Source organism: Leucopleurus acutus, assembly GCF_964270905.1.
Source record: "Leucopleurus acutus genome assembly, chromosome: 3".
In the NCBI taxonomy this organism is placed as follows: domain Eukaryota; kingdom Metazoa; phylum Chordata; class Mammalia; order Artiodactyla; family Delphinidae; genus Leucopleurus; species Leucopleurus acutus.
This window is the reverse complement of record NC_139145.1, coordinates 135924701-136213058: the sequence shown is the minus strand read 5'-3', so window position 1 is coordinate 136213058 and position 288358 is coordinate 135924701. Positions and strand designations below refer to the sequence as shown.

Sequence of the window (288358 nt, the reverse complement as noted above, 5' to 3'; positions counted from 1 at the left end):
TGTCCTTCCTTTTTATTCCCCCAAGCACACTACTGAAATAAAAATAGAATTAAACTTATCTTCCATGATCCAGTTTAAGTTTAACATATAGTTGGATATATCCAGGGATGAACTAGGGAGAGTATTTAAGGCTAGAGATAGAGTCAGCGATCTCTTAAGAGTTTAGTGAAATTCCATCTCTTATCAGTTGTGGTTTAGCCAAGCAGTTTTGCTTGAAGATCTCCAGTCCGTTTGATAAGGTGAGTCACTTGGTTTATCACAGGCCTTTTTACTTGTTTTTTGTTTTTTTTTTTGCGGTACGTGGGCCTCTCACTGTTGTGGCCTCTCCCGTTACGGAGCACAGGCTCCGGACGCGCAGGCTCAGTGGCCATGGCCCACGGGCCCAGCCACTCCGCGGCATGTGGGATCTTCCCGGACTGGGACACGAACCCATGTCCCCTGCATCGGCAGGCGGACTCTCAACCAATGCGCCACCAGGGAAGCCCACACAGGCCTTTTTAAATGGAACATGTTTCCTGGTTCGTCAATACTCTGGTTCTATCACAAGATAGCTCACCATGTTCCTTCACCTTCTGAAATCTTTGTGGGTTTTGATACATATATATATGTGTGTGTGTATATGTATATATATATATATATATATATATATATATGTACACATATATATATAGATTTTGGGGGGGGCTGCTCTGCACCACTTACGGGATCTTAATTCCCCAACCAGGGATTGAACCTGGGCCCCCTGCAGGGGAAACGCTGAGTTTTAACCACTGGATTACCAGGGAATTCCCTTTGCTATTTATTTTTAACCTTGAGATTTCTTTACCTGAAAACAATGACTTTTTTGAAAGAATTGGAGTCCATTTAGATGCATCATGGCAAAAAATAAGAAGATACCAATGAAGCAGCCTACAGATATGAGCCAACAGAAACTGTAAACTCAGCAGCTCCTAGTAAACCACAAATACTTTTCACTCAGGAAAATAAACTTCACTAAAGCTGGGAAAAATTTCATTGCCTGTAACTCCAGTGCCTACAGGGTGCCTGATTCATAATAGGTGTTTGATAAAGATTTATTGACTGGCAAAGTGAAGGAATGAATGAGTGAGAAATAACTTAAGAATTATAAATGGATTTAGTTGAAGGATCCTAATGGATATAACATTTAATTTGCTGTACTCAAAAGCAGGGAGGCTATGCAGGTGCTGATGGTTATTTGTGGTTTCGCCCAAGATTACTTAGTAGAAGATATAAAGTGAAACTCAAAACAGTCAATGATGTTTCTACTTAATGTCTTTTTTAAAAAAAACTTTTCATTTTAAAATAATTGTAGACTCACATGCAGTTGTGAGAAAAAATACAGAGAGATTCTGTGGACCTTTACCCAGTATCCTCCAATGGTAACATCTTGTATAATTGTAGCACAATAACACAACCAGGAAAGTTACAATGATACAGTCCATCAACCTTATAAATATATGCACTTATATAATATGCACTTATAAAATACTGACTGATTTGCACATATGTATGTATTTAGTTCTATGCAATTTGATCACATATGTAATTCATGTGACCCACTTGGATGTCTCATTGTTTTTTTTTAAATTTATTGGAGTATAATTGCTTTACAACGTTGTGTTAGTTTCTGCCTCACAGCAAAGTGAATCAGCCATGTGCATACACATATCCCCCCCTCCCTCTTGGACCTCTGTTTCCTGCCCCCCCATCCCACCCAACTAGGCCATCACAGAGCACCAAGCTGAGCTCCTTTACAGCAGGTTCCCACTAGCTATCTATTTTACACATGGTAGTGTATTTATGTCAAACCTAATCTCCCAATTCATCCCACCCTCCCCTTCCTTGCCCCATGTCCATATCCATTCTCTACATCTGCCTTTCTGTTCCTGCCCTGCAAATAGGTTCATCTGTACCATTTTTCTAGATTCTACATATATGCACTAATATATGATATTTGGGGTTTTTTTTCTGACTTCACTCTATATGATAGACTCAAGGTCCATCCACATCTCTACAAATGACCCAATTTTTTATGGCTGAGTAATATTCCATTGTATATATGTACCACATCTTCTTTATCCATTCATCTGTCAATGGAAATTTAGGTTGCTTCCATGTAATGGCTATTGTAAATGGTGCTGCAATGAACAATAGGGTACATGTGTCTTTTTGAATTATTGTTTTCTTTCTTTTTTTTATTTTCAACATCTTTATTGAAGAATAATTGCTTTCCATTGTTGTGTTAGTTGCTAATGTATAACAAAGTGAATCAGCTATACATATACATATATCCCCATATCCCCTCCCTCTTGTGTCTCCCTCCCACCCTCCCTCTCCCACCCCTCTAGGTGGTCACAAAGCACCAAGCTGATCTGCCTGTGCTATGCGGCTGCTTCCCACTAGCTAGCTATTTTACATTTGGTAGTATATATATGTCAATGCCACTCTCTCACTTCATCTCAGCTTACCCTTCCCCCCACCCTGTGTCCTCAAGTCCATTCTCTATGTCTGCATCTTTATTCCTGTCCTGCCCCTAGGTTCTTCAGAACCATTTTTTTTTTTAGATTCCATATATATGTGTTAGCATACGGTATTTGTTTTTCTCTTTCTGACTTACTGCACTCTGTATGACAGACTCCAGGTCCATCCACCTCACTACAAATAACTCAATTTCGTTTCTTTCTATGGCTGAGTAATATTCCATTGTATATATGTGCCACATCTTCTTTATCTATTCATCTGTCGATGGACACTTAGGTTGCTTCCATTTCCTGGCTATTGTAAATAGAGCTGCAGTGAAAATTGTGGTACATGACTCTTTTTGAATTATGGTTTTCTCAGGGTATATGCCCAGTAGTGGGACTGCTGGGTCGTATGGTAGTTCTATTTTTAGTTTTTTAACGAACCTCCATACTGTTCTCCATAGTGGCTGTATCAATTTACATTCCTACCAACAGTGCAAGAGGGTTCCCTTTTCTCCACACCCTCTCCAGCATTTATTGTTTGTAGATTTTTTGATGATGGCCATTCTGACTGGTGTGAGGTGATACCTCATTGTAGTTTTGATTTGCATTTCTCTAATAATTAGTGATGTTGAGCATCCTTTCATGTGTTTGTTGGCAATCTGTATATCTTTTTTTGGAGAAATGTCTATTTAGGTCTTCTGCCCATTTTTGGACTGGGTTGTTTGTTTTTTTGCTATTGAACTACATGAGCTGCTTGTATATTTTGGAGATTAATCCTTTATCAGTTGCTTCATTTGTAAATATTTTCTCCCATTCTGAGGGTAGTCTTTTCATCTTGTTTATGGTTTCCTTTGCTGTGCAAAAAAGCTTTTAAGTTTCATTAAGTCCCATTTGTTTATTTTTGTTTTTATTTCCATTTCTCTAGGAGGTGGGTCAAAAAGGATCTTGCTGTGATTTATGTCATAGAGTGTTCTGCCTACGTTTTCTTCTAAGAGTTTTATAGTGTCTGGCCTTAACGAATTATGGTTTTCTAATTCAATTTTATTTCAAGGAATTTCTGCCAGAGAGTAGATGAAGTGGGCTTAAGAAGAAGGGAAATGACTGAAATCAGAGAGGCTACTACAGAATCTGGGTATGTGAGTAAACATAAAAGACAAAGTGTAAATTGAGAAAGATACAAACAAGAAGAAGATGAGATCTTCCTGGAGTTACCTACTAAATTAGTAAGGGACACTTGAAGGAATCAGGTAAATGTCAGAATACGAGAGGGTAAGCACTGGAAATCTGCTTACATGAAAAAGGTAGGACAGATAGGAACAAATCCCAGATGTTGGTCAACATGGGAAAATATCCAGTGAAAGAAGGCTATGCATTTTTTTTCTGTAATATGCATGTGTACATTTTTATTTCTGTTTTTCAAGGTTATCATCTTCCTTGTCTCTAATAGTCCTTACTAATTTCATACCACATTCACTACCTGGTTAGGAAAACCACTGGGCATATTAAAATGTTAAGAATAGCATTTTATAAACTATGCGAGATATGAGCTATGGTTTTTTTTTTAAGTTTTCTTTCACATACACACATCTACAAACTTGGAATGACATCTACTCTTTCAGGTAGAAAATAAACACGTCAGGTCAATGTCCTAAAGTTGACAAGTCTTATTAACAACTCTTTCCTTTGTTTTCACATGCTTGAGAGGTAATAAGACAACTGCTATCACCCATAAAAAGGCTATAAGAACTGGAAGAGTGGTGTGTTTATAGAAAAACACTCTAAGACATACCTGTTCCCGATACTAAATTTGAAACTAAATAGTAGTGATGCCTCTTGAAATCTAAGCAAAATAAACATTTATCCTTTTGAGCTACATTTTTCTTTTTCATGAAATTACAGATTTATCTCTAAAGATTTGCCTATCTTGTTAATCACTTCAATTAAAGCTCTGAAACCATGCCATTCCTTAGAGTTTTTGCAGTGTTCAGACATGACTTCCTTTTTAATCGTGCTCACTTGCTGTGTAAGAACTTCTGATATCCTTTCCCAGGAAATCTACTGGATTTCTGCCGACCCACCATCCTCCATGGTAACTGGTAATTTATTAACATTTCATCAATTTCTTCATTCCTTTCTTTAATATTCTTTCCCTTTTTAAACAGCTCTATCACATACATACTTCTGATCTCCAACCATATTTATAATTAACTGTTCACATTCTTGAGGGATTAGGCATACAGATTCTTTGGAAGCTAGCAAACAGTGCTCTCTTTCTATTTCTGAGCTATGAATAAAGAATTCTTACGAAAATAAGATTTGGGACTGGATTCAGAAGAAACTAAGAGAGACAAAATGACATTCCAGGAGTGGTCCCAGCCAAAAATAGTATATGTGTGTCCTCTTGATAACTTTGGCTCTCCTGACTCTATACACCAACAGATTGCACCTATGTATGCATAACAATACACACACACACATATATATATAAAACCTATGTATGTATAACAGCTTTCAACACAAAAGAAAAAGGGAGGAAAGTTGGCACTAAAACAAGATGCCGTTCAATTAATATAGGAAAATTCGAAATGAATCATAAACATTCATTTCAAAAAATATATCAGACAAGTAAACGTTCTTATGATTCAAGACAGCTGAACATAGGATAAAGTGGCTTACAGCAGAGTTATTTCAGTACATTAAACACTAAAACAGTATGATTAAACATAGAAGGAAGTGACAAAATTGTATACACCCTTTCCCAACTTTCATTAAACCCATGAAACAAAGATTAGTTAAAACTTTAAATGTTATACACTAGCCTGGAAAAGCAGTGAGAATGCCTGCTGAAACCCAGAGCAGTAAAGAGGGGAAAAGATTTTAACAAAAAGATATCAGAACCCCAGTCTTATTCTCTATGTGAGTTTAAAATCTAATTTACACCAAGCAGAAAATTTATTATAAAAACCGGCCCACAATCAGAGAAACTCATGGGGATCTAGTGTAGATAAGTTTAAATCTACCCCTTAGAAATATTTCTACAGACCTGGGTACCAGTAACCATGGAATCAACTGGAGCTGAAGACGTAGCTAACTGCTAAATGCCTGCATTCTAGGCAAACATGGGGGAGCATCAGTGGGCTTAACAAGAAGGAAATTTTTTTTTAAGGATTTATTGATTTTTTTTAACATCTTTATTGGAGTATAATTGTTTCACAATGGTGTATTAGTTTCTGCTGTATAACAAAGTGAATCAGCTATACATATACATATATCCCCATATCTCCTCCCTCTTGCGTCTCCCTCCCACCCACCCTCCCTATCCCACCCCTCTAGGTGGTCACAAAGCACCTGAACAAGAGGGAAATTTTGCACCCAAAAGACAAAAAGTACTTTTAAAAATCAGAAAAAAGCTTCAAATAAGTAAGTTTAAAATATTCCGGAAAATAAAGGAATAAAAACAGTAAGGTTCCTCCATACTAATAGAAGAATGTGAAAAAAGAGACTATTTGAAAATTACTAAAATGGAATATTTGGAAAGAGAAATACAGTTGACTCTTGAAGAAGATGGATTTGAACTGTGCAATCTGCTTAGATGAGGATTTTTTTCAATGGTATCTGCAGTTGTGCGAGTGCACCACATATACAGAACCCTGGATACAGAGGAACTAGGGATAGAGAGGGTTGATTATAAGTTATATGTGGATTTTCAACTGCTCAGAGGGTCAGCCCCCCCAGTCCCATGTTGTTCAAGTGTCAGCTGTATATTTTGTGTGTCAGGACTCCCCAAGACCACTCTCAGGCTCCATGTTTCACTTGGAGGATTCACAGGACTCAGAAAGCTTTTATATTCATAGTTACAGTTTGTTACAGTAAAAGGATACAAATTAAAGGAAAAGGCACTGGGGGTGAAGTCCAGGAGAAACTAGACTCAAGCCTCCATGTGTCCTCTCCCAGCAGAGTCACACAGATGTACTTAATTATACTAACAATGATGTGTGATAACACACAGTGAACTGTTCTCACCCAGGGAAGCTCACCTGAACCTTGTGTTCAGGGTTTTTATTGGCAGTCAATCACGTAGGCATGCAGCACTACAGTAAGCATGCTATAGGACTTAGCTTCTCAGACTCCAGCCCCACAGAGCAAAAACAGAGGTTTACCATAAATTACATTCATTAGCATAAACTATCTGATTAAATTGGTACTGTGTTGGCCTCAGGCACACAAGAATGCTCTTATCAGAAAGAATATTCTGGCCTTTCTCACCTTCTGAGGCGGTCCACTCTGTCTGTGGATTGTGTGCCTCTCTAAATAAATCCACTTCTTACCTAAAAAAAAAAAAAAAAATTCCAAGGACTCAAAGAGCTCAACTTCCAGGAGCTGTCCAAGAGCTAGTTCTGAAAACAGGCCTTTCTTGGGAATGTGGAAGGTTTGAGCAACTCACACCTGAAGGGTTAACCCTTGCCTGTACATATTTATAAAATTAAAAGGAAAACAATCAGTGAGTGAGTAGTACACAATAACAGACACATGGAAAACATAAATGAATATAAGTTGAAAGACTGATCCAAGGACATCTCTTAGAATTCAATACAAATTGACAAAGATAAATATAGAGACATGAAGGATGGAATGGGAAGGTCCAGTGGCCCAGTAGGAGGAGTTACTGAAGGAGAAAATAGAATTAGAGAAGGGCTCTCATTGTTCACAGACATGTAGAAGAATATGATCTCAACTTAAAGGAGCCCACCAAGTTAGCAGCAGGATAAGAAAAACAAATACAGACCCATCAAAATGTATCTGCAGGGCTTCCCTGGTGGTGTAGTGGTTGAGAGTCCGCCTGCCGATGCAGGGGACACGGGTTCGTGCCCCGGTCTGGGAAGACCCCACATGCCGCGGAGCGGCTGGGCCCATGAGCCATGGCCACTGAGCCTGCGCGTCCGGAGCCTGTGCTCCGCAACGGGAGAGGCCGCAACGGTGAGAGGCCCGCGTACCGCAAAAAAAAAAAAAAAAAAAAATGTATCTGCAGAATATCAAATAAAAATCTTTAAACTTACCAAAAAGAGATTTATTATAAAAGAAAATTAGATGATTAGACAATATATTTTGTGTCACTGGATGTCAGCTAAGGATAGAATTTTAGAGAAGCAGTTATTTTCCCCTCAATGTATATTTTTCCATTACCTCTGGCATTCACTGTTGGTAGCTCTTAAGAATTTTCCAGTCTGAGAAACGTATTTATCCAATCAGTGACTCAGTTCATTTATGAAATGAAGATTAAAATTTTAGTGTTTACTTTAGAAAATAAAGTCCAGACATTTTCAAATATACATAGATAAGGAGTTTATGATTTGGTGATCCTTTGTTAAAAGATATACTAAAAGAGGTGATTCAACAAGAAAGAAATTGAAACCACAAAAAAAGAACACAGGAAATAAAGACATTCTTAAGCTTGTTGGTAAGTATAAAAATAAGTATTGGCTATAAAATATGTTAATGATAAAATTGAGGGGCAATGTTAAAATAAGTTGGAATTAAAATACCAGACAACAGTAACATGGGGTAAATCAGAGTTAATTTTTCTAAGATCCTTGCATTATATAGGTATTCTGTAGGAAGGGGGCATAAAGATGCCGAACAACACTAAACATCTCTCTGTTAATATACAAGTTAAAATTTAAGATAAATCATTATTTTAAAAGTCAGGTGAAATGTATACCCTCTGAACCAGAAAACAAGAGAAAAGAGAGAAATTCTGTCAAAATAAAAAAGCAAGTAAAGGAGTAAAATCAGAAAAAAAAAAAAGGAAGCAAGGTAGAATAATTATACAGTTAAATAAATTATATTGAAAATAAAATTAAGTTGTAAAAACTATCCAAATATGGCAGTAATTACAAAGAATGTGAATGAATTAAATCTATCCTCAAAGATAGAATATCAGATTTGACTATAAATAAAATCCAGTTATATTCTGTTTATATGTAAGTTCACATGTCCCAGTTTGCTCAGGACCATGCTGGATTCACCTATTGTCCTAGCTTAATTATTAATAGCATCCCTTTTACTCTCAAAAGTTCTGGCTTGGATAATAAATGACACATTAAAAACAATAATATACAAGTAAATTGAAGACAAATGGGTTAAAGTACAGACTGAACAAATATTTACCAAAAGAATGTTGGTATAGAAATATCAATAGCAAATAAAAAGGAATTTAAGATAAAAGTCATTAATAATGACAGAGGGGCATCTCATAAAACTAAAAGGAACAATCCACCAAGGAGATTAAACAATCATTAACTTGTAAGCCTTCTACATCATCCTAAAATATGGAAAGCAAAAAATGACATAAGTACAAGCAAGATGGAGAGCCTCATAATAATGGTGGGATCTTTCAATACAGTTCTCTGAGAAACTAATTGCTAAATTAGAAAAAATAGTAAATATAAAAAGAATTTGTACAACAAACTTAATCTTGGTTTCTACAGAAAATACATGTTGTTATCAAGTAACTATGAAACAGTTATAGAAATTACCCAGGTACTAGACCGTAAAGTCTGTGCTCCTCGATTCTGGGGCTACCTTGAGACTACTTTTGGCTGCACTAACTAGCTCTGTTCATTCCAAGTCCCACCTGTCTGTGCCAAGAGCTGAAGAAATCAACTCATTGACATACCTATAATCTATTCGTGGTTGACGCTCTATTCAACAAGTCCTGAAGAATCAGTGTTATATTAATATTCTCTGACCAGTATGCAATCCATACTCCTAAAAAATGGATTGGAGAAAACCACAATAAAAATTATGAAATATTTAAACTGAATGACAATAGAAATAACATTTTGAAACTTGTGTGACGGAACTAATGTAGTAACTAGAATGTTATTTCCTTGAATGCCTTTTTGAAAAAGTAAAACTTTAAATAAATAAAAAGGGCAGAAAAAGAAAATAGAATAAATAAAATGGGGAGAAAGATAATAATAAAGAGTAAAAATTAATAAAAAAGCAGCCAAACAAAAAGAAAAATAATGATTATGAAACAATCGCTGGTTTTTGAAAAGACTAATAAAGTACAAAAACATGTAAAAGACTACTCCAGAAATGGAACACACAGACACACCCACATATATACACACAAATGCATCTTTTACATATTTACTAAGGGGTGTGTGTGTGTGTGTGTGTGTGTGTGTCTGTGTTTGTGTCTGTGTGTATGTGTATTAAGGATATTTATCCTTTAAAAGGTGAAGATTTGAAAAACTGTGGTAGATTGGTAGAATGAAATAATGCACAGATGTTTGAATAAATGGAGCAAATCTGTAAATATCATGAGTGAATCTTCATAACATAATAGAATGGAAAAAGCAAATTGCAGAATGTTATCTAGAGCATGGTATTATTTAAGTAAATGTGAAAATCACATGAAACTATTGTTTATGAATGCATATATATATATATATATAAAATAAAAGTATAACCACTTGGGTTGACACCTAATTTATGATACACACCTAATTTATATACACACCTAATTTATATACACACCTAATTTATACACATCTAATTTATGATAATACTTTTCTCTGGAGAAAGAAAGCAAGAAAGAGGAAAAGAGGATTTCAGAGAAAAAAAAGAGAGCTTCCACTAATTTGTAGGTTCTGTTTCTTTTGTTTTAAAAATCGGAAGAAATATGACAATCCTTTTTTTTTCCTTTTAAGTATGGGTGGTGGCTCAGTTTGTAAGGTATTAATGTCCTTTTCTAGATTCAAATGCTTCTCTATCAGCTCTTCTGGTACAAGGGATATCATCAGAAATCTGGGATCCAGATATATTCTGAGGTCAATTTGGTGATCTAGGGTATCTCCAATATTCCCTACACTATCTTTATGGGTTGTCATGAATCTCCTACAACAGCAATTCTCAATCCCACTATATGTAATACTCTACCATCTTCTAAACAAATAATTGTATAATATGCTATCCTAAAATAAAATCATTAAATAACATAGCACGACTTCATGCAGTTTTTAAAAATCAATGCAGGGCTTCCCTGGTGGCGCAGTGGTTAAGAACCCGTCTGCCAATGCAGGGGACATGGGTTCAAGTCCTGGTCTGGGAAGATCCCACACACCACGGAGCAACTAAGCCCATACGCCACAACTACTGAAGCCTGCGCAGCTACAGCCCGTGCTCCGCAATAAGAGAAGCCACCGCAGTGAGAAGCTCGCGCACCGCAACGAAGAGTAGCCCCTGCTCGCCACAACTAGAGAAAGCCCACTTGCAGCAACTAAGACCCAATGCACCCAAAAATAAATAAAATAAATATATTTATAAGAGAAAAAATCAATGTATACCTAACTATAAACTGAAGAAGAAATAAAAGTAATTTAAAATAAAACAATATATATTTAAATATGTAAATGTTCAGGCACTATTATATTTGAAATTATAATAAAATATTCAGTTACTTAAGCCTATCAAGCTATCAAATATGTGGATACAAAAGGAGACCAATATATGTGTGTTACATAATACAGCCTAACACCATAAACAATGTGATTTTCTAAAATGATTAACACCTCTTGATAAAGACCTCAGCAAGGTATTGGACAATCTTCCCTCAACTTATACAGCATTGGCATCCTCAGAAAATTAGGTGTATACTATAAACTTTCAGCTCTAAGCCGAGATCAGTGGTTCTCAGCATTAATGTGCAACAGAAGGCTCAATAAATCATGGATTTCTTGGTCTCACCCATGAGTTTTTGATTCAGTACATCTGGAGAGGAGCCCCCAAATCTGCATTTAAAACAATTTCTCAGATGATGATGGTGCTGCTGGTCTGGAGGCCGAACTTTAAGAACCACAACTTAAAAAATTTTAAATGTTCTTTTTACATATATGAATGCCTTATAGAACAGTTGAAAGACATGTGTAACCATTTTTAGTTAGGCGTGACTGCCCCATTGTTGCAGGAGGTATAGCATCCCTGGTACCCACGCACTAAATGCCAAGGTAGTTCACCTTCTTGCATGGTAGTTCAGAGTTCCAAGCACAAGCATTCTAAGAGTAGGAATACTGAAGCTATCAATCTTTTACATCCTGAGCCAGAAACTGGCACTTCCATTGTATTCTATTATTCATGGAGTCAAAGACATTGCTCAAGGCCTAAGATCTTGTCACCTCCACCGGTTCCAGGTGCAGAAAAGGTTCCTCAGATACCTATTCCAGGTACAGCTCCTCAAGTGTCATTCTTCTCTATCTGCCCCTCACACATCCACCATACAATGTTGGGACAGAGATAAGATAACTTCAGCAGATATTACCATCCAGATAGAAGAGAATGGGAGGCACACAGCAGATTTTGGTCCACAGAAATTCTGAAATCAATTGGTCATATGCTGCCAGTTTACCAAAGATTGAATTGTGTCCCCCGCCCCCAAATTCATATGTTGAAGCCCTAACCGCCAAAGCAATGAAATTTGGAGATGGGGCCCTTGGGAGATATGTAGGCCATGAGGTAGGAGCCCTCATCATGGGATTAGATATGGTAGAATTTTCACTCTCTCTCTCTGTGTCATGTGAAGTTACAGCAAGAAGACAGCCATCTGCCAGCCAGGAAGAGGCCTCTCACCAGAAACTCAATCTGCCTGTACCTTAATCTTCGACTTGCCACGCTCTAGAACTGTGAGAAATCTTTGTTGTTTAAGCCACCCAGTTTATGATATTCTGTTACGGTAGCCCAAGGAAAGTAAGACACTGTTCCATGATTAGTGCCCAGCCCTGCCTGCAGGTAAAGACTGTCTGCAGCTCTTGCTCTACTTTTCGAGTTCTTTATTTCAGTCATCCTTCCTTTTCCATAAAAAAATTAACTTATGTTTGCAGCCAGGTAACCCATGTCTCCAGCTAGGTTTGAGGTCTAAAGAGCTCTTTCTATTTTGCATTGTTCTGTTCCTTCAGTCCAAGCTGATGCTACTTCTTTTAAAACATTGTGGGTTTTTTATATATCAGTTTATAATCAACTCCATTCAACAAAAGTCACGCCCACATTTCTTTCCAAGACAAGTCTTTTTATACCTATTTCTAAGAAATCACTGTGGGATAATGCACTTAATATTCTTAAACATACTATCGTATAGTTGAGAAGGTCTAAAAAGTATGCCTTTAAAATAAGTAGAAGGTGTATGAGGTCCTGCCTTAAATCTTTCTGAGGCCTTAACGAATGGTCTTATAGCCACTTACATCTTAATTTGATCCTTGTCTTAAAGGAATTTCTTTGATTTTGCTTAGAGAAACTTGGATTAAAAACATCCCATTAAAACATGCTTGCTGGGCTTCCCTGGTGGCGCAGTGGTTGAGAGTCCGCCTGCCGATGCAGGGGACACGGGTTCGTGCCCCGGTCCGGGAAGATCCCACATGCCGCAGAGCGGCTGGGCCCATGAGCCATGGCCGCTGAGCCTGCGCGTCCGGAGCCTGTGCTCTGCAACGGGAGAGGCCACAACAGTGAGAGGCCCGCGTACCGCAAAAAAAAAAAAAAAAATTCTTGTTTTAACTCAGCAAATCCTAATTCTTTATATTTTCTCTAAATTTTGCTCAAAATGTGACCAGTTCTGTTTAGCTTAGCTTAGCTTTCTCTTTTTCCTATTTTATCATATGCAGCTAAAATACACAAGTTGATGTTTTTGAGATTCCACTTAAAAACTTTATCTGATACACCAGTTCATTTGATACGTTTTCTATTTTCCACATGAATGCAAGCAACGGCTTCACTAAACTCCTGCCACTACATAACAACAGACTATTTCTCTAGCCTCTGGTAACATTTTTTTCATTTCCTTTAAGCCTCATCAACAGTCTCCTAAAGGCCCTTCCAACTTTAACTAATAGCCTCCTTGAGGCCCTTACAGCTTCTACTCACTGCCTCACCCTAGAGGCATGTGACTGAGACAGTCACTACCCCCAAATCTTGCATATAGCCTTAGCCAGGATAGCTAGAATGCTGAGCTCATGTGGGCACCTCTTCTCCATACATTCTGAGTCTTCTCACCTGGTCTCTCATGAGGTTTAGGCAGACTTCTTGTATGCTGGAGGAGGGCTCCACAAGTAAATACTCTGAGAGAGAAAAAGGGAAAGCCACTAGTCTCCTAAGTCCAGGCCCCAGAGACAGGCACACCTGCTCTTCTGGCAAACACTTACAAAGTCCACCCAGGGACGTCCCTGGTGGTCCAGTGGTTAAGACTCCGGCTTCCAATGCGGGGGTGTGAGTTCGATCCCTGGCTGGAGAATTAAGATCCCACATACTGTGGACTGCAGCCAAAAATTTTTTTAAAACAACAAGAAAAAACAAAGCCCACCCGGATTCCAGGGGGAGGAAACAGATCTCACCTTTCAATGGACAGAGTAGCAAAGAATCTGTGTCTGTCTTTAATGTACCACACCTCCTATCACTATAGCAACCAAAAATGTCCTTTCCTTTTTCAAAAATTCTTCCCAGGGAAGAGGAGCACACTCTGTGAAATTTTTATTGAGAAGACTTGAATTTTTCAACTTGACTTTAGGAGAACTGCTATTCCCAAGAACCTGAGTTGTAATGTTCAGTTTCAGTGAAGAAGGTGATTTCTCTGGGGAACTGACCACATCCACAGAGTTTCTTGATCATACTAGGGACACCTATGTGGGCTAGAAAGGGCATTACAAGACTAGCAAGTGCTCTTTTCCTTGGGATTAATTTTGACTGTTTTCAAGGTGTTTCAAGGCAATCACCAAGTGCCTCTATTTTGGCCAACAAATGCAACCCTGGTTTGTCTCCAGGGAATTCCCAAAGTGAGTTTCCAATTTATAAGTAGAGAGTCTAGACTTAGAAATCTTTTTAGATTTCTTCTGGAAGAGGTAGGAACGAGATTCTCTGGGCTCTTACTGGCCTGGTCTGCTACTACAAACTTCCTTACACAGACTATGTTTAAGTCCTTATCACTCTGCTCAGCTGGAGCTGCCTGCAGTGTTAGGACAGAAGAAAATAATTAAAAGGCTCAGGATTCAGACAAAAAGGTGCTGAGGGCCTAAAGTTCTGTGGAGCCAGAGCTAATGCCATGGCCCAGGACTGAAGAGGCCATCTATAACCTATGGGTGCAAAAAATCTTCAGAGGAAGGACTTTGTGGTATTCTTCTGTGCAGTCTTTCAAAACTTCTGCTAAAACACAGGGCTTCCCTGGTGGCGCAGTGGTTGAGAATCTGCCTGCTAATGCAGGGGACACGGGTTCGAGCCCTGGTCTGGGAAGATCCCACGTGCCGCGGAGCAACTAGGCCCGTGAGCCATAACTACTGAGCCTGCGCGTCTGGAGCCTGTGCTCTGCAACAAGAGAGGCCGCGACAGTGAGAGGCCCGCGCACCGCGATGAGGAGTGGCCCCCGCTCACCGCAACTAGAGAAAGCCGTCGCACAGAAACGAAGACCGAACACAGCCCAAAATAAATAAATAATAAATAAATTAAAAAAAAAAAAAAAAAAAAAAAAACAAAAAAAACTTCTGCTAAAACACAGACTTTCTAAACTACAAAGTGTGATGACAGACATTTGTGTAAAGCCAGAATCTTCAGAACTGAGGGCTTTCCCCAATGCAATCGCCTTTATAAACCACCTGTGACTAAACGCTTCCTTCCCTAGCAATGAGCTGGAAGGATTTTCGAAGCCTCTTGCCTTTGTGTAAGTGAATAATTTCTTTCAACTTGGGGTTTGCACCTCTCCTACTGCTTAGAATTTCTTTACTCTGCTATTTTCAGTGAGCCATGAATAAATACCGAGGTCATCTACGGGGTCTCGGGTCATGAAGTTAAATGCTGTCGACCTTGCAATTTCCACTCCAGTTACATATAGATGATGCTTGCGAATAGTAAGCACTAAATAAATTTTCTAAGTTGCTTGTCAGTCTAGGATTCTATGCTATTTTGTACATCTATTTCTCCTTTTTTGAAACTTACTAATTTCACATTAGTGCCCTGGTCAATATATTTCAAACCATCTCAAACCTATGTAGCCCCTCTGTATTCCTGATTTAGGAAATTGAGACACATAGAAACAACCCAAAGTATTAACATGTTGTCCGTTTTTGTCAGAGCTTTTTTTACATCCAGAAGAATTCAGCTGAATCACACATGTGGTCTACAAAAACAAACATAGGAAAACTATTGCTGATTTTAAATTAGTTAGAAGTGGAGAGAAGTTTCTTTTTTCCTTTTATCAAAGAAAACCCTTTGGTTTCCTTTCATAAATGCTTAATCATGTTCTAAGCAATTCCAAGCATGAGTTTATCACTGATGAATACAAACTACAATGGCTAATTTTCTTAGATTTGTTTGGGTTTTATAAACTAATTGATAGATTAACTGCATGAAAAGTGGAATGTTAAGTTATTTCTACTTTTTTTGGTAAAAGATCAGATTAATTTTTTAAGCCAAACCCCAATGAGGAATTTTCCAGAAAGTCACAGACTATAATTGTAATTTTGTAATGCATGGGAATTTTATCTGTGCCAATTGGAACTTGGAAGGAAATAGTATACAGTTACTTGTCTCTTTCTGCAGATCATGTTACAATGCTTCTCAAAGACTAAGCCAATATGCAGTGTGTGTTGTACAGTAACATCTACAGTGAGAGAAGGGGGGGAAGAAAAGCTGAGCTGGTCAAAAGCAATGTCCTCTTTCATGAGGTCAGCCAATAGGAATTGTAACAGCTAATATCCTAGACAGTGGGAATGCAGTAAAGGATTTTTTCCCTTCTTTCCCAAGAGAAAAAATAAATATCAAGGCAGTCATTTTGAAATCCAGAAAAATCACAGCTGGAAACCCGAAATAAACCATCTTCAACTCTAAGATTCTGACATTTGATCTGTTACTTCTTTGGGAGTCCAGCTAAAGTAGGGATATTAACTTTACAAGGAGTTTCATCCTGATTTCCATTAGGGGATCCCAATTAGAGGTAACTTGCTACTTGGATTAAGGTTTATGTACACCTTTAAAGTTTAATACCACTTACAACTATTTAATATAAATAATTCCTATCCTTTTACACTCTCTTTCAGCAACCTGACTTTTATCTTCTTCACCAAGTCAGATAAGCCTTTATGAAGTCGAACCTGGATGCTTTCCTGAATCACAGATCTCACTCCCTTACACGTCTTTACATACATGTCAGTCCCCATCCTTCCTACTTTGAAAGGTTCCATCCCAACTCTCATCCTCTTGCCTGATGAAGTGGGGATGGGATGTAGGATTCTTCAAAATCATTGCACAATCAACCAACTTCTCGCCACGAGCTGCATCTACTGCCCTAGCTACTTTATTTCTATTTGGAAGCAAAAGGACAGCAAAACAAAACAAAACAAAACTGAGGGACCAAAGGATGGATATGTCTAGCCTTTTGTATTACTACTGGCTTCAGAGTAATTGATTGTGCATTTTATCCACATGGATCTTGGCCGTATACTGTGCCCAGTGAGGTTGGCCTCAGTGTAAAATAGATAAGGTAAAGACCAAACGGTAAAGCCAAACCATGTCCATTGCCCATCTCACACCTTTTCTCAGCAACACCTGAAAATCCTCTTTAGCATATTCCTTAAATTCTGTTAGATTAACATTTGTTAAAACTCTTCCTCTTCTAAACTATTGATGAAAGCTTATAGACAACATTATAAACTCATTTTAATAAAATATTCTCTCCATAAAAATAGTACACAATTATACGGCACTTTCCATGTAACATGGCACTGTTCTAATATCTCACGTACACAGACTCATCTAAGCCTCACCAGATCCCTGTGTGGTAGGTATGATTACATCCTCATATTACGGTATAGATGGGGAAACTGAGAGACACACAGGCTAAGTAACTTTCCTGAGGTTTCAGAGGCAGTAAACAGCAAGCAGGCCATGGGTTTGAACTCAGGAAGTCTTGATTCCATGCCCTTAACTACGATGGTATGCTGCCTCTCTGGCCGCCAGAGGTCAGCTTCCCTGAAGGAATCAAGATTGACTGAGGTGCGATGCTTTTGCCAAGAGAAGCATAGAAGAGTCTGGGGATTCCCATCGTGTTTATAGCATGGGGCTTCTACACAAAAGAACGCTGGCAACAGATGAGAGATAACAAATATGCCTTGACTCAGAAATCTCCTGATGCAGTTCTTCTGAGGCTTGTTTGAAAGAAACATAAAACACTTCTGGGAAAAATGTACATTTAGAGGCATTACAGGGTACCCAGAGTATAGAGGACCAGAGATGTACATATATCATTTTTCTGCTGCTCGTCAAGTTAATTCTCCGAACATTTATAAGCATCTATTATTCATAAGACCGTAGACTAACAGGGCAATGCAAAGATGAGTTCTGTTTGTTTGGAGTCTGGAATGAATGATCCTTGTTATTAAACTCAACTTGTAGAGCAAATGTTCTTGAACTTTGCTACATACTAAAACCACCTGGGGAGTTCCAATTAAAAATCCCATGAGAAAAATTCCAAAGACCCCAGACCAATAAATTCAGAATCTCTAGGGTGGGACAAAGACATGGAGATCTTTTTAAAGCTCCTCAGTTATTCCATTATGAAGCCGAGGTTGACAATATTGAGAATCACCGCTTTAGGGTATCCTTTGTGTCAGAGCCTACTTGTCCTTAGTAACCACTATGGAAAACAGTATGGAGGTTCTTTACAAAACTAAAAATAGAAAAAGCATCTCTCTTGTCCTTGCATTTTCTTTTTTTTTTTTTTTTTCTTCCTGAACAGATAGGTAATAGGCTGTAGTTTCCTTATTGCATTTTATTTAACCTATTTAGAGTGCCTTTATCTGGAGCATTCCATTTGCTTCTAATTCAACAGTGGCATCAGGAGGTGTGGTGTAGGGTAGGGGTGGCCACTGCTATTTGCTTTCCATTTTGGACTATGGAAGATTGTATGGGCAGTTAGATGGGAAGCAATATAATGTTGTGAAAAGGTCTGAGCTCTAAAGATCTTGGCTCACATCTCAGTTTTTCTATTCCATGTTATGACCTTGGGTGAGTTGCTTAACTCTTAAGTCTTGGTTTCCCTTTTTGTAAAATAGTGATAATAATGTCTGTTTGTGAGAACTAAACCAAATAACTAATATAAAGTGACCGGTACAGAGTATGTGCTCAATGAACAGCATCTTCTCTGCTATAATTATCTTTCTAATTAAAATGAACTCTGTCCCTTTTAGATGGCTTCTCTGCTAGTTTCTTTTATAACTTCCATGCTGTGTGATGGAGTCAAGGGGCTACTCTCCCCCATTCAGACAAATGTCTTTGAAACTGTCCATTTCCTTTAGCAGCAATTTCCCACGCTGGACTGCTAAAGTCACAACTTGGCTTCGCCTTAACAGTTTTTGATTCTTCGGATTCTTTTGTCTCTTTCATTTTTTTCCCATATCCTCAGACTTCCGCTTTAAAAGTGGTCTTTGCTCTCAAGATCTTTCTGTATAGTTCCTTCCTGTTAGCTTTCTCCTCCCTGTGATGAATCCCATTTTATCCCCTCCCCATGATTTTAGATATATAAAATAGACACTAAAACTCTTTTTATTCCAGCGTTTTACTTCAGCTTTTACTTTTAAGATTAAGGTTATAAACCCAATGAATATTTCATGTGGAACAATTCTCAGCCTTCATTTGCTGAGGTAGATGTAATAACCAGCAAAAAAACTGTAATAAAATAAACTCAATAAAGATCACCAGACAGTACATATTAAGAGACCCAAATTTATGACTGTTTGATGAGTTGAATGTTCTAAAAGAAAATTTCCAAGTTCCCTTTTTTTTTTTTTTTTTTTTTTTTGCGGTACGCGGGCCTCTCACTGTTGTGGCCTCTCCCGTTGCGGAGCACAGGCTCCGGACACGCAGGCTCAGCGGCCATGGCTCACGGGCCCAGCCACTCCGCAGCATGTGGGATCTTCCCGGACCGGGGCACGAACCTGCGTCCCCTGCATCGGCAGGCGGACTCTCAACCACTGCGCCACCAGGGAAGCCCCCAAGTTCCCTTTTTATCTCACCTTCTTTAATCGCTTTTCTCAGTTTTCTCTGTTTAGCATCATCCTTTGCAATTAACCCCTACCAGCTTCCTTTTTAAATCCGTGAGCAATTTTTATTCCCTATTCTAAGTACTTTGCTTTCACTTTTACCAATTGTGAAACAGACTGAAAGCAATGATCCACTATGTCCCTCTTAGACATCCCTGAATATCACAACACTGGTCCCATTTTATGCTCCAGGTCAGCTTTCTTCTCATTTCTCATCTTTTCCACAAGTCTAGCCTAATGATAGATGGCTCTGTTCTATGCCTCCTTTCAGTACATAGAGCAGAGTCTTCTGTGGAAGACTGACTTAATCCTGGTGCCTTCCTCTTTCCACCAACCCACCCATTGACTAAAGATGACAAACACGGATTTGTGCGGTGCCATGAGTGACAGGCAGCAATGAGCTCATATTCACTATTTTAAAGAAAGATACATCATCAGCCTGCCTAATGCTAGTTGTTTTATCAATCTTCTCATTTCTAATTTAACAATTTTTTGCTACCTTCTGAACCTTTTTTTTTTTTTTTTTTTTTTTTTTTTTTGCGGTACGCGGGCCTCTCACTGTTGTGGCCTCTCCCGTTGCGGAGCACAGGCTCCGGACGCACAGGCTCAGCAGCCATGGCTCACGGGCCCAGCTGCTCTGCGGCATGTGGGATCTTCCCAGATCGGGGCACGAACCCATGTCCCCTGCATCGGCAGGCAGACTCTCAACCACTGCGCCACCAGGGAAGCCCTGAACCTTTAAATGTAGTTTGTCACCTTCCTCTGACCACTTATATCTGTGCCTTTTATCCACTGTTGTTTTGCTAAATTAGCTTTTCATCAAGGCTGTGAGGTAACATCTTCAATTCTATTTGTCATAAATAAATATTAGAAGGGTTTTATTTTGTAGATGATTATTTTTAAAGAATCTTTCTGTCTTATCCGTACTATCACTTAATAATTCAACATCTTCTGAATTTTGCTGTATGATTTTTGGCCTTTTTCTCTTTTCTTGGAGGACTATAAATATGACTTAAAAACAGACTTTCTTCAAGGTAATGCCTATTGCTCATTGATAACTGTGAGTCTTTCAAATAGGTACCAGTCTGTCAATGTTCTTTAAGTTTTTAAAGACTGTGAATCTTCCTAGTACAAAATTTGAATTATTTTTGAAACAGCTGCAATAATATTGACAAAATACAATCTCTAAACTCCAGAGATTAATTTACCCAAGGTTACTTGTTCTCTCAAAAAATTTTATAAATTGCACTGCTCCTTATACACCTAAGACTAAATATATTCTCTATATCTATGTGACACCAAAATTATGTGCTATACAGAGGAACAATAAAAGGTCTCTGAACAAGAAATCCCAATGTATTCAAGGAAAAAAATTCCAGTTGGGAAAGCATTGCATCAAATAGTTGAATGTAGAAAAAAAAAATGCCACCTTCTTAATTTATCCTAAATATTATGTTATCAAGCACAGAGCTAGATACACAATAGAATCTGCAAAAGTATGTAGTAACTTGTCAAATTTAGACAATAATATTTTAGCCTAAATGAATATTTACATCTAATCAGTTAAGTTGTGATATTAATATAAATATAGAATCAGGATTACTTATAAATAATACTTTTTTAAAAAATAACATTTGGGGCTTCCTCGGTGGCGCAGTGGTTGAGAGTCCGCCTGCCAATGCAGGGGACGCAGGTTCGTGCTCCGGTCCGGGAAGATCCCACATGCTGCGGAGCGGCTGGGCCCGTGAGCCATGGCCACTGGGCCTGTGCGTCCAGAGCCTGTGCTCCGCAACGGGAGAGGCCATAATAGTGAGGCCCGCGTAACGCAAAAAAAAAAAATAAAATAAAATGACATTTGAAGTCATCAAGCTCAGTCATTGAAAAACTTAAGTAAACAAAACAAGAGAGCCCTTTCTCCTAAAAAAGTCTTAGGAGATAAAAACAGTTTCTGGCTTGGAAAATGGGTGGAGTCCCACTGTCTAGGCTCATCTCATCCTCCTCATCCCATAAAGACTTGTATGAAGATATCTGATCTAGTTTAATATGTTTATCTATAAGTGGGGACACTAAGGCCTAGACAGGCTAAATATCTTATCCAAGATCATAGACCTCATTAGCAATACAGCATAAACAAGAACTGAACTCTCCCAATTTCTGGTCTAGAGGGCTCTGTGGTATGTCATGATGTCTCCTCCTCAAAGAAGTCCATTTTGAAAATCATACTGTGACCAAAAAAGTTGTAATGGTGGAACATCTTGAGATTCTGCTCAAAATTGTGAAGTGCACATTTGAAGAAAACAAGCACACAGGCCCACCACTGTGTCTACATATGTCCTGTGCTTTCTGTACTCTTGCATTTATGTTTTTGAACTTATCATTAACAAATGGGTTGTACAGCAGCTTATAACTGAGAATTCTGAGGTTTCACATAGTATATGGGAACCTGTGACTACAGCTATGACAACGAAGATAGAATTATATAAATATTTGTTATGGTACCATTCAGCTGTGTTTAAATTTAGGCAAGTTTTAATGAGTTTGAGTAAGAAATATTTTCAGATATCTTCTATACTGATCACTGCCCTATAGTTATGACTCAGCCAGTGACATAAATCAGCCAATGAACAAACAAATTTCTACAAACTGGATTTGTCTTGAGAGTGAGATGTCATCACAAAGCCTCAGGGAAACATTAATGGGACAAATCATGTTTATAAAAGACTATGAAAACTTCTGTATATTCTTTATTCATAATGAATAAAAATAATCTAATTAATGAGGCCCACTGAATTCAGAACCTATGATATTTATAATCAGTATGCATTTTCTCAGTCAACTTGAGCCGTAATAAAATACCATAGACTGGTTGGTTTAAACAACAGAAATGTGTTTTCTCACAGTTCTGGAGGCTGGAAATCCAACATCAGTATGCCAGCATGGTTGGGTTCAGGTGAAAGGTTTCTTCCTGACTCTGTAGACACTGCCTTTTCACAGTGTCCTTATGTGGCAGAGAAAGTGAGAGAGAGAGAGAGAGAGAGAGAGGGAGAAAACCACTCTCTGGTGTTTCTTCTTAAAAGGATGCTAATCCTATCAGATAAGGGCCCCACCCTTATGACCTCATTTAACCTTAATTCCTTCCATAAAGGTCCTATCTCCAAATACAGTCACATTGTTATGGCCTCAACATATAAATTTGGGGGAGACAAAATTCAGCTTATAGTATGCATAATTCTCATTTAATATAAAACTTGGAATACATACCATAACATGGGCCTTTGATATTTACAGCATATATTATAAAATATTTTCTGTATTACATAATTATATTGAAATCCATATTGTATCTATTACTGTAGAGGGAAAACCATTTTTCAAACATCATGTGGGAATAAAATATTTAGTACATATAAATATTTAGTACATATGAATTTTCCAGATAAGTAAAAATTCCCATTACACCACCTTTAGCAAAATCATTAAGTACCATTGTCAAGAGAAAAAAAAAAAAAGTAAAAATTACCATTATAAGTAATGACTCCTTAATATTATAACAATTTCATGGAATCATCTGCAGTATGTTCACAAGTCTCCCTCTTATAGACAGCATATTTTAAAGACAATTCAAAAATATTTTCTTGACAATGCAAGGTCATCATTTAGAAGATCAAGCTTTATACTCTAACAGTGAACAATACAAGATGTGCAAAAATGTTTCCTTCTACTATAAGATACCCCAGATTTAACATCTCCATACTCAAAAAAAAAACAAAGCCAGAAAAATCACAATCCCAAATATCTCAGGTAAAAACCTTCTATTAGGCTGTTCTACACTGCTATTTATTGGGTAAACTGGTATATTAAATTGCAAATCTTCCTTTTACATTTAATTCTGAATTAATAGGAGGTAGCCTAAGGGCCTGAAATTTCATCCCTAGGAAAAGAATATGAACTCTGTAACTTTTACGTTTGTTGCTACATGTTCCTTATTTATTTGTGTGTGTGTGTGTGTTTTAGTTTATCTTAAGAATCAAAGTTATTAAAAATCCAGTGATATGTAAAGACTCATTATTTGAAAGAAATCAAGTTGCATTTAATTTAAATATCCTATAATTCAGGCTTTTCACTAAATGTATTATAAGTATAAATTTGGATTAATTTAGCATTAAAGAAATGAATGGGAAATATTATACTGGCATGATGACTGCTACTGAAATATAATCATGTAAATACTTTTCAGCTCCATTGGGAGTAGCCTAAGTACTATTTTTAATGTATACACTTCCTTTTCTCATAGACTCTCCATATTTAAATAATTTAAACTAAATAAAAACAAATGTTTTTGTATAGTCACAAGAATTTAACTCAGCTTTCTCATTACAATAATACCATTTTATACACTTTCAATCTTGATTTCAATTCTACTGAGCTGAATCATAATTTTGTTAACAATGATTCTAGTTATTTTGATAGATTTTTATTACTATTAGTGAAACTAAGCCCTAAATTTTATTTTGTATATACAATTTCATTTCTTTAAGTAACATTCAAGTATATATTAAACATATAGCATGTCCCTGCACATTTTGGTGTTTTAGAACATATTTGTTCTCTTTCAAAATTCAATATGTACAGTTCCAGGGAGAATTAAAGCTATTGGTTATTAATGTTAATGAAGAGATCAATTCTAGATAAGAATCTGTTTTTTTTTAAAGAGAGGTTTTGCAAATATTCTATGTAGAGATTTGACTAAAACTTCTGATTTCTTTTTTTTGTAAGATTACACTAGTGCTTCATTAAATGTTACTCTTGTTGAATAGAATTTGGCCTTGGTTTTTTCACTGCCAACCTAAGCATTCCAAGAAAATCACAAAGTAAGCTGTTACATAAACTTCATGGACAGTGATTTAAATAATAAAGTAGATCTTTTAAAAGTCCTTCATTGTCACAATCACTGGCAAAAACAATGTGGTACAGTAGAAAATTTAAACTTAGATGTTTTGTTGCAAAGGAATTTGGGAATATGTATCAAGAAACTAAAGTATTCATATACTTTGACTTAGTATTTTTCTTTTGGGGACCTATCATTTATTTATTTATTTTTAAACATCTTTATTGGAGCATAATTGCTTTACAATGGTGTGTTAGTTTCTGCTTTAAAACAAAGTGAATCAGTTATACCTATACATATATCCCCATATCTCCTCCCTTCTGCATCTCCCTCCCACCCCTCTAGGTGGTCACAAAGCACCAAGCTGATCTCCCTGTGCTATGCAGCTGCTTCCCACTATCTATTTTACATTTGGTAGTGTATATATTCCATGCCACTCTCTCACTTCGTCCCAGCTTACCCTTCCCCCTCCCCATGTCCTCAAGTCCATTCTCTACATCTGAGACTTTATTTCTGTCTTGCTCCTAGGTTCTTCAGAACCCTTTCTTTTTTTTTTTTAGATTCTACATGTATGTGTTAGCATACGGTATTTGTTTTTCTCTTTCTGACTTACTTCACTCTGTATGACTGACTCTAGGTCCATCCAGTTCACTACAAATAATTCAATTTCATTTCTTTTTATGGCTGAGTAATATTCCATTTTATATATGTGTCACTTCTTTTTTATCCATTCATCTGTTGATGGACACTTAGGTTGCTTCCATGTCCTGGCTATTGTAAACGGAGCTGCAGTGAACATTGTGGTATGTGACTCTTTTTGAATTATGGTTTTCTCAGGGTATATGCCCAGTAGTGGGATTGCTGGGTCGTATGGTAGTTCTATTTTTAGTTTTTTAAGGAACCTCCATACTATTCTCCATAGTGGCTGTATCAATTTACATTCCCACCAGCAGTGCAAGAGGGTTCCCTTTCTCCACACCCTCTCCAGCATTTATTGTTTGTAGATTGTTTGATGATGGCCATTCTGACTGGTGTGAGGTGATACCTCATTGTAGTTTTGATTTGCATTTCTCTAATGATTAGTGATGTTGAGCATCCTTTCATGTGTTTGTTGGCAATCTGTATATCTTCTTTGGAGAAATGTCTATTTAGGTCTTTTGCCCATTTTTGGATTGGGTTGTTTGTTTTTTTGATATTGAGCTGCATGAGCTGCTTGTAAATTTTGGAGATTAATCCTTTGTCAATTGCTTTGTTTGCAAATATTTTCTCCCAGTCTGAGGGTTGTCTTTTCATCTTGTTTATGCTTTCCTTTGCTGTGCAAAAGCTTTTAAGTTTCATTAGGTCCCATTTGTTTATTTTTGTTTTTATTTCCATTTCTCTTGGAGTTGGGTCAGAAAGGATCTTGCTGTGATTCATGTCATACAGTGTTCTGCCTATGTTTTCCTCTAAGAGTTTGATAGTGTCTGGCCTTACATTTAGGTCTTTAATCCATTTTGAGTTTATTTTTGTGTATGGTGTTAGGGAGTGTTCTAATTTCATTCTTTTACATGTAGCTGTCCAGTTTTCCCAGCACCACTTATTGAAGAAGCTGTTTTGTCTCCATTGTATATTCTTGCCTCGAAAGGACTACTTTTAATGAGCTCTGGCCCAGCATTGCTATATCATTTGTCACAACTACAAAACTCAGAAAATTGTGACTTCAGCCTCTACTCGCCACTCTTTGTTTCTGTTCTATTTCTCATCCACATAGATATCTATCTTATATCTGGGTCCAGTTGTGGTGTTTGTGTGCTTGTGTCTGTGTGTTTAAAACTTTACCCATCATTGCTATGTGTTGGAAAGATTTTTGAAGCATAAATTCTCAGCATCATGTTAGCCTGAAAGTCTCCTTCTTTTTTCAAGCTTCTTGAAAAAGCAGTCTATTTTCAGCATCTCTATTCCTTCCTCACCAATTAAGTCCTTCACTTGTAATCAGGTATCTGCTCGCACAACATCAATGAAATTGCTCTTGCCAAAGTCACAGAGGACACCCAGTATCTCTCCATATTATCTGTTTGATTGTTGTCAGGAATTTCCCTTGTTTCCTGCTAGAGTTAACTAACTACACAGAGACAATTTCCTGTCTTCTAGCCCTGAAAGCTCTGCAAAAATCCCCATAGTTAGCTGACCAGCATTTCACTCCTTTCCCCATTCCTCAGTGCTATGCACTGGATGTCCAGGGCCCCCAGACTGCTCTGAGACAAACCACAAAGAACCTCACCCTATGATGTGGTTTTGCCCTTCTCCCTCCTTCTTCCCATCTTTTGTCAAAATAGACTGAATTGTTTTCAAGATTCTCTAGTTTCTCCTTTCTGCTTTTCATGATAATAATCAACTAAACCATCTCCATAATGGGTTAAAAATCTGTCAATGGCTTGTCTATCCTGGGTAAGATGTGTGTATTTTAACAATGGCTTCTTATAGCCTTAACCTAAAGAAGTAACTCAAATGGAAGTCATTTACTTTAATCTAAAATTATCATTCTATTATGTCCCTGATTACATGACAGACAGGGATTTATGGTGCCAAAGCTGATCAATGGGTCAAACAATTAAAGGTAGGAGGAACCTCCTATATGGCCTCTGCCCAACTATTACAAAGTCCCTCAAGGAGAAAGTGAGGATGGATGTGTGAAGAAAGGGTGTGTCCAGGATTAGGTCCACAACCTGCCTGAGACACTGTGAAGTAAGGGTTTAAAGTGGCCAAACTTCTAAAATTATTACTTAGTTTCCATTTTCCAGGTAAGTTCAGGCAAACACACTGGGGAAGGGAGTTTTTTTAAAAAAAAAAAAAAAAGCTCTCTGTGAATTTAGTCACATACAAAAATATACCCTTAGAAATGAATGTAATTTATATTCTCATTTTCTTTTTCTTTTTTTTTTTTTTTTGCAGTACACGGGTCCCTCACTGTCGTGGCCTCTCCCGTTGCGGAGCACAGGCTCTGGACGTGCAGGCTCAGCAGCCATGGTGCACGGGCCCAGCCGGCTCTGCGGCACGTGGGATCTTCCCGGACCGGGGCACGAACCCGTGTCCCCTGCATCAGCAGGCGGACCCTCAACCACTGTGCCACCAGGGAAGCCCTCATTTTCATTTTTACTTGTTAGTTCTTCATCTGGATGGATGTCAGGGAAGCTGCAATCGCTTCAGAACTTGAGCATACACTGTGATTACATACTCCAGGGTTGATAGCCGAAACACTGAATGGCCCTTTCTAACTGTATCAGCAGCACTGTTTCTCCCTTTGCGCCTGGAATCCAGGTGCTTGTGTTCTCCCGTACTTATTACTTGACATTTGGAATGGGCCGGGGGGTGAGCTATTTTTTTTAAACTACTGATCATCAAAAGATTGCATCCGAACATCTTAGGAGGCCTGTTCCCATCTAAACTATTTGATCTTATGTAATTATAGGTTAATGCTCTATTTCAAAAGGCCTCGACAACTACCATTCGAGGCATTCACAGATGTACATGATTCATCATGCAGCACAGACAGTGTAGTCCTAGAAAAGCAGGGCTAATGAAGATAGATGGTGGACCGGAATATGGTTTGAGGGATAATAAGGTGCTGAGTGAAACTAAATGAGCTGAGGAAAAAACAAATAAACAAAAAACTTCCAGGACCTATTCTGCAGTAAGCTATCATTAAATTAATCATTTCCTTCACTTGAAAATAAATACATTTAAAATAAATAAATTATTTAAAATATTTATTTAAAATAATTTATATTATATATATTATATATAATAAATTATATTATATTAAATATTTTAAATAATTTATTTAAAAATAAATTTTATTTATTTAAAATAAATAAAATATTTAAAATAAATAAATTATTTAAAATATTTAAAATAAATTTTAAAAAATGAAAAGGCATATCAGAACTGAGGGAAATACATGCCATCAGATATGACTTCTTTCTGATTGTCTCTCCTGAATGGGTGTTTGATTTCATCCAGAGACTGTAAATTAGTTCCTGTCTGTCTTTATAGCTGTGGATTAGGGATAACGAGTCTCTCTTCCCCACATACACATCACCAATTATAACTTACATAGGCAAAGAGTCCAGCTATTTTTAAGAATATTTTGGATGATTTTCTTTTGTAAAATATTAAGGAATGTATCTTAAAATCCACAGAAGAATTCTGGCAGGCATGCAAATATTTAACTCTGACTTAAAAAGAGTTCTCAGGGATAGGGCCCAACTCGAGATGTCCTGCATAATCTGATTAACAGGCGACAAGGCAGTCCTCTGAACTCTTCATTGTTTGGTTCAAAACAGCAAGCTCACCACTTAGCTTTGCAGGAAAAGGCTTTAGAGTCAAGTGTCCCTAATATTAGTGATATAAAGCTTTATCTGCAGATGCTTTGGGAAGAATTATAATATGTACCCTTGAGTAGGACTTTCAACTTACAATAGAAGTTCAGGAGGAAGGAAAGAGTCCCTTGAAAGGAAAAGGATTGGGGGCCTAGGGGTGAAAGAGATTTACTGTATCATTTACTTTGCAAAAGTATCAATATCTTTTGTATAAGTTCAGAAATAAAACTACACACACACACACACACACACACACACACACACACACATACACAAATATTTTTGACATTAATTCAACAGATAGTTCCTCATCACTAAGACCATTCACTTCAACATCTAATTATAGACGCTCATTAGAATTCAGCTCTAGGCACAATATTATCAATATTAAGGCACAAAGAACTATTCATCTTTTCCAGTCTCAGGAACTGGGACTAATGTTAAAATTTTATCACAGACAAAAATCAGTCAACTTTCAACTCATGCATTAAACCAACCAACCAATACATTTGAACAATTCTTTCCTTGTAATTTTCTTAGACCTGCCACAGCAATGAGATTTGGTTTTGCTTCCTTAGGTATGTGTAGGTGCAGCTAGCTAAATATTTCTTGAGGAAACTACCAATAGCATCCTTTTGCCATAACACGACTTGTTCAATATTCTTATAAAAATCATCAGTACTGCCATATATCTTGAGATAGACAAGCCCTAGAGAAACTTTAAGTCTCTGTGTACATGAATTTACTAGTTTCCAATAAATTAACACTAAAGTCTAGAGGAGAAGCTCTCAGTGGATCTACATGAAAATTTTAGTATTAATGGCAAAGCCCAAAGTTTACACAAATCTCAAATCATACCTTCATTTAATGCTCATTACGGAAATCCTACATTTTTCTCACACCTCTGTACTTCTATTTGTCTTTAAGACTGAACATGGAAGCGTTCAAATACCAAAGGCATTACTCTTTTATGTTATTTATGGCCTGACCAGGGCAGGAAGTATCACAAACCTCATGAGGATTCCCTCCCTTGCGTTATTTTCAGCAAAACATGTTTCATGTTTTTAAAGGTCTGCATAGTTCAGAGGGCCTTCTCAAAAGCAAATGAACCTGAAACTTTCTCCAAAGCAAATCCAAAACGTCCTCACAGTTGTATTCTAAAATTTTTGTAAGAGCTAGCAGAAATGTTTCCCAGACAGCTATTTCCTGACCTGTAAACTAGATTCCATAAAAAAGCAAGAGGTTCATATATATATATCCCATATCTACGAATAAGCCTACGGACCCAGTTGAATACAGAGCATACAATATACTTATCCCTACTGCTATTTGACTAATAGCAAGTTTCTTTGATTCCATTAAAAACACCAAGTCATAAAGTTTCCACTGAAAGGAGCCTATGGAAGAGTGGAACCAGGTTTCACCACCAGAAATCATAAAGGCACAACAACAACTCAGCAAATGGATAATAAGGTGCAGTAATTCTAACCAAGACCACTGCTAGCGTCTATCTCCCCCTCTGGAGAGATGTAATTGAAAAGGCACCTCCACCAGAAAAGACACATTGGAAAGAGGATGCCTTTCCTACCGGAAAAGGCATTTGCATCCCAGGGTACATGACGTGGGGGGGTGGAACACAGGCTGAAGAATTGCCCCCACCTCCCCCTCTGATACAGCCTTTGTACCCAAATGCACAACCATAAAGCATGCTCTGCTTTGAATACACAGCCCTGACTACTGTCATAGTTCACAAGGCGCAAAGCCTAGAACCATCAGCAGGTGCTGGATTTAAATATTGCTCTCATTTAAGTCTTCCATCTTATGTTCATTGGGAGATCAGGAACTCTAAAGGTATTTCCTACTGGTAGGATCTGTATTCTCATTCTTCTGAGGTAGGAAGCATTAGAAAGAAGAGAGTAAAGGAACAGAATAGCACTTGTTTGTACAGGATTAGTTGAGACTGCGTGAATTTTGTGGAGCAAATACCACTTTTTCAGGCATGTTGAATTTCATAAACGATTTACAAGGCTGACAAACGTTCAACACAAAAATCTCTCTTGACAAAAAGGCCTTTGTCAAAAAAATGGAGACAGAAATATTTTTGTCACATACATTATCGAGGACAGAATCACACTGAATTATGTAAGAATTTCACATCATTGTAGCCCCGCCAGAGTTATCATGTTTGTTCTGTTCTCTGTTCTAATTCAGGTGGTTGATGGGTAGATAGTTTGACAACTACTGAATGTTGAAAGACAAGTAAACAATCATGTCAAACCTCTCCAAATCAGGTTGACAGATGACATGGTGCACTACGTTGGAGAATACAGTATTTTGTGACCAGAATGCAAATTTAAAAGATTTAAGGCAACTCCTCTCATATGATATTCTTAGGTTGCCCATGGGGTGGACCATCGCCATTCATGTTCAGAGGGGAAGCACTGCCTAACACATTCAGGCTACAAGGCTCACTCGGTTTCAAGAGCACCTAATTTATAAACTCAGTGAACAGAGTTATGTTTACACTTCTAGTTCCATTCTTTACTCAATGTGTCTTTGTTTTGGCCTTACCATATCCTAGGTACTAGAGTAAATGCTGCTAGGTAAAATGTAGAAGAAGATTAATTCTCTGTAGAGTTTATTAGTAACTTTGATAGGATGTGATATGTGTTACAGCATGCTTCAGTGGCACAAGAAATGAATCCCAGTCTTGCGGAGTTGGGGGAGGCTGCCCAGAGGGTGTGACATCTAAGGAAGATCTGAAGAAGGCATGCACATTGGCCAGACAAGAAGAGGGGAGAATGAGGCATGGTGGGAGGGTTTCAGGAAATTGTAAGCATTTCAATGTGGTTGAAGTGTAAAGAGATGAAGCTGACAGATAAGCACAGCCAGATCATAATGAGGTTGGTATCACATATTTGATGTTTGGACATTATCCTAAGGACAATTGGAACAACTGACAGGTATTAAAGAGAGAGACATGATCTGGTGTGCACTTTGGCAAGATTATTCTTTGAAAGATAGGAAAAAAAATTAACATGGACACTGGCAGATGAAGAGAAACTTTGTATACCCAAATAGGAGGCAGTTGCAAGAAAGCTACTGAACAAAGAGTGTGACTTAGAGTTAGGTGGTGAAAGAGGGGGATGGAGATAAATAGGAGATTTGGGAGATACTTTGGAGGTAAAACGGACGTGAATTGATCATTGACTTTGATATAGTGAGTGGGGCCAGTATTCAAGGATGATGTCATTTTCCGGCTTAGGCACGTGAGTAGAAGGAGGCACAGATAATGAGTATAATTTTGGACACATTTTGAAGTCACCGTGAGACAGTCTCCTTTGATAGGAGGTTAAATATGGGCTTCCCCCTGCTCCTCTCTGCCCTCAGCCTAAGTCCAGACTGATCCTTCTCCATTAGCATTTGACTTTAACTATTTGGAATAAATAAGAAGTGGAAGAAGAGAATGAGCTAACATACAGAACTACAGTGCATCATGTTCAGTTTTTCTCTCACCATCTTTTATGCCTCATCCAGGAGGAGGGTCTAGCTACACAGAACCAGGAGAAGAGGGAGTTATGCACTGGCTAAGAAAAGCATCTGCTCTAACAGGAGCCCTTTTGTTAAGAAGGGAGAAAATTTATGCGAAGAAATGTTTTTATTATTTATATGTGAACGTGATATTTAATTGTAGGCAGCATATTACACAGCATTCCAGTGGCTGGTTATGGAGTGCCATTTCAGCCCATATAATTTTAGAAGGTTCTGAGAATTATGTTTCTGGACATTTCCCCCAAGAAAAAGTTAAATTCTGAGACTTGTGGCTCATTACTAGAGAACTTCCTCTGGACGGGTTGACATTAACCCACAAATGACTTTTTTATAAGGGGGGTGTTTAACCAGTTATGAATTCCCTAACAATAATACCAAGCGGTTCACACTTGTGCACAAGGATATCATGATGTATTTTTAAAATCCTTCCTCCAAATCAAGAGATACAGTGGCAATGCCTTCCTCATCTTTGCCTGTCCTAGTGCCCTATCAAATAAAGGAAGTGACATTTATTTAGCATGACTTGGTTGTTTCTGAAACTATGGGGCTTATGATAATTAATATTTTGTTTTTAGAGTGTGTGCAGACCATTGGTTTATTTGTCCTGTCTAGAATTTTGTCTTGAACTATCTAGTTATTCCCTAACTTCCAGCAACGTCTGTTTTTCCCACTGGCAGATTATCTGCTAGTAACTCAGCATCATTTTCTCCCCCGGGTGCCCTCAACTGAATCAGAAGGCTGGAAAACCTGGGAACTATTTCCCAGAATCCCTGCCAGCAGTTTCCACTCTAGACATGAGTCACTCAGGTGAAAATTAGAAGGGAAAAAAAAAAGGCAAAAGCCTTATTTTTGGTCCTCTGAAGGCTAAGGTAGAAGACTCCCAGACTTCAGTAGACATGAAGTTATAGCAGCCTCTGCATATTTCCCTGAAAAGCACCTTTCTTCGTGCTGGAAGCAGCTGTGATCATTTGTCAGCCACTCAATTTACTGACTTCCCCAGAGCAGCAAACCTGAGATCTAGTGGTAAGCTTTCCTCCTGCCTTTCCAAAAGTCTTATAAGCACCTGTCTTCTGTCTCAGGTTCTTTAATGTCTGAAAAACATAGAGTGGCTTCTGTTTTCCTGACTGATAAATTTCCCATGGAAAACAATGGAAGAGGCAGTACTGAATGGTAACTAGCAGTGTGGGCTTCTTTCTTTTAGCTTTTTCCATCAGAAACTTATTTTGCAGTGAATCAAGTAAAGTTATCTTTAGCTACTATGTTCGTATGTTAGGCCTAAAGCTGGAAATATATCAGACATGGAAAAGGCACTCAGGACTGGTCAAGAGTGGATGAGAATAGCTATTTATATAAGAAAGGGGGGAAATGTCATGAAATAATTTTATTAGCAGTAATGGTGAAGATATTTAGTCTTTCAAAGGCAAAAAGAAACATGACATTTAAGAAAAGTCACTTTTTCTCAAAACATGGACATTTTTGACACAGACATAGATGAACTACTGCCAGTCTCTTCTTAAAATGCCAAATTCGCCCAGAGAATTGTTAGCTGAACATTTCCGCGTCACTCTAATGAAAGTAACATTCTTCTCTGGAGTGTCAGACTTACGTCTTCATTCAGTGCATGGAAAAACAAAAATGGGAAGTTTCAGAGGAAACAGGGCAGACAAAATGACGATTCTCTGCTCTTTAATTTTACTTTCCATTCTCATATTCCCATTTTAAAAAGCAAATCCTAAGGGAGACTTTTTCTTCCCAACATTTATCTGCTTTTTCACATTAAGAAAAACTGCAAAATATGAAGGCAAATGGCTTACTAAGATAGCTGAGCAAGGTCACGTATTAAAAAAGCCCATAGTATGTGCTGTGGTTTTGGTTAACTCTGTTAATTTCCTCCCTAACCATCATTTTCTACTACTCTTCTTGCATATTCTGTAAAGAAAATTTTTGTTCAGAAGAGAAAGCGAATACTAAGAATCAAAGACACCAAGAAGTGAACTTTAATTCTTGCTATTTGGTTATTTTTATTCTACTCTCGAATTAAATGAAAGATAATCTAGCATTTAGATTTGCTTGCTTATTTTAAAATAAAAGTTGAAGTTGTTGAACTTTATGTTTGTTTGGGCTAAGAGGCTTGGTATCTTTGTATGTCCATTATTCCTAAAATAGCCATGTGGAAGAATCACATGTATTCAACTTGTAACAGATATTTATTGCCCACCTACAAGATTCAAGTCATGGTTATGGGGATAGCTTCTGGGTTGGATAAAAATATGAATAAGCCATAATTTTTGCCCTCACATTGCTCAGAGTTCATCAATCTAGGCAATAGATCTTACTGTCCCATGGTTCCTGCCTTTTCTTCAGCAGCAAGGAGGGAAAGTAAAGCTAAGGGTGGGAAATTTTCTGGCCTAAAGTCACATATATGTAAAGAAAGGGAAGAAAAAAAGCACTGGACTCTTCAAAGCTTTAGAGTTTTGTGGGGGAAACCTCTCAGCAGAAAATAACTGATGGAGGTAGTTAGCAAAACACCAGATATCCTGTCAGATCTTCCTTGCTGGCAAGGTGCCTACACACCTCACAAGAATGCATACGCTATTTGTTGGAGAGATGCCTGGCATTTCCTCAGGAGCCACTGACTGGCCTGAAATGTCCACTTCCTCCGGCCACACTGGCCAGAAGCAGGTGGCCTATTCTTCCCACACTTAGTCCAGCTGGAAGCAAGCAGCAACCAAGGTCTTTGGCCTTTAGGACGGATGAACAATTCCAGGACTGCACGCTGCACTTATTTTTATTTTCACATTCTGCTTAACCCATTACTTCCATGCCCATTTAAGCTATGGGGGCTATGGGGTTAAAGTAGCAACTTGTACTGCTCTTTGGTGTTTCTCCAAGATTCCCAGGAATCTCCATGCGGAGCTGATGGAAAATTCAACTTCACCTGGATCAAAGGAGGAACCCCCCCACCACCACCTCTCAAATATTGCCTTTCAATGGGACTTCTCCTACCTCCCAATTTCAAGCTGCTTCCCCAGCATTTCCTACCCCCTTTCCTACTACGTTTATAGTATTGACTGCTTTCTAACTGACTATAAAATGTCCTTCTTGTATATTAACTGTTTCTCTCCACTGGCATGTAAGTGGCACTTCTGTGTCTATTTTGCTCATTGCTATATCCCCAACCCTAGACTAATGCCTGGCCTGTTAAGAGTGCTCTATCAGTATTGCTCAATGACTTATAAATAACCTTTACTGAACATCATTGTGGACATATAACATATGGCCCATGAACCTGGAAAAGACTAAATAACACTGTGGACCTCTTTCAAGAACAAATGTGTTGGAGGTAGTGGCCTAGTGTAATTAACTGCATGGCCTATAGACTCAGACTATTGAGTTCAAGTTCCAGCTCTACTACTACTTGCCATATTACCTTATCCATACCTGTATTTTCCTTCTGTGAAATGAGGATGATGATGTCATCAGTGCCTCCGCTGTAGGGCTGTAGTGAAGATTAAATGAAATATGCATTGTGTGTATAATATTGCTACTTATTTCTGCTTATTTCCACTTAATGCAGTCTCAGTGTCTGGCCAGGCTATATTTACGATAGCTCCTTTCATTCTGTAGGGCAAACATTTTACTAGGGAATCTGTCAGTTTTCACAGTGAGTGACAACTGCCAGACTGACACTTACATTCTGGGATTAGTGACCAAGCAGGAGGCCTCTTTCATGTTGTCTATACTCTCTTTCTAGTAACCACTTCTCCTAAGCCACTTCTCCCACACCAAAAATCTAGAGTTATAGAGTCTCAGGGACAAAAGAAACTTCCTTTAGATTTCATCAAGTCCTCTCTCTCACCAACCACTGTTCTCACTCCCACCCCCAAACTGGATCCCTTCCAAAATCTCCCTGGCAAGGTGGTCATGCAGCCTCTTCTTCATCTCTTGCCTTCTACTGCTTTACAAAAAAGTGCATCTCATATTTGCACACTGTTGTTAGAAAGCCCTTCCTCATGCTGAATTAAATCTAGTCGCTGGCTTAGTTCCAACCTCTAGAGTTACCCAGAGTAAGATGGCTCTACTTTCCATGTCCAGAAACCTTGATTTCTCTTCCCTGATGACACAGTGATGAAATACTCCTCGTCTTCGTGACCATTCCTCATATGGCAAAGTTTCCAGATCCTTCTTCATCCTGCCCCCCTCCTTTAAATTTTTTTTCACTCCAACAATGACCCATTGAATTATGATCCCCATGATATGCCTCTAAATTGTAAATATATCATGTCCTGGGCCCTGGAATTTGACCGTCCAGGATTTGAAAATTCAAGTTCTTTAAAGGCTACAGGGGCTGGTACAGACAATTTTGGAAACTATGTCACACTGTTGGCTCAAAGTGAGGTTGTGGTCAAGTAAAATCCCCAAGTCTGTTCTGTGTGAGCTGCTATCAGGTCAGATTTTCTGGCTTCTTTGTAAACATGGATCAGTGCTCTGTTTTCTCCAGATGCTCCAGAGACGTGTGGACTCACACACACGTGATTTTCTCTTAGCAGGCTGTGCGCTAGGCTCCAGCTGCAACATCCTTCTTAAGAAGCCCAAGCCACAGGTTTGCTGTCAGGAACAGACAAAGAACTCATTAATATGTTCTAATTATTAATAAGTACTCATGATCAAAAGGTGATTTGAGGAATCCTATCATACAGAAATATAAAGTTCAAAACTTGTTCTGTCTAGCTATTCTTATCCTTAAATCCATGTATGTACTTCAGGAAGTCAATGACCTTCCTCAAAGGCGTACAAAATTTAGTGCCAATATGCATTCATGAATTTTTCTAGGGAGAGTATCTATAGATTTTATCAGTCTTATATAGGAGCTCATAACCAAAAGAAAGATTAAGAACCTCTGTCAACCCCCTTATTTTAGAAAGGGTGCATTTGAGCCCTGGAGGTGTTAAGAAAATTACCCAAGATCACATAGCTAATAGGTAATACAGTCTGAACTATAACCAAGATCCTTCAAATCCCAGCCCAAGCTCCCTCCATTGCCACATGTAATTGCGAGAAAGTGTTACTAAATAAAGGAAAAAAATGTGTATGTATATTCATATATATGTAAATGAATATGTATATTCAACACATACTTGTCTTACATCTGAAAACATATATTGCTCTATTTTATATTAGTATATTCACATCTCTTATTGAGAAGGCTCTCAGGCATTGCTAAATTGACCGCAGATAAAGCTAAAAACGTGGCAAGTGATACAGTTAGGAAATAACGTCTTCTCATGGATGCTACGGCAATAGCTTTCTCTGTGCTTTGTAACTCATGCTTTGAACGCTGTCAACTTCAAAGTAAAATCTGTACTTCAAAAAATCAAAGGAATTCACACCAAAAGAGTATTTAAAAATAATCAGCTTTGTTTCACTGTGTACATGGTACACAGTGCTGAAAACTATGAGAATAGATGTCACATTGTTTTAAGTCAAGGGTGGGTGCCTTTCCTACTAGGGAGGAGTGCATCACAATCGAGTAGTATTTGCAATTTATTACTTTAACAACCGTTGCTCTACGAGAGGGTAAATTTTGTGTGTCTTGATCTTATTCTCATGCTGGGTTGAATTTTTAAGTAACATATTAAGTTCCTTTGAAAACCTCATGTTTCTAGCCCCCACTACTGATTCTGACTCCACTCCCCACTACACTTCTGTTCAGAGGAAACCGCCTTTCAACAGTCATCCTGGTTAGCATAAGTAAAGTACTAAATGCAGTTTTTCTGATACCCAGGCAAGTCAATACAAAGCCCTTTTCGTTTTATGATTTCTCTAAATTGAATCTGAAATCTGGAATTTTGTGACCATGCATACAACAGGAGGCTCCTCATGGTACAACTTTATCAGTGGTCAGACAGATGTATGTTCAACATACTGCTGATCGCCCCTAGTTGAGAAAAAGTGCAGTGGAAGAGCCTATGTATCGGTGATGAGGTGTTATCAGGAGAGAAGCAGCAAGCAGATGAGGACATCTGCATGGAGCAAATAACCCTAAATCATCCCCTTTTAAATGATGGAAATTTGACTGAAATTGACAAAGTTAAAGGATCTACTCACAAATAAGTCGATCTAAAAATCTTCAGGTAAAGTGCTTAATTTCCTAATGAATATGTTTCTTCTGACGTTCAATTAAAATACACACACACCAAAATGTCTTGAGCATACATTGGTAGTATTACTTTCACTTATTCTGGACAAAAATGTGTCTTAATCTAACACAGGAATCAAAGTATCTGAGATGTTAGAGATTCATCTTTTTAAAGCATTTCCTCTGATAAAAGTCCTATGGCTAATATGTGGAAGCATGTAACATTTGATGCTTAGTTCAACAGGGCTCTTTTGATAATAACATGGTGACTACTTCCAGTAAATTGTTGACCTGTTTTATTTCTCTTCATGAGATATAAGAACAAAGTGAGATGTTTTTTCATAAAGAATAGTAACCTTAACCCTTCTGCATACTCAACGGCAACTCTCCACTCCTCCAACTAACATTTTTTGCTCTCAATGACAAGGCCCTGGACCCACTGGACAATTAATTAGTATTTGAGAACATATTTAGAAATGATCAATGTTTCTTCTTTTCCAACATCTTCTCTTGCAAACAGGTCCATTAAGTTTTGGGAGATGAACTGGTTGAAATCCAGAGATAAATGTAAAGAACATTAAATTATTAATTAAACTATTACTCCTTTTTCACTTAAGATAGAAAAGTAAAACACAGAATTGAAATATTTTCTCTTTCATTCATGGAATGAGTCAGGATTCTGAGGGTCCCAGACACAACAGCACACTGATGGAGACAAGATGTAGCTGACTGAAAACGCCAAGCATTTCAATCCTATTCAATATCAGTCCTTACAGACGCATGTTTCTTCTGTGTGGGGAATTCTCTTGTCCCTAAGTAAAATCACTGTCCGTCGAAACATTAAACTAGGAGTAAAGGGGCTGGTAATATAATATGTAGGCATGAGAAGAAAAGGAATAGAATAAAGGTGGAGTCTGTGTAACAATATAAATATACAGCCTGGAACACTTTTAAACTTTAATGTAAGTCAGTGGAGCTTATCATCAGCCTGCATAATATGAGTACTCAAATACTGCAAAAGGATAAGTAGAAAGTTTTAAAGTTAGTGTTTACTCAGGGTAGAAGTGTAAGCAAAGTGTCTGACTTATGTACACATATGTTTGGGGCAGAGGGGTAGCTTATCAGAAGGAAATGGAATGCAAAGGCTAAAGAAAAAAGTACAAGCATAGGCAACAGCCATTTAAAGAACTGGCCGAGTGTGACGGTTAATTTTATTTGTCCACCTGTCCACATTGTGCCCAAATATTTGGTTAAACATTATTCTAGGTGAAGGTGTTTCTGGATGAATTAGCAACTGAACTGGTAGACTGAGTAAAAGAGGTTGTCCTCCCCGAGGTGGGTGGGCCCCATCTTATCCTTTTTGGACCTAAATACAACAAAAAAGGAGTAAGGAAGAATTCACTCTCTCTCTACCTCACTGTCTTTCAGCTGAGACATCAGTCTTCTCCTGCCCTTGGACTCAGACTTGGACTGGAAATTACACCATCAGCTCTTCTGCCTCTCAGGCCTGGGACTGGAACAATACCATTGGCTCTCCTGGGTCACACCTCCCTAATTGTGTGAACCACCAATTCCTTACAACAAATCTGTACATCTGCATCTGTATCCATATATACAAATAAAACTGCTTGTATAAATATATATATATACATGCATATTGTAGTTGTATATGTATATGTAAATTATATATATATGTATATACATATATATATATATATATATATATATATACACACAATGTGTGTATATATGTCTCCTATTGGTTCTGTTTTTCTGGAGAATCCTGACATACATGAGGGGACAAGAAGGAGAGATAAACAGGTGATCTGGGATAGAGGGTCTGAAATACAAGAGATAGGGAACCTGTTAGAATAAAAGCTAGTACCCAAGAATCACATCACAGGCTCCTCAGCAAACTGTTGAGCTGGTGCACCTAAGCTCACAGGAGTATAACCCTATTCAAACCAAAATCCATGTGGTCCAGGCCAAGAGAGTTGTTTTCTTTAAAATGCATGAGGAAAATGGGAATTCCAATCCTTATTTTTAGCTCTCAAAAACATTTAAAGAGATGCTAGTGCACTGTACATTCACAGCAGTTTCTGTTAAATGTCTGGTCCTCACCTTTCTTTAGTCCCCAGAGACTCTCAGCTGCTTCACATCCTTCCCAGACAAAGTCAATGTATCTTACAGTCATCTCTGAACAGCATCTTCACCCATAAAATATTCACCCAACTTATTCAACATGAAGGGTTATTTTTCTTAAGAGAATCTACTGAGTTTTATTTGTCCTTTCTCTCCTCAAGGCCAGTTGTGTATGGGGGAGGGAGGGTGTTACGAATCTCCTAATCCCTATTAATGTCTGCTCCTTACTAGTTTTGACCAAGGTTGTAGCGGGGACTTTTTTTTTTTTTTCTTTTTGGTACGCGGGCCTCTCACTGCTGCGGCCCCTCCTGCCCGCGCAGCACAGGCTCCGGACACGCAGGCCCAGCGGCCACGGATCCTCCCGGACCGGGGCACGAACCCGCGTCCCCTGCATCGGCAGGTGGACTCCCAACCACTGCGCCACCAGAGAAGCCCCAGTGGTTTGCTTTTGACATATACTCATCTTATTTTTAACATGGACCCCAACACACTGCAGTGGGGGCAAGGTCAGTGCTTGGCCTCATGATATTTATAAACCATTCGCTGCTTGCTGTGTAACCCCCCAACCATCAACTTCTTCCAGCAAAATTTCCTGTTGATTCATTTGTCACATGCAGCTTGATAAGAGCAAGGTGGGAAGTCAGGGTGGGCCTTGTTCTGCTTCTCATCTCTGCTAGATAAGGATCTGTCTTCATACAGCAAACAGCATTATGTAAAACAAACCACAATCAAACTATCAAGAAGCTGCTGCAATCTTTCAACCTTCTGTATGTTGCAAAGTTCTCTCACCATATTTTCGAGTCAAGGCAATTAATATTTCCTTCCTTCTTCCTTTACTCCTCTTTTCCAAGTAGACTATGGATTCCTGAACCTTCAAGATGACATGGATCTGCAAGAGGTGGGACACCTGGGTTCTTGATCAGATTCAGCAACATCAGTAAGTACAGAAACGGAACATTCAATACAAGAAAGGGCATAAACAATGGGATCCTGGAAGGCAGCCAGTCCCTCAGCCTTGAATCAGTACTTATCACAGCATAACTCTCATAGCAGGACACAGGTGGAGGACAAAAGGCCCAAGCTGCCCAGCAGGGTCCCCAGGCAGCTGTTATCGTATCAGTTCAAGTAGGGCAATGTGTTCAGACTTTCTGGAAAGTTCCATTTCTGTACGGGACAAAAAACATATCAGTCTTTTCAAAAAGTAGAATAGACTACAGCTTAACAAATGAGTCCCAGCTGTTTAAAATTAGACTGCTAAGGGGAACTCCATATAAAAATATTCCCTAGGACTGTAGTATTTTCACTAAATTAGGACTTGAATGATTCATTCACTGAAGATACTGGCCTCTCCATATTGAAGCCTGACATACTTAAAAAAGCGTTCCTAAGCATGCTGGTTGTGACCATGCTATCTCCATCACCTAAAGCGCTTACATTACTTACTTTTAAAGTTGTATATTTTTTAAAAACAAACTGCTTGAATCACCACCCAGAAGACACCGACCACACTGTTTGACTCATGGGAAAGCAAAAGAGTGTAAGCTGAAAGAATTCTGCCCTAGCCACAGGAAACCCGGGTGATGATCTCTGTTTTACCACTGTGAACCACATGAACTTGGGCAACTGTCTTCACCTCAGTTGTCCAGCTGTAATATGGAGATGATGTGAATGTTGATGGAACATCATGGTTGCTTGAAGTCCATTCTAGCTCTCTAATGGATAATTCCATGACTTTCCTGGTATGGATTGTATTTTTAATATACGTCTTTAAGTCAAACATGGGCACATAAAACTTGGCCCCTTAAATTGGTGTGGGTTTTCTCCAGGATGTGCCTTCTACATCTTTCCAGGCCTTCTTCCTGCCTCCTTAGGATAAAGATCCTAATGTGACGAGATGCTTTCTGGTTTCTCTTTCCCTGGTCTTCGAGTCTGCTCTTACGGCAATACTGGTCCCTTCAAATGACAAAACCTACCACTCTTCTTTCATTCTTTGACATAGCAGTTCAGCTTATGATAATTCAGATTAACTCAGAGGATAATTCAAGCATGTTTAGTATTTTTGTAAGTTCTAATTATTTGTCAGATATTGTACAACATTATGCAAATATTATTTCTTAAATACTTGTACTTAGATATTCAGTACATAAAATCTCCATAAAATATGTATAATGCACATGGCTTCTCCTGAACAGAGTGACTAAAACATACTTCTTCTTCAAAAGATTTCCATGTCAAATGACTTGGGCCTGCCTACAAACCTAGACACCCGGGGTGAATCTAGAAACCACAAATAATTTCTTGTTATTCTTTTGCCTCTGTTTATCCTTTAAAAAAAAAAAAAAAAAGCTGTCCCTCATCTAAGGCCATGTTTCTTCAACAGAAATAAACAGAAGTGCATATAGGTACTACACATTGACAAAGGTGGTTCAAGCCAAACAGTAAGTCTGATACATCGCCTAGAACATCTCTTTTAAGATTTTTTTTAAGCTTATATGATTTTAAAAAATAAAACAGGAGACACAAAATAATTTTAAAATTTCCTATACACTGCTTGAGAATATGCTCCCAAACCCAACTTCTCTACAGATTGAAGATATCCATCTTACTCCTCTGCCATTTAGGGATACTTCAATGGACACTTCAGGTGAATAGTCCTAAGAAGATATGAAAGTGTCTCTTCTTTGAAATACAAAAAGACCTGTGTAATAGAAGATATACATATCCATTTTCTTCAGCTATATAGATAAGTTACATTCAAGTTTATGTTTGAGGGTATATTTTGCAGTCCTTGGAGATTTCTTTGCCATCAACCTTTTTGCTGCCTACTCGCTTGTGCTGTTTCTCACCCTTTGATACCTTCCCCAATGCACCACCTCAGAGTCTTACAGGGCACCCTGATTCTGGAAAGAGGCTAAATGTTTCTCATCCGATATTTTCCATCTTTGCCAAATCCATCATCCTTATTTTATGGAAAATGCTACCCAAGTTTTGCTTGGCATTATCAGCAACATCAATTAACACTATTTATAAAATGTATGTTTTACTTCAGGTTTAATTTTGTGAAAATGAAATAGGCAAAAATTTCAAACCTTTCTCTAGTTGTAACAATAAAAAAGAAAATGATATATCTCTTGCTCACACAAACACACACACACATTTCCGCACACAAAATAATTCTTAGAACAAACAAAAATGATCCTGAGGTAGAGATAGTTTCTGAACGGACGGGAGTAAGAAGACAGACATCACACTAGGAATTTAGTCCCTCCCTCACTGTCTACGTTTCATCATAAAAGAACTAGCTTCCTCTAAAATATGTTTTGTTCACAGAATGCTGGAAGAGGTCTGGTTTCCTTTTCACTCATCTGTCTTCCATATCAATAAAGCTTGGGTCACAGACTTTACATGGCCTGTTCTTTGTTTGGAAAACAACTCTAGGACACGAGGTATGGAGAGGAAAGAGGAGACCAGAAAACAGAGCCAGCTTCACTCTGAGTCAGAGACTGAGGAAAGGACTGTGGGAAAAACAGCTGGCCCCCAGGGCCTTCCAATCCAACCACTCTTCCAAGCCTCTCCTTTATCCCCACAGGAAGGAGGGGGCAGAGCCCTGTTGCCACCAGAGAAGATCAATCAGGATCCCTTTGGACAGAGACAGCCACATCCCCTGGCCTACTAAAGAGAAAGGATAGATTTCAAAGGGATAGATATGGCAAGTCATCAACCAATCAAACCACATGTTGCTTTTTTACAGGGAAAATAGCTTAATTTTTTACTAAAAAAATACCACATTTATCATATAAAACTCAGACAACACATAAAAGCACAAGGAAGAAAGAATGAGAAAACTCATCTGAAACAGGCATAAAATTTCTTGAGAATCTACTATGTGCCCAGCATTGTGTACAGTACTGCTAGGAGTAATGAAGACACATAAAATGCTCTTGAGCAGTTTATAATCTGGTGGAACCCTGGTATTTGAAGCAGTCTCAAACAGGATGACAAAAGAGACCACTAGATTTCCATATTTAAGCCCTCAGGGCGTTTGTCCTGTCACAGAGGGTTGGCCAAACGCCAATAAAGAGAGGGCACTCTGGGCAGCTCCGGAGGACAAAGACTTGTAAACACCGTGTTGCGGAGAGAGGGCACACCAGGCCCTCCCCCATCTACCTATTTTATTTTAATGACTTTGAGAAACACTGAAGTACTGACTCTGAGTTCAGATAATGACTCTGCCACATACAGCAGTGTGACTTTAGACAAATCTGTTAAAGTGTCTGATTATTTAAAACAAGCCTAATAATGTCCACCTCACAGGACTGCTGTAACATGTATTAGCTCATTTAATCCTCATAACAACTCTGTGAGGTAGCTAGTTTATCATCACCATTCTATGTATGAGGAAACCAAGGCCCAGAAAAACCTGTGTAACTGGCCCAAGGCTACATACATAGTAAGTGGTGGAGCCAGGATTTGAACTCAGGCAGCCAAGCCCCAGAGTACATACTTTGTAGTCGGTAGCAGTAGTTGGTCACTACTGCCTCTGCATTTTACTAAATTTAGTAAAAGTCCAATCATGCCATTCGAATCAGAGTCTGGTGAAGACAGGAGGAGTGAATTTTTAGAGCCTGGGGACATGGGACCAAAGAACAGGCTTAATAAAATTTTAAACAGAGTAATAATAACAATAACTGATGTGCTTATCAGGTGAAAGGCATTATACCAAGTAATGTGGGGGGCACACCTGTGTGTGTGTGTGTGTGTGTGTGTGTGTGTGTAAATGATCTCATTTAATCCTCACAATAATTTGTCAGTTATGACTTATATCACTCTACAAATGTGGCTACTGGGGCCATGAGGGTTTCTGCAATTTCCTGAAGTCACAAAGCTAAAACATTACAAGGCTCACGTCAGGGTTGAGGTCTCTGTGACCAGATTCTCAACTCTTGGCATGAATTTGTTGAGTCAAAATGGTATGCAGGTCCCGTGAAAATGAAAGTAAATACAGAAAAGGGATGAAAAATCATAGATCACCTCCCCTACAGTGTGCAATAGTGACGGATAGTGAAACAGGACACCTGGGTGCTGATTCTAAGTCAGCCATTAATGAACCACATGGCAATGAGCAAATCACTCCGCGCCTTGCTCTGGGTTTTCCATCTATCAAATGAGGAGGGTGAAATAGGTTTCTGATTCTCAATCCCTTGGTGATCATAAACCACTCTCATGAATTCAATGAACTCTCCCTCCAGAAAACTGCATACATGAACATAGGACATACAAGTCTGCATTCAATTCAGTAGTGACATCATGTATTATGTATTAGTTGCTAGGCTTTCCCACTGAAATGTAATATCCACGAGGGCAAGGGGCTTAGTCTTCCTCACATGCATATCCCCAGTTACCATCATAGTACTTGGCACATCATAAGCTTCCCCACGCTATCAGTTGAATTAATAAATGGATTAGGGCTACTGGTCTCCTTGAGGTCAGTCCATATTAACCCCAGGTTAAGAAAACTTGGATTAAAGTATATCCAAGGTCCTTTTTCGTTCTGAAAGATCTAAGGTTGATCACATGAAACAGCCAATACTCCACTGCTTCTGACCCCAAAATGGCAATTTCATGTGCCTCAAGCTAATACATTAATTTACAATTTCCCTGACTCACCTGGTAGTGACTCTGTGCATGTGCCCTTTGATACCTGGTGCTAATCTTTTAGTACTAATCGTGTTTATCTGTGACAGCTGTTACTCACCTTGCATTTATCACATGATGAAAGCCAGGCAAGCAGGTAACTGTGTAGTATTTCCTGCTTCTTGTAAATTGCCCATGAATGCAAGAAGAGCCCATTTCTGTTTAAAGTACAATTCAGTGGTAGTTTCTCCTTAAATTACATAATTTGAAATTGATCAGCACTTACATAATTCCAAATGCTTCCTTAATAAGGTAGCTACTAAATAGGTTAAGACTGGATTTAATATAAATAGGGCAGACTTCTGGAATAATTGTTCAAACAAGAAAACTGTTCAACCAGAAACTAAGCTTTTTAAAATGCGTGCCAAGTATAAACTTCAGGTTGGTTAAAATGTAGTATAGCTATTCCATTCTGTGACTTCTGTATTTGATCATAAAACATTGTGTTTAGCATTTATTCAGCATTCCAGGTAACCTATAACATACAGTATCCACTATTCAAGCATTGTGCACTGTGAATTTTTAAGTCTGTGGATACTTACTTGTAGAAGGCTTTTGACATGAAACATTTTAAAAAGATTGCTGAAACAAATATTATAGAATACACTTTTATGAGTTAACTTGATGCAGTTTAACTATTGTGACAATGTTTCTGAAATACTCTACGGAATATGTTGCCTAGTTTAGTCTTGCCAACTCTCTACTAATGGCAATGGCCATTTATTTGGATTTGTGAGAAAAATGACAATATATGGTAGTTCTGTGTGTACTAAGACCACTCCGGCCTCTTCTTAACCATAAAGATTTAACAAGCGGTGTTTCAATGAAACCTCAACCAGCCTCTAGCTAAGCTGCCTTTTTTCTTCTCTAAAGAATGTTTCCATTAAGATGGGTTGAGGTCCAGTCAGGTAGAATTAAGATTAAAAGAATAAACCAGGGGCTTCCCTGGTGGTGCAGTGGTTTAGAATCCTCCTGCCAATGCAAGGGACACAGGTTCGATCCCTGGCCCGGGAAGATCCCACATGCCATAGAGCAACTAAGCCCGTGCGCCACAACTACTGAGCTTGCACTCTAGAGCCCGGGTGCCACAACTACTGAGCCTGCGCTCTAGAGCCCGTGCTCCGCAACAAGAGAAGCCACGACAATGAGAAGCCCGCGCACCACAACAAAGAGTAGCCCCTGCTTGCCGCAACTAGAGAAAGCCCGCGCGCAGCAACGAAGACCCAACACAGCCAAAAATAAAACACACAAACAAATAAATAAATTTATATATTTTTAAAAAAGAATAAACCAAAGAAATTTCCTGCCAAAAAGGCAAAAGCTAAGAGGAGTCGAGGGCATGGTAATGCCTGCCAAATACCAAGGAAACAGAAATAATATGATAGGGATATTATAACGTTTAGCATGTATTCCCCTAAAGCATTCCTACTGTCTGTTATATTCATTAGGAAATCCAAAGTCGGGAAAAAACAAGTAAAAGGTTTCTTTGTCTTACTTTAATGGCTGCATTTTTTAAATATTTGACTTGCCCATTGCTAGTTGGAGGTGTCCAAAAAAATTATAGAATTGGATGAAAGAAATGAATATCTGAACCTTAATGTAATCCAAATTCCAGAATGGGGTGTGTGTGTGTGTGTGTGTGTGTGTGTGTGTGTGTACCGGAGGGGGTACTAAACTAAAAGCAACATTGTAGGCAAAAAATTTAAAAATTAAATATATTGATTCTTGGGCTTCCCCGGTGGCGCAGTGGTTGAGAGTCCGCCTGCCGATGCAGGGGACACGGCTTTGTGCCCCGGTCTGGGAAGATCCCACATGCCGCGGAGCGGCTAGGCCCGTGAGTCATGGCCGCTGAGCCTGCGCGTCCGGAGCCTGTGCTCCGCAACGGGAGAGGTCACAACAGTGAGAAGCCCGCGTACCGAAAAAAAAAAATAATAATAATAATATTGATTCTTCAATCGAACTAGTAAGTAGCAAATTTATCACTATTATGAAAAGGTACTAAATAAAAAGGAAACAAAAACAACGAGATTGGATCACCTAACCCAGAATTACCAAAAATTGTATCCTCCCTTATCACTCAGTCATAGGGAAGCAAACCTGAATCTATTTTCTAGAAAATGGATCTTATTGGCACACCACATAACTCTTCATGGTTATCTCTTTCTAAAAACAATATTGTCACCCTATAGACTTAAGCACTCATGATCCGGAACTTTTAGAGGGAATTAAATTATAGAGGGGGAAAAAAGATGTAAATCAGATCTACTCATAAACTGTACTTGTAAAAAAAAAAAAAAAAAGTAGAGAGAAACTTGAAAATATTGGATACAATGAAGTTTGAGAATTCTTTGTTAATTTTAATTTATTAAATCTATATTTACCCCCTTTTATCCCTGATAAGGTAGCTGTCAAACCCAATAAGGGTAAATGTAAGCATTATGTTCAGAGTGTAAAACTAAGGAAATGCCTTTCATAGTAGTGAGTAGAGTTGAGATTGTAAAATTATTAACTACTTTTATGGGTATGTGTTACCAAGTGTTTTGAAAACCAGTGGCCCAGAATTCCTTTCTAACCTCTATTCCTACTTTTCTCTGAACTCCTTAAGTCATCAAAAATTCTGGAAAAATACAATAAAATTTACTTTTTTCTTTTTGAGCATATCAACATTAAAGTAAGCTTAAAAAGAAGAAGAAGTAAGAGGAGAAAGAGAAAACTAGGAGACAAAAGATATTTTTTTCCTTCCTGGAAAGGGCCACAAGGACCACGGAAGTTCTGCTTTTGTGAGGTCTTGTGTGAGAAAAGAAAGGGTGAGAAAATCCAGCATTTGCAAAATCAGGAGCCAGAGCCAGAGCCCATCTGGGACAGTGATGTCCCTCCTCATTATCTTATCTTTCAGTCTGAAAGGAAGCAGAAACCAGGCCAGGGTCCCTCCCTAACCAGTACCCAGAAAACCAGATGTAAAGGAGAAGACACAATTACCCTGAAGGAAGATTTTTTAAAAGATATTGCCCTGAGAGAAAGGTTACTTAACATTAAAAAAAAAAAAAAGTCTCAAAAGTATCAAAGAAAACAAGGGAGAGAAAAGAGGGTACTAAAACATAGAAAGCAATTATCATAAGCAAAAAAGTAAAAATTAAGTATGCTTATTTCTCAGTTGAACAAATGTATAGTGAAATTACAAAGAGGTCCTGAATAAAAGGGGAAAGAAAACACAGAAATAAAAAAAATTAAAACAAAAAGCACATTAAGTCTTTTCCTCACAGTTGGATGGGAAAAGCTATAAAGTGGAAAACTGTAAAGTCTTAAAACAGCAAAAAATCTTCCACTTGAAATTGCAAAACTCCATGAGAGAGAGCATCTCAGGTTACACTAGAAGGAGGCCTTCGCTGGTTGCCTGCAATTGTTCCAAGCTCAGATTGCCAGAAGGATTCGCAGGAAAAGGTTGTTCCTTGCCCCGAGATCCTGATAATCAAGGTAAGCAATAAAACACCTTTGTATTTGTCCAAAGAATGAGCAAAAGAGCCATTAACAGGAGCTCTCTGATTTACAGTGCATTAGAATCACTTAGGGAGCTGGTTAGGAATTCTGATTCCCATAATTTCTCACCAGGGATCCACACTTTTAATTAGCACCTACGGTGATTCCAAAACACATGGCCCTTGAACCTCACCTTGAGAAGCACTGCATTAGACATTGCTATAGGAATCCCTCTGCCCATATGCTGTCTATGTAGGTTGTGTTGGTGAAACGTAAGACATCTTGTTGGCTCCCTCATAAAAAGGGACTAGCACAAGTCTAGTTGCTCTCATATTTGGGTATGAAATGAAATTCAAGATATTTTCCAGCAACCTGTACAATTACGAGCAGGCCTTCTATTAAACCCAAAAATTTTGCTAAATTTATCAGACTACTGTCTTCATAGATACAAGGCAGGCTGTGTTTGTAAGCCATTTTCAGAATATTAAGATTCCATAAAAACAACCTAAGTATATATTAAAGTACATTTTAGAGGAGAAATATATGCTACTTCTCCAGGTCACTAGATGGGGTTTTAAGTACAATTACCGACTTAATTTGAATGGAAAATTTTACACATAGGATTTTAGAAGTTATCTCCAAATAATTAAGATCACAAAGAAAAAAAAATGGACAGTCCTGTATTTCATTTCTTATAATGCTCACTTTTCTAAAGTTTCTTACTGCTCAATGACCCCAGACTTGGCTAGTAAAACACCCTTGCATCACAGTGGGTTGCCTACAAGTATTTATATTTGAGAGACTCTCAGTACATTATTGACTGCAAATCAAACCCCCCAGAAAGTCTTCTTGCTTCACTGTCTTCAAAGGAGCTTCGAATAGAATGTTCCTTTTCAAAAGGGGCCTCAGGAGTTACTTTGCTCCTCCAGCAGAGTTAGGTTGTTTTATTTTGCCTGATACTAATCTACCTTTTTAAGGCTCAAAAATGACTTTATTATCACTCTTCTATGTTTTTTCAATTGTGGAATCTTACAGGGTTTTTTGTTGAAGTATAGTTGATGAACAATATTATGTTAGTTGCAGGTGTACAACATAGTGATTCAACATTGAAATACATTAGGAAATGATCACCCCAGTAATCCTAATAACTATCTGTCTTCATACAAATTTATTGATATTACAGTATTATTGACCATATTCCTTATGCTGTATTTTATCAATATATCATTTTTCAGTACTCTATGATCCTTTGAGAACTCAATGATAGATATTTTCTATAAAATAAAATATAAACATTAGCAGATTAAAGTCTTTGTTTTTTATGACCACAGTGGCCTATCCAAGCATTTCAGTTTTAGTCTAATAGAAGATGTGTTACTTTTTTTTTATGTGGTCGTTGGAGCCATGAATCACATTAGTCCCTTTTGTGGGGGACTGAGGCTTCTATTTGTAAGTTAATTCTTAATGCTATACAAAATCACTCTTCTTGTCTTTTTTTCCACTCCAGAGTAACCGCAGCAACTGTTTGGTCTAGATATTCTGAGACAGCCCTAATATTAAATACTTTTCTCCTATTGTCAGACTCTATATCATAATATCAAGCCACCCATGACAAATTTTTCTTTGGAAAATATAATTACAAAGTCAACACATGCCTTTAAAATGACTGACTTAATTTGAGCATCTCAGAAGGACCCTCTGCACCACTTACCCCCTCTTCTACTCTTGATATCTGTTAGGATGGTGACTTGTTGAGGATGGCATTGATCTTAACCCTCAAGGCCTCTGGATGCTTTTGGTCCTGCTTCAGCAGGAAATAGACTTGTGGGGTTGACTGAATTTAGTTTTAAAGCTCTCTTATTTCTTGGACCTGTGTCTGCCGCTGCTCTCCTGGTAATTTTTCTAACTGCGACCTCATCTTGACCTCTAGTTTTCACTTATTTGCTTATCCTTCTTACTCAGTGACAATCTCCTGTTTTTGATCATCGGTTTCATCTATCCCCAGTACTCTGGCTCTTCTGGTCCAGGCTTTTAGTCTTAAATACCAACTATAGCATCCTTATCTGTGACTCAGCCTAACTCTACCATCTGCTTTCAAATTTTTCCCCCAGGCCTTCTCATGCCCTCTCTTTCCAGCTCAACAATATCTATTCCCTTCCTCGTAGCTCCTGTTCTAAACTTTAGTCTCCTCTTCCCTGCCACTTTCCCAGTATTGCCCTGGTAAATTTCTGACCATTGAAGCTACTAGTAACAGAAGCAGAGGTCCAGTAAGGAAAAAGGGTCCCAGGAGGAATACATGTAAACCTGGGAGGAATATTGACATTGAACTTTGAGAGAAGTTAGAGTTCAACTTCCAAAAAAATGAAGGCTATACACATAGAGTTTTTTCATACACAAACCAGTTTATTATTTTGATTTATTCTTTAGTAAAAAGAAATATCAAGTTAGTAAAAAAAAAACCAGTAAAATTAATTATTCACTGACTTGAGGGGTTTTTAAACCAATGTTTTACAGGCAATTCGATCAGAACAGGCAAACTTGTTTGTACATATAGCCCAGTCTCAAAAATACATAGATAGAATAACCAAGAGTCTAATATAAGGGCGTTTTGGGTTTTTATAAATAATTGTTTCTCTATTTTTTTTATATATACCTTTATTTATTTATTTTTGGCTGCATTGGGTCTTCCGTGTGGCATGCGGGCTTTCTCTAGCTGCGACGAGCGGGGGCTACTCTTCGTTGTGGTGCGTGGGCTTCTAATTGCAGTGGCTTCTCTTGTTTCGGAGCACGGGCTCTAGGCTTGAGGGCTCCAGTTGTTGTGGCTCGTGGGCTCTAGAGCGCAGGCTCAGTAGTTGTGGCACACGGCCTTAGTTGCTCTGCAGCATGTGGGATCTTCCCAGACCAGGGCTCGAACCCGTGTCCCGTGCATTGGCAGGCGGATTCTTAACCACTGTGCCACCAGGGAAGTCCAAGGGTGTTTTTTGTTGTTGTTGTTTTGTTTTTTGTTTGTTTGTTTTCGGTAGGCGGGCCTCTCACTGTTGTGGCCTCTCCCGTTGCGGAGCACAGGCTCCGGACGCGCAGGCTCAGCGGCCATGGCTCACGGGCCTAGCCGCTCCGCGGCATGTGGGATCTTCCCGGACCGGGGTACGAACCCGTGTCCCCTGCATCAGCAGGCAGACTCTCAACCACTGCGCCACCAGGGAAGCCCCCCCAAGGGTGTTTTTTAAACTATCAAATGTTAGGCAAAATTACCAGCCAGCAGTAATAATACAGGTACTTTCCAACTTTTCTAATTATAAATGCATTCCTATGTGCATATCCTGCTTATTTTACTAGTTTCATTCCCTAACAATGTCTAGCCTGACCTGCAATTCATGCTAAAAATACTAATGCCAACCCCCATTACTTCACATACCACCATAGTTTTCTACAAGCCGTCTGTCAAAACAAAAAGTGACTGTTGAAGTAAGACGCATTACCAATGAGATAAACCACTCATAACAATAAGGAAGCAAATTGCACTCAGAACAAATGAAAAGGAATCAATCACCTTGCCTTATTAGCAGTGTGCTGAATACACTGGTTTCATCTGAAATACATGTTTTTGGACTCGAGCTTTCTCTGAAGAGCTAGAACTACTTGGGAGGGGGCGGAGTTACAATATTAAGGTGGTAGTTGAAGTCATGGGGTTTGATAATATTTAAAGAGACACACAATATGGGACATTAAAAGAAGAATCCATGTTGGATTAGTAGGACATACATTTGGAACAGGCAGGGCCTTTAATATTCTTCATAAAATCTGGGCCAACCTTTGAAGTCAAAGGGTCTGTCTCTAGTGCACACACACACACCAATTACACCAACCACTTGAATTACTTATTCACATAGAAAAGTGTGGCAGGTTTCCTCAAGACTGCGAGACTGTTGAGGAAAGAGGCAAAGTCAAGCCATCATCAATATGGGTGGAGTTAGGAGTAAGCTCTTCTCAAAATCCCCGTGATCATGACTAAAATTTTTGAACAACATAAAAACCAAAAATAAATATTCTCGAATATGGATCTTTTTATGTACTCTGTTGGTACCACATATACACACACAAGACTATACAACTGTGTTCTTAGCCGTACACAGATTTTTTTTTAACATCTTTATTGGAGTATAATTGCTTTACATTGTTGTGTTAGTTGCTGCTGTATAACAAAGTGAATCAGCTATACGTATCCATATATCCCCATACTCCCTCCCTCTGCGTCTCCCTCCTACCCTCCCTATCCCACCCGCTAGGCCTTAGCCCTTAGTAAAACTGTAATGTGGTTAAAACACATCCCTGGTACTTTAGAAACATGGAACTAAAACTATATGGAAGTCACTTAATCTAAAATATTAATTTTACAGATGAGGAAACTAAGAATCAATAAGAGGAAAAAATATCACATCAACTATACCTCAATTAAAGAAAAACACACATGGGCTTCCCTGGTGGCACAGTGGTTGAGAGTCCGCCTGCCGATGCAGGGGACACGGGTTCGTGCCCCGGTCCAGGAAGATCCCACATGCCACGGAGCGGCTGGGCCTGTGAGCCATGGCCGCTGAGCCTGCGCGTCTGGAGCCTGTGATCCGCAACGGGAGAGGCCACAACAGTGAGAGGCCCACGTACCGCAAAAAAAAAAGGAAAAAGGAAAAACACACAATATCTCAAATCTCTCACACAGACAATTGCTTCCTCAATCTCTGTGACATTTTCTTCTTGATGACAGGAAGTAGCTGTCTTTTGGGATTTTCCCCAGAGTGAAGGCCACATCTGCATGTGATTTGCATACGCTCCTCTAGCCTGGAATGCTGGCAAATTTTAACATTCAGACTTGGTTTTCTAATGATAAGATGCCAGAGGTTAACATTTTTCTCACGAATGTAGCAGCATCTGCCATTTATTGAGCATTAAATGTGCCGCGCGTTGTGCTAGGCACTTCATTCATATCCCCTCATTTCATCCTTTCAACAGTCTTGTATATTGGATAGTGTTACCCTGTCTTACAAGTGAGGACAATGAAGCTGAGAAAATAAATATTATGCCCTAGATATTTTACTGAGTAGATAATAAAATCAAGATTGCAACCCGGGTCCATCTGATTACCAAGCATTTTCTGTGCTTCTTCCATCACTGGAACTCTATTACCAGGGCCCAGGGGGAAATAGAGGGGAGACAGAGAGCCAAAGAAAGTCAGAGTAGTCACAAGCACTGCTCTAGGAGGAAACACTGGAGGAGCCAGTCTGGCACTGATGCACAGATGGTTTTCACTGTCAGGAGAGCAACAGGCAATGCTGTTCCAGCACTAATAAACATGCGCTTGATGGGAAAGAGTGGGGAGACACTGCAACGAAGACTCTCATGATAACCACCTGGCTCAGTTTTACCCGAGTAGACTTCAGTGGCCTCCTCCAACAACCTGATGGGTGGAACAAAATAGCCTGCCACAAAGTTCTGGTGATCTTGGAAAAGAATAAATATCAACTTGGGATATTGCCTTAGTGAAATGATATATCCTGATTTGAGTATTAAATCTAGTCCAGCTTGCGTTTCTGTAACAAATTCTCAAACCCCACAAGATTAGGAAATGTTATCTGCAAGGAGTTAGGGACAACTGGAGAGAAATGTCTGGGGCTTGAGCAAGTTCTTTGATATGGCCTGACTTCCAGGAGCCTTGAGAAGTAGATTCCACCTTAATAAATACCAGGTGTCAATTTTACACGGACTCTGGAAAGTAATTAAGACTAGGCAGGATCAGATCCAAGGAGTTATTTTACTTTCAGTAGGAGTTATGAATTTTAGTTTGCCAATATTCAAAAATAGACCCTGGAATATGGCCAAGGAAAGAGATGATGTTTGCCCTTCAGCCTTTCCACGGAAGTTCAAGAATCCAAGTCCCTGTGAAAACAGCCTGCCAGCTTTCATGGAAGGTTCTGTCACTCCCTGGCTTAAAACCCTTCAAGAGTTACCCATGGCATTTAGAATAAAACCCAAACTCTTAAATGCAGATTTTATGACTCTCCCTTATTGCCTCCTCTTTATTTTTAGACATCCACTCATTCGATTGTTCAGTTACAGTCAATTTCTTTCTAAATTCTGTCCCTTCTCCAAGCCTTGGCTCGTGCTACTCCCTCTTGCTGGAACATTCCCTGCTGCAATGGTCCCCTCCTCCCACAGTCTCTCTATTACCCGCCCAGCCACTGCTGGTTGGCTGAGTCCCACTCATTCTTCACTCCAACATCACTTTCTCCGGGAGCTCTTCACTGACTCCCCACTTTCTTCTGTACTTATCATAGTTCATTATAATTTCTTATTACATGGTTTCTTTGCCAGCTGGACTGTAAATTCTATGATGGAAAAGACATGTTGCCAGCTAGCAAATATTTGTTGAGTGTCCACTCTCTGCTAGACATTGGAGATAATGTGGTCCACTAGATGTATAAGGTCCTATGTCTGCCTCACCCAGTGTTACAACCTAACATGAAGCAGATCCTTTTCCTCTCAGGTAAGATGTATTTATGATATAGGTTGCCTGCAGGAATATCAAGGATCTTTTTATTCCCTGCATATATATGAGGCAGGACAACTTCCTGATGATGGAATCTTGCTCTCCTAGAAAATGGAATCAGAGTGATCCAGAGGGTAGCCATTAGAGACTGCCTCCTGCCTGGGCTAAATCAGGAAGTGCCAATGGTGGAATACTTTGGAGGATCTTTGGAACACTATGTGGCAAGCCCTATTCTAGAAACAAGAAAGATGCTGCCTTTGTCCTCTTAAAGCCAACATGTCTCAAAATAGTCTGAGCAAGAATCCTGGTCATCTTGATTAATAATGAAATTATTAGCTAGCACTAACCCATCACAGAGTTACTTTGCTGCATGAGAGCTAATTTATTTACAGAACTCCTGGAATGTGACATGCCAAGCAATCAATAAATTACAAATAAAGCAGTCTGAGAATATCAACTATAGAAGGCTGCCACTTCCACCCAGAAAGTTTAAATTTTGCTGAAGATTCCCAGTTTAGACTCCATCTCTCTGGTCTTTTAGCACCCAGACTAAAGTAGGCATCTCATTTAATTACACAAATATATTGATCTGTAAATTCAGGCCATCAGTGAGAATGAATTCAGATAATAAATTAATCCCTCAGCATTCTGGACTTTGAAAGCCCTTTCTCTCCCTAGTATAATTTGTGCTGCTTTATCAATTCAGAAACTATTTCATTTGTCATAGATGTACTGAGGTGAGGGAAGTTATTAGAATTTAGATTATTGACTTTAATTTTCTATTACAGTAAGTGCAATTCATATATGTAAGAATCTTCACCCACTGAGAAGATTATACCATTTGACATTTTTCCTTCAATCTAAGAACCACTTGTAAAATGGTAAAGGTTGGAAGACAGGGAGAGATAGAAGCTGAAGAAAGAAAATTGTAAATTATTATATCACATGCTTGAGATGAGAATGAATGAGCCTACACTGGGGACGGCTTGGACAGAGATGCCTCTTGGTCTTGAGTCCACTAGAGAGAAATGAATGATTTATTAAGAGAGGAATTTTGGACTTCTGAATATGCATATTAAATTTCTTTTCTTTCCCAAATCTTTTTAAAATTCCAATGTAAGAAAAAAGTATTGATGCTATTAAGTAGATATAAGTCTGGTTACTGACTGAGTAAAGCAGAGGAAGTGACAACTTAAGTATCTGCATGGGAGGAGCCCCCCCCCCCCCCCCCGCCAAGTGAATCATTTCACTCAGCAGAAACCTTGAGGGGCTCTGAGGTAGGGTCACCAAGCATCAGGGCAGGCAAGGCTTTGGGGGAGACACCAGGTTGAAAACAGGGGGATTATTCAAAGTCTACACACTAAACAGAGGTATCTTTCAAACAGGCAATTATTAATCATAGAAGAGGCCAAAAGTTGTCTGAGAAAGAAACTTAGAATAGCAATGGTTATTATTTACATAACCATAACAGTGTTGACATGCCTGTTTAACCAAAATGTGCTGTAGAACTCTAAGGGCAGGCTGATGAGAAGGGATGTTGGAATGTGGTGATGACAAGGGGGTGCTGGGAAGGATGAAATTTTTATCTATGACAATAGGAACTCAATAAATTATATCTAAAATGGATATATCAAGAAATATCAGGAATATTATTTATAAATATGGAAGAAGCAGCAGGGGGGAAAAGTTCTAAGAGTTGAAAGTTGTTGCCTCTGGAGCATGGGCTAGAGTAGGGTAGGAGAAGGGACAGTTTTTCAGCAAGAAAACTTAGTTTTCTATGATTTCTTATATTCTCTGCATGTATTACTTGGATAAAATTTTTTTTTTAATAAGAGAAGGTCCTTTGGGTTGCCAGGATATTATGATTATTAGCCTGGAAGAAACCTTGATTCCCTAATTTTACATACCCAGGATGTTGTGATCTCCTTGGTATGTATATAGGAGATACATAATCATGTCTGAATTGGTGCCTCATTAAAGCCACTATAATTACTTACACTAAAAAGAAGATAGCACAAAAATTTAGGCCACAAAATGTTATACTGTGATTCTTTTGTAAACCTCAACACAGTGCCCAAGGGTTCTTTCCAAAGGACTATTTTGTGTCTTGTGAACTGCTATATTCCCAGTGCCTAGCACAGTGCCTGCTTAACATGGATCCCTTAGAAGTAGTTGTTGAAAAAAATGTACAGAGATTGCAGCAATGGTAGTTAATAAACCACTGTTGAATTAACTAGAGTGGGTGGGAGGGAAGAGAGGAAGGAAGTCCTAAGGAAGACAAATTGCAAAAGGCCAAATATAATTGGGAGCCACGCCAAATTTTCTCCCCTTTTTAAGGAATCAAAACCAGGGTGAAGTCAAGGTCAAACCACTAATAAAGGGAGATGAGTAAAATAAGTTCAAGGTGGTATATTTGTGAATTTCATTTGCTTGGTAAGCACTTTGTGTATGAACGGGGTGGAGCTTATGAACTGAGAGGGCAATTCCATATCCTATATATGCCATTCAGGTTGATATTTTAAAATATGGAAAAATAGTATTTATCATTCAACTTGGATGGCTAAGAAAATGTGTAAAAGTTTATGTCATACACGACACAACCAATCAAGTTCAAAACACAATTTTGAAAAAGAAGAGAGGTCGTCTAAGTAGAAAAACAAATTTTATGTTTAAGATCATGTATTAGTTTGCTAGAGTTGCCATAACAAACTGTCACAAACTGGTGGCTTAAACAACAGAAATTTATGGTCCCAGTTGTGGAGGCTTGAAGTCTGAGATCAAGGTCTTGGCAGGGCTGGTTCTTCCTGAGGACAGTGAGAAAGACTCTTCCAGGCCTCTCCCCTGGCTTCTGGTGGTTCCTTGGTTTGTAGATGCACCACCCTAATCTCTGCCTTCATATTCACATGGCATTCTTTCTATACTCACTATGTGAGTGTCTGTGTCCAAATTTACCCTTTTTATAAGGATACCAGTCATATTAAATTAGGTGCCCACTATACTCCAGTATGACCTGATATTAATTATACCTGCAACAGCCCTATTTCCAAATAAGGTCACATTCTGAGGTACTGGGGTTAGGACTCCAACATATGAATTTGGGGGGACACAATTCAATCTATAGCTTTTTCCAGTCTAGGTTTTCTAGAATAATAATTTTTTTTTCTCCCTACTACCTTGATTCTAAGTATAGCCTTTGTACATTTCATTATACCTCCCCAAATCTACCTTGCAAAGAGGCAGACTGCACAGAAGGGTGGATGGCTGGATAAACAGACGTATCTGATTGTGACTGTTAGGCCGGAGCCAGCCTGGAAGATAGTATGCATACTTGAGAACCAAAACTAATAGACCAAATGTCTCTTCTTGATGAAAGCTCCCCTAAGATGAAAGAGCAAAAAAGCCTACCTACTCCCTGGGAATTGGGGAGGAAAAAATATCCCTAGAATTAAGCACAAGTTAATATCTCAATAGATTATCACTATAATTTTCAACTTCCATTAAGAAAGTAACATTACTATATTATAATTACATTCACTTCTTTTAATAAAGTAGTAATGATCTTCAGAAAATACCACCACCATGAGAGCATTCCTTGAATGCAATTCTGAAACAAGAGGTTCAATAAATTATCTGAGCAATAGCAGTATTATCATTGAATTTAATTCTCAAGAGTGATTTTGTTCAAGAAAAAGTTAATTTCAAGTAGTTGATGTTGTCATGAATTATTTATTCATTAACTACTTCAGTCATTTCAATCATAAGTAGAATTCCTTTTCCTATCTCTTGGTTTTTATCTGAAATTTCCTTTTCCTTTCACCATTTCTCTGCTCAGCCCCTCAACGCCTGCACTTCTTCCAGCACTACTTCTAGACCCGAAGACTGATTACTCCAATGAATGAATAATTATTACATTCCCCAAACAAGTAGCAGCAGGTTCCAAAGTTGGCCATATGGACAAAGGTAAAGAGCAATTATAGAAATAGAAACTATAATACATTGTTGAAAGTAATGGAAGAAGATCTAAAAACTGGAAAGACAGCCAGTGTTGAAGACTTTATATTCCTAAGATGGCAGTACTTCCCAAATTGATCTATAAATTCAATAAATCTATATCAAAATTCCAACTGCTTTTCTTGCAGAAACAAGCAAGCTGATCCTAAAATTAATGTGGAAAGGCAAGGTCCAATATGTGACCTTGGATTAGCAGTTTCTTAGACATGACACCAAAAACCCAACGACCAAATGAAAATAGATAAATCAGTCTTCATCAAAATTATAAATTTTTGTGCTTCAAAAGACACTATCAAGAAAGTGAAAAGACAACTCACAGAATGGGAGAAAATAATTGAAAATAATGTATATGATAAGGGTCTAATATCCAGAATATATAAAGAATTCTCACAACTCAACAGTAAAATGACAAATAATCCAATATTAAAATGGGCAAAAGATTTAAATAGACATTTCTCCAAAGAAGATATACAAGTGACCAATAAGCACAATATGTTCACCATCATTAGTCATTAGGAGCTTGCTAATCAAAACTGCAATGAGATACTACTTTACACCCACTAGGATGGCTATAACCAAAAGAGAAAATAACAATAATTAACCTCTTTGGGAGTTTATCAAGATCTTAAGATGTCCAGGTAAAAACAAAGTCAGAGAATAATAAAGCGTCAGAGAAAACTCTTGGGACATCTTGAGGCCAGATATACCCAGACATGTAAATGTAGACCATGCAAACTGTTAACCTGTGTGTGGTTGCCACAGGCCCCAGCACTGGATTTTACAGCCAGTGAAGCAGCTGCCTGAAGAAGCATTCAATAGAAGATCACTAGAAAGGGAGCATGAGTCAAAACTCAGAGTTGGGCTTCCCTGCTGGCGCAGTGGTTGAGAGTCCGCCTGCCGATGCAGGGGACACGGGTTCGTGTCTCAGTCCGGGAAGATCCCACATGCCGCGGAGCGGCTGGGCCCGTGAGCCATGGCTGCTGAGCCTGCGCGTCCGGAGCCTGTGCTCCGCAGCGGGAGAGGCCACAGCAGCGAGAGGCCCGCGTACCGCAAAATAAAAAAACCCTCAGAGTACAACTTCTATCTTTAACCTAGTTTTCTAAAAGTGTTGGTGGGGGAGTTAGACTGTATGGAAACAGTCTTGTCTCTGTATGGACTGTACTCAGTGTACTTAATTTCAGTGTGAAGAAGTGAATTAATATCAATGTAGAATCCATTCTCTGATCAGTTTTATGTGTTAATATCTTAAAATATACAGGATCAGAAAACCATAGAAGACTTATTTAACATTTCCTTATCATTCTTGTTTGTTCCAGAAATGTTTGATATAGTTGTTCGGCTATTTTTGCTCTCCTCATTACAATATTTATTTCTTCAAATAGATGTTCATTCCTTTCCATTCTCTGAAAGGCACTAGTGTAGTTTGTGCTCTTATGTTCTGACCTTTGAAATAATTCATAATTAGACTAGTGAATGCTTTTCCCTCATTTTCCAACCTCAAAGCTAGCAAGTAACTGCTAGAATAGTCTGTGACTTATAAGAAAGAATGCTAAAAAGCTTATAATTATTAGAGAATGGTACTGTTTTCTGCAAAGCAACTAAACACTGAATGTCTTGTTCCTGAGAAAGTAAATAATAGGAATAAAAAATGATTTCTCTATAAATTTCCCTATAATCCATGACTAAAGTTACACTTTAACTCAATCAGAAAATAGTTCCTCATTTTTCATATTTAATATATTCCTACTATCTGCCACATAATCTGATTAAGACAGAGATACAGAAATGAGTAAGCACCTCACAGTTTAGGGGTGAAGACAGACATATAAACAAATAAAGTTAAAATCATTTTGATAATTTTAACAACAGAATCATGAACACAATATCAGAGAAAGGAGAGTTTAGTTCTGTAGAAATTTCAAGGAAATCTCCTCCTCAATGTCAAATTTCCTAATTACAGGCTCAGATAGTACCACAACTTTATCTTTGATAGAAGTTCTATCACGAATGCAATTTTCCATTTATCCAGTAAGCATCTGATTAATCCCTCTCTCCTCCATTAGTATGTTAAGTTTTAAATATTTGAGCATGGAGTATGTCTGTTCCTGCCCACTTTAAATTCTCAACACATAGATAATGTGTTGATACTATAAATTAGTAACTCTTAAATATTGTTGAATATACATAGGGAAAGTATTCATAAAGGAATACATTAGGATTCTTTACCTGGCTGTTGGAATTAGATTAGGAGTTTGCCAGGAGAACAGGCAAAAAGAGAAGGACATTGCAGGCAAGGGGTATAGCACTGTGTGCAAAGAGATGAAGGCACGTGTGCTTGATGCTGGGGTATAAAATCTGAGATGGGGTTTAGAGGAACATGTGATAGAGGACAAAAGAAGAAGGAGTGTGCAGAACATGAGACATGTCAGGCTGAGCAATTTTAGCTTTTATCTCAGAGGTATGAGACAGGGGTCACTAAAGCATTTTAGGCAAGTGAGAAACATGACTGGACTTTCTTTTAAATCTTAGGAAGACCAATTTTTACAGTTCTATGTTCATTAGGATTTTTAGGTGGCAAAGAACAGAAGTTCCCTTGGGTTCGATAGGAGAGTTTATTATAAGAATAAGCAGGGGGCTTCCCTGGTGGCGCAGTGGTTGAGAGTCCACCTGCCGATGCAGGGGACACGGGTTTGTGCCCCGGTCCGGGAAGATCCCACATGCCGTGGAGCGGCTGGGCCCGTGAGCCATGGCCACTGAGCCTGCATGTCCAGAGCCTGTGCTCCGCAACAGGAGAGGCCACAACAGTGAGAGGCCTGCGTACCGCAAAAAAAAAAAAAAAAGAATAAGCAGGAAAGCAAAGGAAATTTCTGACAACAATCAAACAGATAATATGGAGAAATACTGGGTGTCCTCTGTGACTCTGGCAAGAGCAATTTCATTGATGTTGTGCGAGCAGGTACCTGATTACAAGTGAAGGACTTAATTGCTGAGGAAGAAATAGAGATGGTGAAAATGGACTGCTTTTTCAAGAAGCTTGAAAAAAGAAGGAGGCTTTCAGGCTAACATGATGCTGAGAATTTATGCTTCAAAAATCTTTCCAACACATAGAAATGATGGATAAAATGTTAAACACACACACACACACACACACACACACACACACACACACACACCGCAACTGGACTCAGATATAAGATAGATATCTATGTGGATGAGAAATAGAACAGAAACAAAGAGTGGCGAGTAGAGGCTGAAGTCACAATTTTCTGAGTTTTGTAGTTGTGACAAATGATATAGCAACGCTGGGCCAGAGCTCATTAAAAGTAGTCCTTTCGAGGCACGAATATACAATGGAAGAAAAGACAGCTTCTTCAATAAGTGGTGCTGGGAAAACTGGACAGCTACATGTAAAAGAATGAAATTAGAACACTCCCTAACACCATACACAAAAATAAACTCAAAATGGATTAAAGACCTAAATGTAAGGCCAAATACTATCAAACTCTTAGAGGAAAACATAGGCAGAACACTCTTTGACATAAATCACAGCAAGATCCTTTTCGACCCACCTCCCAGAGAAATGGAAATAAAAACAACAATAAACAAATGGGACCTAATGAAACTTAAAAGCTTTTGCACAAAAAAGGAAAGCATAAACAAGATGAAAAGACAACCCTCAGAATGGGAGAAAATATTTGCAAATGAAGCAATTGACAAAGGATTAATCTCCAAAATTTACAAGCAGCTCATGCAGCTCAATATCAAAAAAACAAACAACCCAATCCAAAAATGGGCAGAAAACCTAAATAGACATTTCTCCAAAGAAGATATACAGATTGCCAACAAACACATGAAAGGATGCTCAACATCACTAATCATTAGAGAAATGCAAATCAAAACTACAATGAGGTATCACCTCACACCAGTCAGAATGGCCATCATCAAAAAATCTACAAACAATAAATGCTGGAGAGGGTGTGGAGAAAGGGAACCCTCTTGCACTGCTGGTGGGAATGTAAATTGATACAGCCACTATGGAGAACAGTATGGATGATCCTTAGAAAACTAAAAATAGAACTACCATACAACCGAGCAATCCCACTACTGGGCGTATACCCTGAGAAAACCATAATTCAAAAAGAGTCGTGTACCACAATGTTCACTGCAGCTCCGTTTACAATAGCCAGGACATGGAAGCAACCTAAGTGTCCATCAACAGATGAATGGATAAAGAAGATGTGGCACATATATACAATGGAATATTACTCAGCCATAAAAAGAAATGAAATTGAGTTATTTGTAGTGAGGTGGATGGACCTAGAGTCTGTCATACAGAGTGAAGTAAGTCAGAAATAGAAAAACAAATACCGTATGCTAACACATACATATGGAATCTTAAAAAAAAAAAATACCTCTGAAGAACCTAGGGGCAGGACAGGAATAAAGATGCAGATATAGAGAATGGACTTGAGGACACAGGGAGGGGGAAGGGTAAGCTGGGACGAAGTGAGAAAGTGGCACTGACATATATACACTACCAAATGTAAAACAGATAGCTAGTGGGAAGCAGCCGCATAGCACAGGGAGATCAGCTCGGTGCTTTGTGACCACTTACAGGGGTGGGATAGGGAGGGTGGGAGGGAGACGCAAGAGGGAGGAGATATGGGGATATATGTATATGTGTAGCTGCTTCACTTTGTTATAAAGCAGAAACTAACATACCATTGTAAAGCAATTATACTCCAATAAAGATGTTAAAAAAAAAACAAAGAAAAATACAACAACAAAAAAATGTAGTCCTTTCATCATGGGGGAGGACTTGAGTTTCACTTTCTGCTTAGAATCATGGATTTGGTGAAACTCCCCCACTTGCAAAAAGAAGTAGGGGAACTCTAAGATCTATCAGTTTGCTGATTAGAGCTAAGAACATATAGAAATTGTGGGTTCAAGAAGGCATTGGGGGAAAAAAACATTTTCATTCTCTAAAACTGAGTCAAGCTGCCTTCAAGCTTCAACCTAGATTTGTCATATTTCCAACCAGTCCACAGAGGCAGTAACTTCAAACTGTGATTATAAAATCTAGCCCTACATTGGAGATTCAAAAGGTACAGAGGCAACTACAAAACCTAGACCAAGAGGGATGAGCAGTGTGTGTGTATACAGGGGCAGGGGGAAGGAGTGCATGTATGTGTATAAGAGGTGTGTGTGTGTGTGTGTGTGTGTGTGTGTGTGTGTGTGTGTGTGTGTGTGTGTGTGTGTGACAAAGACAGAGAGAGAATCAGAGAGACTGCAAGACAGAGAAATAGAGAGAGACAGAGACAGAGAGAGAAATAAAGTAGCATCAAAAATTCCAAAAAAAAAATTCCAAAACATATGAAGAAAATCTAATACTAAAAAACATGATCAATAATAAAAACATTATCCAATACTAAAAAATAAGATCAGTAATCGGTTAGTGGAGCTTTTCCATATGATATTTATTTTATAAAACAGTCTGATAAAGACTTTCTTAAAACATCAAGGATGTGAAAGATATAACTGAAGACAATTTTCATTTAAATAGAATAGAAAAACTGTTGAGCAAAAACAAACACTAACACATGTGGACCAGAGACAGATAGATAGATAGATATGCCAATTATAAATCTTGGAAATGTAAAATACAGTAATGAATTTGAAAATGCAATAGATGGGATAATCTCTAGACAAACCAACCCAAGAATGAATTAATGAGCTAACACATAAAACTGACGAATTCCAGCATGAAGAAACAAAGATAAATAGAAAAACATAGTTAAGAATCTAGACTGAAAGGCTCCAACATTTACAAAATAGGAGTTCTTAAGAAGAAAAGTAACTAGTGGAGATGCAGTACTTAAAGAAATAATTAATGAGAAGTTTCCAGACATACAGAAGGACTAGGTTCTCAGGTTTAAGGGATTCCAAGAATCAAGAGGATTAAATAAAAATTAATCTACACTTGAAAACATTATAATAATTGACAGAGAGAGAGAGATGATCTTAAAAGCCAGCAGAGAGGGCTTCCCTGGTGGCGCAGTGGTTGAGAGTCCATCTGCCGATGCAGGGGACACGGGTTTGTGTCCTGGTCCGGGAAGATCCCACATGCCGCAGAGCGGCTGGGCCCTTGAGCCATGGTCGCTGAGCCTGCGTGTCCAGAGCCTGTGTTCCACAACGGGAGAGGCCACAACAGTGAGAGGCCCGCGTACCGTAAAAAAAAAAAAAAATCCAGCAGAGAAAAAGAGTGATTACTTACAGGTAATGACAGTAAATCTAAGAGTAGATTATTTATCAGCATTATAGAGGCCAGAGGAAACGAGGTAAAACCTTTAAGTAGGCAAGGGAAAATAAGTGCCAACCCATAATTTTTTGCCCAGCCTAAAAGTCATGCAAGACTAAGAGCAAAATAAAGATAATTTCACATAGTCTACCCACACACCCACACATGCACACGCTTACACGCACAAACCCCACTCACACAGCCATGCTTATATACACTCACTCCCATTCACAAACACACTTGTACTAACACTTACACGTACTACCCACAGTTCTTATTCATGACGTGTTTTAGCTGGCAGACAAATGAATCTGGAGGAAGGGCAAAAAAATGTGAAAAACTGATAAAAATATGTTAATCAAATTAATTGACTATGAAAAACATTTTAAATGTTTTTTAAAAAGCATAAAATTCAAAACAAATATAATGACGTGACAGGGGTGGAGGGCTATTTAATGAGTAATTAAAACCTGTGAGAGATCTCATCATGATTGAGAGAGGACAGAAATATTGCATAGCAATAAAGTCTTTAGATAGTTTTATATTTAAATAAGCATCCTCAAATTGTAAGTGTAATTACTAAAAGAAAAAAAGAGAAATTCAATCATGACCCAGAAGAGATTTAGCTGAGATGGACCATTATCACCCATCAGCAAGATTTCTCAAGGTGGGCGTGAGGTTTCCTAAGGGCAAAGGGGTGGTTGGATTGTCCTCAACAAAACACTGGGTTACCTGCAGGGTGATGAGTAAATGTTTTTGTCAGAAGATAACAACCTTCAAGGGAGTGAATTTCTGTCTTCACCAGTGAATATATCCCTGGAACTTGGCCCTGGAGTGCTGTGATTGATACTGGATTCTTTGCAAAGACTGTACTATAAGTGCTAGAGTGGAATCTTTTATAGAGGTTTTTCAGGAGATAGGAATTCCTCTCCAGGCCCAAAGTTCACAGCTCCTTGGGATGAGCTCTTGGCTTTTCTTTTAAAGTCTATCAGTGCCCCTGACAGTCTCAGAACACTAGGTCAGGACAGGACCAACACCTGCCACTGCACTAAGAAAAATTGTTCCCTACCATTCACCTGAAAGTCCATTTTCTCAGTGGAGTCAGGCTAAAATGGGTCTTTCTACAGCTTTCCTATCCCCAGACCCTCACATCCACTGTCCCTTTATTTCCCTTACTGGAGTCTACCCCGTGATTCCAGAGTGACATTCTGTCCCTGCCCATGCTGTGGTAGAGGGTCATACAGAGTGCTACAGAGGAGAGGAGAGCACAGCAGGTCCCTAGCCAGGCTCAGGGAACCCCCTCCCTGATGGCACTGCTGGATCCAGCTGGTCCCAGGCACTGTCAGGAGACCTAGAACATTTTGACAAGTGCATGGGCTCCCTAAGGCACAGGGCCCCTGCTTTCCCAGGTCTAAGGTATGCAATGAGGACCCTACTACAAGAATAATATTTAGGAATGAATTTGGTCCAAGTCCGGATTCTGGTTGGGCTAAATGCCTCTAAGGCTCAGGCCTCAGGTTGGACAGGACAGCAGTACATCTGTTCCTCCTTGAGCCCCAGAAGATAGGAGATGATAAACAAAGCTGAGGGTTCGTCATGAAAAAAGAAAGAGGACACGTCTCCATTAAACTCATTGTCCTTATTTTGCATAATCAAAGCATGTTGATTATTTCAGTATTCATGTCCAAGACTCTACTGAATATAAAATAATTATTACCACCTCAATAGCTGCTATTTGGTTTCAAGAAATTTACAGGAAGATTTAATTAAGTAAGAAGGCTTGACAAGGCAGCTATTTTGGTATTTTGAGAAGCTGTAGCATGCTACAAATGGTGACATGAGGGAAAATACCAATGGTTTTATTCTCGAATGAACTGTAATAACTTCCCTGAAATGCACTGTTTGGAATTTGCAATTGTTATAAAATGGAATTTATAATTAAAGGAAGAAACTAACACAGTGTACTGGACTAGAATGGAAGTCTGGAAAATTCCAACTTATTTTTAAGTATAAATAAACACAAAGAAGGGAATAGAAGAGAACCAACATTATCCTAAAGTCTGTTGAGAGCTTATTATAGATCAGACAGTATATTAGACAATTATACTTTCAGCATTTAAGTTAGCACTCACAATGGCGTAATGAAGAATGTTCATTAAACAGGTAGGAGATTTCAGTATTAAAGGCACAGCAGCACTGTTTGCCAGTGAATGGATTTATCAAAAGGGGATATGGGGATAAATAACAGCAAGTACTTTCAACAGCCTATGGCCAGACATTGGAAGACGTATCAAGGACACAGCTACTTATTTGTAATCAGGCCTCAGGGATTACTATAACTCTTCCAGGTACCCTGTCAGCTTGTCCACTTTTGCAGCAGGTTCTATTTGCTCTTCCATTATGATGACTCAGATACACCTGGCCTGTTTCTAAGTCTCCTTTACAATAATTCAAATGACATTTTGTATGGGTTTTAAATTCAAAATCAAGGAAAAATTGGGGGACATTATAATCTATTAAACAAGAGATCTGGCATCAAAATCAGAAAATTGCATGTGATCCTGCTTCTGTGTATTATTTCTGATAAACCGAGCTTCAACTAAAAAATGAGAGTATATTACTATCTACCATGAAGAGTGGTTATACACGTTAGGCATAACTTTGTTAAATTTTTGCACAGTACTTGGTATAAGGCAAGATCACAACGTATGGTATCACTTATTTTTATTATTATTTTTTGGATCTGGTATTCTTGGCCAAATAACATCTAATACAAGGGGTGAATGTACATGCCTGGATTATTGGCCAACTTTTGGGCCAGTGTAGACCTATCAATGGTGACCAGAATAGTAGGGTCCTGGGATACACTACACTAGCAATGCCTATCTAGCTGCACTACTCCACAAAGTTCTGGAAGGCTTCAGATGTTATCCTAAAGTGAGTTGGCATGAGCTTGTAGTTTTGCCAGTTCGCTGCGGCATCTTCAAAAGGACAACTGGTGGCAGGCTTGGCCAGCTACAGTTATTCCTTTGTAAAGAGTCTCAACAGTATATGTGGTCCCTAGTTAGCATAATAATTCACAATTAAATGTTTTAATGTAAATCTTTCAGCACTGCCCTTTCCCTTTTGAAAATAATTAATTAGTCCATTAATTAATGGACTAATTAATTATTAGTCCCATGAATGAAAGAATACCCCTTGCCAAGTTTGACACCCTCTCCAAACCGACAAATCTGAGGTTTGAAGGCTAACTAAAACATGCGGGATTTTGTTATCATTTACCCACGACCAAACCTAACTTCCTATTTTGCAGGGGATAATTAATATAAACCCTCATTTGAAAATCCCCCAAGATTTTTCAGACACCGCAAGACTTCTTCAAATCAAAAGCTGGATGAACAAGCATAAATAAACCAAAACATATGGGATTTGTTTCCTTTAAAATGTACATTATTTTTTTTTTAAGTTCAGGCAAAGGCCATTTGAAAAATTCTAAGAGTTGTACCAAGCTAAAGGCATGTGAACCTCATGGGACTGTGGTCAGAGGGTCTTGATTTCTAGTGTGCACGTAAGTACACAACATTGTAATCGTACTCATTGTCTTTAAAAGATGCATTAAGGAATGAAGGTAATCGGAAAGCCCTTAGAGACCTAGGGTATGGTCATTAGTACAAGAAATTCCCATATATTTCCAAGTTGGTTAAGAAGGACAATTCACCTAGGGTGAAACCTAGGTCATCTGAATGGTACCTCTAACTTCTCACTTCCTCTCCTCTGTAATTAGTAATAAGATAGGAGACATTCTCTAGAGCTGTACTCTCCAATAGAACTGTCTGCAATAATGTACATATTCCCCATTCTGTGGTGTTCAATACAGTAGCCACTAGCCACACATGGCTATTGAGTAATTAAAACACAGCTGAGTCTGAGGAACTGAGTTTGTATTTTCTTTAATTTAAATTTACATAACTTCATGTCACTAGTGGCTATTATAATGAACAGTGCAGCTCTACAGAACAGGAATATACTACTCTTTGAATAAATCTCTATAATAATAATCGTAATTAGTAATAAAAACAATAAATACCTAACATTTGTGAAACACCTAGGGTTTTACGTGTTTATTCCTCACAGAGCCAGTTTCCCACCATCATCCATGCCCTGGGTGTTTGTAGACTTACTCTTGATAAGATCCTATCCTAATAGCTAGAAGCAATGACTCAGGTGATAACTATACCAAGCATTTGACTCAGGGGTATAGAGCACACCAGCTGGTAGACATACTAGTGAATGCGCTCAGTAGACCAGATGGGGAACCGCATTCAAGGATAGTATAAGGCAGAGATAATTTCATGGACCAAATGGGGATGGTGGGCTCATTCCAGTCAGTAGACTCCTTATGAGATAACAGGCTGTAGGTCATCTTGGTGTGGCTGTCAGTCCTTGCTCTAATGATCTTTGTGTCCTCTAAAAGGGAGGGAAGAAAATGAGCAATTCACAATGAACTCCAAGGAGTATATTATAATCACAGGCTCAGCAAGCTGTTGGGACTGGTATAGGAATATTTGCAAGTGAGGAAGTACTTGCCTTTGGTGATGCAGTGACTTTGGAGTCCTATCTGACTCCTCTCTTTCTCTCACACCACACATCTGATCTCTTCAGCAAATGCCACTGGCTTATCTTTTTTTTTTTTAACATCTTTATTGGGGTATAATTGCTTTACAATGGTGTGTTAGTTTCTGCTTTATAACAAAGTGAATCAGTTATACATATGTTCCCATATCTCTTCCCTCTTGCGTCTTCCTCCCTCCCACCCTCCCTATCCCACCCCTCCAGGCAGTCACAAAGCACAGAGCTGATATCCCTGTGCTATGCGGCTGCTTCCCACTAGCTATCTACCTTACGTTTGGTAGTGTATATATGTCCATGCCTCTCTCTCGCCCTGTCACAGCTCACCCTTCCCCCTCCCCATATCCTCAAGTCCATTCTCCAGTAGGTCTGTGTCTTTATTCCTGTCTTACCCCTAGGTTCTTCATGACATTTTTTTTTCTTAAATTCCATATATATGTGTTAGCATACGGTATTTGTCTTTCTCTTTCTGACTTACTTCACTCTGTATGACAGAAACCCTGCAGAAAGTAGGCATAGAAGGAACTTTCCTCAACATAATAAAGGCCATATATGACAAGTCCACAGCCAACATCATCCTCAATGGTGAAAAACTGGCTTACCTTTAAAATACATCCAGACTCTAACCACCTCCCATCACCTTCATGTTTGTCTGAGCCACTATCATCTCACAATAAAGGATTATTGCAATTGCCTTCTCACTACTCATTTTGCTTCCACGCTCCATTACAGTCTTATCTCAGAAAATCATACAGAGTGATTCTTTAAAATAAGTCAGATAATGCCACCCTCTGTCCAAAATCCTCCATTGGCTTCCATCTCTGTATAAAAGCCAAATCCTCTAAATAACCTGCAAGTCCCTACATGACTTAATCCCATCTTCTACCAATCTCAGCCTCAGTCAATCTACTCCAAACAGACTGGTTTCCTGAACATCCTAGGGATGCCCCTTCCTCAGGGCCCTTCTACTGTAATTCTCTTACCTTGGATTCCAACATAGACCTTCTTCCCATCTTTGCTCAAACGGCATCTTTGCGGTGAAGCCTTGTCTGATTACCCTATCTTAAATTCACCACCCACAACCCCTACACACACTTCCCCCTCTATTCCTGCTTTATTTTTCTCCATAAAACTTATCACAATCTAACATAATATTTTTTGTATTTTATTTATTTTATATTTCTCTCAATTAATATAGCTTCATTATGATGGGAATTTTCTTCTGTTTTGTTCATTGCTGTATCCCCAACACATAGAGATTTCCTAACCAAGAGTAGCCACCGAAATAAATGAATATAATGAATTAATGAAGCTTTCTGGATGAAGATATGATTAAACGGAAGTTTGATAAACGCTTAAAGTTTATGGCTGGGAAAAAAATGTGCATTCATTTAAACTGTTTTACTTGTCCTCAAATGTCTGTTTTTTTCCATTTCAATTAACAGAAAGTGACCAACAGCTATATTTCTTTTTTAAGAGAATTTCTCTGCAACTACAAGTTCATGGATCTTGCTTGACCACACTTGAAAAATAGAGATGCATTGAATGTTACAGCTGGAAGGGGCCTTCGGGAACCTACTCCAGTGGTCCAAAACTATGTTCCCACAATGGCTAAGCCAAGATTTCCCACTATAAAATTGAATAATGCAGTATTTTTTCTAATTTGCAGAAACAGAAAGTTAATAGAAAAATTTTTCTCAATAAAATTTTTTCTTTCATAAATTTCTCTTAAGATGTTGGCACTGCAATCACTTAACAACTAACAAGTACAAACAGACATCAAGAATCAATAAACTAGAAGCAAACAGATGAAAATAGAAAAACCCAGAAATATTTATTGCAACAACTTGATTTATCATGTATGCATGGAAATGGCTGATTATATTTTGCCTCTATATAACCATATTTTCTACTAGTACAACTTCTCCTAGTTCGTCTGAAAATTAAAGATCACATATACATGGTACTCAACTAAAAATGTATATCTGGAAACAGAATTCCAACTGCAGGTTCTAATGTCAAACAAGTTTCAGAATTTCTGACCTTCCTCAGCCCCTTGTTTCCACAGATTCAGCAACTTACACCCAAGAGAAATGACTTGTCCAAAGTCACATAGTTAGTGAAAAAAATATATACTTGACAAATACTTTGTTTTCCTCTTTTTCCCTTATTTCAATTCTCAAGGTTTCAATCCACTCTTTAAAAGTTCTCGGACTTCCCTGGTGGTGCAGTAGTTATGAATCCGCCTGCCAATGCAGGGGACACAGTTTCAGTCCCTGGTCTGGGAAGATCCCACACGCTGCAGAGCAACTAAGCCCATGCACCCAACTACTGAGCCTGTGCTCTAGGGCCTGCAGTCCGCAACTACTGAGCCCGCATGCTGCAACTGCTGAAACCTACATGCCCTAGAGTCCACGCACCACAATTACTGAAGCCCATGCATTGTAGGGCCCGTGGGCTGCAACTGCTGAGCCTGTGTGCTGCAACTACTGAAGCCCACGTGCCTAGAGCCCGTGCTCTGCAACAAGAGAAGCCACCGCAATGAGAAGCCCACGCACTGCAACAAAGAGTAGCTCCCACTTGCCTCAGCTAGAGAAAGCCCGAGCGCAGCAATGAAGACCCAACGCAGCCGAGAAAAAAAAATGTTCTCAACACTTACTTTATTATGTGTTGTCAGATTATGTCAAAAGTCTGTCTATTAAGTAGGGTGGAGGTTTCCTTGCATCTAACTAACTCCCTTTCCATCCTCCAAACAATCCCATTTTTTAATCATTACATAAGCAATAAAAATTTTTTAAAAGATAGAAAGTTACAAAACTACTCAAAAATATAAAAAGAAAGGGAAATTTTTAACTTATCTTCTGCCAGACATAGTCACAAACTAGAGACCTTTGGACTGTTTGCAGTCCCCAAATAGGTATTCCTGGAAGAATTTCCATTGAAGAATTGGAAGAGAAGAGGAAAAAGTCAACATATAAAAGTTAGATGACTTCTAATTTTTAAACTTTCTAAATTTTTGACTTCTTTTAAAGCACTGGAAGATATCACTACATGAAGCCCATATTCTTGAGTGGTAACAATTATCAGGATCTAGGTAGCTGCTAATCGCTTTATATAAGGCCTAGAGCTTCCTGTTCACCCCAATTCTCTCCACCTTTTTAACCAACAAGTGTCAGTTCCATTTATTATCTAATTTGACCTGCATTTTTATTTTATTATAGTAAAATATTTTTCTGTCCCCATGTCCCCATCAAACTTGAGGGAAAAAACCTGAGATGGTAATGAATCTAAGAAAACAATAAGAATCACATTTATTTTGTGGAAATGAAGAACACTCCTATCTATTTTAATATGCATATGAAAACAACTGAAGATGGATATTTTCATACTCCATGGCATGGCCTTATTTGAGTTTGTGATTTCTTACAGTCATGATTACTAACTCACTTCATAGATAGTAACTGAAAGCCTCTAGCTTCCTGTTTGCTTTTTCTTCTGAAGAATATTTATTACTTAGACTGCCACCCCATAGTAGACATGTGTGTCATGCCTGTCTCGGAAACTTCCTTGTTTATCACCTCACAAACACACACAAACACGCACAAACACCCATAAACTACATGCCCAGTGAAATAGCTCTAAGCTGTCCATTGCAGAAGAGTAGTCATTCTTTGTGACATTCCTGGGCACTTAACTGAAGGTCAATGCAACTTAGATTAGCTTGTGAGCCATAAAGCGGCCTATGTTTTCACTAAGGCAACCAGACTTGCTCCCTTTTGAATTTCTGCTTTTATAAGATTTTCATTTTTATATTTGTAAAATTTTAATTTTTAATTTTATGAGATTGGCCAGATAATAGTGAGAACAGAAGAGACAGCCTAGAGAAGCAGAGAAGTAAGATGAGACCACGTAGGCCATAAGAAAAGGGATTAGTGATCCTTAAAGCTGCCTCTGTGGCCAAGTGATTGTTCCCTTTCAGAATATATTAGACTATGTTGTTATAATCAAAAGAGTCTTATTTACTTTTTTACATCTTAGGGACATCTCAGTAACTGTCTTATGCTGAACGGCTCCTACCTGGATCGGTGGCCCCTTATTCCATATGTTTTTCTATTTTAAGTCATGTGGCCAGAAATTCCCACGAGTGGGCTGCATGACTCTTTTATTGATAACACTGGTAAAATATAACCTAATAAATGGGCAAACATGCCAAAGTAATCCAAACATAGTTTCACCAATTTACTAAATATATATATTTAATTGACCAACTGCTACTAACTGATCAATTTTGATCAAGTAAAGAGAATGCAGTGTCAGCATATAAAGAAAGCCTAAAGAACTTTTTTCAGGGCTCATCCTAATTTTTAATCTAGGTTAACAACATCAATAGTGACTTTCAGATATATTTTGGTAGGTTCTGCTAGGTGTTTGCCCAGTTTGGTCACAGAGCTGAATATTTCATTAGTTTTAAGATTTATATACACATCTCCAGAATACTTGGGTTCATATGTTAACTTGTTGAGAAAAGTTTACTTACAGCTTCATTAGTTTCTTTGGATATTGAGGCATGCAGGTATACCAGATTTGTGATTATCTAGAATGATCTTGAAGTTTATCTTCCAAGGATTTCTGCCAAAACTTAAAGTGTGTTTAATATTTCTTGTAACTTGAGAATTTCCTCTGAAATTGGACCTTCATTTACACCAACATATTTGTAAATGTGGGCAATCTATGACTCTTTCCAAGCTCAGGGCAGATCAGAAAAAGGAAATGAATCTCCAATTACTCAACTCACAAGTCTGGTTTGAATCTGAATATTTCACTTCTTTAAAGAAAGAAGAGCTATCCTTATCTAGTTTGACTTTTCCTTATGATTAAGTTCAATCTGTGGTGCTATCTCCTAATATCTGTAAGGAAACACCATACCACGATCCCTGAGGGGTCTGACAAGTTGGTTCTTACAGATCTCCTTAACTCCAAACATTCCTTGATAGCAACTTGTAGTTCAAATTCTCTCCAACATCCTTTCACCTCCTATCCAGATGGCAGCACAAAAATAAGCAAATTGTCCATATTTTGCTTGTAATTTCTGCATACACTGGTAAGGTATGGTCATGAGTATAAAAACAATTTACAATGTTGATAATTTTCTTTGTCATGTCATGAAATGAACCCAACTTGGTAAGCTCACAGCAATACTTGCCTGACGAATTTGGACACTAGGTACACTAACATTCTTTTGGAACATGAATAAACTGTTGAAAGCTTTCCTGATCCTTTTCATCATAGTGCTCCATCCAAAGGAAGTAAAAATAATTTTCTAAAGTTTGATCAAACCTCTCAGCTTTTTTTCTGGCAAATATTTATATCATTATCCTATTCTTAAAATATTGCTAAAACTTTCAGGACAGTCTGCACTGGGAGTCAGGTGGCCAGAGTTGATCTGCCTGAGAATATTTCTTTCCAACCTATTATTTCTCCCAAGCTTTTGTGGAACAGTTCCTTGCAGGCTGCCGTTCTTATGTGCCACAATATAACGTCACCCACCTACCTCATTCAAAATAGAAGCAACAGACAAAAGTAATACCTCATATGCAAATAATTTCCTATAACCTACACAAACCAGTTCCGAGAATTCTAGGCAACATAAAATAAACAGACATTAATACAACTTTGCCCACAATCTCTATTTGACTCATGACTGAAGTGACAGTTGGCGGAAACACTATTTTAAAATCAGCTCAGCTGGTATGTTGCTCTGTGTGATCTAGGAGTTCTAAGCTCTTTCTTTGTATTTTCTCTGGGTCATGGATAGGACATGGGTCTTCTCCACACTGTATTATAATGTGGAAATTTATCTCCTATGTTGGATCCTTACTTAATCTCTACTTTTTTTTTTCCTGTCTCTAGCTTAAATAATAATGTTTAATTCTCATTTCGTGAGTTTCTTTATCTTCTGGTCTTTACTATTCTTGGGTTCTCCTAACCACTGGACTCAACTCAAGGGGCATAGTTTTTAATTTCTATAATCCATGGTCACTTCTAGAGACTCTATGGAGAAGATGACATTGGAAATGGACCTTAAGGATGGTTAAGATTCTAATGAGCAAAGATGGAGTGAATGCAGGTTGACTTTTCTGTTTTCAAGATCCCCCAAATCTGCACGGTTCCTGGGCTGCCAGGAAATGACCTTATTTATCACCTATAAGGTTTACCTTGTAAACCATAGAACAGATATCTGACCAGTTTCCTGGTAGGGCCTTGTAGGCATTGGTTCTACATATGAAGTGCAATCCTTATTCATTAATGATGGACCTGTTGTACGTGATTAAATGAGACTATGCACTCCAGAAAACACAAGCAATTTGGTTGTATAATATTTGTTCAATTATATCATGAAAAAAGGAGGACAATTATTATACGTATACAAAAAACTACATTGTTATTAATATGGAAAAAAAGAGGAAGCAAAAGAAAGAAAAGAGTAAGAGGGTTTATTTCTGAATTCTGAGGGTCAGTGAGAACAAGAAAGCATTGAAAGAATGTTCTACTAAATTAATGATTAAAGATTAAGAATAAAGAAAAAGGATGTTAAACTTAGGTCGTATCTTCCTTCATCATTTACAGATGGGCTTCTTAGGTCTCAGCTTTTATGTGTCAGCTTAGAGGTTTTAAGCTTCTGAGAAACTTTCACTGACCTGGACTGGGTAAGTGTCCATCACATGTGCTTTTATTGCACCGTTTACCCCTGATTAGGTCCATTAAAATATTGTTTTTAATAACGAAAATTGGAAATTACTTAAGTGACCAACAGAAGAGGACATGGTAAATCTATGTAATAAAATGTAATAATTAAAAATGATGATGTGAGTGTATAATCAACGGCATAAAAATGTGTTCATAATAAAAAACAGACTACATGGTGAAATTAGATAATGGAAAGATAGATTACAAGAAAGATAGAATTACAAGAACATAGTATGCACAGTATGATGATATTTTAATAAATATCTATGTATTCATATATGTATCAAAAAAGTTTGAAAGCCTCTAAATGTTAGTAACAAGTTGTCACTTGATAGCAAGACTATGTATTACTTTATTTTTATTTATTGTCTAATTTGTATTTGTATAGATTTCTTTTTCATGAGGGGAACAATAAGGATTATTAAAGTAAACATTTCCTGAGCAAATAATTGGTGATTTAAACAACAAAACATGATTTATTCAACAAAAGCACACAAAGATGCTTTACTATCCATCACTCTAGATGTAGCACAGAGTTCTAAAATGGATTATTACAAGATTTATTTTTTTATGTCTAAGATAATGAAATGTCTTTCCCTTCCCCCTTTCTTCTGGAGTAGGCTAGACTAAAGGTAATCCTCATAAACAGACATTTTAAATTGAACCCACAAATTCTCAAATTATTAATGAACTCTGCACTCCACTTCTGAAGGCCAGGTATTTCTTTTCTGGACACTTCACATTAGTGTCCTGGATTCTGTCTGGAGCTGCTAAACTCAACTTCACTTGGCTGATTTTTCTGTAACTTAAGTTTATGTACCACAAACAAGAAATTAGAAACCAGTTGGCTCATAGATTTTCTTACTTGAGTCTTAGGCATTCCGTTTAATGACCAAATTTGTTTATGCGATTTTATTTTCTCCAATTTTAAAGAGCCACTTAGACACAACTCTGAGATGGAAAGTGTATCCTGACAAGCCTTGGGGATCCACGCTGAGATTTATCCAAAGGATAAAGGAGACACAATTTGGAAGAGAAACTGGTATTTTCATACCAGTACACTAACATTCTCCCAAAAAAATCAGTTGTAAAGGAAAAGACTCAGGATGTATACAACTAGATTGTTACCCATTCTTGTGGTTTAAAGAATATTTAACTCTTAGATACATATACCTATTATGATCTTTTAAAGTTACTTTCTATAATGTAGAATATAGTGCCAAATTCTGAATAAAATGATGCTACTAACTGTGGATGAAAGTGACTTGAATTTTTTAGCCGTTCCCTCCTATGCCTACAAATAGCCCTTGCTACTTGGCCAAATTATCCTCTTGTTAATCCTTTGCATCCGCGTACCAAGTGAGTAGAGAGATGAGAAATAAAAGGGAATTGCTGTTTAATTTTCTTGTTTGTCTCATGTTCTTCTTCCTACAACTTCAATGTATTCATGCCATGGTTCACTCTTACTTTACATTCACCTCTGCAATAACTCACCTGCAATGCAACTTAACTCCTGGATTTATTTTTCCAATGTCACTTTTGTTCCATATCTATCATCAGTCTTCTTAGCCAAAGATATACACATTTAAGTTAAAGTTTACTTTTGTCTTTTCATATAAACTTAGGTTTACACTGTGCGAACTTCACAAGGCTGGCTTCTTGTCCTTCAAAAGACACATCAAATTTCATTTCCTCTGAAAGGTCTTTTCTGACTACCCAAATGAAAGTAGTCACCAGCCACTCTTATTATAATTATCTGTGTAATATTTATTCCTATGTGACATATTTCCTCATTTATTCATTTATTGTTTATTGTTTATCTCCTCCCAACAAATGATATGCTTCATGAGGGCATGGACTATGTCTACCCTATCTTCTACTTGAGAATGGCCTGGGATCTAGTAGGTGCTCAGTGAATTCTGAAGACTGAATGAATGAATGAATGAATGAATATATGTACAAACCCTCCTACCTGAGAGCAGCAGTAACTTAACTAGCAGAATAGTCCTCAATGAATACAGCACATAAAGATAAATAATCTTAAATCTGTATCTAATCTTGCCCCACAATTATGGACTCAGTCAAGGACAACAAGAAAATAGGTATGATTAATCACTCGTATTAACTTATGATCCAAAAAGCAAAACTCCATTGCAACATAGAATACAGTAGATAAAATCATGAACAGCATATAAAATCTTGGTTCTGAAAATGAAATTCAATAAAATAACAATACAATGTGACTTGAGGAAGCTATTAGGTTAAAATCTATTATTGCACTCCCACTGTCATCAACATCCTAAAGAAGTTCCTCTGTTAAATGGCAGCTCATTCTAGCAAAAATTATATTAGGAGGTAGTGATTAAGTGAGGCAGGATCATGGTCTTAATTCCAAATCACAGAAAGTGATTAAATATGCACCTAAATTATGAATGCAGATTTTTAAGCATAAAACTATCCTTGGCATGTATGAAATATTAATCTCTATGTTTGAATAGTTCCATAACAAAACCTTAACTTGTTTTTTATTTGACATCAATACATTCTATCTAGTTAAGGTCATTTGATTTCCTGTAAATGCATCTCTATAGAGTAATCCAAATAATGAGCAACACATTCAGTGACTGCCAGTTATTTAGTGTCACACTGCATTGCAACAAAAGCCATTACATCCTGTGTGACAGGAAAATGGGTGGAGAACCTTGTATATCAAACTTCCAGAAGTCCTTGTTTACAAGGCTGATTTTTTGTGTTGGCTGTCCGAAACTTTTTCAGCAGGTCATGGCTTTTTTCTAGGGAAGTTATCTTTATAAAACACATTGATAATCCTTTCCTTTTGTATATAACAAAATACCTAGACACACAACACACGCACACACACCCCAGCATGAAAGACTCTTATTCAATTAAAGGTTCTGAACTAGAGAAAAAATTGATACTAAATGATAAATATTTTTATAGCGGCTTATAATACTCGGCATATAGTAGGCATTCCGTTGGGTGTTTATTAAACCACTGAATCAGAAAGTAAAGCACAAGCGTCCCATATACTCTCTGCTGTTTAAGTTCTGAAGACTTCTTGTAGGTTCTTGAATAACAAATATCTTTCTAACAGAAGTGGCAGATCCTACTGATAACCACAGTTAAAGGATATATATATACACACACACATATATATATATATATATATATATATATATATATTTATTTATTTAAACAAAGAAGTCCTTCTGCTCTCAGCTGCTCTGTGACCCTCTGACCTGTTCTGTGTTCCTCCCCTGGTAGTTCAGCTCTTTATCAACTTCATCCAAATGAAATGAAAGCACTAATTTGTCTTCTCCTTGCCCTCTAGATTTTTCACAATTGAAATAAAAGCTCCAGATTTCTACTCCTGAATGTGAACATTTCATAACCCCTCTTGTTCAGATACTTAGAAAACATACTCATTGTTCCTTACTTGTGTTCTCACAGCAGGTGGTGGGACATTTAGGCAGCACTGATCTCCATCTACTTCCTTGATTTGTCTGCTAAACATCCAGACCTCCCCTTAACATGCCCCCCCCTTACTCTGTATGTCCCTATTCCTACTCCAGCACTTAAAAGAGGGCCTCATTAGTATCTGTTGATAAATGAACCAAAACAATTTGAATTTAAAGACAAGAGCGTTTCAGATATTTTGTGATCCTCCCCTATATAAATCTTGACAGACAAGATAATTTAGGGTACACTGAGCCATCAAGTACACCAAAATCTCACAGGCAGCTCATTAAACAGCAGAATAATCTAATATCCTTATTTCCTCTATTTGTAAGTTTCAAATTTTCTTTTTACATATTCTCTTATTGTATTTTCTTCAACGTTAACACTGTATTTTTTGACATAAGAGGAAAACTATGGAAGGGCATTCTGCAGTAATAGCAATCATAGTGCTGGTCATAATTTTCTCCATATTTTGAAAGTCTTTAATTCCTAGAAGAACTGGATCTCATTGAATTAATGGTGTCATTCAGTGGAATGTAGCAGTTAATTGCCATGCATTGGCTACAGTTTTCTCCCTGACATCCTAGAGAGGTGAATTTAAACAATCTTCAAAACATGAGAAAATAAGATTCATTAATAATGTTCAATAATATTTAATTATCTTCATATTAGTCCACGTTTATACGATACCAAACAGATGCATTTTAAGGGCAACTTCAGTGCCTTCTGGCAAGTTTTCTTTCCTAAAATAAGAACCAGAACGGCACGTAAATGTAACATAGGACACTTAATTCAAAGATATTTTTTCACCATACTGAGGAGTGTATATGGTCTGAACCTCCAGTGTTAATTAAGGTTGAATATTAAATTTGGGTTCAAAATATTTTCTCTTTATAGACACATAAAGTTTCAGAAGGACAAGGGCCCTTCTAGGCTGGTAAATTATCTGTCTGCCTGGAATATGCCTGCCAGCCCTTTGAGCACAACCAGAGTCCCTGGGCACCTCTGAGAAGCTACTATCAGCCTCAAGGTTTGGGCCAATATGATAATCAAAGTCCTGATCTAATTGAAGTCAGCTGAGAGGGCTGTACCCTCCCAGAGCACATCAATACCAAGCTCTGCACAAGAACCCCCAGGATTCTCCTCCAAGATTATGGCCCAACTGTGATTCGTCCTCATAATTAATTCAGGATATGGAAAGCCTAAAATCAGACGGACTTGTTAGAAAACACAACCCCCAATCACCATCACCAATAATGTGGAGTCTAGGGGTTGAGAGCAGGGACAGAGAGAGGTCTTGTCTGCTTAAGTCAGGTGGTCCCACTGGTAACGCAGCATCCTCACCTTTTGGGAAGGAATGCTCACTTATGTAAGTATAGTCAAAGCAGTGAGAGGGCAATTCACCTGGCAAGTTAGTAAGCCAGACTAAGAAAATGAAGCACTGGAGATGGAGGTTGGTTATTTTCCATTTGCTCCCCCTGTTCCCCAGATACATTTTCTGCCCTTTTCCACTCTGCTCTGTGTTCCAGGGAGCCTAACCCCTATAGATGGCATCACCCAGGTCCCCTTGCCCTCTGAGAGTTAGGCCAACAGGAGCCTTTGGCAGGATACTCAGAGCAGAAGAAGGGAGAAGGCAGATGTTTCCTGGTGCCCTCCCTGGTTACTTCTCACCTTAGGTTCTATCTCCATCTCCATCTCCACCCCACCCCACTGGCTGCCTTTCCCACACCCACCCCTTTCCAAGACTCCAGCTCTCACTGGTAATGCCATCTCCTTCATTTGTACCTGGAGGCCTAGGGGTGGGAATAATTTGTGATCAGACATGCCTTGCTGGTTTCCTCAGCCCTAACCACACATCTCTGCAGACTGCCCCTTTATTGATTTCTATTTGAACTCCTACCTAGTTGTAGCTTCTATTATCTGCTGGGTGATGGCTGACAGAGATAAATACATTCATATGTACATACAAACATACATGCATACACACACACACGTACGTTTATGTGTGTGACCAGAAAGACCTCATTCCTCGTGAGTGAGGGATCTTTGATTTCTACAGAAAGAACCAGAAAAATTCCCTTGAAGGAGGTGAGACAGGGAAGGAAGGGATAGAAAAGGAGATAGAGGCAATTTCTTCTTTGTCTTAGTACACTTTTTTTTAGTTCTTGATGTTTGATGTGTGTTTAAATAATAAGCAGATTCCACTTCAAATAAGGTAGACGTTTTCTCATCAAAGGAATTCTAATTCTCAAATCCTTCATTTAGATTAAGATCTAAACTAAATTACTTAATGTAGCAAATTAATATCAAAGGGCAAACCTCAATAAATTTTCTTCCAAGTCAAAAGTTTGTAACCTGCTCCAAATATAAGATTATTTAAAAGCTGTGCATCTATTTAGGTAGAACATGTGTTCTGGTGCTTCAACCACCTGTGTTACCCAAAAGGTAGTATAATATGTATTGCACACATACAGGCATCAATTTTTCACAGCATCATAAAATTTAAAAAACAGCCTGGGCAAGTATTTAAGAAATGTTAATATTTTTAAAAAATCACTGAGTTCTTTGTTGAAACTCTTATTTATTGCTATTGGAAACCATATAATGTCAAGGTTTATTTCCTATCTGAATATATTCTAAGGTTTGCTTTATTTTATAAAAGCTTTCAAGAAAAATAATCAGTTCCCACATTACCAGTGAGAACTGAAAAATCTCATCACTGCTGCTATCGTCATTTCTTGAGGTTTTCAAATGCCACTTTTCATTCCAAAAGCTTATAATCTGATGTGCACAATGAACAGGAAACAGATGTGTCCTAGAGATTTACTCTAAATTTTGTGTATTTACTACAAACAGACAAAAATTAAAATACCAACTTAAAGCAAATTTTCTTTAAAAATTCTCTTTAAAATGTTCCCAGACTGTGAGTACACAGAATTAAAACAAAACAAAACAAAACGGAGTTAGTTTTCAGTCTTGGCACGTCCATTTATTGTGTGGTTCCAAATTTCTGAAAACTAAAGTAAATTAGAGATATCTAGTCAGCCTTCCTAATCGGAGAATTGTGAAATTCAAGTAAAAGACTAAATGGGAAAAAATATAATAATAAATGGACAATTCTCAATAATTATAAAACCATATAAACAATAATTGTTAAGATTTCCTTCTGTGAATGTTTATGAAGTGTCATAACTCCTCTTAAATTTCAAAAGAAACTAAATCTTTGCAAACAATGATGAAAGACAGTTATCACTTAGAAGTCTGTGAAGCTGAAATGTAAAGGCAATAAAGGAGCAAAAGTATAAAATACTGCAAAGAGCCACATATATAACTAAGTAGGTAAGCATTCTTAACCTCAGCCTGTGTTTCTGCAGAGACCAGTGTCATATTTGGATGATGTGCTAGGATGCGTGTGTTTGCATGTGGGTGCATGTGTGATTGCACACATGCTTATGGTTATACATGTGTTTTATATGTTAGGACACAATCATTCTCACTTAATTTACTCATTATTAGTTTTTGACTGGAGAACAGTCATCTTCCTTTTTTTTTTATTGTAAGAAAATCTTGAGATTCCCCTAGATATAGTAATTTCGAGTCTCTCTTTTATTTTGTCAACTTTGAGTATCATTTAATTGCTTTATAAATAAGGGTTGAAAAAATTATTAAAATAAGCAACTGGAGTTAATTACAAGCTACAGTTGCTTATTATTTCCAGTATTTCTTCCTGTTTTCAATTTTAGGACATCTGACTTCATTAAGATAGTTATAAGCACAGATTCAATGACAGGGCTGAGAGCAAGTGGACAGCATTTCCCTGTAATGCCCGCTTTGCCCATGGTTTCATGTTGATATCTAGAGCATTTTCTCAATGAATATGCTCTATACCTTTTGTTTTCTACTTCATGGAAGCATGTATATTCTTTTTGTGATCAACAGAAATATTCTGCGTGAATTTTATATTGCCTACCACTTTGTTCTAATGAGTAGACACTGTTGAATCAGTGCCTCAACCAAATAGGAAACCAATCATTATCATTTAAACGAACAAACAGTATTTATTTTGAAGAAGTCTGGTGGTTTGTTTTTTCTGTTTTGTAATCATTGCCAGTATAGTACTTCACGTTGTTCTCTAAAGCTCTTACATGCATCAGGTTGAGTACTGAAAAAGAACATAATATTTTTCACTTGTGCTTGCATCTATATGTACAGCAGCCAAATTGCTACAGAATATTTTGGACTACAATTTATAATCAAGCTTTTCTGCTGTAAAATCTCAACACATTACCAAAAAGCGTAACAGGCAGCAACTGTGAATCAGTGATTATTCCTGATATGCCAGTGTAGATACCTGGCCTAATCAGTTCTATCAAAAGGTAAAAAGAATCCATTTTTCATTAATCCTACTACTGTGCACGCAGACTAGGCCTCTGGGTATCTCCTCACTCACTGTGGTTTATTAGCAGGGTATTATTTTTTAATAGCTTTATTAAGATAACATAAAATTAATCCTTTTAAAGCATACAATTCCAGTGGTTTCTAGTATATTCACAGAGTTGTGCAACCATCCCCACTATCTAATTTTAGAACATTTTTGTCAACCTAAAAAAAGAATTCCCTTACTTATTAGCAGTCATTCCTGATTCCTTTCTCCCTTCAGCCCCTGGAAACCACTTTCTTTCTTTACGGATTTGTCTATTCTAGACATTTCGTATAAATGGAATCACACAATATGTGGCATTTTGTGTCTGGCTTCTTTCACTTAGCATGTTTTCAAGGTTCACCCATGTTGAAGCATATATTAGTACTTTATTCCTTTCTATGGCTCAGCAATATCATAATATTTATCCACATTTTATTTATCCATTAATCAACACATGGACATTTGGGTTGTTACCACTGTTTGGTTATTCTGAATAATGCTACTATGAACATTTGTGTATAAGTTTTTGTGTGGATATAGCTTTTCAATTCTCTTGGGTATTCTTAAACTGGCTGCACCATTTTGCAATCTATTGAGAGAGTTAATTTTTCCACATTCTTGCCAACACTTGTTATTGTCATAGCCTTCTTAGTGGGTGTGAAGTACTATCTCACTGTGGTTTTGATTTGAATTTTCCAATAACTAATGATGCTTAGCATCTTTTCATGTGCTTATTGGTTATGTTTATCTCTTCTTTATACAAATGTGTATTTATAGCCTTTGTCCATTTTTAAATTGGGTTATTTGTGGGGTTTTTTAATTGTTGAATTGTAAGAATTCTTTACGTATTCTGGGTACTAGACTCTTAACAGATTTATGATTTTCAAATATTTTCTCCCATCATGTAGGTTGTCTTTTTACATTCTTGATGGTGTCATTTGAAGCACTAAAGTTTTATGTTTTAATAAAGTCCAACTTATCTATTTTTTCTTTTATTACTTATGCTATTGGTGTTGTATCTAAGAAACCTTTGCCTAATTCAAGGTCATGAAGATTTGCTACTATATTTCTAAGAAGTGTTTTATAGTTTTAGCTCTTACATTTAGGTTTCTGACATGTTTTAAGTTAATTTTTGTGTATGGTGTAAGGAAACTTCCTTCACTCCCTCATGACTGTCTCCTGTTTCGTTAAATAGATATTTTTATAATATACCATGGTAATTCCCTTGTTATTTCTCTTACATATTTTTTAGTTATTTTCTTCACGTTATCCGGTGATTACAATCAACATCTTAAAACAATCTAGTTGGGATTAATTTCAATAGTATACAAAAACTTTGCTCCAATATAGCCCCATTCCCTCTCTGCTTTTGTACTACAATTGTCATACAAATTACATCTTATTAATTGTAAGCTCAACAACACAGTTTTTACAATTATTATTCTACAAAGCTACTTTTAAATATGATAAAAGAAACAAAATGCATTTGTATTCTCTTTCACAGTTACAAATGTAATTACCTTTACTGGTGTTCTTTATTTCTTCAGATGAATTTGAGTTACTGTCTAGTGTCTTCATGTAAAATGAAGGACTCCTTTAGTATTTCTTGTAGGGAAGGTCTGCTAGCAATAACTCATCTCAGCATTTCTGTATTAGGGAATATCTAAATTTCTCTATCTTTTTTGAAGGATAGTTTTGCTGGACATGGTTAATAGCCTTTTTCTTTCAGAAATTTGAAAACGTCATCCTACTCTATTCTGGCCTTCATGATTTCTGAAAAGAAGTAAGTAATATTATTAAGAATCCCTTGTATATGATGAATACAGTAAGTCCCCTACATATGAACCTTCAAGTTGTGAACTTTCAAAGATGTAAACGTGCATTTGCATGTCCCATCACGTAAATTAGTTCAGGTGTCTGGCGTACATTGTCACGTGAGTGCATCCTCTACAAGTGGTTGTGTACTTTACTGTACAGTACTGTATGGAGTACAGTAGTACAGTATCTTTATTTCAAGCCCAGGATGTCCAGAAGCAAGTATAAAAGCAGTGGTGATGTAGCTGGTACTACTTAAGAAGCACCAAGCAATAATGATGGAAACAAAAGTGAAAATAATTGGGAGTGGAGCGAGGCAAAAAGATGGTAGACATCGCTCATCCTTATAACATGAATTGTGCAACCATTGGCACGATTCTAAAGAACAAGGACAAGATCATGGAACATGTGAAGCCTGCTATGCCGGTGATGTTGACAATAACATCAAAGAAGCGTGGAAAAGTGATGGAGGAGATGGAGAAACTTCTCAGTGTGTGGATGCAGGATCAGCCTCAGCGTTGAGTCCCGCTCAGCTTAATGCTGATTCAAGAGAAAGCTAAAAGCCTTTATGAAGCTGTGAAGAAGAAACACGTCAAAGAATCAGAGGACTCATCTTTTAATGCCAGCCATGGCTGGTTTCACCGGTTCAAGGCCAGAACCTTGAACCTTCACAATGAAAAAGTGGTGAGGCAGCGAGTGCTGATACAGTATTGGCCTGGGAATTTCCTGAAACACTTTGAGAAATTATTGATGAAGGAGTGTATTTACCCGAGCAGGTTTTTAATGTGGATGAGACAGGACTGTACTAGAAGAGGATGCCAGACTGAAGTTACATCAGTAAGGAGGAAAAGTTGATGCCAGGCTATAAATCAACAAATGATAGGCTAACTCTGTTGTTTGGTGGCAATGCTTCCAGTGATATGAAGCTAAGCCTCTCTTAGTTTATCATTCAGAGAACCCAAGAGCCCTTAAAAACACAGCCAGGGGCTCTCTTCCTGTTGTGTGAAAGATTAACCCCAAAGCCTGGGTTGTTACATGGGCCATTTTCCAGGACTGGTTTTTCCACCACTTTATCCAGGAGATAGAGAAATATTACTTGGAAAAGGACGTCCCATTCAACAGTCTTCTGCTGCTCGACAATGCTCTGGGCCACCCCCCCTTTCATGGACGACTTTCATCCCAACGTCAAAGCAGTGCATCTGCCACTGAATATTATGTCACTCATCCAACCTATATACCAGGGAGTTATAGGGACTTTTAAGAAAAGTTGTTTACGTCACACTTTTCGTCAGGCAGTAAAGGCGAGTGATGAATCAGGAACCTTGTGACAATTTTGAAAGGACTATTACACCTACAAGGACATAGAAAACATTGACTTTGCCTGGCGTGAGGTTACGGCCGTCACCATTGATGGGGTTTGGAAGAACATTTGCCTGCAGTTTGTTTATTATTTTTGTGGATTTGAGAAGGTGGATGAGGAGTCCAAAGAGGTCTTCAGCCACTTAGTGACCCTCAGTGAGAAGTTGGAGCTAGATCTGCGAGAGGATGACTTCATTGAACTCCTTGCTGTGCAACACAAGGAGCTTATTAATGAAGACCTGATGGAATTGGAAGCCCAGAGAAAGGACAAAGAGAGAAAAGAGGAAGAAGTAACTGAAGAAACAAAGAGATTCACAACACAGGAAATGGCAAGGGGATTTTCTTTATTTGAGGAGGCACTGTTAGTTTTTGACACACAGGACCTGAACGTAGAACAGTACACGAAGGTTGCAGCAGCCATTCAGAATGTAATCCAATGTTACCGTGTCATCTATGACAAGAAAAAAAGAGCTACTACCCAGATATCACTGGATTGTTTTTTCAAGAGGGTAGATAGAATTGAATCCAGCAAGGAACCAGAACCTATGCCATCAGCGTCAGGCGTGAGTGAAATTGCAGCTTGCCCTCCGTCTCCTATTGCTAATGATCCTTCAGCTTTACCATCTCCCACCTCCTCTCCCTCCTCCAGTCAGTAACTCTTCTTGCCTGTTCAGTCGATGCCAGCCCCTGGATGCCAGCTGTTGTACTGTACTACTGTACTTTTCAAGGTACTGTACTGTAAGATTAAAAGTGTTTTCTTTATTTTGTGTGTTTGTTTATTATATATTATGTTTGAAAAGTATTATAAACCTATTACAGTACAGTACTATGTAGCCAATTGTGTTAGTTGGGTACCTTGGCTAACTTTGTTGGACTTATGAACACACTCTCAGAATGGATCTCGTTCGTATGTAGGGGACTTACTGTACTTTTATTTGCTGCTTTCTTTATCCTCTCTTTTTCTTTGGCATTGAACAGTTTGACTATGATGAATCAAGGTGTAGATCTCTGGATTTTTTCCTAGTTTGACTCATCAAGCTTTTTGAATATGAATATTAATATTTTTCACCAAATATTGAAAGTTTTCAGGCATTATTTCTTCAGATATGCTCTCTGGACTCTCTTCTTGCTCTCCTCCTTCTGGGACTTCCATCATGAGTATGTTGGCACACTTGGTGGTGTCCCACAGGTCTCTGAGGCTCTATTTATTTTTCTTTATTTTATATTTGTTGTTATTGTTCTGTTCCTCAGACTGGATAATCTCTTTAAGTTCACTGATTCTTTCTTCTGCCAGTTCAAATCTGCTATTGAGCCCTTTTAGTGAATGTTTTATTTCAGCTATTATATTTTTCAATTTCATAATTCCTAATTTTTAATAATATCTTTTATTGATCCTCTATATTTAATGAGACATCATTCTCATATTTTAATTCTTTAGACACGGTTTCTTTGATTCTTTGAATAATACATTTTATAGCTGATTTAAAGGTTTTTTCTAGGAAGTCCAACATTTAGGATTCCTAAGGGATGGTTTCTATTGTTGCTTTTTTCCTGTGTTTATGTGTCATTTTTGGTTGAAACTGGACATTTAAAATATTATAATATGGCGGTTCTGCAAACTACCTCACTTTCTAGGGTCTGTTGTTATTGTTGCTGTTGCTGCTGTTGCTGCTACTGCTGCTGTGTGTATTTGCTGAGTGATTTTCCTAGACTAATTCTGTAAAGTCTTTGTTTTTTATGGCTACTGAAGTCTCTGGTTGGTTAGCTTAATAATCACTTAATGATTAAATACAGATTTCTGTTTAATACCTTGAAACATCAAGTCTCCCAGCCTTTGCTGAAGGGCTCTCTCTGCATGTTAGGGTGCATCTTCAACGCTCCACTGGGCAGTTTACAATTCTGCCTTAGCCTTTGCTTCCTGACTGCACAGATTCAAGGTCAGCCAGAGGTGAGAGATTAGAGTCTTCTCAGGTGTTTCTGGAGCATACAAATAGACCTGCACAAGCACATGTCCCATAGTCTCAGAAATACGTAGAACTTTTTCAAAGTTCTCTATGAACATCTTATTCTCTAGTTTTTTCTTTTGCATTTTCATCAGCCTCTTGTTAGCCCTGACTGGTACTGCTGCTTCAAGCCACTGTTGTGTGAAACGATGGCCAATGATTTTTTTTTTTTTTTAACAAATGCCTTTGGAATAGGTTTACTTTCACAGAGCTAGCTCTGAATCAAGGCAAATAAAGACAAATCTTGAGAATGGAACTTTTCAGGAAATTGCCATTCAGGTCAAATAGTAATGATTCTCTTGGGTTAGGGATTTTGGGGAGGTCCAAACCTGTTCTGCCACATACAGTGGCTGCTAGACTGCCAATTTTCAGTTACTCTAGCTGTGAGGCCATTTGCTTTCAGAATACCACAGAGCTGGGAAGAAGGGGATGGAAATAGGGAAAATTAACATGCCACAGAGTTTGCTGTTTTTTTAAGGTTCAGTTGTTTTTCTTAATTAAAAAAAAAAATTGCAACTCTTTGTTTAATTCCAGAATGCGGAATAAGTTGATTTTCACAATTTTTGCCAAAGTTCTCATGGCCTCTATGAAGGAGCAGAATTTCTGAGATACTTACTCTATAATTCCAGAAATACTCCTCCCTTCTTCTTTGTTTGAATATTGCACAAACATGCCTATTACTATAGTTCACACAAAATGAGTTTTTCATTAAGACATTTTCATGGAATAAAAATACCATTTTTACTCAGAAGAGTTAACTTTGATCACCACAAAGTAGAAAATTCTGATTCACTTTCCGTAACTTCTAGTGTTATAAAATACAACAATCTCAAAACTAAGTATTATGGAGATGATAAGGAAAATCTAAATATTGTTACTCTAGGTAGATTGAATTTATATCAAAATATCTTATTCTACTTGTATTTGTATGTTTTTGGCAGGGTGGTTATTGTAAAAATGAGTTATAAGATCGTAAGAGATGAACATTCTTTGTAGTCGTTCTAGGCCCTGTTCCACCACCTCAGGATCCACCAATTTCTCTGCATTCTTATATCCTTTACAACTCTTTTTTCATCCAAGGAGTTCAACACTTTCTGTAGATCTTATTTAAAGGAAAATTCATTCTTTTGGTCATATACTCTTCCTTTTTTTTTTTTCTCAGCAAGCATTAAATTTAAAAAACTTTCAAAAGTCATTCCCAGGAAAAAATAAAAGAGAAGAAAACACTGAATTACTTCTCTGTATATTAGGGGCTTGAGAGAGAAATTTAGTCTCATAAAAATAGTTTCCTCACTTCAGTGATTATGGAATTCTCCCCTGCAATATACACATATAATTGTTTAATTAACCTTATCATTTCTTTTTTAGCCTTATTAATACACTTAATATTACAATTACTTGTCCCATTACATTTTATGGCTCAGATACATTTAGCCGTAAGTCCATAGTAGGTACTTTAAACTCTTGTGCTTTTGTAGCACATTTGGACCAAAATGAAAGAAAAATCAGGGCAGATCCTGGTATTTATGGCCTTAGTTTTGAATTTTCTAAGCCTTCTGGTTCCAACCTTGCTCCACAATGCTTCTGTCTTCATTGCTTACTCACACTTGGCTGTTCCTTCTTGCTTTACCCCGGCAACTTTAGTGGCTTTTAACTCAAAATCTCTGGCTCCATCCTCTTGGCTGCCCCCAGTTTCCTTTCCTGGAGGGGGATCAACTAGTCATGGCTATCTTTCATGAAAAGCCCCACACCTCCTCTTTCAGGGCAGGGCCTTTAAAAGCAGTCCTCACCCCACAGAACAAAGACTTGGATGATTAGGAGTTCATGGCTGCCTTCATTCCATGGATCTACTTTGGGACCAAAAAGATTAAAAGGGTCAATATTGGTAGTATATCTTTACTAATATTTAAGTGCGTATTATATGGTGTCCAACTGGAGTATTTAAAACTTCTTTTAGGCATCATGATAAGTGGCTTCATTTTCATCTTCTTCAAACTTTAAAAGAACCACCGAATATTACTCTTCTAGGCTATCCGTGTTGTTTTGTCAGACAAATGTCCACCTTTATCCTAATAGTGAATGTAATTGTATTTATCGATAATAAATAACAATAAATTTCCTTAAGGAAGGCACTGCATAAAAATTTAGGGGATAAAAGTTTCACAGTGTGCTTCATGGCTTTCATATATTTCATCTCCTCTAATATATTTCAAAATTAGATCAAATGAAGCCACTTCAGGAAACAAATAAGAGAAGAAAATAAAAATAGAGTAAAAAACATGTTTGAATATGTCACTCAGAACTATGAAAATATTCTATGCTTATAAGAATTCCATATTCCTTGGCATCCTTCCAAGATTCTTTCACATCTGGTCACAACCTCACTTGCCTTTCCTAACTTCTATTCCATTCTATTCATCCATTTCATGCTGCCTGTGTCTAGAATGCCCATGACTCTTCTTCCATCTATGAAACCTTTGCCCACTTCCTGCAAGGCTAAATTCCAGTGCCACCATCCCTTTGAAACTCTGTCTTTTTCCTCCCGTTGACTTTACCCTCTATTCTAGGGTTCATCAGATGCAATTAGAAATATCTTTCTATGCATATATTTAGGTAGCTTGTGAATTTTCTTGAGGGTAGGGCCACACACTTCAACATCTCTGAATCTGCAGGACCCAGAAGACTTCCTGCTGCACAGAACTAATTCCATAAATGTTGGAATGAATGAATTACATGAGGGCAGATGTTTGCAGGCAATAAAAATGACTAACTGACAGTCTTGATATAGATTATAGTCTAGTAAAGCAGATGAAAAATAGCCACATAATTTGTAAAATAATTTACTTATTATTTCAGAGCCAAATAATAGACACTCTTTCTCTTGATGTATTTATTTTTATACATACACATCTAGTGACCCAGTCCTATTATAAGAAATACCTATCTTCCTGGTTTGATTACTAACTTATTTACTTGCTATAATCCTGGGACTTTAGAGTCCATCTCTGATTTAACTTTTTAGAAATTGACTAAAGAAAAATACTTAAATCAAGTTGCTCAAATAATTCTAGAATTGCCTAGTATCTTAAAATATAATTAACTCGCATTTCAAATTAAGGGATCCAGCAACACAGCTAAAATGTTACTGCTCCTGAGCACTGGTTATTCTGAGTCAGTGCCACAAACTGAATATTCTTGCCAGGGCACCACCCCGGCACTCCCTCTCCCACTGTAGTCTTACTGTCTCACTTATGTTGAAGTCTGCCAAGAAGTTTTAGAGAAGTTTCCTACAGTGTTAAGATCTGTCCCTCACCAGGATTCTGAAGTCAGACTTTTTTCATAAGTACCCATTGCCCAAATGTCTTTGGACCAGGTTTCTGGCACAGACTTGTCCAGGAAATAGAGCGGGAGGAACACCTATTTTATATTTTAAGTGAAAAAACATTCACACAAGAACATTGCACAATAACAACAAAAAAGACTGGTTGGTGATGAAGTTCAAGCCCCACATCATTGTCATCATACATACAACTTTATTTTGGCCAGAGAAGAAGCAATCATGGGTTCTTAAGTTGAAGCAGCAACAACTAATGTGGTAATTTCACAAGACTGCTTGATTTAACAGGCTTAAAATGAAACACATGAATGTTAGAATTGAGAACAAAACTGCTTATTTTCTGTTCCTACCTACAAGTGCAAGAAATTAATGGACAGCAGATTTTCAGTAGAAAAACAACTGTTCTACCCATTTTTGCCTCTGCAGAACATAGCCCTGGAGTCTGATACATAGCAGGAACTCAAAAATTATTGAACTAGATTAAGCTGCCCATATGGGTTAGCGCCGTGAGTTAGTATCATTGTCTTGGAGTGCATTACCCTGAATACATACATAGTAAATTTTAAAATCTGAATCATCATGAAACCTTTGTAAAAACAGAAGCAGCTCAGGACAATACCACCTACCCTAGAATCCTCAGAGTCAAAGAGGGAGAATGAAAGCACACTTTGAGGATACCTTAAAATGTATTTGAGACCTCACATTTAACTTTTCAAAACACATCATTTTGTATTTTTCTTATAAAAATGTTATTTTAACATACAGTAGTTTAAAAATTATTTATTATTAAGTAAAAGTGACACCACCCTCCTACCCAGATGGGGATACCTTATTTATGCTGTGGCCTTGGGAATCCATGATTGTACTACCAAAGAACCCTGGCTTACACCAGAAGCAGAACTCTAGACTCTCTTTTATTCCCAACCCCTTAATGAATTTTTTCTTCTCTTGTTAAAAAAATAATAAGAATAATCTTTTGACAGCCAGCTAATTTGAAAAGCAAATCCTTGCTAATGTCATAAAAGTTTCTGATATCTTAATGTATACTCATTTCATAGGGGTATCTTCAAGATAATTTCCTAATCCAAAGTAAATATTCTGAAGGTGAAGATTCTAGAAACAATAATAGGAATTGATGGAAATGTTTTTAGCCAATCACTAAAGTTCCCTTTCTGATGCTCATCCAATTACATCACTTCCTATAGAGCCCACCACACAGAGGCCCCACCCTATGTTTCCACTGTCAATCTAATACTAATTCTCCTACTACTGGGAAGAATGATTCATTTCTACTAAGCATTTACTGTACTTTAGGCATTGTGCTAAATGCTTTGTAGGCTTCTCTCATTTAATCTTCACAACAATCTTCAGAAAAAGGCAATATTTTCATCCTCATTTTCCTTCTGAGAAAACTGAGGCTTAGAGACACTAGATAATTCTTCCCAAATCACACAGCTACCACCTGGAACCATGGTGGTTCCAGGACTTGAATCCATGCAGTCTAACTCCAGAACCTACCATAATCTTTCTCATTATATTAGATTAGCTCCAAGGAGAATTCTTTGGAATGAAGTATCTGTTTCTCTTTTTGAGATTATTGGTCAGTAACCCCAATTACTTTTGCCTCATTTCATAGACTCTACTTTCCAAATTCTTAATCAGTTCAGCCTCTAACCTCTCAGTGTACTTTTAATTTTCACCCATATTTCCAAACTCTAAAAGAGATCTGATCAGATTAGGTCTCACTTAAAATCGAAAAGTATACAGTATAAAGTCTAGAGCTTAGCATTAGCCATCAAGTGACCTTATTTAATTACTAGTTTGTGACCACAGCTTTTATCTTCTCTAAGTCTCGCTTCACTCAATGGCATGTCTTTCTGTTAGTCAGGATAAAACTGGTTAAGAAAATAGGTTTCCTGACACTGATTTGTGTTTAGATTTGTTGAAATTCAGAAAATGAACACTTATTCTAAATTTACTTCTCCAGCAATACTTTTCTACATCTGCATTGATTTGACATGAAGATCCATAAATATAGCCATAAGATTCATAACACATATGAAAATTAACTTCAGCCATGGCACTGGTTATCACCATTAGTTTGTAAATCTTAGAGGAGATTTTTAAAATATTTAAATTCAAAGTATTTATTAACACTCCCAAAGAAAGGTAAAGTTCCCAGTAACTACAGCCTTGATTATAAGTATGTTTTAATCCTACTTTATTTCAATAAGATATAATTTTACAATTTCTCTTTTCATTTTTTATAATTTAATATACTGCAATTTTCTATAATTCCATATACATACATGCATGTGTATATATGTGTACATATATGTATATGCATACATAGACACACACACATACACTATTACCTGTTTTTGAAAACTCTGAGCAATTTGGAGAAATATTTTTAGGAAAAGATTATGATTTTCTAACGTCTAAGCGTAAGTCAATTAATCAGAATTTACTGATTATTGTGCAAAGCCCTTTGGGTCATACTGAGAAGCATAAGACATAAATGAAACTAGAGACAGAGAGGTGAGATATACACAGGAAAGGCATTCTGTGGCAGAGCTTTCCCAGACAGGGGAGCAGCAGGAAGCACGTTGATGATATCAAGTTAATGAAGATGGAGAGACTGGAAAGCCAAACTGGGGTACTGAGAGCACTGAATGCAGGCAAAGGAGCCCAAGTAAAGCCAAGTGGGACTGAACAGTGTCCCAACACAAGGCAATTTTTCTAGAGACTTATTTCTGCAATTTTGAAGACAGGACTAAGAAATGAAAATATGAGAGCTAGAAACAGGGGGAAACAGGGTTTTTAATATACTTACTAAGTAGTGAATCACTTCAAATTCATAAATTAGAAGAACAATTCTTTGGCAGATAGGTCCTTTTCTGAGATTTGCTGGCCTTCAACCTTTCACCTCTGCCCACCCTACTTCTGATCTTCATTAAACTTTTAAAATTTTGTCTTCTCCAACTTTTAGTCCCTGCAATCTTCTATTTGGCAATCTATTCAATCATCCTTGTGGTTTTCCTCTCTGCCCTTCCCTTGGATTCTCTGTACTGTGTCACCTGTACTGTGTTCCAGGCAATGAGTCCTCCTTTGGGTGGCACTCTTGTCCTGCCTAGCCCTAGACCTGCTAGACAGAAACTTTCAGTTAGTAATTAGTTGAATTGTATTGAATTGAATGGAGTTGCATAGAATCGAGTCCCTCCACCACCTGTAAACACAAATCCACTCATCCACTCCTTCCCCTTCTTTGAAATTCTCAAAACCACTAAAACACAGCTGATTTTATTAAAAACAGCAAGTATTCGGTCAAGCTAACATGTAGTTGTGGCTCTTGACTCAAAGGATGTACAACTCACAAGACAAGGGAAGCATTGCAAACTCCTAAGTGGCCTGGGTCTCCCAGCGTTTTGATGGGCCAACTTATCTTCCCAATTCTCAGTTCCCCAGAGTAGTGGGAGCGAGGAAGGAGGGAGTAACATGCAACCGACTTAATGCACTCTTACTTATAAAAGTCTGTAGCAACAAGAAATAAAACAGTGCCCTAAATTCTTTATTAGATTCAACTTCCAGTGTACAAACATCCTAATTCAGATTAAACAAAATTGCCCACACACATTCCATTTCTAACGAGACTGTTTTCCTCCCTTCCTTCCCCTCCCGCTTCCCTCTTGCATTTCTTTCTTTCTTGTTTTCCCCCAGTCTTGGTTCTCCTTTCCCCCAGCTTATCACAGTCTTCCCAAAGAAAAGCCTCCCTGTGACCACGAATCGCCATAAAGGAAGGAAACCCTCCATAAGTGAAAGCCAAGCCCTCAGCGGGGCGTGTCGGGGTGGACGCCCCCACCCACTATTAGTGTGAGAAGGCTGGACAGCGAAGTTCAAGTGTCCACAGGAGAGGCACGGGGGTTACCAGATCTGCTCACTTGCATAAACGGACCGATCCCTTCTGCGCAATCGGACCCCAGGAAAGCAGCCTCCCTTTAAGGGCCTAGGAGCACGGCACTTTGAAAGTGCCCTCCTTGCCCAGACCCCGGGAGAAGTGAGGGGTGCGAAGGCGGAGCCATTGGGCTGGAGACACCCTCCGAAGGTCCGGCCCTCGGCTGCGTTCCTACTACCTTAGGGAGTTGGCGCGGGGAGCGGAATCACCCTGTCAATGAAAGGCAGATGTCCCTTTAAGGTTTGCTTCGCAGCTCGTGGACTTTAGCCTAAACAAGGACCCGCGAAGCTGGCTTTATTTGTCCATGTCTCGAACAGAGCCTGGGAGGCTGCCAGTGGGATTTCAGAGCCCAAGAGTGCGAACGGCGGGGAGATGTGGCAATCCCTCTGGGATGCGAGAAGCGTGAATCGAACTTAGAGGGGCTGGTCGAAAACACAGGAAATCGCTGCTCCCAGGCGCCGGGGCCAACGGGGCCAGCGACTGAGACCCACGGCGGCGGGCGGAGTGGCCCAGAGCAACGCGGCTCCAGCGCGTGGTTTCGCCGAGTCCTTCCCTCCGATCCAGCGCGTCCCCCGGGCGCTGCAGCCGCTCCAACTATGGACCCCCGGCGCCGCGCCAGCCCAGGGATCGCTGTCGCCTGCTGCTGGCTCCTCACCGGTGAGTGACCCTGCTTTTCTCTGAGCATATCCTGAGCTCGAGACTCGAGACTAGGGGCTTAAAGTGGAGAGGGAGGCATGCAGAGCTTCGGCCCGGAGGGGAGAACGGGGCGTGGATCCACTTTCCGGCGCTCCAGGTACTCTGGGCAGGTTGGAGTACAGAAAGCAGTTTCTGCGTTTGGGTTTTGTTATGAATTACGTTTGATGTCGTTTCAAAACCTTCCACCCCAATGTTAGGCGGGAGCGGTGCTGAAAACTTTACAAGGTGGAACTGACTTTTCAAATTAAAGTTGTTTTGACAATATACGTGGTATTTTAGGACTTTGCTGATAGCTTCTACCTTCCTTTTTTCTTTCTTTTTTTTTTTTTTTTTTTGAGGGAGGTAACTATCGGGCACCTGATTTATAATATGCAAAGTTCCTACCCTCAGGTTGCTCAAGAGTGGGTATTATTCATTTTCTTGCTGTCAGGTACTCAAGATATTTTCTGCTACAAAATGAGGAAAGGGAAGAATGCAAGGTAAAGTTGCCTCTTGTCTCGAAATGATGTTTCTGTGTTAAGACCCAGGAGAAGGAACCTATTGAAATTGAGGAAGGAATAGTGAACATTTACTTTGTAAATATCACACAGCCGACTAAATTTTTAAATGCAAAATATCGTATTGTTACTTGTGCATAAATAGGTATCTTTCAGGAGAGACAAACACAGTGGAGATGCAAAGTTACGTTCAATTTAGAAAAAAGGTTGAATCGTAGCATTTTCTAAGATTTTCCAAATGATTAACCCGTGGTCAGATCTTTTTTACCAGTTACTGACTGAGAGGGAAAAGTTGCAAGGGTGAAAGAAAGCGAAGGCAGATAGGGTGAAGCTTTGTGTGAAAAGGGCCAATAATCCAAACAGTGGCAACTTCTGAACCACTTTACAGCCAGTGAATGGTTGACCTTATCAGCCACCGTCACTACCCTTTACATGTGTTTGACCTATGACTCCTCTCCAGCTCAAATTTTTTGGAGGTTGTTTGCATTATTTTCTTGTTGTTGTGCAAAATACGAATGGTTTACTAACTACTCAAGTTGTACCTTTTTCATTTTACTAAATAAGCAGTCACTAATGCAGAAATGATCAAACGAGGTCTGCATATCCTCTAAAAAGACAATGAAACTTGAAAAAACAGAAACAAATTATAATTTCTTATACATATATATATATTTTTTAAATTCAACTACTTTATTTCCCCATGCCTAAAACAGCCACAAGTTGTACACTGTGGGTTTTCTGCAATTGTTGGGGGTAATAAACCTTGCTAAATCCAAGAAGGAACTTAAAGGAAAATAATGCATACACGTTTCTAAATTACATTTAATTCTCTTTTGTGTGTGTATATATGTATTATATCTATATCTATACACATATTATTCAATCATATTGAAATTTAGAGTTTAAAGTTATCTCAGAATCAACAGGTTCCTTATATGTGCTATATTTATGCCCATTTCACAACACAGTAAGGATCTGAAATTTGACTTCTTCCTTTCCTTTGTTGGTTACCCTGTCAGTCATGTTGTCAGCTTCCTAACAAACTTCTCATCAATTCATAGAGTCCACAACTAATCTGGGGTCTTATCACCATACCCACCCTTGCACAGTACTGCAGAACTCATCATCTTGTCTTCATTCTGAACTTAACCTCTAATTCATCTTCCTAATACATAATTTTCATTATACCTTAGTCTTTAGTCAAAAATCTTTGGCGGTTCTTTGTTATCTTTCAGATAAAATCGAACATTCTCAACTGACCTTTCAGGGTCTGCCCTAATCCAGCACCCTCTGTCTCCTACTATGCCTCTATCAGTTTCCTATTACTGTTGTAAAAAATTGCCACAGATTTACTGGCTTAAAACAAGACAAATTTACTATCTCACAGTTATGTGGGTCAGAAGCCTCACTAGGCTAAAATCAAGATGCAAGCAGGGCTGCATCTCTTCTGGAGGCTCTAGGGGAGAATCCATTTCCAGGCCTTTTCCAGATTCTAGAGGCAACATGCATTCCTTGGCTTGCAGCTCCACTTTTCATCTTCAAAGCCACCAAAGTAGCTTCTTCAAATCTTTTCCTGTGACTCTGCTTCATCATCACATCTCCTTCTTCTCTGACTCTGACCTTATTTCCTTCCTCCTATTAAAATCCTAATTACTTTGGGCTCACCTGAATAATCCAGGATAACCTCCCCATATCAAGATTCTTAATATAATCATATCTGCCAAATCCCTTTTGCCATATAAGGTAATATATTTGCAGGTCCAGGGATTAGGAAATGAAGATATTTGAGAGACCATTGTTCTGCCTACCAAAACCTCTGAACACAAACTGCCCCTGATAGGCAGTCCCACTTCCTTATTTCCCCCTAATCCTCATGCTCATCTTACTACTGCACACGTAATCTTGTTTTCTGCATCTAGAAGACCACTCCACCCTTCTTTCTTACCACCCCCTGCCATCTAAACAAACTCCCCCCAGTCTTCAAAGCTGGGTTTACATCCCTACAACCACCTACCCAACAAACCATCCCAGTAAACTTCCCATTATATTTAGAACTGCCTTGTATTAGCTTTTCCCAACATTTAAAAATGATTCATCAAGAAAGATGCCCTTCTCTAAGTCCAAATGAAGTCTTTATTGTTAATTTTTAAGCTTTTTTAAAATTAATTTATTTTATTTATTTTTGGTTGTGTTGGGTCTTTGTTGCTGCGCGTGGGCTTTCTCTAGTTGTGGCGAGCAGGCGCTACTCTTCGCTGCGGTGCACGGGCTTCTCATTGCGGTGGCTTCTCTTGTCGCAGAGCACAGGCTTCAGGTGTGTGGGCTTCAGTAGTTGTGGATCACGGGCTCAGTAGTTGTGGCTTGCAGGCTGTAGAGCACAGGCTCAGTAGCTGTGGTGCACAGGCTTAGTTGCTCCACAGCATGTGGGATCTTCCCGGACCAGGGCTCGAACCCGTGTCCCCTGCATTGGCAGGTGAATTATTAACCACGGCGCCACCAGGGAAGCCCTTTATTGTTATTTTATATATGTCAAAGTCCCAGCAAAAAAACTAGTGGCATATATAAAGGATTTAACTGAAAAAAATTAAATCAAGGGACTGCTGGCAGAAGCATATAAAGGAACTGACAAAAGATGGCTGGAGCATGCAGAATGAGCAATAGTAGAAAGAAAGTACCTGAAGCAACATGAGAAGAAAAGCCACTGCCGTTCCTAGGCCTGAGAAGGCAGCGGTGTCAGCTTGACTGCGAACTCTGGCTATGGGAGGGGGACCACTGGACAGGAGCTGTGGCCATAAGAAGAAGAATGCAGCTAGTGCCAAAGTTGAAGCACAGCAGGGAGAAAGCAGGGGAAATGAATACCCCTGCTTTTCCTTCTACCCCCTAATGCCTTGCCTGGCCATCCCATTGGCCATGTCCAAATGGCAGAATTCAAACTCTCAGGGGACAAGGGTCAAGACAAACAATAACAGAGAAATACTAGCACAACTTATTGCTGAAAGGCACATATTTTCTGAGAATGTATTAGGTAAGAGGCCCTGTGCCAAGAATTTTGGACATATTACATTTTAATCTCAAAAAAGGGAAAATTCTGGAACTATTATCCGTATTTTAGAGATGAACAAACCAAAATACTAAGAGGCTAATTTGACCAAAGTCACCCAATTAATAAACCGCAAAGCCTGTTCAGATCTCTCATGCTCTGAAATAATATACCAGGCTGTCTAAATGTAAGTCCATTTCTCTCTTGCTCAGACCTCTAAATGTTAAATCCAAGCATAATTGTCTAAAAGACTTTGATAAAGATCTAATTAATGGTGAAGTGAGTCTGTTATTTCCATGACTTTTAGGTATATAGTGAAATTAGATGATGTCCCTCCCTACATTAATTGTAAGTCAAATAAGACTACTATCTCTGGTTATTAAGAATAAAAATATAGAATTATCCCTAATTGAGTTATATATCTTTCCTCCCTAGAAACATTTTAGTTAGCCTGAAAACAGGAGTCTTCTTTTGTGACTTTTTTCACAGGCAAGATTTCCTATACTAAAAGAAGTGAGCTAATGGCTGGATACAGAAGTCAGCCACCTACCCATAACAAAGAAATGACCTCCAATGACACACAATGGAAGACAGTGAATATATTTAAGTCAATATATGATATCTGTAAAGGCAGCGATAAATTCATAGGAATTTTGTTTGTTTAATAAATAGGCAGTGACAGTAGCAATAAAATATATACGCCAAACTAGTTTGCCTATTTTTCTTCCCTGCTGTCATGATGCTATTTTGATGCATGAGCTCTTGGACCACCACTTATAACTGTGGATCTTACTTCCTTAGATGGATGTTCCTCTACCTGTGTTCCAACACCTAAGCCCAACAAACTTCCCACTGGATTAGAACTTGCTGAATTTTAATATGCCCCTTAAGTATTTCATAAAATAAAGGAGCTCATGTTTTAAATATATTCAGAAAATTAGGCATCAAAATGCTATTCTTTACCTACACTGCTCTTCTGTGGTATGAAATACAAAATAGTGTATCTGAATTCATGTTAGGAAATTGAGATGAAAGATATTTGGAACTGTTGTCACAATGCTAAAGTCAGAATACGTTGCCTATTCAGAGTGGTCTGTGACTGGAGAATTGTATTCGCTCTCAAAGCAAGTACAGTAGAGTATCAACAGATGTAAATGAGCTGAATATATTCTCATCCTCATGATTATTAAGCTTCCTTCAGCTCCTCTATTGTGCCAGCTCCTCTGCAGTCTCCAGGCTTTTGCATAAGCAGTTACACTGCTACTGGTCCTCAAGTCCCCATATGAATGTGATTTCCAAGAACCCACTGGAGTAGATTGGACCCCCTCCCCCAGAGATTTGTAGGCCCTTAGCACTTTTGCTTCTACAATATACCACATATAAAAATTAAACATCTAATTGTCTGTTTTCCCAGCTCCCTGTATGCTCTGTGAGGATAGGGTCTTTGTTCATTATCTCTACCATCTTAGAATAATAGTCACTTGAAAATTTGTTATTGAACGAGTCACAAAAGACTAGACTACAGACAAACTCATAAAATACTTAAGGGGTCAGGTTGTCTCTTTTAATTATATCCCCACCTGGAATATTTCCATCTACCCATATTTATATCTAACTGAATGGAAGACACCATCAACTGAATGCTGCACCGTTATTTTATGTACTATTAAGAAAGAAAAGTACTGCCAATCCAATTATAATTGCTAAATGGTTAGATGCCTCCAAGTTTCAAGAGATGTTGAAATGTGGGAAAATATACATCTGAAAATTATAATAAATAACATGCAGTATATCTACATGCAATTTTCTATCACGTTTCTTTGTACTTTTAAAACATGCATCATAAGATTTCAGACACACTCCTTCTAGGTACAAAGATATGAACATTGTCCCCCTTCTCAGTTCTCTTCCAGAGCCAAATCTATATCTAATTGAGGGGATAATTGCTCCTCTGGCACCAGCAACCTCACCATATCCCAAGAGCAGACCTTCCTCTGAATACTCTCCCTTTAAAAAGGAAGCTTCAGGAGGAGAAAGGTGACAATAAAAGTAATAAAAAAATGTTCCAGGTCACAGGATCAATAACGCTAGTTTTGGCAAGCTCTAACGTCTCTAATATTCTATCATATTGGTGGTTAGAGCTAGGGCCATGTATATTTGAAGGGACCTAATTTTTATCTAACGTCTTCTATAACTTAAAAGGAAGATGAAAAAGTCAACTAAATCTTAAAAGGAGATTACAATGTATGTACTGGTTAGTATTAAGAATTCATTTTATGTGCAAAAGCATTAATATTGTTTTATCCAAATGTAGAGCTCTATAAACAAATTAAGTGAGAAATCTGATTTGAAAAATCATTATAATTCAAATATTAAAAGGAGTGAAGACATATGCTTTTTTCTATGAACTATCTGAGATCTGCTGAAATAAATGTAAATTCTTAAATTTAAATAGGACACTTAAATCAATCACATTAGAACCTCAAATGATTAAGATGAATGGTCTGCATATTTTATTATAAATCCTATACTATTAATACAAACTACAATGTACTTTCAAAATTTTCTTATTAACTATATACTTTTAGTTTGCCAAGTACTACAGTTTGAAAATGCATGGGTATTGATCAGTTCCTAAAATTATATATTTTATTGTAATATTTTTAATAAAATGATCCTGTACTGTACAGAGATTCATACAAACAGGAACATCCCCACACACACACTTTTGTTGATAAAATTATTTATTTGGTAGGAGCTTTGTATTGTTCTGTGACAGTTGCAAGTAAGTAGTTTTAATCACAGGAATTTAGATAGTGAGTACAGCAAGTTCCTTTAAAAAAGAAAAAAAAAAAAACCTTTCCCTTTTCCCTTTCACCATTTTGCCTGAATTCGCTGAATAGCCCTCCCTGTTGACCACTAACTTTGCCTGTGGAGGTCACATAGGCATCTTTGTACAATCTAAGGTTAGCACATTCTCTCTAAATAAACTATTGCTATTTTCACTAGATATTTATAATCAGAGTGCTAGCTATTTATTTTGTAAAGATCATTTTCCAAACCAAGTATAATAAAACTAATTGTCATCATACATTATTTTTGAACATTTTAAGACCTTTTCCTCGTTAAGATGTATTTAAAAATTAATCATTTTCTTATCTCAAAATGGATTATCTCAAAAAACTGAAATAGGTTTACAGAAACTTACTTTAAGAGTAATCTTTTTAAATTGTTAGTAACATTATAAAACAGAATGTGACTTCTTAATTTTAGGATATCAGTGATAGACAAATCAAAAACTCTGAATTAAAGGAGAAATAAAGCTTGTAAAGCCATGTCTTGGGAGCCTTGAGTGCCAGGGAATTTGGATTTTAATTAATAGGGAATAAGAACCCCAAATAACTCGAAAGTGTAATGACTGATCTAGAAAGACTAAGTTATAACACAAAATCTAGGAGAAAAACACCTGATCATTCAACAAGTTCAAGTTACTAAAAAGAAAATTCTATTACAGACGTTTCAGATTAAATGATAATTCTGTGAAAAGTTTTGTAGTATGTTCAATCACTGAAGCACATTTATATTTAAAAAGACAGCCCAAAGCAGTGTGCCTCATAATTAAAACAAACAAACAAAAGAACCACAGAATCAACAGTCTATGGGGGTTTCCCATAGATTCTCAATGTAGAAATATGTGTGTATTTTTCTAAAGTAGAATATTAGATATTTCTCAAGAATTACAATGGTGACCTAGGCTGAGCAAAAGGAATATTACATTGAAAAGAATATAAGGACTGTTTTAAAGTAATAAAAGAGCAAGGAAGGGACCTTCCTTTCAAATGCCCTAGGTTGGTTCCTAAGCTGTGAGTCTTTGTTTAACTGGCAAAGGTGAGAGTTAAGGGGAAATGGCAGTGGGTAATAGCACATAATCTTTGGGGTTGCAGAGATGATTTCAAGCATCCATAAACGCAGAATTGTGTCAGTGGAAAGAGAAAGTGTGGAATTAAGCAGACATGGATTTGAATGCTGGTTATGTGATCTTGAATACATTTCTTAACTTCTCTGTAATTCATTTTCTTCATCTATATATGAGGATAACAAATATTTACCTTACAGGTGAGGACTAGAAAAAGCATAGGAAAGTACCAGGTGAATATTCAGTAAGTGATAGCTCTTCAGTAAAAACCTAACATTTATTAAGGTCCCTGTGTGCCTATCACTGTGATTCTGTGGTTTTCGATCCTTGGCAGATTTTTCAAGAGGGGGATGATTATACTTAGAAAGGTGATCAAGGAGTATCTCAAAGCATCTCCTCCTTTCCCTCTCTCCCTCTCTCTCTCTCTCTCTCTCTGTCACTCACTCACACACACACACACACACATTCACTCTACCAGTTAAGAATTCTTGTAGCTTAACAAGCACCTTTTAAAAAGATACATGTCCTTTGGAGACACAAGCCATACTCACACTTTAGTGTGATCAGTTCCTTGCTCAGTGAAAAGCTGCTGGGTTCTCCTGGAAGTAGAAGGCAGTCTGAGTTAGGAACTTTGGAAGGGCACTCAGTATGATAGGAAGGTGGGGAAGGAAGGAGGTACAGAAAGAGAAGGAGGGAGAAGAGAGGCCACAAAATATTGGTTCTAATTTACACTAGAGTTTTGGAGGGGACCTATGTATCCCCTGACAATCTCTAAGGAAGTTAATTGAGATCTGAGTATCAAGACTTGTGCCAACATCATATTGCTCCCTTTCATCCCTGTCTCACCAGTTCAGGACGGTAAGCTTCCCTTTAAATGCCATACGCAATAAGATAGGAAGGCGAATGGGGAAGATTTGTGCCCTCTTCTCTCCAACCCATCTTAACTCTCAAGAAAACTTTGGTAGGCTTTTTCTATTTACTGGTCCTTTTAAGAAGCAAGCCCCACTTCCCAAACTCCCCCGCCTCTCCTTCCCCCCGAAAATGTTAAGTGACGTAAGGTTTTTGTTAGCAATGAATTCTGTAGCTATTCAATCAAGGTCGGTCATAGTAGAACAGTCCTTCCCCACTTCCCCAATCCTCAGCTCTCAGCTCAGCTTTGACAGTGAAGATCCCGTCCTAAACTATCGAGACCCAATTCCCCCCCCCCCCCCGCCCCCGTAAACATTTCACAGGCTACTGAGCTGCGGAAAGCTGAGTCTGCCAACCTTGGATTCTGGGATTCTCAGGACATCAGATCAAGCAACTGAGAGGTCCATCCAGGGGTGAATTCCACAGATGGTTTCTTCTTTCTCTGGGATCAATGTTCTAACATCTGGGTTAATCAGATCATGCAGACTTGGTTAATTAAGCGCAGAAAACAGCTGGGCACGTTACTCACGGCCCAGACGCACCATGACCAGTCGTTCTTAAGAAAGCTTCTGGACAGACCAGCTCCAAAAAGCGTGTGGCGTCTGAGTGCGGATAAGGCAGGAGCAAAGCGGGCCGTAGTTTGGACCTTGGGGCCAAGTCTGCACTTTTCTGAGTTCCTTTTACTTTTCCGTAAGTTTTGAAATTGCATTTACCCGGCGGGAGAAGGTGTAGCGTGGCAACCGCACACGGCTGAAAAAAATATATATGTTTGCACTCACAAACTCCCCAGATTCTTCACAAACAGGGGTGGAAGAGAAAACTTAGGACGTCCAAGTTCAGCATTAATACGAATGACTCGCCAGCAAAGACTCTGTACACTTCCCTCGGGTGGTTTATTCTCCGAGAAACAACTCCCAGCTTAGTGCGCCTGCGCACGCGCAAGCTGCGGCCCCGCCTCCCCGTTGCGGACGTAAAACGTGCGCCGGGAGGCAGGACGTGGGCTGCGCATGCGCCCTTACTGCATCGGCCTCTAGATCTGTACGGCGGCTGGAACCGCGGAGAAGGTGTTCGCCGGTGTCTCTTGCGCCGGTCCGACGCGGCGCGCCCCGAGACCACGAAAAGGAAGGGCTAAAGTAAGTGTTCCCCCCAGCCGCTAGAGTCATATAGAAAGTGTTTCCTTCCCGCCAGGCAAGTGCCTGTAGGAACCGGACCCCGTCCCCTTCACGGCCTAAACTTTCCCCTCCCTACCCCTTTCCTTGTGGCGATCCCCTCGGTTCCTCTTGTTCTGGCAGTGAGCCCCTGCCAAGATCATGAAGCTCGTGAGGAAGGACATTGAGAAAGACAATGCGGGCCAGGTGACCCTGGTTCCCGAGGAACCTGAGGACATGTGGCACACCTACAATCTAGTGCAGGTGGGCGACAGCTTGCGCGCCTCCACCATCCGCAAGGTACAAACGGAGTCCTCCACGGGCAGCGTAGGGAGCAACCGGGTCCGCACTACCCTCACTCTCTGCGTGGAGGCCATCGACTTCGACTCTCAAGCCTGCCAGCTGCGGGTCAAGGGGACTAACATCCAGGAGAATGAGTATGTCAAGATGGGGGCTTACCACACCATCGAACTGGAGCCCAACCGCCAGTTCACCCTGGCCAAGAAACAGTGGGACAGTGTGGTTCTGGAGCGCATCGAGCAAGCCTGTGACCCAGCCTGGAGCGCTGATGTAGCGGCTGTGGTGATGCAGGAAGGCCTCGCTCATATCTGCTTAGTCACTCCCAGCATGACCCTCACTCGGGCCAAGGTGGAAGTGAACATCCCTAGGAAACGGAAAGGCAACTGCTCCCAGCATGACCGGGCCTTGGAGCGGTTCTATGAACAGGTGGTCCAGGCCATCCAGCGCCACATACACTTTGATGTTGTAAAGTGCATCCTGGTGGCCAGCCCAGGATTTGTGAGGGAGCAGTTCTGCGACTACATGTTTCAACAAGCAGTGAAGACGGACAACAAAGTGCTCCTGGAAAACCGGTCCAAATTCCTTCAGGTAAAACAGTCTTACACAGGGATAATTAAGAATGGGCAGAGGGGTTTATGTAAATGACTCCTAAAGTTTTAGAACTAGGAAAAGTACAAGAGGAGGAAGGTTTAACTTGACTGGGATTGTAAGTGAGATCATGAAATGAAAAGAGACTAGCAAATTGATATAGTAAACTTGGCTTAAATCCTTAAACATATAAAACCTTACCAGTGTTTTTGGCTTGAGGTCATTGTGGGCTGTTTAATGGGTACTCTAAGAGATCTTTTGTCTAACTTTTGTAATTGTGATTCTAGGTACATGCCTCCTCTGGACACAAGTACTCCCTGAAAGAGGCCCTTTGTGACCCTACAGTAGCTAGCCGCCTTTCAGACACTAAAGCCGCTGGGGAAGTAAAAGCCTTGGATGACTTCTATAAAATGTTACAACATGAACCTGACCGAGCTTTTTATGGACTCAAGCAGGTGGAGAAGGCCAATGAGGCCATGGCAGTTGACACATTGCTCATCAGCGATGAGCTCTTCAGGCACCAGGATGTAGCCACACGGAGCCGGTACGTGCGGCTGGTGGACAGTGTGAAGGAGAACGCAGGCTCTGTTAGGATCTTCTCCAGTCTTCATGTGTCTGGGGAACAGCTCAGCCAGTTGACTGGGATAGCTGCCATTCTTCGCTTCCCTGTCCCTGAACTCTCTGACCAAGAGGATGATTCTAGTTCCGAAGAAGATTAATGATTGGAACTAATAATCGAGACAACCTGTGTCTCACTCCTTCACTGTTAGATTTTCTCAGCATCCTTGTGACAGAAAGCTGCGAAAGTGGCACTTTGTGATTCTTACAGGGGTTTCTCATGTATTTGGTCACACTAGGTGATTTGTGGTTGGCAGGACATGTATTCAAACGGAACAATAAAAGGAAATAATCTCCATGTATTACCATCTTTATTAATTGGGATAATTTTATTTCAGAATTATGAGTTATTCGCAGTACTTAGAAACATTTTGTATATTTAAAACGAATGCCCGTATATTCTTTGGAATAGACTGTAAAATCCCATACTGCATGCTTTGAAGTAGTTTTCCTTAGGAAAAGCTTTTTAATATCTCATCTTCAGTTTACATTGTTTATTTTAATTCGGCATGGTGTTCTTACACTGGTTTTCTTAATGATCCTTTTCTCCCCATTTCTGCCCACATTCCATTTTTTTTAGATTTATTTGCTATTTTAAATGATAGCTAAATAATTAGAAGATTTTCTTGGGGACAACTTTAAAATGTGTTTTTCTTAAGAGACTTGTTAAACCAATCATATTAAAAGTAACAAGGTGGGGGTTTTTTTGCTTTAGAACTAATGGTAATTGCTTCAGAGGAGCACTTAATTAGTTATTTTTAGGTCATTGAGCTTTGGTCTGCTAAGGATTCTCAGGATAATCTATTTAAGGTGCCTTTATTTTTAAAATGAGGCTAAGGTATGTGATTTGCTTATGGGCTATTAGTGGCAAACCTATTAGTGGCAAACCTAGAACTCTGGACTTGAGTTCTTTGCACTGCTACACCATTTATGTATTTATTTTATGGCTTATCATAGTTAAATACTTAATGCTACCTTGAATTTGTATTTGCTTTTACATTCTTAATGGACTTTCTCTACGCCCTATTTTAGGGGTGAGAAAGCCTGTTCAGAAAGTTTAAGTCACATCATTAGTATGTGGCGGTTGATTTGTACTCCAGCTCTTTACGATACTTAGGGAATTTCGGCAAATAGCTGAGAGTTTAAAATATTTTCATTATTTTTTCCAAGAGTTAGGGAGGGGGCCTTGAAATGTAATTGCATCTTGACCTTTTACGCATCTCAGCTTAGCAAAATAATTAGGAAAGGCCTTATGAAGAAAGAGTGATAATTCAGTCTGTAACTCCAGGATCAGTGGTGCCTGCTTCAAATAAGGACACTAAGTAAACTCTTGCTTGTCCTGTCTGTGTCTGAGCCTTTCTCCCGGTGTAAGTGCCAGGTTTGGGGATTATTTTTTTTAAACTTCCTAACTAATCTGAACCTTTTTATCTGTAGTTGGGGGTGGACACCTCCATATACTTTAAAACCACATTTTTATATGTCTATTGTACTTCCTAATCAAAATAATTCAGATTGTCATTCCGTTATAATTCATGAATATTTAAGATACCATTAAAAGTATGTTATTAATGATTTGGTAGGAGTGTAGATATGAAGTCACTAAGATTCTTAATGTTAGAACCTGATTGATAATGCATCATATTCTCAGGAAGAATTTGGAGATTTGGGGCCTCGTGCTCATGATCTATGCAGAACTGGTTATTCCTAGCTGTTATCCTTGGTAATAAAAACCAGGGGAAATAAAAGCTTATGGTAAGTCTGACCAATACATTTTAGGACGTAAGTTCTCAAATTTAGCTGCCTCTTAGCTTCACCTTGGGAGTTTTAAAAACTCTATACCCAGACTGGACCCCAGACTAAATGACCTTACACCCCTAGCAATGCTGGAGTGTTTTTTTAAAATTATTATTAAAGCTCCCAGGTGATTCCAATAGGCATCAAGGCTGAGACCCTTGATTCAGGCCTTGCTATTCAAAAGTGTGGTCCATGGACCAGCAGCATCCCCTGAGAGCTTGTTAGAAACTGGAATCCAGGGCTGTACACTAAACCTATTGAATTACAATCTGTATCTTAACATCTCCAGTTGATTGCTGTGTATAATCAAAGCTGATAAACATAAGCAATAGCTTATCCTCCCTGTGCTACTTAATCTCTGCCTAGGGTTGCCAGCCATAGAGAAAAAGATTTGAGTTTTAAGAGAGCTAAACTGCCAATATTCAATTAAATTATCTATAAAACTCTAAATGAAAGCCTGTTTATATGTCTATAACATAGTTAAAATATCTTTAAGAATTTGTATTTTTAAAAAGTTACATATTATACCAATACCATTATCAAGAGTATAAATCTTCCTAGATGCATAGGTGTAAATATCAAAATAGTGATAGGAGCATATAAAATACAAAATTAATTCAAATAATTAGTTTTTACTATTCTACAGAAAACAAAATGAACCATAGGTCTCTGGAAATCATATGCACTAGTTTAATTCCAATTGCTCTTCATTAATAAGGAATGACTATGGTAACAAATGGAAACACTGTCAATAACATACCTCTCACATTAATACAATGTTGTACTGTAAGTTTCCATTTACCATAAGGTGCTTGTTGTAAACAAAGATTGCTACCCTCGCTAGGCTCAATAAATGAGAAGTTTGCAATTTGTTTCATTTTGTTCCAGATATGATACATATAAAATTACGTTTTGCTATTCCTGGTCTACTATATTTAAATATTTTGCTAATTTTACGTCTGGACAGTTGATGCTGGATTTCACTTTCATTACTCCCTTATATACAAGTTGGATTCCCCCCCACCCCCAGGTGCCACTAGAATAGCTTTGTAAAGCTAATTTTCTTTTATCTCTAGTTACTTTCAGTCATTAACTTTAGTTTCCTTTTTTAATCCCTAATACCAGATATCAAACTCACAGTATCTTTAACAGAAGTGACTCATAATTTCTGCAGTTCATATATTCTGGAACTGAAATTCTCTTTGTTGCTAAAAAAAGTACACGGATGAAATGGTGTATATGTGAATTCCGCAAAGTAGAAGCTGTTTGTTGGGAAGGTACTATTTTGCTTTTAAATCAGATGGTTTTCCAAGTAAATAAAACTGGCAGTTTGTATTCAGTATCGGGATATGTTGAATTACATGTTGAAAAGGGGTTTCTAAGGTGTTTCTTAGAGTTTGAGTAGAGAGAAATTCTTTCGCCTGTGGCCAGAGCTTAGATATGAGGCATCCATATTTATATTACACCAGTCATCAAGGGCAGTACATTTAATTTTATCCGTTCATTTTTTTAGTACCTGTTTGAACCCAGTACTGAGCTGGGTTTAGGGAAGAAACGTGTAAACAAATCACTGGATAAAAGTAACTTGTAGAAAGTATGAGAGGGCACAATGTTGCAAGGGGTCGCTTTTAGAAGGAATTTTATAGAGCAAGAGCCAGTAAATGTACTTAAAATGATAAACCTGGAGAGGTTATCAGGAAGAGGAGGAGGGCGGGGCAAGTGTGCTAATCACATCAGACCCTCCATGCCACAATAAAGAGTAGGTTCGACCATTATGAGAAACCACTGAAAAGTTTAAACAGGAGAATGGCATGATAAACTTTGCATTTCACAAATATCACTGTTTGGCAGCATAAAGGATGCATTGGAGGAGGCAAGATTGGAGGCAAGGAGACAGATTAAGAGAACACTTATTAGAAAAATTTAAGAGGAAAATGATGATGGTCTAAACAAAGGCAGTAAGAATGAACAGTCAAGAGGAGGTATTAGGAGATAGGCTCAGAGGGACGTGAGGTTTTTTCAGAGTTATGGAAGGAGTAGAGTCTAGGGGTAGATCTCAGGGTTTTTTTCTTGACTGGTGGGAGATATTAGGGCATAATTCAGACACAGGAAAAATAAGAAGAGAAGCTGACTTGCAAGGAAAAACAGTAAGTTCAGTTTGGAATCTGGTTTGAAGTGCCTGTGGGACATCTGTAATGCTTTTCCACCAGACTGTTATATGCTTACTTACTCCCTTCAGGTTTTTGCTCAAAATATCACCTGCTCCATGAAGTCTTCCTAAACCAGCCTTTTTAAAAAATGTACCTTCTCCAAGATTCCCTCATCCTTCCTTGTCTTATTTTTCTCTGTAACGCTTAATTTCACTTAGTTGTTTTGCTTATCATCTATCTAGAATGTAAGCTCCAGGAAGGCAGAGATTATTGTCTATTAGGTCATTGCTATATCTCCAATGCTAAGAACAAATCCTGGCACAGAGTAGATGCTCGGAAAAAAAAAAAAAAGATGACTAAATGAATGACCGAATGAATCAATCTCCAGAAGAAGGTCACTTAGGCAGTTGTGCATACAGTTCTGAAGTTCAGGAAAAAGCATTTGGCCGGGGATAATAATACAAGAAATGTTCAGCATATAAGCAGACCTGAAATCATGGAGAAAAAAAAATGACCTAGGAAGTATTAGTAAAACTAGAAATAAAAGAGGGCCAGGCATCACAGCATAGGGAAACAGCAATATTTAATCTCTTTAAATGCTACTTCATTCTCTGTATTATAACAAAGCACAGGTGTTTATAGATTTCAACACTTAATATAGTCAGATAATTATTTTTCCCCTACATATCTCTATAGTGTACTAGAGATATACATGTAGAATAGTTAAAGTATTGATGTCATAAAAAGCTTAATTTTTAAAAGTTCTTAAGATAAAAATTTCTAAGTCAGGGGGCAAAAACTAAATTACTTTTGTTTATGTTTTTTAAGTGAATCTTAACATACATGTACATTTACTAATTTAGTGTATGAAAAGTTAGTTTTAAAAAAAAGATATATTAGGGGCTGATGATTTAATTTATTAAAAGATTTTTCTCAGGATCCCCATAGTACAGGGATTATTAGCAAGCTCTGTTTCATTCAGGTCGAAGGGTTACTGCTATACGGCCCTTAGCCCTCATGTCTGCTACCCTAATCTGCATCTTTGATTCCCTCACCACTTCCTCTTTTACTCCCTGTGGGACCACAAGTGCCAGAGTTGTGACATAAACTTTGCAGAGTTATACCTGTTCTAAAAATTGATTTTGACCAGCCCATAATTTTGTTAATACATATTTTTCAGCAAATGAGTTCCCAGTTAGTGAAGAACAACTAAAATGGGGATGTAAAAGTAGTTATAAAAAGAATAAACAATTTCAGATAAAGTTTTTAAAGCCCTAAATAAAAGTTTTCTTCATGTTGATGTTAGCGTATTTAAACTTTGTGCTGTGATTCAGTTTACGTATTTTAAAAGATTTAGTAGTTTAGAAAAGTGCTATTCAAGATTTTCGTAATGCATTGTGTGTATTGCTGATGAATTCTCAATTTAGAAGTTCAGTGCAAAAGTGTTACAGAAAAGCCAAAATGCTTTCTAACGGAGTTGAGATGCAAGTATAATACTTCTGTGTATCAAGGATGCCTTACTTAGAAAAGATTCAAAGTCAGCAATGCAGCTAATTAAGATGTTGAAGAATAAAGCCTCTAGTAATGGCCTAGAACAACTTGAGGAGTTACTTAACATCATCAAGTAGCAGGTAAACTTCACTAGAAATAAAAAAGAGATTGGCTAAGTTCAGGAAGGAGATAGTTAAATTAGAAAGACTATGAAAAGGCATTGGCAAAAGATATTTGTTAAGCTGAAGTGGAGATGATAAAATCTCATTCATCATGTTTCTTTACATGGCAAGAATTCTTCGTTTTTAGGAAGTGTTTGATACAGCGTCACCATCTCTCTTCTCATCCATATTTTAGAGTGTTCTTTGTAGATTTCCAAGTATACTAATTGAAAGATAGCCCATTTATTTTTCAGTATTTAATTTCTCTATCTTAAGAAACATGTTAGTGTCTTCTTTTGTGGTAAAGAACACCGGGAAGGACACTGGGATATTGTGAATTTATTCGTTTAAATTTAGGAGAAGCTAATGTGTTTTCTCAAGGAAAATCCACTTTTGTGTGCAGCACTTTAGTTGTATGCAAGTCTGCTGACACTATCATTTTTGCTTTTGACAGCAAATACTTTAATTCTGTAACAATTGACATCAATATGGGAAGGTCTTATATTTCTAGATGCCAGTTGCTAAAGATTGTGACATTTATGATAAATTGTAGGGATTTGGATTACCAGTCTTCTTTTAAATTCCCTTTCCTTCATCCCTTAACATTGCCCACATTCTTTAGAATGCCTGTTTTTCTATAAAGTAGGAGACCTAGAGGACTTAGAGCTTATTTCAACTTAGGCTGCCACATTTGGTTCCAGAACACCCAATACTGAGGCAGGGCAGTATCTGCCAGACAGCAAATACCAGAGAACAGTGTCTTTGCAGCCACATGCCTGGCCATGCACAGGGTTGGCACCACTGTCCCAACTCCAGGAATGGACAACCTGTTAAAATAAAAGTAACCACGTGCTTATTAAAGACCAGACCTGTGGGAAGTGCTTTAAAAGGAAATATTTAATTCTTTGAAGAGTCCTATGAGAAAGGTTTCGTCAGTACTATTTTCAGGTAAGAAAACAAAAGAGGTTAAATAATTTGTCCAAAATCACATAGCTGGTGACTGTGATAAGGTGCCCAATCAGGCAACTCTCTAAAAATACAAGAATGCCAGTCCATTCCTCAATTTTCTGTTTGGAGTAGGTCAAATGTACCTAGAAGTAGAAAAATGATTTGGTAACACTAAATTTTATGTAATTGGCCAAGCTTTGTTGCAGTCATTTTGTATGTTTTTTTATTTACCTACCACTGTTATTTTTCATCTCTCATGAAAAATCAGGAACTCAATCATATGTCATTCTAGTCTGAAATATAGTTGAGGATTAGAAAGTGTACAGAAACTGTTGTAAGTCTATATATTAAACCAAGCCCCTCAAGCCTTTACTCAGCATCTGTTACTATTTCACACTTAGTTTTAGCAAGCTTGTCTTTTAAAGAAGTTTTAAGCCTACTATCTTAATTCATGCATTATTGTAACATAGTAGCACCTTAAGTAGCAGAAACTATGCTACTTCAGTATGCAAAGATGAATTAAGATATGTGTCCGTGGCTTTAATCAGCAAATTAGATATCAAGGAGAGATGCCCACAAATGGCCAAGCTGACAGGGAGGTGACTGCAGTGAGAAATGACAGCTCGGGTGGATCCTGAATCACCATCGAAAGAAAAAAAGTCTAAGGCTTAGAGGCTTTCACTGGGGCCTGAGGACATTACTGTGTTATAATAGCTGGCGTTCATATTGAGGAAAGGATTGAATTACATTCGGTGCATTACATTCAGAAGTCAAGGAAATGGATCGTCTTTCAAAATTACTTTTCTCCAAAAATCATTAAAAGATAATCAAACTTAAAGAAATCTTTAGCTATCTGCCATACCTAGAATGGCAGTTCCAGATAGCCAGAGTTTTACCATACCTTAATAGTCTTAATAAGAAAACTTACGTAATTGTTGAAAGATGAATACTTGTTAAAGAAAAACATCCCAATAGATTTTAGCTGCAAAATGTATTCAGAGGTAGGAGGTCCTCTGAGTTCAAGTCTAAGTTCCAGAAGTTTTATGTCTGGAATTTTTCGTCAAGTCCTAGTGTAAACATCAACTAGAAATTTTTGTTTGACAGCAGTGTGAAAAATTGCTCTGTGGATATAAAACATTTTAACCTTGTGGTTCAGCTCATTGATCCTGTGACCATAATTTAGAGTTTTTTCTTCCTCTCCAAGTATATTGTTGACAATGGTAGAAGTCACTTTTTTTTTTTTTTTGATGAGGTGAAGGAGAGGAAGATTGAAAATGCGTTGTAGTACACGGCTCTGAATCATTTAAAATCATAAAAGGTTAATGATGTATGGAAACTTTTATGTCATCTGACCTACTCACTTCATGATACGGATGTCAGCCGAGGCCCAGAGAGTGTTGGTAACTCGCTCAAAGTCGCTCAAACGAGAGTTTTTCAGAGTCCACATTCCTGTTTGATCCATCCTATTCCAATTTCTTACACATTTTCTTGTCACCAGTGCACACTGGGAGGCAGTTGGGGTAAGTGAACAAAGACCAATATGAGATTCTAAAAATGCCTTAAACCCTCCTTTATCAAATAATTCTTCATCCTGGGGCAAGACAGTTTCTCAGAAACATGACTGAGACTCAAACCCAGCTTTGAAGTCCATTTGTCCATTCTTCGAACAACTATTTATCTTCTGCTAGAGAAAGACTGCCTCCTGCCTTTCTTCTTCTGAGAATCATTTCGTTCTTCTGGCAACCACTTACTAAATACCTACTATGTGCTAGGCAGTCTGCCAGCCCCCAGAGATATGAGGTGAATAGAGAAGATCACAGTCCCTTCCTTCAAGGGAAACCCAGTCTAGGATGAGGAAAGACAGAAAGAAAACAAGCAATCACAGCACTGCAATAGGTACAGGAATAAGAACTGTGTGGGGATCTGAGAGCTCAAAGGGTGCTCTTAACTCAGCCTGGCTTCACTGAGGAGGTGCTATCGGAGCTTAAACTGCTAAATTCCAGAAGCTCACACTGATCTTGCATTAGTTTCTAGAGAAATGAGGCAAAGGAAACTGAAAGCATTCCTCTCAAATTTACTTGGTAAATTTTTTTCTTCTAAGTATTGGTCCCTGTAATCCCTAAGCTCTCTCTGAGCTCTGCAGTAAAGAGTCAACAAACCTGAGAAGAGACATCATGGAGAAAGGAGGTTATGCTGCTTCCTACTCTCAGAAAGAAGTGAAAAAGGCATCAGTGGAATCAGAAATACAAACAGGAGACCATGACTGAAAAGAAGAGAAAGACGCTAGAACCATTGTATTTTCCATATTTTTGTTATCTCCTGTTTCTGTCTCATGACTTAACAGCAAAACAATTAAACCAGAAAAGAGAGCTTGTTGCTCTGTAAGCCGGGGAGCAGGACATCATGTCCTCTCCACAGCCATTCTTGGAAAAGAGGTTGTCCAGGGTAGAGTGGGTGGTGGTGGCCTCCTTGGGGAAAGGGAAACAGGCTTCTGGGCCTGCTGTCAAGCGGGAAGTGCCAGAGGGCTGACTTGGGCCTGGGGAAAGCCCAGAGGCTGGCCGGCAGGAAGACCTGGGATCTTTCCTATCTCTTTATGCACCATTTTATCCTTGGTACAAAATTCAGGAAAATAACCTTCATAAACAATAACAACTTCTGTCCTAAGTAGTACATTTTACTAAATGGCCAACATGGATTGGGTGTTGTGGAAGGAAGGGAAATTTTCTGCAGAAGGGAGAAAAGAACACAGTCTACTTTATGAGGAGGAGTGAACTCTGGGAATAGTGCTCTGACCCTGTGTGTCTCAGCGGTGTTCTCAGCCTGGGTGAAAGGAAGTGGAAGAATGTGTGGAATGTGGGGAAGTGGGAAGAGCTGAGACACAATTAGTTCTCTGCCTCATTAAATGTAGTAATATATTTTTAAGAAAATGAGTCTGTTATCACTGTAGTAAATTTGGGCCTAACTCCTTGCCTAGAACTTAACAGAGCTTAATAAGTGTCAGAATTTTTCCTGCCTTTCTGGGAATCATTTTCACCCTTATCTCTAGCTCTTATACTCTCTCTGGGTCACAGTAAAATATAGTGGGAAATGGTGTGAGTAGACAGGAAATGTGGAGAAAGACCCGGCCTTTTTATAACGGTTTGCTGTAGATTTTAAAGCTCTTAGATTTGCATTTGATGCATGGGTTCACATATGTCCTTCTAAATGAATTAGAAACTTTAATTTTCAGAGTCAAGAAAGTAATACAGCCAGATTTTATACTTGAGACTATAAAAAGGATGTTGCACACCAAAAATTACAGTGTAATGTACATGCTGTTTGCCATAGTTACAAAAAAGACTGTGTATAAGCATTTGCAAAAGCATCGCCTTTCTGAATAACTATGAATCACAGAAGAAGTCATCTATGCCATTCTCAGAGGACTCTGGCTGTGGTAGGACAGACATGAGAACTGGCCTGTGAATCAGATCAGGATGTGCCCAGGCCCTACCGGTTGGGTGTGTGACTTGAAATCATTTCATCCTTTTGAACCTCCATTTCTTCATCAGTAGATTGCGGAAAGATGGGTGGCACTTGATTTCCTAGGCACCCTTGCAGATCCCTGATTCTACTTGGTGCAGTAGCAATAATTGTTTGTTATTTTTAAAAGTGATATCTTGGGCTTCCCTGGTGGCGCAGTGGTTGAGAGTCCGCCTGCCGATGCAGGGGACACGGGTTCGTGCCCCAGTCCGGGAAGATCCCACATGCCGTGGAGCGGCTGGGCCCGTGAGCCATGGCCGCTGAGCCTGCGCGTCCGGAGTCTGTGCTCCGCAACAGGAGAGGCCACAACAGTGAGAGGAAGTGGTATCTTTCCAGCAAAATAAATCTTCAGTGACTCTCAGGTTTAAAAGGAATCTATTTTGCACCATATTCCAAAAGCTGCCAGATTTGGGGTTTGGCTGACTGCTAAAGAGAGCAGCCTGTTAGAAGGAGCAAATTCCAGAGCTGAGGGTCATGTTTTACAATGCTTTGCCAATTCTCCCATATGTTCAAAGTTGTTAGGGGCCTTAAACTTGAGCATCAGGAGAGAAACAGTTGTTTAAAACATTTTGTCAATAGGTACACAAAAATTTTCAACTGTACAAATATATTTGAATAGTTTGCCACATTCCAATGACATGCCAGGTTGCACAGTCCTGCCACTTTCCTCCTTGTTACTTTTCCTCCCCTATCAACTTTGCTTGCTGTCCCAAAGAACTAGGTAATGAGAAGACACAGGTCTTTATTTTTACCGGAATGTTCTTTCAGTTTGGCCAGTGGTTCTCAAACCAGGCAGCTAGGGAGTTTTAAAATCACATGATGACTGGCCCCACCCCAGGCAATTAAGTCAGAATATTTGGGGAAAGGAATCCAAGCATCTGTACATTTAAAAAATGCTCCCCAGGTTTTTCTTTCTTTTTTTTTAAACTTTTTATTTTTTTAAACATCTTTATTGGAGTATAATTGCTCTACAATGGTGTGTTAGTTTCTGCTTTATAACAAAGTGAATCAGCTATACATATACATGTATCCCCATATCTCCTCCTTCTTGTGTCTCCCTCCCACCCTCCCTACCCCACCCCTCTAGGTGGTCACAAAGCACCGAGCTGATCTCCCTGTGCTATGTGGCTGCTTCCCACTAGCTATCTATTTTACATTTGGTAGTGTATATATGTCCGTGCCACTCTCTCACTTCATCCCAGCTTACGCTTCCCCCTCCCCGTGTCCTCAAGTCCATTCTCTATGTCTGCGTCTCAATTCCTGTCCTGTCCCTAGGTTCTTTAGAACCTTTTTTTTTTTTTTTAGATTCCATATATATGTGTTAGCATACGGTATTTGTTTTCCTCTTGCTGACTTACTTCACTCTGTATGACAGACTCTAGATCCATCCTCTAGATCCATCCACCTCACTACAAATAACTCAATTTTGTTTCTTTTTACGGCTGAGTAATATTCCATTGTATATATGTGCCACATCTTCTTTATCCATTCATCTGTCAATGGACACTTAGTTTGCTTCCATCTCCTGGCTATTGTAAATAGAGCTGCAGTGAACATTGTGGTACATGATTCTTTTTGAAGTATGGTTTTCTCAGGGTATATGCCCAGTAGTGGGATTGCTGGGTCATGTGGTAGTTCTATTTTTAGTTTTTTAAGGAACCTCCATACTGTTCTCCATAGTGGCTGTATCAGTTTACATTCCCACCAACAGTGCAAGAGGCTTCCCTTTTCTGCACACCCTCTCCAGCATTTATTGTTTGTAGATTTTTTGATGATGGCCATTCTGACCGGTGTGAGGTGATACCTCATTGTAGTTTTGATTTGCATTTCTCTAATGATGAGTGATGTTGAGCATCCTTTCATGTTTGTTGGCAATCTGTATATCTTCTTTGGAGAAATGTCTATTTAGATCTTCTGCCCATTTTTGGATTAGGTTGTTTATTTTTTTGATATTGAACTGCATGAGCTGCTTGATAAATTTTGGAGATTAATCCTTTGTCAGTTGCTTCATTTGCAAATATTTTTTCCAATTCTGAGGGTTGTCTTTTCATCTTGTTTATGCCTTCCTTTGCTGTGCAAAAGCTTTTAAGTTTCATTAAGTCCTATTTGTTTATTTTTGTTAACACTCTCCAGGTGTTTCTTATCTGCAACCAGGTTAAACGTTGGCCCTTCATCACCTACTAGGCCAGTTGGCCCTAAAGTGTTCTGTGGCCACAAAACCAGTCAGGGTCTGGCTAAGAAAAAGAGATGGAGCATAGAAAAAATTGTGAAATTGTAGATTAATTATCCCCATTACTGAAAAGGCAACTCTAAAAAGTTGATGAGGGCAGTGTATTTCTTTAGCTTTAATGCCTCGTTGCAAGGTTTGACTGTACCTTATGTATTTTGTCTTGCTATAATAAATTCACAGTTAGGATTGATAGTGAATATTTATTGATGTATATGTGTTGCTCAGTATAGTGAAGGGAGTTACAAAAAAGTAGCTCCTTGAAGGATGGAGCTTATAAATCTTGGGATGCAAGAATTATGTAAAATGGAACAAGATGTGTATTTTACAGAGAGTGAAAGCTAAAATTGTTAGCAACAGGAAGATAACACAATTGGGTGGAATCACCTAAGAAGGTGGTATTTGAGTCTGGGTCACCTTCTGAATGTCTTCTTTCACTCAATCAGCAGGCAGCAGCAGTAAGAACATTGGCTCTTAGCTGGAAAATCTTAGCTCTGCTACAGATGGGCTCTGTGACCTTGGACAAGTCATGTTACCTTTTTGATCCTCAAATTTAGATTTATGAGGTTTAATCTGTAAAATGGAAAAAAAATGATTAAACTTTCCTCATAGAGTTGCAAAGAATAAATAATATGATTTAAGCAAAATACCTGGGAATTAATAAGAGCTCTATTTAACTGAGTTTTATTCCTCCTTCCTGTTGCATCTATTTGCCATACATACCACTTGGGCACCAGATCAGCCATAGAGGTGTGAGGCAAAAGAAGTACCTGAAGTTTCTTCCTGTCATAAATCCCTACCACCTGCCAAGGATGGTGTTATAACCAGAAAAAGTAGACCCACTCCATCCAGTTACAAGAGACAGGCTAGCCGATCGTTCTCAGTCTTTATAATACTTTTATTTCCTTATATTAGGATACATAATGCATGTCTCAGCTCATTGCCCAGAGGATGGAGGTGAAAACTGTACTTTTGTAAGTGATAACAAGCCAGTAAGGAAGAGGAACATAGAAAAGCACATTTCATTCTCTACCTCTGCGTCTTTATTTTAAAACTAATTAATTAATTAATTAATTTTTAAAAAAGAAAAGCACATTTCACTTCATGCCAGGAGCAGTAACCCCTTCAAGAACACCACTGTGTGCACACAAAGAACCATAACTACCCACCTAGGAGGTCCTGGCTCTGTGTACTGAACCACAGAAGCTCATATGGTACTGAGGTTGGATTTATATCAGCCATAACCCACCATTAAACTTCCAATCAAACAAAATTAATATTCTTAGATTGAACAATAGGTGCTGTCTTTTCTTCCATTTAGTCACCTTAATTCCTGTGGTACCTGTTAATGATTATTTGAATATCATTCTTCCACTGCTCAGCTTTCCTTGTCTGGGTGTTTCAGCCATATGTAAGTCATAAAAAAATCACAATTCCCTTACTACTTCTAAGTCAGTTGCAAACAACAGAAGGCAACTCTGGTAATGGAAGCAACAAAAAAATATTTTAGGAGAAGTTGAGGAGGCCTTAGATAGGAAGAGAAAGAGGAAGGCATAGTCAAATCTCTGCTGCAGAAATATCTGTGTAGGACAATGCAGCCGATGGAATCACCACCCCCAGACAACCACCACGAATCCACTGGACTTAAAACTCAACCAGAGATTCTGAGAGTAATCTTTAATGTGCAGAAACATCAGGTTGGCCATCCAGAGGTCACATGTTCACCTTCCCTGGACCAGGAGGCAGGATGAAGGACTGTTCTATACTCCTTCACTCCTCTGTATCCTAAAATCCCACCCCTTCCCCCAGCTAGGAAGAGTGTGGATGCTGGAAAGCTAAAAGAAAAGAAAATATCCACTGACTATTGTAGAACAGTAGGAGTAAGAGAACTAACATTTACCACATCCCATACAAGGCAGACTCTATACCGTGTTAGAGGCACAGGCCTGCAGCCAGATTGGCGTTGTTCAGACGCCAGCTCAGCCATCTGCTGGAAGAAGCAAGGGTGATGCTGAGCCTGGAACGCATGTCCGTCCAACTCTAGGGCCTGGTATCCCATCACTAGTTCATCCAGTCCAGTAGGTTTTAACTCTTACATTCTTCATCAGAGCAGAGATGCAAATTAGCTAGGAAAACCTTACCCTGAATCCCTTTCAGGCTTCATATCTGCTTGGAAAAAAAAAAAAAAAATTACCTAACCATATAAAATAGTTGAATAATTGGCACATTTTTTTTTTCTTTTGTGTGACTACTTCCCTTAAATCTTGACTTCAGTCTTGCTCTTGGGCTCCTGATATCCCGATGGATGTCTGATTCACCAGCAAGAACTTAAGAACCAGTCCTACTGCTAGATTTTAAATGGTGGCTTATTTAAATAGTCCAAGTCAGTCAGCGGATCACTAAATTTTTAGACTGGGCAGTTCTCAGTAGGAGATTCAGTATGAGTCCTGAAGCACAATGGAAGTTCAGGAGACTCAGGGAGCACCTGGCTTCCACAGTCACAAGTCTTGAGGTCACCTCAGGCCACTTATGTTTCTTATCACTGCTTTTCCCCAGCTGACATTTGGCTCTGGAGGGAAATGGAAGCCAGGAAAGAGGAAGATGATATTGTACCTCCCCACTCCCAACACACACTGGTCCTTAGCCTCAGCATTGTTTTCCAATCCGGCTGTCAGACTTCACACATGGAAGAGGAGGAACTAGCAAACAAATCCAGATTTCCTCTTGGGCACCAAATGCTAAGCAGGGTTGGCCACAAAAATTTTAAAGAACAAAACCCACCAGCATTTTTGCTCTCCTACAGTGAAGCCTCAATTTAGAGGTGAGACAAAGTTAAAAATATAAAACATATAGTAAGTGCTTCTCTTCCACCTTCCTAAGGTTGTCAGATTTAGGGGCTGGGGGAAATAGTGAACACGACAGACTTATTCTAAATGATTATTCATTGCTTACCTGAAATTCAAATTTAACTGGCTGTCTAGCAACCCTACACCCCCATGTTCATGTCTCTTTCACCACTGGCCATGATTGGCTTTGGTTGGAGAGATCTTTGCTTGGGTGGAAGTTGGGAGGAGGACTAGTGAGTGTATTCCTGCCCAAGATTGGTCTTGGCTCTAGTTTTAGAGCCTTTTTTGGAAGAATGGAGAAGGGCTGATCTCTTATGTGTTTGAAAAACACTGACCGAAGCCTTTCAACAATAGCATTGGATGTAAATAAAGGTCTACTTAGCAGTCACCTTTTCCAGATGATCCTAATATCCTAAAATAAAAAGGTTATTACCTTTCTCAGTCTAGTCATCTGAGACTGTTACTCCAGAGAGGTGCCTAATTGCAAGATGTCTTTACAGTAGTACTAGTTAACGTTTATGATGCAATTTGATAATGTGAGGTTATCTTACAAAATTAAATTGATAATTACAAGTAGGCTTATATTCTTGATAAATTAAGGAAGATTAATTTTAAATGTATCGCCAAACATAAATTAAGTCACAATAACTCCATAAAGGTAGGAACAACGTACAACAGGGAGACACTATTAGGTGGTACTTAACAGAAAGGCTCTGGAGTTAGACCTCCTGAATTCAGTATCTCTAGTAAGGACTATTTCAGTGACTGACTTCAGTGTCCTCACTGGTAAACTAAGTGCCAAACTAATAGGGTTTTTTTGAACATTAAGTGAGGTTTTTGACGTCTTTTATAATGATTGGTCCAGAGTAAATGCTCAACACATTTTACCTGCTTTAGATGGTATATTGAAAAATTTTCTCCTTGGGACTCAAAAAATATCCATGAACACTGAGCACATTTTCAGTTCTGAAAGGAAACCAGTGTGCCAGCAGAAATAGAAACAGATATCCTTGTTTTCAAATAAAGACAATTTCTTTATGGGAAAGATGAACATTAATGATGCCTTACAGACAGTTGAACATAGCTACTCATGGTCAGGAGCTTATACCATCACATTAGTGTTTATTTCTATTAATCTAAAATAATTTTTCCCGAGTCATGGCATAAACTTTTCATGTTTCCTGCCCCCCGCCACCATAAACACACTAGAAACTATCATTCTTAGGCAGAGATAGGGAAGCTGGGGGGTATTGAAGGGACTGTTTTGTGAATTAGATAGTCAATTAAGAAAGGGCTCGCTCACAGACTGAAAGAGAGTTGACCCATCAGCTGCCCAGGCCAGCTCAGAGACCAGGGTCCTGGTTACAGAGGAAGGACCCTGAGGCCACATCCGGGAGGAGCAGTCCTCAGAGCCTAGTCTTGCATATCTCCTCCTAGGGTCTTGGAGGCTTAACCCTCCCAGAGAGATGGCAAAGCTCTTTTTCCAATACTCTGCATTTTTGGAAAGTGGTATGTTTATTCCCTCCCAGGCCTTTTCACTTTTATTCTGAATCACAGGAAAAATCATAATAGTAAAATCTGTCTGTATTATGACTGGTTACAGCAGATGGGGATTTTCTTCGAAGTTTTCAAGGAGTGTCCCCTAGCAGCTGGGTTTCTTTGCCTGGATAGAATTGACTCCCTAAAAGCAAAAAAGAGATGGAAGCACTTGGGGTGATAAACTTGTGTCAGTTTGGAATCAGTCTAGAACAGTGTAAAACCTCTCAAATCCAACACATTCTAAAGCTTTAAATGCTATCCACTAAGAAATCATATCTGAGGAATTTTTTCCATTAAACATTTAGTCTGGTTCAGACATAATAAGATACTAATCTTTTCAAAACTTGTTTTCCCTTATTTGGCTTTCTTACTTTTTCTAAAAAGTAAGAGTTTAATATACTAGAAGTGCTGAATACAAGGGGTGGAGTAGAAAGTACCCTGGCTTGGTTTCAGGAGAACTAGGTCCAAACCTGGATTCCATAACTAAGTGATTTTATGACCTTGGGCATCACTAAGCCATTGTGAGCCTCATCTGTAAAGTGGGGATAATGCCACCTGGAAATGTGGGGAACACTAAATCATGGAACCTTTATGTAAGCGCTCAGCTCACATAGTAGGTGCTCAATAAATTTAAATCTGTGGCCATAGGGGGATCTTGTCACAGGCATCGTTAGAGCTTCTTCTTTAATTAAGTGTGAAATGAATGTTAATTTTAAAGCTTTTATGTCCTGATCAAATAGAGATTATGATCTTCTCGAAGAAACTAAAATAATTTGAGATGACAGACATCATTCTAGGGTAATAATAGAAATGCAGAAATGGACAATTGTGCTTTAATGCATCAAAGATTAAAAACAATGCAAAGTCAGAATAACATTTGTTTCATCTGCCAGAATCTTACCCTATCTCTTACCTTCGATTTGTTTAAGTATAGGACATTAGGATGGTACAGACTTTTGAAGATCTAAACTATTTGTAAATATGTATCTTTGCATATGCAAATTATAATATACATATTTTAAAAGGTTGTTCCAACTTTATTTGTAGCAGAGGTCAGCAACCTTTTTTCTGTGAGATGATGTATACTTTTTAGACTTTGTGGGCCTCAGAGACTCCTTAGTGATTACTTAACTCCCACAGTCTCCTTAGTCTTACTTAACTCTGCCATTGTAGTGCAAAAGTGGGCATAGACAATAGTAAACTAAAGGACATGGCTGTGTTCCAATAAAGCTTTATTTACAAAAACTGGTGTTGGGTGACATTTGGCCCATAGGACAATTAGCTGACCTTTGGCCTAGAGCATGATATAGAGTCTATTTACAAATTAGGCATAAGTAAGATAATATATCCAAGGAGAAAATATGTATGAATATATATTCATAAGTTATTAATTCAGCAGTTATATAAAAATTAACCTTATTATATACATTTATTTCTTTAGCATCATGGCTTGCTGAGTTTAAAAAAATAGTGCGGTTATCTAATATATTCAGTTGAGATGCTGGTATGTAAATCACGTTGGAATCAGCATTTCACCAGTACATTTCTATTTTAACATCTTTATTGGAGTATAATTGTTTTACAATGTTGTGTTAGTTTCTGCTGTATAACACAGTGAATCAGCTATACACATTCGTACATCCCCATATCCCCTCCCTCTTGCCTCTCCCTCCTACCCTCCCTCTCCCACCCCTCTAGGGGGTCACAAAGCACCAAGCTGATCTCCCTGTGCTATGTGGCTGCTTTCCATTAGCTGTTTATTTTACATTTGGTAGTGTATATATGTAAGTGCCACTCTCTCACTTAGTCCCAGCTTCCCCTTCCCCCTCCCCATGTCCTCAAGTACATTCTCTGTGTCTGCATCTTTATTCCTGTCCTGCCCCAGGTTCTTCAGAAACTTTTTTTTTTTTTTAGATTCCATATATATATGTGTGTTAGCATACAGTATTTGTTTTTCTCTTTCTGACTTACTTCACTCTCTATGACAGACTCTAGGTCCATCCACCTCACTACAAATAACTCAATTTCTTTTTATGGCTGAGTAATATTCCATTGCATATATGTGCCACATCTTCTTTATCCATTCATCTGTCGATGGACACTTAGGTTGCTTCCATGACCTGGCTATTGTAAATAGTGCTGCAATGAACATTGTGCTATATGACTCTTTTTGAATTATGGTTTTCTCAGTTTATATGCCCAGTAGTGGGATTGCTGGGTCGTATGGTAGTTCTATTTTTAGTTTTTTTAAGGAACCTTCATACTGTTCTCCATAGGGGCTGTATCAATTTACATTCACACCAACAGTGCAAGAGGCTTCCCTTTTCTCCACACCCTCTCCAGCATTTATTGTTTGTAGATTTTTTGACGATGGCCATTCTGACTGGCGTGAGGTGATACCTCATTGTACTTTTGATTTGCATTTCTCTAATGATTAGTGATGTTGAGCATCATTTCACGTGTTTGTTGGCAATCTGTATGTCTTCTTTGGAGAAATGTCTATTTAGATCTTCTGCCCATTTTTGGATTGCGTTGTTTGTTTTTTTGATATTGAACTGCATGAGTTGCTTGTATATTTTGGAGATTAATCCTTTGTCAGTTGCTTCATTTGCAAATGTTTTCTCCCATTCTGAGGGTTGTCTTTTCATCCTGTTTATGGTTTCCTTTGCTGTGCAAAAGCTTTTAAGCTTCATTCGGTCCCATTTGTTTATTTTTGTTTTTATTTCCATTACTCTAGGAGGTGTTCAAAAAGGATCTTGCTGTGATTTATGTCATAGAGTGTTTCTGCCTATGTTTTCGTCTAAGAGTTTTATAGTGTCTGGCCTTACATTTAGGTCTTTAATCCATTTTGAGTTTATTTTCGTGTATGCTGTTAGGGAGTGTTCTAACTTCATTCTTTTACATGTAGCTGTCCAGTTTTCCCAGCACCACTTATTGAAGAGACTGTCTTTTCTCCATTGTATATTCTTGCCTCCTTTCTCAAAGATAAGGTGACCATATGTGCATGGGTTTAATCTCTGGGCTTTCTATCCTGTTCCATTGATCTATATTTCTGTTTTTGTGCCAGTGCCCTACTGTCTTTATTACTGTAGCTTTGTAGCATAGTCTGAAGTCAGGGAGCCTGATTCCTCCAGCTCCGTTTTTCTTTCTCAAGATTGCTTTGGCTATTTGGGGTCTTTTGTTTTTCCATACAAATTTTGAATTTTTTTTGTTCTAGTTCTGTGAAAAATGCCATTGGTAGTTTGAAAGAGATTGCACTGAATCTGTAGATTGCTTTGAGTAGTAGAGTCATTTTCACAATGTTGATTCTTCCAGTCCAAGAACATGGTGTATCTCTCCATCTGTTTGTGTCATCTTTACTTTCTTTCATCAGTCAGTGTCTTATAGTTTTCTACATACAGGTCTTTTGTCTCCTTAGATAGGTTTATTCCTAGGTATTTGATTCTTTTTGTTGCAGTGGTAAATGGGAGTGTTTCCTTAATTTCTCTTTCAGAGTTTTCATCATTAGTGTATAGGAATGCAAGAGATTTCTGTGCATTAATTTTGTATCCTGCTACTTTACCAAATTCATTGATTAGCTCTAGTAGTTTTCTGGTAGCATCTTTAGGATTCTCTATGTATAGTATCATGTCATCTGCAAACAGTGACAGTTTTACTTCTTTTCCAATTCGGATTCCTTTTATTTCTTTTTCTTCTCTGATTGCTGGGGCTAAAACTTCCAAAACTATGTTGAATAATACTGGTGAGAGTGGGCAACCTTGCCTTTATCCTGATCTTAGTGGAAATGGTTTCAATTTTTCACCATTGAGAATGATGTTGGCTGTGGGTTTGTCACATATGGCCTTTATTATGTTGAGGTAAGTTCCCTCTATGCCTACTTTCTGGAGAGTTTTATCGTAAATCGGTGTTGAATTTTGTCGAAATCTTTTTCTACATCTATTGAGATTATCATATGGTTTTTATCCTTCAGTTTTTTAATATGGTGTATCACATTGTTTGATTTGCATATATTGAAGGATCCTTGCATTCCTGGGATAAACCCCACTTGATCATGGTGTATGATCCTTTTAATGTGCTGTTTCACCAGTACTTTTTGAAGTGCTGACCTGGAGACATGTGTACTTGCACAATAGGATTTACTGTTTCCCTGTGGTAGACAAATTTCAAAATTCGACTCAAACACATTACACAGATGTCCAGGACAGGATTTCCTTCTGCTGCACAAGAATATTTTGTGAATTTCCTGAGAAGTACATTCAAGGATAGCCTACCTGAGAGTAACTGAGCCATTGTGTTGTAAGGAATTTCCTGCAGGGATTAAACTGGTTAGCTTAGACCTCAGTTTTTTATAACTATTTCCCACATTCACCTTTAACAGTGCCTTTTAAGAATGTTTTTCTGTGATTCCTTTCTCCAGGAAGAGATTGAAGGTAATGAAATACCTAGACCATCAGAGAACTTTGAGAATTAGAGAAGGCTAGAGCATCCCCTTTTGGCCGTAATAATGAGAAGCCAGCTCAATCCTCAGTGCCTTAATAAATCATCCAACATTAACATGCACATCAGAAAGGCAGCCAGTCCCTCACCATTTAGAGTCTAATTCTAACTTTATAAATTGTAATTCTGTTGTATTTTGAGAGTATCTAGGAATCGGAAGTTTTATGCAAGGATAATAACAAGGTAAATACGGTTTGCTGTCAGAAGACCCCAAGATATCAGTGTCTTAACACTGACTTTATTTCTTTCACATTTCTCAGTCCAGTGTGGGTGGGGTGACCCCGCTCCATCTTGTACTCTGCCATTGGGAACACATCCCTCTAAGATGACAGCAGAAGAGAAGAGAAAGGTGTTGGTAGGAAACAGCATACCTGCTCTTACCTGCCTTGGCTGGAGGTGACACATTGTCACTTCTGCTTATCATTTATTGACCGGAACCAGCCCTTATGGCTCCCACCTCACTGCAAGGGGCACTGGGAAATATGGAGTAGCACATGGATGTTTGGTCATAATTGGTGAGGCCTGCCACAGAACAACATTTAAAGCACTTGGTTCTTGTGCTGAGTCGAAAAAGCAATCAGATAAGGACTAATAAGAAACTTATTATCTCAGTTTTTATTTAGTTGGTTTTGACAAAGACGCAAGGTGATAGGATGTTTGCTGCATTCTCTGATTATTTTCCTATTTTAAAATAGTCTGCTGTGTTTACATTTCTCTACCCCTTAACTTAGTGGACAGATAAAGTTCTTGTCTAATTATGTAATCCTTAATATCTGTGTCATTAAATTGATACTTGTCATATATTTCTTTGTAGTGATAGCCTACTTTCTAAGTGTGTGTGTGTGTGTGTGTGTGTGTGTGTGTGTGTGTGTGTGTGTGTATCTTATTTCTCCAGTTATAATCACTACAGGAAGACTATCAGTGTGTACTCAATAAATGTTGGTTGGTTAATAGATAAAGACAATTTTATAGACACCAGGGAATATGGAAACTTATATTCGGTAAACTCTGGTACCACCAACAGCATGAAGATTAAGGTGACTGCCTTTAGTTTGCATTTCTAGACTGCTTAGGGATTTTAGTTTCTCAAAGTATGTCCAGTGAACTAAACTGGGAAGTCTGTTGTGGAGTCCAGGAACCTACAAAAAAAGTATATGTTTTTCGGCTGCTTTTTCCCCTATTCTGAGTGAAAGTGGTCCTTTTGAAATCCATAGAAAAAACTAGAGTATTCTATTCGGGTGCATGTTGCTGTAAACACATTACCTCATACATAATTGGTAAATGGGGCAATGATGTCACTCTAACACTCTAATGCAGTTTTCCCCAACACCTTAATGTTTATGCCACCAAGTACCAGCACCTGAATGCCAGTTACATTAAGAGCTGGACACAGCACACATGGACTGACACAGTATGTACACAGTGCCCATTCTCCTCGCATTCTTCCTCTTGGCTTAGTTTTTCCATGTACGTGATTTCTTGGAAGAATTTATTACCTGGTTGGCCCCAACTCAGTTCATTTTCCCCTTGTTGCCATAACTTTGCAGCCTCAACATTTTCTTGCTCCCCTCCATGAAAGACCCATATTTTGTGTAGCATTTATTTGTTAGGAATTTAACATGCCTTTAGTATTTTTTTTGTGTTGTTATTGGTGTTATTTGTGCTTTGGCCAAAAAAATTGTGTAGGTTTTGAGTAGGTTGCTCCAAACCTATTTTTACTGTAAGCTCTATTATTTTCACATTTGACTTTGTACAAGACATGAGGTCACTTGTAGGAATAACTGTATTACATTATAGTAGACAGGCCTATATTCTTACAACTTCAACTGCATATATTTTATGGAATAAAGAATGTCAGTAACAAAAATGGCACTGCGCCCATTTGAGACGTTGCCATGTGGAGACAGTTTTCTGACCTTTTATCCTTTATGTGTTATAGTGCTTTAGAATTCCCAAATGGTGTTCACATGCAGAATCTTACTTCAATCTCAGAACAATACCACAGAATCACTATGAACATGAATACTTGAAGTCTTGGAAATTGAGGCTCAGAGGAGAGAAATAGTCTGCCTAAGGTAGATTGGTGACAAAGTTCTGGTTATAATCAGATATTCTACTCAAATAACTTTTTTTAAATTTTATTCTATTTATTTTTTGTACAGCAGGTTTTTATTACATATTTATTTTATACATATTAGTGTATACATGTCAGTCCCAACCTCCCAGTTCATCCCACCATCCCCAGCCCCCACCGCTTTCCCTGCTTGTCTCTATTTCTGCCCTGCAAACAGGTTCATCTGTACCATTTTTCTAGGTTCCACATATGTGCGTTAATATACGATATTTGTTTTTCTCTTTCTGGCTTACTTCATTCTGTATGACAGTCTCTATGTCCATCCACCTCACTACAAATAACTCAATTTCGTTCCTTTTTATGGCTGAGTAATATTCCACTGTATATATGTACCACATCTTCTTTATCCATTCGTCTGTTGATGGGCATTTAGGTTGCTTCCATGACCTGGCTATTGTAAATAGTACTGCAATGAACATTGGGGTGCATGTTTCATTTTGAATTATGGTTTTCTCTGGGTATATGCCCAGTAGTGGGATTTCTGGGTCATATGGGAATTCTATTTTTAGTTTTTGTTTTTTTTTACATCTTTATTGGAGTATAATTGCTTTACAATGGTGTGTTAGTTTCTGCTTTATAACAAAGTGAATCAGTTATACATATACATATGTTCCCATATCTCTTCCCTCTTGCATCTCCCTCCCTCCCACCCTCCCTACCCCACCTCTCTAGGTGGTCACAAAGCACCAAGCTGATCTCCCTGTGCTATGCAGCTGCTTCCCACTAGCTATCTATTTTACATTTGGTAGTGTATATATGTCCATGCCACTCTCTCACTTTGTCCCAGCTTACCGTTCCCCCTCCCCATATCCTCAAGTCCATTCTCTAGTAGGTCTGTGTCTTTATTCCTGTCTTACCCCTAGGTTCTTCATGACATGTTTTTTTCTTAGATTCCATATATATTTGTTAGTATACAGTATTTGTCTTTCTCTTTCTGACTTACTTCACTCTGTATGACAGACTCTAGGTCCATCCACCTCACTACAAATAACTCAATTTCGTTTCTTTTTATGGCTGAGTAATATTCCATTGCATATATGTGCCACATCTTCTTTATCCATTCATCTGTCGATGGACACTTAGGTTGCTTCCATGACCTGGCTATTGTAAATAGTGCTGCAATGAACATTTTGGTTCTTTTTGAATTATGGTTTTCTCAGGGTATATGCCCAGTAGTGGGATTGCTGGGTCATATGGTAGTTCTATTTGTAGTTTTTTAAGGAACCTTCATACTGTTCTCCATAGTGGCTGTATCAATTTACATTCCCACCAACAGTGCAAGAGGGTTCCCATTTCTCCACACCCTCTCCAGCGTTTGTTGTTTGTAGATTTTCTGATGATACCTATTCTAACCGGTGTGAGGTGATACCTCATTGTAGTCTTGATTTGCATTTCTCTAATAACTAGTGATGTTGAGCAGCTTTCATGTGCTTCTTGGCCATCTGTATGTCTTCTTTGGAGAAATGTCTGCTTAGGTCTTCTGCCCATTTTGGATTGTGTTGTTTGTTTTTTTAATATTGAACTGCATGAGCTATTTATATATTTTGGAGATTAACCCTTTGTCCATTGATTCGTTTGCAAATATTTTCCACCATTTGGAGGGTTGTCTTTTCATCTTGCTTAATAGTTTCCTTTTCTGTGCAAAAGCTTTTAATTTTCATTAGGTCCCATTTGTTTATTTTTGTTCTTATTTCCATTACTCTAGGAGGCGGATCAAAAAAGATCTTGCTGTGATTAATGTCAAAGAGTGTTCTGCCTGTGTTTTCCTCTAAGACTTTTATAGTGTCTGGCCTTACATTTAGGTCTTTAATCCATTTTGAGTTTATTTTTGTGTATGCTGTTAGGGAGTGTTCTAATTTCATTCTTTTACATGTAGCTGTCCAGTTTTCCCAGCACCACTTATTGAAGAGACTGTCTTTTCTCCATTGTATATCCTTGCCTCCTTTGACAAAGATTAGTTGACAGTAAGTGTGTGGGTTTATCTCTGGGCTTTCTCTCCTATTCCATTGATCTATATTTCTGTGCCAGTACCATATTGTCTTGATTACTGTAGCTTTGTAGTATAGTCTGAAGTCAGGGAATCTGATTCCTCCACCTCCATTTGTTTTCCCTCAAGATTGCTTTGGCTATTCGGGGTCTTTTGTGTCTCCATACAAATTTTAATATTTTTTTGTTCTAGTTCCGTAAAAAATGCCATTGGTAATTGGATAGGGATTGCATTGAATCTGTAGATTGCTTTGGGTAGATTAGTCATTTTCACAATGTTGATTCTTCCAATCCAAGAACATGGTATATCTGTCCGTTTGTGTCATCTTTGATTTCTTTCATCAGTGTCTTACAGTTTTCTGAGTACAGGTCTTTTACCTCCTTAGGTAGATTTATTCCTAGGTATTTTATTCTTTTTGTTGCAATGGTGAATGGGATTGTTTCCTTAAGTTCTCTTTCTGACCTTTTGTTGTTAGTGTATAGGAATGCAAGAGATTTCTGTGCATTAATTTTGTCAAATAACCATATTTTGAGCGTCTATTTCATGCAAGACACTGGAGATACAGAGATAAATAAGATGAAACCCAGCTCTCCTCCAGCCCACTTCTTCCACTAATGTGGGGACTCTTCACCTTGGGCTGGGTGGGCCCCAGAGAATTGACTCAATCCCAGAGAGGCAACAGCATTATTAGTTTCTTAGAAGAGCTGGCAACTGAGTACCCTGGCTGCTTTGTGCAAGGCTGTGGGACACTTGAGTGGCTCCTGGCCAAGGGGCCTCAGCCTGTTACCAGCTGGAAGTCTGTCACGTGACTCTGCTCCCTCACCAGTCCCTATTCTAGCCTCTACACATGACTTTGATTTACCCAGTGGAAACACAGCTGCAAGACTGCAGAAGTCCTATTGCCTTTAATCTTTCTGCTTTGTATGAGCTGTAATTTCATCCATGGATACATTGTGAAGATGACTCATCATTGCCTCATGTGCTTCCTCGTCTGGGACAGTAGACAGGGAACTCAAATAAGAGCAAGGAAATTGTTTTCTCCTCCTGGTCGCATAAGTAAACCAGCCGTGGTATCTTAAGCAAGGTATTTCAGCTGCTTGGGCCTCAGTGTCCTCATCATTTAAGGACACTCTCTAATTAGATAGTCTAAATAAGGCCTTTCCCAGATGTTGCCTTCTGAGATTCCTCAAGGGTACACTCGGGTTTACTCAGTGTGTGCTCAGAGGAGGGCTCCAAGGAGCCAGGTCCACAGAGCTTTATGGAGAGTGAGGTCTTGATGGTGCCCTGACTTTCCTGAGATCGTTCTGTATCTTAGAGAAGCCTCAGAGCTAGTTACAAACTGAACTATTCACAGTGGCGACACCTTATGTGTATGGAGTAATTTAAGCATTTTAAATGATCATGTATTTTTTAAAAACATTTTAAAAACCTATTATAGAAAGTACAGACCTGTTTAAGATACAGAGACATTAATGAAGAAGATAAATATGTTTGAGGGCAATTCAAATTGTTTTTAACAAATAAAATATTGGAGAAAGTAATCATTTTCAAAATTAATGAGAAAGACTCTACAATATTCATATTACTATCAAGTTCACTACTTGATTACAGATATTTAAATCCTAAGTGAGCATTTAAATGTATGTACTTAGAGTGAGTGACATTTAAGGCTGTCTTATTCTCTCTGACACCCCAATCTTTTTCTGCTTTAGGAAAATGGAGGTCACCTAATTCCTGAGATCCCTTCTAATTGTAGTTTTGATTCCATGATCCTACTTAGGCAGAACCCACAACGTGTTAAATGTTTATTTACTTTGTCAGTGCTTAGCCTGTGGTTGGGCATTTAACTATCCCAATGGAGACTGAGAAAGCAGAGCAGAGAATGGTGAAATACAGGCAAAGGAAGAGAAATAATTGGAAACCAAAAGAAAACAAGGAGAAATAATTGAATGGTGCTTTTACCATATCTTTTACATTTTTCCCACGTGCTTCAAAAATAGAATAGGTTTTTGTATGCTTGTGGTAGTCTTACAAATAAATTAAACATATCATCAGCACATGCCGATTTATTTCACAAGTATACAAAATCTGGTTAACATGTTCTACACTCCCCAGATAGATGGTATGTCAGATGTTTGAAAAGTTATAGCTTGAAGTAAATGTACCCTACCTTAAGAGTGCGATATTTGTTTTATATTGTCATACTTAATGATCTGTGACCTAATTTCTTTCAGCCCTGGCCATGCTTTGTTCTATGGGATTTTTAAGAAAAAAGAAAAATATATATGCACAATTATAGATCACTTATCAAAGGAATTAAATATGGAAATACATTTGAATATGTACATGGATCATCCATATTTTAATATCTATCCTTTATTTGTGTTTCCTTTTGTCTCCCATGAAAGATAAAATAACTTGGAAGGTTGTTTTCTCTTAATGGGCTGATAAGTAACCAAGTAAAACATATTGTACTTTTACCCAGTGCTCATGGCAGGAAGCCCAATTTGCAGAATTCCCAGTTACACAATCCTATATAGCCACCAAAGAGAAGGGTTATTTTTTTAATTTTAATTTTATTTTTTTAAATAGGAAAAACAAGGACCTACGAGTCTTTAAAAAGCAAACTGCATAAAGGGTGCATGGGAACTCTTTGTATTATTTGGCACAAATGCATGTGAATCTATGATTACCTCAAAATATAAAATTTAATTTAAATAAGACATATTCTTGGGAATGCCCCGGTGGTCCAGTGGTTAGGACTCCGCACTTCACTGCAAGGGGGCACAGGTTCGATCCCTGAACAGGGAGCTAAGATCCCGCAAGCCACAAGGCGCGGCCAAAAAAATTAAAAAGACATATTGTTGTATGATTATATTGGTGTGGACAAAAAATATTGCCTGCCATATCTGTAAACAAAGGATGTTGCGGCCATCAGGCCATCAGCCACTGTAGCTGCCCCCGACTGTGCACCCTGAGGGGATCCAGGACAGAAACAAAACAGGATGCTGGCCCTAGATAGTTAAAGTGCATATCAAAGGAAAGATTTCAATGAGCCCAGACTCTTGCATCTTCCCGTACAAAGAAAAGCACTAAATTCATTAACTTGAGGTGTCTGGTTTTCTTTAATGAACAGTAATCTTTTGATGTTCAGACTACCTGGTTTTCACTGCAAAAACTGTATATCCTGGCTCCTCCCTCACCTCTTCAGAGTCCCTCACTCAGAGCTATCGGATAGGCTGTGTCCCAGGCTGAAGTCCTCGGGAAGTCTGCCAAATAAAATATAATTCTCAACTTTTAGGTCGTGTATTTTGTTTCAGTCGACAGTGGCTAATTGAGCTGCTTTGATTTTTTTTATTTGTGGTAAACTATACATAAAATAAAATTTACCATTTAACCATTTTAAAGTTACAATTCAATGGCATTAAGTACATTTATGATGTTGTGCAACCATAACCACTGTCTAGTCCCAGAACTTTCCTACCACCCCAGAGAGAAACTTCATATTCATGATGTAATCACTCCCATACCTCCCTCCCCTCAGGCCCTGAAAACCGCAAATCTGCTGTTTGTATGACTATGCCAGTTCTTTATATTTCGTATAAATGGAATCATACAGTATGTGGCCTTTTGTATCAGACTTCTTTCATTTTGCATGTTTCCAAGGTTTACTCATGATGTAGCATGTATCATTTTTTCCTTTTTATAGCTGAATAGTATTCCATTGTATGGATATATTATTTTTTGTTTAACAGCTCATCAGTTGATGTAATATTTGGGTTGTTTCCACCTTTTGGCTGTCATGAATAGTGTTGCCCTGAACAGTTGTGTACAAGCTTTGTGTGAACATATGTTTTCAATTCTTTGGGTATTAAACCTGGGTTTGGAATTATTAGGTCATATGGTAGCTCTACGTTTAACTTTTTAGAACCACCAAGTTGTTTTCCTTATCGGTTATACCATTTTACATTCCCTTCAGCAATGTATGAGGGTTCCAATTACTCCAAATGCTTGCCAAAACTTATTTTCTGGTTTGTTTTAATGATCATCCTATTGGGTGAGAAGTGGTATCTCATTGTGGTTTTGATTTACTTTTCCCTACTAATTAATGACGTTGAGCATTTTTTCATGTGCGTATTGGCAATTTGTGTAGCTTATTTGGACAAATGTCTTTTTTTTTTTTTTTTTTTCACGGTACGCAGGCCTCTCACTGTTGTGGCCTCTCCCGTTGTGGAGCACAGGCTCCGGACGCGCCGGCTCAGCGGCCATGGCTCACGGGCCTAGCCGCTCCGCGGCATGTGGGATCTTCCCAGACCGGGGCACGAACCCGTGTCCCCTGCATCGGCAGGCGGACTCTTAACCACTGCACCACCAGGGAAGCCCTGGACAAATGTCTTTTAAAGTCCTTTGCCAATTCTCTAATTGGGTTGTTTGCCTCTTTGTTACTGAGATGCTTCTTATTTTAAAAGGAACTGGAGATTTCAGTTGTGCTGGAAACGTTCTTTTACTAGACTTGGGTGGTAGTTACATGGATGAATTCACTTTGTGATCATTTAAGCCCTTGTGTACATTTGTCAAAAATGAGGAGATATGCCATTTTCTGAATGTATTAGCTTCCTAGGGCTGCTGTAACAAATTCCCTAAACAACAGAATGTATTCTCTCATAGTTCTGGAGGCTCAAAGTCCAAAATCAAGATGGTGGCAGAGCAAGTCTCCCTCTGAAGACTCTAGGGGAGAATTCTTCCTTGTGTTTTCTAGTTTCTGGTGGCTCCTGGAATTCCTTGGCATTCCGTGGCTTATAGGCACATCTCTCCAGTCTTTACCTCTGTCTTCACATGGTCTTCTCTTTGTTTCTGGTTCTAAGTGTCTCACATCTCCCTCTCCTTTCTCTTATAAGGATAACATTCATTAAATTTTGGGCCCACTCTAAATATGGGATGATCTCATCTGAAGATCCTGAATTACATCTGCAGAGGTCCCATTTCCAAATAAAGTCACATTCACAGATACCAAGGGTTGGGACTTGGACATATTTGGGAGGAGGCACAATTCAACCCACTACACTGAATATATGTCATGCTTCAACTTTTTAAAAACAGGATTTTAAGAAAAAATATGGTAAACAATTTTAGAAAAATGTGGTAATCTGAGTTTCTGAGTCAACAGATCTGTAGGTTTAGTGAAACAAGGAAATTTGCACAAACTTGCCACCCTATAAAGGAGAACTTCTTAATCAATTTTTGAAAATGTTTTTACTAAATACGATGCTGAAAATAACGTTTTCAAATAAAGTTTTCAAAGGACATTGATGTGGGGTTTTTTTTCTTTTTTTTAAGAGAAGCTCATGAGAACAGTAACATATGCACATATAGAGAGAATATCTTTTAAGACACTAAAGAGTTTGGGGGTTTTTGTATTGTCAAATGCAGTACTCTATTAAAATGTCCAGAAAGAATATTTTTGTGTTCACACTGTTACCCATAATGCACTCTTTTTTTTTCTTTTGTCCTTTAACCGTCAATAATGTTGAGATTTGGGCCTTTTGACCATTGTGATCCTCAACTTTGGTCTGGTTTACAATTGGATAAGATTCAGATTATAAAAGGAATATTATACCTGCCACTTAACCCCAGCACCATTGTATTTTAGTATGACATGTAGTTGGACATGACTAGCTTTATCAGGGTCTCATTTCATGGCCAGTTAAATAAATACGTAAATGAAGTAATCCTTTCTTCTCGAGAATGATGTTTGATTCACTATATTAAAAGTTATTTGAGTTCCTAAATATAAAAAGCTGATAGAGTATAGTAGTTCTGTGAAAGGCTGTTTTAGTATGAGAACATACATACAAATTTAAGAATTCAGACAATGGCCTTATTCAGAAGACTGAAAGCTTAGAAGACCATTTTCTGGACCCCAGTGCATATTTGCAGTCTTTTTTTTTTTCTTGGGTAGTGCTATCTGTTAAGAAATAAATGACAAGGCTTTGATTCACCACATTTACAAATTGTCTATAAACAATAGACAATTGTCTATAAAATATGTCTTCAAAGAGAAATTTTGGAAACTTTCATATGTAGGATTATATGAAGTTTTTGAATAAGTCCTATTTATTTCACCAAAGAATATATCATAAAACAAAACAAAAACAAAACTTGTCTTTACTTTATTTGACTCGTATTTTTTTAACGAATCTAACAGTCATTTTTAAGTTGATTGGAGCTCATCCAGAAAATCACTACTTGCTGGTAAAAGGTTAAAACTTAAATTTTAGTTCTTAGAAATCCATAGACTTCATCAGACTTCCATACTGGTTCATGGCAAAAAATATTGTGAAGAAATTCTATGTTAGGTTAAGTTGATTAAGAATTCTGTTTAATAATCTTTATCATTACTGATTTTCTGCCTGTATAACACATCAATTAATGAGCAAGGGACACTAACGTCTCCAAAAATAATTGTGAATTTGTCTATATCTGTTTTCAGTTATAAAAGTTTATTGCACCATGAAAAAAAAAAAAAACTTAAATTTTAAAAATTGGATTTCTTTTTCACAAAGCTCTTCTTATACTTTTAGAGTATTCAAAGGCAAGTATTTTATAGAAAGTGTCAACCCAAATTACTGGTCTTTCATCATAATATGGAACAGTAGTTGCACTCAAGAGATGAAGGGAAAATATGCTTTAGGGTTTGGCTGTGAAATAACCGACATACAATAGAATCACTCACCCCCGTAGTTTTTCACTCTAGATGCCAGGCAGGGGTGTCAGTTTGTGGATCATTCATCTCTGCCCTCGTACTAAGACCAGCCTGACACAAAGCTGCAATTATTCGGTGGTGACATCACCACCATACTGCCCTTCCGCTTGTATTTAAATAAATTGTTCTTACGTTGCATAACGGAAGATTTCAACTTTAAATCTGACCTAGCAATGAAAGTCAGTGTGAGCTCTATGTCATGTTTTCATCCTTCTTTATTTTCACCTCTGACAATGCTTCTCACATAGACATAACATCCTGAAAGCAATTTCCAACTTGAAATGTAGAGTCCTCTCAGTAAATTTTTATATTTAATCACCTGTCTAAAAGAGGTGTTATACTTTTTCATAATATGTAGACGATCACCCCAATTAAATCCCAGTATATATCTATTACCAACTCTCTTTTAGATAGCACAGACCTTTTTAATGATTAGTTAAGAAAGAAAAATAACTAAGATTGTTAGGATTTATAAAATTGGCATTAAAATTACAAGAGTCACAATTACAGTAATCACTTATGGCCCTTGAATTTTTCTCTTTTTTTTTAACTCTTTTTTTAACTTTAACTTTTTTTTAACTTCTTTTAATGTTTATTTTCCCTTTAATCACCCATAGCTCTTCCCCATTACCTTGAACATGGTGGACCTTTATTAATGTTTGCTGAATGAATATCACATATTCATAATGTAGTCACATATATGGATTTATTTACATACTTGTGATCTACATATATAGCAGGCTCAATAACTTCTCTCTCTTACTCTCAGTCTTTTTTAAAATTTTTAATAGCTTTAGGAGGGGGCTAGGGAAGTAAAGGAAATATTGATTGAATCAAGTCATTATAGCCTTTCTTAGCTACCCAGCATCCTTCTTCTTCCCCATCCCTCCCCAAGTCACAGAGCAACAATAAAGCTGACAGGGGAACCACTTATTGAACTAGACGATCTCTCAGCTCCCTTCCATATTTTAGAACTCTCTCCCTCCCTCATCTCGACTTCACTCCCTCACACTGTGAACTTGCTTCCTGGCAGAAATCAAGCTCATGAGCTTGATTCCTGAGCCCCCTGTCCCATGATCTTCTCCAACAGAACTGGAGCCTATATAAGGTGCCAACCTGAGATCAGAGAGCTGAGTACTGTGATTGGCCCCCTTGGAATTGATCAACAGTGGCCAGGAGGGTGGGACACTCACTAGATGGCTCTTTCTAGATCTGATGCTCATTCTTGAACCAGTCAGTTGTGGCCTGGGAGGTGGGATCACTTATAAACATGGCAGCAGCTTCTGGAACCCCTGATTGGAGTAAGATAGGTCCCAAAAGTAGGTCGTTGCTGGCCTCTGATGAAATGGAAAGACCAAATTAGACAATAGCTAAGCATCTCATAACTTCCAATTACAAAGTCCTGTAGTTTATCGCTATAGCAGTCAAATATTAGGAAGGTATAATTAATTCCATGAAGGTTCTCCTAAATTCAATAGTTTGACCTAGGATCAGTCAAATGGATTTCTCTTGCAGGAATTACAATATATAACCACATATTACCTACACTATGTTAAAATAGAGAATAAAAATTATCACTAGAAATCTGGAAGCAGATTAAATCCTGATAAATATTTTAGGTATTGAGAAGACTCTTTTTATTCTAACAGAAATATCTCTGTGTGTGTGTGTGTGTGTGTGTGTGTGTGTGTATAAATATATACCACACATTTTTTTTTCCTGATGCCATTGCTTAAAAGAGTTTAGTTTTGTTTGGTTGTTTTTTCTTAAAAATTTTTATTTAGTTTTGGTAAGTTGTCAAAAGTTTTAAAATTAGAGTGTTTGTGTAGTATCACTAGACAGAAAAGGAAGACTTTGAAAAGACAGTCAAATGACCTTTCACTAGGATAAACTACTACATAGCACCCTCAGGAACCTGACCGCTACCTCATAAAAGGGTGCATCCAGTCTAATACCACTTGATTATCCATACATTTTTATAAGATGCACTCTTTCTATAACTCTATAAGTCTTTTTAAAAAACTCTTTATAACATTATAGAATAATTATGGGCTCCATAATATAGCAATATATTTTCTGGAAAAATGTTTCCTAGTAAATGTGCATATCCCAGACATTTTACCTTTCTCTTAAATTATTTCATCTGACTTTACTACTCTTATCTTGGCCAGAGTTAAGAGTTTTCTGAAAGCTTATTCAATACACAATAATACTTCTTTTTTTGGGTTATTGTTGTAGGTATTGAAGTTTCTTTTTTATGTGGTCATGAAGTTATGGTTTAGAATAAGGTTATTCTGTTGCAAAAATTTATTTTAAGAGTAATATTTTTAAAGTAAGTTGAAGTTGTTATGATAAATGTATATATAAATTAAAATATAACTTTAATCTGTTATTTGGCCATTGACTTAGTTTAGCCGAATTGTACCAATGAAGACCAAAAAAAGAAAAAAAGGAAAAAACAACAATGGCTAGGTAAGGTAGCACAAAATTGCACATTTACATGAGATGATAATTAGACTCAACAAGAAACATTTTGTAAAGGATATTATTTATATTATATATTCATTCAGCCAACAAGTTTTATGGAACACTTATTAGGTACCAATGAATTCGTTATTAGGTTTCCCTGTAACTAGCAGCACTGTGACTTTAAGTAATTTAAGTAATATAGAACAATGCAGAATAACATATAACATAAAAAAGTCCATATGAGGGTAGTTCAGTGCTAGTGTGGGTGGCTCTACTATCATTATAATCTAGTTCTTCTATCACATCATTTCCATTCAAGTTCATGTCATAGTCTCACATGACACTTGGAGTTTGTATTAGTCTGCTCAGGTTGCCATGACAGAATACCACAGATTGGGTGGCTTAAACAACAGAAATTTATTTTCTCATAGCTCTGGAGACTAGAATTCCAAGATCAGGGTGCCCTCAGTGTTGGTTTCTGGTGACGCCTCTCTTCCTGGCTTGTAGATAGCTACCTTCTTGCTGTGTCCTCACATGGCCTTTCCTCAGTGCGTGTGTGGAGCAAGAACTTCTGGTTTCTCTTCCTCTTCTTATCAGGACATCAGTCCTATTGGATCAGGGTCTCACCCTTATGACCTCCTTAAAGTCCCTATCTCCAAATAGAGTCACACTGGGGTTAGGGCTTCAACAGATGAATTGGGAGGTGCACAATTCAGTCCATAACAGAGCTCTACCTGTTATGTAGGAATTTATAATTGAGGGAAGGAGATAGGAGAAGGACAAAAGAAGGAGAAAACAGAAGGGTAAAAAAGGGCAAATCTTGTAGATGAGTCAGTTCTACTTAAGGAGCCCCCTGGATGTCTCCTGCAACACTTCCACTTACTGTTCATTGGTCAGTATTTAGTCACAGAACTACACACAGCTGCAAGTTGTCTTTAAGCCATGTGGACTGCTACCCTGATTAAAGTAAAGATTTTATTACTAAGGAAAAGGAAGAAATAGATATTAGAATTCAACAAGCCATCTTTGTCATGTCTAGAAATCGTGCTAGGCATTGAGGATGAGAATGTGAGTTCCTAACTTCAAGTAGTTTATGGTTCAACAGGGAAATAGAGCATGTAAACTAATTACCTGAAATATAAAGTAATATGTCCTCTGGGATAAATGTGTAAACGTTCTATGGAAATGTAGAGAAAGAATGAGTATCGGCAGGGGTGGTGACCTTGAGATAGACTTTGAAAGATGGATGGAAGTTCATCAGGCTAAGAAGTGATTCAGATGAGAATACAAGGTGTTTCAGGGAACTGCAAATATTAAAAGGTAGCCATAACTTGAAGTTCTTAGATGGAAGTGGTAATGAGATTGGAAAGGTGGAATAAAGCCTCATTTTAATGGGTCTAAAATGCCATGTAGGAAGTGGGACAGCATTTATCAGGCTCTGGAGAGCCAAGGAAGAATTAGACAGTATTATAACCAGATATGTTTTTTTGTTTGTTTTTTACATCTTTATTGGAGTATAATTGCTTTACAACCCATCCATTCAAGTTCTTTTGTTTTGTGCCTCCTTGCAGCTCCAAGAAACAAGAATGGCTTTGTGTTTGTTCTAATATCTTTGTTTAAAATTATGAAAACAGAAAAAACTTAATGAAATTTAAAAGAATTAGAGCAGTTGTATCTGTCAAAACATCTTCAAACATATAATGATAATTACACAGAGAAAATTCATAAGCTTTTTAAAATTATGAAATAGTGCAAGCAAACAAGAAAATTAAAGGAATAACGTAACAAATACAAATGTACCCAATACCCAGCATTGTGAAATCTAAACATTTTTCCCAGTATTGTTTATTTTTCATAAGAAATAAAACACCATTGGGTTTTTTGAGAAAGCTCAATAATGAGCAAATCTCTTTATCACTTGAGGTCAGAACCAATTGGGAAATGAGAGTCAGAATGGAACACGGCTGATAAATGAAATCCCCTCTATTGACCCCTAGATGAAGCTGACTTATCAGCACCAGCTCAGAGCCTGACACTGGAGGAGTAGAACAGAGTATTTTTTTGGTTTTTTGTTATGTTTCGTTTTGTTTTTTGTTCTTCTGTAGGCAGGCTCACTTCTAAGAGAAACCCAGACAGTTTCTCCTTCCAAACTCACCGATCAGTTATGTGTGAAATATGGGGCAGGTACAGAAATAGACAAAAAATATTACAGCTTGTGAAGCTCCCTCCACATAGAAGGAAACATCAGGAATGGGAAGTAAGCATTTTCCTCTAAAACATAAAGTTAAAGCCACATTTTTATCTCCTTTTGGATCCTATTCTCTTCCTTACCTTTCCTCCAGTGCAGAAGTAACCTCTACCTGAATTTTAAGATTCTTATGTATAACAAGTACTTAGTCACAAGAATTTTGATCTGCTTCCATTTAAGGAAAATATTGGCTGCCAGTTCTTAGGAATATTGACTATAACATCTGTATTTATTTCCATTTCAAGATACCCTAGTAGTCTCATGGAAAGAATATAAAAGATGATGCTACTAGATAGGAATAGAGTTTGGATCCAAGGATGTTACTGCTCAACTAATGTTCTAAGTGCTGAAAGATCACTGTGGTCTTAGCAACAATATAGCTAAGAAAACAAAGTTTAGAGCTATCCCAAAACAGAAAAGAAAGCATCAAAAAGTTATCTCTTTCCCCTGAAAAGAAAACAAGCATTCTGCTGACCCTTACCTTCTACAATACTTCAACATTCCAGGCTACTGAGATTTTTCTTCATCTCTTATAAACAAGCCCCAGTGTCCTTTAAAATATTTTCTGATTTATTTCCCAAATTTTTCTGGGTGAATAACAAGTTATATTTGTTTAGCTTACATTATTTCCTCTTGATAAACTAGACAACTTTTAAATTGAACAGAGGTACCAAAAAGCTTCTGAATGAAAAGAATGTTTGGTAGTGAATGATATAATGGAAAATTGCTATCATAAGTAGCTAAGAAGGGAAAAAATTATACAGAATAATTTTAGTTTAAGTGGTGGTATATTACTAGGGGCAGAGCTGAGCTGTCCAGAAAAATGAGCCTATTCAATGGAATAGGAGAATCAATAATGGCATCTCTTAGTATCTGGAATTTGAAATTGCCAGTTAAAGCTACTAGGTAGCTCTAAGGTGAGCAATTATTTTCTTACAGATTTGGGGTTTAGTTGCAGTATACTGTTGGAGTTTGCACAGTATTTCATTTTGTTGGTTACCTTCATGAAGCCCTTAATTTATTAATATTAATAATTGACCACTTGTGTGTCAAACCAGAAAGTATTTAGATAACTGTATTCCAAAAAAAGAATATTACAAATATTCTTATATATATATGTATATATATACTTTGCCTCCTACTTTTGAGCAATATAACAAAGTTTTAAAAAAATGAGACATTAAGGCAAGCTAAGTCTAATAGCCCTTTGTGACCCACAGCAAAATAAAATATAGGTAGACTTCATTGTATGTGTTGTGTTCTTAAGCCTTGCATAAAAATCACATTTTTAAAAGTCTAGGCACGCTCACTCTTTGAAAGAACATTATAGCTGACTCACCATGCCGATAATTACTTTCCAATCTAAATAATCACAACCTAATTAAATTGATTTTTTTCACATGTTGGAATTTCACTAAGCAAAGAATGTCTGTTAGATTTTATAGGTGATACCGTAATGCAGTATAAACAATCATATTTTTTAAAAAGCACTAAACTTTCACTCTTTAAATTTCAACAATCTAAATAAATGTTTCAAGTAAGACATATATTTCAAGATTTTATGATTATTCTTTTACATTTATTTCTAATTTATTTTTTGTTACACACAAGTGTGTTTTCAATTTAAAAATTTTAGTTCTGAACTCCAATTGTACAATTAAGAAAAAGAGAATGGTTTTTCACTCTTTTTGTATTACTTGTACATTAAATAACTGGACAATCCTTTTTTCACAGTTTTGAGATGTCATTGGTTCAATCTCAGAGTCCAGTCTTAGCCAGCTACCATATGCATTCTGTCCATCGATGCCTTAGAAGAAGGAGCCTGAATAAAAAGTTGTACTTTTATTAACAGATTCTTTTCAGTGAATTTTATTAACTCACATATAATTTCTTCTCAGTGAAATTTATGAGCCAGTAACACGTTGCTAGTACTAAGGTTGTTTTTGCTAGTATGTACAACAGATAGTTTCATGGGTCAGGAAATCAAGGAAGTAGTATATGCAGTTATATGAGTGATTTTCAATTTCCTAATTTTCATTTGAGTTATTAAACATATAAACAATCAAATAAGTAAAAACAGAAGTGGCACAAACTCATTGTCCCCAGAGAAGCAGTGGAAGTATCTGATAGTAACCATGCTTCACACACTTGGACATGTATATGGCCTTCAATAGCCAACACTGAAGCCATCCAGAAAAATTGACTCATTAAATGATATAGGAGAATCAATATGGAATCTCTCAGTGCCTGGAATTGGATATTGACAGAGCTACTAGGTAAATTGAAAATAATTTATTTTATATTATATACTACCTCTTTGCTCTTCTGGCCCTGAAAAGTACTTGTTGTGCCTACAAACAAAAATAACCTTAAAACTGGCAATGTCTTACTGTCTCACTGAGAAGAAATTATTTATTAATTAATAAAGTTCATTGAAAAGTTTTCATTAACAAAAACACAACATTCCCTCAGATTCGTACACATCTAAAGACTTCATATGTCATATATCTGGGTAAACACTTAAATAGGGTGCAACCCTACTCTGTTTTGAATTGCAATACGCCTTTCCATATGCAGCTCTCCATGCTGTGTAGTCACAGAAAGTAATGAGTTCAGCTCCCAGGACACCAGGGCAGCTGGAGAACAGAGTTCTGTGCTCATGTTGCTTGCACAAACATACAAGCTGTGTTTCCCACAGTGGGATCCAGGGACCCCTACGGTTCTGCAGCTTTTTTATCCTGTAAAACACAGAGCCAGAAGACGATGCTTGTAGGGTGGAGGCACTGGGTTCTGAGACTGTTTAAGAATTTCAGGAGAAGGCACAGTCTGAGAGGAGCTGGCAAAGAAGGCAATTATTTGTGGTGGGAAGATATGGGGAAAAAAACAGATGTCTGTAGATATTATAAAAATTTATAAGGATTTTTAACAAAGGATGTTTGGGAAACTCTCCATTGGAGTTTAATATTCTGGGCAGCACTTATGGAAGGAGACAAGTTCTTACAGCCAGAATGACCTTTATACTAAAAACTTCATTTCTCTGTTTAGTCCATCCTGTTCCATTTAACAAACTTGTATTAAACACCTACTATGTGCCAAGAATTAGACCTCCTTGCCTCTTTCCTACCAGTCATATACAGATATGCACATATACACACACTCACTTTGAAGTTCAAATACCATTCGTAGTAACTGGAGGCCCACAGGACGTTAGTACTGAAAGTCAAAACAATTCCCTCACTACAGCAAGCCGAAGTTAAAAAGCAGCTTCCCAGGATGAAACTTGGAAAATGCTTGATCATCGAGGTGTTTATTTGGATTGGCTTTTCTGGCCTTGCTGATGGAGTTTGGTATCTTGCTGACATATTACATCATTTCTGTTGAAAGGACTTTGAATGGTGAGATTGATTGAACCAGATTTTCTTCTTACATAACTGTATAGGGAAGCTCCACTTGTTTGAAGGAGACAGTGAGTTAGGTATGGTGTTTTTTCCAGAAAATATAGATTTTCTGTATTTGAGATTATGATGTCATTTCCAAACACTTGTGTTGATTCTATACTCTGTGCTCAAGGCTTTAATATTGTCTTATTTTCATTCTGTTTTTACTTCCTGTGTCTTCACCACTGGAGTTCTTTGGCTCTCAAGATTGCAATGCTATATAAAAGTAATCATCTCAGATTTCAACTAGAATTATATAGTGCTGTCACTTTTGTGGACAGATTCACTTATACTCTTGATCAAATTTTATCTTTTAAGGCAACATGTACACAAAATTGAGTTCCAACTCACTTAAACTAATTAAGATTTCAGATCCACAGTATGAATACTTTAAAGATGTTTTGTTATATATTTCAAGGTGAGGAAGGGCCTTCCATCTTTTACCAACTTTTATCATTAAAATGTTTTTCTTCCAACTGCTGGAGTGCCTCAAAGTTGAATATATTTTATTTCAATTTAAGGAGTAAAAAATTAAATTTGGAGTAATGTAAAATACCTAATGTATCACAGAATTAGTTATAGTGAGTATATATGATTTGGGGAATTTATATCCATTCGAGCAGTGGTGGATGAACTCTTTTCATTTGAAGGCTTTGGTACAACAAGAGATAAGGATGGACCAGCACTCAGGTTTGGGGAGTACAGAGGAGTCTGCTGCCCTGCAACACAAAGCTTGCATTCCTAGGTGTGCTCTCTCATTCTCAGGTGGCTGAAGACAGTGACTCAGTGTGGCCTAAATGTATTAGAAGAGTCACTGCAGGCTCATCCTGTTCTTAGAATAGACTTAAAATGTTTGAAGTCAGTTAGAGGGGAGTAGATTGTCATTGGAGTGAGAGAAGCCTCAACTCGCTGTTGGCTCAGAGCCTGGGTGACATCAGCAATATGCATCACCACTTGGGGGACTGAGATGAGAATCCAAGGGATCTAACTGAGAAGACAGGATCACCTGCCCTCCTCCTCAGCTGGCCCTTCCACTTGGAAGGCCTGACACCCTCATCTTAGATTTTCTTTACAAATGTCATTGCAGCTAGGTTTAGAAACAGGAAATTTGCTACTGAAATGAGTCAATGAACCCACTGTCCTACCCCCAATAATATAACACATCTGTATCACTTTTCAATATACAAATTGGTCATCAGAATGGAGGGAAATCCACTTCTAAAAGAAAACTCAAATGCCAGATAAACTGACTCTTTGGATTCTACCTATGAAAGCAGTTAACTCACTTATGGAACATTCTTTATTGCCACATGAATAATTTGTATATCTCACAGCAGCCAATACCTGGAAGATATTTATAAGCTTCTTTTAAATATGATAAACTGGGGTTCACTTGCCATTTTTTTTCTCAGCTAGGCTATAAGATCTGTGAAAACAGGAGCACCATCTTTTTATGTCTATATCTCCAGGGCCTAACATATATCCAGCCCAAAATAAAGACTTGATTAAAATTTGTGGAGTAGTTTAATAAATATGAATAATTGAATAAATAATATAAGTGAAAGTGTTAGGTTTAAGCCCAGGCTCATATATCTCTAAAGATCACTATCTTTCTATACTGTCAAGGAGTTTGTTCTAAAAACCATTAATTAACTATAATAACACAATTACTATGATTTCCTATCTCATTAGTGTATCATCATTTCACTCTTTATATTAAAAATAATAAAATAATGTTAATTGCATGATTTCTATTATGTCTAGATTGGATAAACATGTGTAGGAAGTTGTTGAGAGAAAGCAATAGCATTTTAACATACGTTCCTAGTCACCAATTATTTGATACCCTCTTGCCTTGGGCTTGGAGTTTAAAATATTCAGAATTCCATTGGCTATTAAATACTCCAGTCTGGATATTACCAGGTCAAAATTTTTGGACCACCCTATGAAAGACAGCCTTTTTTCATTAAGAAGCAAACAATCAAACAGGCTTCAGTGACTTTTTTTGGAACTCAGAGGATGTGTGAAGGAGGGGGATCTTCCTTCCACAAGAAAGTCAATGCCCACTAGAGATGCCCAGACTTGTCCCCCTTCATTCAGCTTTTCCTGCCAATCTTACACTCAAATGCTTCAAAGCTACAAGATGATTCAGAGCTCTCACGGGCCATTTGAGGGTTTTATTGAGCTGGGTTGTTATTTTTTTATTTTTATTAATCTTACTAACTTAATAGCACTCTGGTCATAGTGAGTCTATGATTTGACCTCAGAAGACCAATGTTGATGTCTTATCTCTGCCACTAGCACAGCCTGACCTTGGACAAATCACTTAACCCCTCTAAGCTACAGTTTCCAGCACACAAAAAGACAGTAATGACTGCTATCCTCCTAGCCTCTGCAGTTTGCTGACTAGCTCAATATCTTTGTTTATATGAAAATATTTGTAAGCAGAAAATATTGCACAACAAATAGGTTGTAGGTTACTTCTCCGCCTCTTTCTCTCTTTCTCTCATTTAGTTGTCTTACACATCATATTCCATCCTAGAGTAAAGAAATTGCACAAAATGATCTCTTTCACAAGAGCTATCCTTCAATACCAACAACCTCATCATCCTCTTCAGCTTTTAGCCCTTAGATATATAACTCATATAACCATATTTGAAGGGGAGCAAGCCTTTCCACTTCTTTTCTACCTAAACATATGTGTTTTAGCTGAAGTCCCACTACAGCTTTATCTAGCTGGGTAGCCATGACTTATCTCCTTATGACAACCTTCCCCTCACTCCCAGCATCCTCCCAGCCACTGCCACTGTGGAAGAGCCTCCTCCCCAAATTACTTCTCAGAAGATGGAATTACATGGACACATAGTAGCCTCTCTTCTAAACTCATCCCCATGTCACCTTCTACTAAATCTTCCCAGTTTTAGTGCTAAGATATAAAAATGGGATTAATGTAAATGATTTGGGAGTCCTGAAGAAATGTAGGCAAATTTCTCTATCATCTTAAGCCTCCTTCTCCTATTCTGTCCAATGGTAATAATAATGGTATTTGATTGTAGGCTTGTTAGCAAATTAAATGAGATGGAGCATGTGAGGTGTAACACATAGTAAGTATACTATATAGCTGTTAATATTATTAAAGGAAAAACTCTCTCTTTTGCTGGTACATATGAAATCAGGATTTACTTTTTTTTTACGTCATTATTAGTATAATTGCTTTACAATGGTGTGTTAGTTTCTGCTTTATAACAAAGTGAATCAGTTATACATACACATATGTTCCCATATCACCTCCATCTTAGGTCTCCCTCCCTCCGACCCTCCCTATCCCACCCATCCAGGTGGTCACAAAGCACCGAGCTGATCTCCCTGTGCTATGCGGCTGCTTCCCACTAGCTATCTATTTTATGTTTGGTAGAGTATATGTGTCCATGCCACTCTCTCACTTTGTCACAGCTTACACTTTCCCCTCCCCATATCCTCAAGTCCATTCTCTAGTAGGTCTGTCTCTTTATTCCTATCTTACCCCTAGGTTCTTCATGACATTTGTTTTTCTTAGATTCTATATATATGTGTTACCATACGGTATTTGTCTCACTCTTTCTGACTTACTTCACTCTGTATGACAGACTCTAGGTCCATCCACCTCACTACAAATAACTCAGTTTCATTTACATTTATGACTGAATAATATTCCATTGTATATATGTGCCACATCTTCTTTATCCATTCATGCGATGATGGACACTTAGGTTGTTTCCAACTCCTGGCTATTGTAAATAGAGCTGCAATGAATATTTTGGTACATAACTCTTTTTGAATTATGGTTTTCTCAGGGTATATGCCCAGTAGTGGGATTGCTGGGTCATATGGTAGTTCTATTTGTAGTTTTTTAAGGAACCTCCATACTGTTCTCCAGAGTGGCTGTAACAATTCATATTCCCACCAGCAGTGCAAAAGTGTTCCCTTTTCTCCACACCCTCTCCAGCATTTACTGTTTATTGATTTTTTCTTGATGGCCATTCTGACCGGTGTGAGATGATATCTCATTGTAGTTTTGATTTGCATTTCTCTAATGATTAATGATGTTGAGCATTCTCTCATGCGTTTGTTGGCAATCTGCATATCTTCTTTGGAGAAATGTCTATTTAGGTCTTCTGGGCATTTTTTGATTGGGTTGTTTGTTTTTTTATTATTGAGCTGCATGAGCTGCTTATAAATTTTGGAGATTAATCCTTTGTCAGTTGCTTCATTTGTAAATATTTTCTCTCCCATTCTGAGGGTTGTCTTTTGGTCTTGTTTATGGTTTCCTTTGCTGTGCAAAAGCTTTGTAGTTTCATTAGGTCCCCTTTGGGTTTTTTTTGTTTTGTTTTGTTTTGATTTGTTTTGCTGTACGCAGGCCTCTCACTATTGTGGCCTCTCCCATTGCAGAGCACAGGCTCCGAACGCACAGGCTCAGCGGCTATGGTCATGGGCCCAGCCGCTCCGTGGGGTGTGGGATATTCCCGGACTGGGGCACGAACCCGTGTCCCCTGCATCAGCAGGCAGACTGTCAACCACTGGGCCACCAGAGAAGCCCCCATTTGCTTATTTTTGTTTTTATTTCCACTTCTCTAGGAGGTGAGTCAAAAAGGATCTTGCTGTGATTTATGTCATAGAGTGTTCTGCCTATGTTTTCCTCTAAGAGTTTGATAGTTTCTGGCCTTACATTTAGGTCTTTAATCCATTTTGAGCTTATTTTTGTGTATGGTGTTAGGGAGTGATCTAATCTCATACTTTTACATGTACCTGTCCAGTTTTCCCAGCACCACTTATTGAAGAGGCTGTCCTTTCTCCACTGTACATTCCTGCCTCCTTTATCAAAGATAAGGTGACCATATGTGCTTGGGTTTATCTCTGGGCTTTCTATCCTGTTCCACTGATCTATCTTTCTGTTTTTGTGCCAGTACCATACTGTCTTGATTACTGTAGCTTTGTAGTATAGTCGGAAGTCAGGGAGCCTGATTCCTCCAGCTCCGTTTTTTGTTCTCAAGATTGCTTTGGCTATTCGGAGTCTTTTGTGTTCCCATACAAATTGTGAAAGTTTTTGTTCTAGTTCTGTGAAAAATGCCAGTGGTAGTTTGATAGGGATTGCATTGAATCTGTAGATTGCTTTGGGTAGTAGAGTCAATTTCACAAATGTGATTCTTCCAATCCAACAACATGGTATATCTCTCCATCTATTTGTGTCATCTTTAATTTCTTTCATCAGTGTCTTATAATTTTCTGCATACAGGTCTTTTGTCTCCTTAGGTAGGTTTATTCCTAGATATTTGATTCTTTTTGTTGCAATGGTAAATGCGAGTGTTTTCTTGATTTCACTTTCAGATTTTTCATCATTAGTGTATAGGAATGTCAGAGATTTCTGTGCATTAATTTTTTTATCCTGCTACTTTACCAAATTCATTGATTAGCTCTAGTAGTTTTCTGGTAGCATCTTTAGGATTCTCTATGTATAGTATCATGTCATCTGCAAACAGTGACAGCTTTACTTCTTCTTTTGGATTCCTTTTATTTCCTTTTCTACTCTGATTGCTGTGGCTAAAACTTCCAAAACTATGTTGAATAAGAGTGGTGAGAGTGGGCAACCTTGTCTTGTTCCTGATCTTAGTGGAAATGCTTTCAGTTTTTCACCATTGAGGACGATGTTGGCTGTGGGTTTGTCATATATGGCCTTTATTATGTTGAGGAAAGTTCCCACTGTGCCTACTTTCTGCCGGGTTTTAATCATAAATTGGTGTTGAATTTTGTCGAAAGCTTTCTCTGCATCTATTGAGATGATCATATGGTTTTTCTCCTTCAATTTGTTCATATGGTGTATCACATTGATTGATTTGCATATATTGGAGAATCCTTGCATTCCTGGAATAAACCCCACTTGATCATGGTGTATGATCCTTTTAATGTGCTTGTTGGATTCTGTTTGCTAGTATTTTGTTGAGGATTTTTGCCTCTATGTTCATCAGTGATATTGGCCTGTAGTTTTCTTTCTTTGTGACATCCTTGTCTGATTTTGGTATCAGGGTGATGGTGGCCTCGTAGAATGAGTTTGGGAGTGTTCCTCCCTCTGCTATATTTTGGAAGGGTTTGAGAAAGATAGGTGTTAGCTCTTCTCTAAATGTTTGATAGAATTCGCTTGTGAAGCCATCTGGTCCTGGGCTTTTGTTTGTTGGAAGATTTTTAATCACAGTTTCGATTTCAGTGCTTGTGATTGGTCTCTTCATATTTTCTATTTCTTTCTGATTCAGTCTTGCCACGTTGTGCATTTCTAAGAATTTGTCCATTTCTTCCAGGTTTTACATTTTACTGGCATAGAGTTGCCTGTAGTAATCTCTCATGATCTTTTGTATTTCTGCAGTGACAGTTGTTACTTCTCCTTTTTCATTTCTAATTCTATTGATTTGAGTCTTCTCCCTGTTTTTCTTGATGAGTCTGGCTAATGGTTTATCAATTTTGTTTATCTTCTCAAAGAACCAGCTTTTAGTTTTATTGATCTTTGCTATTGTTTCCTTCATTTCTTTTTCATTTATTTCTCATCTGATCTTTATGATTTCTTTCCTTCTGCTAACTTTGGGGGGGTTTTGTTCTTCTTTCTCTAATTGCTTTAGGTGCAAGGTTAGGTTGTTTATTTGAGATGTTTCCTGTTTCTTAAGGTAGGATTGTATTGCTATAAACTTCCCTCTTAGAACTGCTTCTGCTGCATCCCATAGGTTTAGGGTCGTGGTGTCTCCATTGTCATTTGTTTCTAGGTATTTTTTGATTTCCTCTTTGATTTCACTTCGTTATTAGTGTATTGTTTAGCCTCCATGTGTTTGTATTTTTTACAGATCTTTTCCTGTAATTGATATCTAGTGTCATAGCATTGTAGTCAGAAAAGATACTTGATACAATTTCAATTTTCTTAAATTTACCATGGCTTGATTTGTGATCCAAGATATGATCTATCCTGGAGAATGTTCCATGAGCACTTGAGAAAAATGTGTATTCTGTTGTTTTTGGATGGAATGTCCTATAAATATCAATTAAGTCCATCTTGTTTAATGTATCATTTAAAGCTTGTGTTTCCTTATTTATTTTCATTTTGGATGATCTGTCCATTGGTGAAAATGGGGTGTTAAAGTCCCCTACTATGAATGTGTTACTGTCGATTTCCCCTTTTATGGCTGTTAGTATTTGCCTTATGTATTGAGGTGCTCCTATGTTGGGTGCATAAATATTTACAATTGTTATGTCTTCTTCTTGGATTCATCCCTTGATCATTATGTAGTATCCTTTTTTGTCTCTTCTAATAGTCTTTATTTTAAAGTCTATTTTTCTGATATGAGAATTGCTACTCCAGCTTTCTTTTGGTTTCCATTTGCATGCAATATCTTTTTCCATCCCCTCACTTTCAGTCTGTATGTGTCTCTAGGTCTGAAGTGGGTCTCTTGTAGACAGCATATATATGGGTCTTTTTTTTGTATCCATTCAGCCAGTCTGTGTCTTTTGGTGGGAGCATTTAATCCATTTACATTTAAGGTAATTATCGATATGTATGTTCCTATTCCCATTTTCTTAATTGTTGTGGGTTTGTTATTGTAGGTCTTTTCTTTCTCTTGTGTTTCTTGCCTAGAGAAGTTCCTTTAGCATTTGTTGTAAAGCTGGTTTGGTGGTGCTGAACTCTCTCAGCTTTTGCTTGTGTGTAAAGGTTTTAATTTCTACATCAAATCTGAATGAGATCGTTGCTGGGTAGAGTAATCTTGGTTGTAGGTTTTTCTCCTTCATCACTTTAAATATGTCCTGCCTGTCCCTTCTGGCTTGCAGAGTTTCTGCTGAAAGATCAGCTGTTAACCTTATGGGGATTCCCTTATGTGTTATTTGTTGTTTTTCCCTTGCTGCTTTTAATATGTTTCCTTTGTATTTAATTTTTGGCAGTTTGATTAATATGTGTCTTGCCGTGTTTATCCTTGGATTTATCCTGTATGGGACTCTCTGTGCTTCCTGGACTTGATTAAGTATTTCCTTTCCCATATTAGGGAAGTTTTCAACTATAATCTCTTCAAATATTTTCTCAGTCCCTTTCTTTTTCTCTTCTTCTTCTGAAACCCCTATAATTCGAATGTTGGTTTGTTTAATGTCATCCCAGAGGTCTCTGAGACTGTTCTCAGTTCTTTTCATTCTTTTTTCTTTATTCTGCTCTGCAGTAGTTATTTCCACTATTTTATCTTCCAGGTCACTTATGCATTCTTCTGCCTCAGTTATTTTGCTATTGATCCCATCTAGAGTATTTTTAGTTTCATTTATTGTGTTGTTCATCATTGCTTGTTTCATCTTCAGTTCTTCTATGTCCTTGTTAAATGTTTCTTGCATTTTCTCTATTCTATTTCCAAGATTTTGGATCATCTTTACTATCATTATTCTGAATTCTTTTTCAGGTAGACTGCCTATTTCCTCTTCATTTGTTAGGTGTGGTGGGTTTTTTATCTTGCTCCTTCATCTCTGTGTGTCTTTCTGTCTTCTCATTTTGCTTATCTTACTGTATTTGGGGGTCTCCTTTTCACAGGCTGCAAGTTCGTAGTTCCCGCTGTTCTTGGTGTCTGTCCCCAGTGGCTAACGTTGGTTCAGTGGTTTGTGTAGGCTTCCTGGTGGAGGGGACTAGTGCCTGTGTTCTGGTGGATGAGGCTGGATCTTGTGTTTCTGGTGGGCAGGTCCACGTCTGGTGGTGTGTTTTGGGGTGTCTGTGGACTTATGATTTTAGGCAGCCTCTCTGCTAATGGGTAGGATTGTGTTCCTGTCTTGCTAGTTGTTTGGCATAGGGTGTCCAGCACTGTAGCTTGCTGGACGTTGAGTGAAGCTGGGTGCTGGTGTTGAGATGGAGATCTCTGGGAGATTTTTGCCGTTTGATATTATGTGGAGCTGGGACCAGTGTCCCTGAAGTTGGCTCTCTCACCTCAGAGGCACAGCACTGAGTGCTGGATGCAGCACCAAGAGCCTTTCATCCACACGGCTCAGAATAAAAGGGAGAAAAAGAAAGAAAGAAAGAAAGAAAGAAAGAAAGAAAGAAAGAAAGAAAGAAAGGGAGAAAGAAAGGGAGAAAGAAAGGGAAAGAAAGAAGATAAAATAAAGTTATTAAAATAAAAAATAATTTTTAAGAAAAAAAATTTTTTAAAGAAAAAAAAAAAACGGACGGATAGAACCTTAGGACAAATGGTGAAAGCAAAGCTATACAGACAAAATCTCACACAGAAGCATACGCATACACACTCACAAAAAGAGGAAAAGGGGAAAAAATAGTAAATCTTGCTCTCAAAGTCCACCTCCTCAATTTGGGATGATTCGTTGTCTATTCATGTGTTCCACAGATGCAGGGTACATCAAGTTGATTGTGCAGCTTTAATCCGCTGCTTCTGAGGCTGCTGGGAGAGATTTCCCTTTCTCTTCTTTGTTCTCACAGCTCCCACGGGCTCAGCTTTGGATTTGGCCCCGCCTCTGCGTGTAGGTCGCCTGAGGGCATCTGTACCCTCTCAGACAGGACGGGGTTAAAGGAGCAGCTGCTTCAGGGACTCTGGCGCACTCAGGCTGGGGGGAGGGAGGGGTACGGAGTGTGGGGCGAGCCTGCAGTGGCAGAGGCCGGCGGGACGTTGCACCAGCTGAGGCGCGCCATGCATTCTCCCGGAGAAGTTGTCCCTGCATCCTGGGACCCTGGCAGTGGCGGGCTGCACAGGCTCCCCGGAAGGGAGGTGTGCATAGTGACCTGTGCTCGCACACAGGCTTCTTTGTGGCGGCAGCAGCGGCCTTAGCATCTCATGACCATCTCTGGGGTCCGTGCTGATCACCGCGGCTCGCGCCCGTCTCTGGAGTTCCTTTAAGCAGCGCTCTTAACCCCTCTCCTCGCGCACCAGGAAACAAAGAGGGAAGAAAAAGTCTCTTGCCTGTTCGGCAGATCCAGACTTTTCCCCAGACTCCCTCCCGGTGGTGCACTAACCCCTTGCAGGCTGTATTCATGCCGCCAACCCCAGGCCTCTCCCTGCGCTCTGACCGAAGGGTGAGCAGACAAGCCTCTCCGGCTGGTGAGTGCCGGTCGGCACCGATCCTCTGTGCTGGAATCTCTCTGCTTTGCCTCCCGCACCCCTGTTGCTGCGCTCTCCTCCGCGGCCCCGAAGCTTCCCTCCTCCGCGGCTCCGAAGCTTCCCCCCTCCGCCACCCGCAGTCTCCGCCTGCAAAGGGGCTTCCTAGTGTGTGGAAACTTTTCCTCCTTCACAGCTCCCTCCCGCTGGTGCAGGTCCCATCCCTATTCTTTTGTCTCTGTTTACTCTTTTTTCTTTTGCCCGACTGAGGTACGTGGGGACTTTCTTGCCTTTTGGGAGGTCTGAGGTCTTCTGCTAGCGTTCAGTAGGTGTTCTGTAGGAGTTGTTCCACATGTAGATGTATTTCTGGTGTATAATAGCGAGACATGTATGCAAGCAAAATGTCTATGTACAGATGAATGGACAAAGAAGAAGTGGTACATGTACACGATCGAATATTAGCCATGGAAAAGATGAAACAATGCCTTTTGCAGCACCACTGATGAACCTATTCTGGTTAATGAAGTCATATCTCACATGGCATCCATCATCACCAATATAACGTGCCTGCAGTTGGAGGCCTCAGTTTCTTGCCACATGGATCTCTCCTTAGGGCTGCTTGAGTGTCCTCATGACATGGCAGCTGGCCCACCCCAGGATGAGTGGTCCGGCCCGCCGTCCCCACGATTGTCGCGGCTTCGGCCGCTGGGGCCCCTCCAGAGCCGGCAGCCTCAGTGAGGCCGCCCTCCCCTCGGGCTCCGGGGAAGTTCCGTGATGGCGGAGGGAAGAGACCCCGAGCTGGGAGTTCCAGCTCTGCGGAAACGCGGGCTCCGTTTTCCAGGATTTACTTTTGACATCTGATTATTGTCTATGTTTCCCAACATTTTCACCCTGTGTTGCCCCCTAAAGCCAACTCGGTCTGTTTGCTCTTTTTTTTTTAACTTTGATTAAGAATAAGTATGACAAAAAAAAAAAAAGAATAAGTATGATTTTGCTTTACTTCCGGTACATCAAGTTCCAAGACAACTTAATATAACAACATGAACATTGAACTAAAAGTTATGAGAAGCTGCTTTTACTGTGTATGTACTCCTTTAAATCAAAAGAACAAGATGTAAACCTTTTTTATTTATGTCATCTCCTGTGCTTCAGTCTCCTTGGTGCTTTAACATGAAAGAGGCTGATTTACAATCACTTTGGGCAAATTGCCTGTGGAATTCTGAGGACAGGAAATGAAAAAAAGTGCAGCACACACCCCCAGACATTCCACACAACATGTAGAATAAACAAACAGGCCCCAAATAGGAAACCAAAAGCTCTTGGTCTTATGTTGAGGAGCACCATGAATGCCCTTTGGGAAAGCATGTATTAAAGATGATGAAGTTCTGGGAAAACCCTTCAAGAGGGGTGAAGTTGACCCTGATTAAAGGGTCAACTTCCCCCTTATGTCTAAAGTATGGTGAGTAGTTTTAATGTAGGTAAATTCTGTTACCTGCATCAACATTATGAGAGAGGAGTACCATATTACAGACCTGTACTTCTCAGACCTTAACAGGAGTCTGGTTCTCTGGGGAACTTGTTGCGATGTAGATACTGATTCAGGAAATCTGGGGAGGGCCTGAGATTCTGGATCCCACACAAGCTCCCAGGTGATGCAGTTGCTGCTGGTCTGCAGGCCACAGTTGGTTTTCAGGCACCTTCTTCAACAAAATCATTGGTGGTGGTTTCCTGCTCTTTATCTATAATACAGTGGTTTTCAACTCTGGGTGATTTTAGCCCTAGGGTAAATTGGCAGTGTCTGGAGACATTTTTGATCTTCACAACTCAGGGGGGCTGCTAACATCACATGGCTAGGGCCACAGATGTTGTCAGCACCCTACAATGCATAGGGTAGCCCCTGGTAACAAAGAATTTCCTGACCCAAAATGTCAATAGTGCCAAAGTTGAGAAATCCTGCTGTAGAAGTACTGTTTTGTGTATCTCTCATATCAAAAATAATCTGTTGAAAGTGTTCAAAAAAAACTGTGAGGAAAGAGTAGGAACATGTACTATTTAGTTTGGAGTAGAGAGTGAACAGTGTTTAAAACTGTCTTCAAATATATGAAAGGCCATTATGCAGAAGATGGTAACCAGCTGTTCTCCATCATCCTTGAAGAATGAACAGGAAATGTACATAAACGGACTTCTGCTACCCATCCATTCTTTTTCTGCATCTTCCACGCCAGCCAGGCAAATCTCTCCATGATCTTGCAACCATATTTGTCCCGTTCTGTATCTTATTACTTGCAGAGACTCTCCCAAATCCTTGGGACATATTTTCCTCTCACTGCCAAGTTGTATCTCTCCCTCTCCTTAAAAATCTAACTTAAAATTTCCAGCTCCATGAAGTCTTCCTTAACTAAGATGACATAGTTTCCAGTTCACTTCTATCTACCACCGGCCCACTTTCTCCTTCAATGTATTATCTTTCATTCTATGAATATGTTATTGCCCATCTATGTACAAGGAGCTGTGCTAGATTTTGAGGAAGGATAAGAAGATGAGTAAGAGAGTCCCTGCCTTTAAGAATTTTCCAATCTAGGGGAAAAAAAATCTCACACAGGTAACTACAACATAGATAGTATTTAATAATTATTTCTCTGATGGATTTTTTTAAAAAATAAAAGAAGAGGGCTTAGTAGTTAAAAGATTATTTCCAGGTGGGGAGATCAAAGGAAGACTTTATAAGTAGGTATACAGAAGTATCTTTTTATGAAGAATAATTTTCTCTAAGTTATGTAAAATTTTGTGCATCAAATAAGCATTTAATATTGTTACCAAAATTTGAAGGTTATTAATTAGAGCATGGAATGAGTTGGAGTCTGAATTTAGACTGTACTTATGGCAGAGTTTACAGTGAATAAGGAAAGAAATTTTTTTCTGTTTACACGTAGCTGTATATCATGGTTTTAACAGAGGAGAGTGAATTTAATCACCTCTGAATATACCTTATGATGCTGTGTGATTTTATAAGGGCGTACTCTTTGGGAAGAATTTTTAGTTACATCTAGGAGGGGAATACTTTGGAACTTCACAAGTATGCTTTAAAAACCAGTACCAGAGATGGAATCTGGCACCATCCAGTTGAGAGAATTTGGCACCATCCAGAACACTTTCAGGAGAGAGTCTCACCTATAAAAGATTTCCATTACCTGAACTACAAATAAATTGAAGAGATTTAACCCTCAGTGAATATGTAGTGTGTGCCAGACATTGAGTAAACTCTTTAGATATATCATCTAATTTAATCTCAACAGATTAGCCTCTCAACCTGTGAGGCTATCACCACCAACAACACTAGAAGGAGACGTCAGTGCTAAGTATAAGCTTCCACCCATTGCTTGATTCAGAGAGGGAAGCAGAGCAAATCTCGAGCCTGCATAAGCCAGCTCTGGGTGGAAACAGTCAGCTTGCCTTCCCTTTCGTAGCAGCAAGGAGAAAGCTACCTCTCGAGGCTTAAATGGTGATGCTTGTATCCTCCGTTGTCAAAACAGGAAAATGAAGCTGTTTACATTTCATAGTGGCCATGGTTTGCTGTAGGGATCACTACTGGAAAATTATCTGTGACTGCATTAGTCATGTGTGAGCATGAGTTTCTGCCAGCTCCTTCCCACACATTCTGAAATCTTTAGTTCTGGGAAGGGTACAGATACTGAATTACTATGGGATTTTGTTTGAATGTTAATACCTATGTTCTTCAAAGTCATTATGTTGATTTCCAGTCAGTAATACAGTTAACATTGCAGACGTTTCTTGTTCCCATTCTTTGAGTGTCATTGCTCTTTTTAATAAGCGCTCAGCTTTGAATGGTAACCTCAAGAATGCCTTCATAATTCGAAACATAGTGGAATCTTAATTAACTCTATGTAACTGGACTTTGTTTTCCCTCTTAAAGTTCTAGGCTTCTGCATATCATTCAATGTTGATGTGAAAAACTCATTGACTTTCAGCGGCCCAGTGGAGGACATGTTTGGATATACTGTTCAACAATATGAAAATGCAGAAGGAAAATGGTAAGTTAATGGGTTTTGTTGTTGTTGTTTAGTTTTCTTACAAGGTAATGGAAAATATTATTTGGTTACAGTTCGTTTTATGAATGAGACTTAGAATGAATCGTTTATGGTAGGAAATGCAATCTAATCATTTGGTAATGGAAACTGAAAAAGTGAAAAAGGAAAAATTCCTTGGCAATATTAAAAGACATGGTTAGTGATTCTGTTGAAACCTGGGTTGACCTCAAGGAAGATCCTTATCCAAAATAGTCATTGTTTTGTAAGTATGTTGTTCTGGCAAGAGTTCTTTAATTGTTCTCATTTTAGCATGGCTGAAATTCAGCAGGAGGTATTGGGAGGCAGATGAGATCACTTCCATAATATAATATTGGGCTTATATTTTTGGTGCTTTACTGACCTACTGAGTTTGGTCTATTACTTATAATGAACCTTACTGACTTTCTTTTATACACTTTAAAAACCCTTTAATATTGGTTAAGTTCACTTTAGTATGTTTTTTAAAGCATATTTAACTTTTGAAAATTATACAGAATTATTAGAGTTCTTTTGCTTTATATTTAACATAATTTTTAGGGAGTCTTTTTTTTTTTTTTAATTGGACCTTGTAGAAAAAGAGAACAGGAGTTAAACTTTGCTTCAGTTTAGTAACTTAAACTAAACAAGCCCACTTTTCTAGTGACTACAGTAATACAAACAAAAATGGATCTATATCTATTTGGAAAACAGTGAGCTATCTCTCTACTATATTTCACAGATGAAAAGATGTGACTTTTCGATATTTCACTTTACCTTCTAGACTTGCTTAATTTGACAATAATCCTCTAAATAGTATCAAAGTAAGAATTTGAGTTCTCACATTTTTCAAGTACAGATATTGTATCCTGGGTATAAACTAAAATTTGTGGAGGTGCTTCACTCTTCTTCTCTCCCTGTAAATATCTCAGATAAGACATCTAATAATAGAGTATGAGTTTTTATATCCTCTGTCTTTCAATCCTATGCTCTCACTTTATCACCCACCTCCTTTTTTAAGGTTAAATGGATAGAGTCATCCCTCTAGACACCAATTTTATTCTTTTAGGCATTATGTCTACAATTCAGGGAGTTCTACCTCTGGGAGAATAATGTGAGTGAGCCAACTGGTCAAGCTTCTCTTTGTGCATAAGCTAGAATAAACTGACACTCAGTGCATGTTTTTCTTAAAAAGCTTAACTTTTACATAAAACATATTACAGTGAATTTTCACTTATTACTAATAGTTACATAAATTTTAAAGAGGAATAGCAAAACTTAAAGTCTTAAACCACCTACTTAAAATGAACTGTCTTTTTAAAGAATAGTCAAATAACAGTCAGCCCTTCCTATTCACAGGTTTCGCATTCGCTAATTAAACCAACTATGGTACCAGAGTTGCGGTGGGCGGACTGTACCAGGCCGTTTTATATAAGGGACTTGAGCATATGCGAAGTTTTGTAGCCACTGGGGGCCTGGAACCAATCCCCCACGGATGCCGAGGGATGACCGTATTGTTAGCAGATTTTATGAAAGTCTGGTTTTCATTCTCTGATAGTGAGGAAAGCCTGTAAGCTTCCTCCCTCATCCAGTCCTGTCTCTTTGATTTTAGGGCTGTCTGCTATAAGAAGCCCTGAATTATCTGAATGAATCTTAGTAGAGTAAGAAGGCATTCATATTTCCTCTTGGAATTTTAGTGCACCCATACAATTTCTTCAATTCAAGAAGGAGGAAGTGATGCTTGATTCTTAAGCTGAATCTTGAAAGATGACTTACCTTTCAATAACATAAGAGATGTCACTCTAAGCTGGGAAGCTACATAAACAAGGGCATAGACCTGAGGATAAGTGAGAGTGTTGGTAAGCAAATAGATCTGACGTTGGGATGATAGAGGGGAAAGACCTTAAAAGCCAGACAAAGGAGCTTGTACCTAAGTAGAGGGTACTGAGAAGCCATTATAGGTTGTTTTATGAAACTTAGTTTAGGAAATTATGTATAGATTGGATTGGAGAAAGGAGTGCCTGAAATCGGGGAAATCCACAGGCAAGCAAGGACAGCAATCTGCTTAAACAATGAGGCCTGGACAAGGAGGGCGAACTGCAATGAAAGAATAGTGTACCCAAGATAAATGTAGGTGAATAATTAAATCTTAGTGGAAGTCTGGGAATGGCAAATGAAGGTGTAGGAGGTGTCAAACACATTCCAAAATGTCTACACTGGATTACCGGGAAGTGGGTAGTCACTCAGAGACAAATGTACAGGAAAGGAAAATCAGTTTTATCAGGAAGTTGATGAGTATGGTTTTAAACAGCTTGAGTTCAAGGTAATGTCTAGGTACTTGGAAACTTCAAAATGGAAAATAGAAAGAGGGAGAAGTTAATGTATTAGGGGACATGTTTAGAAAGCAAGAACTGGTTTTGGTTCCCGCTTGCAACCCTGTGCATTGCCCAGCATCCGGCACAGGACCTTAAGCATAATATGCACTCAGTAATGCACTCCACTCAGTTGGCTGAACAACTGAATCTAGTTTAACTTCCTGTCCTCATTGATGAAAAAACAGAACACATAGAAAAGTAAGGTTAAAAGTGACTCTCTCATAACTATTATCAAAACAAAGTGTTGGCAAGTATGTGGAGAAAAGGGAACGTTTGTACACGTTAGTGGGACAGTAAATTGGTGCAGCCACTATGGAAAACAATATAGAGGTTCCTCAAAAGAACTGAAAATAGAGCTACCCAGTTCTGGGTAAATATCAAAAGGAATTGAAATCAAGATCTCAGATATCTGCATTATTCACATGTTCACTGCAGCATTATTCACAATAACCAAGACTTGAAAGCCATCTAAATGTCCATTGTCAGATGAATAGATTTTAAAAATATGTTATATACATACAGTAGAATATTATTCTGCCTTAAAAAAAGAGGAAAAATTTTTCATTTGAGACAACACGGATGAACCTGGGGGACGTCTTGCTAAGTGAGATAAGCCCGATGCAGGACAAATACCACATGACTCCACTTATATGAGGAACCTAAAATAGTCAGACTCGTGAAAGCAGAGCATAGAATGGTGGTTACCAGGGGTTCAGAGGAGGGGAAAACAAGGAAGCATTAGTCAAAGGGTACAAAGTTTCAGTTAAACAAGATGAATAAATCCTAGAGATTTACTATACAGCACAGTGCCTATAGTTAGCAATACTGTGTTGTACACTTAAAATTTGTTAAGAAGGTAGATCTTAAAGTTGTGTTCTTATCACAAAATAATAATAATAAATAACAACAACCACTACTAAAGAAAGCAGGAGGAAACTTTTGGAGGTGATGCATATGTTTATGGCATAGATTGTGGTGATGGTTTTAAGGATGTATACTTATCTCCAAACTCATCAAGTTGTATACATTAAATTGGTACAGCTTTGTGTATGTCTTTCATACTTCAAAAAAGTGTTTTGTTTTTTGTTTTTTTTGCGGTACGCGGGCCTCTCACTGTTGCGGCCTCTCCCGTTGCGGAGCACAGGCTCCAGACGCGCAGGCTCAACGGCCATAGGCTCAGGGGACCAGCTGCTCTGCGGCATGTGGGATCTTCCCAGACCGGGGCACGACCCCGTGTCCCCTGCATCGGCAGGCAGACTCTCAACCACTGCGCCACCAGGGAAGCCCCGTTGTTGTTGTTTTTTTTTTAAAGTGACTCCCCTAGGGAAATATAACTACTTGGGGCCAGAGCAGAAAATAGGGCTCAAGTCTCTCCACTCCCAGTCTAGGACTGTTGTCCTTATTAGAACTATATTAAAAAGTAAATGTTGATAATAACTGTATCTGGCGTATAATACTTTACATTTTAATATGTGTGTGAGAGTTTGTGAGCATTTGAATGTATATATGGATATCAGATACTTTGATTCCATTCTGACATTCCATATTTACAATGATTTTATGGAAAAGGTGTGAAAAATCAGGGAAACAAAAACAGTGTGGTCAACTGAATTTAAAAGTAAATAAACTACAAAACTCTAAATGTCCAAATCTTTAAGGATGGCATGGTAGCAACATACCATTCTAAAGAGATCCAGGCACTGGTCATGCAAAATAAATTTTAGTAATATGTTTGGATATTCTGTAAGTGTTTATAAAATCAGGATGCAGACTTATTTTAAGAAATGGACTATGAAATAATTGACATATTTGGGAGAACATGAATTTTGTTATTTAATTTTCTCCAGAGGTGGGAATCTGGAGATTTTTTTTTTTAATTAAAAAAATTTTTTTTTTTTTAAAAATCATCTTGACCCATCTTACATCTTGCTGAAGTATGCGTAAAGGAGTACTTGTTGACCCATAACAAGTGCAGTCTGTGTATTTGAAAAGCATTAGTTTAAATCTTTGGAAAGAGTAAACAGTTAACAGAAAAGGCGGCCTATGCCCCCCTTTATGTTTCAGAAGTTTCCTGTGGAGTACAACCTACTTTATATCTTTGGCTCGGAAGCCACATGTTTTTTCAGTAGCAGAACACATTATACTTCTGATTAAATTCAGCTGTTGTTCATTATGATTAGCATGAGCTGGAGCATCCAAGTAACTGCAACGTGGTTCAGAAGAATCACAAAGAATACAATTGGTTTAATAATTTTGCTTTGAAGAGAAGAAACTCAAATGTGCTCAGCATTGAGCAGCCTTCCAGAGTTAGTGGTAATCACCAGTATAGCAGGGCTCTGCCAGATGGGAAAAAAATGAGATGCTGGTGTGGGACTTTCCACTCTTTGTTGTTCTTTGCTTCCTTCCTTCCAGCATGTGCACCCACCCCTCTGAGTGCTATCTAAGCATCCATTCTTAGGGGCTTCGGTGACTTCAGTGGTCCTGTCTTTTCAAAACAGATTCTCATGATGCAAATACTTCCCTAGCCAGTCTCCAACCCAATATATATCAAAATGTACTGGCTTCATGCCTTTACCCTAGAGGACCCTGCTTTGTGCCAGGTAAGGTTTACTAGTGGGCTCAAGTGACTGATGCCCTGTTTCCAATGTATGTGTGTTTTAAGTAAAGCCTATTCAAGCTTGGGGTGAAAAGACTTTTTAAAAGTTTTATCAAATTTTCTCTCACATATTTTAATATAAAGTTTATTTTAAATTGCTTATAATATCTTTTGAAGTTGAAATTTCCTCTTTGCCAAACGTCAGTTCTTTGGTTCATCTCATTTCTACCCCCCTACCTTTCATGACTGAAAAGCACAACTCATGGGGCCACTGTATAACTTCATTCTCTAAGACGACCAAACACTGTTGGTTTTTGTTTTTTGTTTTTTAATGCCTGGCAGGAGGTACTTGGCACTCTGATACAGACTTTGGCTTGGAGATCAGGAAAGAGTTAGGTGAAAAGAAATAATGTAAATATGAGACAACAATCTCCAGGAAACTATCTTTTACAGAAGAAAAACATATAAATATGAAACAGAGCAGTCAGAGGCCAGCTACCCTTCAAATAAATATAATAGCAGTCATATTGACAAAAATAACTATTATGAATAGGAAGCATTTCTCAGTTTATTAAATTTTATATTTGGAGCTTTTTCATGGAGAAGAAGTGTTTCTCTCACTTTGATGACCTTTGAGTTCATCAGGTGTTTCTCTAGTGATCAATAATGAGACCCAGAACATTCTTTAATCCTCAATCTGCATACAAATCATTGCAATAATATCATATAAAAAGCAGAAATTTAATATAATTAAAATTTAACGAGTTAAAGCAAACTTGCATTAAAGTTTAAAGTAACAATATCCATCGTTCATGAAACAGTGTGCTTTGGGTCTTCACCTTGACCCTGTGTGTTTGAGTGAATATGACTGTTATCCTCATTTTCTAGACAGGAAGCTGGGACTCAGAGAATGAATTGCCAAAGGTTTAACACAGCGAGTGTGACAGGGCCAGGATGTGGAACCCCAGCCTTATGCCTTCAGCCAGTTTGCTCCTATAACAGCAAGGATTCTCTACAACCTTGACCTGTGGAAATGCCTGCTGTGTCACCCAAAGGCATATATGGTATTCTGCTTAAGCAAAATATCCAGCCTCTAAAGTGAAAAAAAAAAAGAGTTCACAATTAGGACCTCTTAGCTGGTCACATGAATGACCAGGTATTCCTTATTCAGATTCTTAGAGCATTTGATGCAGTCATAATTTATTCATTCAATAAATATTTATCAAATGCTGATTTTTATATCTGGCTCTGTTGGAGTCACTCAGGATATATGAGTGAATGAATAGGTGAAAATTCCTGCCGTTGTGGAGTTTATATTCTATTGGGGATGGACAAACAAAAAACAAATAATAAACTTAATAAACAGGTAGGTTATATGTCAGAATGTAATAAGTGCTGTGAGAAAAAATAGCAAGATAGTGGGGCTTGAGAATACTGAAGATTCCTAAAATTCCATAAACTCTATGCTGATATTCTTCTAGGATCTTGTCATTTTTATGCAGCTTGGGAAAAGTGAGGCTTTCTTAGGATTAAGGGGTGGGATATATTCCAGAGTTGCATGTTTGATGTCAGAAATACACAAATTTGTTTTATATTCTACGTCCTGTGTCCTGCATATCCATTCTTTATCACTGATCCCAACTCTCAAACTCCCTGTCTCAGTCCTAGCCTACTACACTCTACCGTTTTCTGAGTTCTCACACCCCAGGCTTTACTTATCCAGAATATACAATAGGCCATGGCTCCAGTTGCTATATCAGGTTATTTCCAATTATCATCATACTCTAGAGTCTGGTTTCTATTGGCCTAGAGTTCAAATATAAATTCCAGAACCTTTCCTTCAAAGTCTACTGCTTGCCAGTCTCAACCTTCCTACTCCAGGTTATACAGAAGCTTTCTGCTGTGTTCCAGTCACCCATACTTCCTCATTACCTTCCATTTTCAGCCCTCATGCTCCTGTTTCCACATTTTTGCCTGGGATATCTGTGATCTCTCTTGTCTCCTGCCTTATAACCTAATAACTTTATTATTAACATACTGTTCAGAACTCACTTTTTTATAGATTGTTCTAGATTTTCCCCAGTTAATGGTTCATGTTTTCCAGCTAATTAGTACTCCTCCATACACTTATAATTTGTTCTATTCAGATGATGGACTCTTAGAATTGGAAGGGTCTTTGGAGGCCTGGAGTTTGCGGCATGTGGGCTCCAGTTAGGTGCACAAGCTCAGTAGTTGCAGTGCGCGGGCTTAGTTGCCCCGCGGCATGTAGGATCTTAGTTCCCCAACCAGGGATCGAACCTGTGTCCCCTGCATTGGAAGGTGGATTCTTTACCACTGGACCACCAGGAAGTCCCACATCCCTCTTTAAAAGCTTCAATAGTTCCCAACTCTCCCCTCCATACAATAAATCCAAAGTTCTTAAAGTGTACCGTAAGAACATATGTGATCTGGACCCTATTTACCTTGCCAGACTCAAGTTCCACTCCAGCTACCCTGAGTTACTTGAACTTACCGAAAGAGCCATGTGCATCCCTTCTTGCTTCTAAGACTTTGCTGAAACTGCACCAAGTTCAGAACTATTCAATATGGTAATAGTACATTTATATTTTTGCTTCTCCCCTAAGTTTTAAGCAACCTTAAATGTTTTATCCATTTTATATTCCCAGTGCCTGGCATTAATGCTGAGCATGTAGGATTTTCTTTATAAACATTAATCAATCTGTCTAGTCTCAACTTAAATACTTTCATAACATATCCACTACTTTTCTCCAAACTGTTTTAACTATAAAGCTTGTTTAATCAATCACATTACAAAAGGTTTTGAAAAATTGGGGAAAAAAACCTTAAAGCCTAACCATAATTTCCTTAATAGAATTTGTTTTTTGGTGTACTCCCTTTTAATCTATGTCCTACATAGACAGAGTTGTCCATCATCTGAAAATATGTATATAATAATAAAAAGAACCAACACTTAGATAGCACATGTTATAAGCCAAATACTGTACTAAGCATTCTATATACATTAGCTCATTTAATGTTCATGATGATCGTGTCAGGTAGCTACTCTTATTATTTCCATTTTACAGATGAAGAAACTAAAGCACAGAGGATAACTGGCTTGTCCTAAACCATACAGCTAAGTAAAGGGTAAAACCATGATTTGAACTCATGAAGTCTGGCACCAAAGTTCATGCTATATTTTATGGAGAGGATTAAATTACTTAGGACATGGAAAACACTTAAAACAGTGTTCTGCACATGGTATAAATTCAATAAATGCTGGCTGTTTTTATCATTGCTGTTATAATAAGTACATTGAATATAATTTGGTATCTTTCACTTCAAATTGTCATAGGTTTTCAACAAATTAGGTAGGTTTTTACTTTAAATTAGGTCATCACTAATTTTTTATCATACCATGCAGTCTTATTAACTATTTTTTTTATGACTGCACAATATTCTATGGAATGAACATACAATAATTAATTAGTCTTGCTGTTGATCACACTTCTTTTAAACTTTCATGATTATATATACCACTATAAGCATTATATCTTTATGCATTAAGCTTGTTTCCTTTAATTTAGGTCATTTTTTTAGGATAGATTCCCAGAAGAATTATGCGTTAAGGGGTTTGAACATTTTTATGGTTATTTATGTATATCAGAAATGGCTTTGCAGAGGCATTATATCACAACTATGTCTTAGGGAGTCTGTTCAACAATTCAGTATTTGCAATTGTTGTAAAACTTATTTCCATAATACTAGCTTTGTCCAAAGGACTTACACAAAATAAATCCCATCCCTTTTCAATACGACAAACTTTCAAATTTTGAAAATTTTTAAAAGGAATGCCCAATCCACCTGCACTCCTTCACAACCTTTCAAGTCTCCTTCAGACATTTTTTTCTCCATGCTAAATGTCCTCAACTTTCCCTCAAGCATCTCTGGTCTGACAAAATTACCAGAATCTTAACTATCTGAGTCATAGTCTCCTAAATACATTCCATTGTGCCTATGTCCCTCTTAATTTGGAGATTCCAGACATGGCCCGACAGTGCAGAGCACAGAGGGGCTATCACTCTCCTTGACCAGGGCATCTATTTCTAGCAATGATGCCTAAGGTCACATTACCATTACCATTTTTGGCACTAAAATACACTGTTGGCTCATGTTTTCTTGCTGTCAACTAAATCCTCCATGACTTTTTCACACGAACTTCTATTAAGTCAGGTTTCCGACATTCTGTACTGATGTAGATAATAGTACACAGTTAAGTGAAGTTGTTTACATAGGTTCTTATTAAACTTTACTAGTTCAAGTTTCTTGTTCCAGAATGTTGACACTTCTGAATGCCCAAATTGGTATTTTGATTTACTTGATGAGTACCTTTATGCTTTCTGTGTCTTCACTTAAGTCATTAACAAAGATATAGCCTAAGTCAATCCCAAGTGCAGTCTTATGGTATATAATTAGAGTCCTTTGGTTGCTGGTAATGTGTCTGTTTTTTTTTAATTTAATTTAATTTATTTTTTTATACAACATGTTCTTAGTAGTTATCCATTTTATACATATTAGTAATCAGTGTGTTTGGATATAGCTGTTTAGCCAGCAATGAATCAGCAGCTGTGGGTCCCAACAAGTACCTTAACATTCAACCACATTCACCCATCCTGTTCCTGAAGATATAGGAAACCTTGTTAAATGGCTTGCTAGGACTAAAATAAATCATGATTATATTTTTTCCATTAATTATTATTAGACTGATTTCATACTTCTGTCTAAAAAAAACAAGAAGTGATTTTAAACCTGAGTCTCATAACTATCCTTATTTTAAGTGCCTACAAACTAGTATATACTAATATTAAACCTTATGATATAATGTTTATATTTCCTGACCTCTCTATGACATTATCAATTCCTCGTGGGAAAAAGTCATTTATACTTCCATGTGTGTTTTGTAAATTAACACAGCAGCAGGCTTAACCAATAATTATGATTTCAGCCCCCAAACAAAAAAAAAATGTGTTAAAGTAACATATAATACAAGAAACTAAAATATTCTCAAGTCTCTCTCCTATATATTTTACTGTTTTTTAATTTAAATCAATCTGCAATTTGAAGAAGACACTCTGCTTATTTTAGATAACATTAAGTTACTAACTGAGGATGGCTATCTAATTATGTCTATGGGAGCTACTGTCAATCGTCTTCGAACTAGTCATACAGTAACAAAAATAAAATGTTCCTCATTATTCAAAAACGTTAATTGAGTTATTTAATTTCCAGGGTGCTTGTTGGTTCTCCTTTAGTTGGACAACCCAAGAACAGAACTGGAGATGTCTATAAGTGTCCAGTTGGGAGAGGTGAATCATTACCTTGCATAAAGTTGGATCTTCCAGGTAGGTAAAGTCAAAATATTAAAGTCTGGGGCTTCCCTGGTGGCGCAGTGGTTGAGAGTCCGCCTGCCGATGCAGGGGACGCGAGTTCGTGCCCCGGTCCGGGAAGATCCCACATGACGTGGAGCTGCTGGGCCCGTGAGCCATGGCTGCTGAGCCTGCGCGTCCGGAGCCTGTGCTCCGCAATGGGAGAGGCCACGGCAGCGAGAGGCTCGCGTACCGCAAAAAAAAATGTCTGATCCTAAATTATGCCCAGCATTCTCACTGAAAGTGAATTTCAACCAACTCAGGAAAAGATTAGAAGGAATCTATAAACATTCTTCCATTTTTATTATTCAGATTTACATAAAATGGCATTTTGATGCCTTCTGCCCTTCATTTGCTTTAGAAATTCATCATAGAATATCTATAGATATAGAAGGTCTTACTAGTTTTGTAACTTGTAACCACCTCCATTGTTCAGAATCCTTTGTAAAACCAGTGGTAACACAAAAAGAACTCTTCTAAATAAACCTATCCATCACATTTCCTCCACAAAATTTAACTTAGTGTTTGTTTTTTTTAAAGAAAATAACATGAGAAATATAAATTTAAATTTTAAAAAGAGAATTGCAAAAGGTAAATTTATATTGAAATGTATGTATTTGATAGAAGTATCAGCATAGTTAGAACATGACTAGAAAATTCCTACTAGAACTATCCAGGAATTGGAAACCTGTCAGTGTTCTGTGCAATATTAAGTACCATGGAAATGACTCATCCTCTTCAGGTTTATTTAAGATATTGTATTTTTCAGTTCTCCTTTTTTTCAATTTCCTACTTGTTTATTATGAGCATTTTTTTCTTTACATTCAAGAGCATAGCTACTTTAATATGTCTTGCCTGATAATTCCAACATCTGTAATATCTCAACATCGCTTTCCACTTACTACCTTTCTCTTGAGGTTAGGTCATATTTTCCTGTTTCTTCTTATGTTTATTAATTTTTTATTGGATCCTGGATTAAACTCTTGAGTTTTAAGTGTGGAGATTCTAGATCTGTTATGTGCCTTTGAAGAGTCTTAACTTTTAGTTTTAGCAGGCAATTTACTTGGCTGAACTCAGTTTCCAAACAACAGTGGGAAGCAGTTAAAATCTCTATTCAATTCTTCTAATTTTTTAGCTGGGCTGTGTGACGTTTACCCCGCACATGTACAGTTCAGGTCATTCAGATGTTTGGAAAGAATATCTGTATATACTCAAACTCTCCTTTTGTGGCTCTACTTTCCAAGATACCCCCCACTTCACTTGGCACTGCTGTCATTGCCCCATTCTCTGTCCTCTGTTTCTTCTAGACAGGAAGACTGTGAGGTCTATCTGAGGTTTAGCCACTGACTCAGGCCTTCCCTTAGGGGAAAACAAACAAACACAAAAACAGGAAACTCATCCAGTTCTAATCTCTTCTTACAAGTATAGACTCCCTTCCAGTTTCTGCCTGCTCTTGGTTGCTTTCCAGTGCCTTCAGACGGTTGTTTCATACATTTTTTTTCCCTTTTCCTAGAGCTTATAGTTGTTATTTGCAGAAGAGTTGTTCTGATAAGAGCAACTCCTCCATTACTAGAAACTGGAATAGAGTTTTAACATTAGTGTGAAGATGTTGGCTACACCGAGAACAGTATGGAAGTTTCTGCTGTAGTCTCTCATGTCCCAGGAATGCTCATCCTGTGTCAACGGTAGTATAAAAAATTCTAATCTAGATTATTCAAGACCAGTTCCAGATGCTTTTAAAGCAAACCAGACTGGATTCTGGGACAAAGACCAATGCTCAGATTAGGAGGTGATTGTGACCTTTCAGGAATCTCTGCTTCCATTCCATTAAATCTACATGTAATCTTAAGGTAAGAAAAGCTTCTAGGCATGAACAGTGAGACAAATCTTTCCTGAACTTGAGTTTTGCCACTTTCAATTATTTTAGCGCTCTGCTAAGCAGGGTTTAGAAGCTTTTGCCTTTCCTGTCCAATCTTTTTTTTCTTCTTCTTTTTTATTGTGAGTGAGTGGAACTTCTTTTTGCCAGGTTGGCATGCTTTAGGGCTCAACATTCTTATTTGTTCTGTCAGATGTAGTCCCTTCATTGTGTCTTTACCCAAACTTCCTGACCACTGCTCTAATCTTGCTCCAGTTTTCCTTGTAACCCTCCTGATGTCCCTGTGATGGTGAAACTAATGGTCAAAATCTTGTGTTTGAGTTTTGTTTTCTGGCCTTCTACCCATTTTCCTCCTTCCTGCCAGAAATCATGTTTCATCATTGGTCATATATAACATGTAGATGTAACATGTTGGATGATTGTATAAGTTTACTTTGCATCTACAATATTATGAGACTAAATATTTTATTTATTTTAGTTAGCAAAAATATGTGAAAAGCTATCCCATGTTCTCATTGCCCTGATAGTTTACAGTTCAGTGAAAGTATGTGAGGCAGTGATCCAGACAAAGTTTCTGAGACAAAAGCCAGAATGTTTTAATGAGAAGACACTTAATTTTACTTTGTTTTCCACCGTCATAAACGTTTCTTCTATTTTTAGTTAATACATCAATTCCCAATGTCACAGAAGTAAAGGAGAATATGACATTTGGATCAACTTTAGTCACCAACCCAAATGGAGGGTTTCTGGTAAGAAAAGGAAGAGTCAAGATAGTTAATGAACCAAGAATTATATTACAAATCTTTATAAAATCTGTTAGATAATTTTTAATCTTATGACTTTAATTTTTTAAAAGGCGTGCGGGCCCTTATATGCCTATAGATGTGGACATTTGCATTACACAACGGGAATCTGTTCTGATGTCAGCCCCACATTTCAAGTCGTGAACTCCATTGCCCCTGTACAAGGTACAGATTTTATCCAATGTTTGTGCAGTGTTTGAAAAGAGTAAGCAATGAATGAGACATATATATACACGGGAGCATACCAAAAAGCTTGAAATATTTTCTCGGCTACCAGCATTACCAATTTAGGTAAATGTTTGCTTTGCCAATATATAACCAAACCTCACTGCTATTTTGGAATTGATATTAGTGTAAATAACCTTTACAGAGTCATGTCTAAACATCAGAGCTAAAGCTTTCACATTGTTTTTATTTAAAGGGTGAGTTTCTTTGAGAAAAGTAACCTCATTTGAAATATACACAGAATGAGAACTGTATAGAGAGTTCATATTGAGAAAATTTCCAAAGATAACTCAGACAGTGTTAATTAAAATTAAGTAGGTATGGGTTTCACTTGATGTGAATCCCAAACCAATTGTTACTGAATGCAAAGGGTATTTCTTATCACTCTTCTTCTGATTTAAAAAACTCTTTTTTCTGATTTTAAAAGTAATGTGTCCACTTTGTAGGATATCAGTTCATCTTTTAAAATGAGTTCCTTTTAGCTGCGAAAACATTTCATATACCTCTAAAGATAGACACCAAATTTGCACGATTGAATCTTTTTCTTGCAGAATGCAGCACTCAGCTGGACATAGTCATAGTGCTGGATGGTTCCAACAGTATTTACCCCTGGGAAAGTGTTACAGCTTTTTTAAATGACCTTCTTGAAAGAATGGATATTGGTCCTAAACAGACACAGGTAAGGCTTCATGTTTTGATTTCTGTTGTCCTAAAGATACAAATGCATGGAGTTTTAATGACAAATTCTTCTGAAAATAAATTAATCAATAAAGCTAAAATTTAGGATGAGCTTTGTATTCCATATCCCTGTTCTTATTCCTGCACGTTACTAGCAGGCTGTTTATTTTCTAAGCAGAAAGTATTATGAAAGCTGCATTTTCAATGCTCTGAGAAAATATCCCCTATAGATATCTATAAAATCATACTTTAATTCTTAATTATGAAATAAGCATAGCCACCTTTGGTAATATCAGAGCAGGGTTTCAGAATTTGTAGAAACTATTCTGATATGCCATCATAGTATCTTTTCTCCTGTTGTACAGATAAATTAGGAATTGGCCACAGGATACTGCTGTAAGTCTATTTTCCCCTATATTTAATAATTTCTTTTCTTAAGTAAAAAGCAAATGCTCCAGGCTTTAGCTGCAGTAAGTTGAATAATTGGGTGTTTTTCTCCCCGTGAGTCTCTGTTTCTAAACACATCCCCCTTTATTGCCACTAAATAAAGTGGAACTTCTCACATGGCTCTTCCACTTTAGACAGTGAGTTTGGGTTTAATCAGTCTAACGTTCATTAATATTATATGGCCACATGGCTTAAAATATGGATAAGACGCAATGGATAATAGGAAAATTAAATGTCAAAGTGAGGACAGTGCCTTGAGGGTAGGAATTAACACTAGAATCAGAGTCAAAAATGGCTGTTGCAGAGTCTGGGGACCTCAGGAGAGCACAGGAGACAACTGGGCTGCACACGCAGTCCAGTGTTCTTTTCTTTTTCTCTGAGAGCTCTACTCTTGGAAAAATTTCTGGAACACTGAAAAAGTTGTATGACTGCATTAATATTTGTCACACCTGCATTAAAATTGGGATATATGGGCTTCCCTGGTGGCTCAGTGGTTGAGAGTCTGCCTGACGATGCAGGGGACACGGGTTCGTGCCCCGGTCCGGGAAGATCCCACATGCCGAGGAGCGGCTGGGCCTGTGAGCCATGGCTACTGAGCCTGCGCGTCCGGAGCCTGTGCACCGCAACGGGAGAGGCCACAACAGTGAGAGACCTGCGTACCGCAAAAAAAAAAATTGGGATATAAATAGACACACACATCTATATACACATATATGTATGTGTGTGTATACCTATGTCTACACACACATACATATATTACATTCGTGCATATGTACATATACATACATGTATCTGTATATATATATTTTTGTATCTGTGTGTATATATATTTTTATACCTTTATGTTTTTAAAATATATAACATTATTTTATAATATATATTTATATAACACATATTTAAAACATATATATTTTATTTTATATATATATATATATATATATATCTCATACATTTTCCCAAAAGGATGAAAATTGCAAATTAGAACTCAAACTTCAAAGTGAAATGTCATATGGCTGTATTCCAAGGTTGAATGGATCTCTTTAGAGAGCTAGGTGAGGGGTAATGTTGTGTATATCCCAGTGGACAATAGGCAACTTCTTGAAATCAGAGTAAAATTATTATACGAAATTGTACTTTTCTTATAATCATATCACAAAATGTCAGTTTTCCTTGATGCAAGCTTCTTATCTGCAGTCATCTTCCCAAGTGGATTGCTGGAAGTTTGGAGAGGATATTATCCTTCTTCTTGCCACAGGGCATCAAGTGGCCTGCATCCTTTAGAAGACCACTCAGAATGGTGACCTGCTCCTCCTTTTTGTACAATACATGTTCCACATGGACCCTTTTCCCTTCTGAGAACTTCTCTCCCTTCTTCCTTTCCTCTCTTCCCTTATCCTTTCTCTCCTTGGTCAATAAGATTTCATAGAGCCATAAAATTATAGCTGGAAGGGGTCTTAGAGGTCATTTAGCCCCAAATCTCAATTGATGGAGGGGACCTGAGAAGCTAAGTGACTTGTGCAAGGGTCTCTTGCTTGTTGATGGCAGATTTGAACACCCAGCTCTCCAACTGCAGTGCAGCTGTCTTTCCTTTCTGAGACCTCTACTTCTAGAGAAGTTTCAGAGCAGGTGCCTCTGATGTCCCTAAACTGTGGTCTCTAGTCCTTTGTCCCTGTGCCTCCTCAGCCAGCCCCCTGGTTGGAAGCAGGCCAGGACTCTTGGTGCTCTGTTGCCTGCACTGACATACCAAAATTCAAACTGCTGATCACAGGTCTCCCCTCTCTCAACACGTTCCCCACAATGAGTTTTCCTCCCTTCCACCTGTTTTATCCACCCCATTTTACCTTCTTATCCAATCCTTTCTTTCCAAAGCTAATGACAGTCTTGGAATATTTTAAAGTTTGTATTCTTTTTTAGTCATCTGAATATTTGATTTTACTTTTAAATTTATCTATTACACTATAAAAATTAATGTTTTTGTAGCTATTTGTGGAAATTAGTGCAGCTGTGACATGTTTGAAGTTTCTCCACAGCTTCAGGAAGCAAACCTACAAGGCTGTTTTAGAGGAATAATCACTGCTTCAGTGGAGATCTATGCCCGTGGCTCAGTTTTGTAAAGAAATAGCTAACAATCAATTGCTTATATACTCAACCCATTCTGCTGCAGTTTTGATGTTTCCATCTATGAGAACTATAATTAATTTTACATTTCAGTAGTGAGAGTCCCAATAGAGGAGCTATTCTGTCCAGCACCAGTGGAATTCCAGCCTTCCAGAGTGGGCTTCGTGGAGTTTTATGTCTTTCTGGGAGGAAACAGTGGCTCTATTCAGAGGAATGGGGATGATCCCTGGGGTCTAGATGCTGCCAGTGAATGAGAGGGACACAAACTTACTCTGAGAAGAGTCAGGTCACATTTCCTTGGTTCCATGACCCCATTCCTCAAAGAGGAAGATTTCAGAATGCAGCCCTGTGCACTGAGTCATTTGTAGCATCTGCAGATGAGCTGCTTAAATTGCTGAGTTTTTATGTCACATTTTGCTTGTGTCATTCATTATGGAGCTTAGCCAGACTCATTCATTCATTTATTCACTTCTTTTTCTTGAGGATTTACTATGTACCAGGCTCTGTGTGAGGGCTTGGGTAGTTGTGGAGAATAGACAGATGCGGCCACTGCCTTCATGGAGCCTCTGTAAAAAGCAGTGTTTCTCCAGATGTGGCTCGTGGAATTCCTCCTTCTGAATCCCAGAGGTACTTGGACTGTACCGCAGACTTTAAGAATCAGAATCTCTGAGGGTGGGGCTCCAGAGCCTGCATTTTAAGTAAGCAACCCACATGATTCTTAAATAGGTTAAATTTGAGAAACAGTGGATTAAATGCATTATTAAATTGATGTGTGTGGTGTGTGTGTCTGTGCTATGCTGCACCCTCCAGATCACAGGGACCTCAAGACTGAAGCCTTTATATCTCTTTTTATCCTGGTCAGTGGCCAGCCCAGTGCTCCGCTGTGACATAGTGGCCCTTTAATGAGCACCTGATGAATAAATGTGTGTATCATAATGAATGTATTTTTGTATTTTTCTCTGATAGGTGAACATTTAATGAGACTTTTTCTATAACTGGCATTTTAGTATTCTTTTAAGTATATTATTTATATGTTAGGCTTTAGTGTTTATACTTTAGTAATTTCTAATCTTTTTCTATGTTGGTTTAAGTTGTATTAATGACTAGTTTCATAAGTAACTCTCTAAACAAAAGGGATTGAGAAGGACATTTACTAAGCCATCACTTTTGCCAAACTGTATTTAATAGTGTTTTATGTACAACACATTTAAATACCCTTTAAATTTGACCTTCCTTCAGTGGAGTCAGACAAGAAATTCATTCATAGAAATTTGGAAAGATACTTTCACTTCAAAGAAATGCGTACTAAAATGTATGATTTTCTTTCATGTGGTCTTACAGTAATTCTCTCGAAAAACATAGACAATTTATTTTAACAATCATTTTTTTCCTGATTTATTGATAACATAGTTTAAATAAGGTTTTTTTTTTTTGTCTTTTGTTTTTGTTTGTTTTCAATTGAAGCACCCAATCCTGTCCTAAGATTGGCAGAATTAACTTCTGGAATTTTTCCTTCCCCTACTTAAATATAAAAATGAATTTCAAGAGATACTGCCCAGAAGAAGATGCAAAGATGGAAAGTTACAAGATAGATACAGGACTCTTTAAACTCCTCACCCATATCAAGGATATAAAAGCATTAAGAATGAAGTTGACAGATTTGTGAAGTGGATTTCTCTGTAGAAAGAGCCTAGTGAGAAAGGCTTCAGTGAGATTGGTGTGTGTCTATGAAAGTTGGGACATGCAATTGATGAGTGTCTGACTCCTGCCCGAAATATCTAAAGGGCAAGATAGCTGTCTGGCTGCTGACGGGCGAGTTAAGGCAGTGGGATTGGCCTCACACCCAGAGTTGTCGGTACAAAGAATGTGTTTCCCATGGATCATTATGGAATCAAGTTAACTCCTGTCCACAGAATCTCCTGGAAGTAAGTGGAGGCCTCTGCACAGAACAGCCGAAGCTATCCCTGATTCCTAGGGACCACAGTAGTGAGATGCATTCACTCACGCAAGGATGCAGGTGAAGGGAGATCTCCAAAGAGCCCAGCAGAAAGATAACACCTGTTAGCACCTACTCCATCTTAGGACAGCACCAGTCAAGTACGAATTTCTGTACCCTGTATTTATCTTCCCTCCCTCCATCGGTGGAGATGTCAGATATTATAGTCAGCAATCTGAGAGAAGAGGGGCAGAGAAACAAAGAAACAGCCAATCATGCCCCTTCCTCAACTACAGGCTTCTCACCTCCCATAAACTTTAGTAGGGGGAGGAGAGAAGATTTAACTATAAATCAACTTTGATATTTTGTCTTATTGATTTTGTTTTAGTTTAGGTTGAACCATATGAAATTGTTGCTATTTGATCTTTTTTTGACCTACAAATACAGCACTTTCATGTGGTACAACCTAAATTAAAATATAGAGCTTTTTTTAAACAGACATTTTAAAACTAAAAATAATAAAAGTAATAAGACATTTATCTTTCCATCCAGTGAGAGTAGAAGAATTTCACCCTAAATAAGTTTTAAAGGGATCATGGGCCAAAAAAAAAATTTACATTCTAATTATACCTCATGAGTTCTTATTTGTTATATTGATATTAATTACAATTATTCACTTGATACAAAAGGTAAAGATCAAATATTATGGCCTACTTTCTGCAGTCACAGATTTTTCATTTAGTAATTGCAATTATTGGAAAGGAGTCTCAAAGATATGGAATGTTTCTGGAAGTAATTTTCACCTCCACAGCAAAAAAAAAGGAAGGGGGAAGGAAGGAAGGAAGGAAGGAAGGAAGGAAGGAAGGAAGGAAGGAAAATAAATTTTAAAACTTTCATTAAAGTTTCCATATGACAGTTAGTATACATTAGGAAAATGCAATGCAAGTGACAAAAACATTCACCCTAAATAGTTACTCAGAGTTTCTCCCATGTTTCTGTGTGGTCCCATTAACACTTTTTGCAAACATAGTCAAGGAACTTTTGCAAACCAGTTTTTTACCCAAGACAGAGTAAAGGCTATAAAATTGTTTTGTAAAAAACCACCTATAAAAACAAACCTGAAACACTCTGAGCTTGCCATAAAAGATACGATGGTATAAACATTATGGAGGTCTTATTGATCCTCAATACCTAAACATAACATTGCTTTTAATAGTAAATGAGAATGACATAAATATGCCATATACAAGTACTTTACCCTAAATAAAAGCAGTAAATTGTGAGGCTTGATATAAAAGTGAAATATACTAATGGAATAATGTCTAGACTGTTCCTATCAAGAGTATAGCATAATATTAAACCAGGCAAAATGAAAGAGGGAAATTAATTAAATTTTAGGAATATTATTTATCTCTCTTTTTACGACACATTTTATGGCCATTTCCCTAGGAGCCTAAACTATGAGGCTCCTAATAGGTTAGGCTAATAGCCTAAACTATTCACTGTTTGGAGGTCTGAGAAGAAACCTGTCTGAGCTGTGCAGCCGTATCCTTGTCAGTCAGGCTGTCGTTTCTGAAAGTGATGTTGTGAATGTGGTGAATCTTCTTGCTCCCTAGCGTCCTGGTCTCCGTTGTCCTCTACCTCCATTCATCGCTCATCTGAGTTATTTTTCCCATGTAGAGTCCAGATCATGGAATTTCCCTGAATAAAAATCTCCTATCCTTGCCTGTGGAATAATACCCAAGCTCTCCAGTGACTTATAAGACGTTCGTCACCTAGTGGCTGTCATTCCACTGTCTCCTGCCTCCTTCCCTTCTTGCCCTGTAGCCACTCCTACCCTGGCCTTCCCTGAACACGTTGCTCTATGCTCTCATGATTCCCTCTGCCCGGAAAGCCCTTCTCCACCCCAGGCCCCATGTGCGAGGTAAACTTCTGAGACTCAGTTCAAGCGTCACTTTCTCTGTCCTTTTCTGTGGTTATTCCCCCCACCCTTCCCAAGAAAAATCCCTTCCCCTCCATATTCCCACAGCATTTACACAGCCTTCGTCCACTGCTCTCATCACTCAGTGGCATCGCTTTTTGTTTCGTGAGTGCGTCTCTCCCGGTGGAATGTGAATTCCACAATGACAGCATTGTGCCTTAATCCTTTTATTTATGGAATACAGTTCAGTGTTTCCTGCATTGCCTAGCACATAGGGGGCAAGTCATTTATGTTGGAAAAATGTAATTTCTGTAATTTTTAATTTCTCCTTGTGTTAAAAATCATTATTGTACTGACCACCATCTCTCACTCTGCTTCATGAAGTCATTGAGCTAGAAGGGACTTGTTTGTGGGGGACACCCCAGATTCCCCTTTACATTGTGTTTCAGGATTCTCTTTGCAGGTGTTCAACACATCTAGCCCCATTCACCGTTGGTCCTGATTTCTCCCATAGTCTTCCCCATTTTAACATCTTCTAGCCTTACATTTTTGAGCATGGGTCAATTTCATTGCAGTATCTTCCATCAAGCAAGAGACCAGCTAAAGACGTCCTTTTCTTAGGACCTACATCTTTTTTTTTCTAATAAATTTATTTATTTTATTTATTTATTTTTCGTTGCATTGGGTCTCCGTTACTGCACAGGGGCTTTCTGTAGTTGTGGTGAGCGGGGGCTACTCTGCATTGCGGGGCGCGGGCTTCTCATTGCTGTGGCTTCTCTTGTTGTGGAGCACGGGCTCTAGGCGCACAGGCTTCAGTAGTTGTGGTGCACGAGCTTAGTTGCTCCGCGGCATGTGGGATCTTCCCGGACCAGGGCTCAAACCCATGTCCCCTGCACTGGCAGGTGGATTCTTAACCACTGTGCCACCAGGGAAGCCCAGGACCTACATCTTTAATTTACCGACTTTATTTGTGTTTCTGAGGAATCATTTCATCTACCTGTGAACCAGTCCTGTTCATCCCTCTCCATAGTGACAAAGGTTAAGCCAGGTTTCAGCTAACACAGGCTTGAATGGTTTGTGTTGACAGTTGATTTGGATTGCAGCCTGTATTACCACCACATTCATACTCTCATTTAATTGCAGTAGAAGCATGTTGTAGGGCAGGGCTTTTGCACCTTACTTTGGTAAAAGGAAACATAAAATGACGAGATGCAAAGTCTGAGCTCTTATCAGATTAAGCAACTGTGTATCCTACAGAAACACAAAAAGCTTTACTGTGCTTCCCTGTCATTACACCCCTAAAGAAGCTATTGATTGGATAATGTTAGTTGTTGAATAAAAACCCAGAAACTTAGCTCATTTTGGGCATTAAAATTTAGGCGCTGGTGTTATAACTCTAACTTAAGAATACAAGGTAATCGTATAATTCTAAATGAGGAAATAATTCCATTCATTCATGATTCTTTGACTCAGTATACTTAATAGCTATTTTAAACACTTCTCTTTTTTTAAAACTCCCTTGTCATTCTGTTGTGACTTTAAGTTTTATAAGAAAAAATTAGTGATTTTTGTGATTTCTAACAACATCATTCCTTCCATATTCCTCACACTCACTTTCCTCCTTGTTCTTTTCTACCCTCAAAAGAGAAAAAGCCATTTGGATAATTAATTCAGTTTAATTTAGCAGATATTTATGAAGTATCTTATGGGTCAAGTATTATGCTAGATGTGATAGCAATATAAATAACAGACTCTAATACTTTGTCCCTAATCCTGAAAATCTCCCAACTTAGAAATGAAGCAAAGTCTTGTATTTGAATAATTGCAATGCATGACAGTGTGACATAAATATAACAAGGGTGAATAAAGCAGAACAATTAATTGATCTTTACGAGTAGATAGCTCAATATTAGAATAAAGCAACGTTTTCCAAGCTATGTTGTTTGAGGTGTTGAATATGTTCCTTACAAAAAAATATTCTCTTAAATAAAAATAAAATACATCAGGTCTTCCAATTCATGATTCACAACACATGTTTTCATATTAAAGATTCTGGGAGCACTTTCAAAAGAATCCACTTATGAGTCAGAGTAGAGCAATGCAGGAGTGAGAGAAAGCCTTGCTCTTTTGCTCCATTTGAAATTTGTGGCATTTTTTTTACTTAATATAAATAGCAGAGGGAGGCAGACAGACAGAGACAGAGAAACTGTTATACTTTGTGTTAACAATTGCTTTCCAAGATTATTTGATCATGGACTCTTTTTAAAAATTCATACCTAGCAACTGACAAAGTTAGTATTCCCTGGAAAAGGGGTAAGGGAGTACTAGTTTGGGGCTTATATGAAACATGATTGCAAATTTTATGTTTAAGTGGAAAGTTCTAAGTGTTACAAACCTCTTGTTCATGTAACAGAATCCTCAGCCAGTTGTGTGCCTGGTTTATGCTATAATGTGAATCAGCTCTTACTTCTCTTTGGACTTAGATTGTAATTACAACTGCTTAATCAAGAAGTTCAAACTGCATCTCCCCAGGAGCTAAATGTGTCCCTTACACTTGTCTCTGAAAAGTAACTTTTCTTTCTACTGTGATTTATCTCCCCTTTATAAGAATCTACTGTTACTATCTTCATCTACTCTTTACTGATGCCATAAGCTGCTCTACCCATTCTCCCCTAAAGAAAGCCCACGTTTAACCCATTCTCCTTTTAGCTGCCATCTCTGCCTACTTTTTTGCATTTAGCAAAAATGCCTAGAACCTTTCCATCTTTACTCTTCCTCACCAGCTCTCTTCTTTTTTTTTATAAATTTATTTATTTATTTATTTCTGGCTGCGTTGCGTCGTCGTTGCTGCACCCAGGCTTTCTCTAGTTGCAGAGAGCGTGGGCTCTTTGTTGTGGTGCACTGGCTTCTCATTGTGGTGGCTTCTCTTGTTGTGGAGCACGGGCTCTAGGCTCATGGGCTTCAGTAGTTGTGGCGCACGGGCTTAGTTGCTCCGCAGCATGTGGGATCCTCCCAGACCAGGGCCCGAACCCGTGTCCCCTGCATCGGCAGGTGGACTCCCAACCACTGCGCCACCAGGGAAGCCCCCTCACCAGCTCTCTTCTTAACTCCACCCTCTGGGTCTTGTACCATCCAATGCAATTGGCCACTTCAAGTCAAATATGGTGATTATTGATTGTTCATCTTTCCGCAAATTCTGGAATGCTTTAAATGTCTTTAATGATCATCCTTGACAGATTTTCCAGGCTCAAGCCTGCTTTGCTTCCTCCCATTCTACTATCATACTCTGCTGTCTGTTCTTTACCTGGGTAGCTCGTTCAGAAATCTGGATCCTCCTTCCTCCATGAGGGCCTTACAAGTGAGACGATAAATGTGCTTGTGATTCTCTCTCCCCCTGTTTTCTCACCATGTGTGTTCATCACTTTTTATCTCATTATTTAATTCTCATACTTATTTGGCTCGGTTGTAGATGCATGTATACCCATTATGCTAGTACAAATCTGTTTCACCTGCCTTAAATTATAAACTAAGCTGGGACTGAAACTATTTCTACTAAAGTGGGTCCCATCGGTACTCAGCAAAGCATTACATATGTCTTGTGATTTGAGCATTCTCCTGTGATGAAAATTAATAAATGGCACTCTTTTCTGGGGAAGACATAGCTGACCTTATTCTATCTGGTTCCTAAGAAAATAAGAACCCCTGTGTCAGCCGGAGACCTACACTGAATGTCATTTTCCTGAGATGTGAGTTCCCACTGCCCACTCTTCTAATTTCCCACACTTCTTTATGTCTCTCTTTTTCTGTTTATCATTATTTCCCTACTATCTCAGTTTTCTACTTGCCTATGTGAAATGTTATAGTCATCTAGTAAGAATGTACGAGGGTCAACTGTGAGCAAAGCAAAACAGTGGTAGAGGATAAGAGAATACCAGAAACTATGATGTAGTCCATACTCTTTACCCCTGCTTGCCCCTTCCTAACTTATAACGGAGTTGGCAGATAAAGCACGCATACAAAAGTTGAGAAGAATGCAGGGCTCACAGGAGCAGCACAGACAAGTTTGCTTCACAGTTTGAAGAAGGGGAAGATCAGTGTGGACTCTTGGCAACTAGGTGGACAAAGCTGCAGAGAAAGTGAAACTTGAATTGAATCTTACCGAATGGGTAGACTTAGCTTAGCTGGAGGGAAAAGGAAGGGCATTTTGTCTGGATAGAGTTCATCCTGAGGAGTCCTGAAGATGAGGATGAATAAAGAAGGTAGGGCCAGACTGTTGAGTGGCTGAAAGTCAGGAGGAAAAAACTGAATTTTAACCTATAGGCCTAGTATTTCAAGAAGCAGCTTGAAGCTTCATCTACTTTCTGTTTGAATTAGAAATACAATTCTCTTTTAAAGTATATTTCAAGGTCCTTGATGTAGGCAATGAAGAGTTATTGGAGTTTTTGAACAAGGAAGACACATGATAAAAGCAGAATTTAAAGACGGTTAATCTACTAGTAATATGTAGAAGGATTTGAGGAAGTGGAAATGGAGGGAGGGAGATCAGCAGTGGAAAGACCCGTGACTGCCGTGGTCCAGGTTCAAGGCAATGATGCCTGGCCTGGGCTGGAGAAGGAATGAAGAAACATAGGTAATAGCTGCCTTAGATCCAGTTCCCCAGAAGCAAACTCTGAGAGGAGGAGTCAAGTGATAGCAATTCATGAAGGGCGTGCTTCCAAAAGAAAATAGGAAGGGATTTGGGGGAACAAAACAGAGCAGCCACAGAGGACAAGAAAGCATGTGAGGGGCTTCCCTGGTGGCTCAGTGGTTGAGAGTCCGCCTGCCGATGCAGGGGACATGGGTTCGTGCCCCGGTCCAGGAAGATCCCACATGCTGCGGAGCGGCTAGGCCTGTGAGCCTTGGCTACTGGGCCTGCGTGTCCGGAGACTGTGCTCCGCAACAGGAGAGGCCGCAACAGTGAGAGGCCCGCGTACCGCAAAAAAAAATAAAAAGAAAGCATGTGAGTTCAGGTGAAGTCAAGGCCTCAGCCTGATCTGGAAGGGGCTCCAAGTTAAGTCAAGGGGCTGGTCTTGCATTTTCCTGCACTCAGGCATTACCTATGGATCAGGGCAAGGGGTGAAGAGGGAGAAAACTCCCAGGCACTTCTGACTCTTTGAACCTTGGGGCAAAGCAGCTCTAGCAGTCCAAGGACAATCATCTGGGGAAAGTCTCAGGTGGAGCTGTTAGAAGCAAAGTGTACAGAAAGGGTAAGGGAACAGGCAGTTATAAGTCCTCTTATATCCTAACATTTACAAAAAATAAGCTTATGAAAGTGAGATATATGTTAAGTAGTAAGAGAGATAGATGATAGAGAGATAGATAGAAGATATAAAGCACTGATCTCTGACATAGTAAGGTGTTACATCTTCTGCTGTTTCTGGTGTGAAGATAATTTTTCCAGATAATCCAATTCATAGTAATCAGTTCATAGTATGTTCTATGAGATATGGAAAGTGCGTTGTAAATTTTACATCACAAAGCAGCCTTATTTAGTTGGCATGACTTCCATCTCTTCTCATGTGAACTCCTCCCCATGTATAAATGAGATGCTATTTTTTTCCTGAGGAGTTAATAGCTTATCACTAGAATTTGATCGAAGGGAACAGTACACTCATTAGTAAAAAGTAGTAGGATTGTTGGGCAGTGCTATGTGCAACCGCATTTGGGATTCATGAGCAAAACTTTAAAGTGAGACCAGTCTACAAGGTATGTGATTTTTGTCTAACAAAATTCAGTGTCATAGGATCACACACAGAGAAGGAGATATTTGGACTTAACCAGAGTTGGAAGTTAGCCAAGTTAGTTAATGGAGGGAAAAAAAGTTTAAAGTAGTTAAATGTTTGCAAGTAAATGATTATGGTGATGGATCATGGAATCTAGGCTGGGTACAAAAAAAAAAAGATAAGATCTGTGAATTAATTAGACATCTTAATGTGGTCAAGGAATTGATGACTTGGATATACTAGGTAAATGAGCTGAAGTTAATGATCAGAGAGAAGAACACTTGACATTGAGATTGAGGTGCTGCAATTTTTCCAGATGACAAGGTGAAGGCTAAGACCTTGGAAGTGGATGACATAGGCAAACTAGAGGAAAATATTACTAAAGCCAAGGAAGTCAAAGAAATGAGAGACTAGGGTGTTCCATAGATTCATCCAGGTAGTAAAATGTCCAAGAATAATGACCGGAGTGACAGTTTTCAAAGTTCTTTAGTCTCCTGCTTAATCAAATCTAAACAAAGAGAAATAAAAACAAAACCAACTCGTAAGACACCCTGAATGGATGAGCAATTAACTTCCACAGCAGCATTTATTCACCTTGGTACCATAAATTAGGTGTAATGATTATCTAAGTAACAAGATCATTTTACTTTTATTTACCCTGAGCGTTTATATACACAAAGACAATGTCAAACCTACGTGGTTTCCCTTAATAATTATTCAGTGTCTCTCTGGATTACTAATTAAAAGCTGTTAGGGTCATTGGGAAAAGAATTTTAAATCTATTCAGAGAGTAACAGATAACTGTACATAACATTTAATCGTCAAGGAAATAACCTGAATTGGAGTCATGGGAGACTAATAATTGTCTTTTTCTAATTATAACAGCACATAGTCTTGGAACAGATGGTGACAGATATTAGGTGAAAGATACAGTCAAAGAGCAAACCTAACCTGAACATGGATTGAGCAGATTTTGTGTTTATTCAGCTTACGGTGTACCTTCTCTTATACTCGCATATGTTCTCTAATTATTTCTTATTTATCTTATACCTGATTCAGCAATTCTAAGGAAGGATTCATATACTCTATTTCTTTTTTTAAAAATGTGATCTATTTACTTGTTTGTCTGTTTTATCATATTTTCTAATGTATCTCAGTTGGCTAGCTAGCTACCTGAACTCACTGAGTGGCCATGATGTGGCAGCAGCATTTGGCAAAAGCTGAGGTGATTAGAAAATGGGGGGAAGTCAGCTATATGTCAATTTTTAAAAAAAGAAAAAATTTTTAATTTAAAAATAAAAGAGGAGACTTAAGTGGAAACATAATTCTATGTGCTGTAACAAGTGAGTTTACACCTATAAAGATTTAACACAAGCACCTAAAAAACAAAATATGACTAGAAAAAAAAAAGGAAAGAAAATGAGGGGATTTGGGCGAGGCAAGTTTTTACTGAGACAAAATAGAGAGGTGAAGGATACACATCCTAGACTAGGCCTCCTTCTGCCCCTTCATTATGGAAAGTGAGGTTTCTTTAACTCAGCTTCTTCATTTATAAAATGTGACTCTAATTTCTGTTACTATAATTTGAATAAGTTAGGAAAGAAAGCTAAAAAAAGCAGTAAAAATATAGGATAGTATTCAGGCATGGTGGCGTAATTGCTCCAGGTTGTCTAGTATACTCCAGAAGGTGGCGCAGAGACGATAAAGATTATGTTTAATTGGGAGTTCTCTTATTTGTTTCTGCAAGTGCCAGGGTATGCTTTTGGTTTCCAAAAGGACCAAGCTGTAGAAATGTATCTATAAATCAGACAAATAATTAAGCCTAAAGATTTCTGACAACAGTGACATCAAGGGAGGTACACGGTAGACGCTGATCATTTATGCCGTTTGGAAATAGGATCAGACTTGGAAATAGGACTGGCTGAACAATGGGCAAACTAGACAACTGCCTGGAAAGAAAGCAGCCCTTTCTCAAATTACTTCCCCTACCTAAGAAACGAAGTGCCCAGAACTCCTACATCACAAAGACATTCCTTTGGGTAAAGGATTCCCTGAGTCCCTAATTTTGGGGTAGGAAGGTTAAACAAAAAGTAACGTCAGGCACAATTCTTGATATAGATTAGTTTATTGGTTCACATAAACCTTCAAAGGAGGGTGTAGAAAAAGGATAAGGAAAATGGGCAAGGGATGGGAGAGGGTATGGAGCAAGGGAAATCGAAGCAGTGGCACTTAACCTTCTAAGTCCTTTTCCTTCATGATGGCTCTGCAGTTAGCTGCCTGCATTATCCAACCTGTAGGAAAGAAAGAATGAAAGGAGAATGGCAGTGAAAAGGAAGACAGAGAACAAGAAAAGAGAGGGAAGGGCTGATTTAGGAGATGTGATGCTACAGCTGAGCTACACAAAGCAGGAAGCACATGTGTGTCTTTGCCAGATACATGCCCTGCTTATGCTTCCAACTTCATCTTGCCCCACTCTCCCCTCCTAGCTTGGTCCAGACTCACTGACTTTCTTTCTGTTCTTAGAGCACCTACCACTTGCCCAACTCAGCTTCTTCACTTACACAGTTCCCTTTGTGTGGACCCCATCATCCCTCTCAGCCACCATCTGAACAGGTCTCCACCCTTCTAGCACATGTCTTTTAAGTCTCAAATATCACTTCTGAAAGGCCTTCCCTGAGCCTTCACTTTAAATTAGGCTCCTAGGTTATACTTGCCAATAATAGCTTTTCTGTTACAGCCCTTTTCACAGTTTGCAATTGAACCTGTATTTAAATGATTCTTGTGTTTAATCTCTCTCTCCCTCTAGTTTAGAAGCTCCATGAAGGCAGAGGCCATGTCAGTTTCATGTTCTACCTCCTCCCCAAGCTTACCAGAGTCATTCAGTAAACACTGTTGAAGAGATAAGCCAGTCCTTTGAGAGGTTTAATAACAACACTTTCATTTGTGTTCTTTGGCATCCACAAATGGCAGTGATCATTACTGTCAAAGTAGAAAGATTTGTGTACTGATAGAGTTTTTAACTCATCTGAAAGACTAAAATGTATTACTACATCTGATGCATATGTTTAAACGCAAAAAAATTGAAACAGGGAAGTCTGCTAGATGGATAACTCACAGTGGCTTGGTATTTCAGGTTGGAATTGTACAGTATGGAGAAAATGTAACCCATGAGTTCAACCTCAATAAGTACTCATCAACGGAAGAGGTGCTTGTTGCAGCAAATAAAATAGTCCAGAGAGGTGGCCGCCAGACGATGACAGCCCTTGGAATAGACACAGCAAGGTATATGGATAAAAAAATAAGCCAAAGTAAAAGACTGTGCAAAAATTACTGCTTATGATCTAGCCCTTTGGAGTATTAATTGAACAGTTGCCTTAGCAATATTTAAAGCCATTTTGTTGAAAAGAGATTCAACTGATTAACTAATAGTTATAGGATCAAATTTTTCTATATTACAATCTCATCACTCTTCTTATCTTTCCTCTTATTCCAAGGCTTTGACTGATGGAGAATCAGTCCAAAAAATCGCTGTAGTCTACGGCATCACATTCTTGGGTACTAAGACATAATATTAGATAATATCTTTTCCTTTTATTCTCTGTTTTCAGCCTCTAGGAATCTCAATCTAAAAAAATGGATTAATATCAGTCCGCTTCTACGCAATATATATCTATACCCTAATATGTCTGTAATTTTACAGCATTTTACAGATTTAAATTTTATGGATTTAGGGTTATTGAAGCTCTCAAATAAGAGGTTTTAAGAGGGCAAACTAAATGTTGTCTTATTTGAAATCATTTTCAATGAAAAAATTGAAAAGAAGTGGAGGAACTTCCCTGGTGGTCCAACGGTTGGGACATTGTCTTCCAATGCAGGGGGTGCGGGTTCCCACATGCCTCACGGCCAACAAAGAACCAAAGCATAAAACAGAAGCAGTATTGTAGCAGGTTCAATGAAGACTTTATAAATGGTCCACATCAAAAAAAAAAATCTTAAAAAAAAAAAAGAAGTGGAAAGGATTTCATGATTCGTGCTCTCTCTCTTTCTTCCTTACTTTCTCCAAATTCCCTCTAATTCACATCCCTCCCTTCCTCCCTTCTGCAGTTTCCTTCATGGAGCACACATAACCCACCCTGTGGTTGAATTTCATTCTATGAGAACCTACAGAACTGTCCTTTTCTTACAATGTTCAGCTCCTCTTCTCTGTATTTTTTCTGATCTCCCTCAGCTCTTATCTTTTGCTGTTTCTCCCCTTAATCATCATGAAAGCTTCTGAACAAAAACTAAACAATACCAAAATCACGGGAAATCTAATGGTCAGTTTGACTAATGTTAAGGATCCTTCTCTTAAGTGCCTTGAACTTCTGGACACTCAACTGATTCTGAAGAGTTGATTACCCATGGCCTCACTTCACCTGCCTGCTAAGATCAGTGTTTTAAGGAGGCTGAAACAGTTAATATGGATACTCCAAAGAATGGGTTGGATTTTCAAAAATTTAAAATTTCATGTGCAGCTTTAGACTCATAAATGTTAGAAAAGCGCGTGGTTCTAGTTATATGGGGCCCATGAGAAAAATAACCACAAACAGATGGGGTAATTTTACATTTACCTGCCCGTAGATCACCAATTTGCATGCACAAAAGTGCACACGTTTAGGTGTGCTGAGTGTGCATTCTTAAATAATTGACTAAGTGTGACCGCACATTCAAAGTAAATCAGAGCGTTCTTTGAAAGCTCTGAGCCTGTAGGGAACTTTGTTTTCCAAAGGCAACCGCTTAAGATGAATATTCATTTTTGAAAACTAACTGAAGAAATACTCTGGCTGCTTTTGCTCCTGCATAAATACCACTCTAAATACCTTGTCCCTATATGGTTTTTGCCTATGTGTTTCACAGAGGGTCTAGCGTAGGACACAGAGTTTATTGAGTTTTGTATATAAATAAGACTCCATAATGATATTACTAAGTACTCTTCTTTTTTTTTTTTTTTTTTTTTTGCGGTACGCGGGCATTTCACTGTTGTGGCCTCTCCCGTTGTGGAGCGCAGGCTCAGCGGCCATGGCTCACGGGCCCAGCCGCTCCGCGGCATGTGGGATCTTCCCAGACCAGGGCACGAGCCCGCGTCCCCTGCATCGGCAGGCGGAGTCTCAACCACTGCGCCACCAGGGAAGCTCTTAAGTTTATTTTTAATTGTTCTTTATTCCTTTCAGGCAGGACCAGTTGTAAATAATATTTCTAAATTTTTTAGAATCCTTTACCTCCATTTTCAGTGTCTCCCAGTTCAAAATATTTTTGTGTCCCCTTAACCCTATCCCAAATTTTCTTTCTTTTCATTGCTTCACAGTGTTTAATCATAAGGCCTGGATTCTCCTGTCCCAAAGAAAGGGATTCTCCTGGGATATGTTAATGTTTAAAAACATGCAGGGAAGTCAATGCTTATTTTAAAGAAAGAATACTGGATGGTGGTAATTGGGGGTCAAGGGCCATTTGCTGAAGATATTTGAAACAGAAAGGGTATACTCAAGAGCTCTGCCATAGAAAGCCAGCCCTAGCTACCAGATTTTCTTTAAGGAAGGTGGTTTAATCATCTCCTTCAGCTGATGTTCATTTAGTTATGACCTTGATCTTCAAGAGAATTAGGAAGTTTTGGTGATCCTCTAAGGAATTAAAACTGTAAAAAAGGATTAAATCTTATCATATCCATGTCCAAACTTCATTTAGAGACTAGCCTTTAACATCTATTTTTCACCTTTGTCTGTACATAGAAAGAACTCAGAGAATCTGTTTGTGTGGTGTAGAGGACAGAGACACACAGTTTGCCAGTGATCAATATATTTTTTTTAAATAGCTTCTTTTTCTCTTTTGAAAATTTTAGGAAAATTTTAAAAAGTAAAAAACAGTACAACAAAATCCTATGTACACATCAAACAGAATCAACAGTTGTTAACATCTTGTCATATTTGCTGTTAGTCCTTTTAAAGGAAAAATAAACACAGATAAAATCGCCTTGCTCACATCACAAGGATCCTCTCTCCCTGCTCACAAAATACCCACTACTGTGCATTTACTATATATCTACAGTAGGGCTAATGTGTACTGTGGCAAACTGTTGGAAGGTGAAAGACAGGTGTTTCTTTGGTATATCTCAGCTGCAGCTGTTTGTCCTTATGACCAAAGTAAAATATTTAAAATGACTATTCAGCACAATGATTGCTGCATTTTACACCAAAATCTAAAAAATATTATATGAAATCCATTCACTGTTTCAGTCCTAAGTAAAATGTACTCTTCTTTTCCAAGGCTCCAGAGGGGAAAATAGTTGAGTAAAAGAAAGTAATGGAGGGAAAGTGTGCCTGAGTGAGTGTGTGCGTGTGTGTGTGTGTGTGTGTGTGTGTGTGTGTGTGTGTGTAGAAGGTACAAAACAAACAAAAATTGTCAGTTTCCCGTATCTTCCATCTCTTTCCATAAATGCTTGTTGAATTAAATCAAAATTCCTTTCTTTGAAGTTAGGTTATAGCATTTTTCCTTTCTCTCCATGCCACCTCCTCCCACCTCACCCCCAGCAGCTTGTGTCCTAAAACCTAGTTCAGACTTTCATAGCTATGCCAAACGCTCCTTGCCCCCCAGAAGCCTACTCTGTCACTGACTCAGACCACTGCCATCTGCAGTCTTTAATTCCTATGTCTGAATTTTTACCCCACATCCAAGCGCACTCTCAAGCATTCACAGCCATACAAATACTCTGTTTTCTCCCATGCCCCCTCCATAGCTTACAGGATGTCCAAGCTGTTCTGTGAATGTCAGAGTAGGTGGGGGAAGTGAGGACTAAAGCAAAAGCTCTGCCAGAAGCAGAAGGAAAGAGGCCTGTCAAGCAAGAGAAGGAGTGTTTACAGAAAAAGGAGTGACTGGGAAAGTATTTAAAATCTGACCTTCTCTAAATCTGCTGTATGCTTGTCACACTCTCCCTTTGAAGTTTCCAAAGAATGAAGGACTGCTGTCTTTTGTTAATGGGATCTGTGGTGACTGGCAAAATGGTAACCTCTCCATCATCTGGAATAAGTCTTAAACTATTACAAACAATAAGCATCATGCCTCCCAGCTTGAACAATGGGCAACAATGTTGATCTTGGAGGGAAAGCACTGGGCTACCTAGAGTTGGCAGTGTTTTCATTTTGTTTATCACTTTGCCTAACCTTGGGCTGGCGTTTTATTTGCTGCCCTTTTGTCTGTGATTATTTCAGGAAAGAAGCTTTCACTGAAGCCCGGGGTGCCCGAAGAGGGGTTAAAAAAGTCATGGTAATTGTGACTGATGGAGAGTCCCATGACAACCATCAACTGAATAAGGTCATCCAGGACTGTGAAGATGAAAGCATTCAGCGGTTTTCCATAGCTGTAAGTACAGGGCTGGAGATGGTTTTCAGGCTGTGGTGTGAAGAGAAAAGCTGTGTGCATATCATGGTTATTTTATGAGAGTTACACAAACAAGGTTGAAAAACAGAAACTTCTCCATTTGGAAGTAAACTCTATTGGGGCAGGATTGGGTCTTGCCCCTTTTGTGTCTTCAGCACCCGACACAGTGCTAGGCAAATGGAGACTCAGCAAACAATCACTACAAGAAAGGAAGGAAGAAAATAAGGAAAGATAAAAGGAGGAAGAAGGGAGAAAATACATAAGAAGAATGAAGGAAGGGTGAGAGAGAGAAAGGGACAGAAATAGGGAGGGGAAAAGAGGAAGGGGAAGGGGGAAAAGATGGAGGGATGGAGGGAGGAAGGCATATGCCTCAGCCTAGGGGGAGGGGAGTTTCTTAAAGTGATTTTTTAAATAAGTCAGAGAACAAAAGAGTTCAGAACTCTAAAAGTTCAACCAAAATTGTTTTTCAACAAAATCCCTTTTATTTATAGTAACAACAGATATTACCCACAATTGTTTTTCAGCATTTAATCAGGGATATTTCCATTTTCTCTTTCAAAAGTGTGATCAGTGAAAGACACTCCACCAATAGTAGGTAGGGAAGAAAAATAGATTCATCCCTGATGAAGTCCCAGAACACACAATTGATTCACTTCTTCCCTGGGGCAAGGTGACTGTACTTCTTATTTTATAACCAAGATAACTAGGTTGTAAACACTTGCAACATTTTCTTTCTCATTTGGGGTACAAGATGTAAAAAAAAAAAAAAAATTAAAACATCTCATTATTTCTCTTTCCCTTTGTTGTTACTTCGGTAAGTTATCTTTTGCCAACTGTTATTCAATCGATTATTACCTCTCCTGTTAACTATAGCTATTTTGATCTTTTCAGTGGTTGAGAATAATTCCATATGGCTCAGCCTTCACTCAGAGATACTGTCCACAATTAGAGTCTATGCTCAGTCTCTTTAGTATGCAAAGCCAGCACATGCCCAGTTTGTCCCACACAACCGGGTACCAGAGGTGCCATCATTTGTTCACTTTCTTCCCAGAGGATATAGTCTAGCATTCCAGGCCCCGTAGATGCAGGCCATGAGCTGAATTAACCAGCAGCAGCATTAACAACGTTCGGGAAACTTCAGTGGAAAGAAAGTATCTATCAATGGATTGCTTCTTAATTTTAAGTGAATCTTATATCACTTTTGCATTGTATCTGGCTACATAATCAGTATTTCTTGCCGTTAAATCTCTATTTCCCTTTGTTGTATCCCTGGTTGATCATTCATACTTTGCCTTTTATCTGGTCAAAAAGAGGTCTCATGATTGCATTAATCTCCCTGGAGAACCATAAACTCATGAGTTCCTTTCCCATTTTAATCAGTGAATTAGCGTCAACTTGATCTTTGAAATGGTATAAACAAAGAATAGGAAACTTTCACTTTAGCAATAATTATTTATTTTCCTAATTCATATTTTTTCCTCAGTGAACCTAATATTTTATTTTAGTTTGTACCAAACTAGGAAATAAGCCATTTATTTTACTTTCTCTCTTTGTTTATTCACACAGAAAGGTTTCAGACTTTTCTCCACGTCTATTCATGATGCATGAGATCAAATGTTCACGGGGGTCTGTAGCCCTGTTATTTCCTGGACTGTTCCTCCTACTCCATCTTTTTTTTTTGCGGTACGCGGGCCTCTCACTGTTGTGGCCTCTCCCGTTGCAGAGCACAGGCTTCGGACACGTAGGCTCAGCAGCCATGGCTCACGGGCCCAGCCGCTCCACGGCACGTGGGATCCTCCCGGACCGGGGCACAAACCCGTGTCCCCTGCATCAGCAGGCGGACTCCCAACCACTGCGCCACCAGGGAAGCCCCTCCATCTTTTTTTTCCCCACCATTTGATCCTGAACACCAGAGACATATGTTTTGGGGGGAGACAACACTCAAAAAAGGTTGATTACCGAAACTATAAACACTCTGTGATAAAACTGCACACATTTCCTGTGAAACATCCAGATTTGGTGAGGGTGCTAAGCTGGTTGGAGACCCTGTTACATGGTCTCTATTCTGTCACTTGAGGATATTAGACATTGCTAGCAGGAGACTGGTGGGTTTTTTTGGGGGGGGGGGGTTTGTTTGTTTTGTTTTTTAAGTTTTCTTCTTTTTTTTTCTTTTTACAAATTTATTTATTTATTTTTGGCTGCGTTGGGTCTTCATTGCTACACGCGGGTTTCTCATTGCAGTGGTTTCTCTTGTTGCGGATCACGGGCTCTAGGCACGTGGGCTTCAGTAGTTGTGGCTTGTGGGCTCTAGAGCACAGGCTCAGTAGTTGTGGCGCACGGGCTTAGTTGCTCCGTGGCATGTGGGATCTTCCTTGACCAGGGATCGAACCCTTCTCCCCGCACTGGCAGGCAGATTCTTAACTACTACGCTACCAGGGAAGCCCAGGAGACTGTTTTATATTCAGAATCTAATCTTAGATGATAATGGCTGTGAACGTGTATCACCTACAGCATTCAAATGAAAATAAGCAACTTAGAAAGTATCTTAGAATTTCATTCATTTGCACACAAAAGGCACGGTGCTACATGTAAATGAGCCTTACACTTTACATTTGACATATTTGCCTCAAGGGAGTTTCAATTCTGAATGTCTATTCCAGGTAAATATTAGTAGAACACCAAATGCCTAGGCTTGACGTATTTGTATTAAGCGAAACAGATGTAATTTTTAAGTATTATTTTGTATCTCTTTTGATTCATGGAAAATAATGTTTTTACCAGCTACCAGACCCTTGGGTGAAGGATCAAAATACATTTCTCCCTGTTTTCATTTTCATTCTGTGATGCAAAATAGTTCAAACTGGATGCAAGTGATAGTAATTCCAGGCAATTCTTTTCTCTTATAGTTTCTTCTAAATATATGCTCCCATATTACACTTATACATTTTACTTTTATTAAGTGTGTCAGTTGGGCATCTTCCCCATTGAACTTTACCCATTTGTCTCTGTCCTGTGACATAGAGCACTAAATATCTGACAATGTTTACATCACAGTTAAGAACCTAAATTACGCATAGTCCAGGAGTCTTTACAATTTTTGTGTATTTTCAACAACATCAACTTGTAAGTGAAATGGAAGTTAACATGTCAATTCAATAGTGAATCTAGAATATGGTAAATAGGAACCAAGGAGGAAAAATAGTGACTTTTCAGCCCAGGATGTCATATATATAACTTACAGAATAAATTAGGTAAATCAATGGGGACTCAGAAGGCTTCACACCATACGGAATTTGTATAAATCTAAAAGAAATCCATGCATAGCAAAACTGCTGACAAAAGAGGAGTCTGCCAGTGTGTCCAGAGGAGAAGACCAAGCAGAGAGTGAGGTGTTGAGCAAGGCCCCAGTGATCCTGAAACCCACACCATGGATGGAATGGAGGCTCCAGAGCTCGGAGACTGCCTTTTCCATCCTTAGTCTAGGGCATGTACATCCAGCTATGGTGAGATACCCAACTATAGGAAGAGCATCTTAATTGTTTTTAAATGAGAGAGGATTTGTTCAATGTAATAAGAGCAAGTGGCCCTTGGGTTTCCCTCTCTATTTGTACAATTCTCTACTACCATTCCATTAATTCTCTTACCCCTCAAGGAGCTAAAGTGGGAAAAGCACTAGTGGCCTCTGTTCAAATATAAACCACTTCTGATGTTTGGCATTTGCTTTTCAGCCAGATAAACAAGAGCTAAGTTTTTGTGTTCTGGTTCGATTTGTAAGCTGCTGGTATAGATCTTCCTACATAAATCTGGACGTAGTAGTTGAGAGTAATTTCAAAAATCAAAAAAGCTCCCCAAACAGTGTGCCAATTGTCTTAGAGCCACCTCTAGTTTTCCTAAATAGTGCGCTTTCTTCAAAACAGCTCAAAGTTAGTCACATACAATGAGGCATTTTGCCTCTAAGAACGTTTTACAGATGTAGGAGCTACGAAACTGACAAGGGCACTGGAGTGACTCCACTGTGGTCCTGGAGCTTAGGAGGGGGTTCAGATGCTGCAGTACTTCCCCTGGGCTCCTCCAGCAAGGGGAAGGAGTCAGGAATAAATCCCCACCCCCTTCTCACTAGGAAGGAAAATTTGAGAACCAATGCACTTGCTGCTTGACTACTTGGTGCCCAGCTCCTTTTGTCGCATTAACATTTAGCGTACATTACAGTGATTCAGTTGTTGATCTTAAACCATTATGCGTTTTATGATATACAAATAAACGAGTATGTTGTAGGTTATAAACAACACTGAAAACAATAATTTTAGTTATTGTTTTTCTGCAAGTGAAAATCCGTACCCATCTTAATAAAAATGTCAGTTTTTAAATCTACCATTCTAAATCTAACATTGAAAAATACGTGTAGGGCTTCCCTGGTGGCACAGTGGTTGAGAGTTCGCCTGCCGATGCAGGGGACATGGGTTCATGCCCCGGTCTGGGAAGATCTCACATGCCGCGGAGCGGCTGGGCCCGTGAGCCGTGGCCGCTGAGCCTGTGCATCCAGAGCCTGTGCTCCACAACAGTGAGAGGCCACAACAGTGAGAGGCCCGCGTACCACAAAAAAACAAAACAAAACAAAACAATAGAAATGTCCTATCTACACATCGGGTTGGGTTTTTTAAATTTTTTGCATTTTTAATTTACATATTATTTTAATTATTTATTTATTTAACTTCTTTTTGGCTGTGTTGTGTCTTCATTGCAGTGTGCAGGCTTCTCATTGCACTGGCTTCTCTTGTTGCAGAGCATGGGCTCTAGGTACGCAGGCTTCAGTAATTGTGGCTCGCGGGCTCTAAAGTGCAGGCTCAGTAGTTGTGGCACTCAGGCTTAGTTTCTCTGCGACATTTGAGATCTTCCCAGACCAGGGCTCAAACCTGTGTCCCCTGAATTGGCAGGCAGATTCTTAACCACTGTGCCACCAGGGAAACCCTACATATTATTTTTAAAAGATTTTTTTCATTTACTTTAACTTGAACATTTTCATATTTATATACATTTGTAAATATTAAGAAATATTTACATTAACAACTAAATTTTTCAGAAGAAAAAATGCAACATAAAAAAAAAATTAGTTGGACTTCATCAAAATTAAAAACTTCTACTCATCAAATGATCCTGTAACAAAAGGAAAAGCCAATATATAGACTGGGAGAAAATATTTACAAAACACATAAAGAATATGTATCCAGAATATTGGGTTGGCCAAAAAGTTCATTCAGTTAGTGAATACATTGTTCAATAAAATTTTTGGTGGAAATTTAAAATTTGTCTTTTATTTTTACTTAAAACCGAACAAACTTTATGGCCAACCCAATATATACAAAATCTCACAACTAAATAATAGGAAAACAAACAATCCATTTTCTTAAAAATTGGCAAAATATCTGAACAGACACCACACCAAAAAAGGAAATACTATGGCAAATAAGCAGGTCTCAATACCATTAGTCATTAGGGAAATGTAAATTAAATGAGATACCACTACACACCAATAGAATTGCTAAAACTGAAAAAAATTGCTAAAAAGAAAAAAACTGATAAAACCAAGTGCTGTCAAGGATGCAAAGCAACTGGGTCTCTCACACATCACTGGTCGGAAAGGTAAAATGGCAAAATGGAACAGTTATTCTGATAAACATTTTGGCAGTTTCTTATTCAGTTAAACATACACTTACTATAGAACCCAGCACTCTCATTCCTAGGTCTTTACTCAAGAAAAAATAAAACATAAACCTAAGTGCAAAAACTTACAGCAGCTTTATTCATAATCACTTGAAACTGAAAACAACCCAAATGTCCTCAACAAATGAATTGTGCTTCTATATAGTAGAGTCCTACTCAACAATAAAAATGACTGAATTACTGATACATGTGACAGCACGGATAACTCTTGAAAGCATTATGCAAAGTGAAAGAAGCCAGACACAAAAGAAGACATGCTATTTGATTCCTTAAATTTAATGTTCTAGAAAAAGCAAAGCTATAAGGACAGAAAGTAGATCAGTGTTTGCCAGGAGTTAGAGGGAAGAGAAGACTGACTACAAAAGGGCAAGAAGGAACTCTTTGGGGTCATGGAAATAGTCTAATCTCGATGTGTTAGTAACACAACTGTGTAGGTTTGTCAAAATTCATAGAATTGTACATCTAAAGAGGGTGAATTTTATTGTACATAAATTATATCTCAATAAACCTTACTTTAAAAAATTTAAAACTAAATGTTTGAGAAAACCCGCTAGAAGATCTAAATAATTATGGTTAACTATAGTAGATAATTCCTGCCTCTCTCTCTTCTCTATTTAAAAGAATGCCCCCGTCTTGAGCATTTTGTTTCAGACAGGAATGTCCCAATTGTTTATTTTCTAAATTGCCAAGTTAGACTACTACTTAGTCCAACATCTGTTTAAAAAATATACGTGTCTGACTTCCCCTTGGTAAGAGTTTCAGGAAGTACTGCCTATTTGAGATCAAGCAATTCAGTGGCTAATTGCTTTTGCCAGCAAATGGTGATGTCACTGACTGGAATAATATCAGAAACACTCAGAAATTGTAACATTACTTTTGAACTATCAGACTTTAAAGATACAGCTGTTGATAAACAGGGACACAGGAATGCCAGAGAAGAAACTTTTGCAAACATACAAGATGCCCTTTATATTTTCCTACAGCAATTATAGAATATAACAGTTAATATTCTACAGATTCTGAAAATTACCCTTCTAAGAATGTGGAAGTACATAAAAATTTCATTATGCCACAGTACTATACACTCTCTTGCTTATTGACAAAATGCTTGAGATTCTTGTTTAACATATAGAATTTAAAAGATATTCTTGCTGTTTTTGTCGTCTTAGATTCTTGGCAGCTATAATCGAGGAAATTTAAGCGCTGAAAAATTTGTGGAGGAAATAAAATCAATTGCAAGTGAACCCACGGAAAAGCATTTCTTCAATGTCTCTGATGAATTGGCACTAGTCACTATTGTTGAAGCTCTGGGAGAAAGAATCTTTGCCCTGGAAGGTATGACTAGTTCTCATAAGCCTGAATATTCTCTCTACAATTCAAACTCGATGTAATTGGTTTTGGTATTTATTTCTACCACGTGGCTAATGCGTTTTTACTGTGTACAATAGCCACCATGGAACAATGTCCTCTTATATAAATCTGTCCATAGATGGCTGTTTCACATAGCACTGTGTCTGCTGGCAGCTCTCTTTGTAAGGACCCGGCAGTACTGATGTGAGGGCCAGATGAAGACAATGGTCAATGTAGACACACAAGAACAAAAATGTGCCCATGTGTTTTATTCCTTTTCTGTGACACAGGTTTAGAAAATGGAGACACTAACTCAAGTTTTGTTTTTGTCTTTGTTTTTCATTTTGGGCTTCTGTGGGACAGTTCTTGTATAATAACTTCTTTGTTCATTTATTTTCTCCTATTTTTCTCCTTGTCCATTTTAAAGGTCTTCATGGAACCCTGCCTCAAGACCCATGGCAGTGAAACATTGGTTCACTGTATTTGTCTGAGTCATGTTACTTCTTTGTAAATTTTTTCTTTGATTTTTCAACGGCAGCTGGCCATTGCGGATAACGAGTCATGGCATTCCCTCCTCTGCCTTAGGTAGACAATGTCAAGGAACAATGTACTTTGGAACTAGATCTTCCCTGACAAAAAAAGAAGTCTTCAGAATTGTTATGCCAGGCAAACTGAAAAAGCCTCTTCCTTCACATTCTCTGATAATCTGGAGACTCAGAGAACATGGCTTTTTTTCTCAACCTAGGATGAGAAACCACCAGACGGTTCTGCTCTTCTGCTCTGTCTGAATCCTATTGACTTTGTCCTTGTGAGGACAGGACACACTGAGGACTGTTGTTTTTCATCTTAAACATAGAAATTTACAAGCACCTTCTCAGTCTCCCCTTGGTGTCCATACATTTGTTGCTTACATCTGTGTCTCTATTTCATTTCTAAATCTCATCTTAAGTAAGCAAGTAAATATAACCTAAGACTTGTAGAAATGAATCCTGTAACAGCTATCAGGTGGAGGAGGGATCAATTTGCCTTAAATGACATTTTCAGATTCATTCTAACCTAACGACACCATGAGTTAAAGGTTATACATTGAAGTACCTACATACCCAAGAAATGTCTCCATATTTAAAAACAAAATCATTTTATGAGGAACTCCACAGATTAAAAATGTCTCCCATGTCTTCATTGCTGCACTTTCAGGACTAACCAAAAGCAGTGTTTTTACTAGCCTATTTATGACTTTTTTCACAATGAGATCCAAAAGGGCTTCATTTCCTTGTTACTTTGGAAATCTCCATTTCCTATCAACATTTATCTTTAGATGACAACTAGCAGCAATTGTGAAAACCATGCTTGCTGAAGGACAGTGCCACCTAGTGAGGTGAGCGTACCAGTTATTTGCCCATAAAATCAGGAAACTACTGTCTCCCGTTCCCATCAAGCACTGGGAAAAATGCTGAAATTCCTAACCAGAAGCTGGTCAGAGTAGATATTGCAACACCCATGAACAAGTCCAGGGAGGAGCTGACATTAAGAAGTTCCGGCATATACACTGTGCTTTGCCAAGATGCCAATTCAGCAGGCAGAATTTCACAGAGCTTCCTTCTCTCTGTTCTCAGTTGTTCTCTCTGTCCTCAGGACAGCGACAGGGGAAGGTGCTGGAACTATGTAGGTCTCCACTACTGCATTCTTATAATTGATCTTGCAGAGATAAATGAGAAAGCACCTTACACCATTGTGGGCCTAAAATAAAGGTTCAAATTAAAGTAAAAGTGCATCTCAGTCATTTAAATTAGAGGGCAATTTGTATTGAGATTAAAATGATATAGTTGAATTCTTGATTGATTTCCTCATTTAATCTAGTCCTATAAAAAGGCAATTACTGATGTATTTGTTAACAAATTTACTCAGGTAAATAACTAGTAAATAAGTTTGGTTTCACAAATTTGATTGTTCTCATGCCTCAGTGAAAGAGTAGTTTGACCTTTAAAAAATTATGGGCTATTTTTAACTTATCAGCAAGGCCAAATAAATCAGTAACTCCCTCCTGAAAGCAAATTAATCAACATTCCCTTAATCCCCTTAGGAGGCTGTGGCTTTGGCTTGGTGAATATTCTGAGAGCAGCGCACTCCCATAGAATGCTCTGGATTATTTCTGTGTTTCAGTAAAGAGCTTCAAAATGGGCACAGGGTCTTTAAAAAAAAAAGTGTGATTGAACGGCATGTGGCGTGGAGCCCTGTCAGAAAGTCCCTTCCTGATCTGTGAGTGACACCCACAGCCAGAAATCAGAGCAAATACCAACCCAAGAATCCCTAAACCTTTATCACACAATGGAATTCTGAGATTGATATAGGGCAGGAAATGCAAGTGAGGCTGGTAGAATCAAGAAACCTCTTTAGGGCTTCCCTGGTGGTGCAGTGGTTGAGAGTCCGCCTGCCGATGCAGGGGACGCGGGTTTGTGCCCCCGTCTGGGAGGATCCCACATGCCGTGGAGCGGCTGGGCCCGTGAGCCATGGCCACTGGGCCTGCGCGTCCCGAGCCTGTGCTCTGCAACGGGAGAGGCCACAGGGGTGAGAGGCCCGCGTGCCGCAAATAAAAAAAAGAAAGAAAGAAAGAAACCTCTTTAAATATGTGAATCAAATGTTATTATCCCTGTGACGTATCAGGTAAGTTTAACCTAATCTCAGGAGGATTCCCAGGGCATTAGGGTGAGACACAGAGCTTTCAGCCACGTTGATCCAAAGCTCCATAGGATCTGTAAGAGTGCTACAGTATAAGAACAGAAGGATGAATTCAACTCCTCCAGCCAGGATGGGGAAACTAACAGGAATGTGAGACACAGCCCTTCTGCTAACCCTCTCTGTCCTCCACCCAGCCCTACCTAGGAATTTTGAGTTTGAGAAATGTGTGGCTGAAAATGCCCTAAAGATGCTGGAAGTTCTGGTTGGTCAAGACCACAGACTGTACTAGGTCTCTGTCTTCTGCAAATCAGCAGTGTGCTAAAGGCAATTCTCCTCTGTTACAGCTACAGCTGACCAGTCGGCAGCTTCTTTTGAGATGGAAATGTCTCAGACCGGCTTCAGTGCTCATTATTCACAGGTACATTGACCACTTGGTAGAAAACTTTTTTTTTTTTGAGGTTTCCTTTCCCAAAACCAACACCCAGACATCAGCATTACAGGTGCAACTTGCAGCTCATGGCATGAGCAGTTATTCAGACCATGTTGTTTCTAATCCAAATAGGAAACAGCACTTCACAGGCTTCTTATTAGGAAAGCATGTTATCATACACAGCTCACTACATTGTACTAATAATTGTGAATCAGACAGTTTGATGTCTGCCTTCTATAATTATACATCTAGCTAAATAAAATATTTAACATATTTGCTAAAGATACGGAATGTATCTTTTTCTTGGTGTCAAGGTATTCAAGGGTCTTGCTAGAATTCCATGTTCAAGACCCAGGCTTCTTAGCAGTCATAAAGCAGAAAGGCAAGATTAGAAAATATATCCTTTGTAGCTGATGGAAGAAATGGTACCGTGGTCCCTGCACAAGAATATTGACATTTCAGTGTGTAATTGTACTGTATGACCTAGGCAAGTTCACTTATTCTGCCTCAGTTTCTTCTGTAAAAGAAGTGGTAATAATGGCATCTAGCCCAATGGATTATTGTGACGATTTTATGATTTAATATATGTAAAGCACTTCGAACAGTACTTAACATATTGTAAATGCTATGTAAGTGTTTGCTCTTACTATTTTTGTTAAATATCATTGTCTTCTCTATTTGGATATAAGGACTGGGTCATGCTTGGAGCAGTAGGAGCCTATGACTGGAATGGAACAGTCGTCATGCAGAAGGCTAATCAAATCCTAATTCCCCAAAACACGACCTTTAATGTTGAGTCTACCAAAAAGAATGAACCTCTTGCTTCTTATTTAGGTAAAGTTTGTATGTAATTGAGAGAAAATTTGTTTTTTTTTTTAATTTTTGTGTTTTTTATTTTTAGTATTATTTGCTTATATTTATATAGGCGTATTTTGTAAGAGAGATCATGTCTAAGAGTTAGATATTTTAGATGTTAGAGACCCATGATGGCCTCTGAGTAGCCTTAGAAAAATAACAGAACGTGGAGGAGCCTTTCTCAGAAGGGCTGCCTACACGGGAAGTGATTTGGGCTGAAACGCACATTTTGTGAGGTCTCTCTGTGTCTGGTATTCGTGTTAATGTCAAGAAGTGCTTCAGACCCAGTGGACAGGAAACAAAGGTAGAAAAAGAAAACTTGACTCGGCCTATCCTGAAGATCAGACTCCCATATTCTCTTAAATATCCTCTACCATTAGTTTCTCTCTATGGGTCCTAATTTTGGAAGATAAACTTTTAACTTGTTTTGTCATATGACTTCTTTAATACCTCTGTTCACAATCAGATACATATTGAAGTGAAACCCAGTAATGTAATGATTTTCCAAAGACTTGTCTAGAACGAGGAGGAGGTGTGTGTCTGGTGTCACTTTATTCTGAATCTGTGTCAGGCTGGGAGCTGCCTGGGGGATAGCTGGGGACTCTTCTGTCACTGGTCGAGCTCAGTAAACACTTGGGAGGGACTAGGATGGAAAGGACCCTCAGGGTATGTTTTCTCAGCTCTCTCTCTTCACTCAACAAATATTTTGGGAGCATCTCTCTTGCCCCAGGCATTGTTCTTGGTGCTGGGGATACAGTGGTAAAGAAAACAAATACGTGCTGTGTTCATATTTTAGCATGTTAGCAGTCCTGTCTGGGATTTTTATGTCCTGGAAGTTTTTCTTTCTCTATCCCAGTTTCTTTCTATTTTATAGGAAGGTGGCAGGTCTTTACTGGCACAGCCATACATCTTATTCAAGGGCATGTATTAAAGCTGTAGAGGCAACAGGATTTAAGAAGAATAAAGAGTCTAAGCAGTTTCGATAATTAAAAATATAGTGGTAAGCAGCAGGTGTAATGGGAGTGCTAAACCCCCATAAGACATGTTAAACTGCACTAATGGAAGTCTAGTCTATTTCTCATAAAAGTCCTATTTCATTCTGCCCTAGTCGGAGAACAGCTAAAATATTCTAAGCATTGTCCTAAGCATCACACATTACAAAAGAAAATGCCAAACTAGAATTGCCAGTAAAAAACTATCTGAAGGATACAGATCTAAAAACAATCCCCATCTACACATCCCTCTCCCCACCAAACCTGAAAAAACTGGTGGTTAGAAAACAAAGTATACACTGCATGTCTTTTAAATATTTGGAGGATTGTGATATAAAATAAAGGGGTTGGCATTAAAATTCATATTGAGTTTTACAATTAAAAGAGATCTTAGAAAGCGAATGGTACACATCTAATTTGCCAAATTAAGAAATTGAGGAGTAGAAATATTATGTCGCAGCTAACTGTGGCAAATCTGAAAGTAGAATCTAGGTTTTTTGATTCTTATTCCAGTGTTCATTTCGCCATGCTAAAATGCCTGATTCTGGGTTGATCAAGGAAGCACTTATAAATAATGAGTACCTGCAGTGTGCCAAACATTCAGTTATAAATTGAGGATAACAAGATAAAGAAGGGATATTCATCCCTGTATTGATGAAGCTTACCTTTCTGGATAAGAGACAATGACAGAATCAACCAAATCCTGTCAGTATGACATGAGCTGTGACATAGAATGCCTAAAAAAGAGGAAAGGAGGTTAGGTTGGATAATTTCTTTTTTTAATTTTTTTATTTTTTTATACAGCAGGTTCTTATTAGTTATCCATTTTATACATATTAGTGTATATATGTCAGTCCAAATATCCCAATTCATCACACCACCCCCCTCCCCCGCCAGCCACTTTCCCCCATTGGTGTCCATACATTTGTTCTCTACATCTGTGTCTCCATTTCTGCCCTGCAAACCAGTTCATCTGTACCATTTTTCTAGGTTTCACATATATGCGTTAATATACGATATTTGTTTTTCTCTTTCTGACTTACTTCACTCTGTATGACAGTGTTCCTTATTATGGCTGAGTAATATTCCATTGTATATATGTACCACATCTTCTTTATCCATTCGTCTGTCGATGGGCATTTAGGTTGCTTCCATGACATGGCTATTATAAATAGTGCTGCAATGAACATTGGGGTGCATGTGTCTTTTTGAATTGTGGTTTTCTCTGGGTACATGCCCAGTAGTGCGATTGCTGGGTCATATGGTAATTCTATTTTTAGTTTTTAAGGAACCTCCACACTGTTCTCCATAGTGGCTGTATCAATATACATTCTCACCAACAGTGCAAGAGGGTTCCCTTTTCTCCACACCCTCTCCAGCATTTGTTGTTTGTAGATTTTCTGAAGATCCCCATTCTAACTGGTGTGAGGTGATACCTCATTGTAGTTTTGATTTGCATTTCTCTAATAATTAGTGATGTTGAGCAGCTTTTCCTGTGCTTCTTGGCCATCTGTATGTCTTCTTTGGAGAAATGTCTATTTAGGACTCCTGCCCGTTTTTGGATTGGGTTGTTTGTTATTTTAATATTGAGCTGCATAAGCTGTTTATATATTTTGGAGATTAATCCTTTGTCCGTTGATTCGTTTGCAAATATTTTCTCCCATTCTGAGGGTTGTCTTTTCATCTTGATTGTAGTTTCCTTTGCTTTGCAAAAGCTTTTAAGTTTCATTAGGTCCCATTTGTTGTTGTTTTTTTTTGTTGTTTTGTTTTTTGCTTTTCTTTCCATTACTCTAAGAGGTGGATCAAAACAAATCTTGCTGTGATTTATGTCAAAGAGTGTTCTTCCTATGTTTTCCTCTAAGAGTTTTATAGTGTCCAGTCTTACATTTAGGCCTCTAATCCATTTTGAGTTTATTTTTGTATATGGTGTTAGAGAGTGTTCTAATTTCATTCTTTTACATGTAGCTGTCCAGTTTTCCCAGCACTACTTATTGAAGACACTGTCTTTTATCTATTGTATATCCTTGCCTCCTTTGTCATAGATTAGTTGACCATAGGTGCGTGGGCTTATCTCTGGGCTTTGTATCCTGTTCCATTTATCTATATTTCTGTTTTTGTGCCAGTAGCATATTGTCTTGATTACTGTAGCTTTGTAGTATAGTGTGAAGTCTGGGAGTCTGATTCCTCCAGCTCCGTTTTTTTCCTTCAAGACTGCTTTGGCTATTCGGGTCTTTTGTATCTCCACACAAATTTTAAGGTTTTTTGTTCTAGTTCTGTAAAAACTGCCATTGGTAATTTGATGGAGATTGCATTGAATCTGTAGATTGCTTTGGGTAGTAGAGTCATTTTCACAATATTGATTCTTCCAATCCAAGAACATGGTATATCTCTCCATCTGTTTGTATTATCTTTAATTTCTTTCATCAGTATCTTATAGTTTTCTGCATACAAGTCTTTTGCCTCCCTAGGTAGGTTTGTTCCTAGGTATTTTATTCTTTTTGTTGCAATGGTAAATGGAAGTGTTTTCTTAATTTCTCTTCCAGATTTTTCATCATTAGTGTATAGGAATTCCAGAGATTTCTGCGCATTAATTTCATATCCTGCAACTGTACCAAATTCATTGATTAGCTCTCGTAGTTTTCTGGTGGCATCTTTAGCATTCTCTATGTATACTATCATGTCATCTGCAAATAGTGACAGTTTTACTTCTTCTTTTCTAGTTTGTATTCCTTTTATTTCTTTTTCTTCCCTGATTGCTGTGGCTAGGACTTCCAAAACTATGTTGAATAATAGTGGTGAGAGTGGACATCCTTGTCTTGTTCCTGGTCTTAGAGGAAATGCTTTCAGTTTTTCACCATTGAGAATGATGTTTGCTCTAGGTTTGTCATATATGGCCTTTATTATGTTGAGGTAGGTTCCCTCTAAGCCTACTTTCTGGAGAGTTTTTATCATAAATGGGTGTTGAATTTTTTCAAAAGCTTTTCCTGCATTTATTGAGATGGTCATATGGTTTTTCTTTTTCAATTTGTTAATATGGTGTGTCACATTGATTGATTTCCGTATATTGAAGAATCTTTGCATCCCTGGGATAAATCCGACTTGATCATGTTGTATGATCCTTTTAATGTGTTGTTGGATTCCGTTTGCTAGTATCTTGTTGAGGGTTTTTGCATCTATATTCATCAGTGATATTGGCCTGTAATTTTCTTTTTTTGTAGTATCTTTGTCTGGTTTTGGTATCAGGGTGATGGTGGCCTCATAGAATGAGTTTGGAAGTGTTCCTTCCTCTTCAATTTTTTGGAAGAGTTTGAGAAGGATGGCTGTTAGCTCTTCTCTAAATGTTTGATAGAATTCACCTGTGAAGCCATCTGGTCCTGGACTTTTGTTTGTTGGAAGATTTTTAATCACAGTTTCAGTTTCATTACTTGTGATTGGTCTGTTCATATTTTCTATTTCTTCCTGGTTCAGTCTTGGAAGGTTATACCTTTCTAAGAATTTGTCCATTTTTTCCAGGTTGTCCATTTTATTGGCATAGAGTTGCTTGTAGTAGTCTCTTAGGATGCTTTATTTCTGTGGTGTCTGTTGTAACTTCTTCTTTTTCATTTCTAATTTCATTGATTTGAGTCCTCTCCCTCTTTTTCTTGATGAGTCTGGCTAATGGTTTATCAATTTTGTTTATCTTCGCAAAGAACCAGCTTTTAGTTTTATTGATCTTTGCTATTGTTTTCTTTGTTTCTATTTCATTTATTTCTGCTCTGATCTTTATGATTTCTTTCCTTCTACTAACTTTGGGTTTTGTTTGTACTTCTTTCTCTAGTTCCTTTAGGTGTAAGGTTACATTGTTTATTTGAGATTTTTCTTGTTTCTTGAGGTAGGCTTGTATTGCTATAAACTTCCCTCTTAGAACTGCTTTTGCTGCATCTCATAGGTTTTGGATCATCGTGTTTTCATTGTCATTTGTCTCTAGGTATTTTCTGATTTCCTCTTTGATTTCTTCAGTGATCTCTTGGTTATTTAGTAACGTATTGTTTAGCTTCCATGTGTTTGTGTTTTTTACGTATTTTTTCCCCGTATTTGATTTCTAATCTCATAGCATTGTGGTCAGAAAAGATTCTTGATATGATTTCAATTTTCTTAAATTTACTGAGGCTTAATTTGTGACCCAAGATATGATCTACCCTGGAGAATGTTCTGTACGCACTTGAGAAGAAAGTGTGATCTGCTGTTTTTGGCTGGAATGTCCTATAATTATCAGTTAAATCTATCTGGTCTATTGTGTCATTTAAAGCTTCTGTTTCCTTATTTATTTTCATTTTGGGTGATCTGTCCATTGGTGTAAGTGAGGTGTTAAAGTCCCCCACTATTATTGTGTTACAGTCGATTTCCTCTTTTATAGCTGTTAACAGTTGCCTTATGTATTGAGGTGCTCCTATGTTGGGTGCATATATATTTATAATTGTTCTATCTTATTCTTGGATTGATTCCTTGATCATTATGTAGTGTCCTTCCTTGTCTCTTGTAACATTCTTTATTTTAAAGTCTATTTTATCTGATATGAGTATTGCTACTCCAGCTTCCTTTTGATTTCCATTTGCATGGAATATCTTTCTCCATCTCCTCACTTTCAATCTGTATGTGTCCCTAGGTCTGACGTAAGTCTCTTATAGACAGCATATATATGGGTCTTGTTTTTGTATCCATTCAGTGAGCCTGTGTCTTTTGTTTGGAGCATTTAACCCATTTACATTGAAGGTAATTATCAATATGTATGTTCCTATTACCATTTTCTTAGTTGTTATGGGTTTGTTTTTGTAGGTCCTTTTCTTCTCTTGTGTTTCCCACTTAGAGAAGTTCCTTTAGCATTTGCTGTAGAGCTGGTTTGGTGGTACTGAATTCTCTTAGCTTTTGCTTGTCTGCAAAGCTTTTGATTTCTCCATCGAATCTGAATGAGATCCTTGCCGGGTAGAGTAATGTTGGTTGTAGGTTCTTCCCTTTCATCACTTTAAATATGTCATGCCACTCCCTTCTGGCTTCTAGAGTTTCTCCTGAGAAATCAGCTGTTAACCTTATGGGAGTTCCCTTGTATGTTAATTGTCGTTTTTCCCTGTTGCTTTCAATAATTTTTCTTTGTCTTTAATTTTTGCCAACTTGATTTCTATGTGTCTCGGTGTGTTTCTCCTTCGGTTTCTCCTTCCTGGGACTCTCTGCCCTTCCTGGACTTGGGTGGCTATTCCCTTTCCCATGTTAGGGAAGTTTTCAACTATATTCTCTTGAAATATTTTCTCGGGTCCTTTCTCTCTCTCTTCTCTTTCTGAGACCCCTATAATGCGAATGTTGTTGTGTTTATTGTTGCCCCAGAGGTCTCTTAGGCTGTCTTCATTTCTTTTCATTCTTTTTTCTTTATTCTGTTCCACAGCAGTGAATTCCACCATTCTGTCTTCCAGGTCACTTATCCGTTCTTCTGCCTTAGTTTTTCTACTATTGATTCCTTCTAGTGTATTTTTCATTTCAGTTATTGTATTGTTCATCTCTGTTTTTTTGTTCTTTAATTCTTCTAGGTCTTTGTTAACCATTTCTTGAGTCTTCTTGATCTTTGCCTCCATTCTTTTTCTGAGGTCCTGGATCATCTTCACTATCGTTAATCTGAATTCTTTTTCTGGAGGGTTGCCTATCTCCACTGCATTTAGTTGTTTTTCTGGGGTTTTACCTTGTTCCTTCATTTGGTACATAGCCCTCTGCCTTTTCATCTTGTCTGTCTTTCTGTGAATATGGTTTTTTTTCCACAGGCTGCAGGATTGTAGTTCTTGCTTCTGCTGTGTGCCCTCTGGTGGATGAGGCTATCTAAGAGGCTTGTGCAAGTTTCCTGATGGGAGGGACTGGTGGTGGGTAGAGCTGGCTGTTGGACTCATGGGCAGAGCTCAGTAAAACTTTAATCTGCTTGTCTGCTGATGGGTGAGGCTGGGTTCCCTCCCTATTGGTTGTTTGGCCTGATGTGACCCAACACTTGAGCCTACCAGGGCTCTTTGGTGGGGCTAATGGCGGACTCTGGAAGGGCTCACACCAAGGAGTACTTCCCAGAACTTCTGCTGCCAGTGTCCTTGTCCCCACAGTGAGCCACAGCCACCCCCTGCCTCTGCAGGAGACCCTCCAACACTAGCAGGTAGGTCTGGTTCAGTCTCCTATGGGGTTACTGCTCCTTCCCCTGGGTCCCAATACGCACACTTCTTTGTGTGTGCCCTCCAAGAGTGGAGTCTCTGTTTTCCCCAGTCCTGTCGAAGTCCTGCAGTCAAATCCCGCTAGCCTTCAAAGTCTGATTCTCTAGGAATTCCTCCTCCCATTGCTGGACCCCCAAGTTGGGAAGCCTGACATGGGGCTCAAAGCCTTCACTCCAGTAGGTGGACTTCTGTGGTATAAGTGATCTCCAGTTTGTGAATCACCCACCCAGCAGTTATGGGATTTGATTTTATTGTGATTGCACCCCTCCCACCATCTCATTGTGGCTTCTCCTTTGTCTTTGGATGTGGGGTATCTTTTTTGGTGAGTTCCAGTGTCTTCCTGTCAGTGATTGTTCAGCAGTTAGATGTGATTCCGGTGCACTTCTAAGAGGGAGTTAGAGCACGTCCTTCTACTCCTCCATCTTGAACCAATCTCAGGTTAGATAATTTCTAAAGGTTCTTCATGTTCTAAGATTCTATGAGACTGTTCTATGTGAAATACCTTGAAATCAAGAACCAGTTTAACCTGAGGTTTCTTTCCATCCTAGATAGAAGAATCTGAGAACATTTGTCCTCATATGTAACAGTGGCATATAAAGTAATATAACTTTTTAGGAAAGTCGTTTGACAGTGTGTATCCAGAGCCATAAAAATGTTTACACCACCTTGACCTCGAAATTTCATTTCTGAGGATCTAACCTAAAGAAAACATCCAATTATTTAAGAATACCAAGGGAACAGTTGTTTTCATAGTATTTTATTGAGGTAAATGGCATATCCTTAATGTTCAAAAATAAGGGAATAGTTAAGTAAGTGGTAAATAGTAAATCCACTTAATGGAACATCATGAACCCATAAAAATAAAAATTATAAAGCTGCTGATCCCATCACACTTGAAGTGACTTGAAATGGTTATGGCACTGTGTATACAGTCAGACAGTACAGAGATACTCTTAGGTCATAGAATCTTGAGTTTGCTTTCTGACTCTGCCCCTGGTTATGACTTTAGACAAATTGCCTTATTCCTCAAAGCCTCAATTTGCTTATTTATTTAAAAATATATATAAAATTTGGGTTGTTATGAAAAAGAGATGAAATAATACCTGTAAGGTGCTTAGTGTTGTGCTTGACAGACAGCTGACCCTCAATAGGTATTGTCTATTGTTGTATATTATGTAATATTGTATAGAAAACATTCCTCTTATTATTAGTATTATGATAGGCAGAACAATGCCCTAAAGATGTCCATGTCCTAATCCCAAGATCCAGATCTTATATGGCAAAAGGGACATTGCAGTTGTGATTAAGTTAAAGATCTTGACATGAGGAGATTATCCTGAGATACCTGGCTGGGCCCAATCTCATCACATGGGTTTTTAAAATCAGAGAAGCTTTCCTGGATGTGGACAGGGGATGATAGAACTATAGAAAAATGGTCAGAGATATGCAATATTGGCTTTTAAGATGGAGAAGGGGGGCACAGCTAAGCCACAGTGGGCAAGGAAATGGATTCTCCTCTACAGCATCCAGAAGGAACCCAGCCCTGCCAACACCGTGATTTTAGCCCAGGGAGACCTAGGTCTGATTTCTAACTTTAAAAGATAATATATTTGTGATGTGTTACCATCAAGTTTATGGTAATTTGTTACAACAGCAATAGAAAACTAATACAGGTGTATTATATACCTACTAAGAGTAGCTGACATTAATACTACTACTAATTAGTATTGAATAGTTACAACATTAAAGACATTGCCCACAAAGACATTGAAGTCCACAAAGATGTGAGTGACATTGTCACTTCTCTAAGGAAGTTCACACACTTTAACACGATATTTAATAATATATTAAATAATAATGTTATTTTATAAATAATACTATAGTAATTTTGGTATTCTGAGTGATTATCATTGAATTCCTTAAAAACATAAACTTAAAGAACTCTAAATCTATTATTCTCAAAAACTTTGGGTTAATGATTTGCTTAGAGCAGACTTAGAGAATTCAAGACTGAAAGATACTGCTGTAAGCATAAAAAGTTAAGACAACCTTCATTTCTGACCACAGTATTTATAATACATGACTCCTGTCTGCCCAGAAAAGGAAATTTGGGGGTATGTTGTCTACAGTCTGCTCAGATGATGTGTTTTTTTTGGTTTGTTTCAGAAATCCTTTCATTATCTTAGTGACAGGTTGGTGCTTTAGACATTTTGCCAACATAAAGTCTATTATATGTAAGATTTCTTCCAAAATAGAAAAGCACTCAGAAAGAGGTCAGGGGAGAAAAATAGCTTTTTTCCCCCCAAATATTATTCTAAATCTAAAATTAAGCTTTCAAAATGTTTCCTTGTATAGGTTACACATTAAGAAGAGTTTGAATGTGTTCTCCCAATCCATGTGGATTGAAAGTTGTTAGACTATGGAAATTCTTACTGAAGAAGAAAAGTGAGAGGTAGACAGTTTATTAAGAAATCCCATAGTAACCAATAATAATCAGAAAGAAGCAGGAACTGAAGCTGTGCAACCTCCCTCAGGATGGAATCATCCACCTGTCTTTCTATAGCCCAGTAACTGCCTTTTGCCAACATGCATTCGGCAAGTGGGTTTGCTGGTGAGAATACAGTCGAGATCCTGTTCCCTACCTCCCCCACCCACAGTTTGCTGATTTCTAATCACGCTAGACTGGTTCACGAGGAAAAGTAAAGATGTGAGGCCAATTCATGACATCAAGTCAGATCCTACCTGTTTCCTCTTACCTCACCAGATCGTAGCACTTTTCCCAAGAAGTGAATCGTGAGAGCTGACAGGATTTACTCTTTATAAATCTACACACAGAACCATGCCATCAATTTTCCTTTCTCTTCAGTCGTGTGCCTTTCCTTTTCAGAAAGTGATATTAAGCTTTTAAATCTTTATAATGATTATCCTTCTATTACGACTAGACTTTACTGGGCCCTTGTTCTCACTTTCTCTTTATTGTCTTTAGATGCCTGAGCTTCAACCAGGACTACCTGACTGGTTGTTATTGTCACTGTGAAGATTTCAGCTAACGGTTTAGTAATCAATTGTGCATCATCAAAGTCAAGTAGATAATCACACAACTCCAAGCCTCAGACATAATTTTCAACTTATTTTTTAAAGGTTCTTTTATCAGTTTGCATTCACAGCTCTGAAAATTGCAAAAAAAAAAAATCACTGTGTACTCTCACCCCACTCACCCCACTCTCTTCTTAATATTTCTAATAGAGCTGCATGAAATACAACAACCTTTGTTTTGCACAGTCTTCTTTTCCATTTTATTTATGTATAAACATGACCGTAAAGTTTTTATTTTTTAAGCAATACTGTGGTTAGTAACATAAAAATATAACACATTACACATTAGAAAAAGAATATTTTACAGTCTCTATTATATATAGTAAATTTTTTAAAAAGCTCTAAGTTGAAGAAATGAAAATGTGAGAAAAATATTCATGAAGGGGAATATGGCTGAGGAATTGTGTTCCTTTAGGACTTGTAAGAATAAACATATTTCAGTACAAAACTTCTGTTCCTCTTTTAAAATTTTGGAAGAAAGTGGAACTATTATCTTACGGTAAAATACTTGGTAAGTAAGTTATCAATATAATCTTTTTCTCAGTAAAAAATGCTATTCTGTGGCATTTGGAAAAATAATCTGCCTTATACTCCAATGATGGACAGTTCTGGTTATTAGAACATTTCTTCCTTCTGTAGAGTTGAAATCTCCATGTGGTAATTTTTATCTATTGATTTAGCTCTGTTCTCTAGAGATACAAAGAATAAATCCAATTTTTCACTCAAAAATTAATAATAATCTGCTTTAAAGACACAGTTTAAAATTTTAAAGGTCATGAAGGCCCAATTAAAAAGAGGAATAATTGTGAAAAACTGTTCAAGCTTACTTTTAATCAAACAAATGAAAATTTAAATCACAGCAAGGTGATATTGTTTAACATTTATTAGAGCATCCACAATTTTAAATAATAGTAATGTACCTAATGTTTGTAAGAATTTGGTTAAACTACTCTCTCCAGTGGCTGTTCATGGAATGAATTAGTACAAATATTCTGGAAACAATTTGTCAGATATTAGAAGAACCATTAAAAATTTGCTCCAGTAATCTATTCCTTGAAATTTGTCATCAAAAAAATCCAAAAGAAAGAAAAAAATTAAATACTCAAAGATGTCTGTGCAGGCTTAAGTGTAATGCCAAAAATTTAAAAAAACACCTAAATTCCACCATTCCAACAGGGAATGGTCCTATGGTATAAACACAAGGCATTTATACCTTAACTGAGAAGGAAGCTTCAACCATTTAAAATTACAATTAAAAACCTAGGCAGCAGTACAGAAAACGTTTACATTTACTATGATTACAACTGTATAAAGTTATGGATTTCTGTGGCACAGACACATGCATCCAAATGAAATACAGTTGATTTATTTCAAAGGAGTAAATTGAGATTGCGAGAGTTTTGTATGTGTGTGTGTGTGTTTTCTTTTCCTGTCAATGTTATATCATTTGTGCTTTTAAACAATGAAAAACTGAGGTTTGGGGAAAAATACCTTTTCAGAATGAAGCAGTTGTGGTAGATAATTAGGGAGCACACTAAAAGCTTCTACCTAAACAAACTTTCCTGCATTTAAGTATATATATTTATTTTCAAAAAAAGAGAAGTCCATATAAACATATAACAATGATTCTCCCAACCGTTTAAAATGGATCTTAACTTATTCCATGCAAACTCCAAGGGGCCAGTGAGTATATCCGGCGTCTGTCTTTCATTAGGTTACACAGTAAACTCCGCCACTGTTTCTGGAGATGTGCTCTACATTGCCGGACAGCCACGGTACAATCATACAGGCCAGGTGGTCATCTACAGGATGGAGGATGGAGACATCAGGATTCTCCAGACACTCCATGGAGAACAGGTAAACTTCAAAATCGTTGTTTTCAATTAATCCATTCACACTCTATCTATGTAAATTGAACTGTCTGTTGTCCTAAACTTTTTAAAAACAGTACCCCCATATTCAACATGCACTGTGAACAGGGCCCCATGTTAAGTTCCTCGGAGGAATCTAAAGTGTCTGTGTCTTTGGCGTCAGTAATGTTTCAGCTGGATGGAGGTAGGTGTAGGATGTGTAGATAATGATGTAGATACAGATGTACAAACATATACACAAGCAAAGAAATCTAAAACATTAAGAAGCATGAAAGTGCCAGGGCCACAGACAGTAAATTCAGAACATAGATTCTTTTAAGCTAGGATGGTACAGAAAGTCTTAATAAGAGATAAAATGTGGGCTAGTCTAGAAGAAAGACAGAATGTAGATAGGTAGAAAGCACAGTGAAAGAGCCAGTGGGGCCCAACTGTGTGAGGTTTTGAATGGTAGACTAAGGAATTTGGATTTTCCCCCGGAGGTGATGGGAAATAATTTGTAATATGTAAAGTCAGAGAATTCTCATTAGATAATATTGAATATTAAAAGTCGTTTAAGAAATTATATATGCAATATGCAAACATAAGTATATATAAGTCTTTTTTAAACTGAAAGAAACATCTGTGCTGTTGTTGGTTATTATTAAATGGTGGTAATTTGGGTAATTTGTATTCCTTTCTTCATAGTTTTCTGCATTTTCCAGGTATTCTAGAATGAGATTTTATTCTACATTCCTCATAGGATGGGGGCGTTCTTGGGCTTCACTAAACATTCCAACTCACTAGACTACCCCCCCCCCCGACACACACTCACACAAACTACTCAGAAGGGCAGGGCAGCACCGGCCTCCCTCCCCTGTAGGAGCCCTGGAAGCAGCCCAGCACAGCAGCACAGCTGAGGTGCCAAGAGACAGACACTTAAAGCAGGTGCAGGAGCTGCCCTGGCTTTAAAGCCCTACAGGAGCCAACATCTTTTATAACAGCACCATAGACATAGCTTCCCTGGGTCCTGCTAAAGGCATGCAGTTAGAAGAGTCACTGCAATCTAGGAAGCCCAAAATATGTTATCTCCATCGGGTGTTTATAGTTCCACCCAGCCTAAATGCAATGTTCCAATCAGAGGTTTTTTTCACCACATTCCATGTTGCTAAGTGTTATAGCTGAATATGATGATCATATTTCCAGGGGGACAGAGTTAGAATAAGCCAAAGGTCAGATTCTCTTTTACCAGCTGAGGGGGTGTTATTAGCCCTTTGACAACATTTATAATCAGAAAATGCATAAACAATAAAAAACAAGGCTTTTGTTGGAGCTGAAGGATGAGGCGAGAAGAACCTGAAATGATAGATCAACAATAAAAATAGAAAAGGAAGGGATATGGCAGACAGAAATAAGGAAGAATTGACAAGATTGTAAAAGAAACCATTTGGATGACATCTTAGGCCCATTATCACTCTATTGATTGTCTCTAAGACAGGAAGTGTAAAATTTTGTGAAAAAAATTGCTTATGAACGCTTGAGGAGAGTATCACGAATAATGTAAATCATGAGTGATTTGAGTTTCAAGCCTGGGAGTCTGGGAGAAAGGGCGCCATGATTAGAATGTCAGCAACTCATAAAAACAAAAATAAACAAATGGGACCTAATGAAACTTAAAAGCTTTTGCAAAGCAAAGGAAACTACAATCAAGATGAAAAGACAACCCTCAGAATGGGAGAAAATATTTGCAAACAAATCAACGGACAAAGGATTAATCTCCAAAATATAGAAGCATGCAGCTCAACATTAAAAAACAAACAACCTAATCAAAACTGGGCAGAAGACCTAAACAGACATTTCTCCAAAGAAGACATACAGATGGCCAAGAAGCACATGAAAAGCTGCTCAACATCACTAATTATTAGAGAAATGCAAATCAAAACTACAATGAGGTATCACCTCACACCAGTTAGAATGGGCATCTTCAGAAAATCTACAAACAACAAATGCTGGAGAGGGTGTGGAGAAAAGGGAACCCTCTTGCACTGTTGGTGGGAATGTAAATTGATACAGCCACTATGGAGAACACTATGGAGGTTCCTTAAAAAACTAAAAATAGAATTACCATATGACCCAGCAATCCCACTACTGGGCATGTACCCAGAGAAAACCATAATTCAAAAAGACACATGCACCCCAATGTTCATTGCAGCACTATTTATAATAGCCATGTCATGGAAGCAACCTAAATGCCCATCGACAGACGAATGGATAAAGAAGATGTGGTACATATATACAATGGAATATTACTCAGCCATAATGAGGAACAAAATTGGGTTATTTGTAGAGACATGGATGGGTCTAGAGACTGTCATACAGAGTGAAGTAAGTCAGAAAGAGAAAAACAAATATATTAACGCATATATGTGAAACCTAGAAAAATGGTACAGATGAACCGGTTTTCAGGGCAGAAATAGAGACACAGATGTAGAGAACAAATGTATGGACACCAAGGGGGGAAAGCAGAGGTGGGTAGGGGTGGGGGTGTGCTGGATTGGGTGATTGGGATTGACATGTATACACTGATGTGTATAAAATGGATGACTAATATGAACCTGCTGTATACAAAAATAAATGAAATAAAATTCAAAAATTCAGAAAAAAAAAAGAATGTCAGCAACTCAAGCAGTTTAGATATTTTTTAAATGGTATTTGGTTTTAGACATGTTTTCTGTAACAGTGAGTACAAATTCAAATGGTTGCAGGTGGCAGGGAGGTAAGCAAATAAAAAAGCTGCTGGACAGAAGACAATAGAAAGTGGGAGCCATGGGCTGGGCAGCTTGTGAACCATCCACGGGCTTAGCCCCTGCTCAGCTTCAGACGGCTATTGCCATGTGGGAATGAAGACCCAATATTGCCAGATCTTACAACATTTTATTTAACATTTGTAATTAATTCAACCTAAAAGCAAAGACCTTTTAAACCTTTCATAAGCCTATGAGAAAAGGACATTCAAAAAATCAGTGTCTAGCAGCTGTCTGGCAATCTGTAGAAATGTAGAACTGGGAGTCTTGAGAAGGAAGATGGAATGCATTTGCCATTTGAGATAGTGGGAATTGGTAGGGGAGAATTGGTCATCTAAAAGAAGGGAATGGTTGCAGGTCTGAACTCAGGGGAGGCCAAAATCTAGGGAATGGAAGGAGAGAAAGGAGCCAGCAAAATGGAAAGAAAGAATGGTCTGTGATACAGTGGCAGAATCAGAAGAGCAAAAGTAAAGTCATGGAAGATGACAGGAAATTTCAAGGATAAAATTATACAGCACGTCGAATATCAAACACAGGTCAACATTTGAGAAAGTTATTGCACTTGGATGATGAAGCACAAGTACCCTGGATTTCCCTAAAATTCATCCCTATCATTAAAGAGAAAATACAGTCCTGATAGAGGATGGTCCCCCAGCAATCCTTTTATATTTCTCTATCTCTCATAGCTGCTGGGACAAGACTTAGCGATTTTGTTGAGTAGACAGTCTTCTAAGACTCTAAGGTGAAATATGTTGCCCCAGTGTTCCGAGATAATTCAGTTCCTCATGGTGTATTTAAACATATACTGAAGCCATTCCGGAATGCCTTCTATTGTTTATTTCATTTATTTCCTTAAAAAATTGTTGTATTATTACTGATCTTTTCTGATTTGTGGAGAAGAGAGGTTAGGGTGAAATACAGAGGAAATCCTTTCTCTTATTCTCAAGCTACAGAATCTATGACAACTGCTCATCCCCCAGGATGGACCTAATATTCATTAGCTTCATGCAAGAGCAAATAAAGAGCTCTCAGGTAGCATCGGTTTCTATATTTCATTTCCTTTCTCATCTGACTCCCAAACACTCTTCTCAATTGGTATAAGTAAGAGAAATGCAGGTTTTTAGTTTCCTTGAGAATTTCTTATGTTCATCACCTGTTTTGTTCTGTTTTGTCTTGTGTCCTAGATCGGTTCCTACTTTGGAAGTGTTTTGACGACAGTTGACATTGATAAAGATTCTAATACTGACATTCTTCTAGTCGGGGCTCCTATGTTCATGGGAACAGAGAAGGAGGAACAAGGAAAAGTGTACATCTATGCTCTGAATCAGGTAATGGTAACCGTAACCTGATAACTTTGGTCGAAATCTGGGAGAATCTTTCTTTCTTAAAATTTCAATTAATAATGTTGTTCTAATTTTTCACTTGCTTCGGCAAAAGGAGCAAAGAAGCTTTCAGGGCCAGCCTACCTCACTAACTCCTCAGTCTCTAAACGAACATTTAGAATTCTGGTAAAGTAGTTCAAACTGTTAGATATTTTCTGCTTGTAAATGTGAACTTTTTAAAGAGTATATAGAATAAAGATAAATAAATCTCACTAAATTGCTAAATTTACAGAGCAACCATTCGTGAGCTCTGGTCTAGAGGTGGGTCACATTAACAGTTCAAGCTCTATGTGTGTGTGTGTGTGTGCGCATGCACGTGTGTGCATGTGTGTGTGTGTGTGTAAAGGGGGAAGGGGGAGAGACTGTGGAGAAGCAGTGACTTTTAAGGCAGTGACACCAAAGACTTTGAGCAAACTGCTGCGGTCTTTGGAATACTTCACTCTGCTACAGTGAGATTTTGTTTTTCTGATCCTAACTTTAGACATCATTTGCTAAGCGAAATAATTCTTGATTTCTTCATTAGAAGAATTTTTTGATGTTTACAGCAAAGTTGGGATGTATCTATTTAGCTTGTTAAATTATTAGAGTCTTTCCCATATTAATTATTTTAAATCATAAATTACATCTTTCTTCCTATCATCTTTTTGATTCCTCCTGTCAACATTTTTTTGCCCCTGTGCTGTTTTTCCCTTTTTTCCCAAGAAAATCTGTTCCTGTTCATCATTGCTAGCACTTGCCATCCTTTATAGGGGAGAATAGAGAGAGACTTTTCCAAAAAGCACAATAACGGGTGAAGAAAGGATAGTGACACGAATTGAGTATTTTAAAATTCAGCTCTTCAGCTTTAAAAAGCTGCTGTGAGTTATGCACTCACTTGATTACATTAAAAGGAGAATCCATTAAAGTCCTCAGTACATCATCTTTCCCACACTGCTACAGTCTGTTCTTTGAAATCTCTAACTTTGCTCTCAGATAGACACACTTTTTAAGAAATTTTACAGACTTTACCACTGAGGTACAAATGGTTTTTAGTAGCGCTGATTTAGTATGTACTTAGAAACTTCGCTCTGCTGTAGTAATGACAGAAATCCATAAGTATCCTGTTTATCTTTCTTCCAGACAAGGTTTGAATATCAAATGAGCCTGGAACCCATGAAGCAGACTTGCTGTTCGTCTCTGAAGCACAATTCATGCACAAAGGAAAACAAAAATGAACCATGTGGGGCTCGTTTTGGAACAGCTATTTCTGCTGTGAAAGACCTCAATCTTGATGGACTTAATGACATCGTGATAGGAGCACCCCTGGAAGATGATCATGGGGGAGCTGTGTACATTTATCATGGAAGTGGCAAGACTATAAGGGAAGAGTATGCACAAGTAAGAAGTTAAATCTACAGATTCTTTTATTTAATTATAATTTAGTGTAGCAGGAGTGGATGTTACTGCAATACAACAGTGGTGTATTGTCATACAATCAGTGGCAATATATGGGGTTTTTTAGCTTTATTATTCATTGAGATAACATTGGTTTATTATATTACACATATATTTCTGATTCTGTGATTCTTGCCCTTAAGTGATAAGTGGGTTCAATACCAATGTCTTGCTTCATGAGTTATTTAATTTTTTTCCTCTGTCTCTTGGGAAACTAGATTTCTAATTCTAAGTTTTCTTTATAGAAGAATTACTTGTAATTTTATTCTTTTATCTAGTTTTTTTTTTTTTTTTCTGTTGTTATTTGCCTTGTCTCCATGACCTGATCTTTTGAAATGGTAAAAAAAGCAAAACAGGGGCTTCCCTGGTGGCGCAGTGGTTGAGAGTCCGCCTGCTGATGCAGGGGACACGGGTTTGTGCCCCAGTGCGGGAAGATCCCACATGCCACGGAGCTGCTGGGCCCATGAGCCATGGCCGCTGAGGCTGCGCGTCCAGAGCCTGTGCTCCACAAAGGGAGAGGCCACAACAGTGAGAGGCCCGTGTACCACAAAAAAAAAAAAAAAAAAAAGCAAAACGAAAGAACGCTTTTTAACAATGCTATTTAACATCTACAGTGTGCCTCATCATAATCAGAGGATACCACTTTCTGAGTAAGAGAACAATAATTACATGATTTAGCCAATAAAGGAGATGAAATTGTTTTTATATTCAATACCCATGTTTTTATAATAAAATCACATTAAGTTTATATTTATGAATTAAATTGGTATATTTTCATCAAATAAATTTGGGCTTCTGAAGGTTTATAATTTTCTCCCAAGTAATCCCTCTTGGAAAAAAAAAAATCTGAATAATTAAACTTAACCTGCAGGGGATTTCTTTTGTTCTTGTTTTAAATTTATTGTCAGTTAATGGCTCTAATACATAAATGTAACTTTTTCCTACATGAGAAAAATGTCCATTTACAGAAGTGTTTCATGCATTATAAAAGTAAAAGAGTTTAAAGGAATTCTTCTAATGTAGTTGTCTGTTTTTACGTAACCATAGTTAATTAGGCATTGAACAGCTACTTGTAAACAAAATAGAATTCACTACTTTTCTAGCTTACATAACATGAAAAGGAAATCAGAACATCAATTATTTCTCTTTACAGTTGATTGTTCTTCGGTTCTGTTGTCAATAGAATTCTCAAAATATATTCACGTCTTGCGAAGTTGTGCTTAATTTTTCATAAAGTCATAATGACCTTAATAGTGAAACAACAAAATAAAGAGCATATTTCCATAATGACACTGCTATCCATTTAATAAGTGATTTGCTTCTGTTAAAAATCTTCATGGTTTTTTGTAACTGGAAATAGGCTGTATTAACTATGGGGGCATGATGGAATCAGGAACTGAAGGAAGGAGTTTCTTGTGTTCTACCCCTTTATTCATTCAGTTTCAATCCCTCACATTTAATGAGTGGCATTTGCAGTAGAAAAAGAAGGATTTTTAAATCATTAGTAAGTAGACTAGATTGCCATAAGGAATTAATTTTGTAAAATGGTGGTAAATCAAGGTGCAGCTTTAAGCAACAAAAACAATAAAGAATATTAGAGTTGAGTTTGTTTAATTATTGGCAAAATGCTTTCCCAAGGATAGGTGAGGATGTGCTCATTCATTTCCATGGTAACTAGAGGTGCTGCTTGTGTATGGAATGGTCCAGAATCAAACTGAATCAAGTCCTCCAGCAACAGTGGGGCTGATAACTCCTGATTTTTTTGCTGAAAAAATAAGGAAATAATTTCCACTGAGCCACAAACATTTAAGCATGAAAAATGTTTCCATCTGGTTTGCCTTATTTTGCTTCTTATTTTATGATATTTAAGTGGAAAAACAGGAGGATAAGGAGATCCCGAGTTTAGGGTGTGTCTGTCAGTCGGGTTTCCCTGCCATCAGGTTCTATTAAAATATTATCAGCTTGAACCCAAGCTAAGTCAGGAAGTACAGATGTCAAACATATTATGTATGGTAATGTGCACAGATCAGTCTTCGAGAACTCCATATTCATTGTGCCTTCCCAACATTGTGGATACATATGAATGAAACTGAGTCTATTATGCTCTTGACTTTCAGAACCACTTTTGACAGACAGTAAAGATTGCATATTGAAAAATGTATTTGATAGCATGTATTATTTATACCCAGACTCAAAGTTCAGTGAACCCCAAACTGACCCTAGGATAATTTTGTACTCACCCTCTTGCTTGTATGATGTGTTTACAGCACCTTTAAATATCTCTGTGTAATGGAATTGAACAGGAACTAGAAAGTAGAGCCAACTACTCATAATGTTTTCCTTGAGGATTTGACAAGATGACGTTATTATAATATTTTCCCCTCTCCCTGGTGTCAATAACCCTGAAATGATTTTGTCTGCACTATAAAAAGAATATCCTTTGGGAATATCTGAGTAATTCCTCTTGTCTCCACATGAGGGGCCTCTTGGGCAGGTTTCCAAAAGATCTCTAATTCTAATTTTTTGTTAACCAATTCAAGTTCTCAGATTTATTTGAAATTGTTTTTGAAGAGACTCTTCTGACATTAAAAACTCTCTGCTGGGATTTTCACAGCGTATTCCATCAGGGGGAGATGGCGAGACACTGAAATTTTTTGGCCAGTCTATCCACGGAGAAATGGATTTAAATGGTGACGGTCTGACTGATGTCACTATTGGGGGCCTTGGTGGTGCTGCCCTCTTCTGGTATGTATTTGAATAACATCCAATTAATATGATAATATTTTCCAAACAGTTCCAGAGCTCAGAGTATGATAAGAATTTATATACCAAATGTCTGTTTCTTTTTGTGCTCCATTATTCAGATAAAAATTATGCAGTTTGGAAATCTGAGAAGTTGATAAATCTTAAAAATAGAGAAACCATATTAAAGGAACAAATAGAATCAACACTTAGTTAGGGTATCTATTATGTAATTGTCACTAAGATAAGTATTCTGCTTGGAGGGAAGCATAGGGGAAAAGTGAGCCTCATACAGGATGTATATAAACAAGAAACTTTCCCTAAATTTAAGTTACTTACAAGCTTTTAGCTCTTCATTCATTTACCTAACACATAGAACTAGACATTTGTGCACCATTGTCTGATTATGTTTACATTGTTGGTCAAGCATAGAAGCATCTACAGTAATATCTTTTCTCAGCCTTTAAAATGCCTGCATCCCCAAATTAATTTCAGTTAACTGTAAAATCCTCATCAATCGTCAGATATATTCATTAATACCATTTTATTAATCAATTAACTTATTAATAAGATAATTTATTAATTAATAGCATTAATAACTAGCTTTAACTAGTTAATAAGACATGATTTCAAAAAGGTTCTATTTGAAAAAATGTGACTAAAAAATGTCAATAACCTTAAGGAGAAATTTGTGTGATAATTTTGAAATATGTTGCAAACTTTGTTAAGACATATAAAGGAAGGATTTAATAAATAAAAAATATTTATGCCATGTGCCTCAATGGAAAGTCCACATGTTGATTCTTTCAAATTAATCATTAGTTTAGTGCAATTCAGATAGTCTTTTGCCAAACTTTATGTAGAAGGATAGTAAAGAAAATTGTGAAAGAGGTGAAGATAGAGACTGGAAAATATGACTTTGTCATAATTTAAGATAATCCTTAAGAACTAATGGTCAAATAAAAGTTGTACACTAAACTATACAGAGTAACCATTATGTTTTTTAAAAAATGTTTTTAACTGTACAGTAGAGGGAAAGGAAAACTGAAAGGTGATGCCTAGGAGGGGAGAATGCTGGGCAGCAATGGCTGTGACTTTCGGGGGAGCCCACCCGAAACCAAGGCTCCAGACCAGAAGTCACCAGTTTCGGGAACAAAGAGAACATTTAGTTTTTGTTCGAACTGTTAATCCTGGATTAATTCATTAAGATAATCTTTACCCAGGAATATTTATTGTATTCACCGCTGTATATTAAAATATATACATAGGTTTTTTTGTTTTGTTTTTTGCGGTACGCGGGCCTCTCACTGCTGTGGCCTCTCCCGTTGCAGAGCACAGGCTCTGGATGCGCAGGCTCAGCGGCCATGGCTCACGGGCCCAGCCGCTCCGTGGCATGTGGGATCTTCCTGGACCAGGGCACGAACCCGTGTCCCCTGCATCAGCAGGTGGACTCTCAACCACTGCGCCACCAGGGAAGCCCAAAAAATATACATACGTTTTAAGGACGATTTTTATTCTCCAGTTTTGTCTCAAGGGCTTCTTACAAAGCCCTGAAAACTTGTTTCTGGCCTTTCCTGTCCCCAGTCAAGGCTTTATCATCGAGGGGCCAGAATGACAGACTTGGGTCCCTGTTGTCGCCCAGCAAAATGGACTAAACCAGTATACTGCAACATGAAGACCAAGATTTTCAATGCTGAAGGAGGCATTGAGAGTGGATATGGATGGCAGGTGATAAACATAGGCCCACCCAGCAGTCAGGGACATCCAGGAGCAGATGGGAGAACCCCATCCTGTGGGGAGACTGAGCCACAGACGCTGTGAAGATCTGCATGGGGCAGAGAGGAGATGTGGGTAGGGGAGTGGTCAAGGCAGCCTCATGCCCAGAGGATCCAAACTTCCAAGCAGGAAACTAGACACGCTCATTCATTCATTCGTTGCTGGTGAAACAGTAAACTGGTTAAAACGCATTAGCAGGCATTTGTCACTGAAGTGTTAAAAAGCCTTAAAATGTTCATACTTTTTCATTTTACCTCCTAACAATTTTTTAAAGATATAGTCTATGGTTAAAGATGTGTGGTCTTTAGAGTAATCACAGTGCTGTAGGTTATAGATATTTTTTTGAAGAAGGTAAGATAAATATCCAGTAAGAGAGGTTTGAGTAACTAGATTATGGTTCATGCATATGTTGGAATCGTATACTGCCATTAACAATAATGTTCTCAGAAAAATAGAAATATTGGAAGGTTGTTTATTATATTATGTTTTTAAAGTACTTATGCTTGTATATGTATATGGGCCAGTGTGTGTGTGTGTGTGTGTGTGTGTGTGTATACTTATGCATGTATGTGTGTGTATGCGTCTCTCTCTATACAGACGTACATATATATGTATATGAATGGTGATTATTGTTGAATGATAGAATTACAACTGATTTGTATTTTCTTTGTTTCCTTTACTATATTTTCATATTTTCTATGTGTAAATTGTTTTAAAAGAAAAATAACTATAATTTTTCTTTTCAAACGCAAAAGCATAAGCAGGGACCTATGTATTCACAAGATACCTAGCTCTAAAGAGCCAGTCTGGTTACAAGGCAGAAACCAGATAACGGTGTTCAACAATTATGCTGGCTTTATTCTAAGGCATTAGCGTCAAGCTCCGTATACCCTGCCTAATTTTGTATTACTCTGCTCTCACTTCAGATTACTGGAAATCACTGGGCTTTGGAACTAAAAAGACTGGGTTTAAAATCCCAATTTTGCCCTCTGAACAGCTTTTGACCTTGGATAAAATATACTTGATCTCTCAGAGCCTCAGTTATCTCACATATGAAAGAGAGATAATAACATGTCTTGTTATGAAAGTTAATTTAAAATTTAAATGAATAATAAATAGCGTGTGTGCCTAGCACAGCGCTTCAAATGCTATTCTGCTTCTCCTTCTCAGAAACAGGGACAAGGCTGAACCTACAAGAAGAACAGACAAGTATTAATAGTGCAGAAACGATGTCCAGGGGCCTCTGGACTCTTTCCAGATTGGGAGCAAACTCGAAAGTGCCGAAAATATGATTTTGGTTCTAAGGTTGCACCTGGTTGCTTGGTTTTATCTCTTTTCTATCATGGGCAATATGGGTCTTTGGCCTATAAATTGTAGGGGATGAAAAATAATTTTGCCTTTACCCTTCTGAGTTCTTGGCTGAGATGACTGTAGTAAAAGAAGACAAATAAGAAAAAAAAAACCCAGAAGTTTATTAACACGTATACCTCATGTATACATGGGAGATCCCAGGGAAAAATGAATAGCTTCCCCAGGTAGCTTAGCATTCACACTTCAAAATCATCTTAATAGGGAAAGGGGAGGGGGCTGTAGGCCTCAGGGGAGAGTAAATGATTTTTTTAGGAAAGATGAATAGGCCCTCAGGAGAATAGATGGGAGGTAAGATGGTTTGCAACAAAGTTTGTCTGGGTGTGGTGTCCACTGCAACCTCCTCTCTTGTAATGAGTCGATTTTCCCTGGTTGATGAAACTCCTGGGTAGAGATTTATGACAACTGAGTTTCTTTTGGAGGATCTGTCTTTAAGTAAGTAAGTAGAGTTCAGAGGAAGCCTCTCCCTGCATGTTTTGTGTTTTAAGTGCCTGCAGCTCAAAATCAATATACCAAAGCGGCATGTTTGGGGGTGGCCTGTCCTAAACTCCTATAGCCGTATTTTAGGGTTGCATATTCTGCTACCCTTCAGAAACCAAAGCCTAACATGGTTCCAGAATAACCTGGGTGCCTTCAGAACATCAATTCCAATTTCTTCTATATCAAAGATTCAGGAGAGAAAGGAGTCCTGAGAGCCCACACTGTACACCAAGAAGAATCCTCTTGGGTGCACTCACTTTGCACTGCCAAAATGATGGCATGCATTAAATGTAAAAATGTGTGAGTCATCACCATGGCTTATGTGTTTGCAGGTCCCGAGATGTGGCTGTAGTTAAAGTGACCATGAATTTTGAACCCAATAAAGTAAATATTCAAAAGAAAAACTGCCGCGTGGAGGGAAAGGAAACAGTATGCATAAATGCCACAGTGTGTTTTGATGTGAAATTGAAGTCCAAAGAAGACAGGATTTACGAAGCTGGTAAGTGTCGTATATACAGAAGTACTTTGGGGCAGGAGGACAATGTATTTGCTCCTGCATGATGAAATCCAGTGAGATATTTTTTTTTATTTCCCTCGATGATAGGAATCTGCACATCACCTTTGCCCCTGCAAACAGGTTGAACCTTGAAAAAATTCTATTGCAGAAGGAATAGGTTATGGAACCCAGTAAATTCTGGAGCAGAAACTACATGCTTATATTTGGTGGCCTTCCACAGCTGGATTCCATGTTTCCCCTCTGGCTCTCCTATTGACTGTGAACAGTCAAGTGCTAAGGAGATAGAAAGACAGAGACACCAGTTGAGAGGCAGAGTTGGAAACTGGGCTCTCTCCAGTAAGACTGGTACTGCCGAGGACCTGACTGCCCAGCCACCCTACCTTCCTGAGATTCCTTTGCTCCAGTCAGGAGGTGACCCTGGTTTTTGAGTGTCAGACAGATTCCGTGTGTGTTCTCAGGCACATCACGTCAGCCTGGGTATCCCCCTTTTTCCTGCACTCTACAATTTCTAAAGCGGTTTTTAATGATATTGAAACATGTTGGAGTCAAAACTATGAAGGCCATTGGCTGCCGAAGAGTAATTTACTCTGCAAACCAAATACAGGTAGAATGAGAAAAACCCCTCATCCTTAAAATCTATTTTTCTAAATTTTTTCTACATGTGCATGTTTATGATCTGCAGTGGACCTCTGACTGGAAGATAAATGAGGTATAGGAATGTAAAATAACAATTAACATTTTCATATGCAACATTATTTGTCTTATTTTTGTGTGGTAATTAAGCAATCAAGTAAGAAAGATTGTTGCCTTCATAGAAAGTATAAGGTTTAACTTGTTTTGCTCGTTGTGGTATGCTTATTTTGTTAAACTTATTTACTAGGCTTATATTATTATATCCTTTGAACATAGTCTAAAATGACATTTTTTATAAAATAGGTTAAAATGTCACTAATGTATTTTTTTCTCTATTGAAATACAACATAACGGATATTCTAATCAGGGATCCAACATTTCTACACTAAAAAAAAAAAAAATTAAGTGAAAACCCAGTAAACATAGGCATGGACAAGAAATTAGGTGGTATGTAGGGCTGTGTGTGTGTGTGTGTAAACATACATATACATTTTAAAATAAGCGTAATTAAACATTAAAAGCCTTGTGAACTCAGGCAGTTCTATAGAGTTCCTCAAGGTTATCTTCATGACTGCAAATACATTGTATTACAGTAGTATGGATATGCTGAATAACAGAGAACTTTTGTCGACTGATTGCCCAAGAGATTTTTCTGTAATGTTAATTTAATGAACTGGATCATATGAAAATCACCTGAAATGAACATATCTGTCAATTATTCTTTTTTTATTTTTATAGATATGCAATACCGTATCACACTAGATTCTCTAAGACAGATATCACGGAGTTTTTTCTCTGGAACTCAAGAGAGGAAGATTCAAAGAAACATCACAGTTCGAGAATCAGAATGCACTAAGCATTCCTTCTACATGTTGGCAAGTAAATCATATATAATAGCTGCCTTGTTCCAAATCAAAAATATAGATGTCTTATTTCAAGTCAGTCAATCTTACTTTTATTTCAAAGTGCAAATCATGAATTAGACTTTGTTCACTTTTATCAGAAAATCACAGGTCTGATTTTCTAATTTCCAAATACATTTCATAAAACTATCTTTCATCTTCCCTGTGTATGCTATCAAATATCCCTATATTATGGAACATCAAAAGGCACAGTACACCAGTTGATAGAGACCTTGTATTTCATTCATTTATTCATTTCATTCATTCTTTCTTTCTTTCTGTCTTTCAACTTGAACTTTAACAACAAGTTAGAATCTAACTCGTTGAACTTTTGTGGGCCTTGTCCGTCAGAAGTGCTTAAATGCCCTGAGGGGAAACTGTTGGGCCATATGCATTCCAGGGTCTGTTCTTGTCCACTGAACTATGTGTTTCACTCTTTGACTTTAGATTAAAGGAAAAAGATCTGGTATTTTCTATCATCTGTAGACTTTGTGCTACCTGTCCCTGTTTTGGTGGATGAGGGAGCCTTGGAGAGCAAATGATGAACCTCTAGAGATGGCTGATAAGCCAGTTTGAACCATTTTAAATGTATTTTATCGGGTCACTGTGTATGTGGGACAGGAGTTTCTTAAACATTTTCTTAAAAGGTACATGACACTAAAGAAGAAGAAAAGAAGAATGGATGTACTGAGAAAACACTGATTTTGTTAACGGAGACTGAGACTTACAGACTTGAACATGATCTTGGAATTTTAAATGAAATAGACCTATTTGCCCCACCTCTGACTTATTTCTGTACTCTTGATGCATTCATCTTCCATATTTTGAAAATATTGTAGTCAGGGGCAGGAAAGTGACAGAAGACATGCGTGCTGGTGTGCCATGTTTACTCTTCCTCAGTGATTTTCAAGTCAATATTCCCCATGACATATGTCAAAATAAGCTTATTTGGTCAACATTGAAGTCAATTTATGATTAGAAAAATAAAAATGGAGGGGTTTTTTTAATTTGTTTCATCAGAATTGAACATTTAGGAGTTAGAACTGGGATAAGATTTGAAAAGCCATGAAACCAGATTTCATGCAGTGCCTCCAACCTGCTTAAAAAGCATTGTAGTATATGTTTCTCCAAAAATTTAGTATCTAGCTATATCTAGGTACTGGGACTAAAAGGAATGAACTAGTTTCAAAATTTCCAAAATTCTTCTGGATTTTAATGGATACTTTAACATTTGTTCTGGAGTCAGCCAGGATGGAATTTGTATCCCAGCTTCCTCACTTTCTGAGTAATTTTGACAAAGTGGTTTAGTCTCTTAGAGACTCAGTTTTCTATCTGTAAAATAAAGACTGTAATTAGTATGCATCTTGGAGGATTGTTGAAATAATTCTCAATAATGTGTATAAAGCTCATAATTCTGGATATGTCATGAATGATGGCTGTCAATGATGATAGTATAAACAATGTTTATCACATCCATATTATTTTCATATCATTTCACATATAAAGTTCTTACAACTCAAGGTATATATTATATTAATGAAATGCAACTCAATTTAAAGAAGGGTTGCTCCCTTGAAGTTGAAAGACTTTCCTATAAGTATTACACAGTGATTTTTAGCTCGAGGTCTCAAGAGAAAGGATATTATTATGTAAGTAGCTTTGAGGGGTACATCCTGACATGGCCAAGAACGACCTATCCATCATTCCAGCAGGCCCATCTGAGAAGCTGGACGTGAGTCAACTGGTCGCAATAGGAAGCCTCTGCATTTGTTCTAGCAGCGTCTCTTGTCGAGGTAGAAGGGCAGTCTCTCTCCAGTGAAGCAAAAGCCTGATCAGGTCATATGTCAGATCAGGTACACAAGAATGTCCAGTGAGCCTGGCCCACAGGGCAGAAGAAGGAAGCCATGACAAGGTCAGAACATCCAATTAATATGATGCCGATAACATATTTTATGTTTTCACCTCTAGGACAAGCATGACTTTCGGGACTCTGTGAGAATAACTTTGGATTTTAATCTTACCGATCCAGAAAATGGGCCCGTTCTTGATGATTCTTTACCAAATTCAGTACATGAATATGTAAGTCAGATTTTTTTTAATTCAGAATACTTATTTGTGGATATATTGGGGAAAAAAAACTGAAACACATAAACAGATGTATACACAGAAGCCTAAATCAATTATATTATATAAAAAAATTAAAAAATTAAAAAAAGAATTAGGGGTTCCCTGGTGGCGCAGTGGTTGAGAGTCCGACTGCCAATGCAGGGGACACGGGTTCGTGCCCCGGTCCGGGAAGATCCCACATGCCGCGGAGCGGCTGGGCCCGTGAGCCATGGCCACTGAGCCTGCGCGTCTGGAGCCTGTGCTCCGCAACGGGAGAGGCCATAACAGTGAGAGGCCCGCATACCACACACACACAAAAAAAATGAATTAGACTCTTCTAGACTTTTCCCAATTCTTCTAACTTCCTACTGTTGGAGTTTAAGGGAACTTATAAATGACACCTATTTTTATCGCCCCAAAACTTAGGACCAATCGAAAGAAAGACATGAGTTGGCCAATTGGAACTCCCCTTTATTATTAATGAACACTGGGTTGCAGGGCATGGTTTGGGTATAATAGGTGTCCTCCTACGGAGCCAGACATAGACCACAGGTAACCAAATAGGTCATTAGCAGTGCTCAGCAATCTCAGGCCAGCAATCTCGGGCCTTTCCGGGGGCCCACCTTGTAAGACTTGCAGAATGGAAATGTAGATGTGTGCTTCCCATGAGCTCACCACCGCCCCAAGAGCAGAAGAGACAGGAAGGGACTGAGCTGTGTTCACCTAGTTTTTGCTTCCAAATTCACAGTCTACTGTCCCACCCCTGAGAAAGAGCGAGTGAGTAAAAGGATGGGATCACAAGTGTGGCACCAATGGAGGAATCACTAGTGGTGGAGAATTAGCTTTCCCCCGCACCTATCTTCTGCTTGCCCTTCTCCCTCCCAAATATATTTATTGAGTGTCTTATATATACCAGACATCAGAGCTTACAGTCTAACCTAGGAAATAGGTATTAGGTAGTAATTAAAGCACATGCTCTGGAGAACTTCCAGAGCCCAACGGGAACTTCTGCTAGACTGAAGTGTTTCAGGGCCACTCCCTGGAACTTATGACATTGCATTTGAGACCTGAAGCCTGGGAAGTGGAAGAGCAGTGGTCCAAGCAGAGGGATATGTGCAAAGGTTCTGAGGCATAAAAGGAACTAAACTAAAACCACTAGCATGGCTGAAGCTGAAGAGCAAGGGTGGAAGGTCATGTGGGATGAGGCAGGAGGCACAGGCAGGAGCCAGATCACCAGGACTTTGTGCCACTGCACAGATTTTAAATGTTTTTGGGGAGCCATGGAATGCCATTGTTGGTTCTAATTGGTTCACTGATAGCACTGGATTAAGGATTACTTCAGCTGTGCAGTGGAGAATGATTGGAGGGAGTCAAGAGTGGGTGTGGGAGACCAGTCAGGAAGCTGTTACTTTAGTCTAGGGAGGAAATAAGATGGGTTGGACTAGAGGTGGTGGTGGAAATGGAGAGGCAAGGAGAGCTGTGGGAAATATTGAGAACAGCGGTAGAATGGACTGTTCTTGGTGATGGATGAGATAAGGGGAAGGGCTTAATGAAGAAAAGGAGTCAAGGGAAGCTCCCAGTTATGTGGCTTGCTCATTTTCTACCCTCTTGACTGAGGCTATTATGAGCCTAAGTATTTGATTCTTTTAAATAGAAAATCTCATAATCAGAGGTGAGTGTTACAGTGTTCTCTCGTAACTTTGGATTGTAGAGTACTTGACTTATTTCTTTGAAACTGTTCTACTCTGGCAGACGAAAGCCATTGAAAAACATCTGTGAAAACTGTGCATTCCTTAAAGGAATGGAAGAATTTATAACCAAAAGTAAAGGTTATAATTTTCCCCTATCAATTATAGGAACAACTGTAAAAATTCCTTATGATTTCTGCAGTGAAATCTATTCTCTTTATGATTTTCTTCTTTCGGCAGTATGTCATTTCTTTTATGCAAGTTCATAGGTAATTTTCAATAATGCCTAGCTAAAGTTTGAAAAATGTTTTTCTGTGAACATTTCAGATTCCCTTTGCCAAAGATTGTGGAAACAAGGAAAAATGTATCTCGGACCTCGCCCTGGATGTCTCCACCACAGAAAAGGGCCTGCTTATTGTCAGGTCCCACAATGATAAGTTCAATGTTAGCCTCACAGTCAAAAATAAAGAGGACAGTGCCTATAACACCAGAACCATAGTGAATTATTCTCCAAATCTAATTTTTTCAGGAATTGAGGTAAACTGTTAGTTTTACATTTATTTATTCTTGTAATACTCACACATTGAACCTACTTTTCATACTACTGAGGTAAATTTTTATTACATTGATTTTAGAATAGAAAGCATTTTGTACAAAATTAGTACTCACTGATGGTGAAAGGACCAAGATTTTTTTAAAAGCTTTGTCTGGATATATTTCTTTAGAGCTCTACGACTCTTCTTGGATTCAGTATGAGGAGAGGATCTCTGATATACCAAAACTTTATGCATGGGCTTCCCTGGTGGCGCAGTGGTTGAGAGTCCACCTGCCGATGCAGGGGACACGGGTTCATGCCCCGGTCCGGGAGGATCCCACATGCCGCGGAGCGGCTGGGCCCATGAGCCATGGCCGCTGAGCCTGCGTGTCCAGAGCCTGTGCTCTGCAACGGGAAAAAACTTTATGCTTCACAGAAGGCTTACACCACTGAAACTGAGACTTGAGTCAAGAAAAAAAATAAACATAACACTCAAAGTCAAAACAGTTTAACAGAAGGGCAGAGAAGGGGTAATACATGTGCTGAACAATAACAAAATATTTACATGCAAAAAAATCGGTACCATTCCCTACTTTTTCTATGCACAATCCTTAATCTGGCAAGAGAGTTGTATTAAATGATTATGTCTCATTGTCATGACAGAAGGTTGTTTTAGTTTTTGTTTTGTTTTTTTTGGCCATGCCACGCAGCTTGCAGGATCTTACTTCCCTGACCAGTGATCGAACCCAGGCCCCTGGCAGTGAAAGTGCCGGGTCCTAACCACTGGACCACCAGGGAATTCCCCAGAAGTTTTTTATTATTTTGGCAATAACATACAGCTGCCTAAGATGCTCTATCAGGATTAATTAATACTTACAAATTTGAACTTTGCTTTTAATTCTGATCTCTGAATGAATTCCCCTGAATTAAAATTCAGTATATATGAGTTAGTAATATATATAATTCATATTAAAAGCAAATACACTTATTATATACAATATTAAACACTTTAATTGTCTAGTTTCTATAAATTCAGATTTTCACTGACATTTCTCTCCATTTATTAGGATATCACTTAGGGACATGATACTAAGATAGGCTTTAAAAACATCCTATATTACTACCACCTATTTTATTTTATAATAATAAACATTTATTACTGATAGGTACTATTCTAAGTTTATAGTTTTTTTTATTTTATTGAAGTATTGTTGATTTACAATATTGTGTTAATTTCTTCTGTATAGCAAAGTGACTCAGTTATACACATATATATACACATATTCTTTTTCATATTCTTTTCCATTATGGTTTCTCACAGGATATTGAATACCCTGTGCTATACAGTCGGACCTTGTTTACCCATCCTATACTACCACCTATTTTAGATTCAGGAAAGAATGTTAATTAAAAATCCAAATGTGCAAATTGATGCTGGGAAAATATTACCACTGAATTCTTCTCAGAAAAGAGGACTATATGAAATATCATTGTATCTTCTTCAAATGACTTCATGGCCTTGGCATCGAGGCAGAGCTATGAAATCAACAAGGCCTCTCTTCTCCTCCTATTAATGACAACAGTAGTAATAATAATAATAGCAGTCTTTTCTTGAGTCGTATTATGTGTCAGAAACTGTTCTACAAGTTCTACTTATTCATAGTTATTTAACTCTCATTAATTCCTTTGTACGTAGGTATTATTATACTACAGAGATTCTAAGATCAACCCCTTTTTTCACAATTTAACATTTCTGTAATTGCATTTTACAATTGCTGTGTTAATTTAACAGGCAGCATTATTGTTTCCTTCTTATTGGTATGTAAAATACTGGTGAGTCTCATATTCAAGGTCATTTTCAATTTGATGAGATAGAGTTCGACTAACCCCACTTGACAGAAAATCAGGCCGAGAGAAGTGAGGAGTCCTGAAAAGGATAAAGCTAACAGTGGTAGAATCACAGTTTAAATCCTGGTGTTTCCAGGTCAGAACTCAAGCTCTTACCCACTCCTCCAGTGACGACCATTCACTGTGGGCTTCCATGTGTCGGTCCAGTATGTGTGGGTTATTCAGCCACCTATCCACCCTGTGAGGTAGATGCTGTTAGTACTCCCATTTTTCAGTGGAAGATCTAGACAGGCTGGTGTGATGCACTTCATCCTACAGCCATCCTTAACCGAAGTGATGTTTTCACATTTCCATGGGCTGTGGGACAAGTGATCCCAGAATGCTGTGACTCTCACAACTATACTGAGAAACAAATCCTAGCAAAGCAGTCTAAGGCTCCGCTGGGAAAATTCTAGACCATCAAGGTCAAGTATTTCACCTGCGTGTCTGCTCTAATTCTGTTTACTTTCTCTTCCTAGGCTATCCAAAAAGACAGTTGTGAATCCAATCATAATATCACATGTAAAGTTGGATATCCTTTCCTAAGAAGAGGAGAAATGGTAAGCAGATTATAGAAAATACGTGTGGCAATTGGATATGAAAAATAATCTGCTCAAAGCCAAATATATAAATCCTTCTAGTGGTAGTTTAGGATGACATAGATGAACAAGATTGAATTCAAAATTGTGAGATCTTGAAATCAAAAGGCAATTGCGGCATGGGTCAAACTCAAACACCAGGACAAAATGAAGAATTTTTACTCTACAGCTTATATGATAAATGGAGCTGGGAAATTCTGGTATTAGTGTCGCCTACGTAGTAGGCTTTTCTACTGTAGGAAAAAGAATCTTTCAAACCAGTTGGTTTAGAATTTTGTATAGAAACTCTACTTCCATTTCTCTTTTTTTAAAATAACCTCACTGAGATATAATTCACATTCCACAAAATTCACTCATTTAAAGTTCAGTGGGTTTTAGTATATTCACCAAATTGTGAATTGTGTACCATCACCACAATGGATCCTGTAACATTTTCACACCCCACAAATATACCATGTATGCATCACTAGTTACTGCTGTTTATTTCCCCGATAACCCCTCCATCAATCCCAGGCAACCACTTATCTACTTTCTTTCTCTATGGATTTGCCTATTCTGACATTTCATATAAATGGAATCATACAATATGTGGTCTTTTGTGACGGGCTGACTGGCTTCTTTCACCTAGCATAATGTTTTCAAGTTTCATCTATTTATCAGTAATTCTTTTTTTATAAATTTCCAAACAATATTCCATTGTATGAATATATCAAATTTTATTCATTTATCAGTTGATGGGCATTTGGGTTTTTTCCACTTTTTTGCTGCTATAAATAATATTTCTATGGATATTTGTGTATAGGTTTGGTATGGACACACGTTTTCAATTCTCTTGGATATAAACCTAGGGGTGGAATTGCTGAGTTATATGGTAACTAATGTAACATTTTGGGGAACTGAAAAACTGTTTTCCAAAGTGACTGTACCATTTTACATTCCTGCCAACAATGTATGAGGATTCCAATTTCTCCACATTGTTGCTACCTGTCTTTTTATTATAGCCATCCTGGTGAGTGTGACGTAGTATCTCATTGATGTTTTGATTTGCATTTCCCTAATGGCTAATGAAGTTACATCTTTTCATGTGCTTATTGGCCATGTGTATTTTTTTTTTGAGTAATGTCTATTCAGATCGTTTACCTATTTTTTAATTGGGATATCTTTTTGATTATTCGGTTGTAAGAGATCTTTGTATATTCTACATGCAAGTCTCTTGTCAGAAATGATTTGCAAATATTTTCTTCCATTCTGTAAGTTGTCTTTTCATTTTCTTGATGGTATTCTTTGGAGTGCAAAAGTGTTTACTTTGATGAAGTCCAATTTATTTATTTATTCTTTTGTCATTCATACTTTTGCTATCATATCTAGGAAGACTTTGCCTAACCCAAAGTCACAGTTACTCCTGTTTTTTCCAAGGGCTTTACAGTTTTAGCCCTTGTATTTAGATCTATGATCCATTTTGATGGACTTTTGTGTATGGTGTAAGTAAAGAGTCCAACTTCATTCTTTGTGGATATTCCCACACCATTTATTGAAAAGACTATTCATTCCCCCATTGAATTGTCTTGGCACTCTTGTTGAAAATCAGTGGACCATAAACACATGGGTTTATTTCTTGTATCTTTGTTGTATTTCATTGATCTATATGTCTATCTTCATGACAGTACCACATTGTTTTGATTACCATAGCTTTGTTGTAAGTTTTGAAATCAGGAATTGTAAGTCTTCTAACTATGCTTTCTTTTTCAAAATTGTTTGGCTATTCCATGTCCCTTGCATTTCCATTTGTATTTTAGAATCAGCTTGTCAGTTTCTGCAAAAAAAAAAAAAAAAAGCCAGCTGGGAGTTTGATGGGTATTACATTGAATCTGTAGATCTATTTGGGGAGTGTTACCATCTTAAAAATATTAAGTCTTCTGACCCATGAGCATGGGATGTCTTTCCATTTATTTAGATCTCCTTTAATTACCTTCAAAACTGTTTTGTAGTTTACAGAATACAAGTTTGCATCTCCTTTGTTAAATATATTTCTAAACATTTTATTCCTTTTGATGCTGTTTTAATGGAAATCTTCTTTTAATTCATTTTCAGATTGTTTATTGCTAATGCATAGAGATATATATTTTTTATACTGATCTTTTACCCTGCAATCTTGCTGGAATTATTTATTAGTTCTAATAGTTTTTTTAAGAGGATTCCTTAGGATATTCTATATATAAGATCATGTCATCTGCAAATAGAGGCATCGTTTCCAATCCAATGCCTTCTATTCCTTTTTCTTACCTAATTGCCCTGCCTAGAACCATACTAATTGAATAGAAGAGAGAAGAGTTCTTTCATCTCTTTTTAAAGAAATATTTGTGGGCTTCCTTGGTGGCACAGTGGTTGAGAATCCACCTGCCAGTGCAGGGGACACGGGTTCCATCCCTGGTCTGGGAAGATCCCACATGCCGAGCAGCAACTAAGCCTGTGTGCCACAACTACTGAGCCTATGCTCTAGAGCCTGTGAGCCACAGCTACTGAACCCGCGTGCGGCAACTACTGAAGCCCACGAACCTAGAGCCCATGCTCCGCAACAAGAGAAGCCACCACAATGAGAAGTCCGCGCACTGCAATGAAGAGTAGCCCCCGCTTGCCACAACTAGAGAAAGCCCATGCACAGCAATGAAGACCCAACACAGCCAAAAATAAATTAATTAAATAAATAAATCAAAAAATAAAATAAAATAAAGAAATATTTGTTTCCATGAACAGCAGAGAATAATTATCTCATTTAATGATAAACATGGTATTTGCATGTATTTTCAGTGAACGTTGCTTTTCGGTATGAATATTTGCTCCTTATTCACTATTGAGTTAAGGAGGGAAATCTTTAATTAATCAAAATGATTAAAATAAGAAGGTATTTTATTTACTTGACATAGACTTAAACAAAAAAAGAGAAATACTATCCCAATATTTACTTCAACTTTCTTAGATTATAATATTTTTATAAGACTTCAAAATAGATTCCTGACATCTTTAACACACATCCTAAAAAGTTGACAAACACTGGTTTGGACATCTGAAAATGGCAGATGTCTATCTATAGTGAAATCCTTAATGACAAATTATTGATAATGAAATCTTTTAGCTCTTCTTTTTGCAAATGAGAATTCAAAAAGGCCTTTCCCCTTAACACATGTGGCATGGTTACTAGTGATTTAGGATACAAACCACGAATCATAATAATTATCATTAAATTCAATAAATATTTTCTATGTCCATTTTAGCTTATAGAACTAACTAGATGTACCAATTTACTTTTGGAACCCCATCATAAAGTCTGTTCTTGACTATCTCAAATGAAATATACTGTGAATTTGCATTCCTTCCCTACAAATCTATAAAATACACATCACTTCTGAAAAAAAAAACACTCCTAATTCCTCTAATTTGACATGGAAATAAGGAATGTCAACTCATGTCTACTCCTTCCTTTGACCACTTCAATTAACCTTGGAATTATCTCTGTTTCCTAAAGAATAATGATATACCCTCTGTTATATCCCAATCATTGGAGACATTCATTGAAATCTTAATAATTTCTTAACCATCTCTTCCTTTCTTTAGCAATTCTTTGGTGCTTAGGGCAAAAGCTTTACTCAAAGTGTCATTGTCATCAGTAGAGAGATGGAAAGATAATGTGCAAGTAATCTTTACATGGGCTTTACACTTAGAATATATTTTTAGATTTGCAGTGTAAGCAGTTCAGAATCAGGTCAATATGCATAGGCAGCTTCTTCAGCCCCGCTTCTCTGCTAGTCTCTTCCCTCCATCTGAAGCCTCCTCGGGAATGCCAAGACAAATGTCCAGGCCAGTCAGAGGGCTAAGGACAGTCAGGGAAACAGGAGCTCACTGAGAGACTCTGGCAGTTGGACCCACCCAATAAAGCTTCTGCTGGAATTGTGATTACTATTTCAAAGCAAGAAGAAAACTATAGAGCTTCAGATTCTTAGAAGAACTATTTTTTTGAAAACTAACTCAAAAAAATATGTGGGAGAAGAAAATTCCACACATTAGAGTGTACGACCAGGCAAATCTCAAGATCCCTGAATTCTATAAATGGTGCCTAAATTGAATAAAAGAGCTTTAAGTATCAAATCTTGTCTAGTCACAAAGATAAAATTTTAGGTAGCATTTATTAATTGTACGTTTTGAACTATCAATTTTGCTGGCCCAAATTCCAAAATACCTCAGCACATTATTGGGTGTGTAAGCATTATTATGAGGCCTCTTGGACTAGAATTCTGCTGATGACATATTTCTTCAATGAGTAATCTAGTTTTTGTTCTGCCTGTTGGTGTTTATAAAGAGCCATGAATTGCATGTGTTCAGGCGTAGTTTCTCAAAAGTAAGTTACTTCCTGTATTTGAGTGTCAGTAAAACAAAAACATTTTCCAGCTTTTCTTGGATATTGTTTTAATTCTGCAATTTATAAACAAAACTCACTGCTTTTTTAAGTTATGATTCTTATAGTTTACTTTAAATGGCCAAGCCTTTTATTTTGTTTTATATTATTTTTGTTATTCCTTAAAGGTCCACAACTTTTTTATACTATCAAATCAATGGAATTCGGTATGTGTTCCCCTATTTTATAATGGATAGGTATAGATGGTTGCTGGTACTTGAAGTTTCCATTTTAAAGAGGTTTTAATTATGACCATTTCATAATAACATTGTTTATGATTGTGATCTGGTAGACAATGGTAATATGATAAAATATCATTTATATAATTTAATGTTTTAATCAAAGCAAACATTCTACTTCTTTATCTGTTACTAAAGATATTTTTGTTTTATAGGTAACATTCAAAATATTATTTCAGTTTAACTCATCTTATCTCATGGAAAATGTGATTATTCATTTAAGTACAACAAGGTTGGTTCCTATGTGTGCATGAGTGTATGTGTATGCATGCATATAATTTCTTTCATGTATTTAAAATATGTTGTTTTATAGACTGACTAGAACTTCTTACAGCTTTTATGGGATCAGTAGAAGTAGAAGGCAGTGAACCCCTTTGCTTCACAAAAACATCCTTATGAATAATCAGCAAAATAAAGACATTTTCATTTAATAGACATAATACACCTAACTGGATTAAATCATTGGTTCTATGAGCTATAAAATATGTTGTAATCACACATCACTTATATCTGCCAAATTGCATTTAAATCCGTTTAAAATTTTACAGGCTTTTCTAATTTAAAAACTTTTACTGACTGCCCATCAAGGTCAACTGAACCATTAGAGGGACTTAAAGTTTTATGATACCCTTTTGTAGTTTAATAAATTTTATTCAAATCAGTCAAAGCTTCTGAAATGGCGTAGACTACGCAAACTAAAAATAACAAAAGTCTAATAAGGAAATTGAAATAGCGCTTACCTTTCTTCTGAGTATAACTATCCACTGGACCATAAGCAACTTGAGATAAACTTTTATCATTTGTTATTTTAGTCCCCAGTAAAAAAAAAGTCTAATAATCACTAAATAAATGTAGAGTGAGAATGAATGAATTAGTGAGTAGTGAATAAGTGAGAAAATGAATTAATAGATGAGTTAATTCTGTATGCTCAATTCAGTTCAATTCAACAAATATTTATTTGAGATCTATTATGGACAAAATATTGAATTTGTCACTTAGGGAATATAAAATTAAATAAGGGCATGAACCTCTTCATGGGGTGAATATTACAGTAGGGGACTGAGACTAGTATTTAAATTATTATAATACAGGATAGAACAAGGAAAATTCATTAGAGAATTATAAGCCGTGTGTCAGAGACTTAATGGAGGGTGAAATTACATCTGCTTGGCAATGAGAATCCAAGAAAGCTTTATCAAGGAGGTTATAATTGAGAAGGACCTTAAAGGGTGGGTAGCAATTCCGAGAGGTTGGTCAGTAGTTAGATGGAACATTTCAGGCAAAATTTACAGCTTGAGCAAAAACTCAAAGGTAGACCACTAGATCTATTGGGGGGAATATTGGCTGACCCATTTTAGTGCAAATATAGAGAATACATAAAGGAGTAATGGAAGATAAACACGGAGTGTACATCTTACTATGTTACAGTGAGTGTACATCTTACCATGTTGCAGGAAGTATTGAATTTCAAAATGAGGCATCTTTTCTTAGTTGAACAGGCCATGAGGAGCCAGAGAAGTTTTTGAGAGGTGAAGTCATAAATACAGAGCTGTTTCTTTGGAATATTAACTTAGCTGCATTGTGCAACGGGACCGTTCACAGCAAAAGCCCAATCACACATACATCTATAGCCCAGGGCAGGGAGCTGCCTTCACTGCCCCATCATGCATACCAAGCCGCTGATACACTTGGGAATAAGCAAAGCCATTAATGGGTACTCTTTGCCCATTCTGTGAGACAAGATGCTAGGTGCTTAGTCACTTGGTAGAGAGGTGTGTGTGATAATAATAATGAAATCTAATATTTATTGAGTATGTCCTAGGCACAATGTTAAGTATTTTACACTTGGTACTCACCATTTATTAAGAATATAATGGTAGGGCTTCCCTGGTGGCGCAGTGGTTGAGAGTCCGCCTGCCGATGCAGGGGACATGGGTTCGTGCCCCGGTCTGGGAGGATCCCACATGCCCGTGGAGCGGCTGGGCCCGTGAGCCATGGCCGCTGGGCCTGCGCGTCCGGAGCCTGTGCTCCGCAGCAGGAGAGGCCACAACAGTAAGAGGCCCGCGTACCGCAAAAAAAAAAGAATATAATGGTAAAACCCCCATTTTATAGATGAAGAAACCAAGGCACAGAGAGATTAAATAACTTTCCCAAAGTGGGTCTATGTCCAAGAGCAATTTCATGCACTCTGGCCCCAGAGCCTGTGTTGGTTACTATTATATTATTTGGACGTACTCTTTTGTAAGACAGAAGAGTATGAGATATGTGTGTGTATATGTACGTATAAAATATATGCATGCATTTACATAATATATAATTGAAATGATAACTAAAATCAGGGGAATAAGTGCTCAACAAATAATACAATCATCGAGTACAACGTATAGAAAGACTATTAAATGACAAAAAATTTCAGATTTACTCTCAGCTGTGTGATCCTAGGCATGTCTCTTCACAAGGGCCTCATCTGTGATAAATAAGAATCACCTGTGTGATTTGTATTAAAAAACACAAATTCATGAGTCCTAACTCGGACCTACTAAATCCGTATTTTTCTAGGAGAGAAGCCCCAAAATCTGTGTATTTAACCATTGACCCAAGGATACTTATCATTATTCTCATAGAAGTTTGAGAAACCTCATTCTAAATCAGTGTGGTTTTCAACCCTCGCTGCACTTCAGAATCACCTCGACAACTTTTAACAATACCCATCTCTGATCTCCCTCTCCACACTGAAATTTTTAAAAAATCAAGGATCCCACACATGTTGTGTGTGTGCTTTATTTAGCTGCCAAAATAAGCTTCTCATTCAAATGCTTAGAAAGGTCTATAAATAGTCAGTGGTTTAATGATTTGTCCAACTGTGCTGTATGTTTTCTAGTGACAGTGAAGAGCCACCTGAAGCCCTTTTCGATAATGAAGTAAACGTTTCCATCCCTGTAAAATATGAAGTTGGTCTACAGTTTTACAGGTAGGAGAACACCGCACTTTCATGTTGTTGCTTCCTATAGCCCGGTGGATCTCAGCTTGTGTTCCCTGGCCAAGGGCATCAGAATCACCTGGGAGCTTATTAGGTAGATTCTCTGCCCCACCCCAGACCTACTGAATCGGAAATTCTGGGGGGGTGGGAGGGGGCCAGAAATCTGTGTTAAACTCTCCAGGTGATTCTGGTGCACTCTAAAAATTGAGAATCAGCATCCCAGATAATCTAAACTGTGAGGTGCTAATGATACTGGATTGCATTAGCAGTCCCGTCTTAACTCCGAAACGCAAGGTGAAGACTCAGAAATCCGTCACGGAAGGTGATGTTCTTAGAGGTCACCAGCATATTTCTTGGCTCTTGTTCTCATTGTATGGGATCTGATTAGCCTGCCCATTCTGGACATTCAAGTTTAAACTATTGCTCATTGACAAGAGCTATTTATTTCTCCCATTATTCATAAACCATCCTTTTTCCTAAGAACTTCTGATCTATCCAAACACCACATGTGTTGGCAAATTTGTATAAGCAGGACTCAGGCTTTTGCTAGATACATGTGCACAATGTACAAAGAGCACAAGAATCTGTGGCAAGTTTAGTCTAAGAGTCTTGTCACATTATTCATTTATTTCCTATGGCACTTTCCTTTTGCTGATAACAGATGACAAAAATGAAAGGATTGTATGATATACATGTAGATTGTGCTTCTATTTCTTAGCCTTTAATTCTATTGGCTGTTTTCTATTTTTCTGCTTCCACTTCTCTTGGTACACTGACTTCTCCCAAGAATTTTTCATTTATTTAAACTAATAAATATTTCTTATTTGTCTTCTCTAAACTGAAGTACTGCTTTTCAATATGTTTATATTACATTTCATTCTACCAAGTTCATCCAAAGAACATGGAGAAGTTGTATGAAAAAGACTGAACTTTTAAATTTAGCAGTAAATATAGAACTTTAAGTTGTGAAAAGCTAACACATTTTTTAAATCTATTTAAATTCAGCACTATTAAAAATACCAAGTTTTAGCCTGATTATTCACTAAATGTATATGATATTAGTGAATTAATGAAAACTTTTCACTTGGTAACAATGAAACTTTTACTTTAAAAACTGTACATATTTTAGCATCAGTAACTATGGAATTAAATTATAATCTTTCGCACCCTCCCCAAAGTTTTAACTTTAGATTTCAGGGTAAAAGAATTTGCCTTTTATTTGAAATCTCTATAAGTACTTTTTGTGGAATTACCTGGTATAAAGAAAGAAAAAGAGTGAGGTCAAGTAAAAGTTAAACTTTGTTGTGTTTTACTTTTCTTTTTCCAATTAATTATTTTAAGCTCTGCAAGTGAATACCATATTTCAATTGCGGCCAACGAGACAGTCCCTGAAATTATTAGTTCTACCGAGGACATTGGAAATGAAATTAATATCTTCTACTTGGTAAGAAATTACCTCTAAATTAGTATTGTAAAAGAGTTATTTGTAAGCTTATAAGTTAAATAAAAGTATTAACAGACACATACAGACATGTTTGTTCAACAGTTAATCTCTATGTTCTAGCATATTTTTCTTTATAATTTCACTAATTTAAAATAATTTTATTGAAATTGATAATTATACTTATAAGCTACTTTAAAGACTCAAGTCCCTAATTTCCTTATGACACAATTAATTATCATAAATTCCTAGAAAAAATAGGGAACCAAGTAGACACTACCTATAGACATGTAGACTTTATTTGCATTTTTTAGTATAACTGAGAAAAGCACTTTTTAAAAAATAACATGACTATTTCAGAAATTGATTATTTCAGATTGTCTTGGTAATAATTTCCCTACTCAACAAATAAATTTGTATCTTATTCTGCTCCTTGCTACCTTTCGTATGTATTATACCATAACTTACTGGTGTTCCTACTATCGACTCCTTAAATGATATTTTCTATTTTTGATATTTCTATTAATGATATTTCTATCATTTCTAAATAGAAATTATATTTCTAATTTTGAAATCTTCATAACAGACTTTTCCTAACCATTATAATAAGTAACTATGGAGCTGAGCCAGGCTGTCATTTTAGGTACTGCCTACTTACAGACACAGACTCAAGTTAATATTATGCAAGTAAAAGAGAGTCCAATTCAAACGATGGATTTAAAACTGTATTCAAAAGTATGAAATAATACAGCATTATTAGAGGTGAAGATGGTCTCAATCTCTTTGGGAATTGGCAACGATGAAAAAAGGGAATTCTCTTACAAAGTGGAAATAAATGAATACTCTCAAGAACATTTCATTGTTTTTATTTGTGCCCTTTGCTGAAATGCCTGTTCAACTTATATCCAGGAAGTTAGTATGAATGCCAATCACTCTACTACTGGGTAAATTTTTGAAATGTAGGCTACCCAGTTTTTCAAGTCCCATTTGCTTTTCCTGGATTAGAGAATTCAGCAAACAACAAGGAAGAAAGGAAGGAAAGAAAAAAAGGAAGGCAGGAAGGAAAGAAGAAAGGGAGGAAGGGAGGGAAAGACTTTGAATGTTGTAGAACCTCATGAATTGTCACTTTTTAGGGTCCGGACTTGAAACAGGTACTCTCAAACTATTATAAATAATATCGATATAAATAATATTGTTAAGAATATCCCTGAACATAAATCTTTTGTATCTCTGATTACTCTGATTAAAATTGGAGTAATGGAATTAAAAAAAAAAAAAAAAGAACATTTTTTAGGTGAGACCCAGTAACTCTACTGCTAGAAATTTCCCATAGGAAATTATTGGTGGTATAAACAGATTTATACCCAGAGATACTCTTAACAATGTTATTTATATTAGTTTAAAAATTAAAACCTGGGCATGGGGAGACAGCTATTATAATGGTTGAGAGGGCACCTTTTGGAGTTGAAAAAGAAAAACCTAATTCTGCTCTCTACCAGCTCAGTGACCTTGGAAGTCTTTATTCTCATTCTAACCTTATTTCCTCATAGATAAAACAGGGATAATAAGAGAATCTACCTCATAGGGCTGTTAACAGGATTAAAGGGAATAATGCAAGTGAGAAAATTAGCAGTGTCTGGAACAGTCAACAATAGATATTGATGTTGTGGTTGTCATTAAGCAGCTAATAAACATCATATTCTCAAAGAGTCTCTAAATTTATGGGAAGATGCCATGACATAATAAATTTTACAAATGGGACACCAAATTTCATATTTTATATGATACAAATTTTATAAGATACATAATATGCAAATATAAAAGGTAATTTGTGCACTAAAATGTTACCAATATAGAATTGTAGGAAACTTACTGTTTTTCAGTATCTTCCAATGTATCTATAAGGAACATTGTTTTTAATCAGAAAGAATAAGTGTGCATTACAGAATACCCAATTTCTGACTAAATATTGAAAAACAATTGGAATTAGACTGGGAGGCCATGCCAGGCAAGCCCAGGGCATATTACAATTAGAAGATAAGAGTCAGGGAGCATGGTTAAGAGACCAGGCACAGGTGGTCAGGAATCTCCAGAATTCCAGGGTTAAGGGTTGCATTTAATCTTCAGCAACCACAGAAAACAGCTCCAGATCTGAATAGCTCTCAGTCTAGAAAGCTCAGGTAGGGAGGTCAGTTGGACTTCCTGGCATCTGTGTCTCTAGATTAAGGAGCACCCTGCTCGCCTAAGAATTCAGCACAGAAGGGCCAAGGAGACGCCTGAGGACCTGGAGAAGAGGGGGTGGGGATTGCACCTGGTTGGCCCAGTTCAATGCACTTCTCCTAAGCAGGCGAGGACTTCTGGACAGTGAGTTCAGCTTCCTGCTGAACTTCATCCCACCCAGACATCCTCCCCTATGCACTTCATCGCCATTGATGGCAGGATGTGATGTGAAGTGATAATTTTAGGTTAGTGGATAAAAGAGATGGGGATTGAAATGAGAGTCAGTCTGACTCTCATCGGACTGGATTACCAACAGCTAGGGACACAACAACCCTAGCTGGGGACAGGATTGTGAAGGGAAGCAGATGGCTGTCTGGTTTGCCTGTACCGTTGGGGCAGATACCATCTAGCTGGGGTGAGAAATGACTTTGTGGGCTCAGAGAATTATAGCAAGCTGGGTTGAGGCAAACAAAAATATGCTCACCTGTTCTGAGTGAATCAGGTAAGTGTTCTCCCTCCTTTCCACCCCCAAAAAGACTGGTGTGTTGAAAAGTGCAATGAGCATGGTAAATTGACTCAAAAACAATTAACTCATTTTGGGAAGGTGAAGGACCAATATATGATTTTAGCTGATGCATATGACCACTGACCATGAAACATCTTTATTTTTTGCTTGTTTAATTATGCCAATTCTCTGTACAGTGCCATAAACCCTCTGCATTCATTTTGGCTTTCAAAATATTTCATACCTTAATTCATCAATTAAGAACCAAAATCCTATGTAAGACAGAAAAACTGCTGTTGAAAGAGGAAGAAAGGATTACATTTCTTTTTTTCCCCTGTAGATTAGAAAAAGTGGGCATTTTCCAATGCCAGAACTTAAGCTGTCAATTTCATTCCCCAACATGACATCAGATGGTTTTCCTGTACTGTACTCAAGTGGGTGGTCATCTTCTGAGGTAAGTCATGTGTGCCTCGGAGTTATGTCATTATGGTATCTTCTTCAGTTTGTATCTAAAGCCTTTTATTCTCTGTGATAAATAGATTTTATCAAAGTAACATGGAGAGGCATTTAGAAAATTATACTACTACTACCACTAGTAATAATAATAATGACTTCCACTAGTTATTTAGTAGAGGCATTAGTTCCTTACCGCTGCTGTGGTAACAAATTACCCAAAACAGGGTGGCTGAAAACAACAGAAATTTATTCTCTCACAGTTCTGAAGGCCAGAGTCTAAAATTAAGGTGTCAACAATGTTGGTTCCCTCTGGAGGCTCTGAGGGGACCCTTTGTTCCATGTCTCTCTCCTCACGTCTGGTGGCTTGTGGCAGCATAACTCCAATCTCTGTCTTCACAGGGCCATCTTCCCTGTGTTTCAGTGTCTCCTCCTCTTCTGTTTCTTAAAGCACACCCTTCACTGGGTATAGAGCCTGCCCTCAATTTAGAATGATCTCATCTGGAAATTCTTAATTTAGTTACATCGGCAAAGGGCCCTATTTTCCAATAAGGTAATAGTCACGGGTTTCAGGTATTAGGACTTGGGCATATCTTTTGGGGCTCGCTGTTCAATCCACTGGAGCAGATTTTAGGTAACTAGTTGTTGACTTATGCCCGAAGAGTTTGTTGCACCTTTAATTTGCTTGAAGTGATCAAACCACCCTATAAAAAGACTTATTCGCTGCTCCTAAGCACAGACAGCTGCACCCAAAACGGTACAATACTACTTACTCATCCCAAGAGTTAGCAGTATCATGCCCCCTTTGTACCTATAGCATTGAATGAGTCGATATGGTAGTTTATTTTTATGGTTTAGGTATCTAAAACATAGAAAATCACAATAAGTATTGAATTAATGCATGCCTTATTTCAGCATTTGACAGTCTCTTCTTTGCAGAGATTTTAAGTTAAGGTATTCTCAGAAATCAAGAAATAGCAACAGTGGTGGTTGACTTGGAATATTTAAATGTTTTCCTAAAGGCAAGGAGAACATAAACCTCTAGCATTTACCTCTAATCCGAAAAAGTAGGTTTGTGGGAACCTAGAAAGAACAAAATTAGACTTGTCCTACTACTTATGAACCTTCATCCTTATTACCTTTTATCAAGGATGTAGAGAGTCCTAGGGAAGCAAAAGGTTTACTAGATTAAGTCTAGAAAAACCATCCAAGAATCAGCGAACTTATAAACATGGCATTTTAACATCGATAGGGCCACTTTCTTACATCTCCCTCCCACACACACTGTGTCTTACCCTGGTGTATAGGGACTCCAGAAATATTGTTGGATGAATACATAACTACAGACAAAAATCCCACTCTGGATTTTTTGGTTTGTTTATTTTATAAACCATTATATGAGCCAACATATTGACTAACAGATGCTAACCTTTTTTTTTTTTTCCTCAGTAGAGTTAAATTTTTTTCTCTCTCTATTTTATGGGGCTCTACAAACTAATGTTTGATGAAAACAAATTAATGAATGTATTATGTAATAGTAAGTTCTACTAGCATCCTTCCTTTTCCATAACAACCTCACTGCTATCTATTACAATTGAAAATGGTAACAATAATTATTATCGGGGGTGGGGGATAGTATAGGTATATGGCTGGTGCAGAATAGCCTCTTCCATGTTGCACACTTACGAAGATGGACCTTTCAGGTATGGCAATGGCTGTCATTCACAGATTCTTCACATTATTGCACCAAGTCATTTTTCCCTCTGACATCAGATGTTGTCTGATAAAAGACATATTTTTATTTCTTAGAATGTCAACTGCAGACCCAGTAGCCTCCAGGATCCTTTTGGTATCAACTCTGGGAAGAAAATGATAATATCCAAACCTGAAGATATCAAACGAGGCACCATTCTGGTAAATTCAAATTACCAAGACAAGTACTAATTTTACCTCATGCTTTCCAAGTGAATAAATTCAATACCAACCTAAAAATAACTATGTTGTAGAATATTTTAATATACTATCTTTTATCAAAAGGCAAGAATACTAATTTATACCTCTGGGCATTTAAACAGGACTGCAGTGCATGTAAATTTGCCACCATCACATGTAATCTGATTCCTTCTGACATGAGCCAAGTGAATGTTTCACTTATCTTATGGAAACCAACTTTTATAAAAGTAAGTGATTGTATAGTTCTCTGCAATAACTGAATAATATAAACAAATATTTGTTCAACACTTAATAAAAGCAAAGCAGAGTGCTTCTCTAGAAAGAACACAAGACTGGAAGTCTGGAAAAATGTGGTCCAAGCCCAACTCTACTAAACCAGCTATTCGGGTGTCATTTTCTGTCTGTTAGTAACTAAGTTATCTCCAAGGTCCCCTTTCATGTATATGCTTCTTTTTAGTCTCTCTTGTTCTTTCCTTTACACTTCAAGAGATAAACACCTATACAATAGCAAAGTTTGCACTTATCTTAATACCTTAGAACTCAGTTAAGAGACAAAGAATTATAGAGAGACAATCCTTGACAGCATTAACAAAGAGTAGAGCTAACATATATTATAGATTCATTGTATTAGATCAGACTATCTATCTAGCTATCTGTCTGTCTGTCTATCTATCTATCTATTTTGGAGGACATTTTTAACCCCTAATAAAGTCAAATCCATCTGACAACTAGCTCTTTTAAACTTAATCCATTGTATTTTATATTATTTGTTTCTCTATTAGAAGTACTTTGTTAATTATATGAAATTTCCATTTTTAGATTTAATCATATTAAGTTGCTATTTTCATAAGTCACAAACTGTTGAATATTGGTAATTTCATGCTTAATCCTAAACAAGCTCCTATGTAAACCTCATTACCAGAGAGTAGCTATTCCATATCCAGCTCCATGAAAGGAGGACAGGGTTTGGAGTTTGTTTTGCAAAGGATAAATCTGAACAGAAACTGTGTTATTCAGAAAAATTCCCCATTCTATAACAAGGATCTAAGTGAGAATTTGAGTGCAGAGAGGAATGGTGGGTACACAGTCATCATTTCACACCATCAGTTCCATCTGGATGTTAAACCAGTGTTTCAATCTGTCAGAAAAATTTTAGTTTGAAAAATTGCACTAAAACATTACTAGCTCTCAATGTGATTAGCTCAATATATTGAAAGTAGTAAATCCTGTTTGCTTTTCAGGCACATTTTTCCAGCTTAAATCTTACTATAGGGGCAGAACTTCAGAGTGAAAATACATCACTAGTTTTAAGTGCTGGCAATCAAAAAAGAGAGGTAAGTGTGACTCCAAGTTTTGAAAACATTATACATTTCACTCTGTTTGTAACATATGTTTTATATTTGCTTATAGTCCCTAAAGCAGTGACTAGCACTGCTCTCAATAAATGACAGACACTTTCTGCTTCAAATTACACTTGATTAACTTCAAGTGTGATTTCAGTCTCATTCTTCTTGGTAAGAAACTGGGAAAAACCATGATATTTACAATTAACATGCCGTGTTTAACTTGATTACTTATAATTATCACAGTAAATTGATGTTTTTACTCTCACCTTGATAACAAATGATGCATTAGTAATTTTCCTACTTAAAAACCAATATTATAAAATGTAGTTGACGTCTGAAGAACAGACTAGAAAAAACAATTTCTTTACAAAAAGTGTCTTTATACTGTATAGGAATACATGTAAAATTTTAAAAGATTTCTTCATTTAGTCATTGGGAAATTTGAAACAAAAATGAAGTACTATTCCCCAATACAAATTCACGCTGGAGTCCTAGGTAAAAATAAAATGGTGTGCGTTTTTTTCTCATCCTGTTATAAAGTAAGGCCAGAATACCTGTTACAGATGTAAGCACTTCAGCATAATTCCCCCTTTTATCATGAGAGTTTAAATATTTCATGTGGCTATCATGAGTCACAAAATTCTATGGAAGCTGCCTAACCCTGATGTTTTAATTTTTTAATTTCAAATTAGTACCTATTTTAAATAATTCCAGTGACCTCTGATAAATATTTACCTTTAAAGAATATATACATAGAATATCTGGATATAATGTTTACTTACTTTATAAAGAGCACTTAACCCAATAAATGAAAAGTTATTCCACATGTAGAGAAGCTAAAATTTCTCCAGTAAGCATCAAAAAATATGAGTATATATTATACTGGAAAAGAGTATATTTGATTCCTAAATATGCATTGTTAAAATATTACAGTTAGCTTTATTTCCCCTAACTGTTAGTTTAAAATTCCTCATGGAGCTCTTTATTTTACATTTTATCCTAAAGACAAATTATACTTAAATTGTTAAAATCACTAAAAATGAGCATTTTGTAGTTCTGTGATCTTGGGGAATTCACTGATCCCATCCAGATTTCCCTTTCTGCACCTCTAAGTTCAAGAAAATGTTTTAGATGTGTTTAAAGTCTATCGTCAAAGGTCTGATTCTCTGTACATCTATACTCCTGCCAGCTCTGTTTTCCGGATACATGAGTAGTGACCTACCGGGAGCCATTTGAGGGGTTTGGATCAATATCCACTGCATGCAAATATCTCCCCTGTTAGTTTCTTTTTTTTTTAACCCCTAGTCTTCCCCTCTAGGTTAAGGAATTGAGATGTTCCCCATTAAACGGAGAGGCAGAACCTTGAGCTATTATTGGTCATTGATAGCTACCCTGACTTAGTTTTTTTTCTCAGAAACCTAAGGGGTGGGATGCAGGGCAGACAAGTTTCATTGAGGTTTGGGTGCCACACTGAGAGAGCTTGAGTAGCTGGAACTCTAAAAGCTGTCTCCTTCAAGATTTACTTCAGTTAAGACCTAATTTAAAGATGCTAAGAGTATGTCAACTGGAATAGACAGTGTGGTATAATTAAAAAACACACTGGGGCGATGTATGCATGAATTCATTTATCTGTACATTTGAGATTTGTGCATCTTACTATATGAAAATTATACCTCAATTTGTAAACAAAAAATAAAGCACATTAGAATTAGAATTAAAGTTACAGTTAGAATTAGAAGACCTACTCAGGTTTATATGTCAATAACCTGTGACAACGTTCCAGCCCCAACTTGTGCTAGTGTGATGATGCACTAACGGCTACTAATAAATCTTTAAAACATCTAATACTGTTGGTTCTCCCTGAGTTAAATTCACCTCTACCATTGAGAATTCTGATTCATAGATAGTTTACTCTTCATGTATAAATTTCTGAAGGATAAAATTATAAAATTGTTTTGGTAATAATGAATATGACATGGTTAGAGATTTAGAATAGATGAAGGGCATTTTAAAGTATGAACTCGTTGTTTTCTCTGTATGTAGTAATGAGATTAAGTACACTGTTTGGTAGAAAATTATAGCCTGAAAGAACTCAGTGTACTGGGAGTTCTAATAGATGTTTATCAATGTTAACAATCTTGTTTAATAATTTTCAGCTTGCTATTCAAATATCCAAAGATGGGCTACCAGGCAGAGTGCCGTTATGGGTTATCCTGTTGAGTGCTTTTGCTGGATTATTGCTATTAATGCTGCTCATATTAGCACTGTGGAAGGTAAGAACCAAAGCTCCTTTGACTTTTCTACTTCAATTGTCAACAGCATATTGGTGAAACAAATTGTGATTTATCCATGCTGTGAAATATAGTATCACACAGCAATTGAAATGATAACCAAGACAAAATTAAAAAGAAAAATGCATATCTCGTACATTGTGCACAACTTGATCCCATTTTGGTACAAGAAAAAAACTAGACATATCCAAAAATTATGGAAGATCCCTCTAGAGGTTAGGATTATAGGGGATCTTCATTTGTCTATAACACTGGAAATTTTAAATTAAGTGTGCATTACTTTTATAAACAGAAGAATAAAAACTCTCTTTTATAGAAAAAACAAGAATGAATTCCTATGTCAATTTAAGAATATACAGCAACAGAATTATGGTTAAGATAAGCCCTATCCTAATCACATATCTCTATGTATCTTAAAAAGTATATGCTTCTTTACTATATAAAAATACCACATTTTACGCAATAGTCTCATGCCTGAGTGAGAAATGAGAGATTTATTCGATTAGTCAATGAAACGGAAATCTTATAGTTGCATAGACTCCTGTTTCAAATCCTCCTGTAAAACTGAATAACCATCTATTTTCTGTCGGGTTAATCTCTATATTTACATAGATGTTTGCTTAAACTGAGATATGCAAAATTTTCAAACACTTAGCTGTATCTTTTTCAAATTAAGCAGAACTGAAATGATAGCTTTTAGGATAAATTTAATAGAGCATAAAATCTCATAAAAAGTTGAATTTAATATTTTTCTAGTTAAATATCAAATTCGCATTTATTCTACCATATATCACCCTATATTTTACTTATCGCCTTGTTTAAAAGCTAAGCTATGTTAAAACTACAGATTGCGGTTACATATTCATTTTTCTGATGCCTGAGCAACAGAATTATCTTTTAATCAAATAGTTTAAATAACAAATTTCTCTGCCACCAAATTACCAACTGTTCCTATCCATTCTGACTAACATTAGTTATAATGACTTAACTTCCTCTTTGTGGGGGTTACTCTCAGAGAAGATGAACAAAACCATGTATATCAGGAGCATTTAGTTCAGTAAATAGAATCCATTGCTTTTCTCCAGCAAAGGCTCCAGGACAGAATTCTCCACCATCTCAAACCTCCAGCTCTTCCTCCTACTTTACAGGGTATCCGTGCTCTGTCTGTAATACCTGGCTTTGCCACACTGTGGTACCCAAGGCCCGGCTTAGTGGTGTCAAGGTTGTGCTTGAAATGCAGAATGTGGTTTCTTTGTTCATATGCACCTGTAATAGAAGATTTTACTGTTGGTGTCTTTCAGTATGGTCTTCTAAGCACAGCACTTGCTCGTATAGTTTCAGGACACCGCTGCCAAGAGAAGGGGAAAGCCAGAGCTGACTATTGGGATAGTCTCTCTAGTTGTATACCTCTTTTTAAAACTAACAAATAAGTTTCAGCCACCTGTGTTTTGGTCATCAGTCTGAAAAAGCATAAGTATAAAAACAAACACATTCTCCCATCCAGGAGATGTTTTGATGACACATTCTGATTGCTTCTTAGATCTTCTTTTTAAGCCCAAAGAAAGACCATTTAACAGCCTTTGGCCTGTCCTGACCAGTAGGTATAGTTAGTTCAGCAGCCACATCACTGGGAGCTCCAGCAATGAGAACGGTGATTCCACAGTAGAAGGAGGGGAACTAGCACTTACTGAGTGTTTACTATATACCAGGAACTGTTTTAAGCTTTTCCACTTAGATACTAACGTCAACCCTATGAGGAAGACACTATTATGGACCTCATTTTGCAAGCTAGGAAGCTGAAAAATAGAAAAGTTAAATATGTTTCCCAAGGCCACATGGTTTGTCAATTTCAAAGTAAAGATCTGAATCTGGGCATTTCACTTCTGTGTCAACACTATTAGCCCCCCCACTCTGTGTTCTCTCTTGCTTCTATTCACTCTGTTTTCCTTACAACCTCTTCAACTAAGTATTTTAACTACATTTTACCCTTGGGGACTCTGAAGCAAACAGAGAGTAACTCTCCCAAGAGTTACCAGCTAGTAAGGGACTGGGTTCAAGCAATGCTCTATCTGCAAAGCCTACCCCTTATCCAATATGTCCCACCGCTGCAGGCTATGAGGCAAGGCTCTTCACTCTGGAGCTCCAGGAATTGGGTTTTGTTTAAGAGGGTCATAAACTCTCTGAAATGTATAAAAATATTTGGTACTGGAGTGAGAACCCCCGGTTGGATTCAGACTTTCAGCAGCTCCATTATACTGAAAAGATTAATTGGCCCTCCTCCTGCTCCAACCTCCCTGAAGAATTTGGTCTGCGGTAGGCTCAGAAGAGCAACTCTCATCCCCAGGCATCTATTTTTGCGGTACGCGGGCCTCTCACTGTTGTGGCTTCTCCCGTTGCGGAGCACAGGCTCCGGACGCGCAGCCTCAGCGGCCATGGCTCACGGGCCCAGCCACTCCGCGGCGTGTGGGATCTTCCCGGACCGGGGCATGAACCCATGTCCCCTGCATCGGCAGGCAGACTCTCAACCACTGCGCCACCAGGGAAGCCCCCCAGGCATCTTTTTAGACTAACTAGATATGGAGCAGAAACCTCAGGACTATCCTTTCTTCCTTCTTCTTCCAAATCCCACCAGTCTGGAAGTTCATCAAAATTCTCAGTCTGAGACTTTGTGCAGGGAACAGGCTAAAGCTTCCTCCTAGAGCTGGAATTCCATTTCAAAAGGCACAGTCTTTATAGCTTTACCTTCGTAGCATGCATAGCAGAGATTAAAGCTTGACAAAATCTTAGTAGGTGCTTAATATACTTGATGTTGAAGGGAGAAGGCTTGTAGAGGACACAGGTTTAAATAGGTTGGGAAACATGTCCTGAAATATGGTACCACACACTAAGGGAGATGCCCAGTCAAGTCAATATAGCCAATAGGATAGAATGAGACTCGGTCCACAGAGGATCCCCGAGAAATCAGATCGTTCCTCTCTTTACTTGATCTCATACTGATGTCTGATCCACCCTTGATGATTTATTTACTAATCCCAAAGCTTTGTTCCTCATGCAATATGCATATCCTTAGGGAGTGTGGATGGGGAATAGCACTGCCACCTATTAGTCTTTTATATGTTAATATAAATGTTTCATTCAACATTTATTCTATATTAAAGTCATTGAGTGTGTATTTCTGCCAAGGACAGTTTAATCAGACCTTTGCCACAGGGTTTTGAACTAGGGGGACACAAATAAGATCATTAAGTAAATACAAAAAGAAAAAGAAGGAAAGAGAAAGCTACCAAGAAAGTCTGAGTGCTCAAAACAAACTTAACTTGTTGCAAATGTTGGCTAGTATTGGCCCTGTTCAGTTTGAAGCTATAAACTGTATTTTCCTAATCTCCACTCTAATCACCCAACTTCCACTGAAAACCCAATGTTAATAGAATCAGTTGGGTGGAAAAGTTTAGATAACAGAAGTTAAGCTTTAAAATAAAGCATTTAACATGTGAAAGCAAAGGAAGGTTGAAAAGAAGCAAAAAGACTTGAGGAAGAAGAAGAAAAGGTCAGGAACTGGGCGAGGCAGGAAAGAGAAAAGTCATGATTCACCACTTGCTTTTGTAAAAGGCTTGTCTGATTTATTTTCAGAACATGCAGGTACAAGTTAAAGGGCTTAATGGTTTGTGAATCCAGAACTTTTATAGTTGGCTCAAAGGAAAAGGCCTGATACATGCAGGAGAACTGGCATTCTAAGGGAGACACATTTATCGTTTCTTCATGTTCATTTGTTCTGTTGTCACCTTTTCTGTGACGTCTGCCACCAACTAGATTCTGGCATGGAGAAAGACATAAAGCCCTGAGTAAAATTTCTCTAATTTAAAACTGCATATGTTTGACCATTTATGCCCTCGAAGCCCTCAATTGTTCAATATAATTATTTTTTAATATATAATTCCCTTGCATAATTTACCCTAACTTCATGATTTAAATGACATGAAAGTACCACACTTTCAAAGAATTAACTCACTGTCTTTGCTTGAACTATTATAATCCACTCTCAAATTAAAAAAAACAAACAAACACAGATTTAAAAAGAGAATACTTCTCTAGGACCCTTTTTTAAATTTCTTTTTTTTAAATATCCATTTTAGATTAGAATATTGCAAAGGTACCTTCTAGCTCCTATCCTTATTTTTATTAAACTCTTTAATTGGAAATAATAAAGCACTTGTAATTTTTATGATGCCCCATATCACAAAGCATAATGAAAAGGGACCCACATTCACCACTACGTGAAATATTTCATATGTTCAGTGACTTCATTTTCATATCCAAATGATACAGGGTGTTTTCAAGAGACTCTTTATGTCAAGCCTATAGAGACAGATGTGCTAACACATTTAAAGTTAATCCAGACAACTCAGAAATCCTCCCCAACCCCTTAGCCATAGTGTACCTATGAGATTCACCATCAGCAATAATTACCTCAATTTATGACCATCAGTTACTTGATGGAAATTTCTCTGCCACATCCCTGAAAAAGAAAGGTGATGGCAAAGTAGAGACAGTGCCAGCTAACTGCAGTTTGTACGTCTCCCAAAATATTTTTCCAAAACCCTTTAAGTTAGTTTGCTACATATACTAGTTTTTACTAGGAGACATGATATATTTAATTTACAAAAAAGTTAAAAATGAAATAGCAATTTGATAAATGACATTTCTTGACATTCGGTATTACTTAATAGATCAATGAAAAAAATACCTCTTGATTATATTATTTGTATGCCCACAATTGCTAACATTTTACTAAACTAAATTTTATCTGAGATTAGTATTTATTACTTAAATTCAAATAACTAATTGTATTATGTTTGGTATTTTCTCAACAGATTGGGTTCTTCAAAAGACCACTAAAGAAGAAAATGGAGAAATGAAATATGTTAGAAGAAATAATTATTCAATGATCTATCCTCAGGTTTGCCTCAAATATGTGACAAGAAATTTATAAATACAATTAAAGACATAGTCACATAACTCTACATAATCCATCAGGGATTAATCATTTAGAAAATGACAGATCAAGCAAGATCCAAAAACAATACGTTAAAGCCTTATTTTATAAAATGTTGAAAAATATTTTTAAATAATTACTCATTTTTGTTGAGTATTTAAGCAAAATTACAAAGTGTTTTGAAGATGAAAAATAACCTGTACAAATATGTTTATATATTAAATCACCATTCCAAGTATTTAAGGAATACATAAAAAGATTTTTATGATCATTGAAACATTTACTTTCAAAATAATATAAATTAAGCTTTTTCCATTGATTCCTGATGGATATCCACATTCAGCATGATGGTCAATATTTGTAAATGTCAAGAAAGGAATTTTACCTGAAAAAGATCACTTCCCCCCATTTAAATGAGAAAAATTTCCCAGGTGGATTCTATATACAATATAGACTGAAAATAGAATTAAATCACAGAGAATATATTCAGCATCTTTGTGTTGGGTTCTATACTGGGAAAGTTTTCTTTCCAAAGTGTTTGAAAAATAGTACAATTGAGCTGAAATTCTATCTAGGATAGAAAATCAAGATAGACTTGTTTAAAAGCAAGTGCACTGAATGGATTAATTTAAGCTTTTACAGAACACGCCTAGTTTTGGTATTGAACTCTAAAACTCAAAACTCTTTTATACTGAAAAAGCACAGCAGTTTTATGTGGCATAACAGTGATTTGTCATGAAAAGTCACGTTGTGTGTGGGATATGCTAAAATGGTTTCCGAATGGAACTGACAAATGTAGATGGATGCCGCAGAAATGCTGGTCATCTTTTGAACGTGAGGGGGTCCCAGGATGTAACCCAAAGTAGGAATTGTCTCAACTCCTTGGTACATGGTTCATTCAAACCCTCAAGCTGTGAGAGTATGTTTATTTTTAATATTTTAAAAGATATTTAATTTTCCAAACGTGGTTCTTCTTTTTATGAAAAAGCAGTATTCCATTTCAGTATTGCATTTTACCAACAAGCCGCTGCTTTTTGAGTGTGGCATATGAATGTTTAAATGGATCTCCGGAAATGTATTTTAAAGAATTTCAAGTTTGAAACCTCGCACCAACAGAAAGACATCACACCTTTGTATGAGCTTCTTTGTTCTTGAAGTAATCACCGTGGTGCATCGGACTCTACTGTAGCATAAGCTCCTAGGTTGTTCCATTTCTTAGGGAAAAAACAATGAATGAATGTACATGTGAACTACTGCTGTAAAATTTTCTGATACTTCTGCAACTCTATCTCTCCACCCGATTGACCATCACAAGATCAGAACCTGTACTTATCTGGAAAGTCCTGGGCTCTACTTTTCTCAGAAAGCAGCAAATCAATGGAGAAATTGAATGCCATACATTTAATTTTTAAAAACTAATTTCCAGGGAATTATCTGTGGACTCAGAGGCAGCCTACCTCATGGCTCTCTACATCTACATCTGAGATCCTGATGGTCAAAGACATGCACCTGGGGAGTGCTGAGGTCCTCAGTAGCTAGAAGAAAGGCTAAGTTTTTCCAGAGATTTGGCATCCTCTTCCTGGCCTGTGGTTGCTCAGAAGTGTCCAGTTCTAGAATTTTCTTCATTCCTGCTGTCTATCTCCAGGTTCCAAAATCATTCTTTCCACCTGTTCTTTCTTTGCCCAACAAAACTCGGGTCTCTCGTTTTCAGTCACCATGATGCACAACTCCGGTGCACAACCTGCTCAGCAGCTCTGATCCAGGCTCAGCACATTCTTAGAAATAAATCTAATAGATAAAATTTTTAAAAATTCACACTTGTCGGGCTTCCCTGGTGGCGCAGTGGTTGAGAGTCCGCCTGCCGATGCAGGGGACACGGGTTCGTGCCCCGGTCTGGGAGGATCCCACATGCCGCGGAGCGGCTGGGCCCGTGAGCCATGGCCGCTGAGCCTGCGCGTCCGGAGCCTGTGCTCCGCAACGGGAGAGACCACAACAGTGAGAGGCCCGCGACCCGGGGGGGGGGGGAATTCACACTTGTCCTCTGACTCCCAGGCAAAGTATTTACTGAACCAGGAGTATGCACATTTCAACTAAACATGTTGTTAACGTAAAGGGGAAAAATAGAAAAGATGGCATTTTTAACATTTTAGAAAAGAGAGTAAGAGCTGTTTGGCCAAATCAAATAGCTGCTTATAAGCTCAGCACAGTTTTTAACATAATTCATTCCTGTTTTTTAAGTAGAATATTAAATGAGCCAGATATCCTATTTCCTTAATATTGTGATTTGTTGAGGTTTATGTACGTATGTGTCTGTGCATCTGTGCGTGTGTGTGTATAAACACACATGCACACACACGCATGCATGCATGGACACAAATTGGAGAAAAAATACCTCAACACCAAATAACAGAGTTTACAAGAAATAAACACACAAAAGCTACACCACAAGAAAAGTTTGATTCATCCACTTTACATATAGTTTTCACTTTCATTAATATTTAACTTTAGCATACATTTATGCAACTATCCAAAAATCATAAATGTATAATTATTATTTTGACTAAATTAATAAGTCAACAGATGTCCCAAATTAGCTTTGTACAGATATCCTAAAACAGAGACAATGATTAAGAAATATACTAAACTCTATTATTTTATTTTAAAACATTTAATAAGAAAAGTGATATTTAAGACAATTTATGAGCTTATTCATTAAATTAAATTGCAAAATAGTTTCTTTTTATAACTTTGGTATTTTTTTAATTAATTATTTCTTCCACTGTGGACTGAACTATGTATGAAGTCCCTTTCCATACCAAGCCTACAATGGTATATTGGTAAATTATTGAACAACTTGGCTCTCCAGGAGGAAAAAAATCCCTGATTTGTGTCATTTACCAGTTTTCGTGATCTAAATAGTTTTGTCACGGCCATTTTCAAGCTACCAACATAGCCCTAACCAGCTTGCAGAATTCCTGAAAATGTATTTGTCAGTACTCAAGAACCAGTATGAGCTAACTTCAGTGCACCATTGAGATAGATTAGATGACAATGATAGATAGAAGATAGATAGATGACAGATGATAGATAGATAGATATAGATGATAGATGGATAGATAGATATAGATGATAGATAGGTGTAGATGATAGATAAATAGAAATGTAACATGAATATATATATATATATACACACACACAAACATGCACAATACAATCATATTTCAAATTATTCTTAAAACGTTGATCTCAAACCCAGCAAAGTGCTACATAGTTTCCCATTCTTCAATTTCAATTTCTAAAATTAGAATCTTCCTTTAATGTTAATAAAATGATACGAACTTGCAGGCAAAGGAGTTGAAAGCAATATATATATATAAAGGGTGACACTGAAAATCAGAACTACACAACCACAAAGAAGCTGTTTCACTTTCTCTCAGAATCCAGAGGCCTGCAGCCATACTGTGAAAGGTCATCCTTTGTAAATATTTGTAATTTCTATGACCCAGTTTGAACTTCAGTGATCCAATTTGTTCAATTATTTTCTCCGAGCACTAGATTCATGGGCAATTTAATCTCTGAATATTTTTTATGTCATAACTGTGTTTGAAATGAGGCTGTGGGAGGACATATTTTACAAAATTTGATGTTTACTCAACCACAGTAATTTATAATTTTACCTCTTATAAAACCAAAACCAATATCTAGGCTCAATTAGAAAACAAATATCTGCACCAAAGCAAAAGGTGGTTGCGCAGTGCTTGAGTAAACCTGGGTGGAAGGAGAAGCTGAGAGAAGGGCTGGCATGTTCTCTCCAGGCGGCCCCCCGAAGGGCCACAGTTTGCACTGTGTGAAGGCTGCCCGCCAGCGTCTATGCACTGCGCTTTCCTGCAGGATATCTTCTCTGTCAAACATGTTGTAATCTGCTCCGTGTGAATTAACTGTGTTGCTTTGCACAACAGTGAGAAAACTAAGAAAGACCCAGGCTCAGAGCATGGTCCGTGTGCCCAGAACAGTCACAGTATTGTTCAAATAAAGAGGCTTCTGGCAAATCAGCCTTTTAAAAATAGTATCCTATGTATCCTTCATTGATTTTCAACACTTCTCAAGTCTCCCTGCATTAGATTAGTCTTCTCACCCAAGGGAGATTTTCAAGAAGACTACTAGAGAAAAATCTTTTTAAAACGTGTGCTCTGTTTGCTACGAATACCAGCTTCTGTGATTTGATCATTTACACAGGATGTCAGTCCTCTGTTCTGTGGCAATCTAAAGGGTTGGTATGGTAAATGTAATAGGGACAGAATGAAAGGCTTGAAGAGATGAAACAGCTTGAAGATATTTACAGACTGTTATTGGGACACTGTCAGCATCTACTCCAGTGGGGAGCTGGCAGGATTCAGCCCTTTGGTGGGTCTCCATCAGCACCCCCCCAATCCCCATCCTCACCCATGGAAATTATAATCTAAAACATGATGGGCTTCCCTGGTGGCGCAGGGGTTGGGAGTCCGCCTGCCGATGCAGGGGACACGGGTTCGTGCCCCAGTCCAGGAAGACCCCACATGCCGCGGAGCGGCTGGACCCGTGAGCCATGGCCGCTGAGCCTGCGCGTCCGGAGCCTGTGCTCCGCAACGGGAGAGGCCACAACAGTGAGAGGCCCACGTGCCGCAAAAAATAAAAAAGAAAGAAAGAAAAGAAGAGCTTTAAAATCCTGGAAATGATGCTACTTTCTAACTAAAATTTCCAATTTAACTGTAAACAGCAGGCATTTTAATGCAAACACAACTTCCAGGTGAATCCACTAGACAGCCCTTCCAATCAGACTGCTGTCTCTAAATACCTCCTACCCAGAAATTCTGAAACCGCCACTGGAAGTGAACTTTGCAGTGCATTACTAAAGGCTAAAGGCTGCCGTTTCAATGGGAGCACTGTTGTGCAACATCTTAAGTAGAACGATGAAAAGAGAGTTAAAATCTAACATTGTAATCTGGTGAACGAGTATTTTTGATCCTCATGTTAAAATGTAACCTTGAATTTAGCAATTCCAAGTAACAGCCTTTAACCATCAACCTTGAGGAAAAGTACAGGAGCATGTGCCGGCTCTTCAGCCCCAGGTGCATTGTCCCCTACAACATGTGGTGCCCAGGAGGTCCAGTTCCTAACTGATGAGAATGGATCCTCTGCTGCTGTAAATGGCCTAAGCTCCCAAATCCACTACATCCCAGGATCAGCCCTCCCACATCAGACACACACATATGCACGTGCTGAAATTTTACCATACTGAAAAATATACAAGGATAAGTTCTCACTTTTAATGTTGGACTCCTTGCTTTGAGATCAGCTTTTTTTTTTTTTTTTTTTCCTTTTAAAATATATTAAAGGCTTTCTCCCGTAGCTAGTGACTTCAGAACTTTACACAAGACTTCCTTGCATTTTCCTCCCATTACAGGCTAGAGAATTTCAATACCATGAAGACTGGACAGTAGGACCCAGGGCCCATTTGCAAGATCTCTCTGCTTTCTGCCTTCCAGTTGGCTGTTTCTCTTCTCAACTGTACAGTGGGGATGTTTGGTCTTAATTTGGGTCTTCTTGGCAAGGCCATTCTAAGCCTGGTACTCCTTGCAGGGCCTTGAGATCTAGATGTTCTGTACTGGTGAACTGAGGCTTGGAAGTCCTTTAATTATCTGACACACCATGGAAATCACGGCAATATACTAGGCAGATACCAGAGGCAATCATAACTATGATTATGTTTGATCTTACCATATTTGAAGTCACATCTTGATGAAAAACGACTAAGTCTGGAATTTCAGGAGCTTTCCTGCAAGAGACTGAGACTCAGTGTTTAACCTTTTATTACAGTTTGATCTATGCATAGAGATTGGGGACAAAACTTTTAAAAGAAATGTTCCAAATGACAAAATAAAAGGCAGGATTCAGCAATCTCCCACTGACAGTCCCTGTCCCCAGTCCTGTTTTTCAAGAAGCGGAAAGAGGATTGGATGGGGAAAAGTGAGTATCATAATTGTTTCTTTCTGCTACATATTGCCAAGCAGAAGGAAGTCACCACACAGCACACTAATTGTGGCTTTCTGAGAGATCTTAGCATCATAGGTCCAATGACAGGTGACGGTCTTCCTGCCATGCCCCCGAGGCATCTTGCATTTTGAGAGACAGAAAAAAAAATGTGGGGAGAGGGAGAGGGAGGGGATGAAGCTATTCATCTTTTATGTACACACCATTACTCCTCAAAAATACTGTAAGCTTCCTTAGCCCACATCATACCTGGCTACAATACTAACACATGTACTTCACACAAGTAAACTGTTGATTAAATAAGAGTAAAAGTATATTCTTACCTGTCTATTAACTAGGGCTAATTTCCTGAAGTTTAACATGCTTTGGCTCAAGTAAAAGCAATCATTTGAAGTAACAACAGCTCAGATCTTCTTCTTCGTTCCAGAAGCATTTCACACAGTACATCCCGATACTTAGTGTTTAATTGAGAGACACCACTGCCTTTATTCAGGTTACAAGAGCCACCCTGTGCGTTCCTTATCAGGAGGACCAGCCTGAAGGGAGATTGGTGTACTGTGTGTTACTACTATTAGGTTGTAAAATTGATAAGAGACAGTGTAAAAAATTGTGTCCGTTTTATTAAAAAGTAAAACACTGCATATAATAACTACTGCCCTGAAGCATGTATCATACTCACTCCAATAAACTTTTCTGCATGGTCTAACATAAAGTATATTCATTGCTTTTTTATTATTATTATTTACCTCAGAATAAACTCATTAAAATGAATAGCTTAAGGGTGTGTGCATTTCTACAAGACTTTTATTGGACCAACTCGTTAGAAGAAAATATTTTGATTGCATTCAAGAACAAAGAAGCACAAACTTTGTTGATCCTAGTAATCTATTAAGTGCCTAATTTCAACCCATTTGAAAAAAGAAATGGTCATCAGATTACAATGATTTAAGCTGATATAATTAGAAATAGCTGAGAGAGTAAAAGAGTGCTTTGAATGTCCTATGTATGGTGCATCCTGTATACTGATTTGAGGTCAGAGGTTTGGTATTTTTGTATAATTCTGTCTTATCTTGTGCATCAGCTGTGTATTTTACGTCAAGGTAAATGAGCATCCTGTTTTATATGTTAAATTTAAAAAGATGACTTTTTAAAAGAAGAATGTGACTGCTGTGATTTTAAATACACAAATTTTATCCAAGATTAATATTTCTTCCAATGCACCAACTTTTTTTTTTTTTTTAGCTCCTTGGTAGGCTTTCAGTTTGATGCTCTAAAGGGAAAAAACAGAAAGCAAATTAAGTCTGTCTATGGTGTTTCCTGTACACAATATAGCTATGTGATTAGTCTTTTGCAAACTTGAGACAAAAACCACAGAATCCATTATTACTATATATCTTCTTCTAATGAGATGTTTTATTAATAAATTGTCTGCTATACAATAATAGATTGGACCACATAGTATAAAACAAAAATATACTAAGAAGTAAAAAAAAAAAGGTATTTTCTCTATTCAGCTTATAGTTTAAAGAAATAAACTTATTTCATATATAAGGGCTAGAAGAAAATGCAGGAAGAAGTTTGAGTAGTAATAACATGTTCATTTTGGGTTTTTTAATATTTATTTATTTATTTATTTTATTATTTTTGGCTGCATCGGGTCTTAGTTGAGGCATGTGGGCTCCACTTTAGTTGTGGCGTGGGCTCCAGAGTGTGTGGGCTCTGTAGTTGTGGCACACAGACTCTAGTTGTGGCATGTGGGCTCAGTAGTTGCAGCATGCGGGCTTAGTTGCCCCAGCATGTGGGATCTTAGTTCCCTGACCAGGGATCGAACCTGCATCTCCTGCATTGGAAGGCAGATTCTTAACCGCTGGACCACCAGGGAAGTCCCGACATGTTCATCTTGTAAAAGGTTTTATCCTCAAACTATGCAGTATGGTGAGTGAGGGAGGTATTTTTATGGACGACAAAGACTGAGTTTTGAAGAGGTTATTTGTAAGGTCCTGTACCAAATTTGTGTCAGTACATGGCCCCAGTGTGCTGTCTTTTCTCTCCTACTGTGAGGTAAGTAATTCTTCTCCCATTTCGCCATTTGCCCAGGAGGAAAATGCAGTGCAGGTACTAGAAAAAATCTGGATATATTCTCTGTAAAATAAATGACATATATAGAAATTTATTATTTATAAGTCTGGAGCATAGACACAATATTTGCTGTTCTTTCCCTTCGTGATGTCTGATTATAAAATTAACGTGACAATCATAAGCAGATTTCAGTAACAATGTTCACCAAATACAAGTGAACATTAAAAGGGATGGAGGTGATTCTGTTTTCTTCTTTAGAATAGCTATATTATTTGAATTGTTTTTAAATAAATATCAATTTTTAGGTGAGAAAAAAATCATTTAGGGTTAAAGGGAATATATTCACATTGTAAAAAGTTTGGAATTCAGAAAAATGATTGTAAAACAGTCATTACACCAGCACCAGAAATTACTAACATTAAGTTGTCTTGTTTCTGAGCAAACATGTTTATTTTTTCCATATTTCTATTTTGACATACTTGAAATCGCAGAGAATATGGTTCCCTGTACTTTAAAAAATTTTAACATTACATTTCTTAATTTTTCTTTCACATTAAAAGGGTGATAGCCATCAAAGTCTTTCCCTTATTCTGGAGTTGACAACAGGGAGGAAAATTACTCCCACATTCTCTCAAGTTAATAACCATTATACACATATACACATGCCATACTAGAATTCTCCATAGTCCAAGTGTCAAATAATTACTTCTTTAACTAATTCTTCAAGCAGCAGTGGGACAGGGTAGAGAACAAGGAGTAGACAGGGAAAGATGGGAAAGGTAATCTCACTAAGAATAATAGCAAATGTGGTCCCATTTATCATGCAAAACCAGCTGGGTTATTTTTTAAACAAGCCTAGAAAAAGAAAGAATTTTTGCCAAAAACAAGGCCTGGCATCAGTATCTTACAAGCCTAATAGAAAGAAGTCAGTGAAGGGGAAACAGAGGAACAAATGAGCTAGGAGACAGATAGAAAACAAATAGTAATATGGCAAACGTAACTCTGAACATATCAATAATTACATTAAAGGTAAATGGTCTGAACACTCAAAAGTCAGAGATTGTCAGACTGATAAAAGAATAAGGTCCATCTACATGTCCTCTAAAAGAGAAAGATTCAAAAGCACAAATAAACTGAAAGGAAAATTATGGGGAAAAGATATACCATGCAAACAGTAACCATAAAAAAGCTGGGGGTGGCTATCTTAACATCAAACAAAATGAACTTTAAGATGAGTGCGATTCCAGACTTGGGAAGATTCTATCCTTATGAGGGAGAAGGAGACCCCTGGAATCCCTCTAAGTATATAGAAATCCTAGATTTATACTTGAGTTGACTTTGTTGTCTTGCAGGTTTTCAAGGACTCATTGGTGCCTGAAATTAAGCTTCTGTGTGGATTAGAGCCGAATCATGGAGTCATCTCACTCTGAGACTTGAGTCTTAAAAGTGTGTAGCATCCCTGACCTGCACAGAGTTTAGTTACAATGGTCCAATTCCTTCCTCATTTCAGAAATAATAGGGCAAGCACCCAGGCTGCCAGCCACTTCACAGATGAATGCTGTTTGGTCATGTGCCAGAGTTCTAGTTAGTACTCGACTGGCAAGTACTGGCTTGAATTAATAAAAGCAGCATTGAAACATCTGCAGGTTTGGTCTTTAGCTGCCATTTCACCCAGATATTTTTGTTGTTGTTGTTGTTGTAGTATCTTTCAACTGAGTATGTGTGGCATGAATTCATTTAGATATCAGAATCTCAAATGGCATTCCAAAGGCAAGCGTGGAAATGCCCCCACCTGGAAAATAAAGAATAGCTCCAGAATTGACCATTAGATGGTAATTAGTGGAGCTGGAAATTAGCCATGCCAAAGAATCTAACCGTCCTTGATGAAAGGCCCAGGGCTTTTTAGTTTTACATGCTGAGTCTCTCATTTTCTATTTTCTTCCTTTACTCTCAGACTTTTCTATTCTATTTGCACCCAAGTACCATCTGTTGTTCCTTTTCACACACTTTTCAAACCTTTCTTTCACTCCTGCCCACTCTGCATACCTCACCATTATAAGGTGGGTAATTGTGCAAAGATTCCAATTAGTGTATTGTTTGACAGCACCTCAGTTTTCTACCATCTAAGATGGACCACATCATCATGAATGAAGACTGTATATTTAAATGGAGTCATTTGTATTCTGCAAGAGATTTACAGCTGGGACATGCGATCAGGTAGTTTTATTTTGTTTTGTTTCCTAATAATTTTTTTATTGAAGTATTGTTGATTTATAATATTATATTAGTTTCAAGTGTAGAGCATAGTGATTCAGTATTTTTACAGATTATACTTCATTATAGGTTATTACAAGGTAATGGCTATAATTCCCTGTGATACACATTATACCCTTGTTGCTTATCTATTTTGTACTTAGTAGTTTGTATCTCTAAATCCCATACCCTTAATTTGCCCCTCCTCTCTTTCCTCTCCCTATTGGTAACCAGTAGTTTGTTTTCTATATCTGTGAGTCTGTTTCTGTTTTACGTATACATTCATTTGTATTATCTTTTAGATTTCACATATAAATTATACAGTATTTGTCTTTCTCTGTCTGACTTATTTCACTAACCATAATATTCTTGACGTCTATCCACTTTGCTGCAAATGGCAGAATTTCTTCTTTTCTTGATGTGATATATATCACATCTTCCTTATCCATTCTTCTGTTGATGGGCATTTGGGTTGGCTATTGTAAAGAGTGCTGCTATGAACATTGAGGTCCATGTATCTTTTCAAATTAGTGTTTTCATTTTTCCCAGATGTATACCCAGGAGTGGAATTGCAGGATGTGAAGCAGGTAGTTTTGCATGAAGCTGATGAGGCTTGGTGAAGTTTCCCATTTTACTAAGAGGAAAGGGGAAAAAGGGAGGACACTGACATTTATTGCCTAGATCTCACATGCCAGGCATTGGGCTAAGGAATTTGTCAACATTATGCTTTTTAATTCTATCAATAATACTAAGTGGAGATTGACAGCAAAGGAGCGTGAGAGAAATTCTTTAGCGCAAGGGAAGAGTTCCCCATTGTGTTTGAGGTGATAGTTGCATGATTATATAAATTTGTCCTAACTCTTCAAATTGCACACTTAAAATTAGTACATTTTATTGTAATGACATTATATCACAACAAAGGTAAGAAAAATAAGAAGAAAAGATTTTTAAATGGAAATTATAAATATCTAGACTGATGGAAAGCCAGCAACTCAAATGACGGTGAAGCTGGGTGACAGAAGCAGATAGCAGTCTCGGGAACAACAACAACGAAAATACTGAAAAGGAAAAGACCCACTATGCATATAATATTTAGAGAGATGGAAAGGTAGAGATGAAAGTAGAAGCAATAATCAAGGAAATAACAGAAGGAAATTTCCCGGAACTGAAAAAAATTTAGAATTTTCAGATGAAAGAGGCTCACCAAGTTCCAGTCAAGATTGTTTTAAAAAGGCACAACCTTAAATATGATCTGAAGAGAAAATCTTGTAAGGTTCTCAAGAGATGAAGGCATTAGGTACAAATAACCCATCTCCAGCTCTTTCTGGAATTCCCCAAAAGGCTGTCTCATGCTCAAGCATACAGCTTCTGGGCTTCCCTGGTGGCGCAGGGGTTGGGAGTCCGCCTGCTGATGCGGGGGACACGGGTTTGTGCCCCGGTCCGGGAAGATCCCACATGCCGCGGAGCGGCTGGGCCCGTGAGCCATGGCCGCTGAGCCTGCGCGTCCGGAGCCTGTGCTCCGCAACGGGAGAGGCCACGACAGTGAGAGGCCCGCCTACTGCAAAAAAAAAAAAAAAAAAAAAAAGAAAGAAAGAAAGAAAGAAAGAATACAGCTTCTTTGTTATCAAGGGGCATCTGCCATTTTCTTCCTCTAGTTCTTGCTCCTGGCATGTCCTGCCACTGGCATCCTCAGTACAAAGGTGCTGTGTTGTCTTTACTTCTGAAATGAGGATGAGGGGTGGGAGGGAGGCTCAAGAGGGAGGGGATATGGGGATATATGTATACATACAGCTGATTCACTTTGTTGTACAGCAGAAACTAACACAACATTGTAAAGCAATTATACTCCAATAGATATTTTATTAAAAACACATTAAAAAAGAAAAGAAAATATAAGTCTATAGAAAAGGAGATTGCAAGGGTGTGTGTGGGTTAAATTCTAGGCTCCAGAAATGACATCTGGGGAAAGAGCTGTGGTGGACATGGACTTTAGGATGCAATTTAAGGAAACTAAATGCCAATATTAATGCCGCAATGTCTAGGAAAGGAAAGAAGAGAGACTAATTATTCATATTTAATCACATCTTTAAAAGGTATTTTCAATCTAGGCCCATATGGCTTCCTTGACTAGAAACTGATGAAACAGAACGGATATTTCTCTTACATATTTACTTGTACTGACCAGGCTGAAATGCTCAGATCCTAAATGCTGCAAAAATGACCTAATACATTTATGTGATTCTTTTCCCTATAATGCAGTTTTGAAGAGTGTAAGCTGGGATTTTGTATCTCAAAGTGTAATTTGGTACTGCAATATACTGGAAAGAGAATGGATTTTGGAGTCTGGGGGGCTTGGGTCCACATCTCCGTTCTGCTGTTTACTAGCTGTGCATTCTTGGGCCCTGTTTCCTGACCTTGGCCCTCTAAGAATAAGCTTCTTCACTCACACAATGGACATCATAACAATAGCTCATAAAGTTGTTATGAGAAGCCAAAAGAAAATAAACTTAACATAAAAATACATGTGGCATGTCATACATTCTTAACACATGGTAGACAGTCAAATAATTATCTCACTGCCCTCTTCTTAGTGAGATATATAGATTCTAAATTTCTGTAATAACTTAGGACAACAAGAAAATTGTTTTTCCTTTAGATTCCAAGTAACTTTTTTAAACTATTTCAAATGTAATTCCCACTGTAGTTGACATTAACAAATATTTTTTAGTCAAAAATAGACACATTTTCTTTTTGCCACAGTTTATAGAACATACATCTATAATTTTAAGCATATAGAAATGGCAACAGTTAGTTGTGGTTTGGGTTCAAATTAAACTGTGTGTCAATGGATAGAAAGTGATTCAGCAACCTGTTGATCTAATCTTTTCTAATCAGCACTGATGCTTGTCACCGACCTTCCCCTCCATCCTCATGTTCATCTCCGCAGCCTACAACTCAAAAAGAAATGCAGGAAGGTCTGTTGCTTTGCTGCAATTACTGAGAGCCAGTAAGAGGAGTATATAAGGAAATCCTACTTTGGGGCTGGGGGTGGAAATAGACTATAAACAAAAACAAAAGGCAACTTACATGCAACAGTGCATACAGGCGTACATCAGAGATACTGCGGGCTCAGTTCCAGACCACCACGATAAAGCAATAATGCAAGAAAGCAAGTCACACAATTTTTTTGGTTTCCCAGTACATATACAAGGCATGTTTACACTATACTATAGTTTATTAAGTGTGTAATGCAATTATGTCTCAAAACCCCTCATGTACATACCTTAATTAAGAGATACTTTATTGCTAAATAATGCTACCCATCATCTGAGCCTTCAGCAAGTCATAGTAGTAACATCAAAGATCACAGATCACAACAAACATAATAATAATGAAAAGTTTGAAATATTGTGGGAATTACCAAGATGTGACACAGAGACATGAAGTGAGCAAATGCTGTTGGAAAAATAGCGTCGATAGACTCACTCGGCACAGGGTTGCCACAAACCTTCAATTTGTAAAAAACGCAAACCTGTGAAGTGCGGTAAAGAGAAACGCGATGAAATGAGATCTGCCTGTAATATACCAAGCATTTGCGTGTAACCTTTGGGTTCTCAGGCATGAGAGCAGTTATAGAGGCATACAGTAAATGGATTGGAGTTTTACAATAAGATTTCTCTGAATCAAGTCCTGTTTAGAGATGTGTAGGACCCCCAGACCTAAATCTTTCCTCTGATCTTCTGTGGGTCACTAGAATGTAGATCTCACAGATATCAATCAGCAGCAAGACTGTCCTCATTTTCCTTTGCTCCTCTTACTACGAAGATGGTCCAGACTGCATAGTATGGTGCCCAGGTCATAGTTGGCTGCTTCTGCTTTTGATATTGATCATTTGGATATGCTTGGTGGTGTTAGCAGAGAGGAGGGTGCTTTCAAGAAAAGAAAAAGCTGAAGTTTATTAACATGTGCATGGAGCATATATATGGGAAACTCAGTGATGAGTAATTCAAAGGTGTTTATTCACAAACTGGTCCCTTGCCATTTAGGAAGGCAAGGAGAGACTGAAGAAAGAGGCAGGCCACTTCAGATTGGTAGGTGGCAGATTTAAAAAGCAAGGGAACTTCCATTCAAGGCTTGTCTTGGGCCCCTGCAAGATGAGTAGAAATGCACAGTCACCTGCCAGAAACATCAAAGTTTACATAGAGGCCTGAAAACGGTTCAGTCACATACACAGTCTAGTTGGTCTCAACAGCACATTAGTCTCTCAAGGCTGTATCCCTGAAGGGGCTCCTAGTGTGGGATAAGTGGGTGGAACACACATTCCCAGGACAGGGGATGAGGTGAGGAGCCTCCAGTTGCATGACCTTCTCCAACAGGAGGGGTGGTTAGAACTTGGGGTTTATATAGCATCTTAACAAAGCACAATAATTTTGTAGAGAAATGACAAGACAAAGGAAAAGTAGTTTAGGCTTTTATGGGTTGCAAACCGTGGAAAGGTAAATATACAGGGAAACGAAAGAAAAGGGCTAGTTAATAAGGCGTGTCATATAGGTTTCTCTGGTGCCCTCTCTTGGTTGGTAAGTCTAGAGCTATCTCTGGTGATTAAGAATTGTCCACTTCCTGGTAGAGAGGAGAAAGCAGAGTCTTTCTTGAGTCTGTTTATTCTCAATTGCTTTGGGCTCAAAATAACCTTTATGTCAAATTGGCATGCTCTGTGGTGGCACACTCTGAACCACTTCTGTGGCTTCTAATTTGTAGTCAGTCCCTCCTCTTGGTTCATAATCCAGTCTGTGTTTGCTGAAATGAGGAAGCTATCTACCACACCACTTGTGGTATAACTTAGCCAAAATATAGCACTATCTTTTACTCTGTTCCTAGTATGATACTACCGTTTACCATTCTCTCTGTAATCCTTTTAATATGTCCCCCCCCCACCCCCTACTCTGGGATTTAGAGCTGACACCTTGCTTTACTCAAATTAATATCTCCCCCTGAAAAACCCCTTGTTTCTTGGATTAATATTTCACACCTGATTTATGTCCCAGGGATAGTTCCTCCCCTGGATGTGTGGGTCTGTAAGATTAGCCCTCCAGACTCTGGATCCTCAAGTTAGCTTGCCTCCTGTGAGTACATCCTCCTCACCCTCCAACCCCACACACAAATATTCACACATGTGGGAGCACACACTCACACGCATACACATACACTCCTACACAAGAGTGTTGGTACTTTAAAAAAATTTTAATATTAATTAAAAGTTTATTCAAAATATAAATATGTAATGCCAAGACTTATCAAATCATATAACTTAAGTATGTACAGTTCATATGTCAATTCTACCTCAGTGCAATTATTAAAGAAAAAACAAATATAATCACTATTATAATTTTCTGCTTAAAAAAAATATATATATATATATATAAGTATATGGCAGGGGTTTGTGCTCGGGTTGGAGCTGAGATTTAGTCATATGTGTCATGTGGAATTAGGTAGTTGGGGAAGGAGAAGGCGGAGAATGGAAAAGAACAGAAGCCAAGATTCAAGGAAGTATGATGGAAAAAATGCTGAGCCAGACTCAGAAACAAAGCCAAGGATCAGGAGGAAATAGCGTTTCTGGATATAATGTGGTAATTTGTCTGAATGCTTTGAAACTCAGCCTCCCAGGATGCAGATATGCACCCTGGGGGAGGGGGAAGGAAGTATGGCCACAGGTGAATCTCACTGGCTCTGGGTATCACACTGGAGCAAAAGAAAGCCTTTCGGGGAATCCCTCTAAGAAAATGTCAAATTGAGAGGAGGTTGCAGCCTCCTCATTTTTAGGCAGATTCATAAGCCAGTGTGGCAGCATGAAGTCTGAAGTTATCACAAGAGGGAAAATGGAAAGGGATCTACACACACCTGGTGGTTGAGGAGAGAACCACTCTCAAGCTGTAGGGGCCAACAGCAGTCGCAACTGATCTCCGAGCACAGGTGTGTAAGTCACAGCCCAGGGACTCAAGAAGGGCCCTATACGGTGAGAGGAGGACATCTGGGTATTTGCATGAATGGGATCGCATTTGTACTCAGAGACTGGCAGCTGACAAATTTCAGTTTACAACCTCTTTGTACATGTCACGGGTAGCGACTCTAAGAAGAAAAGGAATGGCCTTACCCTAGTGTAGCATGTGAAAATGTATTGTTTTAAGGGCTTGAAAAATGTTAAATCCCCTCAACTTTAAGCTTTGAACCATCTGCATTGGCCTTCAGATTTAGAGGTTTTCAATGGTATAAGCCACCTCTCATGTAACTATACCTTTATAAAGGTTCATACTGAATCTAAAGAAAATATGCCTAAATGTTCTTTCATTGAACTGAATGGCATACACCAGACTGAACTTTCGTATCCTCTGCTCATATGCTTCATATAATTTCAGCTAGAGCAAGACTCTAAGGACAATATTTGGGAATGAGATTTCAAGCTTACTGAGGACAGGCAGTTAACATTTTGGTCCTCACCACAGTACTGAGCCCATTACTTTGTGCATGGTAGGTGCTAAATAAATGTTAAGTGAATGCGTAAAAGTTATTGCAAGATTCTCAACTTAATTCAAGTGAAAGATCATGTTAGAAACTATAAGAATTTATAAGAAAGAGAGAAAGTCTGGAAAAGAATTATACAAGAAACTTAGAGGCAAATATTACAAGACCGTGAAATGGACCAAAGTTTATGAGGCAGGAGTGTAGCTGTTGCTTTCTCACATAGCATAATAGGGGATGTACAAGCAGAAAAGATTTAGATTAGATGATTAAGACTGAGATTCCTGGCAAAATTTAAGTTCAAAATCTTTTGAGGCTCTCCCGTCTTTACTGTTTTCATTCTTTTGATGTGTAAACAAAACTCACTGGCCTGCCAGTCAGATAAATCCTAATGGCAAAATTGGCTCTGATTGACTTTTTGATGTTAAACATTTGAAATTCATTTCCGTCAAAAAGGATTGACTCCAATCCAAATGGGACAATCAAAGTTACTTCAAATAAGATAGGAGTTAATGTCACTCATAGGATGTATTAAAAGTTAAATTGCCAAATGGTTGAGAAAGGAGGGGTCTTGGTTTCAGAAAAAAATAAAAGCTACCTAAAGAATCAAAGATTGGCAGAGGACTTTAAGAAAAAAGAGATCGTGAATGGTTTATGAGTGTGTCAAACTAAAGAAGACCGTGTATTGAGTTAAACTTAGGTCTCATAGAATCAGGACTAGAAATAGGCCATGGAAAGCTAAAGGTACTTGCTGGGTGAAGTTACAGGACACTGGAAATGATGAGTAATTAAAGAGGAAGTCAGTCTACAGAGAGGAGAATGGAGCAGGTACACACAGGAAGGCAAAGCCAGGAACTCACACAATCCCTAAAAGTTATAGAGTGAACTGTGTTCTTGCCTTCCCAGTCTCCACTTTAGGTCCCTAAGACCAGGCTGTAATTCATGTCTTTGGGTTCTCTGAAATTTCCTCATGTCCATTCAATTAACTATTCTTTGACTTAGACCAAGTAAGATTGATTTCTTCCCCTCTGAAAAACAGCTGATTTCTAACTGAAACATCTAAGTTTTCCCGAGAGAGCAGAACAGCAGAGAGCCATACAGCTGGCTGGATCCATCATATGACGCATTTCTTTAAAAGAATCTAAAGTATATATGAATAATGTTTCCCCTTCATTGAGCTTTTCCTAAGTTCTAAGAGATAACTTAACTCCTTTTCTCTGGTTTACCTTAATAAATTAAGATGTTAGTCCTTAGTTGAGCAAATGTACAAACATTTATTGTGCATCAGCTCTATGCCAGGCCCCGTTTTAGGGACCATGAGTAAAAGAAGTTAGTGAGACGTGTTCACTGTCCTCAAGGATTTCCCATTGGAGAAACACATATGCCTTAAAGGTAAGCTAGTGCTAAGCATAGAAACCTACTCAAACCAGATTAAAAGAAAAAGAAAAAATATTAGGAGGATACTGGGGCATTTCATGGAAATAAAGTTTGGAAGGGCAGACAGATCTCACAAATGACTGGAAACAGAAAATAGAAAGAGGTAATAACTAAAGCAATCTCTCACTTCCCACTCCCTCTCTCCCTAGTGCATGTGTGCTTCCGTTTCTAGGCCTTTCATCTCTGCATCTCTGTTTTCTATGAATAGCCGCAGACTGGCTTTTTCTATACTCATGAAAGAAAATGGTTGCCCCGGGTGAGCATGAATTCTAGTGCATGTAGTCAGCAAAGTCTCTAGAATCTATACTCTGAATACAAATCCCTGGGAGACAGTCTGATGGATCAGCTGGGGTCAGGTGTCTACCCTTATCCCTAGGAGGCAGGCAGTGACTTCTGGAGGAGAGTCATGGCAAACTCAGAATGACCTACAGGCAGAGCTGACACTTTGTGCATCTGGCTCACGTATGAAGACAGATATGGACAATCTAAAATGTGTAGGTATATTGATAAGTGCAGAGAACTGAGAAACATAGACGTATTTTACTTTTGCTTATTTGTTTTGTTTGTTCTTTAGTTGAAATGTCTCTTACTTTTGGACATTATGCAACTCAACCAGCACCTGGACACCCATGGTGAGTCAAACTCAGTGGATTCTGAATGTCACGCAGACTTGTCATGGATTTACTGGGTGACATTTGAGGAGCCACTGGTTACTTCATTTCAGAATTTTCAGGACTTACATAGAATTTCACATTCATTACCTTTTTCAGGACTAGGGAGAGGAATATCAAACTGTTAGGGAATTCATTTCAATTTAGTAACTATTTTTAGGAACTTATTTGCCAGGTATAGGAGTAGACTCTTGTGATATAAACATATATTTAAGAGATCTAGCATTTAAGTGCGAAGGTGGAGTATACACATGCAACTAAATTCAAGTCACACCATAATACATACAAAAGAAAGATTTTTTTTTTTTTAAACTGTGGGAGATGGGAGCCAAGAAAGAATAATTCATTATGAATAAAGGGGATGGAAAGGCTGGGCAGCTAATACACAATTCTATTGGAACCTTGAAGTAGAATTTTAAGAAATGCAGAAAAGGGAGAAAACTATTCCAGGTGGACAAAATAGCTAAGGAATTAGCAAAGAAGGGAGAGGTCAGCCAGTGAATGGGTGAATTTGCCCTAAGTGTAGGGAGGAACCATGAGACGTGGCAGAGGCAGGTTGGGGTTCAAGTGGGAGCTTAAACGCTAAGGTCCTTGAACTTCTTCTGGTAGACGTCCAAAGATTTTCAGCAGACCAATCCTGCATTTTAGAAAGAAAACTGTGATGATGGTATAAAAAGTGGTTTGGAAACAGGAATGGAGAAAGCACAGAGAGATGATTTAAGAGACTGTCTCGTGGTACAAGATCAAAAGGGCTTTAAAGAGAGTAGCAGTGGAACAGAAGGTAGGAGATTACATCGATAACCAGGGTAGAGGGTAAAGAGAGAATTGATACAGTGCGGTGGCCGGGAGGCCTGGTGGTAGCTCTGAGGACGAAAAGCAGAGGTTTGTGGTTTAAGTGAATGTATACATGGAAATGAGATAAGCAGAGAAGAGCCTGATATGAAGTTTAAAAAGATCAGAAGGGAATGCTGGGAAAAACTCATCTGAGCCTCCTCCCCCAGAACTCCTGCCTAGAGCTGAAGGGAGGAATAGAGTTCTTAGCCGTTCTCAGAATGTGGTCCCTGGGTGTCTAAAGACCTTTTTTTTTTTTTTTTTTTTTTGCGGTACGCGGGCCTCTCACTGTTGCGGCCTCTCCCGCTGCGGAGCACAAGCTCCGGACGCGCAGGCTCAGCGGCCATGGCTCACGGGCCCAGCCGCTCCACGGCATGTGGGATCTTCCCGGACCAGGGCACGAACCCGTGTCCACTGCATCGGCAGGCTGACTCTCATCCACTGCGCCACCAGGGAAGCCCTAAAGACCCTTTTAAGTGATCAGTAGGTCAAAACTACTTTTATAATAATACTGAGACATTAGTTGCATTTTTCACTGTTTTCACGTTTGCCCTGATGGTGCAATGGGATGGTGCCCTGATCTTGCATTGCAAGAACAATGATCAGTAAGAGTAATCGTTGCATTCTTCAACCCTGAGCACTAGCAGAGAGAGAGAAAGAGGGCGAGAGGGAAAAGAGAGAGTGGGGGAGGAAGAGGGAGGGAGGGAGGAAGAGGAAGAGAAGGGAAGGGGAGGAGGGAGGAGAGAAGAAGGAAGGAAGGAGGGAAGGAAGGAAGGAAGAATGGAAGGAGAAGGAAGGAAGGAAGGAACGGAGGGAGGGAGGGAGGGAGGGAAGGAAGGCTAGTTTTACTTGAGAATGTCCTTGACAAACCCGTAAAAATAATTACTTTCATTAAATCTTGACTTGAGTACATGTCTTATATTTTGCATGAGGAAATCGGGTGGTACGTACAAAGCACTCCTGCTGCGCACTGAAGTTGAACGGTGGTCTCAGGAATGCACATGGAAGCCCAGTTTTACTTGAAAGAGCAACTGGTAGACAAACTATGATTATCCAGACTTGGGTATTTCACAGACATTTCTCAAAAATGAACAAAGTGGGCCTTTCATTTCAAGTGAAACAACTGATAGTCTATTTTGCCAATGATAAAATTCAAGCTTTCAAATGAAAATGAGAAGTTTGGAAAATGTGTATCTGCCAGCATGAGTTTGACAGCTTTCCGATATGTAAAGACTTTTCTCATGAGATAGGTGGCGATATGATTTTTTTGATATCGTATAAAGAGATGTATCAACAAAGAGTTGCATCACTCTATGAACTAGTGTTTTCCGAATGAACAATGCAAGCCACAATGGGACAAAATCTTGCATGAGATCTAGTCAAAATACTCAACGGACCAATGAAGTTTAGTGCACCAGGTGCTGGAGGAGGTCACCGAGAGGATAACTGTGAGCTGGACCAAGGCAATTTCACAGGCTTTCCCCGCCCCCCAGTACCTTCTACCCACTGTTCCCACAGCAGGAGTCACTCCAAGCCTTGAGAGAGTAATGTTACTGAGACCATCTGAACTGTACATGTGACTGAATGCTATTAAGGCCTCTATATAAACTCATCATCTTGCAGGAGGGCACAGAGATCCACTCATCTTACCCAAGACAAGCCTCATATGCAAGTTCCCTTGCTTATTAAAACTGCCACCTACCAATCTGTAGTGGCCTGCCTCTTTCTTGGGTCTCACCTTGCCCTCCATGTGCTGACTGTACGTGCATGCCCAGCTGAAGGATCAATGTTCCTATCCAGTCTTAAGCAGCTCAGCTTGAACTAGATGCAGCTGACTCCACGTGGAGTCCTTCTAAATTTAGCATAAGTGTTCCTTATACAAGAAAGTCTTCCAAGATCCTCCAGGTCTGAGTCAAATGGCCCCCTTTGTGACCCTAAGCTACTCTCTGCCTGTATCCATTGGAAGTTATCCTGCGGCTGGTGGTTTATTTCCCTGTCTCCCCCACTAGATTATACTCTCTCTGTGAAGGGCCAATTTCGAATTTCACCCAGGGTACTTCCCAGGTTGCAAACCAGCACTAGGGTAGGAAAAGTTCATTGATATGGCTTCCTGTTTCACACTGCAACTGTTACCAAACCAGGTGCACCTTGTCCGACCCATGGCAAGCCAAAAGGCTGAGACACCGAGGTTTACAGCACAGAGAGGGTTTATTTGCAAGGCAGCCAAGTGAGGAGATGGGAGAGCAAATCTCAAGTCCACATCCCTGAAGGCAAGGGGCTGGGGCTATTTATGGGATAATGAATAAAGAAGCAGGGCGGTCTGAAGCATGGGGAGTGTGGAGAGCATGGGGAAATGTGATTGGAAAAAGGTGAGGTAATCGTTGTCCTGCACCAGCATAAAGAAGCTACAGGCCTCTGCACCTTCCAAAGGTCACCCAGGACACTTGCCCAGTTGAAGGATCAGTGGTCCTATCCAGTCTCAACCAGCTCAGCTTAGACTGGACACAGCAGACTCTAAGTTTCTAGAAAACAACTCACTGGGGCAAACATCTTATGGTTTAGGCTACGTGCAGCTTGGAGGGCATGCAAGTCTTAAAAAGACTTTGATGAGTGAAGGCAGGTGAAATGGATTTAACCCACAGTTTCACAACTAGTCTTTTAAAAACACCACTTGTTGAATCTTGGTGCAGTATCAGAGGAATAGCCACAAGTACGTTCTATTTTTCCAGCTATAAATCTGTGCAATGACAGAGTAATTCATATAATGTCACCAAAACTATGTATCTACAATGATTGACTGCGGAAGCAGATAAGAGAATCCAAGTGTTTATTTTTTAAGCCAGATATTAAAAAGTTTGGCAAAAATGTAAAACAAGGTCATTTTCTCGTGAATTCTTTTATTTTGGGAAATAGTTATTTTTCATAAAATGTATTATTTATGTTAACATGTAATAGTTTTATTGTTATTTTAAGATGAATTAACACAAAAATATTGAAAAATTTATCCATTTCAATTTCTTCCATGGTAAACATTGATAGAAACAATTCACATATACAAAAGTTCTTTGGGATCTTCAATATTTTTTTCCAGCTCTATTGAGGGGGTAGTTGACAGTTAAAATTTATGTACATATTTAAAATGGACAAATTAAGTTTTGATACATATACATTGTGAAATGATAACCGCAACCAAGCTCATGAACATATTCATCACCTCATAATATTTACTTTTCCTGTGTGTGTGGTAAGAACACTTAAGATCTATTCTCTTAGCAAATTTCAAGCATATGAGACAGTATTATTAACTATAGGCACCATGAGGTACATTAGATCTCCAGAACTTAGTCATGTTCTAACTGAAAGTTTGTACCATTTGACCAACATCACCCCATATTCCCCACACCCCAGCCCCTTGTAACCACCATTCTACTCTCTGTACAATAAGTTGACTTTTTAAGGTTTCACATGTAAGTGAGATCATACAGTATTTGTCTTTATCTGGCTCATTTCACTCAGCATAATGTCTTTTAGATTCATCTATGTCACTGCAAAGGGCAGAATTTCCTTCTTTTTTATGGCTGAATAATA

At 38.1% G+C, this 288358-nt stretch overlaps 2 protein-coding genes across 3 annotated transcripts; both read left to right on the top strand.

Annotated features, from left to right (window-relative positions):
• Positions 1–98603: 98603 nt before the first annotated feature.
• ITGA1 (integrin subunit alpha 1) lies at positions 98604–266770 on the top strand. Its single transcript, XM_082836793.1, has 29 exons — positions 98604–99063; positions 164342–164459; positions 174732–174844; positions 177405–177493; positions 177601–177712; positions 178324–178451; positions 193768–193916; positions 197876–198026; positions 204935–205100; positions 208139–208212; positions 208914–209058; positions 221097–221239; positions 225218–225361; positions 226535–226792; positions 229464–229594; positions 233548–233714; positions 235104–235240; positions 237236–237346; positions 239389–239598; positions 241963–242043; positions 246927–247003; positions 249653–249742; positions 251093–251195; positions 254258–254371; positions 256180–256284; positions 256446–256550; positions 257565–257657; positions 259826–259942; positions 264832–266770. Exons 1-29 carry the CDS (start codon positions 99003–99005, stop codon positions 264874–264876), a joined length of 3537 nt encoding a protein of 1178 aa, XP_082692919.1. The 5' UTR covers positions 98604–99002; the 3' UTR covers positions 264877–266770.
• PELO (pelota mRNA surveillance and ribosome rescue factor) lies at positions 108452–115232 on the top strand. 2 transcript variants are annotated; one of them, XM_082836804.1, is made up of 3 exons: positions 108452–108594; positions 108754–109497; positions 109785–115232. In XM_082836804.1, the coding sequence occupies exons 2-3, from the start codon at positions 108772–108774 to the stop codon at positions 110214–110216; spliced, it is 1158 nt and encodes a 385-aa protein (XP_082692930.1). In that variant the 5' UTR covers positions 108452–108594; positions 108754–108771; the 3' UTR covers positions 110217–115232. The 2 variants fall into 2 exon arrangements, with proteins under 2 accessions (XP_082692930.1, XP_082692929.1); XM_082836803.1 differs by having other exon boundaries at positions 108452–109497.
• Positions 266771–288358: the final 21588 nt, after the last annotated feature.

What these genes read in the sequence shown, in the direction of transcription:
- ITGA1 (XM_082836793.1), top strand. Translation starts at nt 99,003, where the DNA reads ATGGACCCCCGGCGCCGCGCCAGCCCAGGGATCGCTGTCGCCTGCTGC. An exon ending in ACATCTATGCTCTGAATCAG is followed by an intron (nt 225,362 to 226,534) that starts GTAATGGTAACC and finishes TCTTTCTTCCAG; the next exon opens with ACAAGGTTTGAATATCAAAT. An exon ending in TCATATTAGCACTGTGGAAG is followed by an intron (nt 259,943 to 264,831) that starts GTAAGAACCAAA and finishes TTTTCTCAACAG; the next exon opens with ATTGGGTTCTTCAAAAGACC.
- PELO (XM_082836804.1), top strand. Translation starts at nt 108,772, where the DNA reads ATGAAGCTCGTGAGGAAGGACATTGAGAAAGACAATGCGGGCCAGGTG. An exon ending in ACCGGTCCAAATTCCTTCAG is followed by an intron (nt 109,498 to 109,784) that starts GTAAAACAGTCT and finishes TTGTGATTCTAG; the next exon opens with GTACATGCCTCCTCTGGACA.